The sequence below is a fragment of the Thunnus albacares genome, chromosome 24 (assembly GCF_914725855.1).
Source record: "Thunnus albacares chromosome 24, fThuAlb1.1, whole genome shotgun sequence".
NCBI lineage: Eukaryota > Metazoa > Chordata > Actinopteri > Scombriformes > Scombridae > Thunnus > Thunnus albacares.
The window spans coordinates 8,534,688-8,736,561 of record NC_058129.1 but is presented as its reverse complement, the minus strand read 5'-3'; the positions used below and the strand labels follow the sequence as shown (position 1 = coordinate 8,736,561).

Sequence of the window (201,874 nt, the reverse complement as noted above, 5' to 3'; positions counted from 1 at the left end):
GTGCACATGGCTGCAGAAATCAAAAATGCTACATGTCTTGTGCATCACTGTACACACATTTCCCTGTAATTCAGCATGACATGTTTGGTATCTTTGGAAACTTTGGGACCTTGACTAGAATTCAAAATGAAGTTCAGTGGGTTTGAACAAAGCTTGGCTGTGCACCCTGTGCTTGAACAACAGACCCACCGGTGGATCTGTGTGGGTTGAAGAGGTTAAACCGTAGCCAAGCTGGCAATACTTCTTTGCTGGAAACATAACGTTACAGTAATCACACAAGTGTTATTTTTGGGAAGGTTTAGGCGCATGAATAATGTGTAAGCCCTGGCTAAAGCTCCGGTTCATACTGGAGACAGGATCGTGATTGTATCTGTGATGAAGAATGGGCTTATGCTACAGCAGCTTAGGTATTGTATCAACCACAAAAGCATGTGCTATTATTTAAAGAAGCAGTTATTTTAGATAAAATAGGAATATATATACATAGAAGAAGAATCCTCCACGCTTGTCATTCATAAAATAAATAAATAAACAAAATGCATTTGCAGCCTTAGTAATAAAACGCTGATAAAGGGTCAGTTCATCCAAATTACTGACACAGTGCTCGTCGTCACCGCGATGTTGCCAGGCGACCAGGGAAGTGCAGAGAAGAGAAGTGTGTGTGCTGTTCGGTTTGTGGATGAAACAAACGAGATATAACATGTTAATTAGTGAGTTTTAGAGGTGCTGGTGAGCTGATTTTTTTTCAGAGCCAGAGTAGCTGTTTCTCCCTGGGTCCAGTCTTCATGCTAAGCTAAGCTAACTGGCAGCTGGCTCCAGCATCTGTATTATTCTGCAAAATGTTGAGCTATTCCTTTAATATAAATATGCTGTAACTGTCTGGATGGACAAGTGTTATTTTATGTTTGAGAATATGCAAGTTAGACCTTTGTGATTCAATACTATAAGATCTTTTGGGTCAAAATACTGATTTTTGGTAAAGTAACCTGCATCAATCTTTTAGCAGCTTATCAAAAACGTTCACCGTTCGTGTGAATGTAGCTGATTCCTAACACCGAGAGGGAAATGGTTAGAACTAGGAAGAAGTTGAGCCTTGAGGGAAGCAGAAGTGAGTGACATTAAGTTCCCGTTGCTGCGTCCACCGGCTGCACTGCTGTGGCCATCAAGTTGCAAATTCAAGTTGCCTTGAGCTAGCTTCTCTTTAAGCAAAAACCTGCTCCAGGTGAAGTCTGATCCCTGCGTTGCTCTGCTGGTTACCAGCACCACACACTGACCACTTGCACCAGTGGAGCTTGTTCTGTGCTTTTATGCATTTGATACAGCATACATTTCCTCCTCTGCACAGCCTCTCTGCGCTTCTCTTCACTGGCCTGTCAAATTGGCCGTTGGTGGAAAAGATGGTGGAGCCTGAGCTTTCCTTTTTTTAATATATTTTCCACCATGGACAAAAAAGAACCCACAGGTTGTCTGTCCGTGTCTAAGTGACAGGTGTGTGTGTGTATGTGTGTGTGTGTGTGTCTGGTCAGACGACAGATCCTGCTAATCCTGTCCGTCCCAAAGGACAGGCAGTGTGACTGGGTAATTGGCCACTGACTGAGCAAGACCACTCTAGAGGCACTGCTTATTGAACCACTGTCAGAGAGAGAGAGAGAGAGAGGGAGAGAGAGAGAGAGAGGAGGTGGAGGCGTAACGAGACTGGAGAGGGATGGAAGAGGGGACCAGACAGAAAGACAGAAAGTGAGGACAAAATCAAGAGAAAGGCGAGAAGAAACAGGAGCAAAGAGGAGTGAAACAGATCGAAATGAAGAAAGAAAGAAAGAACAGGGGCGAGTGAGGGGGAAGGGGATGAAGAGATGTAGGGAGAGCAGGTGGGTGGGTGGTTTGGGAGAGGTGGCGATAGAGAGAGGAAAAAAAAGAATAGTGAGAGCGAAGAGTGGAGAATTTTAGAGTGACCCTGAAGCCACGGTTTCCTCTTCTCTCAGCTGAAATGTGACACTTTCATGATTACACTGGACCCCCTTTTTTGGGGGGGGGGGGGGCTGGCTTAATCTTAAAAGGATGAGCGGGCGATGGGGATGGAGGGAGAGTAGGAGGAGAGGTGGAAGGCATGGTAATGGAAGTCTAGGTTAATACTTCCCTCCTCCAGCTGGCCACCTAACAAATTGCCTTGTAAAAGCAGAAGCGATGGATAAATAAAGAATGAAATAAAAAAAGTATATCCCTCCAGCAAATTGGCTGTCATTGGATTATCCCCTATAAAGCAGGATTTGTGGGTGCGTGTATCGGTAGACTTTAGGGTATATGTGTGACCACCTTCTTGCATCACATAGATGTCTTGTGTGTGTGTGTGTGTGTTAAGAGATGGCTGGTAGTATCAGGCCCAGGCAGAAAGGGTAGAAGGGGAGAAAGGATTGGATGAGCGATCATTGCTTCATCGGCTCCATTAAACACACCATTGGCCTGTAAATCAGGTTGTCACAGAAATACTCATCCAACACACACACACACTCTCACACACACACACACACACAAGGCCCAGTGACAGGCAATCAAGATATAGGCGAGTTTGCAAAGTTATATGCTAGCAACTTTGGTTTAAGTTTATTTACAATGTATTTATATTGAAAAAATAGTCAATATATAGGAAATTCCTGTCTCTATCTATTCTATTCAATTAAATTACACGTATAACATAAAAAATAAAACTAAAGTAAAAAATTAAGATATAAATTACAAGCAAAATGCCAAAAAAATAGATAAAATCTTAATTAAAAGCTGATCACCACGACTACATGCCTGCTCATTCTTCAGGTTCAGTTAAATTAAAGCTGCATTAATTGATTTTTTTTGGCCAACTGGGGCGGTGGAACAAGCTGAAATATTATATCTGTCACAACATATTATCACCGTACATACAATTGCCAACATTAGCATTCATTTGGAGTCATATTTTGAATGTAAACCCAATATTCACTCTCTTTTTAGCTCTGGTGTGGTCTCCACATAGTCCTGAGGGAAATATCTGGCTCTTTAGCTCCTAAACGCTCCACTATGTTCACCAGATATTCGATAATTTCGTCTGTCTGTTGTTTGGTGCTACAAAAGTAGCATACAGTGGGTCTATTAGAGCCTTTTTACTTAAAAAAAGCTGTAAAAACAATTAGGTAAAAGAAGGTAAAAGGCTCTGTAAATCTGTGAACAACTGCAGATTTCGTTGATGATTAATGGTGGATTTGTCACTATTAGCAACTCCCTTTTCATTAAACATAGTCATTTGACCTATCGTTAATATAGAAATGTTTATTGGTGCAGCTTTAAGTTAAGTTTTAGGCCCTTTAAAGTTTGGTTATAATTAGGAAAACCAAAGCCATTTGGTACATTTCTGAGAAAGGCTTTAGTCATAATTAGATAAACTTCAAAGTCATTGAACCCAGGTCATCACACTTGAAAATCTTTATATTCACCTGAGACACATGACTTTCATTTCTTACAGTCTCAAGAGACCGGGCTGTTGCAGTTTTACAACATAAACAGAAAAGTTAGCTTGCCCTTTCCAGTCGGATTGGTACTGGAAGTTCCACCCACTGGATGACACTAAAGGACACATAGTCCTTCTACAAATATGTATTTCATCAGAGGTCAGGGGTCAGAATGTCAGCGAGGCTGCGGTGGAACAGTCAGTGTCTTGCTTGATTACTTCAGCAATACTGAGGTAAGACCAGCTGCCCTCCAGGTGATCCCGGATTGAACACGCTGTTGGTGCCAAGGACTGAATCAGCAGCTTTTTTTGTTATCCGATATCCCTTCCAACTGCGGGCGGTCACGCCCTAAGAGAGAGCAGAACTCCAGAAATCAAAGACCCGTCATGTTTGAGAAAGTTTAGAGTTGAAACGGAGGAAGAAAAGGTCAGAGAAAACATTAAAAGATAAGAGAGGGATCAAGAAAAAGATGAGTATGGAAGGTCGTTGAGTGGGCAGAGGAGGAACAGCTTGTCCGAGCCAAAAAAAATCAATAAATGCTTGTGAGTCAACAGCACGTGGGTGGTCAATGGCATGATTCAAGCTCATTAGCACAGTGTTTGACTTGAGTGTTTGACCTTATACCCAACCATCCCACTCTCACAGTTTTTAGCCTATATGGTGCAACTCTTGACACTTAATGAGCTATGCAGAAATTCTTCAGTCGGACAGACCCATATGTTAATTGAGGCAGTTTTTTGGCATTCGACTGCAGCACAGCAAATCAAACTTGACGAGACTTCAAGGAAAACAGGAAAAACAAACACTGTTGTCATTACATTACAGTGAAAGGAGCAAAAATTGAAGCGCACTCATTACTCCGGTTTATTCAGTATTGCTTCAGGGAGGAAATTTACTTTGTTTTTCTGCAGCTCCTCTCCAATATCCCTCAGAAGAAAAGCAATATACTGTCAAACAAAGAAACATCCCAGTCAGTTTTCCATCCTCCCTTACAGTCATTTAAAATTAAATTAAAATGACTGATAGCAACCAATCAATGGTGGTAATTTCAGCAAATGATGCAACACTGTTTTAAACTGTAGTAAAATATTGATTCAGCTGAAGCCTGCAGTAAGCCATTTATCTTCCATTAAAAACAATCTCTCATAATTACTTTAAACTGCATTTTAGTATCATGGTAGGAGAAATCAGCCGGAGCTATTGTGTGCAACAAATTACATGTCATTAAAATAAAATATATTAATGTATGCACTCATCTCGCGGTCCTGGAGGTTTTGAATAAAATGCTATAATGTATGCGCTCATTTTGAATTCCCTGAGGTTCCTCTTGATCACAGCGACAATAAAGATCAGCTCTTACAGTCGGGCTGCAGAGTGTCTTAGTTCAAGTCCTGCACTTTGACTTGCATTTCAGCAGGAATCTACCCTGTTGAAGTGTCCTTGAGCAAGACTCCGATCCCTCCGAATGTGTTACATATGCAATAATAAATCATTCATAAGGGTGTGCTTGAAAATATAGTTGTTGTTTTTTTTATCCTAAGCTTGTATATTTAAGATTGTACCTGTTTTGAAAGTCTGTATATTCAGGTATGCGCATGCAGGCTTAAAACTATGAACATTTAGGTTTCTACTTGTAAACTCTTCGCAAGTTTGTGCAGCCATTTCTTTTGCCATCAAGCTCAATTCTGCAGTCTTCACGGAGCTAGGTAAAATGACCTGATCCTGAAAGGATGGGAGCAATTGCCAGCTTCATAATGTTAACATGATGTTACAGAGTTAGCATTAGCTTGCTATTGAGTTTATCTTTATCTACTTTCGTTCATACCAAAGATAAAAAGTTAAAAGTCAGATGTCCGTGAGTGCGCAGATACATATATACTTGCATGATTTTCTGCCTCACACATTGTAATATTAAGTTTAATGGAAGTGAAACTGGAAAATTTACAGACAGAAACCTTCATTTTCAGGCTTTCGAGTCTGCAAGCACAGACCTGACAAAACTTTCAGAACATAGTTCGCAGGTTCAAACTTAAATGTACAAGCTTACAAAACTAAAATGACAAGTATAAAACTCTATTTTCAAGTTATGACTGATTTAATACACCATATTTGTTCTAGGAGCAGGAGGTCACCATTTGAAATTCTTTAACCCTGACCTAGGTATAGAAACAAGAGTCTGCAGTTACTGAGTGGAAATACAATGTATGAGAACAGTGGTAAATAATCTCATAGTCAAACAAGGCTCTGCCAGTTCCTGGTTTGACCTCTCGATGCAGAGACTGCAGCCTGCTTCAGTGGCGTCTGGCTCTCAGATAAACTCAACCAATTCAATTTAGCTCAATTCAATTCAAACCGTTGTTCCATCAAAAGGCCATTTGGTTTGCTTTGAAGACAGATTGACAATAAAAACTTATGATCAAAGTGTATGTCAAATCGGTGCAACATAAAACAACTGCTGATAAGACCCCACATGGGAGATGATTGCATAACACAGTACAAACAAGTCTCATCATGTCAAAGTACTTATATAAGTAAGAAATCTCTTTAATAATAATAATACGTTTAATTTGTACTGCACTCGTCATTCATAGTGAAACTCAAAATGCTGCAGTATTAATAAGATAGAACACACAGCATAAAGAAAATAATAAGAATAGGAGAAAGATGAAAAATATGAAAATGTATTATATCCAATAGAAGTTGTTGTTGAAAGACCTGAGCACATTAGAAAGCTATTAGCCTTTTCTCAAAGATTTCAGTTTCCTGTCTCACAGCAATAACGTCACTGCTGCTGCTAGCTGCATCCAAATATTGATTCAAATGTCCAACATCATCCGGCTAACGTGTGAATTATGCTTTAGCCTGGATTTTTGCTTTGATGAGGAAATCACAGCCTCTTTGATGACCGCCGATGATGCCTCCGGCCAGTTCGAGGTAGCGGGCAGAGATCTTTTGACAAGGTTAACAGATGATCAGTAAAGAGTGGCTCCCTGTGGCCCTCCTGTGGCCCCTCCCCACTCCTTCCTTCTCCCCAACAGTATCAATCAATACCTGTTAACAAAAGCTCTGCGGGGGCTCCTCTCCACTCTCTGTACTCTTATTCATATTTCAGGATGTTATTAGAGCACGCCACGAAATGTCAAGATCTTTACAAGGTAAATATCTCTCTCGAATGTCACAGGGAGAGTCGAGAGGGGGTGAAACTACTTTTCCTCTCCGCTCTGTTTTTCACTGTCAGAACTGCGAGCTGCTGACATTAGGGTGAGAATGATTTCTCTGCCAGCGGCTATTTCACAAAGTCGTTTGTTTCTGCCATGTTTCCAATGATCATATTGGCGTGGGCGTTTGCATTTTAATGGATGGCTGCAGAGCCTGCTGCACAGGGGGAGCTGCTAGTTTTTTAATGTTAAAGGGACCTTTAAGATAAATACAAGGAATAACAGTGTAGAGCTGGTCAGACAGCAGGGAAGAGACGTGGAACTGTGCGAAATGTGTAATCTAAGTTGGTGCATGTGCACCAGGCCACTACAATTGCCTGAGGACAACTTCCTCCTTGCTGCGCCTTTGTTGAGCTCAGCTGCCACAGCAGCAGAAATGAAACAACAATGAGATGAGGCGATGAGGCCGCCTGTTTCCAGTCTACACACTGCCTCGCACAAGTCTTCCTCATCTCTGCGGCTGGTAAATCAAGTGGATGACAGTCGTGTCTGGAAAAATATAGATGTGATCAAAGGGCTGTGATTAACGTTGCCGGCCTGCAGGTAGGCAGCATTCATAGCAGGTTCAAAGCTCATTTCAAGTCGCGTGAGGTGGGCTCAGCTGCGAGAGGGGCCTGTTGATCAGAGGAGGATGAGAGGTGGACATGCCTCCATCTCTTCTCCTCCCTCTTTTCTCCTCTTGTCTTCTCTGTTTTACACATCAGCAGCGCCAACACCGACAGCATCACCCAGGACATGAAATGTGTATTTCTACCAGGGATCATGTCTATTTTTGAGTTGTTTGTTGTTGTTTTTTTTCCCCCTTACTGAATATCTGTGTGATGCTCCCGAGCGACAGCTTCGCCTGCCTGATCAGCGAAGCAGAAAGACAGAGAGGAGAAGGAGGGAGATGAAGAAAGAGAGAGAGAGAAAGAGAGAGAGAGAGAGAGAGAGAGAGAGAGAGAGAGAGAAATGGTGGTGTTTCAGGTGATGACAACATCGTCGTCAACCTCTGGGATTGTGGGTAATGAGGCTCTCATGGGAAAGCCAGGCACTGCTGCCAGCTCAGTGATGTCACAGAGCCGAGATGAACAAGCACTATCAAAGATTCATTTGACAGGAAGCAAGTTGCATTTTCTAAATATCTCTCCCTGCTCTGTTCTTGCTTCCCCTCTTCTTCGTGGGTGATGATGCGGGTGGCAACAGCTCCTGACTGACCCCATTCGTCGTCGCCTCGGTGAGGAAGACGTCTGTTTTCCCTGCGTCTGACAATCTCTCGTCTTCGCTTTACGTTTACCAGCTGCTTTTCCCGCCGCAGCTTTTCACTTTTTGCCACACACACACGAGCCATCTGGGTAATTACGAGGTACAGCTGACAAAGCCACCGCTCCTGTTCTATTTACTACTCGGCTTGTTGACAGCACAGACGAGTTCTGTCTGTTAATCTACTGTACACCCCCCCCCCCCCCCCCTTGCTTTTAGCACCTACGCTCTTGCAGATGAATGTTTTTCATGCATGAGCCTTATATATTGTAACCGCTCTCATTTCAATTAAAGCACCTGGCGAGTCAAAGGATGCAATTGTCCAGGATAATTGCAAGAACCTTGCGAGAAATTGCCAGGGCGAAATCTCCCCAATTATTCTGTCCATTTAACATCTTACCTCACATCCTAAATTGATCCTGTTGGCATCTTCAAGGCCTCAATTTGCAAGGCTGCTGTGGTTGGAATAAACCGTGTCATTCTGTCTCTTCTGCCTCTGTGTGTGAAGAGCACTAAGCAGGGATAAGGGAGAGTCGAGCTTCAAGAACCAGAGCAACACACCTTATTTTACCTACCACCCTGTACTTACCCAGTTGTACTTGTGGTTTGTTCCTCTCTAAACTGCAAGCGTGTGCTTATAGTGAACTTTTGGTCCCACAGTGCCACCTATTGATGAAAACAAATTCAAGAATTCACAGTAGAATATATGCAATGGGTCATTTTATCCCAGCATTGCCTTTTTCTAGTTTTTGGTAGCCAAAGTAGCCCGCTAAATATTTTAATAGTTTGCATTATTCTTGCACAGTTTCCTTTTTAGAGGCAAGAAACAGAATTAAATCACAAAACAGTGAAAACAAGACATTCAGTTGTCCTTCTGTATCTGTCTGGATTTGCTATAAAATGGCAGACTTAAGTTTTTCAGACCATTCTACCCAGAAAACTAGCCAATTCGTTTGTGGTCAAAATGTTCAAATATTGGTGAGGTCACCACAGGGGGACTTCAAAGGAGAAAAAGGGAGTTGGATCGGAGGGCAGCAGAACAAAACTATTAAATCTTTCATCCTTTCCCACTCTCCTATAACCTTGTTGCGCTGGTGGAGCTGAGGTCTAGACATTGTGGAAAGGCAATAGCCATCCATCATGTCCGATTATGCCGTTTAGATGTAATTGCAAACCCGTAAGGATTGCTGCTCCATCCTCATCCCTGCACACATAGACACACACGCTTAGATGCACATGACAGCGAGCACAAACACACACATACACACACACACACACACACACACCTGCAGGGGAAAGAAAGGGTAGAATATCAGTGTTGGCTGTGCAAACAGAGAGAGACACACACACACACACACAGAGAGAGAGAGCAGGCAGCCACCTCCATACACATTTCACAGACAATCAAATTAGAGCTGGAGTTCGATACATCACTGACAAATTGTTTATTAAACAAAAGGCTTGAATTGCAGCATAACTGAGAGAGATTCAAGAGACAGACAAGTAGGGACTTTTATGTGACTGTGTGCGTGTGTGTACTTCACGTAGATATTATATGCCCATGTAAGGAAGGCTCTTTTCACTGTCTTTTGCGCAAACAGACCATTTATGTCCTTTTCTACAATAGTCCTAGCTTTTATTTATAATGCACTGCAAAGATATAAACACACGAAATAAAACAATGTCAATGAGGTCATGAGCGGAGCATGACACCAACATTGTTAACACTGTTAGTGTTTGATTCCCAATGGGGCCCACCCACGTTCAGATGGTACTGTAAAGCACTTTGGTTAAAAGCGTCCGCCATATGTTATGTTAATGTTCATTTGTTTCCTGTCAACCCCAGGGTTTCACAGTGAGGAACCTACAGGCCATATAGAAGTATAATTCATATATCTCATTCTATAGCAGCACAGTTTTAAGAGGGAAACTCCACCCAGAGGAGTGGAATGTGCACTAAGATGCACAGTACGCAGACATTTATCATTTCCTACTGTATGTTCTCCTCTGGAAAGGCATTGGAATAGATTTGGAGCTAGATATCAAGAAATACTCTGGCCAGGCTCGAAAATAGCTCTGAAAAGAAGTATCTGCTCCGCAAATGAAGGATAATCAGTTTCACAGAGGTTACATTGGATTCCAAACAAGCAAAAACCTTTTCAGTCCAGCTACAAAACAACACAGCTACTTATGGCGGAGTTTAGGAAATGGATTATGCTGCGTGGTGACCTAGTCATGATAAATGTGTCTTAAGTCATGAAAACATGATCCCAATTTCTCTACAAAATAGCTAAATAACTACTTCTGTGTTGTGCAATCCCCTCCTCATAGCTCTGGAGGACAAGCAAGTATTCAGGGTTTCTTGGTTTTTTTTTTTTTTGTTGGCAAAACTGTGTTTGTTTTGCACCAGGAGAGGTTTGAGAAGTTCCAGGGGAAGTTTTGAGATGTTTTGACACATTTTTTCCCCATGACTCCGGATCTCCATTGAAATCCGTTGTAAGATTTGCGGATTTGAGGTGCTACACCTGCCATACGTGAAAGAGCAAACTACAAAGTACAACCACATTATCCTCAGTGGAAGGAGTTGTCACGGAGATGGTTTTAGTTGTTATCACATGACAATATGGTTACATGATAAAAGGTCGTAGTTATGGATTATATTAGATAAATATTAGAGTTTTTTGTAATTTTATGTAGGAGTCATAGCACAATAGAGCTTTGAAGTGGAGCTTCCCGCCAAAAAGTAAAAGTTTAACATGCCTATTGCTGCTGAAGCTCTTTATTATTATGACACATGACATCTGAGGGTTGGAAGATTAATAAAACACAGCTAAATATCATCAGATTAGCTCTTCCCTAGTGCACAAATCAGATTAGATGACAGGGAAAATGTTGTTCCCTTGAGAGAAAGTTTGGCGCCCATGATGTAGGGCGGAGCAGGAGGCTAAAGGTTAGCTCCCTGCTCTCCCGCCTCCGCATTGTTCCTCTGCGCAGGGCGATGACACCTGTCAATCAAGCGGCGCTGAAGACCTTTATACCTTGACAAAGGCCATTGAGCAAGACAACGATCCCTTCATGAGAAATGTCATGGATGTTGTGATAAAAAATGAAGTCGGGCTGTGTGTGGAGTAGGAACAACCTGAAAGAGGTGGTTTTTTGGGCTTGTGTCAAGAGTGTGTTTGTGTCACTGTCGCCTCGCTGTGTCACTGTGGCTTTGTGCTAAATGATACAGCTGTTATTGCAGTGTGGGGAGATCATTATCCCACTAGTGTGTGTGTGTATGTGTAAGCAACGTGCAGATGTGTATGTGTGTGGCTTTGTGTGTGGTCGGTAGGTGACGTGGTGTGATGCATGTCTTTAATAACAGTCCATTAGCTCTCTGCATGTGTGTTTGTGTGTGCGTCTCTTTTGTATATGGGCTGCTGCTTGTATGTAGGCGTACTTTTGTGTGTGTGTGTGTGTGTGTGTGTTGTGTCCCGGTGAGTGTGTGGCAACAGAATGTGCGTCCTTGTGTGGCAACGTGTTGGAAATGGCCGCTGATGGGCCGTGAATCAGAGCCCAGCATGCTGTTATTTCATGTTGCTCCCACTGGGACGGGCCGAGCACCAGCCGGGCTGCTGTCTGTTATCCCTCACCCCGAGGTTCACTGACCCCAGCCATATTTTTCTTCTTTCCCTCCTTTGTTTTCACTTTCTCTTCCCTCCCCCCCCCCACATACTGTGAATTCTTCCTTCTCGTCAGGCCTTCTCACTTTCTCTTCTCACTCTCACACTTCTCTCTTTTTGCTCTCCATCCATCAAACACATATTTCATCTTCACCCTGTTAAAAAAGATGCACATATTAGCTCCCTTTTAAAGATTGCCAAAATACCAAGATAGTTTTTAAGCAGTGGCACCAGCGTCCAAAAACACATGCCAGTAGGCTACATGTTGGAAGGCAATATTTCTCTCAGAAATATCTCCCTGTCCCACGCAAATCTATTCACCGTCGTGTGAGCGCTGACAAAACGCATAGAAATCCGCTGATCTTGAACGCTGTTCGCCCACCACAACAGCAGGCCATAACTAATCCATCTCCCACTACATGTTTTTAATGAGCCTCCATAACTGTAATCCGTATGGCGCAGTGCGACATAGGCCAAATTGCCCTGTTTCCATGACTTTGTGCTGTCAGCAAAATGTGATGAGGGACGTTTGTGTGTGTTTGTGTGTGTGTGTGTGTGTGTGTGTGTGTGTGTGTGTGTGTGTGTGTGTGTGTGTGTGTGTGTGTGAATACTGTCACCGAGCATCTGTGTTGTCGATGTGCCATCCTAGTTGACGACTTCCCATCTGGTAGAGTGTGTGTGAGGATGTTAGTATGTGTGTTTATTGTCCAAACAGAAGATTTTTCTTATTTACCTGCATCATCCTGTCCTTGTCTACAAATGCAGCAGGATTATTGGGAGGAAAAGCTGATGGGAGTAGCAGCAGTGTGTGTGTCTGTGTGTGTGTGAGTGAGTGTGGAGGTAGAAGCTGCCAGGCCCTTTCAGAGACCCCAGTGGGGGCCACATTAGGGCCCCCCGGGGGCCAAATTAGAGGCCGCTAACCAAGTTAGAGATCGGCAGCAGAGGGGGCCTGACTGGCAGGGATGGACTGATCTCACTCCAGCAACCCTGAACCAACACACACATTACACACACACACACGTCCTGTCTTTGTTTTGCCACTGATCAGCAGAAGATAAAAGCCAGTTCCTGACAATAGCAGCCTCTCTGTTGGGGAGTCTGCAGGGAGATCCTGACAGAGAGGTAGAGCTATAATGTATTCCTGTAGGTCAGCCTAGATTAGTGTGTCTGTATCAAGGGGAAGTGATTTAAACTCATTTAGCCTTTAGGACAGGAGTTTCTTTCAATGAAATCTCATTATATCCATATATGTTCTTACCAGAAAAAGTACATCCATAAATGATGAGAAAATATATATTTTTGGATGATAATGGTAATAACATTGACAGGAAAATATACCCAAAAGGTTCTACCAGGAAACACTGACATGTATATACCAGATGCTTCCTGAAATGCAAAAAATTTGCTTGCTATATTTAAACTAAATGATCCTTATTTGGATTTGATATAAAGTTATATAGAGTTTCCAAAAATGCAATTATATGAGACTAAATTTTACATTTCTAAAAGTGTATGAAATGAGGCACATGTCTATATGGAATACGTCACCCAATACATTATACTATAAATATCACATATTGTAGGTGCAGTGGAGTGATAGAGCAAGCACATTCAGAATATATACCTTATTAGTGTCATAAAAAATGATTTTAAAGAAACTCGAGTGCAGTTGAAGAGTTTAAGAGGTTATTCTGTCATTACTGGATGTCTCACCAGTGCACGATTGATAACAGGTGGAATAAAAAAAAAAAGTGTGATTGACATGCCTTTTGGCCTTAAGCCACGCCCTCCCCCTGTTTCCTGTCACATGTCACACACACACACACACACCAGTAACCAACACACATACACACATACATTTGATGGCGGTGACATTTGTGAAGTCCTTGCAGAGGATGATTATAAATCCCAGTTTTATGAGCGACTCTGCTGAACTCTGCAGACTGTTGACCCCATCGCCTTGACATTTAAGACCACGCAGCACCAAAAAACCCTGGGTTCCAACTCCCCGAGAGTGTTGATTGATTTGCCTCATGAGGGCAGTGAAAGCCACTCACTGTTAGGGTCGGGCTTGTTTCTGTTTATAAAAGTCGCTGTTCATTATCGTCATGACAAGTGGAGATTTGGCAGGCCTACAGCCTCAAACATTCAAGGAATCCAGTTTGATTTTTTCTTTTTGTTTTCACCACAGAACAGTATTTTCTTTATGAATAGTTCTGAACCTTTGAAATGAAGATGGAAGCAGCTTTGGAGAAGCTGCCATACAGTATATAAGATTAAAATCCCATGTTATCTGGGGTTGAAGCTGACTAGACAGGCTATAAATGTGACCTTTGGAGTGCACAGCCAAGCAGCCACCATCTCATTTGCAATTCTATTTAGTAAAAAGGAAGACAAGAAAGGAAAGCTTCAAAGATTGAGACCTCCAGGCTGGAATCCAATCAAGTCATTAGTAGTAGGTGGAGCCTGAGCCAACTTCCCATATCTTAGTTTTGGTCAACAGACAAAAGCAGTAGTGCTCCCTTAAACACCAAAAACCCTGGTTTTTGTGTGATAAGTTGTAATGGGGTTCAGAGAAGCGGTGTTGTTAGGGTTTGTGCTTCTCTTCTCAGGTGGAAATCTTTGTGCTGCTTCACAAAACTTTAGCATCAATGAAACTCTGAACCAAACCCTACAAGAAGAAGTGACACAGCTGCCAAGATCCCCACAGATAAGAGACCATCAGTCAAACCGGGCGGAGCACGGTGATCCCGTCCGTTCTCCTGTCACCTACCGGCTCAAAACCTACCAGCTCAGGAAGCCAGCTGTTAGCGCTGACAAACAGAAACCTCTCCGGCCTCTTTCAGAGCAAACTTTTCAAAACCAGCAGAGATCGGAGGCAAGAGAGCTGACCCCAGAGCTGCTGGAGCTGAGGGGAACAGACCAAGTTCAAAAGTTGATTCAAGGCCCAAATCTGAACCCAACAGTCAAGCAGAAATCAAAGGTACTTAAAAAAACTTTTCATCTTAATGATTTACATGCAGCCTTTTTGATCTATGAGCCCTATAAGTTCAGTGTGAATCAATTTAAATTGTATTTTAGGTGCTGGTGAAGTTTGAGCAGAGGGTGCCTGTATCAGCTGACAGCGTGGCAGTGCGCTGTGGTGAAGGAGAGGTCACCATAGAGGTCAAACAGAACTTCTTAGGTAATGGCTGCCGGAATTGATCAGTTGTGAGGTTTTCTTTGCTGGGAGAAGGGCGGAGGAGGCTGCTGTGGCCATTTCACATGCCTTTTCCTCTGTTCCCTTGATGTCTGAAAAACAAAGGGTCAGGCCCGAATTGGAAAATTGAATGGAACGGTGAAGATGGGACACTCAGTGCTGATTACTGCAAATGGCACAGACTATGGACTCGGCGATCAATATTATGTTTCCTCTTATTTCTTCACTCCGAGAAGGGGGGCATTCTGCTTGCTCAAATGTTGTCTTCACAGCGACGCATTAAGAAACCTTTTTATTTGTCCTGTGGCTGAACCTGCACTTGCTGTGAGTGTTATTGACTGGACCAGGAAAAGAAATGGCCTCAGGTAATGGTCTTGATTTAAGCTGCGCCTTTTCCCTCTTTGTTCTTAGGAAACGGTCAGTTGATCCATCCAAGAGATCTGACCTTAGGAGGCTGCGCCGCACTAGACACCGCTGACCACATCCTGCAGTTCCAGACGGTGCTACAGGGCTGTGGCAGCACAATGAGGGTGTGTGGCTTTCTGTTTCTTTTACTGCCCATCTTTTTCTTGTGTATTTGAAGTCGCTGTAACGTTTTTGTGCTCTCTTTTTTAGATGACAGAGCAGGCCCTCATCTACAGCTTCTCTCTGATGTACTCTCCAACACCCATCGGCAACACCTTCATTTTTAAGACCAACCCTGCTGAGGTGGTAATTCAATGCCACTATCAAAGGTAAAGCCTCATTATTTGGCATTATCCCCCCTCTTTTCCTGCCAAGTCCAAATCTAGCCCTGCTATTAGTGCAGATTATTGTCATGTTTACCTCCTGTCTACCTGTTTTATGTTATCCTCTCTCTACTCATGTCTTTCCATGTGAGTGAGTTAATATGCCTGGATTTAAAAACCACCTCCATGAAACCACTCTCTAGTGAAATGCCCGTCCGTCCTGTAATTGTCCTCACAGGAGGCATTATGTGAGCAGCACCGCCGTGAAGCCTAACTGGAAGCCATTCGAAGCCACAGTCTTAGCAGAGCGGCAGCTGCACTTCTCCCTGCGTCTCATGACAGGTGGGGACACGTCAAAAAACAACAAACTTTGAGCTGATGTGGAGGAAAAAAAAAAACGCAAAGAAAAACCCTTTGATTTGCAGCAGGCAGTTTGGATAATTTCTCCGGCGACGGGTGTAATTGCAATCACTCAAGGCCTTGCAGACTTTGCTGTGACTGTTTAAAGATGCTGAGCGGTGACTTGATAAACAGGAGTGAAACTTTTGATGCATGGTGATGAGCTGAAATTACATGCCTTGTAGGCTACGGCTGACCCGACAGGGTCACTTCTACATGAAGTGATCAATAAACAGCTGATTATGCTTTCTGGTTCATTCCAAACTATACGCTGTGGATAGCAACTATGCCAAATTGCTGTTCATCTTTAAAGGTTACAGAACTTCACCCCACTCTTGTGATTGACTTATTGCAAGATTTGCATGGACTGTATGAAGTTAGGAAGGAAATCAGAGAAGTTGTAAACTAGTTTTAGCAGCCACAGACCCTCATCTGTGTTTCTTATCCAGGTTAATGACGATGCTACATCTGTAATTCATTTATTGACTTCTTTAAAGTACGTTTGCCTCATTGTTACAGTACCTATATCCTATTCTCTGCTGCTGCACAGACCAAATCTTCCCCATGGGCATCATTTAAGTTTCATCTAATCAGACTGATGGCCCCAGCATTACTTTTCCATTTTATATTTTTTTTTCTCCTCTATTTAATTAGAGGACTGGCAGTCACAGCGGCCCTCCAGTGTTTACTTCCTGAGTGACGTGATGCACATCGAGGCGTCGGTCCTTCAGGGTCACCATGTTCCAATGAGGGTCTATGTGGACAGCTGCGTGGCCACCGCAAGCCCCAACCCCAATTCTCAACCCAGATACCCCTTCATCAAAAATTATGGGCGAGTATATTTGAATGGGCCACAAACAGCCACTAAATGTAAACAGTCAGTTGGTCATGATAATTAAGATTTATGTTGTCTGCTGTATATACACTTGCATATCATACACTGTACCTATTAAGAGCATTTATTGTCCTGTGAACAGTTGGACTGAGTTTCTGTATTTATGAATATGAATCATGTGCCTGCATTTTGCCATATAAGGTGTTTAACTGATGCTAAGCTGATGGGAGCCAAGTCTTACTTCATGCAGAGAAGCCAGGAGGATAAACTTCATTTCCAGCTGAAAGCCTTCAGGTTCCACCAAGATCACAGGAATTCAGTAAGTACAGCTAGTGCGAGATGTGTTTAGACAGATTAAAACTACAGATCATGTATCACGACTATCATGTAGTCAGACATTTGACTTTTCTACATTTTGTTCTATTTTCTATTAATGTAGTCTGGTCACTGCAGGGAGGTGTGTTTTGATGGGACAAACTTGTGGTAGCTGAGGTGTTAGTTTAACCTTTTTCTTTCTGGACTTGTGTTTGTCTCTCGAGTGTTATATTGGCACCTACTATATACATTGGTAAGTGTTGTTTGAAGCCCCTAATGTTCTCGGAGGCACCGCTGTGTTTAGGGCAGTTTCTGAGATGCTTAGCTCAAATACTTTCCAGCTGAGGACATGACTGCGCTCTTAGGTAATATTAAACTGAGTAATCTACAATATAGGTTGAAGACGCCAGAATGGATCTGGGCCATGTACAGTATATGAGCCACTCAGAATAAATTTGATGCATCAGTACAATCAGGTCATAGGAGGAATTTCTGCACTGAATCAATCTAAAGTTTGAAAAACTGGATCATTGGGCCAAAATAGGAATTCTTCCAAAAGCAACAAACCACTGTCAAATCCATCAGGGCCTTTTAAAAACTGTTTGAGAATTTGGTCCGAGATCAAGATATTGTCATATGGAGAAACTATATATGTGTATATATAGATGGTAACATCAGACCCAAAAATAAGGGGGAAAACATATATATCATGCACTGTTACTGTATATTTTGCAGCAGATCATGGATACTGAACTATGTTGACATTAAATAAGACTTTCTTACATTCCCTCTAATTTTGATACACAATTTTCATTTAACTGGGCGTGTTCTAAAAGACACCAATGTTAAAACTACTTAACATCTCTAGATTTGGCGCTTTAACACCAAAAACAGTCAGGATTGGATCTGGTGTACGTGGTTTCACCAAGATTTCAGATAGATTAAAAGATTTTAAAGTAGTAATTTCCGATGTTTGGGTAATTCCAACAAAAAAAAAGAGAAAACAAAGCCAATGTCTACTGATGAGAACATCTTGGAAAGTTTTAAGTTATGGAGATGCAGTCTGTGTAATATTTCTGATACATCAATGTCTTTTCATGTCTTTTTAACTCCCTCACAGCTCTACATCACATGTCACCTGAAAGCAACAACCGTCTCTGTTCCCATCGACTCGCAACACAAAGTGTGTTCATTCTTGACTGAAGCCAACAGGTTAGTTCTCACGAAGATAATCTATGAAATGTAACTAATGCAGCCGAATGTTTGCTCAATTACTTTAATTTGGCAGGTTTTCTGTCATGTTTAAATGCAGGCGTTCACCCGTAATGCTGTAACAATCGCATTGCTGTGACTCTGATGCGTTGAAAAGCTTTACTCAGTCTCTAACAGAAGACATTTTTGGCTCTGGACAGATGGGTGGCATCAGGTGGAGACAATGAAGTGTGTAGCTGCTGTGAGACCAGCTGCAGCAAGCAGAGACAGAAAAGAAGCCTTGCAGCAGATACTGGTACATTTTACAGAAGCTAACCCCAGTGGGGGAAATTTTGACACCATCTCCAGTGCAATCATGAACAAAGCACTTAGATATACAGTATTTTCTTTCTTTTTTTGGGTGCAAAGACATATGTTTATGCTCATTTTTTTTTGATGTTCAGAAGGCCATGACACTGGCGGGATGCTGTCTGAATGGTCCTGAGGTAGCAAACCTAACACTTGATGTTTCTAGTAACAAAGTGTAAAATCGGCTACTGACTAACAGACAAGCAGAAATTCCACCCATGTTTAGATGAGCTCACTTGCTTTAATTTAGCATACATGCTGTTTATGCGTCTTTGGAGGATTGATTTTGAGCTAATCCCTTTTAATTGTCTGACCAACCAATCAGTCGTGTTGTGAATAGTTGAATCAGCGCACTAAATGCACTAAGTAGTTTTTTTTTTTTTTTTTTTTTTTTTTTTTTTTTTTTTCTCCCCCCCCCCCTCTCATGCTCCCTATATTGGAGTGGAAGGTCTTTCTCCAGGTCTGCAGTGGGAGGGAACAGCTGCTCTGGGGCCCATCCTCCTGGAGGAGAACATTGTGCGAAATGAGCTGACGGAGCTGTCCGAGTTTCCTCCAGAGTCATCCTCTCTGCTCCACACACTTGAAGTGATTCAAGGAGGTATGAAGCCACTAAACATATATATAACATAACTGCAAAATGCATACATATTCACTTTTTCCAGTGATTTCTATGCTGTGCTTACCTTTCTGCTCTCTAATGCTAAAAGCTGCAAGTAATGGATAAGATGATGTTTATTTTCTGCTCTTTTAATCCTCTTTCCTCAGCCTCCTGTCCGTCGATAGCCCTGCTGTGTGGAGTGGGAGCAGCGCTGGCTGTGGTGTTGCTTTTTTTCATGGGTACGGCCATTTGCAGCAGACTACGCAAACCAGCTGGATACTCTGTTTGCACCTGATTTAGGACAATAAAACATTTATAACCAAGCCCTATTTTTCCTTTTTTCATTTTCTTTTGAGCAGAACTAGAGCACCTTAGGTTTATTTTTTACTTTTAGCTAAGAACATAAGAGTGAAAGAAGCAAGCAGGGGAGAACTGTGACCATAGGGCCCTTTTCACACCTGAAAGTCTGAACCAAGATCCATGTTTCTGTTACATTGTATACATTTGATCTAGTTAGTTTTGGTTTCACATTGCAATTATGCAAGTGCACTAAAGAACCTTACATGACATACCTGAGTCCTGTTGCCATCACCTACGTGGGCTGCATCCCCCTATACTTGACATTGATTGGTTTGTAGACGGGCGTGCGTCTGATGTAGGCATGTTGTCAGTTTGGCGGGTAACCTTCTATCGCTGTTTGAATTAATGGAGAAAAATGAATGAGCAGATTAATTTCATTGCCACTATATTATACTATACTGTGTATATACTACATTTTCTTTATCTTCAGGTGGCATTGCTCTTCCGCCCTCTCATATCCTCTCTCTCTCTCATCTGAAAATACTTGACTTTCTATAATGTCGTTGGACCATATTTCAATTAAAGACTTGGTCTTCTCTTCTCCCTACGTGCTACTGTGGCTCTTTTTTTTTCTTTTTTCTTTTTCCATGACGATAGCCTGCTGGAACTTCCTGTAATTGGTCCGATTACAGGAAGTTCCAAACCATTCTGAACCATCCAAAAAATGTTATCACACTAGAAACAAATCCAACTGTGGTTCAAATAATCTGTCAAATGATCATGATTATGACACATGAAACAACAAACACAACTTGTGATTCAAAAAAATGTACTGCTTGAATGAATTTACTTACCATGATCGAAAACAGCTTTTCAAGTAAAACTCAGCGAAAGTATGATGTATCCTCATAATTTTTCGTGGTTCTGGTAAGTGTTGCATGCTGTATGTACTGACACAGTTATCAGACTCAAACACTGTGGCCTTCAAGAAAATCGCTGTGTTACTTTCGTCCTGTGTTACTTTCAACCCGGTTCTCCCCCACAAATTCTGCGGACACTGGCTTTGCTCATCAAGATGTAGCTCAACTAATGACAGTATTTCTGCCTCCGAAAAACATATTTCACTGCAGAAGATACCTGCTCAGTATCTTTACAGTTTGATTCTCAGGTACCTGCACTGTATACAACATTTAGTGGCTCGCCGTGGTTAAAAGGGGTTAAGCTGTGGTGTCCAGCCTTGCAGAAAATGACCTGGCCATAAAATATATGCTGTGTACACAATGAGCTAATCTATATTGCTCTATCAATCAGAATGTTTTGGCGGTGGACAGGGATTTATGTTGTTGTTGAGGCATGAAGAGATAAATATACAATATATAAAAGTATATATATGCAAGTACTATACAGGCAAATGTAGAGGGAATAAAATGACCCAAAGTGCTGGCCTCTACGCTGAATTCATGCATGGATGATTTGTATGGTTAATTCTTAGAGAGCTTGCAGCTCGTCCAGCCATTGTCCTGATTTCAGGGAGATAATTCAATACACACCATTACTGTAGAGTTGTAATTCACTTGAGCTGCATGAGATTTTTCCATCTTTATACTAATCCACATCTAAAACAAAGAAAAACCCTCAAAAGAATGAAATGGAAAAGCAGTGCAGATGGCTCCATACTGTGAGGTAAAACATAAAATACCATCCCAGTAACAATAGTCATATTTTAGCTTCGGGCCATTTTCGGCTTTTCCCTTTAATTCACCCCCTCCAGCTTTCTGCCAGTGGTGGAGTGGGCCTATTCGTGAAATGGGGCTCATCATGAACTGTTGCTCACAAGCCCAGGAAGACGAATAGACATAATTAAAAAGCCCATAAAGGCGAGAGCAGGGGCTTTTATTACAGTAATATGTGAAGGCCTTGGTTTAATGGGGTGTTTGTTCCTGTGTGCAGGGCTGACGGCTGTGCTAGTTTACTGCCACAGCAATGCTGACCCCCCTCCCATCTCCCAACACACCAGAGGCTAATAAAAAGCCATACCTTATGATGCACCAGCAGGACGCATGACAGCAACAAGCGTGCACACTCAGAGGCGCGGTGATAGACACAAGCATCTCCCTAAAAACGATTATTGAGGATGTTGGGGAAATGTCTTATTGAGATTTTCAGATAAAGGAGAAAAAATAGAGGAAATCAAAGAGATAAGAACAAGAAATTTTCGGCCACTAGGTGCAGTCCAAATGGTTTTGCTGCCGTCCTCTTTCTGCCACACTCACAGAAAAACACATTTGACAGTTTAAAGCAGCTACATTTCTGACCACTTTGGGGCAAAATGGGGAACAAGCAATTTATTGCAACATTGACATTTTGTCACCTTATAAAGTTGACATGGCAACTGTGTTAAGAAAAAGTTGTGTATTTACACATCCAGCAGACACAGAGCAATATTAGCACTCATTTTAGTCATTTTAGTTCATTTGTCTGACCACCTGATGAATGCAAGTCCAATATTCACTCTACTTTTGGCTCTGTTTATTGTAGCCACCATCTCCTGAGAAAAATATGTCTCTTTAGCAACTAAATGCTCTACTAAGTCCACTAGCTAGTTGCTAACTTTGTCTGTCTGTTGTTTGATGCTGGACAGGTTGTATACTGTGGCTCTGTGTGTTGTGAGTCCATGAGAGCCAAAACATTAAAGTTGCAGGCCATAAAACCAAAACACAGAGCTGAAAGACTCCTAAGGGGAGCTGTAGAGCTGGTGATAAACCTCTGTTTTTACAGTATACACAGAGATTTGATTCATTGTCATCCATATAGACATTTGACCCATTGTTAATATAAAAATATTGATTAGTGCAACTTTAAAGCTACATCAGGCAACGTCACATATTGGAAGTCCCAATTTGAAGTCAAATATTTGAAAAGAAGGCACCAAAAAACACAGAAACACACATCACGAAAGATAATGTCTGTAAATCCCACAACTAGACTGATGTGTGATTTCTTCACACTAAAGGATGCCAAGGGGTCACAGGAAGATCATCTCACCAGAGGCCCAGACATCCTATATGTTCTTGCTTAATGTGCACCCAATACGTTCCCTTCAAAATTTCATTGTGGCAAATGGAGCATATCTGTAATGTTTCATTTAGGAGGGGTGAGATGCTTTTCTGGCTGCTGAGACAAGTGTGTGTGTGTGTGTGTGTGTGTGTGTGTGTGTGTGTGTGTGTGTGTGTGTGTTTTTACATGCAAAACTCGCCTGCAGCTTTAAGAGGAGTCAACGGAGTGTAAAAGGTGTTAATGTCTTGTTATGGCTGCAGAGGATCATCATCATCATCATCAGACTGGAGACAGTTGCCCGCCTACAGATGCGGTTATGGCGACATGGACCCAAGTTGACAAGCAAAGTGGCAGAGAGTCCTGAATCAGCCATTTTCACGGACAGGATGTGTGACCCTGAGGGCGCAAGCACACGCGTACACACACAGAGCACACATGCATTTTTACTCTCACACACACACACACACACACACACACACACACACACACACACACACACAGACACCATCAAAAGTAATGGTGTGTGTCCAGTGGCAGGCAGGGAGAGTCCTCTCATGTCTGGCAGCCATAACGATATTATTGCTGTAGACGAAGCATGCTGGGGAATATTGTTCCACACCATTGGTATGCTGCAGATGTCCACTTGTACCACACACCACTGGTAATGACAGAAGTTGGTATTAACACCAGACCTGTTGGTTGATGCTTTTGAAAAGAAACCACAACATGTGGAATCCTCCTTGAGACAAGAAAACTGCAGTTATTTTCAAGTAGAGAGTGGACTTTTTTTTCTTTTTTTGGTCAAAAACAGACATGGGCGACCATTATCAAAGACGTAATACTGTGTTATTACTCTGAGCCTTTAATATTCAAGGCAGACAACTCTATCATTTACCAGATGCTATCTTACTTCAAATATTCAACTACTTGATTTAAATAAATATCAAAGCCTGTTTAATTTAAGCCATGAATGCTCATTGTGTTATTATACGCCTCTCATACAGATTGCAATATTACATCTGGGTCTGGCGTGGAGAATGCATGTGCACACAAACATGCATGCGACCTCTGTCCGGGCCCATAATTAACCCTCTTAATTAAGAGAGAAAAAAGTTGCTAACGAAGGAAATGGATTTAATTAGCCTGGTCTTAGCCCAGGCAGATGTGCACACTACAAAACACACACAAGTGCACCCACACACGCACACACAAAACAATTAAGCCTCTTTTATCCTGGCTAATGGCTTCAGTGACTCAGAGCCTTTCTCATTAAGACTATCAATAATATGCTGATTACATGCATCCACCGGTCTCCTTTATCAGGGCACAAAGGGACGAGTGTGTGTCTCTGAGGTTTCAGGGGTGGGGCGGTCTGTCTGCACGACCTTATCAGTTAAAATAGACGTTTGAATTGTTTGGCTGGAGAAGCTAGAAGAGGCTTCGCTTCGCCCTGTCTTTATTTCTGCAGTTTATCTTATCAAGGAGGCCACGTGTGTCTTTCACAAGGAGGAAATGCCTATGAAGTTGTACTGCTGAGGGCTTTATAGGGACGAGATAATAGACTGAGGAGTGACGGTGACTGTAGGGTTGTAGATCTCTCTGCTGTACTATCAACTCCTGCTGGCTTTAAGTTAGACATTTTCCTGCCTGCCCTTCCTTCCCAACTCTTTGTCTGTTTTGGTTATATGTTAACATATATTATTATTACTTATATTTAACATTTAGCATATCTAAATTAACAAGCAGCTAAAAAAAATAGCACTGCATCAAAACAAAATGCACAAGGGACAGTTTGAGTAATATATCTGTTATCTTGAAAGCTTATCAGACTTATGATTGCAGCTGAATCATACCTTTCGTGTTCAACAGAAATCTGAGAAAGTTGAGTAAGGTTCAACGTTTGTACCAGATGACCGCATGTTGTTTGTTGGCCCTCTGTCGGCCAATGTCACTCAGTTGGTTGTCCACCACTTTCTATAGTCCAGACTAAAATCAATCAAATCACTGAAATACAACCAGCTGAAATAACATCTTTCCAAACAGCACTAAGTGTTTGCCAAACAGTATCAATGATGGGTGAACTTCTTCAACAAATCTACTATCACCATGGAAAGAACATTAGGCCTGAGGACTGTGCCATTTACTGATGTAATGCTGTATGATTCCTGGGAAATGTCTTTCGGAGCTCAAGTTTGAAGACTTTAACAGATATAGCTTGCAGCCACTTGGGACCATTAAAGTGCAAAGTCGCTCTGTTCATTTTTCATTTTATCATCCTTATATTGAATTATTTTTTACTTTTGCTGCTGCAATGACAGAATTTCTTTCACAAGAGTAAATAAAGTTTTTGTTAATCTATCACTGTCTGCTTGCATTTCTTTCTCTTTCTCACTCAGTGTGTTCAGGTGTGTGTATAAGTGCATGTTTCAGACAGAGATAGGAAAGTGAGATAGACAGGCGTCTGTCACACACGCAGGAAGACAATAGGTCTGTGCTTTGACCTTCAGTCTCTTCCTGTTGTAACAGACACTCGGGGTCCCTCCCAGAGGAGGAGAGAGGAAAGCGGTGGCTTGACCTGCAGAGCCACACCTTCACCAACCCCCCCCCCCTTCACCGCATCCCCAAACATCCCTGATGTGGGCTGCCATGCTCCCTCTGATCTTTACTGCTTTTCAGTTGATGCTATTGTGAGATTTGTTTTTCATCCAAGTTCTAAGGGTCTCATGTGGCCACCTATGGAGCTGACAGACAGACTTTTGTTTGGTTCTCAGGCTCCATTCAGCCATTAAATCTTTTTTGAGTACAAGATAGCTGACTTTTATTGGATCGGAGCAGAGTCAGTCAGATAACTTTATTAACTTGACATTGAAATGCTTTCTGAGAATCTTTGTATTGCTGTATTTGGAAAAACTCAGTAAGCTCTTATGTAGGCAGGACTGAGCAATAATTCAATATTATTTATCAACTCTCAGTAGAATCATCATGATAAAATGATTATTTTAAGATAAGTGTCTGTTGTACCAATTGACAATTCAAAGCAAATAGTCATAAAAACAATGAAATGATTCATTCAAGTTTAGTCTGATGTACTGCATTACAGTGGAACACAGTTAAATGCATTAAACATTCATTTCGATTATTTTATATATGATTCTTGCCTACATTTGTCATATTATGCTCATTAAAGAGACACTCCGGTGATTTAATATGTCACATAAAGATCCTAAAATCTCATAAATTCATAAACAATGCAGCAGAGACTGAGATATCCTGAATTTTAGACGCTAGTTTAGGTCAAGCTCCAAAAACACTGTGTCCTACATTTCCCATAATGCAACCAATAGCATGAGCAAGTTCTTTTTTTTTTAAAATAGTAGTCTGACTACAATTTACACTTTCAATTTACAGATATTCTGATCAATGTCCTTGTAAATAAATGAAATGAAATTACTTAAAATTCTTAACTCAAGGTCCACTTTCTAGCTTTCTCCAGAACTTTTAAAGGCATCTCACTGTCTTAATCAGCAGATTGATTTTGAAGAACATGCCATGTAGTTGAAAGCCCAGCTAAGTGAGTAAGGGGAACTTAAGGCAAGATTTTAAACTACAGATAGCATCTTTTCGTTCAACCCTGACATCATCACGATAACATCATCAGGGTTATTTTCTCAGACTTGTCAAAGCTCCACCAGAGCCACAGAAGAGTTTTCACAGGCTCAGTTAAGTCTAGATGTAAAAGTTCCAATTTAATATTGTGATACTGCTTTCAACCATATTATCCAGCCCTTCATGTAGGTATGCTAAAATAAACCATGTGAAGTAATAAAAAGGAAAAAGCTTAGTTAATGCCTTAGAAAAGTGATGAAATCTGAGCCATTTCTGCATACAAAAATCTAAAAAGAAAAGTCTGTAATCCATTGATTTGTTATAATAACCAGGCTTATAAACTTTGGCATTAGTGCACAGAATATGGATCTTAACAACACTGCAGACTGCTAGCAGATCTTGGGACGTCAGTGTTCAGTCAAAGTCTACCTCTGGACGACCTTTCAGACCGCAAGATTGCAAAATAGAGGAGCTCAGGATGGATTAATTCACTGAAACCTTGCCTAAAACTAGCGGTTCCCATTCTCACAAGTTATGTTGTTCCAAAACAGCATTCTTTTCAACTGCATGTAGATGTGCCACATGAGCCAAATGCAACAGCTCCCAAATGAAAATAAAGTGTTTCTTGGAGGCCAGAGTTCCCAAGGCTCCTCATCAGCTGTGCCAACAGCACCGCACAGAACCTCTGCGGCCCAAACACCAAACATACGAGAAAAATAAATCACCATGCTGGGAAGCATCTGCACCAGGGAAGTTAACACGGATGTGACTTACTGCGGAACAGATGTCTTTTCGGACCGAAATAACATCGGATCCATCTCATAGTGAACCCAACACCTTCCTTTTAACCACCAGGAGGATAACCACAACAAAAGGCCCCCCTTCCGTTTATTCCCGCTTTAGATGTGAGGTTTTTCGGTAGACAATGGATGAAAATATACTGGCCTTTGTGTTTGATGTGGACGTGTTTTTCATGTGCTTTAATGGGAATGTGTTGAACACAGCTCTCAGGTGCATGAGTCTGCACATAGGAGGAACAAGGCCACTGACAAAGAGATAAGAAAACTCACATCTTTCTCGTTTATGGATTCTAATATACACATTTTTGTTCTATAGACCACGACCTTTAATCCTGATTGGCATGTTGAAAGTGGATGGAACACACGGCACACAAACACACTCCTTTATCATTCAAAGAGTGCCAGAGCTATCAACCTGAATAAATAAATCCCCCTCTTATCTCACAACACAAAACTGGATAAGCGCTCCCACCAGGTCTGGATGGAGGAAGCTGTCAGCACCTCTATTTTGGTTTTCCTTTGCCTCATACAGAGAGAGAATCCTGTTTTTCTCTCCAATTCCATCCTCCTGGTTTTCAATCCCCGGAGAGTCGTTTCCCTTCCATGTGCGTGAGACGTATGTGTCCCGCCACACCATCCATACATGATCCCCCCTTTCCTGCTTATCTTCTGAGCTGGGCCTATATCTTTCAACGGTTGATAAATCCGCAACACTGCAGAAATTTCCAGGTTAGGGAGAAAGAAAACAGGATTTTCCACATTGTCAGCCTTTAAACCTGTTTGTGAGATTTATTTGCCATTACGCGTCTCCACGCCATTACCTTCCCGTATCACACCCATCCCATGTGCCTTTTTTGTCACCTTTTTGTTTTGACACCTGTAGCTGCTGCGGACAGCGTATTATCTGACACTCAGCTTCAAGAACTCATATTTTCCTATTTTTTCTGGGCCTTGAGCTTAGCTTATTTTAGTGATTAATACTATAACAAGAATCTGGACTTAGAAACATACAAAATAAGAATTCCATACATCCTAAAGTCATACATCTTTGTTGGATAATGATATAGTTTCCCACTGAAATGATTTCTAGTCGACACACGGCAAGACCACTTTGTCAGGAATAATCACTCTCAGTCTTTGATGATGTGTGCCTCCATAAAGTCTCTGTTCTGCAGGTTTTTCCATTCATCTGAAGAACAAAAGAAACCAAAAAAGCTCACAAAAGAGAAGCTATACAGTAGGTTGTGCAGCTGTCTTGCAGAGCAACATTGCCACCTGCAGCCAACAGAAGTCGCTAAATTAGCTAAAGGGATACTCACATGGCACAACATCAGGTCTGCTCGATCAGATAAAGTCTTATGAAGAATATGAGATTTTTTTTTTTACAGGCTCATGACCCTGCACATTCACGCCTGGGTGCTAAAGTGGAGATTCAGATCTTTATTTGTTATTTTTGGTTAGTTAATCTACATCTGTAACAAAATATGCATTTTTCCAGCATTGTGTGATCACCAAGGATGATACAGTGTAGATAGGAGAAGCAAACCGAAAAAAAACCCAACATTTTTTCCTATAACTGTCCCTTTCATTGTCTCTGTTAACTTTATAAAGTTTAATTTAAAGGCAGAAATATAGAAATATTATGTGCATTATTGTATTACTAGTCTTGAATGTGTCATGAGTCATCCTCCTATAGCATCCAGTCTAACTGAATGCTTTGATATTATAGCTTTTTGCAGTGTGGCCATGTGAGATGAGCACCGTTCTCGTGGCTATGCTGCTCTCCTGTGGTGGTCTGTGGTAGGACACATGATGAAATGGGTGTGTATCAGTTTAGGATGGCTCATGTTACTGATGTTTTTCTGTCCTCATTTGCTCTTACACTCATCTTATTCTGTGTAAAGTCAAGTAAAGTCAATTATGTTTTATGTACCCCAAAATCATAATTACCATCTACAACACATACGTCTTCTATCCTTACACCAGAGTGTGTGTCTGCTCATATGGAAACTATGTACATTTTTCACAGAATTTGGTGAATGTTGAACTGTTGAATGTTGATACAGTATTATGATACAAGTATTTATCAAGGACAGGAGTCTGTAAACGTAGGTGCAGTGATTTGTTGGAGAGTAAAATATGTGTTTTCTGAAATAAAACTGCTTGATGGGTCCAATAGAGTTTTTGATAATTGCTTTTGAAGATAGTGAAACGTTTATTTGTCAGGTATGTTTTATTGCTCCTGAAATTGGTTGTAAAGGTGATGAAGCAGTTTTTTTTAATGATATTCTCTGCTGCAGGTTTCCAGGCTGCGGGTAAAAGTAAGTTTCATTATGTGGACAATCAGCAGAAGATGATTTGGGACTGGATTTCATCATCTTAGCTTCTCTCTGGTTGACTTCAGTATGGGGTTTGTATCTAGTATTTGCACCTTTCATTAAAACAAACAAAATACTGTATGTGTGCTTACTTATCATTCTAAAAAAGCATATCTATCTACTATAATGTGACAGCAGTTTGGCTCTTTAGTTCTTGCAAATGTGCTGATTTGCATTTATATGTATTCTCAAAACTTCAACTACAAAACTGTTTTCTTTTCATGTGTGTGCTTTGGTTGGAAATGAGACTTACAAATGCATATTTCTGTACCATCCATATCCACTAGATGGAGCAATCAACCCATTATTGGAGTTCAAGAACTTCAGTGGATGACAGCTTTTGTACATCTGGTATGGAAATAATATAATTTAGAAGAATAATGAAGCCAGTGAATTTTAATATATTTCTGTTTATCTACATCTGAATCTTTGCAATTTATTTAAGTAAACACAGATGCTTTTATTGGAAGAAAGAATCAACTTAACCTTTACTTCTCAATCGAACATGTACAAATAGCAATCATATAATTATCTTAGAGCATATTGTATATTCAGTGTAGGCAGGCCATATATGACTACTTCAGCTGTCTTATCTGGATTATGCTCAGATCTTTATCTATAGCTTAGAGGTCAAGGCGTTTGTGTGTGTGTGTGTACGTGTGTGCAAGGATGTGCTGGCAAGGTATTTAATTGATTTAGCCCCTGGCACACTTCTCGTGCACAAAAACACACTCACACAGACACACACACACACACTCGCTGATCCTCCACCCACTCTCATCCATAAATACATTTCCACTGCAAATCACACAGCAAATAAATCACCATGGTTACTGTAATATAATAATTGCCGTACTTGAAGGAGGCTCTGACTGATGATGCTTGGAAGGCCACTTAGAAATCGATAATTACAGAGAAAATATGGCGTGCACCATTCATTTAGCAGCAGAATGAATGTTTAAATGCCTGTTTGATCCACAGAGCAGGATGGAGTGCAGAAAACAAAGCGAGAAGATGCGAGTGTCAGTAAATATGAGTGGAGTGTGTGTGTGTGTGTGTGTGTGTGTGTGTGAGCTTCCTTTTCTCAGCTCACATAATCACTGGATTGTTTTTGATATGTTATCATAGGATGTCTTCAGTAAGCTGCTTTCCAGGCCAGACATCACTGAAAAAGAGGCAAAATTTAAGCTCACTGATCATTTTCAAAATCCTTACTTCATTATCTTGCTTTAAAATGTAGTAAAGCACAGGATAAAACCATTTGTGGTTCCTTCGATGTGCCTTTTGCCAGTAATAAACCAGTTATGTGTTTAAATGTAGTGAATTAGGAATAGAGACGTTCCAGTCGGCCTTTCAATTCATTACAATACTGAAAATCAGGATCTGGTGCAGTTGTGCTGTGTTGACTTCAGTTAGAATATACTTTTTCACATCACATATCTGGATATAAGTTAAGTGTGCAAGATGTAACTTAAATGCTGTTGTGTGTCTGTAGGTTTTTATTTCTGTTTGACCTTTTTTTTAAAAATCAATTTATTTTAATACTGTCCTTTGCTTTGTTTTGGAGACTTCCCATTAGAGGCCACACCCAAATCCATAGGACACACCACTAACCTGAAAATAAACAGATTGATATTTGAAAAAAAAAAAAAAAAGTCCATCTAAAACCTCAGATGTTTTTATGAAAATGGAAAAATCCCAGAACCAGACAGACAGATGGAACCAGGGTCAGGCCTAGACAGACGAGGGACATCTATGGTTTGTTACAGTCTAGGAGGTCAGCACCTCCTTGCTAATGTAGAGGGTTGCCTGCTCCTCTATGAGGCATTGGAAGTGTCCTTGTAACCTGCTGCGGCAGCCAGCAGCCTTGCAGCAGAAGCATCAATATTTCAAGCTGATGGGTGGCCTCCAGATGAGGTTATTATTGTCTCTTACAGCGAGGGAAACACATACACAGAAACATTTTTTTTTCTTACTGATGCATCCAGCAGCTCTGTTAAAGACAGACACTGGAATACAGAAACATACAAATAGCATGTCATCACTGGCATCCATTTTTCATTCACAAAAATCCCAACATCATTACAGCTTGTCAGAGTGCAAAATACTTAATTACTACCTCCATCTTCACTCTGTGTTTATGAGTGTTTGTGTGTGTAAGAGAGAAACAGAAATAGAGAGAGAGAGAGACTGTGTGTGTGAACATAATTAGCTGACTTCTCTCTGATCCTTAATGCATTATTGAATATTTCAAAGGAGTCTAAATCCTTTGGGCTAAGTGACTGCCAAGTCAGGATCACAGGGCGGGTTCGGCCGTGATGAAGGGCGGTTCAGCCATTAAGGAGTCTGGGCCGAGCCGCTGGCCTCGCGTGAACCTGCAGCTCATGAATAATAAAAATTCCTTTACTGTATTTGGAAGCACTTTGGACTGTAGTGGTAGCTGATGACGCCACATTGATTTTTTTTTGTGTGTCATGCAATTTCAGGGAACAAGTCAATTCGATATTAGTGGTGAATAATGGCTCGAAGAAAATAGAAGATTTATTGCAATTATTCCTGATGGAGAACAACAATCAGGGTCTCGATTGGTTGAACTCCACGCACCGCAACCTTGACAAGACAATAGCTGTGTTGTCATGGTAATATGCCATTTCTCCTGACATTTCTAAGATTTTCATCTCTCACAATTACTGCCAGTCTGCTTTCTTTTATGAAATGCCACAATTTAGTAATGGATTTACTCTGCTGTGGGATGAGATCTTACAATTAAGAAATACTTAAAACATAAAACAGTTGTAGTAAAAAGAAAATGATGTCGGGCTGAATAATGATGGAGTCATTTAAGAGGCTATTATCTTAAATTTCTCTCATTTGTCTATTGAGTTTAATGGAGAGATGCCTATTTGAAAAAGCAGTGAAAACAACTCCCGCTAAAGGATTAATAGCACAGTATTAAAAGTATATCATGACACACTAACACATTGGTTCTTGGTCAATAAAAGCCTGCTTTTACAGAGTGGAAGTCATATTTTTGAGACACTGAGTAATACATGTTTCTCTCAAAATCTACCCACTGCATTTTGGTAATAAGCTCACACTAATGGAGCATCTATCTTCAGTATATTTCATGGATCTAAATGTCAGGGTTGAAGTTTTTTATGAGCTGCTGTTTGTTCAGTTAATTCAGAAAATTATTCTTAAAGCGGAAAGAGCATTTTCTGTACTTAAAGCTGCATGAATCAAAATGTATATAACAGTGAATCAATTGAATATAATGTAAAAGGAGTCACTTATAGTGATGAACTCTATGGAGCCTTTTAGCATCTTTCAGCTCCTTGTTTTGGTTTTTGCAGCTTTGCTGTTTCGACCTGGTTTCCAGCAGCAGCCGTCAGCTGTTTTTGTGAAAATCTCTGATAAACCCCACATGCTGAGCACTAAACAACACACAGACAAAGTTAGTGACAAGCTGGTGAACACAGTACAGTACAAATCTCTCAGTTTTCATCAGAGGATGACGTTTACTCATTGTCATAGAGACGATTATATAATATTCATGTAGTTTTACTCTAGTACAATTTGGAATACAGGGCGTCAACTGGTTGCAGAGTATTTTTGCTACCTTTACAGCTCAGCTAAAAAAACAGATTGAATGTTTATTGGAAAAAAAAGAATTCTTATACAGTACTTAACAACAGACGAGTTATTAAAAAGAGCAGTGAGTCAAATGTTCCCGTTTTTTTTTTATTTGACTCTCATAGATGATTCAGTACAATATCTTCCTGTATGCTTAGATGGATCCAGGAGGAACGGATGGCACAACGTGAACAAATAGCTGCAGTAGATGATTTATGGTGATGCATAACTAGTCTTTTCTCGGTGGACAAATGAGTCTGCCTCAAAATGGATCCTCTCAGCGTTTTGAATAAGCTCGCTGCTGCAGTGAGCAACGCATGGGGATCAGTTTGTTTAATGACAGCGGGACCATCTTCAGTCCATCATTACTCAGGCCTTGTGATTAGTAAAATGTTCATCAAAGTCATAAGGGGAGTAAAATACCCAGGTGATCTCCCTACAATCAATCAAATTGACTATACTAACGTGAAAGTGCACACACACACACACACACGCATACACACACAATCTCTCCCTCTCTACTGAGCTTTGTGTTAGCTGTAAGCTCTTTCCATTAAACCTGCGCTGCATTAAGCATTTGGGTTAAAAGCTTTCATAATCAGGTGTGTTCTCATTTAGTGTACAGAGATTTCCAAGATCAATACTGTCCTTGACGTGAAAGCTTTGCCCACTGTGTGTAGTCATGTGTGGGTGTACATGTGTGTATGCGGAGGGACCTCAGAGTCAAAGTTATGGCCCTATTGTGTGTGTATGTGTGTGTGTGTGTTCATATATTTGCCTGTCTGAGTGTCTGTTTACTGTCTTCTGTCTGCGGGGGCAAACTGTTTCCTACTGTGATCTCTTCATTCTGTGTTTGAGAGAAAGTAACTGCGGTGGATACAGCGGTTGTTTTTCTGCCTGACGCCCCCACAGTTGATCCCGGGGTCCACTTTACAGACTGCTACTGCAACAAATGTAGAGTCAGAACCCATTAATGAGCGCAACACACACACACAGACATCTGCTTTAGTTCGTTTGTCTTTGCTCTCATGTGTGTATGTTTGAAATACATTTCTTGCTCGCCTGTGTATGTGTGTTTCTAGTATCTAGTACCAATCATAGGCCTTCTACATTTTCTAAACAAGTAATAACTCTTTGTTTCATATGCAAATCAGCTTGTTTTAAGACTTATAATGAATCTAGTGACTAGTCACTTAGTAATGTTGACTTTGCACAAGAAGAGGGATCTTTTTTTAAAAATTATACCCAAAATAACTATGTTGTTCATACTCAAAATCATAGTCATGACAGACTAAATGAAAAATGGCAAATGTTTCAACTCTACGCCTTAAATTTCATTTTAGTCAAGTCAAATAAAGAAAATTTCTTGTTAAAATTGCTATTGGACCTTGTCTTATTTTTTTTTTTTTTTTGAGTGTGAGTCCAGTGTTTGCTTGTGTGTTTGTGTGTAAGTGTGTGGGCGTTCAGGGACTTTTAGAGAAGTATGCCAGCAGCAGCGTTTTTACAAATGCCTCCTCTGCATTGAGATCAATACGTTAAGCCTTGGGGGATGAGCTTGACCTATGTGAGCAGTTTTTAATAATCACTTACGTCTTGAAAATACTGTTTTTTCGCCATAGTGGTGCTGCTTCGGATGAGTCGTGTTTTACCTTTCCACTTGCCAGATTCAGATCAAAAACGCACATGCCATATGGACAGATAAAAAAATGAGTAATTGCTCTGACTTTTTTAATTAAATGCTGAAAAGAACATGAGCAGGCTGAGATAACACCTGCATTTCAGGAGAAAAAAAAAAATCTGAGTTCTTTTCATATTCTCAAAGTTCGTTTACTGCTGGTCTGCCTGAGATCATGCTTAGTAATGAACTTTTACGTTGACACCAGTGTGATGGCTGCCAAATGTCACAGGGTGAATAATGCTATGACAAGTCTGACTGTCTATGTCAGCAGTTACCATCAGCAGCCTGACCACAGATTTATTCTCCATCTTTGAATTTCAGCATGATAAATTTTAAGTGGAGCCCATAAATTCCTGTGCGTCAAACAACTGTTGTGCTCGGTGAAATATTACAGTTAACATCTTGCCAACTAATAACGTCTTCATCCTTGACACTGCCAAAGGCCTGTGTCCTGACAAACTGTGATGAAGCAGGCCTTGGCCCTGACAGAGCCTGCAGAGTCTGTGATGGCTATGTTCATTGTTCATATGCTCAATAGGCAGCACATGGCGTGGGCAGCAGTCAGTAGGGCTAAATTTGTGCCTCTCTGCTCATTCCGGGGATATTTGTGACTTGCTTCTTGTTGACTCTTTGCGCTCCTTGCTGACAACGGGTCTCTGTGTGTCACAGACTGCTAAATCCAGCCAGCTGTATGCAATTAGGCTGCAAAATGCTGGGGATGTGCATGCTCCTCTGCAAAGCATCAAGAGGTGATGATATGTTGAGCAGGCAAACTAAATGTCTTTAGTTTGATTTTTTTGACAGGCTTGAAATAATAACATAATTATAACAAAGTCATCACACATATTTATATATATATATGTGTGTGTGTATATATTCAAGATTCAAGATTTCAAGATGTTTAGTGTCACTCCGGTTATAAAAGAACAATTGTGTGAAATACTTTGTTTTGGAGGCTCCGTTACAGTACAAACAGAAAATAAATATACACAAAAAGACATATAAAAGATAATAACAAAATATAAAAGCAATAGAAACATTAAAATATATATATTTAAAAAATATATAGCCTATATAAAAAGAGAGTCAGTGAATTTAAACCCTATAGAAAGTTATTGTACAGACAGCAGTTACAGTTCATCACACACATATATACAATATATATATATATATATATATATATATATATATATATATATATATATATATTTAAGCCAAATCAATTAAATCACTCTGGTATCAACACCATTACATTAATATAGCTATATATGAAAATTCAATATCTATCTTGTGGCTTACTGTATTGTAGCCCATTGAAAGTGCTATAACTTTAGGGGATTTATACAGTAGCTCACTGATAAATGGCAATAGTTTTTGTCAAATGGCTTTAATGTTTTCATCTTGTCTGTTGCTGGCTACTTTGACAGACAGACAGTCACTGATTCATAAATCAGTGACCACATCTTTTCCCTCTGGGAGATTCACTGTTGTTTCCTAGGTAACAAGCGCCCCCCCCCTCCCTTTACTCTTGGTTCCTCTGGACTGTACCAAATTTACTGTAGGGTGAGAATAGTGTTAGTTATAGAATAGAGGTGGATGTTCGTGTTTACACGGAACGACTTGTATCAACATAATATAATACAAAATTATTTAGCTTTAAATTGCATCTTATTATGGCTCGCATAGTTGATAATGAACGCGTTATTAATGTTTTGACCTTAATATGAACCCCCTGGCGAAGCTCATGAAACATTTCCTCGAACTGTCAAAATCGCTTGTTGCTTCCTACCCTAGCCTTAAAAGTAGTTAGCGAGCTAGCGTGTAGCGAGTGATAGCTTACTCCAGCCCTTCACTGAAATATATTTCGAAAGCGAGAAAAAGTTTGCTGCTGAAAAGAATTAGTGAGAAGTCTCAGTCGAAGACCATTTCTTGCCGTCCATTTCCGAGCTGTGGGTCCAACCGAAATAGCGCTCTGGAGAAGCGGCGGCGGCGGCTGAAGTGCAGCTGGATGTGACAGGTTCGTCATCAGGTAAGCTGCAGGTAGTTAGCTTAGCAGCTAGCACTCTTTGGCTTTGGCATATATTTAAACATGTGGCATTATGGGAGATATAGCGGCTCTTTGGACAGTAGATGTGGCTAAAAATATTCCTAATGATGCTACTCCAGTGTCATGAACATTATGAGCTCATGGCTGGATGGCTATGCTAGCCACTAATCACTGCCCAGTGAGCTAATGAAAACAAGTGAAAGCTGCTCCATAGAAACAAAGATGAAATCAGCATACATTATCTCTGTGTCTCTCCTGCACTGATCAGTGTAATTCTTCTTGGGACATACTGTTTGTTATTTGTGAAGCAGTTAAAGACTTGATGAAATCAGTCGGGGATAGGTTTGATAATAACTGATTTATTATTGACACCATAAGACAAATAGTGTCATCATGTAAGCAATGGCGTTGCATCATTGTCACAAGCTCCTGCATATATCCAGGTTACAGTGAACTATTGCATGTTATTACTTTCAAATGGAAATGTATATGCACAATGAATGCAGTGTCATCTTGACTAATGGATTGTTAGTTTTAATTGCTGTGTACAACGAAAAATAAACCAGCTCTAATGAGACGTAAGTGGAGGCACATTTTAATTTACTGCAGGTTGACTGAGCAAGATCTTTTTACACCTGGGTAAGGTTAATAAGTTTTGATCAGGCTAACTGCGAGGTCATATACAGTAATTGGTCTTCCTGAAAATGCAAATTGACATCTCAGAACAGGGCTGTAACAATGGAAGCGCAGTGAGACAAGGCAAGCTAATCAGTATAACAACACAAAGTGGACCTTGGCTTGCCATTTGTATGGAATATATTGTTTTCATTCATGCTATTAAAGTAACGGTACAAGTGAGTAAGAAACAGCAATCCACACTGCACAATGATTGTTAGGAAATTGGCTTTTTGTCATCAGAAGTATGAAAAATTATGTTATGTGGAGTCAAAGTGGCATTTGAATCCAGTATTTCCTGGTTGATTTTGATTCTTTTTGATCTCTGCTTTTGAACACAGTCTCAATGCACAGCCTTGAACTTGCTCCAAAACACCCTGGTTGACCAGTTGCCTGTGCATCTATTAGGCATTTGTTTCTCAATCATCATGTGGACTAAGTGTGTGACATATTTACCAGAATGGCTTTCAAGCGGAAGGAAGCACAACTCTCTGCCGCTTGATATTTGATTACGGCTAATAATAGAAAAAGACAGCTGCCTTTTCATTGATCTGTCTTTGGTGCCCTATTTCTAAGCCCTGTTTTTTTCTCCCTGTCATGTTCAGCTATCCAGTAGTGATAACACAGAATACATAGTGCTCTGTGCTTGGGGAGTATTTTCAAACTCATCAATCTTCATTTGCTGTAATTAGCTATTGTTTCAAAATACTTCTTTTGTATTTGGAAATGAAGCCACTGTGGGCCACAGAAATCCTAAATCTGGTTGTGTGCGAGCCAAGCTGTTTGGGGTCAAACAGGACAGGGATAATAAGAGGGGAGGGGATACCATGTGGGAAGGAAGTGGCTCAGCTTGTTTGTCTGCCAGGCTTTTGTTTGTTTTCCTGTCGGACAAATCTATTTAGGAGGTAGGCTATCTGAGGTCTGCCGGTGGAAATTAGCTACAAGCAGGGCTTGTTATACAGTTATTGACAGTTATTCAATCCGTAATGTGGTTATTGAGAAGTTGGTTGCAGCCAAATGAGAGACTGATAAGCTTGAGCATCATCTATCACCAGCTATTGTTCTGTATGAACAATAACATATCAAGTTGTTTTTTTTTCTCATCATACCAGTCAAGTTTCAGTTGTTGCCATCTGCGAGCATTCCTTTCCCTTTAATCTGCCACTTCTGTGTACATGATATAGCGCCGCGAGGCTACATTCACTGAAGGTGTCAGGTGACACTTTTGCTTTTGACAGAGGCTGGTATACCCCTCCTCCCTGTTCAAGCTTCATATAATGGCAAAGCGCTAGTCTGTGTTATTTCCCTACAGGTGCCCCAGTGCCTAAGATGACATCAGTATACAGTGTCATTTGCTGAGGTAGACAAATTTTCATGCTAGAGGGATTAATCCACCCAACCCCCATCTCCCCCAAAACCCTTTGACAAATCTATTGCCTGTGGAACATCAGATTATATACAGTTATCAAAGCGTTGTCAGACAGTTAACAGGTTTGTTCATCACGGAACTGTAAAGCATGTTTAGCCTCATTGATATTAACGAAACACCCAGGCTGCCGCGTCATTCACAGCCTTTGTTTGTGACTTTGTATGAGACAGAGGCAGAGAGAGAGAGAGAGAGAGAGAGAGAGAGAGAGACAGACACAGGGAGAGCCAGAGAGACAGACGGTACAGCTGTTCTATTGAATCTGGATCGAAAAGTCATGAAGCTGGATCTCTGACTCATCAGTTCTGTGACGCTCCGGCTTCACGGCTCATATGATGCCAACCAGCATGTCATCAACTGGGTGGAGGGGAGCAGGATGGGGGGGGTGGGGGGGGCGGTGGTGGAGACAGACCGAGACTTTCCAACCCCAGCCAGCGCCAGTCATTTTTTTCCTAAGCACATTCTGATGCAATAACAATAACAGAAATGTTCACTACTGTGCAATTTTCCAGGCCAGTAAACTAAGGAATTAGACTGAAATAGAGCTTGAGAGATTAGAGGAATTGAGACAACATACAGGTGAGGGGAGGAGAAGAGATGTGTAAAAGAGGAGGAGGAGAGGGAGGAGAGGAGTTTAGAGGAGGGATGCTGAGGGTAGGTGGAGGAGAGTTGGGAGGGGGGAGGAGGGGCAGTGCTGTTGTTTCCTGGGGGGATGGTGTTAAATGTAATCATAGAACATAGACAAGGACAGAGCTGATCATCATTATGAGACTGCAGCAACGCTGTGATTATTACTTTCTTAGTGGTAATTTTGTACGAGAAATCTGGAGTTCATATTCTTGAGCTACTTTCTATTAGAGGGAAAACTGATTCAAATTTGAATATAATAAAGTTCCCCGGGAGAATAATGGACAAAAAATGAATAATGTGATAGCTAGTTTAGCAGGGCATGAAATTGGGGGAAATACCTTTAAAGATCAGCATTCATAGGTTGTTACTGTAAGCGCAGTTTTCACCCCATCACTTAGTGTACTCTGTTCCAATAGGGAGATACAGAAAGCTGTGATACGGAGTAGCTGTTCTTCTATTGGCTGGAGCTGTTAAGGGGCAGGGCCTTGCCACAGGCTAGTGGGCAGGAAGGGGCTGGCTTTAGGGGTGTGGGGGGTGGGGGGTGGTTGTGGTGGGGGGGGGGGGGTTGGCTGGAAGTGTTTCAGCCAGATAGTTGGAGTGGACACTCTTCTGCTTCCTGCTTGCCTGCCTGCCTGCCTCACTCGCTTGCTCCGTGGCTGAGAGAGAGAGAGAGAGAGAGAGAGAAAGAGAAAGAGAGAGAGAGAGAGAGAGAGAGACATCGAGAGAAAATCCCTGTCTAGGCATGGACCTCCGGCTGCAGCACTCGGCAGCTCGCGAGGAATGACAACAGTTCACATGGTCATTAACTCCAGTTGCTGAGGCTGAAGGGAGCTGTACTGTAGCTCAGTGTCACAGAAGCACCGGGTGCCTCCTATGTTCGGGACAGCAGACAGACAGAGGCACACAGCAGAGCTACGGGACCCAGTGAAACGAGGTGGGAAAGAACCGTCATATTGGCTGGCTCTTTTTTTTTAAAAATTTTTTTCAGGAGTTTTGCTGCAGTGTGCTGCATACCAGTCTGGGTGGGGAGGGAGGAGAGGGAATGTTTTATCTGTGCGAGAGCATGAGAATGAGACGAGGGAAGAACGGGGGGAAAAAATAGAAAGAGAGTGGGATAAATGCACAGGAGCAGTGCAGCCACGCAGTAACTACCCTTATTGCAGTTTCCAGCGCTGTAATGGACTTTCTGTTTCGACTCCTGAGAGAGAGGCATTATCACAGCAGTTGACTTGCCCCTTTCCTCAGTGCAAATGTCAGGAGCTCTTTTTTTTTTTGCCACACGGGCTCCATATTTTTCACTCTCTAGAGAAAAACTTGTCATGTTGTGCGGCATGTGCGCTGTCACTGCTCGCTTTGTGTAGTTTTCACAAAGTTTTTTTTCCTCATAACTGTTGCAAATTTGTTATCTACAGGCAAAGGTTGTTTGTACAGAAGAGGGTTTGATGTTTCAACACCCTATGTGTATGTCGATACAAATAGCTGATGGCCCGAATAAGCTGGGACTTCCCAGTTCTAATAAGGCCCACATCATAATTAACCTCCTGAGTTAGATGGGGCATGGTTGACGTGTCCCTAGCTTTCTGCTGTCTGTCTAGATTTAGCTTTTCGCTAGCCGCCGGGTCTGGTGCAGTCAAGCAGTGGACATTATCGCCTGCATGGAAAAGGCCAGGGTGGTGTCACACGTCTGGCCGTGGATCAAGGGGAAGTGGGTGTTTTCTAAAATGGAACATCAGTTCAGCCCTTCCTGTTGTGAAAAGAATGGGATAAGTCTCAGACAAGCACCAAGTCCTTACTGCAAGACCCTGTCAGCCAGAAGTCCCCTTTCACCGTATTGACTCCCATGGAAATTGTACCTTGCGATGGTATTAAAAGGATTTAGTGGTCAGTGGGGTTTTCAGACATCTTCTTCTGCATGAAAGAGGTACATAGTCTGATTGCATTGTGACACGAGGGTGAGTTTGCTGAATCATTCAGCACTCATGTTTTCAAGTGCTGAAGATTTCCATTAATTTGATGTGTTTCATTTTATATTGTAATGTACAAGAGCTTTAATCTAACACAGTGTTTGCTATCTTTGATTTTAGGATATATTCAGTGCCAGTGAAACTTACAAAACAGTTATAGTATGCCTGAGAGCAGTTGTAAGCATGCTTCTATAATTTTCATGCAGACTTTTACATCAAGTAAGCCTAAGTATTCTGTTAATCATCATGCTTATCTGAACAGCACTATTCACCTCTGGCTGCCAACTATACTGTAATTAGCTGATGACTTGCCTGAGTCCTGTGGCTAAGCAGGGAGCAGACAAGAACACTTGCACAGGAAAACAAGTCTATTTACTGAGTGCAGTGGTTGATATCAATCAAAGATGCTGAAACTCTCTCTTGCCTGTTTTCATGGAAGTGCTTGAAAAAAATTAGCAGATGATAGTGAAAAAAAAGAGTAGGTCATCTGTTCTAAGGAGAGGAAAGCCCAATCCTATATCATGAGCAGGGCCATTCGGGTCACTGTGGTTTAGCTAAGGCTATTATGATATGGGGCACACCTATCTGCTGACTGTGTGAAATGCTTCTTGTGTTACCTCCGAACAGTAGCTTAGTCCTGGTATAGCCTCTGCTGAGCTCACTCACTCGTCCTTATCGCTAATGGTATTTGATGATATTGAACTCAAGGAGCCGTAGCTTATGCCAAAGACAATTTCATAAGCATCATAGCGTCTATAGTATTAAATACGAATTAGGCTGCAGGGTATAGCCCTGCTCTGATCCGCTCTGGAAGAGGCAAAGGAACATTTTGCAAGCCAACAAGTTTGTGATGTCACCCTGAAAGCTAGGTTAGGTTTATTATAATCTCTATAAACAGATATCTGCATATGGATGCAGAATCTGTAGGCAGCGGGACAAGATTTTGGTACCGGAAGCGTTCTGGTTTCCTATTGTAGTAGTATTGACCAATCATGTTGGAGCGGGCTTTGGTTGGCATGCAGGTAAACAGTCCATGTGGAGAGCAAAGGAGGAAGAATGCATTGACTGAAATACAATGTCAGGACTATCATCTGATGACGACTTAACTTTTTACTAGCTTTTTTTTTAAAAATTATCTGCATTCACATGCATATATCTGTTTATAGAGATTAGCTGAAATGTTGTCTGGACTGTGTCAAGTTGCTAATCGGACTGTGAAACCACGACTGGCGCACGGAAGAGGAAGTCTTGGCCCGGATATCCGTTATCCGGATATCCACTGGCTACACCAGAACCCCGAAATATTGACCGTTACCCACGTAGGCTAAATCATCATCATCTTTTGAAATTGGGTTTGCTAGGGATAAAGGACATTTTGATAAAAACCTGTATTATAAGGCTCACTCATTTTCCATTACTCACTGGAAACTGAACATTTTCCTATTTCCCCTCTACAATGAGGTCCTCTCTCCACAGCCTTGAAAAACATTGACCACTTGTTCCTCTTGGTCATGCAAATGACCACACAGCTGTGGTTTGCCAGCATAAAGTGGTATAAAATGGAAATGCAGCCACTCAGGTACCCTGCTTATGAGCTTGTCTGTCACAGCCATTTGTAATGTCTACTTTATTTTGCTGGCAACACCTGGCTGGTGCCACAGTAAACGTTGTCACAAGGCTTACGACCAATGGAAACCAGGTAGCTTATCGTCTCTGCTGAACAAATACAAGCAGCTGAGATAAACCGCACCGCACAGCCAGAGTGCACAGATACCAGACTAATGGGTTACATACGTGGTATTCAGAGGTCAAGCCAATGACTTTCACTCGAGACGCCCCAGTCCCGCTGACTCTCATTCAATTAAGCAGACTGACCAAGATAATGCTCCTGCCAGCTGGCCTTAGTAAGCGTCAGTAATCCATAAAGTCTAGTACTGTGGTGCTTTTCTTCACATCTCTGCCCTGCTTTATCAGGTCACCCTGTCTGTCCACTGTTTGTACTGATGACACAGAGGGGACAAAGCCTTCTTGCAGGAACTCTAGAGCAAAACAGGATATACTTATACTGAACACAGGTTTTGTCCTTTTTGGGGTTTTTGGAAAATATGCTCCTGTATAGCTGAAAACAAGGATAACACTGTCATGATTAAATAATGATTTGGCAAAGTGAACAGCCTCATTAACATCTCCACATTCAGGATATTGTAATGCATCTGGTATAAACTCACTGATTTGGAATAACATAATGTTAAATCGCATGGCATACGTTTCATTAGAAAGCCTTGAATATATTTCTGCGTTGCCAAATCCAAATTATTAGACTAGTCCTTCACTCAGCCATGAGGGTACACAGGAGTGCTAATCTCTGAGGTCAAAACATAGGGTGCTGGATGGTCCCTTCCTACCTGCCCACCATCTGTCCCTCCCTCACTTCATATCAGTAGCATTGTGCTTGAAATGCGACTGCTAAGCTCAGCATAAACCGTACTGTATGTGTAATGCACTAGCAGAAGCTCAACGAGCCTAAACCAAGACAGAGGCACACTGTCCAAGGACACGTCAAACCAGACTAAACTCAAACTGCGTGTACTGCCTCTGACCTCAGCTAGAGTTTTCCAAAGCTATTTTTTTTCCACTATGTGCTTGAGTTTCTCATGCTCTACGGATAGGATGTTGTTATATGACAGAGGTAACAGTTTTCCCCCCGGGTTGGCAGTTTGCTTTTCCAGCAGGGGCTGTGGTTTATTTCGAGAGCGTAAGAAGTCTCAGCCATCTCTGCTAAAAAGAGGCTAGCATCAGCTTACATGCTAATACAACATTCTCACTATTACATTTCCATCTCTGTAAAGTTTGTTGATGCACATATAACTTACAACAAACAAGGTTTACATTCTCAACATACAGTATGTCTGTGGCTCATACTTGTTGAAACAACCAGCTGTCATGTGTGTGCTTAATATTACAGTTATTGCAGTTGACTGTGGTTACTGTTACTGTTTAGTAAATCTTGAGCTGCAGCTTGTGATAATTTTTGACTATTCTATTAATATTTTTTTGTTTGTATGTTAAACACTTGTCCTATAACATTTCAAAATGAATCATCATAAGCCCAAAGTTGTCTTTAAGAGATGATGTGTCATAAAAATAACTCATTATTTCTCTATCAGTTGATTATCCAGTCAGTTAAAGAATTGGTTTAAGCCTAGTTTCAATGCCCGTTTGTGTAACATTTGTTTGGACGGTAGTTAAATTACCGTGGGATACTACACAGTCATACAGTCAATACAGTATGGGAGCAGACATGCCGTCAGGTTCCTGCATGATTTTTATCGTACCGTCACCCACATGAGGGTACTTTTGATCTTCAGTTCTCATCATTTGTTTTGAATATCTTTCATGACAAACATTGTTTGCATTTTACCTGTCGAGTCCCTTGTGAGCTTTTCAGGTGACCCTAACCAACCCTTACCCACCCAGTCGGCCCACTCAATTTTATAAAAGACTGAGTGCTGTAAACTTCCACTGTTCAACTGAAAAAATAAAAATGACTGATGGCTGTGTTTACCAGCCATTTTAGCACAATTTGCTCCATCATTTGAGGCAAAGTAATTTTACAGAGAAATGGCATTAATGTCCCCTCACACCAGTGCTTGAAGTAGAAAAAAATAAGTGCCATTACTCCCCTTATTCACATGTTGGCATGTGTAGCGGCTGCTATCAGCAAATCATTAAGTATTACATTCTGAATTTCTACAGTGAATAAAAGATATTAGTAGATATTGTTGATGTTCACTACATGAATTTATTTAATCAAGGGGACAACCGTTATTAGAGTAAAAAATAATTGACTATGTACTCTAGCTTTCGTGTGTGCCAACAGAGAAAAGCAGGCAGGCGGGAACAGGTGAGCGTCATATATTGCCCCCCAGGTAATGCAGATTTTTTAGGGCCATTATGAATCGCCCACAGAACCTGATATGGAGAGGGCAGATAAGAGTACTGGCCAGTAGCATAGGCAGAAATCACAGCGTGGGCGAGCAAAGAGAAAATCAGGTGGGCCTAGCATGTCCAAGACCAATCATAGGCTACTAATAGGTTCTGAAACGCATACTGTATGTTAACCAAAATAGGCCATTACAACTATACTTGCCTGAATGCACCAGTTTCCCACAGTCTGAAATGGTAAATTAGCTTACTTTTGATGATTACAGCAGAGGACTACTGGTCTTGGTGTTGAACAATGAAATTACTTCATTATAGTCCAACACTTCAGTCAGTTCTCTTTCAAAGGAGAGCAGGGACAAAGAGTTCAGTCTGTATGTCATTACTGATGCCCTGATGCCAGTTTTTATCCGACTAACAGTTGAAAAGAGTCTTTCAACAGTTCAGCTTGTTGCTGCTGCTGACGGGGGAAAGGGGCAGCTCACGTACATGTTGTTACTTGGCACTTGTAAGAGGAGAAACCTGGCGCAGGAGCAGTCTCTTCCTCCCGCTCCACACGACATATTTTTGTGACAAACTTAAGCAAATGGCTTTGTTTCGCCATGGTTTTTATCTTAACTATATTAAAAGCAGGTAGCTAGCGGAAAGTAGGCTTCTGTTCCTCTGTGCAATGTGCAGGTTGTACACTGAGTGAAAGAGGAGGAGCCGCTCACAATCTGGCATTTGCGAAATGCACTGCCACTCAAAAAATCTGACCTATCAACATCGTCATATGGTAAACAAGAAAGAAGAATTGTTTTATTTTTATTGGTCGTGCAGTCACATTCGAAACAGTATTCATTGATTGCTATTCACTGGATGATCCAGCAAAAAAAGGAAAACCAAAGCTACATGCCAAGCAAGTGCCTATGTGCGAGAAAAAGTCACGGTTCACCAAATAGTAAAATGTAGACGTGCCAATACTGCGTAGCGGTGAGTACCGGCCCACTTCAAGCAGTGTCTCACACATTCTGACAAAGTAGGTTAGCTTTATCACAGACATCTTATGGCTTCTAAAAATAAGAAGGGATTAATTGTTAAAGGTCAGATCTGACATGATTCTTACCTGACTATCTCTTCTGCAGCGATTGGCTCTCTCCCTGGGGAGATGGTGTGAAATTAAATCCTGCCTTGGAGAGTGGAGCCTGGGCGTCAGTACGATTGGGCGAGGAAGCTTCTCATCTCATTTCACATGATCAGCACTAAAGTGGGACAATATGATTAGCTAGACAATGGTCCGGATTCATGGGCTTGGAACAGTGTAGGGTTGGTGGGCGATTTCAAGGGGAAGCATCTTTTTGCTGCTTGTTGTCTAAGGAAAGACTACTTGTCTCTGTGACCAGAAAACCAAGCCAAAAAAAAAAGACAGAGTCTGGAAGATTTTCTTTTTTATTGTAGGACACTTAACCATATGGATATATGATCTTATCCTAATGGTCTTTTAAAATGTCTCCCTTTGATATTCAACACTTTGCACAAAACTACAAACAGAATTCAGAAGTCTCCAATTAGAGAGACCAAGTTTAACTAACCTAACCAAGAATACTGGGCCTAATCCAGATCTGACAAGACCTGAAGAACTGTATGTCTGTATGACAACTGTCTAAAGGTTTCTGTCTATGAAGGGAATTTGTAAAGGGATTTCTTCTTCCTTTAACAGTAGCATAGATGGTTTGAGTACAAGTCTCAACTTGCCTTCATTAACACAAAGTAGAGCTTGTCATATGCCTTTAGAGGTTGTTTAAGATAATGTTCCCGTGGTATTAAACATTGTCTTTGTTGAAGTCTAATTGCAGTGGAGGTTAGGGTTAGGTGTGGTGTTTACTCTTGGTCTTGTCTTTTTTCCATAGATGAATTTATATGTTTTAAACTGTAGAGGGGAATCTTTTAACCAGAGCTGTAGGTTTTTACAACCTTTCTCTGTCTCCTCCCTCGGTCTGGTGTCCCCAGCCCCCTTTTCCCGCCCCTGGTTAGCAGAAAAACATTTCCAGATGTGCCAAGAAAAGAGCTCCCTGCGCAGTAGCTTAGTAATGGATTTCATACGCTTAAGCTAAAGGTCACTTCCTCAGATTGTTGCTCCACCAATTGTCCCCCCCCTCTCTCTCCCTAGACAACAGCCAGTCACAGGGACCAGTGTCTTTCCAGGATGAGGCAAGGTGCACATACACACATTTCCCCCATGAATGTAAATTGACAGGCTGCTGTCAATGAGCCGGTATCTAATTTGGACAGTGGGAGACCAGTGAATATTGCAGGACACAGGGCAGCGTCATAATCGTGTCTGGCACTGGCATATGCATCTGTCTCGGTCGCTCTCTGGCTGCTGGACGGCTGCCCGGAATAGTGCTGCGCTGCGCGGTTTTCTATTGGCTGCACCATCCCGCCGTGCATGGCTCTACAGGGCGGGTTGGACCCTAGGGCTTTTTTCTATCTCTGCTCTGACTCTATGCTCTTGTCCACTGTCTCATAGCACAGAGGCTTTTGCCATTCACCGCTTTGTATGCAATATGTTGGAGAGCCAGTGGGCTTGTAGTCACCCCGTACAATGGCACACACCAGTGATCGGGGGACTTAAACTCAAGTGGCTTCTGTATAACCTCACAACTGCCTTTTTTCTAGTTCATCAGCCATGTACCCTTTAGAGCTAGCACCCCTCAGGGCCAGTACGTACACAAATTCAGATTGACATGCATACACAAACACTGTTAACGCCTGTTGAAGCCTGTTAGATAAATCGTTGCCCACTGTATTTAGCAAGCCATTTTCTCACTCTGAAAATAACCTCATGCTGTTTGTTTCTTGTCTGTCTCTCTCTCCTTCTCCACTTCAGATCACTGACAGAAAGTGCCTTGTGAGACAACATCCCTACTTGAAGATTCCTGGGCGTTTTCGGACAGCTCCAGATTTCTCCTTCTGCAGTCGTGACAGGACATAGCTTAGCCCCTTGGTTCGTCTTTACCTGTGCTCAGTGTGAAGAACCCTCGAGTGAAGAGGTGGAGCTACTGCACTGCTGGCCAAGGTGCCAAATCTCAGAAAGAGTAGGTACTGAGGACGTTTAAACAATAGAAAGCCACTTGTGTCGTCCTAATCTGTGCCATAGCACCTCGAAATAGCACCGCTTTTGCTCCTCAACATCAGCCCTTGCACAGATATCATCACTCATACAAAGGACATTTTGGGGACATTGGTACAACCAGTAGAGCTTGTGTCCGAGCATGCCCCCTCTGCCTTGTCAGAGGTCTGCAACTGAGACTTACTGATTGATGAACAATTAGCTGTTCAACTGACAAACTCAATAACAGCAGTGCAGTCCCATGCTCCGGTCACAAAGACTTTGCCAGTCCATTACCTCCACTTTCCTTTCCGTGAGGATAAATCTCATCCACTGACCTGAAGCAGATCACTGTTAGCTACATGTTCCATCAGTTTTAGTTGTTGTTAGTTTCATTTTTTTTTTTTTTTACTGGAACACTCTGTAACACCTCCTCAGAGGATAGCCTCCTCCTTAAACCAAGTGGCTCAACTCCACCCAAGCTCCTCAGCCAGCGCTGCTGACATGGCTCTAAACATTGCCTCGATACGTGACACAAAATGGCTGACCCTGGAAGTGTGCCGGCAGTTTCAGAGAGGGACTTGTTCACGCAGTGATGAGGAATGCAAATTTGCCCACCCGCCCAAAAGCTGCCAGGTGGACAATGGGAGGGTTATCGCCTGTTTTGACTCGTTAAAGGTAAGGACTTTTTAATAAGGATGTTATGAATTTTATTCTATCCTCTTCCCTTATGCTGCTCTTTTTCTCCAGAGTATTGGATACAAATTGATTGTAAGATTCTCTCTCTTCTAGATCTTTTCATGAGGTTATTGTCATGAATACCTGGCACACATACCTGCAGAAATCATCATGTTTTATACTCGTTATTTTATTTCTCTTAACACAACCTCATGGACCTGTCAAATGATGTAAAGCAAATATGAATAATTGGATTACATCTCCGCAGTACCAATATAGCATCTGACATAAAATGTTACAGCTTTGTGGTTCCTAATGGTCGGTGGGTGTAGGTTGTCTGCTCAAATTAGCATATGTGTCAGGTCTCCATGCTGTGCTGCAGTTAGCAGACCAGCCTGACCTATGAAGCTAAAGGCCAGAGAGGTCTGTTGTCATGTTCACTGTCACCACAGGTGTGTGTATGTATGTGTGCGTGCCCATTAGGGTTTTTTTATACGGTAAGTTCTACTAATGTTACCATGCCTTGTCCATCATCTGCGTTTGTGGGCGAACATCTGATCGCCTGAAGTTGTTTCAGGGCTTCTATTCCTGGTTGCATGTCAGCTGTCACACACAACCAACGAACAACATAAACAGTCAGAGCTTGTTTGGTTTGGTTCCCACAGATCTAAGAAGAGGTTTAAGTATTGAATCTCTGAATGTGGGTGATCTGTTTTTTTGTCAACTGGTTATTATTGATAACATTTGGTTGGTATGAAATTCTAGAGGCTTTAAAGCCATGTTGAACTATTTATTCCTTTAATAAAGGCCTGTAGTTTATCTTTTCGCCCCTCATGTAAGATGTTATGTTGTTGTTACATTTGTTATGGTTGATACTCTTGTTGAACCTTTTTGCTTTTTCATAGTGGTAAAATATCTTAAATTAGTTTAACACCAGATACTTTGAAAGTCCCCCCAATTATAACAAGGTCGCTTCACACAAGCCCCCACATGCTGCAAATAAGATGACTGCATCCGAGAGCAACCCATTATTTTCAAGCTGTGTAGGAAAAAAAAAGCAGCTGTGACAATGATAAATAGCCAAAGAAACTAGAGCAGAACACTGGAACTGTGAGGAGTTTGTCTTTTTTTTTTTTTTTTTTTAAGTATGAACTGTAGCTGCATTCACATATACAGCAGTGCGGTATGAGGAGACTGTATTTCACATTTTTCAAGGTTGTGTAAGAGGCCTGAGACAAAAGACAGACTAGATTCACTAGAAGCGAAGAGCTTTTGTTAATAAAAAGTATGTGGTATGTTTCCCTATACCTGAAAATGTTATTAAATTGAAAAATAGTGGTTTGCAGGCGACATCGTTGGATTGTGGCCCTATATCTCCTGAAACAGGTTGCAAGCTTGCCACACTTTTTTGCACTCGAAAGCTATAAAGATCTTTGAAGTGTGTAAAAGCCCTTTTCATTACATGTTGCTTAAGGTCAGTTATTTATTTGACACGATGAAGACATTATGGGCTATCAGCTGTTTTCTTGGCTAAGACATAGCTCATGGTAAGGCTCGCGGAATTATTGCTTGCAGTTAGCCATTGAATGACACTCCTTCCCAGCTGCCAGATTTAGCAAGCTGTTATACTGTTATGGTTTAATGAGCAAACAGCTGACTCCAATTGGGATCGATTTGTTGTTGCACCATGCAAGGGAAGGCCTGAAATTCCCTCTTCACATCACATGATTTTGTTTTTCCTTAGCAGTCATCCCTGACTGAGGAAACAAAATGACCCAAGCATGCAAACTTGTAATAATAATAATAATACTGCATTGAATTTGTACCATACTTGTCATTCATACTGAAACTCAACGTGCTACAGTATTAATAACATAGAACACAAAGAATAATATAAGAGTTGTGCTGCCTTTCGTTTACACTACTATCAATGATGTTTCTTTGCTTTGTGGCAATCTACTGGCAATTACTGTTATGTATCATCTGTACCTTGAATATACAGAATGTCATAAAAGAATAGCATGCTGTGTGCACACAATATAAATCAAGTCCCATCTTCTAAACAGCTTTTGAGTGCAGTTTGTTTGAAGGAACAGTGTGTTTCCTCACTTACCGTCACTCAGAGGCAGCTGTACTACCCAGAAGAACTTGAGGTTACTTACCATGTAACCCCTGCTCTCTGATAACATGAATTAAGTGTCTCACTTTATAATGCTCTCTGAGGCAAAAGCCTCCATCCAATATTGGCTGGCAGTCTTGATGCTTGCGTCAAGGCAGCATATTTGCAGACTTCCATGCTGTGAGCTGTAGGCTCACTCCATTGTTTTCAGCCAACTCCATGCGTCTTGTCAAGTGATACTTGACAAGAGTGGACAAAAGGGTTGTCTTCCTCGTCTGACACAAAGTGTTCTGACACTCCTCTATCAGCTCCTTGTTGGAAAATCCACTGGACTAGTTTGCAACACAGACTCTTAAAGGTAAAGTGTGCACACGGCTCCTGGACATAACAGCACATAAAACATCAATCACAAGTGTCCATTTGTGAGATTGTGCAACCCAAGGGACATATTCTTTGGACAAGTGTACTGCCTGTATTATGACAGTTTGGCGTAGCTAGAATGTAAGAGAGGTTTTAGTTCGAATTTGTTAGATTTGTTTGGTTTTAGTTAACAATCCAAAATTTGAGATCTTGCAATAGCTGGTTAGCTTAATAGCAATCTGTCTCTCTTGAAGCCTAGAATGGTGACTAAGCGATATTTCCATTGGATTGTTAAGATATCCTCCCAACGACAAGAGTCTACCTTGATACAAGCATCATGACTTCCAACTGGTACTTGATAGGGAGAGGCTTTTGAAGATATCGTTGGTGCGTGGCTCCTTTTTTATTCTTCTCATTTTCTTGAAAAATATTTGTTACATCTACTATCTGGGCTTCATGGCTGTGGCCCTCCTATAGCTTACTATAGGTTGCTTATAATATTGTCAATCAAGGAATTTTTCAGCTGTCAGTGTAAGCTGCTGTCTGAAAGCCCATCAGCTAAAAGCGTAATGCAGCTAAAGTGTAAAATGTATGGACAGATCTCTCTCTAATTGCAGCCACTCTCTCTTTCTCTCCCCCTCTTTTCACCATACAACCCAGTGACAGAACGAGAATACAGGATTCTCTGTACTTTTAACTCCCAACTCGCCCCCTCTCTCACAAAGACTTTCCTCGTGACAGCTAAGAGAATGAATGCTTTATTATGCATTAGGAAATGTGTTTTCGCTCCATGGCAGGCTGATTTCCACCCCATTACGCCCGTATCGTCTTCCTGGGTCTTCTCATCTGATAGGGTTATCATGCCAGGGTTGTGTGCTGCCAGGCATGACTTGGCCAATGATCAGAAGGGTCCTTTTCATAAACACGTGAAAGGTAAGGCTCAGGAGAGGAGTGGAGTAGGAGGTGTAACTCTGTTGTTGCACTTGTCAGGCAGCGGTGGGCAAGCACGCCAACTCAGTGTAGAATTTGACTGTTCTGGTTGTTGTTTTCACACTGAGTTGGTAAAAAACACTCATGCGATGACAGTGGCTCCTTCCTGTACTCTCAAAATAATTGTTTGTCTAAAATGATTTTTAAGTATGCTGTGCCAGGGATGCCACATAATCACTCATGACTTCCTTTTTTGGCCTTTTGGTTCATCGAGTGTTTGGGCCACAAAACATTTAAAAGAAAATTCCTTTAGATGAGATTATATAAATCACAGATGTCTCTGACTGGCAAACTCTTAGCAATCATCTTCTGCTAAGTATCTTTTAAAAGGTGTTATTAATTTTAGCATGATTTCACACCTGCCTTGTTTAGTTCAGTTGAATTAAACCCTGGAGCGTTTTCCCCCTTTGTGCGGTACGTCTGGGCAGGTGTGAACACAGCAATCGTACTTGGGTACGGACCAAAACAACTGGATGTGTGTGCGTGTGTGTACGTGTGTGTCGGTGTTGCAAGTGTCGGTTATATGTAGGGGATTAAACTGTCACAGCCCGCCACGGTTTAATATATTAATGGAAAACCCAATACTTTGTTCTCTAGATGTTGCCTTGGAGTGCGTTCAAATGTGGCATTCTGCTTGCAGATTTTGGCTTGGTATATGGCCCAAACGATGACCGCAGTTAGGAAGAAATGCTGATTCTGCCAATGGTCCATTTTGGATAACTGTCCCTGAAGAAAAACAAACTCCTTTTACTTCCCCCACCAACCCCACAAGAGTTCTGACCAGTGAATGGAGTGACAGCTCCCACATGGCTATTGTTGACACATTTTGGTTCACATGAAATTTTATAGTGTGAAACCAAACCAAAGGGAAAATGCAACAAAGTAGCAACTCATCCACTGATTTGCATGAAAGCAAACAAACTATAGGTGTGAAAACTGAGCCGAGGCTCATGGTGAAGGGTCTAGTGGGAGCAGCGTTTGGGAGCAGCCAAACAGTGCTCCCTTGCACCATTTGCACCAGTTCCATTCATCTGGAGCAGAGGAATGACCTGCCAAGGCAACGGCAACCGAAATACCCGGTTTTGCATTTTCTGTTAGTGTGCTTTGCATGGGACAAATGACGATGAGGAATCACTCCTGCTTGGTTTGCTCCTGCTATCTCGATCGTAAACCTTGCAGCGCCCTGACTCCACCGCGCTGCTCTCAGCATTTCTATAGTGTAATGTCTAGGGGATTATTTTTTGTCCCCCCTGCTCTACAATGTGGGCTTTAGAAATACAGTCTCTCAATGCTGCATTTGTCATCTCTCAAAATAGGACAAGGTGCTTCATCTCTGTCCAACTAAAGCTGCATTCACATTTGGTTGGTAGACATGAGATAGCTTACCAAGTATTATTTATTTCCATTGAGACATGACTTGAACATTTAACAGTGGTGACCTCAACAACAAGAGTAGCAAAACATTCAGATATGCCAACTTTTTTTTTAAAGTCATGGCCACGGCGCCCATCCAGACCAACCCAAATAATTTCTGCTGGTATTTTGTATCTTTCCCCATACATTTGAGGTTTGTTTCTGCTTTATCTTTTGAATTAGGAAAATTGCATGCAAACTAAAACTGTGCAGACAGGTTTGGTGGGTGCCAGGCACAACATGACATTTAACTGTCTAGTAAGAATCAAGATAGTAGTTGTTAAAACAGCATGAGAACATTAGATAACCTCCGTACAGGTAGATGATTTAAATATGTGGGGAGACATTACGATTAGTTAATCAAACAAAGGACATGATAAAGCCATATGGTTACACTTGCAGAGCAAAATGGCTCAACACAGTTCCAGGTCTGTAGGGGCACATGTGTAATAACTGATATCTCACCATTAAAACACTTTTTTTCCTGTAGCAGCTGCACATAATTTTGAACCAAAAGTAAAACGTTTGGGCCAAACTCTCCTTCCTTGAGCATTACTTCTTCTCCACTAACGTCTTTCACTGTGATAGATAATCAATACAGGCAGCGCTGCGTTTCCAGCGGCGTCACAAATGATGTGTCGTGGTTGAAGCTGTTTCTTATAAGCTCTTTGACTTGTTGCACAGTGACCATGGAAACCATGACTCAATGGTAGTGGGAATGAGGGGAGGAAGGGGCTGTAGGAAAGAATACCTACGTTAATGGAGTAAATGCAATCACACCAGTCATGTGATGATGTCACATTGGCCGTGCCTCTGACAGTAACCTTTTGTTGGTGCTTATTTCTCCGATTTTCCATCTTTTTTTTCTCTTTAGTGCTGTCTCTACAAGTTTATATTTCCACTGGAAATGAGCAGCTCATCGAGAGATTATCATCTAAATAGCTCTTTTTAAATAGTGCAGAAAACTGACTTCATATATACAGTCCATACTGGAGAGAGTGTTTAGATATTTGTGTCAATGCGTCATCTGTGCAAAACATGAGGCCTCCAAGCCTTTACACAGAAGATCAGATGTGTGATAACGTGAGCTGTTTAGAGTTTCTTACCCCCATGTTTTACTAGTCAGATTTTACCAGGTGAACTCTACGCATGACTGAGCTTCAATAGTCTGAGAGGTGGCGATGGTCTGGTGCATCCTGGCACTATCATGTTTCGTCAAGTTAAGGATGTCAGAAAGAAAGTGTTGAAGCAAGAGAAACAATAGAAGCTACTTCCAGGTGTGTGGATGTGTTTTCTCATTTGGATCACAGACCTCGGCACAGTCCCCCCTGGGGATGAGGTGCCCTGGTTTCTCTCGCTTTGTAAGAACATCTTAATCCGGACTCCGCTCCTAAAAAGAGCGTAAGTGTTTTCTGGGGTCGTGGGACAGCTGAAATCTGTAAATGAAGAAGCGAGGGAACCTGTAAAGAGGGAAAGGTGTTAATATTTGAATGGCTAAGAGAATAATGGAGGAGAAGAGAACAAGCGATTCAACCTCAGGTGTTAAGAAATGAAGGCGGGAGTAAGAGGGCTTTCCTGTCTGCAAGTGACATGTTTAGCCAGGCAGGGAACCAGGGCAACATTTTTAAACCAATTATCAGAGATTGTTATTAAGATTCAGTGGGAAAGTGCCTGCGACCTTGAGTTAATCTGTTACCCCATAGCTACCAGAACAGACAGAAACCAGACAATGACACCTAAATGCTAATGGATACCAAAGGCAGCATTTTTTTTAAGTTTAGAGATTTCTCTGACTTAACTGTAACTTCCCCCCTCTGGGCTTATTGCATTTGCATGTTTTTGGATCTTTAGGAAGCTTCAGTGAACATGAACTTTATGCTCATGGCCTCATCTCCCCCCCCCCCCCCTACTCCTCTCTTGTTTAAAAAGATGGGCTCGGCTGCATTCCTCGGCGTAATCCTCTCGAACTGGGCCACACCCTGGGCAGAGCAAACATGTGGAGGGGAATGTATGCAGCGCAGCGGGAGCTGGTGTTCCCCCAGGGTCATTCACATAGACACAATGAGGCACTGACTTGAGCTTAACGTGAAGCTGCAGTTGACGCGGCACGCTTTGATGCGCCCCTAGGAGACCCCCACCTCTACCGTCCTTTTAAACAGGCCTCCTCGTACGCAGACACATGCCTGCACACTCTCTGTCTTCCCAGTGCAAACCATGCCAAACTTCATTTGATCCATGTGATTTCACCCCATACACCCCACAGCCTACGTCTAGCTGATCTGAGAAAAAAAAAGTTCTAAAGATAGGAAGAGAGAGAGAGGAGGAGGAAGTCACATCAGATCACTGTTAAGGTCTCATGACTAGACCTAGTTGATCATTCAGTCCTATCTCATGGAGGGCTTACTGGAAAATTCGGATGAAAAACCACAAAAACATTTGGTTTGTGTACTAAATGAAAGCATTTTAACCACCATTAAACCTCAGTTATTTGCCTCTACAATATACAAATCAAATATTCCTCTTCTTATTTGTACTACTTCTACATTCATGTCCTTGTAATTCAGTCAAGAATTAGTCGCACAAACATCAACTAAAGTGTAATTTACCAGCATTTACCAGCATTGCCCGGTCATGGTTTTGTTTATATACAGCAGTTTGTGATTGATGCATTTCAGCCATGTAGAAAGTTGTATTTCACAGCTAAATTACCTGCAGTGCTTCTCATTTTTTTCTCTCCTCTTATCAATCTTGTCACATTGACTGACTCTTGTGCTATCAAGATAGTGTGAACGGTAATTGATCCTGTTGAAACCAGTGAGTCTAAATCCCCCTTTGTCTTCCGTGAAATTACTGTTTTACTATTTCTTTTCATTTTCTGTCTCCCTGTGATGTAACGTTTTCATGTTAACGTTGTCAATTTCAATATTTGCAAAGGTTATGGAGAGGAACTGATACAGGATACAGTAGGGTACAAGTTGGCATTTTAATTGGGCCAATGCTCTGACCCACATCTGTGTGTCAGTGTCAATGTGCGTGTGTGTGTTTGAGAGAGACAGAGAGAGAGAGAGAGTCTTCTGTGATCCCCACATCTGACTGTCTCCCTCTGGGTCTAGCTGCAGAACTAGAGGTTGCCAGCTGTAGACACTTATTTTTTGGTCCCTCCAGGAAATTGTGATTTGCAAGATTCCCACGATTTCTCTGCATTATCATCATAAATTTCATGTCCACACCTTGTGATGAGAATAAAAGACAATTGCGACGACAACAACAAAAACAACTCCTCATTTACAGTTAGAAAGACTCTTCAACCTTTTCTCTCATCATCAAAACAAACCCCATGTCGGTTGATCGGCAAAAAAAAAAGAAAAAGAGATTGCACTTTGTTTTTGTGCAAAACTAAAAATAAAACGGAGCCCACTGAGAACAGTTGGGTAGCGGTACATGTGAAGGCAGTTTTGTGTCTAATATTAAGCGAGAATATTCCAGGCATCAGAAAGCATCATTAAACCAAGTGTCAAAGTATCAGGCATGAGCTTGCATGTTAAACAGCAGTTAGAAATAATCATTTTTTAGTATTAAAAAATACACAAAATCTGTGTTAAGCTTTTCCATACTAATAGTAATATCAAAGTGACTCATTAAATCAAGTGGAATCAGCTTTTTTGTATTCAGGACACTAGAGAAGTCCTATAGTGGGGCTTAAACTTAGGCGGCCCTTACAGATGTAGGGCGATGTGCCTACTCTCTACACCACTCTGCTGATACACAGCCTTTGTTATATCATAAAATGGAGTACCAGTTTTGAACTTGAACTCCATTATATCTTCTCTATTGAACAGAAAATGTATGGCACTACTGTTTCTCATGTCAGATTGAATAGTAGGTGTTCGTCACCCAGTGAGCCGCCTGCAACATGATGGAGAGACCAAACACTGAAAATCTGCCCATCTGCTGTACCAGTGTCTCACCTGGTCTCAATCCACCCACTACCTCTGAGTCATCCTCTTTTTTTTCTCCCATCTCTCTCTGCTGCCCACAGTGCTGATAAAGTACTAGATTCTCCGCTATTTTTTTTTTTTATCCTCCCTGTAAAAAAAAAAAAAATGGCGACTTAAATCATTGCTGCAGAATCAATGCCGTCCTCACATTTGGTGATTTCAAAGCCAGCTGGACTCAAACCCCCTTACCGCTGCAGTAGTCGTTGCCGTCGTGAGCACCTCTGCAGTAAAGCTGAGGGCAGATCTATGGCGAGTCAGGCAGGAAGCTCGCTGTGCGCTTGACCTTTCGGTATTGGTCTCATTAATTATTGATGCGTACTTTCATCACCGCTCATCAGAGGCAGACTCAGGTTGTCCTAATCTAATTTCTACTGAGAATAGCATTTATTTGTCAGTCCTCTCTAAAAAATATATATATCACTTGGAAAATCAACAGCTTCAGCCTTGTGTTTTTTTTAGCTTGGAAAGGCTAGAGACACCTACCGCTAACCACAGTATGTTCATTGTATCGCCAGTATACTGTAGCATATGGCGTTAGCTGTGGCCCATATTAAACATTGAAATTAATCGTTGCTCAGGAAATGTGTTGACTGCTCCCCCTCGGGCTCCTTTTAATTCTCCTCTGATTATAAAATGGACAAACTTACAAAGACACAGAGCTCAAGATGCTTCACAATTCCCACCCAGCCACCCCCAGTTTGTACGCACACACACACACACACACACACCTAGGGAGCTACAAACTGTTCAACAGACAGGCCCAGCTGTCTCCCAGGGGCAAGGCACTTATAATGAGACAGAGATCTTCTTAATTGGCTCCATCTAATGAGGCAACAGAAATGCAATCTTTGGGGGCCCTACACCAAAATGGGCTCCCTTTACTTTTTTTTTTGTCTAAATAACTATTGGTCTGTGTCAGACGGGCTGTTATGAACCAGGCCTAGCATGACATCCCAATCCCATGTGAAGATGTATCAGTGTTAAGAAGCCTATACGTCGGTATGTCACTATCACCATTATTCTGTGCTAATAAAGTAAAGAGTATAAGCCACACTGACAGTGATTGACATATAGTGACAATAGAGTGTGCTCAATGCGAAGTCTTCTCCTATAAGTCCTCTGACTCATATCCTATTCAGGCTTGACGAGTGGCAGTGATGGACTCCGCAGTAAAAGTGGGACCTGCCATAATTTCCTCTGGAGCACTCCCTATGCCGTTTGCTGTGCCGCCAATACCGATGAGCTAAATGGAGACCACCGTCTCAAAAATAGCACTTAAAAAGCCGGTGTTTTCTTCCTGCACTCTAATTTTAAATTCTAATCTACAGACTCACAGTACACACAAGAAGAGGCAATCACTTACCTCATTAGACTGAGGTTAAGGATGGGATGAGAGTGATAAGATAACGTACTGTAGGTGTGCGTCTCTGTCTGATTACCCTAACTAATACTGTTCCAGTCAGTGCCGTGGAGATACAGTCAACAAGTTATTCAAGGCCAATCTAACTTTCCTCAGAAACATCAGGCTTAATAGGCTGAAGTGTTGCAGCTACAAATTGGTGTAATTTGATAGAGCTTGTCTGGATGAAAGTCTTGGAGTCAGTGTAAATGACTCTCGTGTTAGTGTATGAAAGGCTTACAGCTGTCTAGTTAGAAGGGAGAGCCGGGTATTGTTATAAATGTTTTCATACCAATACAAGCCCTGCAAATTCAGTATTGAAACAGGTTCTTAAATTATGCTTTATAGATGTTTCCTTTGTTCAGCTGAGCTCTTGTATGAAGCTTGATGACTGTTGTTAAAAGATAATGCTGGTGTATTACAACATGGTTCTTGTTTTCATAGTTTTAGCTATTGCTCCCGTCTGGAACAATAACAATGTAGTCATCAGTTTATTTCTCAGATCTGGGAATGAGGTGACATCACTAAAAAGAAATCGACAAAACAGGTTATAACAAACCTCGAGGTTAGTCAGACTGGAAGAGAAAATGATTACCCAAACTGTCTTTTGTGAACATTCAGCACAGTTTAAAGACAGACTTCTTGGTTTAGCTGTGACACACTGTATGTACTGTAGCTGTGCAATGAAGGATTATTATTATATTTCAGGTGTGCTCACTCAGTTTTACCTCTAAATGAAGTGGTTTAAATGATATGGCTAAAGTGTTGACTTGTTAACAGCCTGTCACGATCATCTGATTGTTCATTTCTTGTTCTGTCTGACTTTGTTGTAACAAGATCTCAGAAATCACTTGAGTGAGTACAGTCCTATCGTATCAGAAATGATAGCTGAAACAATGACACTCAAGTTGTGATAAGCCCGAATGATCCATTGAGAATACAAGCTGTCAAAGCTTTTGAATATCTTTTGATACCCCAAAACATACACTGTAATGTATACCATTCTAGTAGGGATTGTTTTTTGATTCAAGCCAGAAGTATTATTTGTATCACACCCTTCCCCCTTTCCCCCTACCACGCAGGGTGGCCATACCATAAAGGTCAACGTCAGGTCATAGCAGCATATCTGTGCCTCTGGGTTTGTGTGTGTGTGTGTGTGTGTGTTTGGGCCGACAGGGGGGCCATGCAAAGTTCATGGACGAAAGTGAGATGGCCAATTTCACACCCAGCAGATGTCTGCACCAGTGACCCGCAGCGACAGGTGGGGGACACTAATTGGCAGCGCCCACCGTCACAGAGTAGGGTGGAACCCATGGTGGGTGAGGGAATGAAGGAGGGAGAGGAGGATGAGAGGAGAAAAAGAAGTGGGTACCAGCGGGGGGTATAAATTGGCACCACATTTACTGTTGCAAACCATCAAAACAGTCCATGGTAGGAGGAGCGTCAGGTTTAATAGTTGCATGACTCAGACGCACACATCAGCGGTGGGCAATTTATTTTTGCTCTCTTTTTTACCAGAAACAGGCATTTCATGGTTGATAAACAAACAGATGTTGCCTCTGAAAACTGCTCTCTAATCCTGCTCTGTTTGCATTTCCATAGCAATGACTCGGATTCAGTCAGCCACTCGCTCTCTTTTTTGACTCATTTTCTCCGCAGGCCACAGCTCACTTTACAGAAAACAGGGGAAAAAGAGCAGGGCGATGACATGGCTGAACAGTGAGATCAATATGTTTACCTACATCCGATGATTTTAAGATAAAACACACCCCGCAGCTCAAAGGCTGTTTGAGTCACTGTACCCTGGTTTATTGATCTCATCTCTTCGACCAAAGGGCGCTCGCTACTTTAACCGAGTGTAAGCCCTATCTACCTCAGCGTTCTCAACCTTATCAGGACTGTTTTCTTCATCTCTATACTCCTTAGAGGTCTCTTCAGCCCAGGGGAGAGGGCGTCCTCAGAGGCCTCATCATCACAACCAACAAACAACATGTCGATCCAGGCGAGGCTGCAACTTATTCCCCTTTGGTTGCTTATATCAAAATGAAATTGCACAAGCTCGTTTGAAAAGGAGACATGGGTTTATTTGTAGTTTCCCAGTTATCAAAAAGGTTTTTGAGGTATTAATTGAGTGCTGTATTAGTTAGTGAAGAGAAACAGCTAGTAACATGTTCTCTTATCATTTATAGAGGGATACGAGTAACTGTGAGGCATTATATTCTGAATATGATCAAAGACAAGATAAGACCCATGACTGGGATACTAGTGCGCTTGTAAATTCTTACTTGAGGAACTGGGCTCTCCAGTTTCTCTGTAGTTTGAATTCATACCTCTCAACCTTTTTTTTTTTTTTTTTTTTTGTCAGCAACCGAAGCTTTAATCTCCAAACTGGAGAGTAAGCAGCCATACAACGTTTCTGCCCCTATCTGCTGAGTGTGTTAGAAAGAGGCTTTGATGAATAGATCTGCTCTCTCCCTTCCATCTCATTATCCTCCTTTATCTGTTTTATGGATTTACACAACTCCTCAACACGCTCTGACATGCGGTCGATTGTGTCAGCGGGGAAAGAAGATGTAGGCTAGCCTTTAAAAAAAAAAAAAAACAACCAAATGTCTTGCATTGTTTGTATAATTCCTCTCATTAGCATCTGTAGTGGATTTGTGTTATTTTTAGCGTAGTCGCGGCTTTGATCGCTGGAGAGTGATTGATATTGGGGTATCTGTTAACAAATGATAAAATGAGGAAATTAAAAGAAGGCCTACTAGCTTTCTGCTGTTTTCTCTTGGGTCTGTGGCACAGTTCTTTTTAAACTAGGGCATCAACATCATGTAACCTATTTCTATGAAATCTTTCACTAGCATGTCCAGTTGAAGCCCCAGTTGCCTGTAGGACTGTTGTCGTATCAGTGTAAAGCTGACAACATCTATCTTCTCAGCATAGGGAAATGACAGCTTGTCGAAAGCAGACTAATTCCTCAGTCTTTTAGCTGTGACTCAACTATCAACAGACTAAGAGGTGGCATTGTCATAGCTGAGCCTTTCTTCAGGGTGTGAATTCATAGAGGTGTGTGTACGTGCGGGAGAGTGAGACAGTTTCTTCGCTTCAGATGTGCCGTATGAATGCGAGCGAGTGTTTATGTACCTGTCAGCTACATCTCCCCCTGTATGTGTGTTAGCGTGCACATGTGATTTGTCTGTGTGCAGATTAGAGGAGCTCGGGAGGGTGGGTTTCATGTCTCAGCAGGTCACAGATGATCAGATTAACTGAAGCAGGGCTCCAGCTGGATTAGCTACAGGGACCAGGACTCTGCAGGTGCCTCTGAACGGTGCCACTGCAGCCGCACTTTGACCATCACCTCAAAAAAAAAAAAAAAAAAAAAAAAAAAACCCTCACCAAAACAGGGATAACAGTGACACATGCAGCGTGGGTAGTTACCACAGCCATCATCTGAATGCTGATTTCCATTAATTTGGGGCTGGTACTTTTAAATTGCTTTTGCCTTTTTTTTTTTTTTCTTCGCCACGACTACATGAAAGCTCCTTTGTTGAAATCCTTCAACTGCCGTGACAGATGAACAAAAAGTTGTTTCATAACCTGCAGTGGATCTCACAGCTCTTAAAGTAATACTGTCTATAGCCTACAGACAATTTAGTGGCACTAGCACAGAAATACCCTCAACACTTAATGAAGACTACCTTTTTACAGCATGACCCCGCAGTGGCTTATTTTTGACTGAGGCTATTGTAAAGAAGAATAAATCTGCTCTTAGCATCATGTTCTTGCACTCTTCTAGTCTTTCACAAGCAATCACCCATGTATTCAATACCGATGCTAACATCACGACCTATGTGTAACATTGACAAATAGAGCAGTTTAAAAAAAAAAAAAATCTTTTTTTTTTTTTTCTGAGACAAACAGTTTTCACATGTCCTTGAGCTGCCTGAGCTGCAGAGCTAACTGATCAGCAGCTGCAGTGCCAGCGCTGCACAGTGACAACACTAGCATGTGATTTTCAGCTGATGCACAACATTCTGCAACTGTCCCGAAACATCCCCGCACCGACTTAACAAGGAAACAAATGTGAGCCAATGGAGAGACTTGACTAATAAAATGTTTAAAACGTCGCCAGTTTAAAAAAAGATATATGTACACAATCAGTTGCTTAAGATCCTTAGGGTGTGGACACATGATCTGCACAGACAGCCTTTATTACACATCGCAGATAGAAGTGGGAGTGTTTACTCTCAGGGGGCCTGTGAGAGAAGGATTCCTGCAATCCAAGCATCCCAGGACAAACAAGCAAGAAAAAAAAAACACACACTTTTTTATCTCACCTTTATCCCACTCTCTCCCTGCCTGTGTGTCTCTCCTCCTCTCCCTCTCCTAATCTCAGGCGTGTCAGCAGCAGTACTACTCCTCCATCTGTGGGATTACAGCTGGTGAAACAAAGGCACTTAATTACTGCTGAGGCAACACAGTCTTACGTGTGTCTTTGTATGTGTGTGTGTGTGTGTGTGTGGGTTAGATGTGGGAGAAGAAAGCAGACTATTGTTTCTAAATTACCTGGTCTCTGTCCTTTGCACTGTTTGTATGCACTCACATTATCACTAATTGTGCTGTACTCTAATAGCCAGTGTTTGTACAATATCCTAGAAGTGTAGCAGAGAAGGCAAGATCACAATATAAGAGTTGAAAAGGTGGATACAGTTGGGGGAGCTGGGGTACATTTATATGACTTGTTCTTGCCCACTGTTTTATCATTGATTCCTGTTCTCCATTACCAGCCCAAATGTTAGCAAAAAACCCTTCGGCTATCATTTCATAATGGATTTTCAGTGTTTCCTGGTGTCCTGGAGCCTCGCCGCTTCAAACAGATCCATTAGTCCAAACTGATCCATTAGTGCCCAAAAAACAAAACAGGATCCTTAAAGAGGGAGCATTCTCCTTGTCTGAGGATGAAGGGAAGCCCTGTCCATGTGCATCCAGCGGCTCGCTACTCTACCGGGTACTGGGATCATTGGGTCTGCTTTTTTTTTTTTTTGCGGCCTTCTGAGCGCTGGAGTGTCCGTCCCGTTGGTGTCTCATAGCTGGGGGCTTTCACCAAAGTGGTGACCTCTTATAGCCTGACCCATAACCAACTGTTAGTTTCTCTTTCGGAGAAAACTGAGAAAGGAGACATCCTAGAAAAAGGGAATCTGGGGTTAAAACTAAAATGTCAAGATTGATTGAAGGCTGAGTGAGAAAGCAAAGAGGGGAGGACAAGGTTGAAAAAAAAAAAAAGGAAAAGCCAATTTTTATGTTCTGTCTCTTCAAAATGTGGAGGTGAGGCATAAGTTTCTGGAACCGATCATTCCAGGATCAGTTCCAGTAGGCGTTGAAGCCAAGAAATGCTCTTATTTGGATATTTATAACTGCACATGGGAATATCTGTAAACAAAACACCCAGCCAGAGGATGAGCTGTGAATATTTCTCAACAATGCAAATGACATAGCAATAATGGCAGGATGTACAGTAAATGGCACAAAGCGTGGACCAGGCAGTGAGGGAGAAAGAAAAGAGACATGCGGGAATGAGAAAGAGTGAGCGCCTGTCCACCCCCCCCCCCCCGCCTTCGCTGGTCAGCGGGGATACAACAGGTTCTTCAGCTATGCTCTAAGGGGATTACACATATCACAGGCTTCATGTCAGAAAAATTAGTGTCAGTTTCTCACTGTGGCTCTCCTCCTCTCGCGCTGAGAAGGACAATCGGATAAACGGGGGGGGGGGGAGGACTTTGTTACAGTTTCTCTTTAGGGTACCGCTATCCAAAAATCATTGGGATATACTACTGTACCATCCAAATTTAAGCATTAGAAACGAGATAGTTGCTACAATAGCAGCTTATGTGGGTAGTTTACTGATAGTCTTCTAGGAATACACAGTTTTTCAGTTAATTTCTCTGACCTATAGGGTGACACTGCCTCCACAGCCTTGATGGTGCACTTAGCTGTCGCAAGTAGCCGATGCCTATTTTGTTTTTTTTGTGCTGAGCCATCGTCTTTTTAAGCAGTTTTTTTCTGTTTTCCTTCCTCCTTGATTGTTTTTTTTCCTATTTTTTTTTTTATTTGGATTGCAGTCTGCCAATACTGCCAGTCACACAGCCATTGATCAGGTCACTGAGTGCTGTGTTAGCATCAGAAAGACATCAGGAGGGCTCAGATATGTAGAGCCTACACAGCTTCTCGTTGCTGGGAGAAAAGGGGGCTTAATGGAGAAACGCATGCACACACACACATCCCAGATTCCCCAGATTCTCCACTATGTAATCCATCAATATTGTTTCTGGGTTTGAAGTGTTGATGTGGGAAAGAAGCAATGGCTCATTTCGAGTGTATCCATCTTAGATAAGCACCAGGCCACAGGCTTGCCTATTAAGGGCGATTGGAACCACGGGGGTGTAATATAAAGGCGTATTTCCAGTCGCCTTTACGAGGACATTTACAGCTCCTCTGTCGGCTGCAGCCTATAGGCAGCCGCTCTCTGTCTCCAGCAGGACCCGAGGATAGAGCGCCCATTGAGGGCAAAATGCAAATGTTACAGTGGTGAACAGAGGGGCCCACAACTGAAGCGCTATTCTGCCGAAGGGGTGGAAGACTGGCCCTCTGTGTCTGTGCCACCCACAGACACACAACAGTCATCACTCTGACCATTCAGCCAGGCTGATGAAGGAGGTGGGGGGTCGGGGGGGGGGGGGGAAGGATTTCTGCCACTGATGAAGATGGCAGGGTAAAGCCCAGGCAGGGGATGCTAATGCCAGTTATACATGGACCATTTGGGCCAGTGCTCCCTGTGAATGTGTCATATTCTGGGGGAGTAATTACATTTCTCAGACTCCAGGCAGGGTAGTAGTTTCATAATGACTCTTGAATGTATTGAATGTAATTGCGGTAGTGATTATCATAGGAATCGCATGAAAAATGCTCTTGATTTTACCTTCTGTCCGATTTTTCTGGCTTTAAGGGAAACAACAGTTGTGGAAGAGCAACTGTAGTGAATTAGTTCACATCAGACACTCACAGGGTACAGCTGACTCATGGGAGATATTCCTTGCCCATCTGTATCTGGTTAATATTATGAACATATTAATTCTTAAAATGTCGTCTGCTGACAGTGGAAAGACATCCAGACATCCAAAGCTGACATCGGAAACATCATTAAGGGTAAACAGAACAACAACAAGGAAGTGAGTCATTGGCAGTTTAACGTGTAGCCTTTCTTCTGTGTGTCTGTGGGCCATAGTTGGGAGTGTTGCAATGCGATAGTTATGTTGTACCCTCCTCAGCACCCTCACGCTGTGTTTGGGTGAATTGGGGTTTTTGTGTTCTCATGCCAGTGTGTCGACTGTGGTAAATGTTTACTTTGTTTTTCGTTTTTTTTTTTTTTCCCCCTCCCTCTCCCTCTCTCCCCTTCACTAAAGGTTTGTCGACTGAACATAGTGTGCCCGTGTCTGATTTGGAGCGTGATCAGTGGAATGCTGAGAAAAATGAACTTTCCCTCTTTTCTGTGTCGCACATACAAATAAGGATAATCAGTTTAGGATTGCAGCCAATCAATATTTTTATTCAAGATGAATCTGTGGGTCTTTTTTTTTTCAATTCATGTATTCATTGTTTTGGGATAAAACAAACTAATACCCATCACTATTGCTCTGTGCCCAAGGTGATGTCTTTAAATTGTTTTTTTCAAGATATCAAAATCAGATCAGAAACCAGCACATTTTCACATTTGGGAAGCTTCAACTTGCAAATGTTTGGCATTTTTACTTGATAAATGACAAGAATCATTAATCCATTATGAAAATAACAACAAAGATAAACTATTTAAAGCATGAGGCTGCAAAAATTTGGTGCATGTAAACTCCTCATTGCCTGACACTTTTTTTTCCCCCAGAATGGATTTCCAGAAGTAATTAATGGACCCTAATTACAAGAATTAAAACTATTGAAGGAGCCTCAATGGGAGAAATGAGTGTAATACTAATCTGTTTATGAAATTAGCTGCCTTCATCCCCATCCCCCCTGGATCAACCCTAATGTGGAGCACATTTTTATTGACATTACTAAAGCATGGAAACTTGGCAAACAATAAGCAGTGTCTTGTTGGCGATGGCCGTAGGGATTTGAAGAACCTGCCAGCATTAAAGTCTGATTTTATAATCTCTTGGACAGAGGATCTATTTCACGTGAAAACAACTGATAAATTATCTTTGATCTCTCCTCCATTGTCATTTGTTTTTCACTGCGGTGCAAGGACATAATTATCCAATCTGAATCAAAGCAGTGATTAGTGTATCCCAAAAGCATGGATCATAGCATTTCATACACACAAGGGCAACGGTGCAGCCTACAATGAGAGGTTGCCATGTGAGCGACCCTGCTGAAAGGTATAATTTCACCGTGTAGCTATGGCTACACACCGGCGGCTGGCGCGTGAATCACAGAGGTGCCTTGGTGCTTTCAAAGATCCTTTTCATAGACGGCTGCTCGGAGGCAATGCCCGCGATGAATGGATTTCTGCTCTGCTCTGTGTGGGTGGCTTAGACAGAAGGCACAGTGCACTCACTCTGTGCGTGTGCGTGTGTGTGTCTTTCTGTGTGGGTGTATGTGTGTGTCTGCCACCCCCTCGAAAAAGATAAGGGTCTGAAACCAGAGTATTGTGATCAGCCGCGCATGCTGATTTTGAGCACTGTCATCGTCGCGTCGGTGGACCACCTCACTGTTTGATCTATAACTATGAGCCATAAGCACTCCCCTTTTTATATGTGATGCAGTCCTGCCTTCCGACAAGGCTTACCTCATCTTATGTGCTTTGAATCACTAAGTGTGGCATGGAAGTAGTTTCTCAAACTGCAGCCCCCTGCTGATGATCATTAGTATTAATCACACTCTCCAAGTGTACTGTAATTGCTATGTATAGCCATCACTATTACCTACGTGGTTCTTCCAGTTGGCCTTACCATATTTATTAAAGCAAGAATTACTTCTGCCATAAAGCAGATGTTAGATTTTCACCCTAATCAGACAGACGTGATGTGGGTGAAAGCTTTTTAACTGCTGTGCACAGTACCAATAAATTAACACCTCCCTGAGTTTAATGATTGCATCATTATACAGTATGTGCATGCATGGGTTTACGTTCTTATCAAAATTGTTATTTGATGGAAGCTGTGGATGCCTGGATGTCTTTTCCAGGATGAGATTAGCCCAGAATTTAGACTTGGACTACCTGACCTCATATCTGCAGTCTGAACGCAGCTGAAAAGCTTTTAAAGGAGCTGATCTCCTCCTCTCCTTTTGTGTTCAACATAGTGTTTTAACACCCCCAAAAGGATATCAGCCTTCTTGATATCATTTAATCATATTTATAGAAAATCCATGTCCTCTTCACTGTTAGGCACTGAGACTCCTGGGAGTCTGAGATAGTAAAAGACACCGTAAGTAACACTGAATGTGCAAAATGTGTATTTTTTTTAAATGTCACAGAGACATTAGCACTACCCCCTTATTCATTTCAATGAGACCACTGCGTTGGCCAATCACAGAGACCACTGTGTAACGAAGAGACGAAAATTCAGACTTTAATATCAATTCTAAGTTAACTTCAGAAAATTAAATGTAGCACTGCAACAAACAAGACAAACCATAGTATAGTTCTGTCCTTCACACGTCCACACATACTGCGTATGACCTTTGGGGGTAATTCAATTTGCTGCAAATAATGAATGTTTATATAATTGAATGCTGCATTGAATTATTTCATGCATTTAAGTCGTGTTGGAATTTCCATTGCTATGGCAGCTTTAGCGAAGGTGCTTCATTTTCATCTGCTTCTTTCACCTCCAAGATAGACAAAAAGGAAGAGCGAAGACAAATCAGACTTAATTTATGCAAAGACCAGGCACAATGTTGTGATAATTCATGAGTACATCAGTGAGAAAAGGCTCTCAAACAAAGTTTGACAAGATGAAAGGAGAAGGTTTTACGAGTCCAAGGCCTGCACTTAGTGCGACAGCATTTGTGCGTTATAAAACTCTCTCCCAAGTAGTTTCACTGCCATTTACCTCATCACTTTAAAAAGGCAGTAATAATGAGCAATTGCAAAAAAGCATGTGTCACTAACAGGGTATAGATTAACTGAATTTGGTGGAAAAAAGGGATGTAATGGCTTCACTTTAAGTTCACATAATGGACAAAGTGAGTTGTGAGGGTTCACGGTGTGAGTTTGCGCGTGTCGTAGTGTGCATGCGTCTTTATTTGTGTCCGTCTGTGATCTCTGCGGGGTTGCGATCGTGATGCTGTGCTTCCCTGCAGACTCAGAATTGGGATGCCGTCCAGAGCTCAGCTTCAGCACCAGCTCTCTCTCTCTCTCTCTCTCACACACATACACACACACACACACACACACACACAGAGTCACACCCGCCCACGCAGTTTCTCCTGCACACACACATGCACTGTTACACCTGCCTACACATTCTCTCTCTCTCTCTCTCTCTCTCTCTCTCGAGGAACGCAGATACACAGGACACACATATACACACGAACCTTTGCATGTGTCTGCGGCGGTGCATAAGGCTCCAATTAGTTTTGACACCTCTGAGGTTTTTTGGTTATGGGGTTCAGCTCTCAAACATTATTCCTCTGGTCTGGACAGAGCTTAACAAAGCGGTGTGCTTGCGTGTGCAACAGCGTGTGTATCTATGTGCATGCATGATTGTGCCGGTGTGCGTGGGCGATGCTTGTTGTTGTTGAGCGTTGTGATTTAATATGCATATGTGTGGGCAGGTGCGATTTTGTGCATGTGAACCATAAAGGAGGGGAGGTATCAGTGGCTCGCTGCGGCTTTAACACCAGGGTTTGGAGGTCAATCCTGTCTGACTCGTGACTCTCATCATTACAGAGCTGCCTCAGGGTCTCTGTGAATGTCAAACCTGCTATCTGACACCTGTGCTGCGAGCATATGTATTTCACAAGGATACACAAAGAAAAAAAAACACCCTAATTCATATTCTTGTCTGTTTATTAATATGAAAACAAAAATTACAAAGAAGCCCACAATGTCTACAGACTTCATTTCCTTCGTGTCAGCGTCAAATCATTTGCAATAAAAGTAATTGTGACAATACCAGTGGAGTGTTTGATGCTCTGTGGGGTGTCTTTAATATCTGTCAGGAAGAAAAAGACAGCCAGGTTTTTATTAGTTTTTCCTTTGATGAGACTTGAAGATTATTGGTTATTTACACTGGGAGCCAGGCTTATACCTTGAGCCGTGCTTGATTAAAAGTTCTTCTCTGTTTGCCTGCCCACCTAACGCAGTTAAAAACAAAGCTCTCAATGTAGCTAGATAGAATTGAACAGGTTGAGTAGTGAATTCAGCTCCCTGTAGTGTGGTGAATGACACTCTGGGCTTTTAAGCCTTTGTGTTAACAGAAATAATCCATATCATGCTTTTATTCATTTGCATCATTACCCTTGGGATGTGTTCCAGTTATGTGCTTTACTAAGAATAGTAAGATAAGAATAATGTAATATTTCATTGATTTTTTTTCACTTCAGCCGGCTGTACTGACAAAACCAAATATCACAAAATAACCCTTAATAGCATATTGTGATGATATCTTGAGGATGACTTTTTAGTGCCAAAACATATTTATGCACAATAAAAACAAATTTGAGAAACAAATAACATTGAGATGATGACTAAGGGCCAGGCGGAGGTGTTCATAGTTTTGGCTCTTTCACTTTTTTATAGCATAACAAGGCAGGGAAAAGATTATTTGTATGCTTGTATGAAAAAGGAAAATGAAATAGAATAAAATAAAATACAAAAAGACAAGGGATATAGTTACAGTGCTGTGATAAGTTGCTCTAAATTTAAGGAAACAGATCTCTTTCACAGCAGACACAGTGTATTGATTTGTCACAGAAGAAAAAAAAAGCACAGGTGTAATTAATACCATTAACAACGGCTCTGTCCCTGTTAACCATGCCAGTCAGGCAGCACACACAGCACCAGCACCCTGCAAGTGACACGATCGTTATTAATGTCATTAATTACACTGTGCTTTTCCCTGCTATGATAAGAGAAAACATCAGGACACATTTAAGATCATCAGGAGGCTCAGTAGCATAGATGCAGCGTGCCAGCTACAAATGCAGCTGCACTATAAAAAAAAAAAATTGCGATCATATCAGAACGTCGATATATTATCAATATGTCCTCCGGCCTCGCTCTTCTGTTTCACGGCCTGTTTCTCAAATCACATCACCACTCAGCTTGAGTCTCATGTCCTGTCAAATACGCTACAGGTCATTGCACCCAACAGACTGCTACACAAGACATATACACAGCTCCGTCTGGTGACTTGTTGTCATTCGGTTTGTTTGACTCAGGATGTGAAACGGCGTTTGAGTGCAGCGCTTGAGTGATTAAACTCAGTAGTAGCCCATCACTGGGTGGACACTAGGCAGAGCTGTCATATTTCCTGAGGAGAGGAAATGAGTGAAATCATTGCATAGAAATGCTAATCAGGCCACTGAGTTGCGGCTCTTCTGTGTCATAGAGTGAAGACGTGTTTGTACAAGGCAGCAGACCTTCTCATACTAGACTGATTCTTATTCTGCTTCAATTTTCTCTGCCCTCCAAGTCGTATCATGTCACGCCGGCCATGTCTTGCCCTCTCCTCTTTTGTCTTCTTGGCCTTTCCCTGTTATCTCCCCTTTGCCTTCTGTACAAATTCATATCCCTCCGCACGCTCCTCTCCTTTTCCATCTTCCCCACAGCTCCAGTCTCTTTTCCCACTGCTGTATTTCACCCTTCACTTTGTCACTCCCTCCTGACCTCTCTCCTGTCTTCCACCCACTCTCCTCGCAATAAGTGCCGCGATGAGGATCCATATTGGATTATTGTGTTTGCCATTAGCCTCCAGGTTGACAGTGTAATTGCCTTTATCCACCAAGGTCTCTGTAAGCCTGACCCTGCCAACCCTGCATTTGCATGTCCACTGAGAATTCTAGATGACCTGTACGTCAGAAAGCTACGGAGATTTAGTGGTGATGGCGAGATGGCAAACTGCTGCTAGAATCGGAAGAGATCTAGCTTTTGTTTACCATTGCCTCCCCCATTTCCTCTGAATACTGGCTAGTCAGTGTGTCCAGGGTGCAAGCAGGACCAGAGTTAGCAAGCTTGCAAGTCAGAAACTAGTAATCATCTTTCATAACAATGTTTCTACTCAGCCGAAGGCTACCTGCTACACCCACTGCACAAATGGTCACCAGTGTGTAGCTCTCATAATTTTATGTTTCTCACCCTCTAAGTATGAATATGTATGCTGCCTTTAAGCACTTGATACTGAGTCTGTGTCAAAATCAATGCCCACATATCTGTCACGTCCTCAGGCAGACATTCAACCTGTTAACAGTCGGTTTGATTTTCAAAAGATAGCCGCTTTTGAGTTCATTCTGTTGATCACAGACATCCAGTTCTCAGAGAAGACTGTTAATGACCTTGTTTGTCTCTCTCTCCCTCTCCCACTTCTCTCTCCCATCGACTTTGTTTCACTCCTCAGGGCCGTTGCACGCGAGAGAACTGCAAATACCTCCACCCGCCCGCTCACCTGAAGACCCAGCTGGAGATCAACGGCAGAAATAACCTGATCCAGCAGAAGACAGCAGCCGCCATGTTGGCCCAACAGATGCAGTTCATGATCCCCGGCACCACCATGCAACCTGTGGTTAGTGCTGGCCTCGCCACTGTGGGAATTGACTGGCTGTGCATCATGACTCACTATGAAAATACCAGTGAATTCTATTGTTGTGCTACACCGTGAAATGTTTTTTGTCCCTGTTAAAACACTGTTATATATTAAGTTACTTCAGCCATTCAAGTGTCACGTTTACATATGAATTTACTTGGAAAGTTGACTGGAAGTTATCCTTGTCGTTAAGATTATTTTTCTTAGTGTCATGGTCTTGGCAATAGCTTTGACTGACAAGCAGGGCATGACTCACTGAGAAAATATCAGTTCCAGTACATTGATACAGTCTTCTCTGGGATACTTTTCTCTTATCTATCCTGTTCTCAAATTCCAGGATATCTCAGGGTAGAAATATTCTAAATTTGTTCTCACAATTGTTGTCGAGATGCCCTTGAGCAATGCCCATATCTCCCTAACTCTTTTCTTGAAGTTGCTCAGTAGTTAGCGGTAGAGTATGGTCGCACTGGGCAGCTGCCAGGTGTGAACGTGTTTAACTGTATCAATGTAAGGCTGGGCGTAGCTGAAAAAGAACACGCAAGCTCAGCAAATCTTGCTGGTATATTTAGAGGTTAAAAAAAAAAACTCTTCTCTTGTTTCTACCCTCACTTTCCCCTCTCTCTCCCCTTTTTCTCTCAAACCTAGTCCTCTCTGTTCCCTCTACCTGTCACATCCTCTCCCCCTTCTTTCTCACCCACCTCTCTGCACAGCTGTGCCCTTCTTTCATTTGTCTCTTCTGTCTTTTTCCTCTAACTTCTCTCCCTATTTTCTGTCTCTATACCCTCTTTCTGCCTTTCACCCTCCATTTCCTTACATCCATCATTTCTTTCATCTTTGTCTCACAGATTTTTATTAAGAAAGTGAGCTAAAACAAGCAAAGAAAAGCAGACAGAGCATTTTAAAGAGCAGCCATGACAACATTAGAGGAGCGGTTTGAATAAATGTAGGTAAAGTGCCTTTTTTCTTCCATCTACAGCAGACGTTTCCAGTCAGCCAGGGCCTGGGTTCCAGTGCAGGTTTGAGTTACACACCCTACCTGACACCGATGTCCCACAGCATGGGCCTGGTACCCACAGACATCCTGCCCAGCACCCCGGTTATCGTCCCCGGCAGCCCGCCCGTCTCCGTGACCGCCGGCTCTTCCTCCAACCAGAAACTACTGCGTACCGACAAGCTGGAGGTGACCCAACCAATCACAGTTCTCTCTATCTCTCTCTCAGACAAGACAAGCATGACAGCTAATCATAGCTAATGTTCTCTTTTGGGTCGTGGAGTATAATTATGGCACCATCTTACTGTGATTATGGATGTGAAAGAGATGCAATAGATACGTAGTGCTAATGAGTATCATTTATAGCTCCAGAGCATTTACAGGACGACCCCATAGTTATTATTTTTTGATACAATACAAATACATGTGTGCTGTCTGTTTTCTACTGTAGAGTAAGGAAAAAACTAAATATAATACTACTAGCTCCTTGGTTACCACAGGAGTTGGCATAGCAACCAATAAGACACAGCTATATTGGAATTCTTAGCACAGTTAAAACACATCTTTAACCTCTGAATTTACTTTTTGAATGCAGCTAATTGTTGTATAAATTGCCTTAGACAAACACTTGAACTGATAAGCAAGTCTAAGCATTGTTTCATGAGTTAATGACTTGAATAAATACATTTTGAAGTAGCCTTCCAGTGAGCCCAAATAAGCAAATCAGGCTTTTTTTACAGTAGTAGTAGTAGTAGGTGTTAAGCCCTGTCCAGATACCCAAGTTCATTTTTAACAAGAGGCTGACTTTCTTTTCAGAAAAGAGGAATTAATTCATTTTTTTTCTCAGCAACTCTATTAGGCTCTTTACCTGACAGTTTCATACCTCTGCATTATCCTTGAACATATGTAAGGGAACATCTGTTACTGTTATCACTGACTGAATTAATTCAGGCTTGTATTAGAAACATGATATGAAAAAAAGAGATAGTGTGAGATTACAGTGATTTAAATTGGAACGTGCTCAACACAAACTGGTTTGCTAGACAGCCACAGTTAAACTGGGACAACAATAACAACTTCAACTATCTCCATCTGCCCCCTGGCAAACAACTCTGAATGAGAATAGCTTGGTAATTATGAAAGAGTACATAACAGGCTTTTTTTTTTTTCCCACTACATTTATAAAGATAAACAACAATCTCCCTAAGACCTGGAGGTGATGCGTAGGTGTGTGCCTGTATGTGTTTTTCTCTGGGAGTGCTATCACTTAGCAACTGAATGAAGTTAGCTCTAATGAAACAGTATCCCTCTGAGACACGTATGCACTCCCACACAAAGCTAGCATGTGTGTGCGCACGTGTGTATGTGTGTGTGCACCAACGCTTTTGCATATGTGTATGTGTGTGCTTGTATTACATATGAAGTGTGTGTGTGTGTGTACACTCATGTGTGTCTCAGTCCCAGAGTGCAAGTCAAAAGCTGATCCCCCCCCTGTGATTACGCCCAGGCCTCTTAACGGTTGAACACTGGCTGGTTCAGTGATTCCACAATCTTTTTGGTTTGCCACACATTGCAGTTTTTTTTACAAGGTGTCAAGGCCTTTTCACACTGAATCCAAAACTAATTTGTAGTCTGTCTTTTTTTTTTTTTTTTTTTTTTAAAGGTGGGTGCGAGTTTTATGCACAGGAACATTACACACATCTGGTGCTTTTTTTCCAGAAAAGATGTGCAGCAGAATAAAGTAAAAGCTTCAAACATACCTCCTCCTGTGCTATGGATTAAAATAAGAAAAGCAGCGCTTTCATATGTTTGTATTGGTTTTTCTCTTCCTCTGCCTGCTGCTGTTAATATTATATAGTTTGTTTTTCACCCGACATTCTGAAGGTTTCTTCACAATCCTTTAGTCTTCTATATTGTAAATAAAGATTGGGGCAGAGTTAAGTTACAGAGATAGATAACACACCAGACATCCATACAGTATTTTGCAGGTTGTTCCTAATTTCCTGCTGTATGTTATGTTTTAGTAATGAACCAGCTGTCAGCTCCTTGTGCTGAAACATTTACATTATCGACCGCTCAGTCACCATGTTTGTTTTGGACACATCACTTGAACAGCAGCTATGTAGATTAATCCAAAATGTATTTATTATAAATAAATGTAATTGCATTCTGCCAGTGCAATGATGAATATGCTGTTTCGGGTGATTACAGTGATTCTGACTAATATTGTATCCAGACATGTACTGTAAATTAAGTCAAGTACTCACAAATTATTTGTATGTCTGTGTGTGTATTTCTTTGTTTTCTCTTTTTACATCCACACTCACCTGTCATTATTTGTGTCTCTCAACATCTGTGTGTGTGTGTGTCTCGGGTGTGTGCGTTTGTTCGTCCACCTGACTGTCCCGCTCCCAGGTATGCCGCGAGTTCCAGCGAGGCAACTGCGCCCGCGGCGAGACCGACTGCCGCTTCGCCCACCCGAGCGACAGCCCCATGATCGACACCAGCGACAACACGGTCACCGTCTGCATGGACTACATCAAGAGCCGCTGCTCCCGCGAGAAGTGCAAGTACTTCCACCCACCGGCCCACCTGCAGGCCAAGATTAAGGCCGCCCAACACCAGGCCAACCAGACAGCTGTGGCTGCGCAAGCCGCTGCCACAGCTGCAGCCATGGTGAGAGCACAGCACTACAGCCTACCTACTGTGCCTCACGCCTATACAGTGGTAGAGCAGGAGACAAGCACATATTATGATACTTGTCCTTGTAGTAATCATACATATCTCACACAGTTTCCTCCTGTTTAGAGCACTTAAGGAAGCAAGAGCTTATAAGGTCTGGATGGGACAACAAGGCTATTTATTTTATAGTGCTTATATACAGTATACCTTCAACCTTCCAATAAGAGCTTAGCCTTTTATTATAACAGCCAGGGAGGCTTTTATAGAGCACAGGTGATGATTGGAGGTTTTGTGTTAGTGGGAGAGCAATATATACAGTATTATTCACATCCTTGATAACATTCATATTAGTACAGGGCTTCTGCCTAGATACTGCCACCTGATTTAAGCACAGATTCTTTATATTGCAGAGATTGTTGTTCATACTGTAGCTGATTGAACACAGTTTTAGACATGACGCACTGTTATAACAATTCCTGTAAGATCATGTTTGGAGATCACTTCTGTCTGTTAAAATTCCTCCATGTAGCACACGTAGGCTGACCGAACACACATGACATTGTTACAACACATCTTGGCTTACACAATAAGTAAACACATGCTGTTGACAATGACACCCACAGTAACATGAAATGTGGAGCGCTGCTTTATTACTGTATCAAACATACCCACCTCTGCTGGTTGATTCTAGTAGATTCCAGTATACAATTCACTAACAATAGTCATCCCAAAGTGAGGCTGTTGTATACAATAAACAGGGTTTAGTGAGAGCTAAATGCATCAGTATAATGCCGCAAGAACAATCTGTTATTATCTCACCGCAGTCTGCTTTTATTTTTCAATGCCCTTGGTTCATACAGAGACAATGTGCTGGCTCACCTCCCCCCCCCATCCCACTACACCCTGCTCTCAATGATAAGTGCGGCTCTCTGCAGATCAGTGCAAATTGAATCAAGGATGGATGAGAGTGTAGCATCACGGGTGGGGGGGGGGGTTTACCCTCCTCTGCCTTTAGTTGGAAAAATCCCCCAACAGGCTGAGGAAGAGACAGACAGACAGAAAAAGGTAGACAGACAGATGGAAATGCAGGCAGACAGACAGTGAGAAGGGTCTGGCAGTGTGTCTTGGCTACGCCCCGCCCTCCACCAGGCTCCGAGTGGCTTCTTTTTTTGTATGGTCCTCTTGGCTGCTGCACTCGCACACCTTGTACTGCGCCAGTGTGCTGACTGACTTTTTTTCCTCCATGGCATGGGCATGCTTTACGCGTTGCACATACCTCTCTCATTGGCTGGCTCCATTGCTGCTTGCTCTCCCTTGTCCTTCCTCCATAAATCCACGGTGTGGATGATAAGGCGACCGTGAGTGCAGGTTAGTTTTTTCGTCTGTGCACATGGTAGCAGTTGCATGAAAGCAGGAAAAAAACCACAAGGAATTGAAACATCCATAAATAAAAGAGAGCCTGAGACCCCCAAGGCGTTATAACCTGATGTTGACCCCTCAGTGCTATTTTCTTAAAGGGATACTGAGCACCTTAGCTCAACAGCTTCCCCATTAGGTACACGATGCATCATCAAACAGTAAGATTTACTTTTATCTTCCTAGTGCATTCTCCTCACAGTCCTATGTTTCATACTTGTCCTGTGTTCCTCATTAAGCCCCAGTTTATCAACTTTATGACCCACTTCCCAATTTACCATCCGCAGTTACAAGCTGCACTAGAGGTGAGGAGGGTTAACCTTAGGACAATGAGTTGTTTAGTCAGCACCTTTAATCCAATTTTCTTGTAGCCCATAGCCTGCTTTATTGAAGCAGAGACCCATAAAACCTGTATTGCTGCACTGCTGCAAATAGGTAATATCATTATCCATAATTCACTTTTTTTAATCTAAAGCAAATAGGCTAGAGTGTACAGTAGATTAGGTTACATGTTTAACAGATACAGTTGCAGTAAGACGATCCTATTATTGAGATTATGTTGTTTTACTGTGCCACATTATGTGTTGCTTGCCATGCTGTGATCTTCTTCCTCATTGCAAGTGGAATGCGGTCATCTTTGCTTTTCATGTTCACTTTAATAGACCATCTTCCATTTTAACTAACCACAATGTTTAAGTCTGTTAACACTGCGGTGCATCGGCAATGCATTGCTGCTCTTTAAAAAAGGACATACTCTTATATACTGATAGAAAACCCACATACATGAAGCAAGAGGCTTGTGCATGGACCACTTTAGCGCTGTTCTCATCACATTCGTGTCATTTTTTTTTTTTTGTCCTCTCAGCAGTGACATCAGATGTAAGGAAGTTTAATAAAAGTGATAACTTGAATTAAAACAATGTATTATTACTAATATTCGATTTGTGATTGAATTGCTCCTATAGTTTAAGATTCGTTTCTAGGAGGGATGTAAGAATAAACAGAGCTCCACATTCTGTGATTGAACTTCGCCTCACATTGTGTCACCTCCCTAAGCTCATTGATCACACTAACAAGTCACATGTCCTCATGATGCAAGATTAGTTTGAGGATTTTTCACTTATTTCAAGCACTAGATGTGAGTTGACACCACGTCAAAAAAAAAAAAAATCTTTTTGGATTGTTAGGTCTACTTATTGTAGCTGCCACAAGGGTGATAGTGTTTAAACAGCTTCTTGCAAGTATTAGTGATATCTGTAGTTAAAGTCTGCCCACACAAATGTGTCCAGTTCTTGCTGCCAGTTGTGAGGGCTCACATCCCAGTATGACGTGAATTTGAGACTTTTCTCAGGCTTTTTTTTTTTCTCCCCCCCCAAACAGGCCCAAAACCACCTCACACCATCTGATAGATTTTTTAAGAGGAGCACTGTAATTCTTGTGTGTGTAGGACTGTAGTATCCTACTTTCTGTAGAAAACATCTGTTCAGATCACATTTATAGTCCGAATCAGTTGTGTTTACTCTACTGCATTTTGTTCTTGCGTAGATGTTAAAAGATTTACTTGTTCAGAAATAGTTGACGTTACTACTAAATGCTTTTCCTAGTAGTTTTGAAGTACATCATAGAATCTTGCTTTTTTTTAACCAAAGTTTAATGTAGATGCTTTTTTTGCTTTTGTACTAATTCAAAAAGTAGCAATGTTTCTTTAAAGTAAACAAAACAATTTTTTGTTTATGTGCATGCCTATTGTTTTGTATGTGGTATACTTGCATTCAGATTATTTTTGTTTTTGTTTTTTTCCTTCTCACCTATCCACAATGCAATGCTGTCCCCCATGACGCACCTCTGCTTGCTGTTACCTGTATGTTAATACGCTTGAATCCCATTGGCCCACTGCCATCATGTGCTCGCTGCCTGCTAATTAAAGACTCAGTCGACTGCCAAAGCAATGAAGCGACCCCTCGAGGCAACTGTAGACCTGGTACTTTGACCTTTCACCTTTTGCTTTGCATGTAGCTTCTTTAATTGTACTGTAGCCACTCACAAAATTTAAGTTGGCTCTTTTGTTTTTGTGAAACCCTGTAAGACACTTTTTAAAGTATAAATATTTCATTTATGATCACCAGTGGCAATTCTAGTTTGTACTGTACATTTATTAAATGATCAACTTCAGCGTAATGTTAAAATAATTCCAGTTATCACACTGTTTTCTTAATGTTTTGTTGATGATTGCCTTGCTATGGTGTAGTTTCTCATTGTCCTTGTGATAGTTACAGCAAGTTTCCATTTTTGCCTTGTTGTGCTGTGCATAGCCAAATAACAGATTTACAAATATCAGTATTGACTTGTGCAAGTATACAGTTCAAATCTGCTGTGTTTCTGTTGTGTGTGTTTTTTTTGTGTGTGTGTGTGAACGTGCGTTTTCGGTGGCCAGGCGTTCCCCCACGGTGTCCTCCAGCCCCTACCAAAGAGACCAGCACTTGAGAAGAGCAACGGAGCGAGCTCCCTGTTCAACCCCAGTGTTTTGAACTACCAGCAGGCGCTGGCCAACGCACAGCTCCAGCAGCCCGCTTTCTTTCCTGCAGGTAAGAGCTCCCAATCAATACACGAGGCACACAGATGCAGATAGAAACACTTATAGGTATGCGGAGCATGCAAGCACACACAGAAACACTCTCTCTGAATGTACTCAGCTAACCTACGATCCATCACAAATGTATCTTTTGGAGTTTCTCATGCTAAAGGGAGAGATCTTCTTATAATCAGTTACAGTTATCTGCTTTGCCCTATGCTTCCCTTTGAAAGGGATTAATTTGAGAGACGCACATAAGGAGCTCCACTGTGATGGTGCGTGCTAACGTTTCAAATATTCCCTGTGCCGTCCCTTAACTTTGATCTAGTGCCTGCCAATATAAACACGTAATTGCTGGCAGGTGGAAGGGCAGTGCAGGCTTTGATCAGAGCAGTAAAAGATATGAAATATTACCACCTGAATATGATACACCTGTCACTCTGTTACGCCCAAGCATACAAAAGAGCAAAACAAGCCTGGTTTATTCCACCACAGAGGCTCTGTAAATATGTTTAGGCTCCTAATGAAGGTAAAAATAACATAAAGAAAAACTATAAGCCTTTAAAAGAAATTCAGGCTTATTCAGTTTTCAGTGTTTATTTAATCTGTCCTGACAGACATCAATATTGGGGGAGGGGGGGAAATTCCATTTTAAAAAAGCAATTTTGTCCCAATTTACCCAAATTAATTCAGGTCTGCTCCCTCATTCCTCTTCAGTTCCCTCCCCCAAAACAAAATGCTCTCTGTCTACTCCCTCACATAGAAACTAACAGTAGCTTAAGCCCCCTCGGGTCCCCCGCTAAATGAGTTAACTGCAGCTAACACGTTAGCCTGTAGCCACACTGAGTCATGAGGATGAGACTCCTATCCCTCGCTCTTCTTTCTACCTGCTCTTATTGTTTCCCTGTGGTGTGAGATGCCTGAAAGCCCCTCATCCCTCCCTCCTCCTGTGTCTGCGTGTGTGGGAAGTAGCCTTGGGTCAAAGTCGTGTTTGCAAATTTTTTTTCCCCCCTATCTGCTAAATTCCAGATGGGTGGGGTTTCTCTACAATGAAGATCAAAACAGTGGGTGCCAAAAAAAAGTTGCACAGTTGCTGGAGACTATTTGAAGTTTCGTGTAATATTTCATGTCTCCATTTTTTATTTGCAAGTACAACTTGATCCAGTTTTGGATGAAAGCCTGTGCACATCATTGTACTGACACTGCATGATGCTGCTGTTTGACTCACCTGTTCAGTTTCCTTCTCTCTCTATTATTTAGTCTTCTCTCTATTTCTCTATAGAAATTACTTATTTGAGAACTTTTAAAGCATATATATATACATTTACCAGTTGCAGCTATTGAATTGCAGGGTTCTAGTGGCCACAGAAGACCCTGATTGGACCAAAATTATAATTGAGATGAGGAAAAAATCCACAAAAAGAAAAAAAGATACAATAGAGTGATTTATTATTAATTATTTCCTTACAAAATAGGAAATCGTAACTAATACAACATGCTGGACCTGGCCACAGTTTCATATCCTACAATATACATTGCTTAAGTTTGGTTTAGCAGCAGTTGTATATAAACAGTATTTTCTCACTAATATCATAACTGATTAAGGGAATTCCTCTGCTTGCTACTGTATACTGCATTCATAACTGGCAACGCTTTAACAGTAGCATCTGAGCTAAGTGGAGCTTTTTTGTCTAACCTTGTTGTTCTCCTCCCTCTCGATTAACCCATTTATTTCCTCCTCTCTCTCCCTCTCTGTCTCCCTCCCTCCCTCTCTATCTCTCTCTCTGTCTTTCTCTGCATGAACACAACAGGGTCAGTCTTGTGCATGACTCCTGCTAGCAGTCTTGGTAGGTCCTGACCCTCCCTTTGCTCTCTCACATACACTTTTTTTTTTTATATATATATATATATATAACAAAGTGTGGGGGGCTGGTTGGAGTGGGATGAGTGGGCAATATCTGCAGCCCTTGCAGGTGAGACAAAAGGTCATTGCTTCACATCATCACCTGTGTCTGTGATGAAACTTTTTAAAAAAATGTGTTCTAGGATTTTCCAGCTTATCAAAATGTGCGTTTCTTTAGTACCAGTGAGGCTGATATATGATGTTCATGATGTTAAACACACTTTTCATGTCCATTTTGTATCACCTGAAAGAGTTGTGTTCTTGTTTCCTTACTGACTCTCTTGCTAATGACTGTTTGTTTATGATTAAAATGTTAGTTTGGATAAAATACTGCAGATCTGATCTGTTCTGAAGCTGTAGGATAGCTACTGTCTGTTTGCTGTGCTGTGTTGATCAGGAAATTTAAATCAGTTTCCCAGAGAAATTATTTTAACCACATAGTTGGATATATTTGTCTCAGCTAAAAGTGGATGGGAATTACAAAATACCAGTCGGCTAATCGGCGGCTCCTACATTAGTAAATGGTAAAATAATGATTGAAATTATTTTTTAACTACACAATTACAACAATCCATCAGAGCTGCATGTTTTTGGCATGTGCAATGAGGAGCCGCCTGGAAAGTTTTTGGCATATTACTACTGTTCAACTTGTCAACCCACATAGATTAAAAACTGAAATTCCCATCCCTGCTGCCAAAAAAATGTCATTGATTCATTGTAATTGGTGTCTTGCGCCACCCAACTTCTCTGGGAAAAACAGCAAACTGATTTTCCGTATAAATTTCCTTACTTGTGATTGTAATCAGCTTCTCTCCTCTTGTTTTTTTTTGTTATTTTTTCTCCCACGCTCTCTTTTTCTTTCTTTCTTTCTGTCCTCCTTGCTTTGCATTGTGAATGGTTGCATGCCATCTGCCGGTGTAACCCTAACGATGGCTTGCTGGCTCTCTGTAACATCCGCCACCACCACCATCAACAACAACAACAACAACAACAACAACAACAACAACATCAACAACAACAACAACAACAACAACAAACGATACCGTCGACACGCACACACCACAACTGTTGCCATGGTTATCATAATGCTCCACCTACCTGTCCATTGCTACCACCTACCTTCCCTCTCCCTCCCATTCCTCCTCCTCCCTCTCCCCTTCCTCTACCTCCCCTTTCCCACCCTCAAAACAAAGTCCCAATGATGTACAGTGCTACGCCTGCTACTGTCTCTGCAGCAACAACTCCTGCCACAAGTGTCCCCTACGCAGCAACAGCACCAGCCAATCAGGTTTGCTCCTTTTAAAGCTTTCTTTCATCAGTCCCCGGAGCTCTGAATAAGTACTGCTTTCTAATAGTGAGCTGCAATAACCTGCAGCTGAGCCCACGCCCAGCCCCTCCCCATCCATCCAACCGTACGCCTGCACTGGGCGAGCTCACGCTGGCATAAAAGCCTGTGAGTGGGTGTTTTCAAGAGAATTCAAAGCAGAGGGGCTACCTGAGCAAGCCGGTGCCAGTGCAGTGTATCGTATTTCTTTGAAAAACATTGCGCACAGCCCCTTAAGGCGCAACTAGAAGCACTTCTTCAGAGCTCCCACATTTGCAAAGTAGTAGTTGTGTTGTGTTGCACTACTTCCTGGTTTTGTTTTGCATGTTCTGTTTTAAGTTTTATTTTCCACTTTTCTTGTTGTTGTCGAATAAGCCTCTCCATCTGCAGTAGGGGCATCATCTGTACTGCTTGTGTGCTACATGTATGCAAACACACACACACATACATCCAAGCATATATACGCAGGCAATTCCTGGAGCAAACCTCACAACTGGTTCATAACAATCTCACAGATGCCATGTTGGATCTTTTCCTGTTTTCCACTCCTCCCAGTTTCACCTTTTTACCTCTTTCTGGCTGCAGGATAAAAGAGCGAATAAATCATGTGAGGAAACAGTTACGGGGCCGTGCTTGTCAGGGTGAGACAGACACAGGAAAAATGATCACAGAAGGTGTCTAAAAATGGCCTCTGATCGCAAGCTCTCCTGTTGCCGTGTGTCAGCAGGAGCCAGGGAAGCAGGGCCAGGTTTGAATGCCAGAGTGACGCATGTGTGCCCCATTTTAAACCTGGAAATTTCAGCACAATGCTGGCACTCTGGCCACGCGCAGCTGGCAATCATTTACTGGTAGTTCTATATAGAGGTGCCACGAGGATGAACAGACGAGAAGTGTTCCACAGGTAGAAATGTAACTGGCAAACAATCATGTAATCTTTAACCGGTGTGAAATTGCCCACAACAGCCAGAATTTAAATTAGTGCATTTAGACGTTGACTGGATATGGGAGTCTCTCTCTACTCTTTCTTTTTTTCTTTGTTCTAATGGCCTCTGTGTGCAATGAAAATACATTAACATCAACTTTTGTAAGAGATCTTTCTTCCTCTATTATGAAAGTATATCAGTTTCTTTTAAATGGAACAATTTTAGATAATTGACGTCTTTAAAAATATCTTTTAAAACAACTCCTATATCCTACCTGGAATTTAAAAAAAATATGAGAATGGAATCTCCCAGTGTGACAAATATAAATCATAGGTTAATCGTTAAATGAAAAGAATTAATAATTTCTCCAAGATTCCCCCTTCCATCATTAACCAAGGATCCGGTCCGGTACCTTGCACTTTATTACCCCTCATAGGCCAGCAATGTGTGCACTTCCTGTGAGTCACCGTCTCTTCCTGTAATTGGCATGCAGCAGCAGTAGCAGCAGGAAGCAGAGCTGCTCTTTAAAGATGCATGTGGGACAAGGAGCCGGAGAAACACTGACGTCAGCCCCTCGCTGTCTGTCTCCGTCTGCCCCTCTCTTTCTCTCTCCCCTCCCCGCCCTGCATAAAGATCCTTCCAGCTAGGACACAGTTAACACTTAAAAATCACCAGCTGTGCTGCATACAGTGGAAGCTTCGTAGACTACAGTCAACCCCATCGTACGGTTATTCACACCGTCATTTCATTTTTTTAATTTAAAGGCACTGTTTGAAAAGCCTCTCACACCCAAACTGTTTGTACAGTTTGTAGTTAATACGAATGCTAGCTGGTTAGAATCAGCCATTAGCATCTCCTTAATTATTATGTGGCTTCTCAAACCCAAATCCTGGACCAAAACACTTTGGGGATGAATAGAGAAGAGAATAAAATGATCATAAATCATGTAGCCAGAAGAAGTAAACATTTCAGTGAAAGGCAGTGTTGTTTACCTCAGAAGTAAATAACATAAGTAGTTAGTAATACCTATATATAGAGGGACAGGATGTTGCAGACATGTTGAGAGGTTCAGAGTCTGGTCAACTCGTGACCCTCTGAACTGTCATTGTGACATGACAAGCAGTAACCAATCACATCATTCCATGTCCCAGCTCATATTAACCATGTGCTCACAGTGCTGGGGTCTCTGGTAACGTCACTGCTGTTGATGGAGATTGTAAAGTTGCAGCTCCCTCTACTGTCGGAATATGAGATTACATTACACACTTCACAGGCCAATCACTGTGACCACTGAACTGATGGGGAGATAAATTGTTAGAGTTAAATACAATAAGCAGGAATATAGCTCTTCAGCTAGAGGACAAGGGTTCAATCTGTCATCTCCCTGTGTCATTATACTTATCACTTATTAGAAATTACAGACTAGGTCACATGCAATAAGAATTATAATCTGATATGAATCTGTAAAGCATTCACACCTCCACTACTGATTCTGTAACACATACACTTAATTATCCAACTAGTCACATCATCATCTGCCATTTAAATCTTCCTAACTTGTTCTGGGCAGAAATTTGTTGCATGTACGTGTCAGTGAAACATGCTGCTGGTATTACCGCACCAAATCTGAGACAAATAGGACCTGCAAACAATTCCTTGGCATTTGTTTTTACCCACCTGTGCTACCAGATGGGTGGAATGTACTGTCCTATCTTAGCATATCCCATCCATCTGGCACCCGCAACCAAACTGTTCTCTTTCCATACTGCACTGTGGAGCAGGGCTTTCCTCTCAGCCCGTGCACATCACACGCTCTCCGACTGTGGCGACCTTCTGTGATGTGTGATGTGACCAGTGGCTTCTGTCCTTTGCTGGCTGTCTATTGTCTATTAACAAGCACCATGCGGCTTTGTTCTGCGTTGGCTTGCTGCCAGGGGCAACCACATGATGGCAGCCAGCAGCTCTTCTATCTGTCTTCCCCCCTCTATCGACACTCCCTCTCTTTCTGTCTTTTCTTTTCTCTCTCTCTCTTTGTCGTGTGGTGGATTAATCTTTATCTCCTAAAGGGAGAATACACACAGAGTGGTGACCAGACCTGGGTCAAATGCTATTTGCAAATAATTAGAAGCTGTTGCTCTTGTCTGCATGAAACACCAGGCAGGTGGTGTCACAACAGTGCGACAGCTAACACAGAAAAGTACTATTCATTGATAAATATGCATCTATGATTTTTTCAATATTGTGTGACACTGTTGTCATGGTAAACATGATCCAACTTAGGCTTTCTTGGTATGCTTGAAACGAACTAGGTCATTTGACATGTCATCTGTTCTGAGGGCAGGGTGAAAACATGATCCCACAAGCGCTTCGTTTGAGGCATACTGAAGCCTTCAGAAGGCAAAAAAATATTATTTGACCCAGATTTTAAGGAGACACCAAACAGCAAAAACATCAGTTATATGTATTTATGTTAAAGGGGACATACTATGCACATTTAAAGGTCTATATTTATTTAACTCATACTGACCCTTTATGCAGCCCCTCAGTTCAGCCTCTGTCTGAAACAGGCCATTTTAGTCTCTTTAAGGCGCCCCTCCCAATGAGCCCCTCTATCCTGATTGGTTAGCTACAAGTTACTACAACAAATGATGAAAAAAACTATGATAGTAGGATTTCACTTCTTTTATTTGTTCTTTACTTGAAATGTCAATTTCTCAAATACATCTGTACATATTCAAGCTGATATCCGTTCATCAGCAAGGTAAAAAAAAAATTGTTGCAAACAAAGCATTCAGAGCAGGCTGAAGCCCTGACTTTTGACTTGCAGCGAGCATTTCTACATATGTTCACCTCAAGTTTTTGAACTTTGACCATGTTTAACACAGACATCCAACTGTATATAAACGGAAAATCACAAAAAGCATAATATGTCCCCTTTAAGTATATTCTTTACGTCTTAAATAATAAAAATCAATTGAAATTTTAATGTCACACGATTATGTACTGAACCATGGAAATGCAGATTTTTTTTTTTGACAATTGTTGTAAATGACATTATGTAGCATACACTTGTGACCACTATCTTGTGAGTAAATAAAGCTTCTCTTTCACAGGTAAACTAAAAATTTTCTCTCCTTGTCTCCTCTCTGTCTTCTCCTGCCCCCCCCCCACCTTCTCTGTCTCTCTCTTCTAGATCATCCTGAAGTAAGTGTCAGGAAGGGAATGGAGTGTCACGAAGCTGCACTAGGAAACCCAAAACAGCCCCTCTGTAAATACTACCTTACCTCTCCAATAGAGGTCCAGCAACCTGCATGCTAAGAGTGTAACACTTCAATTTAACCGTAAGAACTGCAGTGCCGGTGTAACACACACAGAAAAAAAGATATATACTGTATGTATTGCTAGAAAAAAAACTATTAACATGAAAAATTCAAAAATACTCTTATGTATAGTACTACATACATAGCAGACACACTATAGAGGTCATTTTAACAATTGTTCTCCCAAAGTACCGTGGATCCCCTTTCTTTCATATTTATTCTAAGAACCTCTGCACAATGTTCATCCCTTGGTTAGTGAAAAAGAAGCTTGATTTGCACTATATGAGAAATATAGTGCTTTCTGTTGAAGCGGAAAACAGGAAGAGTCACAGAAAACCCGTGCACAACCACACCGACGCACTTGGCGCTTTCAAGGGGCGGCGAGCTCGAGGGTTTTTGTCTCGCGGTCTTTTGCTTTTGTCTCTTCAAAGTTGAATGTCCTTGAGGCAGACAGGCTCATGTTTTCTTAATGTGACTGTCCCTGCGAGGGTTCCTCTGCGACCCTCATCTGCCCATTAAGATGCCATGATGAAGCTTATCCTCCAAACCTCCCCCTCCTCACCCCTCCCCCCTCCGCCAACTTTTCATCTCCGGAAAACATCTTGCCAAAGTTGCAGCCTGGAAGAGATCGGTGGAAATCAACCTGCCAGAAAGCAGAGCCACGTTTTGACATCCTGCTCAAAAAAAAAAAAAGTTTTTCTTTCTTTTGCCATTTCCCAAGCTGCTCAGAACGCAACCCAGTCTCCCTTTATTTGTTTTGGTGCTGGGTTGAATTCTTTGTTTAGGAGGAGTGGTGGGATAGTTTGTGCACGGATTTTTGCATGTGGTTTGGGACAGATAGGGGAAGACAGTGCCCAGTGTTGACAGAAGATAGTCGTGGCCATTACCGAAAAGCCTAAAGGCTCGGGTCTGTGCCAAGGGCTTAACAAAGCTTGAGGGTTAGTTCCAGACATACCAAGCCTTGTGTGTGTGTGTGCATGTGTGTTCGTATCTGGAGACTGATGGTCTGCCGGCAGACTGGGACTTGAAGCGAGGTCTAGCAGGTGATGACAACACCAGGCCTGGTAGGACAGTTTTTTTGGGGGGCGGGGGATTTAAGTGCTAAGACTAAACAAAAAAAAAAACAAAAAAAACGGTGCATTTGACGTTGCTCGTCAAGCAAAAGATGACTTGAACTTCGACTGGAGGGCTATCTGTGACCGTCGGTTGTCCTGTCCAACCCTACTATCACCGATAATCCTGTTCCATTTTAGAAAACTGTAGAAGTGCCTAAAAAATGCTCATCAACAACATGCATCCAGAGTGTATCACTAAAAGTCACAGACACAACACACTGGCTGTCAGAAGCAACATGGACTTTCGGGAAAGACATCACATTTTTGCGAATCGTTACTGGAATCAGTTTTCTAGTAACCGTTCATTAACATCACAAGTGACTTTATCGATACAAAAAGAATTTAAAGAAACGACAAATCAAAAATAGCTTTGTAGAATGTTTGGTGACTTTCATGGTGTACCATCGTTTCTTACCATGGTTTGAGTAGTTTACATGAGGAACGTGGGTGAGAAAAAAAAATGTATTGTAAACTGTGTAATGTATGTAAAGTGTCTCTTATTTTGAGAGTTTATATTCATGGTTCTAGAAATGTATTCAAAGTTATTTAAAATTTGTGTTGTGTCTACTATCAAGGTATGTTTGAACCTCCCCTCCCCCAACCCTCCACCACCTCCATCGCCACCTCTCAGAACAATCATTTCTTTCTTTTTTTTTTTTTTTTTAGCCAAGATCATAAAATGTTGTTTCATTATTTTAGACCAACCCTCTTTAATTTTTGCATTTTACGATTAGCGTGTTTTAACTCATGATACTAAATCTCTATTTTCCATTTTTCAAAAATTCAGATGTAATTTCATGGTGCTTGATTAATATTTGACAATCCACAATCATACTTTTGGAACAAGAGTGAAGCTCTGGTTTCACATTTTGGTTTCATTCTCTTTGATTGTCTTCTCATGCATTATGATTTGTATGTAATATTTGTGGAAGGTGGTAAAAGTTATATTTTGTTGTAATTTATCTTATGTTACTCTTGGTCAAATTTTAGTCAAAAACAATGTTGTAAACTATTCTATTTTGAAATGAATGTAATTTATTGAGCTGTGCTACATTCTGCACGGTTGGTCATTTCAAGGTCTAACCTGTCAGGTCAGCGAATGAGAAGTCGCACACAGGAACAAGGGGCGGGGTTTAAAAGTCAGCCCGCCAATGGAAAGCTACTGGATCTTTCTTGCCTTCTCATCGAAAAAAAAGATCACGGTGTTGCAGTAATGAGCATAGTAATAGAGTTGCTTGTGTTGTTGGAAAAAAAATGTTTATTGTATAGATGACATTTTACCAAAAAAAGAGAAGAAAATTTCAAAAAAGATGTACTTTTCACTCTAGTATGATAGTATTTCATAACAATATTAAGTTGTTGCTGTGGCAACCAAATGTTGCAATTACTAAAGTTCGGTATTTTTGTAAATGACATTGTTAAGTTGATTTTTGTTTCTTTTTGCTAGAACACTGTACACAAGGTAGATTGTAAAGAAGATATGAACATTTCTTATTCTTCACTGAGATTATGACAATGACCTAATATTTTCATTAGCAAATAACAGCCTCTATAGTGCTGTGACTGTAACACTTAAATAGATTTAAAGTCATCAATGTTACATAGATTATATATATATATATAAATATATATAAATATATAAGAATGAGATCATCTATAAATTAATAAGTTCAGATGTACAACTCTTCCCCTGAGAAAGGACCTTTAGGTTCCACACTGAGACATTTTATTCGATGTATCACTAGAGTTAAGGATTGCACTTTTCATATTGTTTAAAGATGTGATCTGTTTTCATTTCCTTTAAGGGTTTAGAGGTTACTGCACCCTGTTAGTACAGTAAATCTGTTTATCAATCAAAAGCAGATGCTATCGGTAAATAACTTTAATTAAACATGTTGCATGGGAAAACAATATTTTCTTTTCTTACTAAATGATAACTGAATGTTTCTAGTGAAAAAAAAAATGTCTGTACACAAAATGTCATTTGGTGACCCACAATGCCCTTGTGTATGGGATCCTCTTGAGATGTAATGTTTTTGAAATGTGTTGGCAATGATTGACTGATGGTAAAAAGAAAAATGTAAGCACTTTCTGAGCAGTTGGTCAACTGAGCAGACTCAGCTTATCCAAACACTTTGCCTTATCTTGAGTCCATCGTGCTTAAGGTTTTATGTTTTTAAGAGCTCTTATGAAATTTATTAAGGAGGCTGAACGGGTCTCTCTTCTCAAACCCCTTCTCAGTTTTATTTCAAATATATATCTTTATATCTAAAGTCATTTTTTAAGGTGTTAATGTGCGCATCACAAGGCCAAAAGGGGTGACTGCAACAGAGTGAACAGTCATGGATCTTTACTTGTAGTCTCCCACATCTGTAGTGAAATCTTTTTGTCCCATTGCCTTACAATGGAACAGTTTGGAGCTTGTAATTCACAGCTTTAGCCAGCAGAGGGCACTACACTGGAGACTGCAGGTTAATGATTGTGACTGCCTGTGCCATCGTTGTTGCAGGGTACCCTACCAACAAAGTAAAGACATAAACATAATTCGACAAGAAAACCCTCATCGGATTTATAGGTTCAATGTAATCATTTTTCAATGTATTCTTTTTTTTTTGCATATATTTTGTGCTATTTTATGTTTCTATAGTCAAATGTTTCTTTGGTTCCAGCAAGATAGTGTAAAATCTATTGAAAGAAAGAAATAAAGAAAATCAAAGGAATTTGTTTGTCTCGGCCATTTATTTGTGACATGTTTGTGTATTATTTGACACGGTTTATACTTAAACATGCATTAAGTGTCCCAGACTTATTATTAGTGACACATACAGAGATTATGTTTTGTTTAATTTGTTACAGGATAACTGTTTATATGAGACCAGTAAGGCTAAAATACGGTCAAGTCAACCAATTCATCTGTGTTCTCTCATTGTGCAAACTTCCTCTGACTTAAATGTCGGTGGTTTTTCTTCAGGGCTCTCTCAAAGACCCCTGGTGGTCCCTGAAGACCACTTTGGGAACCACTGCCATAAAAGTAAATAAACAGCAGATCACAGTGTAATTAGAGCAAAATTTGCACCAGATAATAGGCTCTGAAAATACACTAAGAAGACTAATGACATGATTTTAATGCTGCTTGCAATAAAGTATGTCTGAGCTTTCCAGAATTCTTTTTCCACAGATGATAAACATGACGATAAGACAAAGTACTGGGGACAAGCAATTTATGTCTATGTCATTTCCTGTTTCTGCAGTGGAGCATTTTCTGAATTTGAGTAAAATATATATATAAATACCGGGTATATGAGAGGTCAATAATACCACTGCTTTCATGGCTACATGTGAAAACAGGCCTGTGTCTGATGTTGGCAGCAGTGGATGGAAAAGGTGTTCAGTATTACCAGAAATGCTATGACCTGAATAGAGTATAACACAAGCTAACAAATTAGAAACAGGTCATTGTAGAAATGCGAAGGCAAAGTTGGAAGATCACCCTTTTAGTTGTTATACCACCCAGTTGGCCAGCTAAGAGTAAAATATTGTAGCTTAGACTCGCTGTTGGCTGCTCTTTGCTAATTGTACTAATATCAGTGTTGCCATCAGAACTGTGTTATCACATATGATACCAATCAGCATATCCCAGATGTGTCCCAGACAAGGTCAGGAGCACAGGATGCAAATTCAAGGGGAGACGAGACGTAACAAGACTCTTACTGATACTGCTGGTGTGCAAGGTCAGAAAATTGAGCTGAGCCTCGTCTGGAACAACTCCCATCATCTAATGGGTAGCAAATGCCCCAAATTCAAATGATAAAGCCCTATAGTGGCCATAGGAAATATGAAGCTTGTCTGTTGAACAATGAGCAAAGAAGAAAACTGAATGACACAGACCCACATAGTTCACAAAGGGAGGAGGTCAGGTGTTTGAATGGGTCAACAAAACATCAGACTTTAACATGCAACAGTTAATGTTGGTTACTTTTAACCATGATTCTACAATGATCTAACCCTAACTAAGTTGTTATTTTAACTCAAACCATGATCTTTCCCTAAACTGTGCCTAACCCAGAGCATAACCGTAAGTGGTGTCAAATAAAAAGGTGATTTGTAACCGTTTGGAAGGTACTGACAAATGATCTCATTATGTTAACAGGAGTATTAGATCAGAAAACACTTATTGCTGTTGTAACTGTGCTTTGTCCAGTTTCCCATACTGGTATAGTTCTTCATGAGCCATTTTCTCATATGAGCCCCAGAAAGTGTCCAGAGAATCATGTCCAGACATTGTCCAGAGTTGCCCTTTCACACAAGTAGCCCAGCACACATCAGGTTGTCCGTGTTAGGGGTGAGTGATACTGCAAAATTTCGATCCAATACCAAGTAATACAGGGCCAGAATCACCAATATTGATACTGACACCCATACTTTTGATTATTAAAAGCTGCTTTTATACTTTCATGTTGGGGAGAGCAGTGTGTCATGATCTATGGGGTGAATGCATCATCAATAGGCTAAATTTGAATACATTTTCATGACCACTGAATGATTTGCCAAATGTTAGCAATCATTGCCACCTGTGAGACCAGGGTTTGATTCCCAACTGAAGCATGTGGTATAGTTTTTTCAATTCAATTAAAATAATTAATTTAGATAACAAGTTTCAATGGGCTGAATATATTATTTGAATGTCTAAATATAGTCTATATGGCACCAGGGTGGTGCCTGGGTAGAGTGAGCAGGAGGCAAGACATGACGCAAAAAGTATAAATAAATTACCCTTATTCTTCACCCTTGGATGGTTGTATTCTTCCAGTTTCGCGCCAGTCACATGATATAAACGTCATCAACACACCCATGCGCTTGCTGTAAATTCTCTGGAAAACAACCTGCTGTATTCACACATAGGCTCAGTCAAACATTACATGGACTTTGTACTAGGGAGTTAGCAGGTTAAAGTCTGTTTAATGTCTGGTCCACTTGATTTGGACATTTACGTTTCCACATACAGCTCCTCCGGGTAATATCCGGTAACTTCAGGGTTGCAGTGCATGTGTGAAAGGGGCTCTAGCCTACATTACTTTGTTTCTATGAACAGTGTAATGTCTTGTGTAAATCCTTACAAATGATATATCATTAAAAAAAGAAGATGCTTTAATGTTTAATCCCACATTTCTATTTTCGTTATATTTAAGAATGCCTCTCTTCACATTCCTCTCATCTTTGTCACAAACATCCTGGTCTTATCCTCCCTCTTTTTGTTAGTGGCACTAATCACCTCCCATATCATCCAGGAAATAGTAACATCCAGTGGATGCAGCGACTCCAGAGGCGTGGATTCCCAGCACTGTTGTCTTCTTCAGGATAAATAGCCTCTTTGCCTTTAACTCTACTGTACCCCAGTGTGCAGAGAAATGTAGTGTTAGCCTTCTGAAAAAGATGTGCAGTCTAGTTGCTTCTAATAATCTTATTTTTGCCACACCGACGCCTTATTGCATTATGGATGCCTCGGGAATGGTGTCCCTTCAAGATAGCGTGGGAATATTTCAGTAGAGGCTGTGCATCTCCGGGCTAAATGCTCCAGCATCATCCTAATTTAACCGCTTGTACCTACATCTCATTTACCGTAAGCTGTCACCGTGTCATGCCTGTTGTCTGAGTCCAGGCTGTGTGCATGGGGATGCGTTTCTTTTATCCGCAGCTGAAGACTTTATTCTCTGCATGCCGGATTTAAGAAGACAGGAGCGCTATGCGGGAGTATAAGGTGGTGGTGCTCGGCAGCGGCGGGGTGGGGAAGTCGGCGCTCACGGTCCAGTTTGTCACCGGGACATTTATAGAGAAGTACGACCCGACTATTGAAGATTTCTACAGAAAGGAGATCGAGGTGGACTCCTCTCCGTCGGTGCTTGAGATCCTCGACACCGCCGGCACCGAGCAGTTCGCCTCCATGAGGGACCTTTACATCAGGAACGGCCAAGGCTTCATCCTGGTCTACAGTCTGGTCAACCAGCAAAGTTTTCAGGACATCAAGCCCATGAGAGATCAGATCATCAGGGTCAAAAGGTGAGACATTGTCCACTTGATTGTGTAAACCACCTTTGAATTATTAATATAGTCTGATGCAACAGACAGCTTATTAAATATGTTTTGGCCCTTTAAATAGTCACATGTTAAAGGGGCTACACCCTTGTCAGTCCAAGAGGATTCCCCAAATTGGTATTGAGTTGAATAGTGGTTCATAATTATTGCTGAATTCTCTAATTAATTAACCACAGTGAAATTAAACTACATTTTGCTGGAGTACCACCTGGTACCTCCCAAGAGCCCCTGGAATTCCTTGAATTTAACTCGGAGAGCCTCCCAAAAAATGCAAAATTTTTTACACTCATCATCTCTAACTTTCATCCTCTCAGCTCCCTCCTCTCCCTCCTCCATCTCTGTGAGAAGCCGCAACTACCAGCTCATGTTCCTCATAAGAGGCCAGCTGCGGCTCACCTGTCATATATCAACCCGCTGAACTCTCCCTTGGTTTGATATTCTCTGTCTCACACACATGACTAACTCTGGATGGTTTCGATCAGTGCATTACTCAACGAATCCACTGAGCTCATCTCATGGCTGAATGAGAAGGAGAGTGGAAGAAAAGCTCTGATCTTTCCTTTTGGTTGTGACATAATGGTGGTTTTGGCTCAGGGCCTCCCTTTATTTTGGATATTTAATGACACTGACCGAGTTAGGAATCTTTTGGGTTTTAGCAGAAGGTGTCTGAAAAAGCCATCTTCTTCTACTGGGAAGCTCTGATACCACATCAACACACTAGCAGGGAAAATATAATGAAGTGACATAACTGACAAAGGTAGCTAATAGCTATCTGGTTTAGAAATCACTTTGTCAGACCTTATGTTGAGACAGGAATGTATGCTGCAGTTATAATCCTAGATTACAGTTTCCCTTAATGATGTTAAAGATTAAAAAATAGTTAGATTGTGATGTTCTACTCTTGGCTGTTAAAATCAAGGCAATAATTATGACATTGTTATTAATGAGCCCATTATGTTGAGATATAAGGTTAGTTTTTGTATAAGGTTATACAGTATATGGCTACATTTACGGGTTTTGTATGAGAACATGAAGGACACTCATGTAGACATTTCATTGGTCAACATAATTTGTCCCAGATTATCATTGGCCCTTCAATTTGTCACATTTTAGAGGGTATATGGACCCCTGTCAGACCAAGAGCCTTCTACAACTTTAGTGTTAGGTGGCAGTGAAAGTTATTTTTGCCATAATCAATCACTGCTGCATTCTCTAATTAATTTATAGTGAAATAAAACACCATGAAATTAAACTACATTTTGCTGGAGTACCACCTGATACCCCTTAAGAGCCCCTGGAAGTTCATGAATCCCACGTGGAGAACCTCTCAAAAAATGCATGATTTTTAACACTCCAGCCCAGGATCATCTCACACGTAAATCATCTCAGCTACCTTTTCTTTCCTACTGTCTTGCTCTATAGGGGAATAGAGGTACTTATTACGTAGGGCCCCAAACTCACAGGGCCTCAAGGTGTCAGTCACCCCACATTTGGGAAAAATATAAAGGATAATTCCAGTTCATTACAACTTGGGTCTTATTCATATAGTTTTGGACTTTGTTTCTATTGGGTATGGCATTATACTCACTAAGTAGCTGCTGTGATCTGAGAGTGTGGCGACATCACTACAATGAAGTCCAACAAGGCAAGAAACAAGCAGTAATATGTTCAGAGGTTGTAAGCTTGCCATGCTTACAACCTCTCAGTTTATCCAGATTATATAAAACACTTTATTTGGTGGTAAAACTGGAAGTGAGTGCGCTTGAAATGTGGGTAATTATACTTAATTGCACAGGAAAACTGTGCGCCCAGATCAGATCAGATCAGCAATTAATTACCTGTAGGAATGAGGGCCAAAACTATGAAGATAAGATTGTTTTGATAAACTGGAATGATCCTTTAATCACGTGCAGGTTGTCAGGGTTGCCCCTTGTTAAGATCAGGATGCACGTGTATAACAGCATCAAAAAAGTTCATTCATTCAAAAGAATTATTTATTAACCTACAGTCATATATTTAGAGTTGAACCTGTATTGTTCAGTGCAGTGCTTTTTGTCATAGACTCCTCCCCATCCCTGAAGTGAACTGAGTGCTCCCGTGGCACCTACGTCACAGGCCGAGTGGAAGCAGGACAGCGTCACAGCTGACGAGGCACAGCAGGGAAGAGTGCACGAGGGAACTCCTTTGAAATGAATAATATAATGAGGGATAAAACTGAGCTCTGTCGCCTCTAGCCAGCCGCCACCCAAAGCAGCAGCCCACACTGCACCAGCAGCCACTGTCCTCAAGTGTACATCTATAAATATTTCATACTTTTATTTCACACTGCTCTGGGTTTGAAGTAGGTTTTGTTACTGTATGTGCGAAACTGTGAATAAATAGTGTCCTTAAATGCGTACAGTAACCCACATTATCATTTTAATTTGTTAATAATTTGTCTATTAATCAGTAAACATCAAGTGTTTTGTGTATAGATATAGATGTTTGTCAGAGATGTTAATTGACTACAATTTTGATAAATGATTAATTATTAATATATAATTATTATTAGGTACAAGCAAAAAACTGGTTCCAGCTACTCAAATGTGAGGTTATGTAATCATAAATTGAATATCTTTTTGAAGGTTGGACTAAACAAACTATTTGAAGACATCACCCTTTGGCTCTGGGAAATCGGGAAGGGCATCAGTACGTACATCAGCGTGCAACTGGACTGTTCTTTTAGGATAGGAAAATATTTTTTGTATGCACATAGATTATATTTTGTAGAGAAATTACAATCATGCAAAGACTAATTGAATTTGAGCAAACAATAATCTATTCTGTTATTGAAAAATTCCACCACTGTCACTCAGTTTTACTCGGTTGCCTTTTTTAAAATTCACAGCTTTGTGCTCTCTCAAAGAGAAAGATGAGCGATTCTCATCACACAACAGGCGTCAATCAGAAAAAATTGAGAAATAATTGAAACAACGCAACAGACATACAGTAGAAAATAGTCCTTCCTGTAATACAGCACAAAAAATGACAAACATATTCAATGAAAATGTGTTTAAATCCACTTTTTGTCTGACTTTAAAGAGTAACTTAACACTGAATCCACTTATTTAGCTGGTAAATTATATATACAAGCACTTTATTACACTGTCAACAGGAATTCTGGGTCACCCATACATTCAAAGCTCTTCTCTACACCCCTGATGTAGCTTTTACTGTATATTATGACATTATTATTAAATTTAACCAACATGAGAACCAGATCAGTGCACATTGCCGACACATGCATGCAACATCAACGTTGGTTTATTTAAGGATAGTAAGAACAGGCTCAGTTGGTCGTTTAAACACATGCAGACTATCCACTGGGTGTCCATCCTTAATGAAACAACCAACAAATTCAGCTCCTGGTCTCCATTAGCTGTCTCCAGGAGATCAGCCACCCTCCTCCCAAACTTCTTGCTGAGCCAGCAGCAGCAATGAGCACCACACCGAGATATAGTATGTGCCCACTCACCAGATCTTAATGGGATTGTGTTGGGTTGGAAGCCAAGAAGACATCAGGCCTCCATTAAGGAGACATATAAACCAGAATGCTTATGCAGGGCTCCTGGTGGGGGAAGCATGAGAAAGAAGCAAGAATACTATAGGTTACTGTTCTGCGCCTCTGCAGGTGGCTTGAAGCCATGAGATACTGTCTCCTGCAGTGCACGAATCCACATATCACCTTCGCCGTGCTGACTTGCATGCATGAGGAGGGGCAGTGAGAAGCAGTAAACACACTTTCCCCCACTTGTCTCCCATCCAAACTGTGTGTTTTTCACAGAAATCAGCATTTTTGTCTCAACCATATCAGATTATTTGTTTGATAAGACACCCTGCCATGCTCAAATCTTATTTGTATAATTGGTGTATATCTGTGCTAGAACACAATACTCTCTGTAGACTCCAGCACCTCACAGGCTAACCAAATAAACCCCATGTCAGTCGCTATCAGTGAAAACAACATCTGGGTGTAGCCCTCCTCACAATCTAATAATCTCATTGCCTGCATGTAAAGGTTTATAGTTCTGTCGGCGCAGGAGGAAACACGTTCAAAGCACTCGAGCTGCGATTCCATGCTGCACTGATGCTGTGTCTAATAGCAGGAGGTTAGTGTCACGCACCGCTGAGTGGGAATAGGGTGGAGAGACCAAAACTACGTATCCCAGGGGGCACTTTGGTGTAGGTACAAAGCAGCTTCCTGGCCTCAGGCTTTTAGTGTTTGCCATCAGGAAAGAGGGAGTTGTTCAAGCAGCTGAGGAGAGCCACCAGTAAAGTGCTCATTGTTGAGGTGTTAGTCGGTGTTAAGTGCTGGGTCTTCACAAGTGTTTTCACCATTCTCAGAAGCTTTGTCCCTTTCTCACATTCAGACCAGACTTGTAGCATTCTGGCAGCTCTCAAACATCCAAAAACACATCTGTGCATCATTCAAATACAATCTAATAAACACTGGGACAGTCATTCCTAATGTTTTTCGGTATTAACTCTTTAAAGTGAAGCCACCACTTAAGAAAAAAAAGATTTAGCTTTGATCTGGGATTTCCCATATGTAGATGATTATCATTTTTTTTTAACTATCAAACTGAAAACAAACTTGCACACTCATATTACTCATTGCAGCCTTTTTCCAGACCTCTGAATCACTGCCCACATCTCAACCGATTCAAGTAAGTCTGGTGTTGTAAAAACATTGGCTCGAGCCAGTCGGAGCTTTGAAGGTGGAAAATAACGATTCCTAAATTGATATTTTTCTTCAATGAACATGACAAAATCGCTAACCGATCCACGCAACTGCTACCGCAGCTTCCATATCAACTGGAAATGACGTCGGCTAGATGGACACATCAATTGCTGCTGATTGGCTAGGGCAATATTTTGAATGTGAACAGCAGTAGTTGGCATCCACTCATCATTCACTCATGAAAACACAAAACTGGGACTGAGTCCGGATTCATCATTTTTGCCCACATGAAATTCTGATACTTTCTGAAAATCTTTTTCACATGCAAGTCAAACTGAGTGTATTGTGTCCTCCATCCAGGAAAAGCTGGAACCCCCATTAATGGTTGAATCTCCGCTTCCAGCCTCAACACACACTAAAGAAGGGAATTTGGACCATTTGGGACTTATTAGTTGTCCTCACATTACAATTTGGGTTTTTGAAATCAGCACAAAAATGCTCACTTTGGATTGTTTTTATTAAACTGTGCAGAACAGCGGGAATAATACAATTAATGAGGACTTGTCCATTAACTCCTGTACTGCTCATACTGTGTTTGCATCCGAAGTAAAGAAAACGAGATTATCTGGAGGAGCTGGGCTGCACCATTAAAGATGGAAATGAAGCTTGGGGATTCATCGTAAAAAAAAAAAAAAAAAAAAGACTCTAAAGACCTTCTCCATCTGTTGTGCAGGCCCTCTCTTTGTCTGTTTATCACAGGAATGTTTGCGGTTTGTTGTTTTGTTGCCTTGCTTTCTTCTTCATGTAGGCACTTCTTCTTCTATGGCACTACAGAAACATTAGCTGCAGATGCTTTGTTCTCTAGTAGTAACACCCCTTTGGGAATTAACACAGTGTAGGCGCTATAGGTTATGTGATTTTTCTGTCCTGTCCTACAAGCAGATACATGGCTGGCTGTCACACAATGTAGCTGCTCCAACTGCTAATTAACAGCAGATGCAGAGCAAAGAGGCGGCTGCAGGGTTGGAGGGCTTCATGTTGGAGATGCCTGACTGTTCTTTTGTAATTTCAGTGTGTGTTTGCCTGTGCTGTGGGGCTTGTGAAACGGGTAAGTGAAGTCACTGTAGCTATTTAGCACAGCAGGTAGCCTTAATAAGGCTGTTGTACCCCGAGGCTAAGTGGAAAATGTAGAGTCTGTCTTTTTTTGTGAGTTATAAACACTGCTTCTTTGTGCGTGGGAGGGTTTGTGTGTTTGCCTTTTTCTCAACAGTTGGAACAACAATGGCAGTGACTTGTTTTTGTGTGTTTTAAAGGTCAAATGTATATCAGCACAAGTTATACAAGATACCACATCCGTTAATGAGGATGCAGCAGTCAGACCTGTGGCTTTTAACAAACGGAGGTACAGAGGATGGCTTTAAAAAAAAAAAAAAAACTGGAGCTCAGCAGTTTGCAGTGTGAAAGCCCTGCAGCTGAGCACCTGAGCTCCCTCTGAGTATCATCCTCAAAGAGTTTTACAGCGACATTTTAGAAATAAATAAACATTTTTTAGCATCACCATCTCTGTATAATTTGCAGTTGGCCACCTGCTGTTGTCTGTCCCATAAATCCAGTGTGACTTATCTCTCATGAATTTTCTGCAAAACAAAAAGCTGCATATTCATACAGCTGGTAGTTTCAAGCAACACATTCCAACTGGGCTGATAATTCCCATAATGCACGGCTGCCAACCCTTGTGCCGGACCAAGAGCAAGTTAGCAATGTTTGTTATTTTCTCCTGTTTTATATTCATATGCATGCAGAGTAAAAACACTTTGAGCAGAATATAAACACTGTAACCACACCTCATAAGCCAGAAAATCCATGAGGATGAGTATGGATATAATGGTCATATAGCAGTTACAAAAAAAAGTGCAAAAAAGTGATGTTTTGAGGATTTAGTAATGTGTGGTTATGTGGAAGAGGTATTCAGTAGTACTAAAAGTACTGCAGCTTAAACATATTCCATTACAAGAAAGCTCCTGTGTTAAAATATTATCATAAAATATTACTTATATTATCAGAATAATGTACTTTAAGCTGCATCAAATTTTTGTTGATATACTTTTTGGATTTTTGGCCACAAGCTGAAAACACAGCAATGGCTCTATTATGTTATTATCATTATATAAAGTTGAATGTGTTGAATAAACAGTGGCTTATTTACATATCCAGCAAACACAGTGAAACATTAGCATTCATTTGGACCTGTGTTTTTGTCCACCTGACAACTTTAAATGCAATTTTTATTTTGGGCTGCTCCAACTCCTGACAGAAATATCTGGCTAGTTAGTTGCCAGCTTTGTCTACTGTTTGGTGCCGGGGCAGTTAGCACACAGCTGGTTTATCTGAGCTTTTTTGTTGAAAATAGCTGCCTGCTGCTATTTGGAACAAGGTTCATGAAAAAAACAGTCAGATTCAACCAAAGCTGTAAAACCAAGACAATGAGCCGAGAAAGGCTAAAAGGCTCATTGGAGCTACATAGATTCATGGATTTACCATTAGAAGTAACTCCTCTCATATTACACATAGTCATTTTGATCGATTGTTAAAGGTGCAGTGTGTAGAATGTAGTGGCATCTAGCAGAACGGACTTGGCAGAAATGGAATATAATATTCATAAGTATGTTTTAATTTGTGTATAATCACCTGAAAATAAGAATCATTGTGTTTCATTAGCTTAAAATGAGCCCTTTTTATCTACAGAGGGAGCAGGTCCTCTTCCATGAAGGCCACCGTGTTGCACCACCATGTTTCTACAGAGAGAAATCCGTCTCTTCTGGGTCATTGTGCTGTTAAAGATTTTGGAGTGACAAGATGTCTAAGTTCCTTTTGCTCTCTAATGCTGCGCCATCATGTATCAGGATCTTTGCAGACAGGAAATGAGGCACAGATAGATAGTTGTGTGTCCCGTGAGTATTACCAAAATGTTTCAGTGATATCTCATTTATCACTAAAAGTCATTGATCAATAATGAGAAATACCTCTTCTTTTTATCGTAGTGCAAATAATAATTACATTTACGGTATTTTATTTGTTATTTTAAAGGGCATATTATGTGTTGGTGTATTTTTGATTTAGAGACATATTAGGTCTATGTATCTGTTCAGCAATTTTATGCAACTTCTTTTAATCTGTGGAACATGTTAGTAATTTTTTTTTGCAATGAAATAAGTTTGAATTTTAATTTTCCAAGTCAAGAATTTGCCAGCACCATTCTTCCATTGTAATGAACACACCATTTTTGGTGGGTGTAGCAACCACCACATTTAAAATTAATTATTTCCGTCCCTGCCTGGCTACCCCACACCCAAGAGTAAAAAAAAAAAAAAGAAAACCAAACTGGGCTGTAGGCTACAGTACATTAGGTAAGCAGTGTTCCTGGCTCCAGAAAGCACAGCTATTTTATACACCAATTTTTCACTGTCATACCATGTGTAACTTTTAGATTGTGGTTTAATGTTTGGATGAACTTGAGTAATGAGTTGTTAGAACACTTGTCATGTAATTTGTGCTCCTCTGCCCAATTTGTTTGACAGTGAAAGTGACTTAAATGCATCGAGAAACTGAACTGAAGAAGAGTTATATTTGTGACTTATTTTGTGTTGGATTCTAGTCCAATTTCATCATCTACATGTTGGCGCTGATATTATTTCCTGAGTGATTATTGTTACTCTCAAAATGCATAAATTTATACTGTAGTATTCAAATTTTTCTTGGCATTCCCCCTACGGCCCTGCTTGCATACTGACAAACCCCAGAAAGCCTCTTCATGTGCAAAAATATCAATTTATTTTTTATACAAGAGGTGACAAAGTGTGAATAATGTGGGATAAAAGGTGAGCATTTTAGTTTAAAACACAAGCATGTAGAGGTTGTTAGAGTTAAAATAGTTCTGAGACACTGAGCGCAAAACTCTTTTTAAGTCTAATATTTAACCCCAAACACTGACTGACATATTCTTCAATAATACATGATATCAGCCTATAAATCCCTGTGGGGCGGGTTTTGTTCCTGCTGTGTTGAGCAGTTTCAGCATCTCCTCATCTGGCGAGGAGGGAGCGGTAGTTTGATGCTGCAAAAAAAACACATTTTATACAAACTCCCCACCCAACCCACCCCAGAGAAGCTGGCTCTCCCTGTGTCTTTGTAGTTATATATAGAGTTTCTCCTGCAACGCTGTCAGATTGCATTTGTCTGCATGGTGCTCTCCTTGTTCACACTTTACACCCTCTAGACTCCAGCTTTCCAAACACACACACACACACTCACACACTCACAGGGGCCGTGCAAGATGCTTGTCCTGCTGAGGTCAGCTGCTGTTTGTACGTGTGTGTGTTGTGCAGTGCAGCGGCTGTTGGGGAGGAAATGTCAAGCTGCAGGGAAGTCTTTGGCATTTGAGCCTTAAAGAGTGAATTTTCTCCGCTTGGCAGTCTTGTTTGTAGACCAATCAGGGCAGAAATTGCTGAAATTATTTATAATCGCGCTTTTTTGGAAGCTTTTTCTGTCTGGCGAATTCCTCCGGGAGGTCAGAGTTTGAGCTCCGCCACAGAACAGCAGCCTCGAAGCTGCCTAACTGTCTTGCTGAAGAATGCTTAAGCAGGTTCAGCAGGTGCTAAAGTGTCCTTCACACTGGGTCTTCCCCGCTAAAGGACGCTCCCTGCACTGGTTCCTCCCTCCGCCCTGCTGCCTGCACTCATTTCCTCCAGCTCTCTGGCCCGCTTTAGCTCAGTGAGACTTTGTCAGCTCTTTTCCACGCCTCGGCTCTTCTCCCAGCTGAGCAGCGTGGCAGCAGGCCACCAATTTGTAGATAAGAGCCCATTTCTCAATAGCACCAGCAGATCAATAATCCAGGCTCGGGATGCACTTAGGAATGAGTGATGGTTCAGGCTATTAGGGGGTCTGTGCCATTACCTGTTGTGAGAATATACAGTATACCCTCTGTAATTGACATTCTGTAGTTTAATCAGAGAAAACATGAAGGGCGTCTTACTGAGATGTCTGGTATCTGAATAAAGTGGGATCAGGCTTTACTATAGAATAATAAGTAACTGTCTTTGTACTGTAACAACCGTAGTGTACTAAGACATTTGGGAAACAGCTTTTAAAAGGTCAGTTCACCCAAATTACAGAACAAAACCATAGCTGGCCAAAAGTATGTGGTGTAATCAATTGATTAATTGTCTGTAAAATGTCAGCAAATTGTGAAAAATGCCCATCACAAGTTCATGAAGCCATAGTTTTCATATGTTTTGTTGTCTGACCAAACAAAAAGATATTCAGTTTACTATCATAGAAGAGTAAGAGAAACAGAAAATATTCACATTTAAGGAGCTGGGAATTTTTACCGTCTTTTTTTTTGATCAACTAATCTATTGACTAATCATTGCAGCTCTAATGTGGACACCCAAACACTACACTCATGCGGACAGGGATGTCCACATACATTGGGCCATATAGAGTATTTTCTTGTTATGTTGTAGCAGTATCTATCCATGCAGAAAGTTGTGTTTTGTTTTGTTTTCTTTGTCCAGGTTTTCTCTGAATAATCCAAACACCTCACTTTGAATGGTTTACATTGGAGCTACTACTTTCTACTGAAGAAATAGTCCCTGTTTTCCATTTCCCAGTGCTTTGAGCTGCCACATTATCTGCAGATGTTACTTAAATCCAGTTCCTGGCACCACAGAACCTAAAGGAACAAGTACCCATGTTGGTAGATGTTTGGGAATGAGTGCCATCACTATAATCAAAACCCCAAAAGAGAAAATATGTTTTGGAGGAATGTTGGAGTGTCATTGAAGCTGTTGTGGTGGCTCATGGTGAAATAACTCCTTACTAAGACACTTTATGTTGTTTTTTTCCTTTAATTTGTCACTCATCTGTGACCCTTTAAGGATCTACATATGGAACTACAGGTGTCTGCTCCCCTCTTCTTCTGTACATGATATTTTGGGATGAAACTCTCAATGCCAGCTGATACACTGCAGAGTTTCAAATGTGGGAACACACAAGAGTCACAGCTAAATATGAAGTAGAAGGTACGAGGCCGATGTTCATGTCCAATCATGTGAGAGCACCACATTAGCTTTATTCAATTATTCAATAACCTATTCCATTACTCTCCCCAGCCTGGTTTCCTTGTATTGATGGCTCAGTGGGAAGAGGACTGGGATCGTCAGCCACACACTGGGGAAAAAAGCTTTTGATCCGTTAAGACATGCTTAGTGCATGATGGAAATGATGCAAAGTGGAGAGCTAACGATTTTAAACAAGAATTGGAAGCCATTAAGCGTACAGCTTGCATGCCATGCACAGGCACGTATAATGCATCCAGGAATAAACAGAGCGTCACAGCGTTCGAAAGAGGCAGTTATTGTTTGTGATGACAGTTTTCTAATGGGACCACCTACTGATATTAGACACCCAGGGAGTGATGGAGGCCTCCTGGGAAGCTGCAACTGAATGTAACTGTGTTTATTCCTCTCCTCTCACTCCATTGTGCACTGTTCAAACCCCTTATTGTTTCAGCATCTAACAAATACAGTATGTAGGCCAGCAATGCACAAACACACACATGCTGTCAGCGAGTTTAGTCTCTCTTTTCCTCCTTCTTTCTCCCCTACGTATCAGGAAGTTCCTGTCTGTAACAAAACACACCCAGCGGGAGGAGAAGGCAGTAAAATTTCAGACGTGCGCTCCTCTGATGTTACTTTCTCTCCTGTTTCCAGGTACCAGCAGGTGCCGGTGGTGCTGGTGGGTAACAAGGTGGACCTGGAGGAGGAGAGGGAGGTGTCCCCCAGCGAGGGCCAGGCGCTGGCCGAGGACTGGGGCTGCCCTTTCATGGAGACATCGGCCAAAAGCAAGACCATGGTGGACGAGCTTTTCGCCGAGATCGTCAGGCAGATGGACTTCTGCCCTCTGCCAGACCGGAGAGAGGCCTGCTGCCCCGCCTGCAGTGTACAGTAGCAGCCTGATATGCCTGCTGGAGGGGTGATGGATGAGAGGATGTTAGAAATTAGAATGCAAATGAATTCCTATGAGATGGATTGAAGGATGGAGGGGGTCAAGAGGAAAAAAAATCCACTCTTGCTATCACTATTTCTACCTGCTTTTCTGTATCTAGCAGTTGAGGCATGTGCTCTGGTTAAGAGGCATTCTGTGGAATGTAGGAAAGCGCTAAGTAAAGCAGAAGTAGACAAAGCAGGTTAAGGGAAATTTTAATTTCATCACTTCTGAGACACAGGCTGGGTTTTCCCTTGAAAGGAAAAACACTTGACCTCCCACATCCATCACCGTCCTCCTGGTTAACAGAGGCAAATTTACGGGGGTTTCCCAAAGGCAGCACGGTGCCAAAACCATCTTAAAAGCCATCTACAAAGTGGATCATAGTGCTAAATGCTTTTGGGAAACCAGCCATAGGTCCAAGCAGGGATGGCAATGTGCTCAGCAGTTTTATTGGTCCTGTTTTCTTCTGCTTGTGTTTTTCTTTTTTGCACTTTTGAGACTTTTTGAGCTTGTACCAGGAAAGACCGATCACCAAGTATCTGAACGCGGATGTCAAGTAACACCACTGTGAAGGAGTCGTACTGGAAGTCAGTTTTACAGCAGGCCCGCCTAACTACGAATGAATGAATGAACAGATGAACGAATGTCTTACAAGGAAATCGCACCTTTGGGGAAATTCATTCGGAAGATCCCAAATGTTGTCATACTGTGGATGATGTGTGCATGAAGTCGTGCCGTCACACTGACACTGAGTACAATCAATCTCACCCAAAGAGACAGTATCAATCAATCAACCAGTCAATCAATCAGTCATTAAAATGTACGAACACTCGTCTTTACACCTTACAGATGATACAAATGCCTTGTTACATTGTATGAAGTGAACATCAGTGTCAGTGTATAGTTCATTTATCTTAAGTCACATGAGATATGTTAGTGGTTTAATGTCAGAAACACTTATTTTCAACAAAAAAAATAAATCTTTATGCACAAATGTGTCTTGCTTATTTATTGTTGAGTGATCATTTGGTGTAAATCATATGAGGAATAATCTGCATCTTTGAACATCTTACCTCTGTCCTTTTACTCCAAACCTCCAGAGGTCATAAGATTTGCCCTCATTGTGAAAATAGCCTCACAGCTGCGCTATTTAGCAGTAATCTGGCTCCATCTTGGCTTGCGTCGAGATGATTTATGATGTTTTGGTCTTGCGGCTGCATTCCCCGATCCGGCGTCCTGCTGCTGCCATTAGTGCCAACACTTACTGCTGATTCTGGTCCTGTAAAATCCAACAAGCATTTGTCAAATTCTGAGTGCCATTAGAGTCCATTAGAGGATGAAATTGAGGACTTTTAGAGCCAAGATCATAACTTTGGATTTACTCCAATCAGCATAAGAGTCTTTCAACACTTCTGAAAGAGAGACTAAGGTAATTCAGAAATAATTTCTTGAAGGATGTCATAAATAAGACTTTAGTACAAATATAAATGTAGGAATAAAGAGAAAAAATATTATACAAGTATAATTATATCAGGAAATGTATCATATACATGTCATGATTACTGTAGGGTTTCTTTAACTGTTATTAATTAAGCTTTTGCATAGGCATAATTGAAATGACTGCAAACAGCGACACCTGCTGTCACAAACTGGAACAGCAGCTCCTTTTATACATCACACGGAACTTTGCAGCGAGTGATGTCAGTTCCTACCCGGACCTAAATAGATGTTGCACACGACACAGGCATGGCGTCCCTTACTGACATTTAGCCGTTTGCCCTTCTACAGCTGTTTTAGTTTTTTATATGTAATGTCGATGAAATTGTAATAAAATATTCTTCATAATGGCGACCAGGACTGTGTGTCAAGTTCTCCACCGCCGTAAGTAGCGAGCTAACCGGGAGGCTAACCGAGTTTGTGTCAGGTCGTAGCTACATAATGCACCAGTTTGGATAAAATATACTGCTTTTAAACAACAAAATGCTCTCAAAGTTTGTTTAAAGTCTTGAGTTGATATATTTTATATGCACTCAGGGTTTCTCGTCTCAAACGTCGCAATGCGGCATGTTTTATTGTATACGTTATTTGCTAATGCAGCTATCGTCAGGTTCACATCACGTTACTGTTAATAAACGACGTTTATTGTTGTTTAACTGTGCATAAAGATGATTACAAAGCTTTAATTTCTGCTTCACTGCTTTTATAATCACGAGCATGACCTTAAATAGTTCAAACTTGATTAAGTGTGAAGATACACTGACTTGTACACATTATATCCATGAATTAGATATTATAGACGTAGCCGAAATTCTTGGTACCCTTACATTTTATTAAAATAATGCACCATTCACCCTGAACAGTGTTGAAATTAAACGATATTTTATCATTAATGCATGTCTATGTTTGGTTTGCAGTAGAACAAAGCAGTTGTGAAAATAACTGAATTAATGCGTATTCTTCAAAGACACTAAACAATTATTGGTACCCTTTAGAAGTTGTAAGAAATAATTGATTTGTAGTGATACTTTTAGCAGACTATCGTGTTTTAATTAGTATCACAGGTGTTTCCAATCACATGATCAGTCATGCAGCCATTTTAAAAGGAGAAAAATACTCCCTCTGCTGTTTTGTGCCGCTGTGTGCATCAAACAGAAGGGAAACTAGAGAGTGGTCTGAAGACATTAGAAGAAAGGTAATAGCCAAGCATGGTCACCGTAAAGGTTACAAGACCATCTCCAAAGAGCTCGATGTTCCTGTGACCACTGTTGACAAGCCACAGTCCTTCTGGGAGAATGTGCTTTGGACAGATGAAACAAAATTAGAGCTCTTTGTTAAATCACACCAACTCTATATTTACAGAAGGAAAAGTGAAGCTTTATATTTACAGAAGAAAAAGTGAAGCCTTCAAAGAAAAGAATACCGTATCTATCATGAAACCTGGAGGAGGCTCAGTGATGTCTTGGGGTTGCTTTGCTGCCACAGGCACTGGGCACCTTGAATCTGTGCAGGGAACAATGACATCTGAATCGATCAATCTATCTATATATCTATCTTGTCCTCTACCAAAAAGGCCTACAAACACTTGAGCCTACAATTCCCAGAATACAACTCGATAGCTTGCTTGATAAGTGCAGGAGGGCCCTTTCATGTAATGGTAACATCAGTAAAAAAAACTTCTCCCCTCCCCAGGTTTTGCATCTACTGTAGCAGCTGTTCGTCCATCAGCCGCCGAGATCCACAGCCAGCGCAATGCCGTCTTCTCCAGAGAGCAGGCCAGGCAGAGAGCTCTGTACCCCCGCATCGAGAAGATAGAGGTGTCCATGCAGGGCCCGGGACTGGACGGCACGCTGCTCATCATGAACAGAGGGATGTCCACTCCACTGAGCTGCGCCAGGCGTGAGTAAAAGGGAGTGTGGGGGGGGGGGGGGGTCAGTTAACCATTCTGGGGTTGAGTCTGTACACTTTGCAGCCTTGTATCTGTATGTAGATGCAAAATCAACCTCTGTAGAGATGTAGGGACTCCTCTATCTTGTAAAGAAAACATTTTCCCCAACCTCAATCCTCAGGTGACAACATACAACCCACAAGCTGTGAGAAATAATGTATCGCATTCCTTTGTGTTTCCTGCAGACCTGACAGAGCATCATGTGACCAGCTCAGCTCTGGCCCTGGTAGACGGTGAACTGTGGCCTCTCCACCAGCCCCTCACCCAGTCCTGCTCACTCACTCTGCTCACGTTTAAAGACAGCGACCCAACACTGGTCAACCAGGTACTTCTACAAATATAGATAAAGTTCTTTATATGGATTTTCAGATTGTTTTGGACATGTACTTCATGTTCATCTGATTGATGTTTAGCATTTTTTTTCTATTTCTTCCTGATTTAGTGAGGAAACAAGGAGAGTCAGAGAATTCTCTACTCCAAAAAACATCAACTAATTTGGAAGCACCTGCATTTTTATGTAATAAAGTGCTCTGACTTGGATATAGTTTATAGTTTGGATGTTCAGTGTGTCCTCTTGTCCTCTACTTAGGCTTATTGGCGTTCCTGTGCAGCCCTGCTGGGTCAGGTGCTGGAGACGGCATTCAAGGACGATTTTACGGTGGAGCTGCTCAGTACACCAGAGGTTCCAGGTACTGGAGCTCCTCTTCATGTCTCCAAATTTAGCCTGAAAGTGGAATTTGTATTGGATCGATAAATCTCTGCCAGGAACATTTTAGACACGATTGAAAGTATTTCTGTGACATCAGTTATTCAGGTTGATTTAACACAGTTCTTGGTAGGTCATTTTTTTTTAGTTTATATTGTTGAAAAGTATGTTTTTTGACTCTGTTTCTGCTTCATCTATTTCCCTGCAGTCATTTCAGGGGCCTTCTGCTGTGATGTGGTGCTCGACCCTCAGCTGGACTCGTGGACTCCCTCCGAGGTGTGTGTGTGTGTGTGTGTGTGGGGTCAGAAGCTCAGTTAAGCCTCTGCAATCATGTCCATTTTCGTTAGCAAGAAAGTAAATAAGAGTTTCCTAAATGTCTCCTGTAACACTTCAACAATCCATTCCTTGTAGCCTTTAAACATGGTTAAAGTTTGTAGCTCTGTCCTTCACAAATAACAGACTTTATGGTCTCCAAAGATATCAGAACATCTAAAGAAACTTCTCAGACCACTCATTATTTCGCAAAATTACAGTGATATCGAGTGTGAAAGTGAATTCTTGACAAAAAATTCTTATTTCAACATTTATTCAGCTACTTTTTCTGGAGCTTTCAATCACCTTCTGTGGTCTTCTCAGTGTTCAGTCTCTATATGATAAAGGAGGACAGTGAGAGTAAAAACCTTTCAAGCAGTGATATTGGTTAAAGCTCCAGGGCAGCTAGTAAATGGACCTAGAGAATTTATTTGTTAACAGCCTCATTTAAACTCTGTCTAATGCTGCTGTTTAGCTATATTTCTGTTTTGTGGGGTGTTGAAAGTGTCTCCAATTTAGAACTCTAGTCCAGTTTGGTAAAATAAAAATAAAGTATTTAAAAATGAGAGACAGCTGGTGCATCCAATCTAAGGTTTATGGGCTGGAGTGACTCCATCCGCCAGCAGTAGTTTGAGAGGAGGAATGAATCAGAGGTTTTATTTGTAATTGCTTTGGATTTCAGGGCTCAAGTAGGTGTGAATGATCTTTGAGTGTAAAATAGAGGCGTTTGTATAATGACATGGCTGTTTTTCTCTCCAGGAGTCGTTGCGATCTCTGACCCGAGGAGCCCAGCAGCTGATCCACCAGGACCTGGCCTGGGAGCCTCTGGAGGTGGCGCCCTCTGTGGCGCTGGAGGTCTTCTCACACAGCAGGTAGACTGACTCCTGCTCAGCTCTATATATCACTGATACTCCCTCATAGCTCTTTTCTTTTGCTCACTTTATACTTCTGTCAGTCTGTCTTTTCTCTGCCTCCTCAGTATTCTAATAAACAGATGAAGACTATTGTCGTCGACCACAGCATTAAGCTTTCTCTCTGTCTCTCTCAGGTGTAAACAGGAAGAGGTGGAGCAGAAGGCAGCACAGAGTCCCAAAGGCACAGTGATGCTCTACAGGTGACATTATACACACTACACACAAGTACATTTACTCAAATACTGACTTTAGGTACAATTCTGAGGTGCCTGTACTTGATTTTAGAAGAATATCTTATACTTTTATCAGGGGTTAAAGTTCTCAGGCACCACGCCTGATTTCAAGCATAGAGCAGTTTAAATTCATATAATACTGAATTCAATACATTACACACTTTTCCTCCTGGACAACTTTTCAGGCTCACAAATCTTTTCTTGCTTTAATCCCTGTTTTACTCAACTACATTTTTTGTTATAGTTATGGGTTAATTTTCAGATTAAGATTTTATATAAAAAAAAGTATAAGATCAAAAAATAAAATTGTTAAATATTAAGATTGGCTTTCAACATTTTTAGCTTGTGAACATTTACAAACTTAGTTTCTCGTTTGGTCACTTGTCATATTTCAGACATCTGAGTTGTTAGCAGTTGAGCCAAACGATGATTTCCTCTCTAAACATCTCAGATGGGTTCATTTAAATAGCTGTTTAAGGCCCAAAGTGATCAAATAATCCAGTATTTCACTAAAAAGCAAAGATTAAAGAAAAGACTATAAAGAATACAATTTTGCGCAGCAGAAATGTTTTTTTGTTTTTTTTTTTCTTCTTCCCTTCCCCATTAATCATCTCATGACCCTCCAGATGTATCTTGTAATCTGGTATCGGGGTTAGCCCCTAGATTGGGAAGCCAAACCACCACCTTCATGTAAACTAGTTAAAACTAGTTCCACTTTGAACAGCTACAACAGTAAAATGCTGTTTAAGTATTGATTGATTAGTATTGACAACATAATAATGTCATATATAATGATATATCCGTCATAGGAGCTATTTTCCTGCAGAACTTTGATAGTTTAAGTACATTTTGCTTTAACTTTGACTTTAACTTGTAATGGAGTGTTTTTACATCACTGTATTGATACTCTTCTACCACTGATGCACACAGTTTGGTTCAAACGCTCACTACTGTTACCAGTATCTGTTTCATGTCTCTTTACTTATATCTAAAGTAGTACATATTCTAACCTCTCTCAACCATTCATCTTGCTCTGTAGATGTGGTGATCATGTGCTGTTGAGTGGGGGCCCTCTGGTGGCCAGAACAGGCCTGTGCTCGCAGTACGAGGTGACAGCCCTCCACAGCTTGGAGCAGGGACCCTGGGGCCTCCATCGCCGAGCGCAGGGCCTCTCCCTGCCTCTGCAGCTGCAGGTACAGACATTTGTGGGGAATACAGCACCTAAGAAAGTCAAGCTTAGGACGTTTTCAGTTTGTGTGTACATATGATTGCACAGGGATGAAAACATACATGCTGCTAGTTTATATTTTAAAATCATTAGTTTCCCAATTACCAATGAAATGAAACTACATTCCTTCTAACCCACTTAAAAATGCTTTAATATGGATTTCAGTGGTGAAAAAGTGATTCTCTTTGTAGCAGTCTGCAAAGGCGGAGAGTTTTCCCTCGAGATTGTGAATAAAATCGATGTTGGCATGGATCAAAAAACACACAATATGACTCTTTTATTGTCCCTATAATATCAAGCTGTCATGTATAATAGCACAGTAGTGTATGGCGCAGTAAAGGTGCTTTATTAGTGTCTACATGTGCCTGCTGGTCACGTTCTTTTCCTCCCCGCAGGCTCACCACACAGTCTGGAGGAAACTGAGGCAGCGGGCAGAGAAACTGGTAAGAACAAACATCTCCGTTTTCTACCTCACTCACTCCAACAGCAGCGACATCAAAGCTGCAGCGCCGAGGCCAGCTCAGAGAGGGCTGTTAGTGTTTTGGGACATCGGTCCGGTCTAGATGCTGGATACTCGTCCAAATCGCTGCCTGTTCCACATTCAGCCAGCTCTCTCTCTCTCTTCCTGGCTGCAGATTTTCACAAAGTAGCCAGAGGTTCGGATTTAACACTGCTATTTTTATTTCTTTGCATTTATATTTTGTGCAAAAAAAAAAACAGAGAGATGCAGCAGGAAAAAAAGCAGGACTCATCCTCTTCATGAAGGACAAACTGCTTTTTTTTTTCCTGACATCAAAGACACAAACACTAACTCAAGATCCAAGGAAGAAGAAGTATTTTTAAATCGCTCTCGGTTCAAGGCTCTTTTCTAGATGTTGTACTTTGTGACACTCGGATCGAAACAAAGTTGAATCATCTCAGCATAAGCAAGTTTGACTGAAGGAGAAGCATAAATTCCTTCAATTCAAACTAGGCTAAGAGTTAATTTTGGATGGAGCCATCTAGGTGAAATATATTTTGCCGCAGCCTTTCTGGCATCCTCTGTGCATCGCTGATTGCGTAATGTTAAAAAAAAAAAAAAAAAGATGTACTCATTAAGACACCCTTGATTTGGCAACTGATGACATACTGTGCTCTGTGGCCTACATTTTATTTTCACACAGATTGTGTTATTCAGGGAATTGAAATAGCACTTTATTAAAGACAAAGTATGGACGTGAGAGTTGGACCGGTATTAGAAGCGGAGAATATTTGGATCACGTCTTTCTGGAGTTTTTACAAGAACAGGATTAGCATGCAGAGCTGCTGCAGGAGCGGCCGGACGTCCCTTTTTTTATAGCCGTAGAGGACATATTATCACCTGACACACTAATGTTTGCTGTGGCGAGTGTGCATATGATGTGTGTAGAAGGCAGTCGTCCCGTCCTTTTTGTCCCATGTGTTAACAGAGCATCACGGCCAATCAGCGGAGGAGCTATAAACTGAAACAGGCTAAGAACCTCCCTGAAGGACGTTTAGACTGCAGTATTTTCAGTATATGTTGGCAAACCAAGCCTGATGCACATGCCCACACCGGCAGGAAGTGATTATTTAATAGTTTCTATAAAAACACAACAGCCAGGCTCGGCTTGTCATCGTCAGTGTTGGCAGATAAAACGTTTGTCGCTCCTTCATGTAGGGAAAAAACGTCCAAAAATGTGAGAGATGTCGAACTACATTAAGAATCAGCTTTGAGAGCCGGACTTAAAACATGCTTGGAAACATGAGCCGCATGTATTTCACTGCTGAAAGTTTACACATGACAGTGTTATTCTGTCCCCAGTAAGATTCATATGTGTCTTTTCATCTGTTATTCAGTCATTCTTGGTAAACATCTCTGGTTTCTGACTGGAACTTGACGGAACTACATTTTTGAACTCCTCATACTGGAGCTTGAGATAATTTACCAGATAAACCTCATTTGGAAACGCTGAGAAAATACAAAACAAAGTGTAAATTGAAACAAAAACTCAAAAATGACATTTTATGAAAACAGAAATATGACTTTAAAGAAAAACAAGAGGCAAGACAAAACATAAAAAGAGGAACACAACAACCTAAAAAAGTATAATAATTCTTCTTCTGTTAAGTAAATCCAGGCACATCATTTGTTTTTCATAATGAAACAAGCTCCATCTTGTGTCATGTTATTACTCGCTCCAACGTTTGAATTTTTCCTCTTATTTCTTTCCAGTCATGGATGCATTGGCATTGATTTCTCTAACCACAATTAAGTTATAAGTTTCCAGCTGAGAGCAGATGTCCTTGAAGTTTGAAGTAAATATTTATCATTCTGACACTCCCTAATAAGTTATACGTGTTCTACATGGAAAACAAGGGAGGTTCTAATAACAAGTTTCATTTCAATGTCTTCAACATGGATCAAACCAGAACATAAGACTAAACGCTCCTCACTCGATCCTCTCCAACATATTGATGTCACTGATTAAATTTAGCTTGTTTCTATGTTTTCTCTCCAGAAACTGAATGCAGTCATAGTTCCTCCCATTTTCTGTTGGCTTCATCTTTTTCCTGCCCAAAGATTTTTTTTTAATTTCTGCTCTTGATTTCATTTCATAAAGAATGCAACTGTTGTGCAAACTTCTGTGTTTAATGCTTTAGGTATCATATTATTATGCAAGATGAGATAATGTATCATGAGATTTCCTTATTAAATAATCATAAATTTAAAAAAAAAACGTCATTTAAATTTCTGTTAGTTACAACAACATTGCATTTAGCAGAGTAACTGCTGAGATCTGGGAACACGGCCATGTCTCTTCACAGAGTCCAACAGTGCAAGAAAAACAATCAGACAGGTTGTAAACAAGCCAAACAGTTTAACCAGATTATCTCTCACTTTACTTGGAGGTAAAACGGAAAGTGAACGCTTCCTAAAACGTCTGAAATAAGCTGTGTGCTTACGTACGGCAGGTACAGTAGGTCAAAGGTGAACCATACAGTCTGCTGGTAAACTGTTTTTCTCTTCCAAATCCGTTTTTTTAAGAAAGAAATCTCAAAAAAAATGTTGCTGGTTTGTATGAATGAAGCAGCAAAATGTAAAAACGCTGTTACTTTTTATTTAACAAAGAATCTTTGTGCTTGGGTCGGATTATATTATGTGTTTCAAAGCTGATACATTTCATGTTGCGTCTGCAGTCTTCGGATTACTTGTGAAAGGTGGACAAAATAACAGGAACGCCTTGCAATCTACTGCAGATCTGCACAGTAGCTCTGCAGTACATCAGCTCTTTATGACTGTATTAAACAGATATTGAATCAGCTTTATGTTTTTAAAGCTATAATACATTATGTTGTTAAAGTGAAAGCTTTGTGTTATTCAGTCCACCTCCTGTATGTGCCACCGCGCAGAACTCACCAAAAACAGGTTCATAAAAGCAGCGAGGCGTGGGCGAGTGCACTTTTGTGAGCCGGCTGCAGGCGGTAGGGAAGCATGTCCCCTGTCTGCCTCCAGCTGGCGCTCAAAAACATGGCCGCCCACGCTACAGACAGATTCTCCCAAATTTTCCCTGTGGGGAGCGTCATGCCCCCACACCCTTCTAACATCTCTGTGAAATGTCCTTTTTTAAAGAAGATTTTCAGGCCATTTCTGTTCTGCTTTATGGAACCAGAGGAGGCTAAAGAGAGAGGATGTAACAACTAACAGTGTTTGATTTTTAATGTGTAAATAAATATCTTGTAGTTTCTTCTGTTTACATTTGTGGCTTTTTCTTTTTTTTTTTTTTTTGCTCAGGTGGAGGTGCAGAGACCCGAAGAAGTGACTCCACCCCCTCCTCTCGACTCAACTCCGCCTCCAACCAGCCAGTAACGACCCCCGCGTAACCTTCCACACACACATACACACTTTGACATGTATCTGATTGTATTATTTGCTCAATAAATGTATAAAAATATGTGACAAATTACTTCCACTCATCTCTTTCTTACAAATAATCGCCGCAAATTGAAGAGAATTGTTTTTCCCGTGATGCAGTCGCCGTATGAACCATAAGCATCTTTCTTGCGTTGTGTGTGTGTGTGTGTGTGTGTGTGTGTGTGTTCAGCTGATTGCGGGTGCGTAGGGCAAAAAATGGAAACTCGTGGATGTGCGCTTGTGTGTGTGTGTGTGTGTGTGTGTGTGCGTGTCAGCAGTTTGCTTAACAACAAAAGCGGAGTGTGTGTGTTAGCTGAAGGTCAGGCTCCAGCGCAGCTGTCGTGTCTATCACTCGTCAGACAGGTGGTTCTCAATCCTCAGAGTGTGTGCGGAGGCAAGTGTGAGAAAGTGCGAGCAGGCCTGAGGATTTAAACCATGAGGCCGTATTCCCCTCCACCCCTTCCCCAAGAATTCCAAGTGTATTGACACATTAGACACAACACTCCTGGTTTCTGCCAGAGATCACACTTTTCTCATCCAACCACTACAGCAACTGTACCGCACATCCTCAGTGTGTAGAGATGCTGTAGCTTTGTTTGGTACCACTTTATAAGGTATTGATTGATAAATAGTTTCTGATGCTTTAACAATTAGTCATAAGCCATTAATAAGAACAGCTGTTGCCTGGTTGCCTTTCAAATAAGCCATCAAGTCTTCACTTATTATTTATTATCAGTAATAAACAAATTACTTTCTAATAAACCAGCAATTCTGTGGTAGCAAATGTAAATAAAGAGATGTTATTAAATGCTAATAAAGGGTCTTTGTGTAAAACAACAATGCAAGTGTAAGTGAAGAAGGATGTGAAGGACGTTTACCGTGACGTTGCTCACAGTTTCTACTTGGTCTCCTTATCTGTGAGGAAAGTCTTCTGTAGAGCTGAATTGACAAAAATTTAATCTGCAACTATTTTTTTTTTCTAGCAACAAATACAAAACATTCTTTGGTTCCAGCTTCCCAAATGTGAGTATTAGTTGCTTTTCCTTGTCGTATGTGAAAGCAAACAGTATCTCTTGAGTTTGGGAATTTTAGTCAAACAAAAACCAGCAATATGAAGATTTCACCTTGGACTTTAGAAAATTATAACAAGCAATGTTATCTGTTATGTGACATTTTACAGAGCAAGCGATTCATCTTTTAACCATCTTAGTTTGCCTGTTTCTCAGTTAATTGCAGCCCTTGAGACAAACGCCTGCTCTGCAAACATGACACATTTAAATGTTCGTATCAAAATCCTCACTGTTGATCATGCAAGACTTGATAGACTGTGGTAATATCAAAACTGCTTGTGTACAAGTACGAGGAGTCAGCAGGGATCTTCAGAAGATGCATGTAAAACTTTGCATTGTGTCGTCTAACTGTAGTTATTCACCAAACGAAGATATCTGCAAAACATTGTTCTTATCAATGGCTTATAGCTCATCTATAAAGCAGTGTCACTAGTTTGTGTTGTGATGGTGCTGTATGTCCACCATTTGTGTAACAGTACAGGTGGTTACAGACAGCTGGGGATGTTTAATGGCTTTGAGTGACATAAAGAAAGTTGAGGAGTTCCTTGTCGTATCCCCCAGACTTTCCACCCCTCTCCCCTCCCCCGTTTGTGTGTCACAAATCCCCCCTCTTGACATTCGAGCCCCTTCCCCTGTCTGTCTATGGACATACATACAAAGTAAACAAAAAGGCAGGTAACATATAACGGCAGGAAAATGCTTTAGTTATTCAGATCATCCAAGTATTGTTCTTATGTTCTGCTTCTTAACGGCAAGAACATTCATCCCCTAATATTTAAATCACGACTGTATCAAAGACTGAGCAAAGCCTCGGGCCTGAAAAGTTGGCCGCTGTGCAGCTGTTGCTCCCACTCACTACTACCACCCCCCCACAACAACACACATACACACATGACAATGTGCGAGACACACCCAGGGACATATGCCTCGGACTCACAGCCAGTCACACCACCAGCACCGATTGAGATGTTTGAATCAGTGCCCTGAATTCCTCCTCGCTGCTTGAGCTGGAGAAATGTTTAGGAATGACTTTCTGCTGCTCCAACATGATTAAAATTGAATAGCTACTAAAACACTCTGGAATAATGCATTCCTAGAAATTAATTTATAATGTGCTCCTGTTCTCCATTTTATGCTGAAGAGCTTGCGTAATGTGAGGTTAACAGTGAACTCACCTTCAGCGGTTCCCTCATTATGTTTCACCAGTGGAAAGACGGACTGGATGCTGTTTGTCAGGTGTTAAATCTTGATGTTGGTCGGATCATTGAACCAATCCAGCGTTCAGTCGATAGTAATCCACTGGGGACTCATTGATCTGCAGGACTGAGGTTAATGAAACAGTTGTGGTGTGTTATCTCTGTGCTGGACAGTTAGATTCACATACTGGCACTAATCAGCACCAAGCTTCCTGTTAAGAAAACTAACTTATCATTATGCACTTAATTTAATTTATCTCTCGCCTTTTTTATATTTATAGGTAAGTTCATCCTCCATATGATAGAAAACCAAAAGAGATTGCAGCACCCACACACAAATCAGAATGTCAATTCCAACCCAAATAAACGCAAAACCCCCAGAAAACATGGAGAAATAGCAAAAAAAAAGGCAGTGTTAGAAACAAATAGGACTACATACAACTGAATCCAGCAAAATTTTGTTGCAAAAAAGGAAAAACATCCAACAAAACTCAAATAATGAAAGAACTTAAATAATAGTCACCTGAGGAGCAGAAACCATTACAATAAATGTAACTCATGTACCCAATAACAAAATCATCATCTCCCCCAAGTCCCCACTACTGAAAAGTTTCCAAATATGAAAGTTAAGAGCCCCAAAAATCATAGAAAACATACCTTTGGTTTAGCTTCTCTATAAACAAGTGATAAATGATGGATGAATAACTTACACTAGAAGAGTTTCCTCCTACCTGAGATAACAAAATTTCTTTGCAAAGTAAGTATAATTCGTTTTTTTTTTTTTACATTTTCTATTATCCAGAGATGGATCAGGTGTGACATTTAAGAGACTGAAGACTAATAACTGATCTGTTCTTTAACCAAAAGCCCTTTTATAATGGAGCCTTATTAGAAAGTGGTGCCATAATAACTTTGATTTGGTTTCACATCCCTAGAAGACTTCAAGAATGATAAACTGTATTTAATATTGCAGTTAGGTTTAAAACTAGCTGTTAAATTATCAGGAGCAGGTCACCAGATGTGCTCCAGATGTGGCTTTCAGATTAATCTTTTAGTTAAATCTTTGCTCTCCAGGAGTATTTTTTAAAAACTTTGAGGTGAAACGGGGTCCCACTCGTGTTAAGGTATGATGGGTGCCACACCTTGTTGCCATACCCAGTTGAGTCCAGTGTTATGTGGCCATTTGGCAGTGCAGTGCGCGTCTTGGACACGGCGCTGCGCTCTCGGCGCTCCGCCGCTCTACTCGTCTGAAAGCACACCCCGCCCTCCCTCCACCTCCATCTCCACCTCAACCAGCGCCGAAACCGCACAACCACAGAGGAGAGCGGACATCCATCCGGCTCTGTGATAGTAACCGAGGCACACCGTTCCCAGCTCAGACCCCTCTCAGTCAGGACACCAGGTTCTCGGGCGCTATCAGTCTCCGGAGGTGCGTCCCGCTCACCCGCTCGCCTGCCGCGCCGTGACGCTCCGCTCCACTCCGCGACGCGCCGGGTCGGTCCGGTCGCTTCCCCCCGTGGAGAACAGCATTCCCTGGAAGCTGGATGAATTATTGGAGAGTTGTGAACAAGTGCGAGAAGAAAGCTGAGGCTCAGGATCTGCCTCCTCGCTCCGTCCAGGAAAGACTAGACTCAGCCAGAGTTGTGGACGATAATGGAGGGGACGTCCCTGTATCTTCCTATTGTTATTTTACTCATGCAATGTAAGTGGGGAACGGAAACTATTTATTCAGAAGAATTAACTCTCTGTTAGTATTTGTGTCTCTCTGTCTCTCCAAGGGATGAAGCTTAGGGTGGACATGATTAAAGTGCCGGGTAGCTTTAGTGTATTTTAGCTGATCCTGCATGTTACTTTTTATTTATCATCATGTCTTTTTTTTTTAACAGCTTACACAGAAACATTGATGTCCAGGGATCAATACTCTGCAGAAAAGTCTTTTAATGTAGCACTCTAGGCTTAGGTGTATACTTTTTAAACAAATGCTGATATATATTTTTTTAAAACCAAAGCTCAGATTAAGTAAATATGTCTTTAATGTGTAGTTTTATTTTGCCTTCCAGTTGTTTCTAACAAAGATAAATTCATCTGAAAACATGAATTTACATTGAAAACAAAGTTTAAACCCAGTGGCAGAATTTAACAATTTGAAGTTTAATATAAAAACTGATGAAATCATTTATTGCAGTTTTGTTTTTTCAGTCAGTTCCTCTGTTAGTGGTTCACTTTTTCAAGGACCCCTGACACAAATTAGACCACGGACGCCCATCTGATAAGATTTGTGCTTTTAGATATTTTATTACAGCAAGTCTACGAAACCCATGACCAAAATAGTCATACATCCTGTCATTGTGTTACTTATGGATGAAATTATAGTGAAAATACATGATTTCCCTTTTTGCTGGAAGCCCCTCAAGGACCCCTGCTCTACCACTGCTCTATGTAGTTAAAGCCCCGCTGTGAGAGTGGGTTGTGTGATGATGCAGCCAGGCTGGGTTCCTTCAAGTTGGCTCTAAAGTTGTACTTGGCGGCGTGCCACCCAAGGGTGTGGGCAGTACGGCGGTAGCGGGTGGGCACCCATTTTGGCTGAAGAGGTGGCGGATCTGTGTGTGTGTGTGTGTGTGAGGTCAGTGGTTGGAGTACCACCAGAAACTTCAAACAGTTCTCGGTCGTGACAACGTGTTTTCATAGCATGTCTGTAACCAGGAGACTGATGGGGGTTGGGAACAAAACAGGAAAATGTGAATGTTCCGGTGGAAATGAGTTGAAAAAATTGAGAAAATCCGGTGTCTTAGAATAACCAAAAAAAAAAAAAAAAAAAAAAAAAAGCATCTAACTTTCCTTGATTGCCTTGCGTGGAAAGCTGTGTGACATGCAGGAAAATAGAAAACAGTGGAAGTGCTGTTAGCACTACGGGGGAGCAGTAGCAGTGTCAGATGGATGTGATGAGACAGTGTGAGTGAGTGACGCACATTTTTACTCTGTGTTGTCCACATTTTGCCACCTGTCAGGCCACCGGGTCACGAGTTCAGAGGTGCGTGTGTGTGTGTGTGTGTGTATCCGGGCCTGCTGTGGACAACCTGACAGAAATCACTCATCTGGCTCGCTGATAGAGGTCAACAGTTTAACAGAGCAGCAATGAATCTACTTCAGCTCCAATGAACGCCTGATGGTTGTATTGTTTAAAAAAGTCTAGGAGGAAGTGTTTTGGGTGGGTCCCTGTGGCAAGAAACCCATCATCCCCCATCTCAACCTCCCTCTCTCTCTCTCTCTCTCTCTCACATACACACACTGCGTCTGACTGAGACAGCTGTTGCTCACGGGGTTACAGTCATACAGAGGGGCTTTGTTCGAATAGAGAGCACATACACACACACACACACACACACAGTCCTCACCCTGTTTTTCTCTGTGCCCCCACAGCCTTGAAACGTGTGTGTTGCCCACACTCATGTTATCTGTATCACACAGCCAGACAGGATATTTCCTATGGGTCCATCTCCCTCCCTTTTTCATTTGTTCCCTGTTAATTTGAATAAGTGCCTTAATTATTACTGCACCATGCTTTTGACCTCAGCTCAGCTCTGGCAACACCCAGCCCCGGTAACACTCTGTACGGACCACGTAATGAGAGCAAAGCTGCGTGCCAAGGAGCGATCGTGCCATCTTTCTATTTTTGCTCAGGCAAGAGGGTGGGTGTCCCTCTGTGAGTTTAAGCTGTCGCAGTGTTTGGTTGATGTTAATGCCACGCACAAGATGTGTTTGTGTGTGTGTGTGTGTAAGCTTGCTTCTTTGTTGTTGCCTTTGTCTAGATGTTTCTGTGCTTCAGAGGCACAACAGGCCCTCAGCAGAAAGCGTTTTAAATCCTGTAGATGCCATACCTGGTGCCATACTGGAGGACCACCAGAGACATGCTGCTGCGAAGCAAATATAAACTTTATTGAAAAAGTCCAGATAAGCTTTTTTTTTGACACCCATTTCAGTGTATGATTCATACTGTGTAAGAAAATGATCTCTTTGATGTTGCATTCATATTAAAACTTTCATTATATGAGCAATTTTGCTGGCCTAGAGTCTTGGACTAATTTAGCGTGCCAATGCCTGTCCAAATCTGGCTTGGGTGCGGCTAACTTGAGCTGATTCTCAGCCCAAATCAGTCCACACGACTGACATCTTATCAAATCTGGCAGACATACATGAACCAGATCCAGCTAATAACTGGTCCTCACAACCAAGTGTTCTGACAAACAGCCTGACTCAGCTGGCTACCGTGTAACGTTGGGTAAAACGACTCAATGTGAGCTAATCTAGAATACTTGTTTTTTTTGCTGTGAACTACTGAACCATTTTACGTTGGTTCAAAAACATCCACTTTTGGTGGACATCAGGGCTAAAATGAAACTCCTTTCTTTAAATTCCTGGGCGTCCACATCAGTGATGACCTCAACTGGACTTTTAACATCACCCAGCTGCTCAAGAAAGCACAACAGCAGCTGTACTTTCTAAGACTAAGGAAATTCGGCATATCACCAAGCTTCTACAGTTGCATCATAGAGGTCATCTTGACCAGCTGCATCACTGTGTGGTATGAGAACAGCACCGCCATGGACCGTTAACGCCCGCAGAGAGTGGTAAACACTGCGGAGAAGGTCGTCAGGGTGCCCCTACCATCTCTGCAGGACACCTAGCACCGTAGAGTCCATAGAAGAGCCTGCAGCATCAGACTCTGCAGGTTTTTCACACTTATGCCCTCTGGCAGGAGGTACAGAAGTGTGAAATGCAAGACCTCCAGGCTGAGGGACAGCTTTTATCCTCAGGCCATCAGACTGATCAACAGATCCAATCCACTGCCCCCAATCTAACCCACCTCACTATACGGGAAGCTTCAGAATTTCATTGTACAGGGAAACTTGTTTTAACTGTGCATATGACAAACGCTTTGACTTTGACTAAAATGAGGCTTGAAATGAGCGAAATGTTAGCTTACGTCTACATGTTAAGGCTGAAACATGCCTCTCTGGGCTGCTCAGGGTCATTGTTAGATATTTAGGCAACTGTTTCTTTTATACTTCGGATTTCGAGTTTTTGCATGTTTTTTCTTGCCCGTCACAAACTCATCTCCCAATGGGAGCTGGATTAACCAATCGGCTTGTTGGACACTCCGCTCCACATGATGCACTGCTGAGATCCTGGGAGGTGTGTGAGCTCCTACATATACCCATAATGCCCTTCTCTGTGTAGACCCGGAGAGACATTTACGTGTATCTTCTGAGAACCATAATTCCAACCTCAGGCTATATGTCTTGTAGGATTATATCTTACATTTGGATGCCTCATGCGTATTTAATTAGATGTTTGTGCTTTGCCTGAATTCATATGTTTACTGCTTGGTCTAAAACTGAGCAGTAAAGCCAAAAAAAACCTACAACAGAGGCAACACTGAAATGACATCCAGTGCAGGCATTTGTCTCTGAACGCTGACTTCTTGGACAGCAGGCCTTTTATTTAGAAAGCCACACCATATGAACATTACCCACCATGCAGTTGTGAAATGAACCGAACAGGCCATGTGTTTGTCGTCTGCCTCGACGCCTTTTTGTAGCTAATTGAGGCCATTGAAGCTGACAGTGCTCGTACTAGTGGAGCACAAAGCGAAGTGCGACACAGGGGCAGCAGGACCTCACATACAGAACCTTTTTGCTCATTTTTTTTTATGTCAGTGTGTGTGTGTGTCAGTCAGTGTGACAGTCAGCCATGCAGAGATAAATTGTAGGCATGTTGTCAGCACTGCTATATTTCCTTTTTCTCAAAGAGACACCCTTCAAGGTGGCGGCGGGCCTGGTCTCACACTATGTGACAAGAGCTTCTCCCATTCACAGCCCTACTGTCTGAGAGGATCTCCTTCGCCTTCAATCCCACTCTCTCTTTTATTCATGCCTCTCCGGGTCTCTGGTCCCCTCTCCACCGCCGCCTCCGCCTCACTCTCCTCCTCTCCTTTTCATTTGTATTCTATTCTTAGGGCCGCTCATCTCTCCTTTGTCGTTCATTCTCGTCCCCCCTTTTTAATCTCATTGTATCTCCCTCCCTCCTCGTGTTCATCCTTTAGCGAGACAATGCTCCTCAGAGGGTGTCGAGGTACACGAGCCAAGGCTACGATGATAATCCTGTTACACTGCCGCAAGTCAACACATGGCAAAGTGAAGGGAAGAGAAGAGCGTCTGGTGGGAGAGCGTGCAGTTTTAATTCACTTAGCAGGAAGTTTGACCAAGTGAGGCTGGTGAAAATTGAGCCAACTTTAGGAAAAGCTTTTAAAAAGTGCATAGTGCTGCATTTTGTAGATGACATTACTATTGTATAGGCTGTTGTTTATTTAACAGCGAAATTAAAAATAGCAGTTGTGGATATAAGAGCAAGAGAGACTTTTATAGCTCTGCTTATAGCTCCATGCTCAGTTTGTATGGCCATCCGACATGTCCACCTTCCTGTTCTCTTACATCCACGCTTCCTGCTCTTTGTCTCAGTTCGCCTTCCATTCTTCCGTGGTCACCCCTCCCTTCGAACCTCTGTAGTTAAGTAACAATGGGCTTCACACAGGAAGTAACTGACAAACAGGACACTGGAGGACTGACTAAGTAATCCCAGTGTAAATGTTGAGGATTTTGAGATGTTAATCTGTACGCGTCATGCTATTTGCTGAAACAATGGCAGGAAAAGTAAATGTGTGTGTGTCTCCTACGGGCGAGTTAAGTTATTGAGTGTGTGAAGGCTCCTCTCCTGTGACCTCTTCATTCCGCCAAATTAGTTAGAAGTTTTCACATCTTGAACTAAAAATGAGTTTTGCGAAGGCCTTAATGTTCCGCTAAGTACCCTTGAGGCCCATTCAACATTTATTATGTAATTTCATGGCCTTCAGTCTAAAAATCTTTTTTTTTTTTTATTTTTTTTTTTTTAAAAACTTTTCTTAATTTGCTAGACTTCTGGGAGCTGTGAGGCTTTTAGAGATTAGCTGTTCCTACCATGATGTGCATGTTTCTAACCTGTTTCTCACTCAGGTGACCTTCCCCACCCCATTTAACCTGTAATCAACAGCACAATCAGACAATAATCCGTCTCCCTAAACCAATCAGCACACAGGAAAGGCAGCTCCCGCTTCCTCTTCCTGTTTGGATGTTGTGGGGGTATCTGTGACACGCAGGCGGCAAAGAGGCAAACACCGACAGTGTGCAATCTGCCTCTTTAGCTAATGTCCCCCATTCATCAGGTTAATCTGGACAAGCCTCTGCGGTGAGCTTTGGAGGTTTGGCGACCTTGTCCTAACCTGTGCTTAAATTAACATACGGCGGGCTGCTCCTTAACCCCCCCCCCCTCACCCCCATCCCCCCCCAGGATTAAAGCAGAAGAGGGAGTAATCCTGCCGTCACCTCACATCTCCAGGAGAAACTCAGACTGCTGCGTCCTCCTCGGTCGAGCAAGAGAGTCCAAAGACAGCCATTAAGCATTCTCCTCTTGCATTTGGCGGGCAATGTGGAGCACTTTACCCAATTCACCTTGCCCCCCTAATGGATGACAAGCGATATTGTGTTCTGAACTGCTCTCCTCTGTTTTTTTTTTTTTTTTAATCTCCCACTCTCCTTCTCCACCACCACCAGGTTCCCCCTCCGTTCCTGTTACCGTGTCGACCAACAGACACAAGGTGGAGGTGCGGGAGTTCTCAGGTGAGGCAAAAAAAAAAAAAGAGAAAAAAAGCAGCTCACATCCAGGCCGCCTCGTCTCACTTTTTGAGCCATTTTTATCCTCAAGAGCTTCTATCAGATTCTCTCTGACAGAATAAACTATGAGGCTATAAATAGAGCAAGCAGTTAAAAATGCCAGTGATCGAAGGCTTCGCTGCTCTGCCATAAATATCTCATTGGTCTTGTTCCTTTCTTTCAGATGCAGTGCTGTCCTGCATGTTCCGCACAGAGAAGGACCAGAGTCCGCGCATCGAGTGGAAGAGGAAGGGGAAAGATGTCTCCTTTGTGTACTTTGATGGACAATTCAAAGGTGAGAAAGCGGCCTGTCGCTCTTTATCCCTTGGGTGACAAACAGGGCATTTGTTTTAATCAGCTTGCAGTACCAGCTGGAGGGGGTTTGCCACAAAGGATGAGAGAAAACACCCAAGTACAGCGAGACAGGAATGATGTATAAAGTGTAAGAGATATTTTAGCATGTGTCAATGAGGTCAAAGCATAAAATCATAGCGTGTCTCTTATCCTTGATCACTCTCTCTCTCTCTCTCTCTCTCTCACCGTTAAGGTTTAGTGATGTGAATTTAATGGGTGAAATAAATAATGAATCATAGCTTTCACCTGGTCACAGTCTTAAAAGGACAACGCAGTTAGCCTGAGAGTTTTACTCAAATATATCAAGGCTTCAAAATACCTCTCTGACGCAACTCCACCCCACAGCTGAAGTTAGCATAAAAGGTGACGTGAATAAAGAGTTACTTCTTTGGAAGAGCTGCTGCCAACGAGCAGCTTTTAAATTCACCTGAGTGATGAAAAACATTTTGATGTCAGTGTAAGAAATGCAGAAATGCATTATGGTCTATCTGGAGACATCTTTCTTTTTTATGTTGCTGAAAAGTTGACTTGTTAGAGGCTCATAAACCATCTCAACTAACTTCTTACCTTGGTTAAAACCTAATTCAGTAGAAAGTAAAATAAATGTAAATTATGGAAGCAAAACAAGCAAAGAGGACTGCACCAGTTTTCACTGGGATCGTCTCATTTTTCTACAAACAAAAACGTACCTGAATCATTTTAACGATGCTATAAACATGATGTCTGCTTATAGTAGCCTTAGCCCTCAGCCAGGGAAGACATGTCCTCTGATCTTCATGTCCTCTCTCTCTCAGGTTCCTTTGAAGGGCGGGCGACCATGGAAGGTGCGACAGTGACGCTGAAAAGGGTGACCCAGGAGGATGCTGGGGAGTACCGCTGTGAGATCAGCGCTCCTCTTGACTCTGTAAATCTGGGCGAGACTAATGTCACCCTCAAAGTCTTGGGTAAGACTGCCTGAGAATCAACAAAGAAAAAAAAGGCTAAAATTAGGTTTTGCTTATGCTTTTGTAATATTTACTCTGTAATGTCCTCCAGTACCCCCACACACCCCGTCCTGTGAAATCCCCAGTTCGGCAGTGACGGGCTCAGTAGTGCAGCTGCGCTGTAGGGACCAGCAGAGCATCCCGCCTGCTAAGTACGTCTGGTTCAAGGACAACCAGCCAATCAGCACGCCACGGCACGCCAACGCCACCTATCTAATCAACTCACACACAGGAGTACTGGTGAGAGAAGGAACACTGGTGTGTGTGTAGATAAAGAAAATGTGAAAGGGTTGAGTGTGTATTGGGAAATATTTTACAGTGTCTCCTTACAGTAACATGTCTTATTGAAAGGAGGATAGAGATGCTTCTATTTAGTTTAGTTTGATTGCTCTTCAGCAGTAAAAATGTTCTCATGTTCTCTATTTTCTAACAACTGTTAAAACCATCCTCATGAAAGTTTTCTTCTTCTCTCCTTGTGTCTGCTGCAGGAGTTTAAAACTGTGGCCAAAGAAGACACCGGCCGGTACAGCTGCGAGGCTTCGAACGGGGTGGGACAGCCCAAGAAGTGTGAGGGCAAGCACATGACGATAGGTGTGTGTGTTTTTTTTGTGTGTGTCAGCACTTTATCCTGCCTCTTCCCCCCAAACCTTTCAGTAATGGAGAAAGTCAGGGATGCAGTGGAGAGGAAAAGCCTGCTAAACTCACTTCTCCCTGCTTCTAAAACAGAGTACGAGAGCGTACTCACCTTTATAAACTAACTCAAAGCTTGAAGGGCTACTGTATCTATTGGGACAAGTTATATTGTCTAAAATTATGCTGTTTTGTATGGAAAGGTCATCAACTTGCTAATAAATCCTACAACGTGCTCTAGGTTAATGCACACAAGCATGTCACGCAATTAATAAATTATTGAGAGTATTATAGGAGTACAGGAAGAGACCGAGTTGCATTTAAAATATAGCCTTCCTGTTGAGGTTGATGTTTGAGGTCCATATATTTCCCCCCATTTTTTTTTTTTTTGGTGACTTACTGCTTCAACGTAATGAAATAGGAAAGGGAGAGTTTTTCTCCATCCGTTTCTCACCTCACGTGACAAACAGATCATAACTCAAGTGTTTATTCCCATCTCCTTCCTGCTTCCAGAGGACGTCAACGTCACAGCCGTGGTGGCGGCGGTGGTGGTGGTCTGCCTGGTCATCGTGGTCTGCGGATGCGGGGGATTCGTCTTGCATCGCAACGGCTTCTTCAGCAGTGAGTTTGTCCCTTTAGTTCAGTTGTTTTCAGTAATTTGTTTTTTTCATCTAATAGACACTTGATCTGCTTGTATGAGCTGTACATCAATTATTAGAAATATTGTTTGTACTTTCTCCATAAAATGTGACACACGCTCTTTTCTTTTTTTTTTTTTTTTTTGTCTTGCATGATCCTCCCGACTCATCCATCAACAGGACACAGAGGAAGGTAAGAGCTCTGTGATTGCATTAACATTGATGTGAACAAACACAGGCTAATATCCTAAAGACTGAGGGAGGAGGAGGAGGAGGAGGAGGAGGAGGAGGAGGAGGAAGAGGGGGGGTGGGAGGGGGGTGGTCTGTTGTTGTTGCACTTAGACTGTGTGTCTGCGTGCTGAGTCAGGATTGTGTAGAGTGACAGCTGTGGCTGTGTGCGTCTATACGTGTGTGTGTTTTTGAGCTACAGCAGCGCCTGTTCTTCTACTCATCTGGTGATTGGCGCCAACAGATGTAAGAGCCATGGGAAAAGTTTTTTTTTTTTTTATATACATCGATTGCCTCTTGCAGGCAGATGTACATCTGTTGAAATTGTGTCAAGTTTGTCCGACCGATGATCTAACAATGCAGAGGAAGAGAAATAATCAGTGCAACATAATTACGGAATAATTACTGGCCGTTAATCAGCAAGGAGGAAAATATTGTCACTTGAAAGAATTGCAGGCAATTAAACTGATTGGAGGGGTAATTTGAAATGGATTATTTAGATATTGAAGGGATTGGAGGATGAGAAAGTGGCATAACAGAGGGCTGGTAGTGCAGTGCAGTGCATTTACACACAATAACAGGCCTTGTCCTGCAAATACACCAGGGTGGGTGTAAGGATGTTTTGATGCCCGACTGGTTGTTAAGCCAGAAACCGCGGACATAAATGCATGTCCTCATGTGACTGGTCTAACTTGCTTGACTTTGTTATTTGATTACTTGCTTGTTACTGCGCAGCATTTGATGGAGAGTCAGCGTGGAGCTCTCCTTGAAGCTGATGCGAAAGCTCTTTGTCTAGGTTAAAGTCTGATGCTTATCCCACTGAGCTAACTGGAGCTGTCAGTGTCAACTTCTATTTATAGAACAGGCTTCTTCACAAAGACTCAAAGACAATGTGACATGATTTCTGATGCACCAATAGTAGGCACAAGTTAACAGAGTAGGAATGCAGATCTAGGGTGTAACTGTGCCTTTCAGAGAAAAGGACATGGCCAGGACCTGGTGAGAAGGATGGCTGTTATACCTTGTTAAACACTGACCAGACTCCAGTTTTACATCATCCTTAGAGATGACAGTTGTAAAAAAGAAGTGAAGAATTTGGGCTGTTTGTCAGGGAGGTTTAATATCATAAAAAATAATACAAGTTAGAGTTAAGTCAAAGTGTCCTTGAACAATACACCTCACTGTCTATGTATTCTGATGGTTACATTACATACAGTATATATTTAAAGAAACATTGTTTACAGTTTTATATTTAATTTCTAGCAATTTATAACCTCAAACACTTTTTAGGAGGACAAGGCTATCAATTGCGTCACAAAACATAAGACAAAAATAAATGATTAACACATTACTGTGTAGCAGGTTCAAAGAAGCTAGAGTGAAGATACTGGTATCATATGAAAGTAGACGATTTAAGGCATCCATTTGTACCAATCATGTCATTAGGTTAAATTTTGGCGAGGGAAAAGGGGTCCCTTTGATCTGTCTCTCTCTTTGTGTCTTCCATGTGTGAATCCAAATCTTTCCTTGTTCATATTTGCAAGGACTATTGTGGACCTTGTTAAAATTCAACTGGCACTTGAACATGGAACACATTTATTGTTGCTAATCATCATTTATATTAGTACATATAAGAAATTATTGCCCTCTAAGCTGATTTTAATGGTCTTGATGGTTTTGAAATTCAACTGGCACTTTAACATATAGGCCTATATTAGGCATATAAGATGCTATTAAACAACAGTATTTTACATTAATTCCGTGATTTTACATTTTAATATCCATTATTACAAGCTAAAATATTAAGAAGAAAAAAGCATTTAATCGCAATTGATCACAGCAAATTGTGTGATGAGGTTTTCTTTAATCAATTGACAGCCCTATAAAAAGCTTATTATCAAGAGTTATTTCAAAGCTACTTTTGAAACTGATTTCTGTAGTTTTTCCTTTAATTAACTATAGAAATGTATAAGGGGCCTAAACTGGAGCCCTGGGGAACATCAATTATTAAATAGCCACTTAAGAACAGATATCCAGTCACAGTAAGTAGACGTCTTGCTCAAGGACACTTCCACAGCTGCAGCACAAACCTTAAAGAAAAGGCAGTAGCAAAAAGTTGCATAGGGTGTGGATTTTGTATATCATGGGTGTTGGATTGCTGCATGTGATTGGCTCACCACTTGGCTGGCTCACCCCCATCATTTCAATTTGGCTCTGCTGCATCATGATCGGCTGCATGTCTGTACAGCATTGCCGCTAATAACCCCCCACCCCACCCCCCAACCCCCTCCGTAAAAGCATGGTGTGCAGTGTGAGTCTGAAATGACCACCCCTCTCGTTAAACCTTTTTAAAGCCAACAAACTGACCCCAACAGGTCATTTTGGATCTCCCAGTGTCATGGGGCAGCCCACATCAGCAGCCAAACCCTGCACAGAACTGAGGACACGTGAGTGCTTAGACAGACTGACAGACAGATATGGAAGCAAATAACCGCTGTAATAATCATTTGAATCTTATATGTAGCTGAATACTTAGTTGTGAAATTATTCAGGCTTGATCGTTTATCCTTGGTAGCTGGGATTTTGACGTTTTTGGTGATACATATTGAGGCGACCTGTTAAACCTCTGTTCTGGCCCCTTCTGCTCTCTGTGATCACCTATGCTGTTTTAATGCAGCATAATTCACAATATAGTTCTCATTTACATATTTTCCTGTGTCAAGTATGAAAGTATCTATCACCACATTCATATAAATGAGCTGCAAATGTATTTATGCTGCGTCGTGATGCTATGTGGCTGTGCTTGAATTGTAACATTCATTTCAAATTTCATACTTGTTCCGTTATCTGACAAGAGACACAGAAAAATATGTAAATGAGAACAACTATATTGTATATTTGGCTGCAGTAAAACACAGTATAGTTGATCACAAAGAGCAAGAAGGGTTAGAACAGAGGTTTAATGGACCGTCAAATGTTCATGGTTTATTAATCTGCTTTATTCTTATCAGACGGCGCTCTCAAATGTTTGTGTGTATATATCAGAGACAGCTTATTCTTTGATGTGTTATATATTTGTATTAGTTTTCTTGAGTTGCCGTTATGATGCTTTTCAAATTTTTGTGTGTTTCATGTATACTCTCACCTCTAAGGTGTACCCATGTCAGGTTTTGCCCCTCATAGTGAATTTGGTAGTTGTGTGGGTTCCTCTGTGGGAAGTCTACCCTTGATTGTTATTCACCATAGATGTAGGGTTGAAGGATATAGGAGCTGTGCTTGTTACATAGTTTGTATACAATTGAACATTTGTAGTCATTGAAATGAGACACAAACTGCCTTCCACACTCGAGTGCACTGGAAGCTTTATGTATATACGATGTGATTTTGTTTAGTCATTAAGCTCTCATGATGACACGCTTGTGCCGAGCTCATGGAATAGTCTATCTTGTATAACCATCAAGCGCTCCTGGCTTGTTTGAAGTTTGTATACTTGTTCATTTCCTATTCCTTTCAGTTTTCTGTAGTGGTTACATTTTTCAAACAGGTTTTCAGTTGTGTAGAAGATTCAAATCATTATGCTTGCTTTTTGCTTCCATAGACAAACCAGCCAACTGTATATACCAACTCATTTTGTGTATATTTGTATTTATTAAGAACAGACATCCAGACTTACAGGTTCCTTACAGTCCTCTCTCCAGCTAAATACAGTGCTCCAGTTCAGAGGCAGCACTTCCTTTTTACCCAATGGGAGGTTTGCCATGTATGATGTGCATTATTTATGCAGGGCAAGATATGACTCAGGATATAGCTGTCCGCCTCGAGTTTCTTCTTCTCTTTGTGACTGTGTCAAACTGTCCGATATGCTTACCATGTCTTTGTCTTTCAGGTCCAATGTCAACTACATCCCTCCGCCCCAAGAAGTAAGTCTGATTTTTTTTCTTCTTCCCCTCCGTCTCTGCACCTCCCACTTCCCCTTTCATTTTAGGCACCGAGTAGTGTCGCTGAAGTTAAGGATAAGGCTAGCACATTTTCTGTTTTTCTTATAGTCAACAAATCATGTGTAGTCAAACCAATAATAGACTCATCCTACTAAGTATTGTGTGTATAGCCAAAGCGTGATATATCTTATTCTTCTGTGCTGTAGACTTCTGTTGTCCAAAAACTATTAACACGTAAGTGAGTCACACCACTTTAGTGACATGTTCCTTCACCCCGCAGGCTACCATAGTTTGTTTAGAAACTACAGTGGCCATCAATGGCAGACACGGTGCAACTTAAGCAAACACATCCCAATAGACAAGACATAGGCAAATTAAGAAAACATTATCATCAATTTGACAACACGCACGCAACATTTAGAAAACACACTGCGAATATCACAACACATTACAGTAACGACAACTGAAGTGTTTCCAGAGGACATTAAAGAGTGATGAACATATCAATAACTCATAAGCGAAACATTAAAACACAAATGATGCCTCTTTCCTACTGTAGTAAGGTAGACAACGAGCTACAACCTTATTTTCACGAAAACGAGCCGCCCTTGCTAAATAACGTTGTTTTCTAGGTACAGCTGACTGTGAGACCTTCTAAGAAGTGCAACACCAAAAGGGATACCTCAAACAATTATTCTTATACAGTGTAGTGTCTTCAAAATGATTTCACACATCAGTGGTCCGCTGTTGGTTATACTCCAACAAATAGTTTTGGAAAAAAAAAAGAATATTGTTTGAAGTATCTCTATTTGGTGTTGCACTTTTTAGATGGTCCCTGTGCACTGGTCTCACAGTTGGCTGTACCTAGAGAACAATGTTATTTGGACAGCTCGTTTTGGTGAAAATAAGGTTGTAGCTCATTGTCTACCTTACTACAGTAGGAAAGAGGCCTCATTTGTGTTTTAATGTTTCGCTTATGAGTTATTGATATGTTCATCACTCTTTAATGTCCTCTGGAAACACTTCAGTTGTCGTTACTGTAATGTGTTGTGGTATTCGCAGTGTGTTTTCTAAATGTTGCGTGCGTGTTGTCAAATTGATGAAAATGTTTTAATTTGCCTGTGTCTTGTCTATTGGGATGTGTTTGCTTAAGATGCAGCGCGTTTGCCCTTGATGGCCACTGTAGGAAACGGCTCCAAAGAGTAATAGCAGTGGTAAGATAGTCACTTTCAGGAGAGTGGTTCCTTGTACGACAGATGCCACTGCACATGTGTGGGAATGCAGTTCCATTTACAGAGCTTTGCTAGCTTGTTGTGCTACATATCACAACCTCTTGACTTTGTGCTGCATTGTACAAAGTCTAGATGTTGTGTTATGTAGCACAATAAGCTAGTGAAGCTCTGTAAATAAAACTGTGTTCCCGCACATGCGCAGTGGCGTCTGCTGTACAAGGAACTTCTTTCATGCGTGTGACTATCTTTTCACTGTTGTTAGTCTTTGGAGCTGTTTCTAAACAAACTGTGGTAGCCATTGACTGCAGGGTGAAGGAACATGTCACCCAGTGTGGCTCATTGATGTGTTTAATAGTTTTTAGGTGACAGAGGTCTACAACACCGAGGAATATGACATATCAGGCTTTGCATACACACACAATACATGTAAGTAGGATGGGTTTATTGTTGGTTTGGATGGACATGAGATTTGTTGACAATAAGAAAAACACAGAAAATTGCCAGCTGATGTTATCTGGGCTTGTTTTTAGGTTCTTGAAGATGTTTCACCTCTGACTGGTGGGTAGGCCCCTGTATCTCACCTCTGTAGGGAGGTTTACACCTTCAGGGTCATTGACGTCACATGTGGGTCTTTAGTTCACCAGGTTGTCATGTGAGAGTTGCAGACATTAATCGAGGTGTAAATAGTGTTAAACTGCCTGGGAGGAAAGGACAGTATTGTAAGAGGCTTATAAATTGTGTGGTGGACCACCTCCTCTGTTGAGTGATGTTTTTTCCAGTTTGACATAAATGGCTTCCTCTTCCCACCACCTTTAATCTCTATCCAGTATGTGTACATTGCTGTGTTCAAAGGACTGTCTCTTATCCTTCAGATATAGGTAGACAGCTGAGTCTTGACCTGAGGAGATGGCTCATGTGCTTAAATGCTTGTTTTGTCTCCCCGATGTATAGAGCTGTGCATTCTTTGTTGCATTAAACTGCATGTACTATATTGCTCTGCTTAAATGTTTGGATGTGTAGTCTTTAGGATGGGCAGGTTTCTGTCTTAGTGTGTTGCGAGGCTTGAAAAACACTAGGAAGCAGTGCTTGTTGAAGATCCTCTTGAGTTTCTCAGATCCTCCATCCACTTTCGGAATGACAGTGTTGTAGTGCTTTTTCTTCTCATCTTCACCTGTAATCATGGTGTTCTTACTGGATCCTTGTGGCTGTTTTGACAAAGGCACAGTTTAAGTAGCCACAAGCTTTTAGAGCTTCCTTCAGGTGTTTGTGCTCCTCTTTCGCTCAGTACTTGTAGGCATATAGTCAGCCGTATTGTGCAGGGTTCTGTTAATCTCCAGCTTGTTCCATAGTGAGTGATGAGTCAGTAAATAGTGACTGATGTTTCCTGTATATTTCAATGTTAAGGCTTATTTCCCCTTCAATGTGTACTGCATAGCCCAAGAAAGCCTAACTATATTCCGGTATGTCCTCATGTGAACTGGATGTTGCTGTCCACTGAGTTTATATGTTCTGTGACACTTTCACTTCCTGGATTTTATTTTGATCTAAGTGCTGTCCACATATCTGAGTAAGTGGCTAGGTGATGTTCCCTTGAAGGAGCTCAGGGGTCTCTATTTCCTCCATGTAGAGGTTAGCCCCAATGGGAGACGCTGGTTGAAACCATGCTTCTGTGAGTAAAGACCTTCATTGTATTTGAAAAGGTGGTGTTCAGACAGGCCCCACATCTGGTCTGAGGTTAGTTCCGTTTTTGCCTATGGTTTTGTCTAGTAGCAGATGTTTCCTTAGTGACTCCACTGCCATCAATAATTGGAATACATGCGAAGAATGAAGCAATGTTGTATGACACCATGGTTTCATCAGAGTGCAGTTTCAGGTCCTGAACTTGATTGGCAAAGTTCTTGGAGCTTTGGGTGTGGTTTGCAGTGTTAAGAGGCTTTGGTTGATAACACTGCAAACCACATCCAAAGCTCCAAGGACTTTGCCAATCAAGTTCAGGACCTGAAACTGGACTCTGATGAAACCATGGTGTCATACAACATTGCTTCATTCTTCGCATGTATTCCAATTATTGATGGCAGTGGAGTCACTAAGGAAACATCTGCTACAAGGCAATAACGGAACCAACCTCAGACCAGATGTGGGACCTGTCTGAACACCACCTTTTCAAATACAATAAGGGTTTTTACTCACAGAAGCATGGGTTCAACCAGCGTCTCCTGTTGGGGCTAACCTCTACATGGAGGAAGTAGAGACCTCTGAGTTCCTTCAAGGGAACATCACCTAGCCACTTACTCAGATATGTGGATGACACTTAGATCAAAATAAATCCCAGGAAGTAAAAGTGTCACAGAACATATAAACTCAGTGGACAGCAACATCCAGTTCACATGGGAGGACATACCGGAATATAGTTAGGCTTTCTTGGGCTATGCAGTACACATTGAAGGGGAAATAAGCCTTAACATTGAAATATACAGGAAACATCAATCACTATGGAACAAGCTGGAGATTAACAGAACCCTGCACAATACGGCTGACTATATGCCCACACGTACTGAGCGAAAGAGGAGCACAAACACCTGAAGGAAGCTCTAAAAGCTTGTGGCTACTTAAACTGTGCCTTTGTCAAAACAGCCACAAGGATCCAGTAAGAACACCATGATTGTAGGTGAAGATGAGAAGAAAAAGCACTACAACACTGTCATTCCTAAAGTGGATGGAGGATCTGAGAAACTCAAGAGGATCTTCAACAAGCACTGCTTCCTAGTGTTTTTCAAGCCTCGCAACACACTAAGACAGAAACCTGTCCATCCTAAAGACTACACATCCAAACATTTAAGCAGAGCAATGTAGTACATAGTCTACAGTCTAATGCAACAAAGAATGCACAGCTCTATACATCAGGGATACAAAACAAGCACTTAAGCACATGAACCATCTCCTCAGGTCAAGACTCAGCTGTCTACCTACATCTAAAAGGATATGGGACACTCCTTTGAAGACAGCAATTTACACATACTGGATAGAGATTAAAGGTGGTTTAAAAGAAGAGTGAAGGAGGCCATCTATGTCAAACTGGAATAACATCACTCAACAACTGAGTTAGTCTACAACACAATTAATCAGCCACTTACAATACTGTCCTGACATCCCTATCCAGACAGTTTAACACCAAATTACACCTTGATTACATGACTACAACTATTCTCACTTGGCAACCAGATGGACTAATGAGCCACACTTGACTTCAATGACTCTAGGTGTAAACAACTCTACAAGAGGTTAAATGCATGGGACTCACCACCAGTCAGTCCGAGGAAGTCTTCGGGATGAGCGGTGAAACATCTTCAAGAAGTCCAGTCGCTGTTTTTGATTGATGCATCACAGAGAACCGTAATTCTGAAATAAATGCAAGAAAACAATACTTAAGTACTTCTTTTCTGTGTCCCAGGATTTCAAACACACTCAGTCATTCATGCTCTGAGAAGCTGGCCTTCCTTGAAGAATAACATCACCCTCGTGATATGGTGCCAACACTGGATTCAGATTTTTTTTCCCCCCTCCTTCTCTGGACTCAGAATGAGCTCTTTGATCTTCCAATAAAATGCTAATTTCAATCTTCTTCCTCTACCGCTCCTTTTGGATGGGTAATGACAAGCAGATTTGCAAGGCTTCTTACTCTCTCGCTTTGCTGTGTGGGTCGCCTCTGTCATAAATGTTTTCTGCTCATATGGGATTCAGTACAGTTTCATGGCACTCTGCTCCCCCCTGGTGGTCAGATGTTGAAATTCCAATTGATCTTTTTTGAATGATCCAGGGACAGAGCTTTCTACACATTTGGTTGTTTTCTTCCCTCTGCAGGCCAATCGTTTTAACTACCTATGTTTTCTTTTACCAAAGACGATCATTTAAGGAAATTTTGTTGCTTTAAAAATTTTAATCTTCAAAAGGAGAATTATCCTTAAAGCCATAGTGAAAGCTGTTCAGTTGCATAGTGGTTTTCAATCTACTCAAACATAAATGCAGTTTACCTCAGCATCTGCCACATGCCAATTTTCTGTAATACTGGGGCCCCAGTCAGGGAAAACGCTCCAGCCAATTATCGAGACCAACCCCATTCCATCCTAATGTGCCTGCATGGTCTTTTTATATTATATATATATATTCCTTGTGCCTTTTTAATTTGTCTGTCGTATTTATCTATGGATCACAGTTTTTTGTAAAGAACTTGCCTTACTTTTTCTGTCTTTATATTTTTGTGCCACTGTTTATCAATGTTTATCAAATGGAGTGTCTGTTTTTAGACAGTGTGTGAATGGTTGTTCAGAGTTTTATTTGAATGGTGTATCAGTAATAAAAAGGTTTTCTATTAAAAGCCATATTTGCCATTATTCCTGTAATCACAATTATCAGAAACTGACAAGTAATCATTACTCGTGTGACATTAACGCAAAATCTGGTTGTCTTTCATGATCTACTGCACTAATTAGTCTGCAAATATTTTCATAATCGAATAATTTAAAAAATGTATTTTGTTACGCAAAAATGTTAAACATTTGCTAGTTGCATATTCTTAAGTGAGGATTTCCAGCTTATTTGTGTCATAATAGTAAACTGAATTTCTCTGGATTTTTGACTATTGATAGGACAAAACATGACATTTGAAGACATCACTAATGGATCTTAGAAATTAGAAATTTTCTCTATTATCTGACATTTTATAGACAAAGCAATTAATTGAGAAAATTGGCTGATAAATCTTTATGAAAATAATTGTTAGTTGCATCCCAATTGTCACTGCCTTATTCCAGAAACTTAACTGCATCTTTTTCATCTGCACATCACATACATGCTCACAAGCTCTTCTGTATTCCCAAACAGGGAAATACTCGCGCGGCGAAAGCAAGACTATCTTTCAAGTGCATTTCTTTCTGACAGGCATGTAGCATCAGAGACTGGTTGACAGGCAGCCTGATACACAAGAGCGAGAGTTCAAACCCCAAATCCAGTTTAATATTTGATAGAGACTCTATAAATGAGATTAAAGCTATGTTTTCATGGGCCTTTCATGGGACACGTTTTTTAAAAATCCTATGAATAGGGAATGAGAGATAAGATTTAGTTATAACCGAGGCATTCATGCACAGTTCACACAGTGTTCACATATTCTATTTATGTGTATCTAGCAACTCTGGCATTGCAAATCCCAGTGAGCTACTGCTTGGTACATTTCCTGAGTTTAACATTAAAGTTGGGCTGCACAAAAGCAACAGGTCAGATGGAAACTTACCCCTTCTGACACTATGTTGGGTTTCAAATATTCATCCTAGAAAAGCTTAAATTCATCTCTGACCTTGTCGTGATACAGTACTCGCAAGACCAAATCAGAGCGACAGCAAATCATCTAGGTCAGCCAACATTTGGCTCACTCCAATTTATCAGTGAATTTCACATAACTCCATATATATTACTACCAGCTGAAGAGCTATTCACAACAGTTGACATAATGCTGTAAGAATGCCATGATTAAAACAAAAATATCTAATTACAGAGATTATATACATTATGTTTTAATACTGGTCAAAAGGCCTTTTTAGACATTTACATAGATGTATATATGGGTATATTTATAAGAAGTTGGAGCAAGCTATGGTTCACCCTGATTAACACTTTCAAATCTATTGCAATTACTATTTTTGGCAGGCAATCAAGTATCTCCCAAAATTATTGTCTTTTTATATTACTGTTCCTCCACCGCTGCTTATTTAAACACTGGACATGCAAAGAGTGAATTTTGTACTAAAAATGGCCTAACTTTGAAAGATTCTCACATGATTGTCAAAGTGAGACTGCACAAGTCTCATATTACTTTTAATTTTAGAAAACATTTTTACAACTGGATTTTGTCCCCCAGTTTTTGGGAGATGATTAGAAGAAGCTCAATAATTCATTTGGGCAGCTGATTAATATTTGAAGACTGAAAAAGTGTGAAACTATCCTTTAACTTCTTGGATTAGTTATGTCACAACAGATAATATATTTTAATAAAAATATTTTCAGATACGAGACTAGTTAAATGACTATATGCAACATTTTTCCAGAATGATCACTTAATATATTTGGAGATATCTAATCAGTTATAAATTCAATTTATACTTTTTTTATCATTAAAGAATTCAGTATAGGCAGGTTCTGAATAATTGATTTTGTATAGTAAATCAATAACCACTGTTCTGTGCAGTGACTGTAGCCTACAACAGCAGCTTAATTGACAACCATTTCAGCCGTCATTCAATCCACTACCTTTTTATTAAATACAAGAGATTGGTGACATGTAGGAGATTTACAACATGGACAGCATTTACTTGGGCACTTCATCCAGCTTGGGATCTGAAAAAAATACAATAAAGAGAGAAACATTAGTGACAGTTGTTGGCAAGTGTAATTTCCTGTGAGATAAGATCTGATATCTAGACAAAGACTACAGCAATATATAGAGAGTAGCTAGTTGTCGCTTCATCAAAAATACTGTCAAGCTCACAAATAAAGAGTTCTCAAACCAATTTCAAACAGAATAAGAAAGTCATCTTGCTTTGATGGTGTCACCATTTACACACTATATATAGACTGACAAATCACAGCACATCTCTCCAGTGGAAAAAACAAATAATTATGATGGGAGAACTGTTAAATCATATGAGAGCTAAGACTCTTGTCTTTTAAAAAAAGATAAAACAGTCTACATAAATATGCCATTATGAGCACTGCAACTAATAAGAGTTCAAGACTTTTCTGTGACATGAACAGTTTTTAATTTCATTATCAGCTTGGACTAAAACAATGAAGAAATACACTGTCTGGCTCACTTTGTCCTTCAGAAGCTCCTCTGTGTATCAGTACACCAAGGTCAATGTTAAAACCATGGCTCAAAAATGACATTAACAATTTGTGATGTTGCCAAATGTTTTAATGTTGCAATAACTGACTAGAATATTAATTTAAAATATTCCTTTACCACTTACGTTGTCTAAGCAATAATTTAGAAAATAAATGTCACTATATAAAACTGCAATTTTAATCTCTTGTGAACATAGAAGCACATAACTTTTTATATATATATAAAATTGAACATACTAGGTTAAGATTTGGACAGGAGAGAAAAAAAACTGCAATGTCATACACTTCTACCAACATAAGTCCAAACTGACCTGTGAATTTGAAGTCAGGGAACTTGGCGAGGTCTCCTCCTCCGTATAGCCTCTCTAGTTTGGAGACCTCTTCAGACAGGTTCTTCTGGTAAGCAGGTCCTGCATCCACAATACCGCCAGATGCCCTGGGAGAGCCAAGGCATCAAATAAATGTTCAAGGGAAGAGGGTGGCGGTGATGAGTGGAGTGGAAAGGGGTCTGGGGTTAAATAGGGCTGTTCGATATGACGATATATATTGTGTGATAGAAAAATGCTCTATCATTTATTTTGGTGTCACAAATCACACTCTTTAGGCAATATTTTTCATCATTTGGAGTCTGTCCATCTTTAGCAAAGATTACATTAATTACTCTTCTTGGCTTTTTACTCGCAAAGCTCTTATTGCCCTTACAGTAATGTAACATGTACTTGTCGTCAACTCGAGTACTTCACCTGGTTCACACAACAGAAACTATTAGTTGAATTTAAAGAAAATGTCCTACATAGTGATAAACAATGATCTATATTGGGATATGATATAATTGGTCATATTGCACAGCCCTATTAAATAGCATGCCAAAGGCTAAGTGACGTTTTTTGTAATATTTAAAAGAAATTTTGAGTTAATATTTCACTAGGGAGCTGGTGGTCTACTTGGTGAACCTTGTCTATCTGAACTCTAATCAACCGAAATTAAACATGTCTGGTCAATGGTTTTATGACACGCGGTGTGTTTTATCAACTGACTTGCTCTTGGTTTTGTAGTCACGGATCTTGTCCAGGAACAGTTTCTGGACGGGGTCGAGCTCCTTGGCCCGGTTGAAGACGACAGCGGAGATGCCGATGTTCCTGCGCAGGGTCAGGCTCACGGCGGAGCGCAGCAGGGAGGACAGGTGGAACAACCGGTGAAGTGCCATCTGAAGGAGAAATAAAGCCTCTGCGTTAGGTTGTTACAAATAAATAAAAAAATTAAACTCCAATTGAAGCCAATCCTGGTCCCGTATTCAATTTACACAAGGTGTAAATTGAGTTGTCATTAAGAGGAAATGTGTCTCTTTAAATTGCATACAGAGGAAATGTTTGCTAATAAAGATGTACGCTGGAACTTCATTTTGTTATAAAATGTTACAATGTTACAGTGCTTTAAAGTTGTATATGTTCTACCTTGAAGGACTCAGTCACCTACATTAACTACCATCTCACATATATGGACGCTGGAGCAGATTAACTTAGCTGCACTCAAAGTTAGCATGTCTAACTTAGCTACCGTCGACCACGCTACACACATAAAGTCACTTCGCGTTGAATTAATGCTAAACAGGTGCTACATTTTAGTGGCTTTTGAATGGTTAACTAAGACTGAATTAAGACTCGCATTAATAATGTCACAACGACGTTGCACAAAGGTCAGTTCATTACGGCTAGCTGCTAATGCTAACAAGCTACGCTAGCGTTAGCAGACGCGACAGACAAACATTTTCCTCCGTCGCTTGTTGCGCTTCACACGCTAAAGTTACACACACTAAACACACAAACACGCATTTATCGTTATATAACCTGTCATGACAAACAGGGTAGAGTTAAATGTTTGCTGGCATTGCCTTAAAATTAAAAACTCAGAGCTCACCTTGGGTTTGACACTTTGAGCACACAAGCCAAGTGAGGACGACCGCGGTGGATTCTGGGGAATGTGGTAGTAAGAGAAAGGCGGCGTTGAATCACGTCATATTTATACTCCTCCCATAATTTATTTTTTTAAAATTTATTTTATTTTTTTGTTTGTTTGTTTTGCTTTGTTTTGCGTTTTTACATAAGTAGCCAAATGAATGAAGGATTCTGAACTGAAAAAAATGTTTTATTTTATCCATTTATATAATTATATGGCTGTTTGACGTGTGAAAATAAGAGATTGTTGTCCATCCCCGTTATCATCCCCATTAAACTGTTCTAAACTGGCTTTACTGGCCAGATCCCACGAGTGCGTTTCTGCACATGAAACCGTTCCTCACCCTTAATATAGATTTTTGCATGAAACCACCTGTCTGGCACCAACAATAAAAACAATCACACTTCACCTCTCGATAAATATGTTATTTACAGATAGTGAAGAAATAATAGTAATTAAGAATACACATATTTGTTACTTTCTTTAGTTTTGTCTGTAGAATACACCGTGTCTGGCATGTAGTGGTATAAAAATGGCATTATTTTTCTGATACAACTGATACTGAAAAACATGCCTAAGCTGCTTTTACTGTGCACAGAAAACACATCTCCTCACGCTATGTATAGATTTAAGCCACGATAAAGCCTGGGCCACTTGCACACTTTGTGTAATACACAGTCAGTCACGATCCAGAACAAGCTGATGGACTTTAGATGTTCAACACCATGATAGATAACACACAGTACTGTCATGCACTGTATTACTGTTACTGGGATGGTGTATACCACAAAGAGGGCAGCTAAAGGAAGAGAGTGAATTTGAAGTTTGAATCTGAATCTTTCCATTTTCAGGCACAATAACTGTCTCAGTTACCAATAATTTGACTGAGATCCATTTCATTTTGTACTGTGTCTGTGGTGTGTTGTTCAAATATGTTTGAGCTTAAAGATAGAAATATGATAACCAGTTTAATGGTGGAACAGTGTCAGCAGCAGCATGTTTGTCCTGAGGTTAAGTGTTTCAAATGGGGTTTGTCAAAGCCACAGCTAAATAACTGCAATTAAACTATAATTTTGGCAATTTGAGACTTATTTAGCTGCTAGGGGAAGGAAAAAGGGAAAGAATTTGTGATTTCATAAATGTAGGGTCTTCTGAGGGACAATGTCTGGATTTGCATGTCCTTGAGATCCTGTTTCCAAGTCTTCTTGCCTTGTCAAGATACATTAAAACAAGGCAAAAATATCATAAATCATAAACATTACAGATGTTCAACATAAGGTCCAGCTTTTAATATCTCGACTATTTAGACACATGATACATACTGTAAATAAACAAAACTGACCCTTATTATAAAGGCATATAAGCTTTTCATTTCAGGCATAATCAGACTGAAATGTTATATTTCAATACCAGTATGTAAACATGGTGGATATTATATATATATATATATAGTAACATTTAACTCACCTTCTAACAGACTAACAGAAAAATGATCAGACACAGCTTCACATGTCACAGGAACTTTATTCAGCTTTTTATTCAGGAGACTGGTATTTTAATACAACATTTCCATTGACTGAAATCAATTGATTTCCGTTTACGCAGTACCCTCACATGCAGCATATCTGACAAAACATATGGATTTAATAACATTTTCATGGACAAAACACAGATCAACTTCTGCTGTGAGAACATTTCTATTAACTGAGTCAACTACAAACCCAGTAAAATAAACAGATTTCTGTTCAGGCAGTGCTGTTATTCATCTTAAAACTCTTCACCCTCCTCCTCTCCCTCACCCCCAACAGACTCCATTCCAACTTCCTCATAATCTTTCTCCAGAGCTGCCATGTCTTCTCTGGCCTCAGAGAACTCTCCTTCCTCCATACCTTCACCCACATACCAGTGAACGAAGGCACGCTTGGCGTACATCAGATCAAACTTGTGGTCAAGTCGAGCCCAGGCCTCTGCAATAGCGGTGGTGTTGCTCAGCATGCACACAGCTCTCTGGACTTTGGCCAGGTCTCCACCAGGAACTACAGTGGGCGGCTGGTAGTTGATACCGACCTTGAAACCAGTAGGGCACCAGTCCACAAACTGGATGGTGCGCTTGGTCTTTATGGTGGCAATGGCAGCATTGACATCTTTGGGCACCACATCACCACGGTATAAAAGGCAGCAGGCCATGTATTTGCCGTGGCGAGGATCACATTTTACCATCTGATTAGATGGCTCAAAGCAGGCGTTGGTTATTTCTGCCACTGTTAACTGCTCATGATAAGCCTTCTCAGCAGAGATGACGGGAGCGTAGGTGGCCAGAGGGAAGTGGATACGGGGATATGGCACCAGGTTGGTCTGGAACTCCGTGAGATCAACGTTAAGAGCACCATCGAAACGAAGGGAAGCAGTGATGGAGGACACAATCTGACTCATCAGCCTGTTCAGGTTGGTGTAGGTCGGACGCTCGATATCCAGGTTCCTACGACAGATATCGTAGATGGCCTCGTTATCCACCATGAAGGAACAGTCAGAGTGCTCCAGGGTGGTGTGGGTAGTCAGGATGGAGTTGTAGGGCTCCACCACAGCAGTGGACACCTGGGGAGCTGGATAGATGGAGAACTCCAGCTTGGACTTCTTGCCGTAGTCTACAGACAGACGCTCCAGCAACAGGGAGGTAAAACCAGAGCCGGTTCCACCTCCAAAGCTGTGGAAGACCAGGAAGCCCTGAAGGCCAGTGCACTGGTCAGCCTGAGGACAGAGGAACAGACATTGATCAAATATAAGAAACAAAGTAATGTGATTTGGATAATTGGAACCTATAGTGGGAATTAGAGCAGGGACCAACTGATTTATCAGTAATTAGAACATAGAAATACAATCTTACTCAATCTGACACATGCCACAATCAAATGAAAATTTGACAATAAGCTTAGATCTATAAATGTCATGATTACTTGAGTGATAATGTGAATTTAAACATGGTGCTTGTTGTGGTCAGATCTTATTATGACTGAGGATAACATTACTAGACTTTTCTTCCATGGCTGAAATGGCAAATGTTGCTAACTGATTTTAGCAGCTATATCAAATAGGTACTTATTCTGTGAGCTGGCCAAAATACAAAATAAAGCTTTGATGTTTGGTGACATTAAACGTCCTGCTAGTTGGTGTCTATAACATTATGCTCTGTCAAAGACAATATCTTCATGTAAAGAACACCACTCTGCTAGCTTGATAGTTCTGCTTGGCGGCCCCAGGGCTACAAGTTAGTTAGCCAATACAATGGAGAAGAATGGGATTTATGGTTCATGCTCACATCATCTGAAAAATATCTTTAAAAAGTTCATTTAGTATTTATAGAGAGTGATTTTGTGCCCTCTGGTGGCACAAAGGTAAACAACATAATGTGAGTCTGAATTGATAGCATAATGTATATGTACTGTTGTCACTTTCTTGATACAACAGTTATTTGGAATTAATTGTCTTTCAGTGTTATTAGGAAGAATCTCCCTCTGCTCTGAATTTACCCACCAGTTTGCGGATCCTGTCCAGCACCAGGTCAATGATCTCTTTGCCAATGGTGTAGTGTCCACGGGCGTAGTTGTTAGCAGCATCCTCCTTGCCAGTAATCAACTGCTCAGGGTGAAAGAGCTGGCGGTAGGTCCCTGTTCGCACCTCATCTGAAGAGACATGTTCAATCAGAAATGATTCAAGGGTTTGACTAACCAAAATCAAGCAGTAACTATGGTATTTAATCAAGAGTTTACCAATGACAGTGGGCTCCAGATCCACAAAAACAGCTCTGGGGACATGTTTTCCAGCTCCAGTCTCACTGAAGAAGGTGTTAAAGGAGTCATCACCTCCTCCGATGGTTTTGTCACTGGGCATCTGCCCATCAGGCTGGATCCCATGTTCCAAGCAGTAAAGCTCCCAGCAGGCGTTGCCAATTTGGACACCAGCCTGACCCACGTGTACTGAGATACACTCACGCTGGAGGAAAACAGGCCATTTATAACTTTTGGCAAGTTCATACTAATCAGAAGCATCAGATTACTGATCACATATTGAAAAACAGTGAAAGAGCTACTGTATGATGAGATCCAATGGTGGGGAAACAGACTTTTATAAAGAACATTATGATCAAATAACCTGATAAATACTGCACATTTATTCATTTACACTCCAAATAAACAGAGGGGGACTTTAGACAATATGACGAACCACAATTAAGGACCTCAAGGGGACACCGTAAATCATTTGACATTAACAGTCACATGTAGTTCTTTGTCTTCCCTACGTTAGGAGAAAAAATAAACACATGCACTGCCTCACAAAAACCCACATACAGTCAAGTCAATTTGACCAGTATCACAAATCATAAATTTGCCTCAGGGGGCTTTACAATCCACTAGGCTAAACTTAATTTACCATACATGAAACTTGATTTTCGGCTCTATGCCCTGATGCTTGACTTTTCTTTCAGATAACAGTTAAACTCCTGCCAATTCAGTAAATTGACAGCTAGGTTAACGTTCATTAAGTAGTCATTAATGAAGGGCATATATTGCTGTTCGTTAGACCTGGTTCAATCAATACGACCTCAAGACAACCTCAAATTCATACTTAGCTACCATGTTTCTTTAAGCTATGAGGTATGAAGATAATGAAGATGTTGGCTTGACAACCACAGAACTGGTTCTAACAAACCGGCTCCAACGTTACTCCCGCCGTTGAGGATCCAACCGTTATTTGAGTTCCGCCATGTTGTCTGACTCTACATTCAGTATCACTGGCAGCCACTATTAAAACTGAAATACCAATACGATAAAGCTACGCTTCATTTATAAATTTACCAAAAAAAGGAACTGCTTAATGCCTTAACGTTTTGACTTTCAGCTAACATAGCATTAACGTCATGTTAACCTGACGTTAGCTTTTACCTTGAAGCCACATATTCGTCAAATAAAATCGTGCCAATTCAGTAAATTGATGGCCAGGTTCAAATTAATGCGGGCTGTCGTTAAACCCAGGTAAATCAATAATTACATAAGACAACTTCACATTTATACTCACCATGTTTCTCAACGCTTTTTGAAGATAATAAAGACGTTGTTTGTTGGCGAATCAATCTAGACGGCAGTTTCTGCTAGCTCCCGTTAGCTTCAATAACGGTTACCAGGCGGTGGTTTTTATATTCGGCCCCTCTGGAAAGGCGCTGATGAATCTGATTGGTTGTCGTTACCCAGCTGATAGCGTCGATTAGACAGAAATTCAATCGCCTCTCTTAAATCACAAGTAAGAAGAAACTTTGAAAATAAGAGAAGATCTAAGGCGGGGGAAATTAGCATTATTAATATTAATGTGTGCCCTCCAGTCTGTTGGTCAGTTATACATCATGTATGGAGAGCCCTTATAAAATTTAAGTAGTCTCTTTGTCAAGAATATCCCAAATATCAAAACATAAATCTTATATATAAACATTACATCAGATTCATCATCACATATATCAGAATCAACAACACCTCTGTTCAAAAATATATTGTCATAAGCTAGAAAACAGAAGAAGAAACCTTAAATTCTTGTATCGAAATTGGCATCTTAAAACTCCTTTATAAGTTAACTAGATCAAATAACATTAAGAAAAAAAGACAAACCTGTGAAATTTACAAATTCTACCTTTTTCAAATGTGTGTGTCAGGATCTAGCAATATGAAAAATAAAGGTTATAAAACCATCATGAAGCTACCAACATTTTTTACTTAAGAGAAAGTGTTTAATATATTCTTGATTCAGAGAGGCCAGATTATGCTGTGTGTCTGTTTATTCATCTCATAAGTTTATAAGATGTTGAAAGTTCATAATCAATGGAGTTTATGAGCCTTATGTGTACATTGTTATGAAGAAGAAGAAGAGGACATTGGTATCCAGATAAGAATTGGTGCTGTTTACAGTTTGGTGGTACTTGTACTTTACTTGAGTATTTTCATTTTATGCTACTTGATACTTCTACTTGTATTATAAGAGCCACTACAATTCACAGTTAAATATTGCATTCCACTACATTTATCTAACAATTCTAGTTTATTTTCAGTTTAAGATTTTACATGAAAAGCTTATCAATTACACTGTATTATTAATGATTAAACCAGTGGTTCCCAAACTTTTTGGCTTGTGGGCTCTTACAAAAAACCTGTGTGTATTTGTGTCTCTTTGTCATGTTTCATATGTCTATGAGTTCTTTTCAGTTCCATCAAAGAGACATTTCCTCTCACATGGTTTTGAATAAATAACTGTTTGAGGCCCAATGAGGTAAAACTCTTCAATATTTCACAAAAATGCAATTATTAAAGAAAAGTTCTGAAAAATTAATTCAAATTTATGTAGTTCAACTATGCCCTCAGATTTATTTTATATCCTTACAAAGCAGTTCAAACAAGCTCCACCTCGAGCAGCTACAATAAAATGCTGTTCATGCACAGACTGTTAAATTTATTTAATAAGTCAGTCACAGCCCTATTTTCGGCAAAACCAATACTCTGACTTTAGTACTTTCAGTAAATTAAGCTGGTAATACCTCTATAATTATACTTAAATAGGATTTTTAAATGCAAGACTTTTACTTGTAATGAAGTATTTTACATTGTCGTATTGATTTTGCTTAAGGATCAGAGCACTTCTTCCACCACTGGGATGTGATTTGATTCCATTTTAACACAAAATAATTTAACCTTCAGCAAGATGACCTGGGTTCATCTGTCTCAGGAAGCATCTGCCCTCTGATGTGTCCTAGAGCGATAGACTGAATCCCTGTCAGCTCCCAGTCTGCTGTTTGTGACTTCTGACCTCCTTATATGACAGGAAGAAAAAAAGAAAACATCCCTTCAGGGTATCAATGCTCACATTATGATTCCCACACTTATTAGAATAAAACTGTATACATTTCTACCATGTTATATCCAAATGATTACTGCACAAGAAACAAGGGGGCTTTGTCATGTTTAATTCAGTAATCTGGCAAAAACAAACACATGAAGACATAGAATTTGTATGTACATTCAAAACTTTATTATGGAATACAGTGTAGAAAGCGTTTTCCCAGTCAATGCAAATGGCCTGCACAATATTACACAGTGGAAAACAAAACCAATATATAACCCACAGAAAAAAGATAGAAAGAAAATCCTGCTTCCTCCTCTACTCTACTGCCCTCTGTTGGGCTTCTAGTGAGCACCCTCTGAAAATAATGGACCCACCCCACTGCAGCCTCCAAATGTACATTTCACCCACCGCTTCCTCATAGGTCTTACTTCACATGTATTAACCGAGTGAGAGGTCACACTGTATTTCTTTTTGATGTAATGTTGAGATGGTGGACTGTATGAAGATAAAGGTTGAATGGGGAACTCTTGCCTACGATGCTGTTAACTTGAATTTACCTCAGAATAATATATGAGCCCTGCTTTCACATCCCCGCCGCCGACTCGCTCTCGGCTCTCTAGATGGTGAACGCCTATCGTCTATATACAGACTACAGCGCTCTGCCTCTGAGGAGTCAAGTGTGCATTGATGGCAGGGAGGTGAGCAGCATGCCTGAAGGGAAAGGAAGGCGAAAGGAGGGAGGTGAGGGGAGGTGCTGGGGGGGGAAGTGAAAATCCATTATATATACAGACTGCCTGCCTGGCTATTCATCCAGAACTGCAAGTCACTTCCTCTCTACCTTGCCCTCCTTCCTCCTCCTCCTCCTCCTCCTCCTCCTCCTCTCAGAACTCCACCTGTTCTATCAGCAGAAAGCAAAATAATTTTTACCCAAAAAAAAAAAAAAAAAAAAAAAAAAGAGACGGCGTCGGCTTACAACTGGACGAAACACCAGACTGAAAATGACGAAACACATACACGCAGAGATAATTCTAACCCATCCCCCATGCCTCCTTTTTTCCCCCTTCCCGCTCCCTGTCACCTTCACCCTCACAACATGCCCTTATGAAAAAAAAAACAAAACACGGTAACATGAGTTGAACAGAAAAGCAAAAATCAAATGGGGTGATGTCTGAGAGCCCCTACGCATAAGGATTTTCAACACAATATATTTCAGTGAATGATAATATACAAACAGAGATGAAGCCAGCCCCCCTCCTGTAGCTTCAGGAACGTAGCATGGTTAAAAAAAAATAATAATAAAAGAAATGAAGAACACACTTAAAGTCCAAAATCACAGATCTCTTTTAAATGTGTATTTTACATGATATCAAAGCAGAGCCCGTTCATCTAGATTTATATATATTTTTCATCATTGTTTGATGTCACGTGATCACGAGAAGATACTAAATGTACAATCTTGCTAGAATGACAATCTATATGTGAGAAAGGATCTCGAGGGAGAGAGCAGCGTTAAAGATCTTGTTTTTTTTGTTATTTTTTTTTTTCCAAATCCTGTTGTCATTGTTGTCATGCACTACATAGGAACAGCTAAGACTTCAGCATTACTTCAGTACATTACACGTAATTTAAAAAAAGGACTTTACATCGGTTGACTTTTTTTTTTTTTTTTTTCTCTGTTTTCATTCTTTTTTGAAAAACAAAACTGGAAACGATAGAGAAAAACTCGAAAATAAAAACAGCTCATTCGGAATACATAATTACTACTGTTGTCATCAACATATTCATTATCATCATCGTCTTTAAAGAGCCTTGTGTGACTTAACACAGCCCAGCTGTCGTAAGAATGCGCAAAGAAAAGAGGATGGAGGGAGGGATGAAGGAGGAGGGGGAGGGAGAGGAGGCTCACTTATACTCCAGTGTAGACTGTAGAGTGAGTGCAGTAGTGGTGCAGTAGGTGGGGAAACGCTGGGCCTCATTTCTAAAAATCATGTTGCTTGATTTAAGCCTGTATTTAATTATTATGATCGTTACAAACAATATAATCAAAACAAATGAGCGTGTGATGAAAAATGTGCTTTCAAATGATTGATTTTGACAAATAAAGATCTCATCTGCGTGCAACCGGTTTTTGTAAATGAGGCTCAGGCAGCCGAGCGCCTAAAATCCTACTGATCAGTGGTCAGATTTGCCTACACAAGTCCACACCTAAAATCGTCCCAAGCCAAAAAAACCCCAACTATACACTGGCCCTGAATCAGTGTGGAGAGAACGCGCTTCTTTCCCCTTTGGGTTTGTTTCCATGCACTGGGCGGGGCTTTTTTTCCCATACATCAGCAGGCCCAGACGGAGCAACATATAAAAACCCCCTTTCTTTAATTAAAAAAAAAGGTGTCTTGCTCCAATAAAGTGAACAAACTTGGTGCAAACTGGCTTGGCCACGGTGTCCGCCCAGGCACAAAATGAAAGAAACCCTGGCTACAGTCTGTTACAGTATGCTCATAACTGACTATTTCAGTCACGCAATGATCTATGCCACACTGCCTTTTTGGAGACGTGGGACTACTCGGAGGGGGAGGAGGAGGGGAGAGGGGAGGGGAGGTGCTTGATGTGTGGGAGGAGATGTTTCTGTGTGATTATGTGTGTATGTGTCTGTTGTGTGTGTGTGTGTGCGTGTGTGTTTGTGTGTAGATATGACATTCTCCCTCAGTTCTGCATCTGCTCAAAGAACTTGTAGGTTGGGTTCTCGTAACCGTTCTGCTGCATCTTGGACAGGTGGCGCTCCTCGGGGGTGACGGCAGCGTCCACCTGGAGGAGAGCCAGAGGGGCAGAGGGGGGTTAGACACACACACACACACACTCACATGGTGCGATCAAGTATAAAAATAAAAATAATTTAAATATTCTACAAATTGAAGACTTTTTAAGACCTTTTTAATGTTCCTGGAAGTGAAATTAAGAGTAATTGACAAAAATAAAGAAACAAAGCTGCCACAACCGCTGCTTTTTTAATTAAACTGCTAATGGAAGTTCTGAAATGATAAATGAGGATAATTAGAAAAGGGAAAGCAGGAAATTAATTGGTAACGGGCATTAATCCCATCATATTTAGTGAGCAGATAGAATGAAAAACAACTAATTTTTTGCCGTGTACCAGCCCTGTTCTGTATATTAATGACTTTTTATGATCTAAAAGAACTCATATATTCTCTGCAACATACACATATACTGTGCTATACTGAAAAACAGCTTGCACTTACACGTGAATGCATGTGCACAGCGTCGCGCCCCACACGCCAGATTGACTGCCGTTACAGAACAGCTTGTACACAGCACACGCTCACAAACACACACACACACACACATGCGCGCAGGTCAGCTGTTTCTCACCTCGATGACTCCGTGGTGGATGGAGGTGTACTGCTTCTTCCTCAGCATCACCAGGGTGATGACGATCACGGTTGCTATGACGACGCCTCCAACCATCAGGCCAATGATGGCGCCCTTGTTGGAGCCGACATCCTCGGCGAAGAAGACCTGGGGGAGTTGAAGGACGGACATTTGTCATGTGACCAGTCATGTGACCATGTTGTAAACCTGACGATTTACAACATTCTTTAGTGAAGCTTAGAAATACTTTTCTTGTAACTTTTTCCAGGAAACCAATGATGGAACAAAGATGCACCACAGACCACATGGACATAATGTCTGAAAGGCAACTTATTTCTGAAGGATAATATTCTGACTAAAATTCCTTCGTGCCGGTGTCAGGTGATTTACAGAAAGAGCACAACATAAAGCGACACTGATAAAGTATGACTCAGCTCCGATGTGACGCAATCCTAATACGCATGATTAAATTTTTTTTTTTTCTCCCTTCCCCACAAAACCAAATGAAGGCTCCGGGTTCTGTGAAGGATTACGCTGCTTTGTGGAACTCATTTTTCACACAGCACAGGAATAAATAGGAGCAAATGGCGTCTTCTGCAGGGATACAAATCCTGATATCTGCACCTGCGTTGACTGTGTGCACATACCAGCAGGGATAATAGGGAAGGAAATCTACTCAACTGGCACAAACTTCAAAACACCAGTGTGATCTTTTTAACTACAGATAATTTCACAAAAATGCATCTTGACATCTCAGCACTCCTATCCCGCCTTGTGTCTTAGACTGCAGTGAGTGGAGACTTCATTTCAGGCTGGTGAGTCTCCTCCCTGAATAAATCTGCAGAACGCTGATTGGGGTGACTGTGAATACCACATTAAGTAGTTGGGCTAAGGAGACGGCCTAACAAACTGACTGCTCATTGTGAATGTGAGAAATGTGATATGTAATAAAATGTAGGGATTAAGGGATTAAAGCCTTAAGGTGAGAGGAATAAAGTGCGCGGATTTGGATTTGACTGAGTATGGATTGAGGTTTTTGTGCTAGTATTACAATATCGAAAGAGATTATTGAATGAGTGCAAAACTGGGTTGGAGCCTTATAATGGTTAGTACAATAACCTGCGGCTGACCAGAAAAATATTTACAGATGTATAAAAAAAAAAAAAAAAACTCCACTAAACTTAACTCTGATCTAAGGGCAGAGGATTTTAAACGAGCAGACAAGCATGACGCACGCATTATTGCGGTTGTCTCCATGGACACCTGTCTCCATGGCGACAACCTTGAGAGTTTACCATGAGGACAAAGTGGAGCCACGGACTTGAGTGTTGATTGTGTGTGTGTGTGTGTGTGTGTGTGTGTGTGTGTGTGTGTGTGTGTGTGTGTACTTAAGAGCGGTGCAGAGGGTGAGCCTGCATGTCAGTAAATGCATCTTTTATGTGTTTGTGCTCTATGTCCATTAACATATATGTATAATTGAATCACTTAATTTCAAATGAGCCTGCATCTGTCAGAGTGAGTTTCTTTCCATTTGTGTGTGTGTGTGTGTTTGTGTGTGTGTGTGTGTGTTTGTGTGTGTGTGTGTGTGTGTATTTGTTTACCAGTTTCTGGTGGTGAACTTCATATTCAGTGCTCTGTCTGTCCTCCGTCTCCATCCGGAGTTCAGGAATAGCTTCCATCTTCATTCCTGTCACTGGCAAAGGAAGGAAAAGTGCCATCTATTATGGATGGTGACACTTACTTGCATTCTCCTTCTCTTTCTCTCTCACACACACACTTGCTGAAATCAAACTCACAGGACCAACAGCAGAGTGTTGGATATAATGGCAGTATGAGTATAGCACATATAGCACAGGATAAACAATATGCATAGACCCTGCAGCTGCATCACAAATCTAACAACCAGCTGGCGCCCTACTGGAGGTCAAGTGGAGCTGGCTGTGTGCAAATAATAGCTGAGAGAAGAGAGAGAGATTGTGGAAAAATACTGTCCCGACTTTACTTTTAGTCTCTACTTCAATATTGTCTTGTGATGTATTTTAAGAACAGACCGTAGAAACATCTTTTGTTATCCTGTAAGATACTTTAACAAAGCAACCATTGTTAAGGAACTACATATATTAGGACCATAGAGCTACATTATACTGTACTTTTATCAACAATTATTGCTCATATATTGCCAACAAGCCAAAGCACCAGAGCGTCTAATATTGCCACCAGAGGGTGCATTACTTCTTCAACTGCATGATATCTGCAAGCTTTATCCCAGATCCATCTGATTTTCCAAAAACATGTACATACTCCAAATCACAATAATGGGACTACTTTTTGAATAAGTTCACCAACCTGGCCTTGTGGGGATGCCTCTGTCAAGATTGGGGCGAGAGTCAACTGGTTCAACTAGAGGGAGAAAGAGAGCAAATTTACTTTCAAATAATTTTGTAGCACAAAAAATGTGCAAAAACTCAAAAAAGGCGAGCAATGTTTTTTCTTGCTACACAAATTTGAGACAACCCAAATATGCTGCTGCTCTCTGCTGTTATTGCTTGTGTTATCAATAACCGAGTGCTTGGTAAGTACCCTGGTTCTCAGTGTTGGGCTGGTTGAAGCTCTCAGGGTGGATGAAGCCGACTCCCCCCAGGCCCAGTGTGTCCTCCTGAGGCAACAAGTCGGTCTGGCCGTCTCCAAGCTCCTGATCGGGCATCAGGGCGTCGTTGCCGTAGCTCACTCTCACGTCCGTCTGCAGGTTGGCCAGCTGCTGGGCCATCTCCGCCTGCTCCCTCTGCAGGAGCTCTGATTGGACACAGCAAGGAGGCAGAAAGGAGAGAGGTCAGAGGAGACAAATGAAAGGATGACAGAAGAGAGAAAAAAGTGGAAGAGGGGTTATCAAACTTTTTTTTAAAATTAATTAATAATTAGAATTAGAATCACTGGACATAGAAGGTGCAAGAAAGTGATGCATATTTCTGCTTAAAGAAAAATATCCTACGCAATGAACTTCACTAATCAGAAGGGATAAACAGCCTCCAAGAAATGCTGTTCAGCTCAGTTTTTTTTAAATAGATATAGTACCTAGTAATAACTGCATGGTGCTTTTTCTTCTGTGTATGTTTGTTCTTGTGTGTGTGTTTTGCTGGTCAGTACAGACTGTGACAGTCTCAGAGACAGAGACACAGATGGCTGCGTGACGCATGCAACTCCAATAAACCCAAAAACCCGCAGAAACCTAGCAAATGCAGGGGAGGGAGGGAGGGAAGGGGATTTATCTTCTCAGCAAACAGTTTCATTTGACTCTGAACAGAAGAATTAGGCCAAATGGCTCCAATGGCCTTATCAACAAAAAATTTTCTGGGGGCTAGAATTTAGAGCACTCAATCCCTCTGTTACATGTAACACAATCAGGACAATGTGTCTTCCCCCATATCTCTCTCATTACAGGGTCAGCAGGCGGCACACAGTGAGCAGGAAAGACATTTAAAAACTCATATTTACAATATTCTATTCACTTTAGTGCTTTTTGGATTCACTTTTCTGGTTATTTTATAGTTGCAATGATATTGTGAAGGCTCTGATCTTTTAACTTTTAGTTTCTGCTATAAATTGGATTTTATTTTTACACTCATTTCAAGTCACCAAGCGTACCAGATAAATGTAATGCTTCAATTTGAGTGAAGTCAAGAGGAAAATGTGATTTCTTGAAGGGGCGAATGACAAAACTCACCAACTTGGTCCTGGATGTCATCAGCCACACCAGGCACCTTGTAGAGAAGTCCCAGAGACTGGTTCATACGCTCCTCAATGACACGCAGGTGGGTGAGCACCTGTCACAGACACACAAGTACATAAAAATCAATAACACAATATTGCAATAAGATTGCAAAAAATATATATATTTTTTTCTTTTTATGTAGTTCTTAAATGTGCTGAATTAATGAATACGTAATGTATGAAACTGTCCATCATAGTGGTGTGTGTGTGTGTGTGGTGGTACCTGAGGTCTGATCTGCGCAGCTTTCTTGGGATCCACCATGCGGACATGTTCGAAGTGTTTGAGGGTGTGCTGCCTGTCCTTCTGCTCAGCACGCACGTACTTCTTCAGCAAGCTGAAGACATGACGGGGCTGCAAAAGACAAAGAGAGAACAAGACAGATCGTTAAGAGCAGAGGAAGGACGGTATGATGTATTTATATACAGTCTGGACCAGAAAATATAATTCTTTACTTCTATTTTTTAGCTATAATTTATTATCATCTTAATCCAAATCAGTCAGCTACACTGACTTTTTTCCAATTCTCTGTGCTGTAAACCAGAAAATGGGGTTAATTTGTAGTCATTCCATCTTTCTAACCACAGGCACTAATCAAATGTCTCAAATGCTTTAGTTTGAGTTGTGTGTGTGTCTATTAAATGTTAATATGCAAGTTTAGTCAGGATATAAGAAATTATCTCGGACATTGTACTGTAACACTTTTGTGTGATTTTACAAGGAGTATACTGTATAAAGGGCTCCATTTATTATGTGTATTTACACAGTGACAAAGCATAAAGGTAAAGGACTTACAAAAAAGAAAGCAAACAGGAATGATTCATGTTTTGCAACAGGTCAGATGAAGGGACTCATAAAAATATCTCACTTAAAAATAAACAAAAGAGAAAACGGAACAAGATGAATACCTGAGAATCTTAAAAGTAACAATAACAAGGTGGGAAATGTCAGGAGAACAAGCTCGGCAGGAAAATAAAAATTTTAAAAGTGACTTTAATGGTTGTTCCTGTGATCATTAAACATTGTCAATCATCTGGATCTGTTACAGGGAAAGAAAACAGTGTTGAACTGTGTGTGTACTGTAACGTACCCTGGGTGGGTCTTGCTGCAGGGCGGTCAGGTAGCTCTCCAGAGCCAGGCGGCGGCGGTCGTTGAGCAGAGCTTCCACTCGGGCCATGTGGGTCTCCACCAGCTGCTGTCGCTCGCTGGCTGCCTCCTGCTCCAGCGCCTCCACCTTCTCCTGGAAACGCTGCACGCGCACACACACACACACACAAAACGCAACATATGGGGCGATCAAAGGACAACGAAAATCTTGCGTGGCTTGTTATATGTCCAAAATATGCATGTCTTACCTGGATGACAGCTTTCTTGTCGGCGCGTGGAAGATTCTTGGCCTCCCTCTCAGCTTCCTCCCATTCTCTCATCACCTGAGTACAAGATGAGGAAGGAAAAACATTAATTAGACTTGCCAATCTACTTTATCTTTTTGCATGTTCTATCACAAGTTGATTTGACACTTGAGTGAAACGTCTTATTTCTCTTTGTGGCAAGGATTTCATCTTTGCATGGCTGTCTAAATGGAGGGAAATCTGACAGTTTACATGGCTATATAAAGATAACATCTGGGCTGCAGTGGGTAAATATCAGATTCTTCTAGTCTGGGTAAATAATCCTTTCAGACTCAGAATGTTGATATAAGGGAGTTTCTGCTTTTTAAATCAGGGAGGTTTATGTGCTATGTCAAAGTGCAGCAGGATAAAGATAGTAAAAGTCAAAAATCAGCGCTTTTGGTTAACTTTTTCAGTTTCATCTTCTTTAGAAAAATGACTGCACATACTCTAAGTTCCATCCTCTCTGACTCACTGGGTAAATTCTTTAATTCACCTCAGGCCTTTACCAAAACCATGACCTAACAGTGTCTGTAAGGGTGAAGTCAACTGTGTGAAATCCGGAGATGCCGCGCCTGTAGCTACCCACGCAAAACAAACAGACCTATCCAGAGGAGTGCACAAACTCTGGTAAAAGAAAACGTCGCTCTTAGCGGTGTACAAGGTTGTTAGTGTCCTTGTCTCGAGCTTAGAAAACTGTTGCTGTGGACCATCTGGCTCTCCACTGGAGAGTGAACCGGGTGATTAAAGAATACAATTAACATAGAAGTGGCTCCATCAGCTCACCCGGGAGGGATTAACAAACGCACCTATTCTTTCTGCTTTGCACACCTCTTCTCCCTCCATTTTCTATTCATAGAAAAATCTGTTCTCCCCCTACTACAAAGAAAATCTTCCTCCCTGCTCCCTGCATAGCCATTATTACTAAATCACGTGTATGTAGTGACTGTTAAATTAGCAAAACATTAACAGTTCCTCATACATTCCCTTTTCTTTCTTTCCCTTTCACTCTCAGTCCGTACCTGGGACATCCTTTCACGGTGCTTGGCCTCCAAGCTCTCTTTGGCCTTCTGGAAGTGGGCGTGTTCGTTTTCATCGGCAGGTGTCTCCAGGTAGTGGTCCACGGCGTCAGGGGAGCTGGGTGTGGCTGTGGGTACTACATGAAAGGGAGAGAGGGAGAGAGAGAAAGAGGAGGCAGGGAGGTGAAAAGACTTCCAGTGAAACATCTTTTTATTGCACACTTTTATTGAAGACTGGCTGTATTGCCTCGGCACACACAAACACAAAACACAGACCCCGAAATGGGTTAATTGGGTTAGTGTGAGATCTAGAGAGAAAGAAAACAAGATAGTAGCTGTAGCTGGAAGCCAGCACCCTCCAAAAGCAAACAAGTGAGTGCCTCAGGTGACCCGTAGTCCTTTGTAGAAGAGAGACAAAACCCCTCTCTCATTTATATAACTTCATTCAGAGCGTGATACGGCTCTCATGCCAAAACACTGACGCTGGAATTCATCCTGTGGGCTCAAGAGCACACAATGAATTGTGGTTGCCTTAGCAGTCACACCAAATCCGGCAATGCGGCACCTTAACGCAGGGTTGTGCGGAATGGTGGGCGTGTTTATTTGTGCTTTAGAATATAACTGCCATGAAACTATCAGAAAATAACGTTTTATTTTTCTGAGTCACTGCTTTGTTCTCGCTACCGCCGCTCCCTCTCTTCATTCACTCCAGCTCAGTTGACCACTGCTGCTCTCTCTCTCTCTCGCTGGTGCTGTCAGCTCACTCGCGCGCTCTCTCGCGCCGCCAGAAAAGCCTACTTTTACTTGCAACTTTATCAAACAAAGAGAAATGTCCTCCCCTTGTCCTAGCAACATCTTTGTATTCTCTCATGGCAAGGTTGTACAGCTCTGCTACATGGTAAACAAGGTTCTACTTCCCGTTGCTGTCTTCGGTCTGATTGCTGGCTTACATGATTGGCCACCGCAGCGTGATGTTGGGTGGCGTTTCAGCAAAAGCTGATTCAGATTCAACTTCTCCCCGCACAGCCACTGTGGTTTTTTGCTGCACTCGATGCGGTACCCACTCCCGCAGCCGAAACACGCTACCCCCATTCAAATGAATGGGAGGACTGGCGTTTTTCCTGCATTGCCGCATTTGGTGTGAATGCAGCCTTACCAGTCAGAAATATAAATGGATCACGTATCGCATGTAACCTTGATTTAATAAGCGGAAAGTTGATTATCTTTTAGAAGTGTGCTATCAAAAACGGTTGGTGGTGTGTGTGTGTGTGTGTGCATGTGTGAAGGTCGCACATCATGTGAAATTGATTATGTCTGATAAGAGCGCATGACTGCACAAGACACAAAAACAACGATGAGATGTTCTTCGCTTTGACCTAAACCCAGTGTTTTGTTATTGTCTGTTCCTCAATATAATTTAAAGGATCAGTTCACTCAAATTACTAAACAGAATATTTTCTCACTTACCTCCAGTGACATGTAGATAGTTTTGGTTTTATTTACCCAGGTTTTCTGTCTTTGAGATTTCTACTTCCACCCCATTACAATGCAGGTGAACATAATTTTGCAGCAATCCGGCAGTAACATTTCTTTTCAGAATGTATCCTTGTTGCTCAAGACAATCCACGAAACACAGTTATCTATTTCTTTGGTAGAATATGTTTCCACTGAAAATTGACTGGGTCTGTTGATTATCAAAAATAACAGAAATTGTTTGTGTGAAGGTTACTGTTGATTTTTCAAATTCCATTCACTCCCACTGTATTTAGGTGGAGACAGAAATGTCAGAGAAAGACATCTCAAACCTGCTAGATGCCTAAAATATGTTCCTTTTGTGCAATTTGGGTGAACCGACCATTAAACTCCTGTTTAGATTCTCATATTCCAAATTCCTTTATAAGTGCTATTAAACATTCACTGCTGTGGTGTTTCTGTACTGAACATTTTTAAGAAATCACAGCCACAAGCACAGCAGTGTCATTTCAATGCACCATATACTGTAGTGTTCTCAAAAAGCCCCACAATGGAACAAAAATACAGTACCCGTAGCATGTACACTACTTTCAGCTACAAATCCCACAATGCAATGCTTTTGATAGATATGTAAATGACAGTTTTATGACACTACATCCGTGAGATGGTGCAAAATAGTAGTAATTCACCATCATAAATGTCCGAAATGTTAATTTACTATTACTGCATAGCTACCCAGTTCCTCTGTTTATTCCAGGCAAACCGCTAAAGCTGCTGACTTAAAAATAAAGTGCATCACTTGCTAAGTGCTGGAGGACTTTCCCAAGAACGCCTTTTAGAATAGCAAAAGCTTTTTATTAAGTGGGAAAACACTTAATCAATATTATGTTAAACCGAACAGCGATAGAGAACAAAGACAGAAAAGTGACATTTGCTTAACTTGGATTATTACTGTAATTATCATATGCTTTATATTTAGAAAAAAATGCCACTTGAGCAAATGGCAGCCGCGCCGGGACCTACTGTGACTGACTGTTAATTGACCACACACACGAGTATAGTGTCTGTGTGTGTCATGGGTGTGTATTGCCGTAAAAAAAGACACTGCAGCACTTTCTCACCTCCACTATACTCAATGGAGCAGAAATCCCCAACTAAAACACACATGCTCATACTCTCGCACACATCTAAAACACACACACACTGTGGATAAAATTAGATCAAAATATAGGGAGATGCAGATGGCATGGCTCCATTTTGCCGCGGGGCAGATCATGCACATCGTGACTAAGACGCACACATACACACGCGCACATATCGAGCAAGGTCACTGAACCTTACACAACACTGAAATCAGCATTAGAGCCAAACACTTAAACCGCCTTCCGCTTCCCATCTATAGCACACAGCCCCCTTCTGCACACACACACACACACACACACACAGTCTCCTGGCGATGAAAAACACGCTGGAGGAAAAATAGGATGGCTATTCAAGAGTGAAATATTATTTGAAATCCAATCAGTTCACTTTGTGATCACGTCTGGCTTAACAGCGAGAGGGCGAGAAATTCTCTTTCTTTTAAACTCTTCATTATTAAGAAATTATAATGGCCACACATGTGAACAAAATGGAAAAATCATAAAGCAACCATCCTCATTATTAGCGTTGCAAGTGATAATCAATCATCACAATGTGATGAAGGAGGCAGGTATGCTCTGAGAGTGCGGAATGATGTATTGATGAGTTTTTCTTTCCTACCATATAGGGAACATTTTTCACATTTTCCAAAATAGCTGCCGGGTAATTTGACATCAGATTTAAGTGAAATGAATTAACTGAATATGCTCAGTGACAAGGAGAGAATAATGTAAGCAAGCCTGCAAAACGTCAGGGATGTAAGGGATAATGTGCAGCGAGGTGAGGATTACAGCTAAATCATTTTATACCTCATCTTCATACTAAAATAACATACAAGCTTATGCCCATGAAGCTGTAATTGTAGAAATTACAGTAGTTATACATGCTCTCAAGGGCAGCATGTAAAGTAAAATCTGTTATGAATGTCAATCAACCTTTAAACAAGATTTCAAAATGTCCACTTAAATGAATCCTTTGTATCCAACCATGGATATTAAGGCATGCACAGCTCCTTAATTTACAACAACTTTAAATCTTTTATGATTGAATGATCTTGACCCGAGAGAACCTTGTCACTGAGGATTCAGAAAAGCCACGTATGCTTTTGTAGCTATGGCGTGAACATAGCAACTGCTAAAACACAACGACGGCGCCTGGCAGCCAAAAAAAAAAAAAAAAAATAGATTCTGTGTGGCTAAAAGAAGAATGTATTCTGAGATGTAAATGCCACACAAAATATGCCTGACACACCAGAAGGGTTGGCTAGAAGGACTGACCTGATTGTGAGAGTAAAAGGGACCAGCCGGTTGGTTGGTGGCTTCAAGAATCCACAAAGGATTATGGGAAAGGTAAAAGTCTGTTTTTAGTATAAACACATTTATTTGCTTGACAGACGCACACACAGACTGTGAGGAAAAAGTAAAGGTTAGCCAGAAATGGAGCTGACATGTAGGGAACGTTTAGAAGAAAAGCACACCAAGCAGGAAACTTTTGAGCAGCTGTTAATATCTGGCAGCTATTAGACAGCGAGGATAAGTGAGAGTTAACAGACAAAATCGGAGATGGAAACGACATCTCAGACCAGTGAGCTGCTGGTTGAGGTTAGCTGCTGTCGGCAGGACTTACAGACGCTGCTGCAGACAGACAGGCAGTACTCCTCTGACTCAAAGTTATTCCTGTTGCCTCCGCAGCCGCCGTAGATAAACTGAGCACAGCGGCCCTCCTGTCGGTCAAAGTACCAGCGGGGCAGCAAGGCCCGGCATGGACCAGTCTCGGCATTGGCCCAGCACACCTCTTCAAGGACACACACACACACACACACACACACACAGGTCGTCATTCATAAAGCAGTACCTCGCTGCATCAAAAGTCTCGTTCTTTTGCATAGATGTCAAGTGTTTTCACCTGTAAAATAAGCCACTTAAATTTAAGGACATGTAAAAAATAAAATACTTCATGTTACATAACAGGGTATCTCAAGAAAGCCAGGTTTACTCATTATTATTAATCCTACAATTAATGCCGAAAGACCAATTGAGCATGAACATGAAGAAAAGAAAACTGGCACGACCCATTCAGATTCTAATGGAATGTAGCTAATGAAAACTCTGCAAGTTATCAATACACAGTGAAATGTGCCAAAAGTCTGAAATAATGAATGAGCACAATAAGAAAAATGAGGAAGCAGGAAATTAGAAGCATACAAAATGGGGAGAAAAACATGTTTTGCATGTACTAAGCTTGTTCCCCATTAATCTAAAAAGCAAAACAACTTGTGACTGCACTACAAAATAGGTTTCCGATCATTTAAGATTGAATTTCATGTTTTTCAAGGACCTCCAGATACCCTGATAATGAAAAAAAGGGACAAAAATATATATATCTACAAAAAACTACACACACACACACACACACACACACGCCCACGTCAGAAATGATCCTCACCCCTGACAACCTCTTCCACAGACTCAGTGGTGGTGGTGGTGGTGGTCGTCATGGCAACGTTGGTGGTGGGCTCGTCGGCGTCATCATTGTCGTCGAGCGTTTCAACGATGTCGTCTTCTCCCAACTCCTCCTCCTCTTCCTCCATCACCTCTTCGTCCTCCTCTCCGTCTCCGTCCTGGTCGTTATCTAGCAAGTCCTCCTCCTCCTCCTCCTCCTCTTCCTCCTCGTCCTCCTCAGCCACCTCCTCCTCCTCCTCGTCCTCCTCTACCACAGATGGCCTGGTTTCCTCTTGCTGCTCCGCTGGCTCTGGCTCCCGCACCATACTGAGAGAGACGGGGGGATGGATAGAAAAAGCAGGAGAGGGAGGGAAAGAAAGGAGTGATGTGGGGCGGGGGGAAAGATGAAGGCCAGAGAGGGACAGAGTATAGAGACATATGGAGGGAACAAGGGCAAAAGGTGACAGAGAAAGAGGGATGATGAAACGAGGAAGACAGGGGGGATGAATGAGAAGGAGGAAAGGACAGAAACTCTATTACAACTAGCCAGCGGTTTGCTTTCAAGGAGAGAAATTCTACCCTTATGGCAATGTTCAAAATGTGGCAGTATCTATGATCATCTGAGAGTTGATGTATTACACTGCTGCGGCCTTGCCCTCATTTATCTGTGTGTGTGTGTGTGTGTGTGTGTGTATACCTGTTATCAGAGTAGTCGGTCTCCGCTCCACCCCACCAGACATCAGAATCGTCAGCGTCCTGCTCGGTGCTGTCGGCGTCACGCTCCGCCTCCGCGGGACAGCACACAAACTCCACCCCTCGGAAACGGTCGATGCCGCACGGCAACAGCATCCCGTAGTCGTGGAGATTCATGGTGCGGTCTCCACAAGACTAAAGAATTAAAAAGACAGATGAGAAAAATAGATCAGTACCTATTCCTGGTGGTCATTAAAGTAGTGTGAGTGTGTGTTTGAGTGTACTCACCTCCTTGGCAACAGTGTGCCAGTGCAGGTGGCTCTCACACTGGTCCATGCGCTCCTGATGCAGGAACTTGCATTTGTCAGGAACGAGCAGGGCGTCACTCACAAACTCTCCCACTGCAACGCAGACAATATCCATATTTATATATAATTCATACACAACGGGCAGCTTCAGCTCAGCCTTTTGACTAACTAAAGACACATTTCAAACAGCACTGATAACTCCCATATAGCACTGGTTGCTATGGTAACACTTGTAGTAACTGGAGCAAGACAGCCAATATCTCTTCAGTTGTGGATGTAGGCATCTCTGATCATTTCTGTGTCTTTTTTTTTTTACTGTCAGTGGATTTATACAACAGGATATTCCAGAACGAACTGTCAGGAAACGCTATCTTACTACTGAAGTGGCTGCAAATTTTATTGATCTCTTACACAACAATCCTGCAGACATTTTACCCTCCTCTTGTGATTTTATTGTAGATAGTTTTAACAGTAAACTAAGGTCAATCCTTGACACAGTGGCCCCCACTAAAACTGAAAAAGATCTGAACAGCAGAAAGAAAATGGATAAAGAATAAATTAATGGTCAATGATTTACAATAAGGCAATTACAAGTGCAAGACAAGCACACTTCTCAAAATTGATAACCAACAACCTGAATAACCGGTTTCATTAACCCTGTTTTTATGAAGTCTAGCAGTATGTCTTCCAACTCTAAATGTGAAGAATTTGCAGTCCACTTCAAAGATAAAATAGACACTATTAGATGAAATTTATGTCAGTGTCAGCCTATGAATCTTAATACCCAGGAACCTTTGTTTTTATGCGAGGAAACACTGGAGAAATTTGTCCTAGTTGATGCAGAGATGCTTGGCAAAGTTATTTCTCAATTAAAACCTGCAACCTGCTTTTTAGATTCCATTACCACATCCTTTTTAAAACCGTTTATAGCTTTTTTGATGAAGATTTACTCAACATTGTTAACTATTCTCTTCAGATGGGTTTTGTCCCTACTGCTCTTAAGACCGCCATCATTAACCTCTTCTGAAGCAAAACAATTTAGATCCCTCACTTCTTATTAACTACAGACCAGTATCCAATTTGCCATTTTTAAGTAAAATTTTAGAGAAGCTTGTTTTTAATCAGTTAAATGAAGGTTTTCAGGCCAATCATAGCACTGACACAGCACTTATCAAGTTTGTAAATGACCTCAGGTCCAATATGGATATGAAAATACTTTCTGTATTAGTTATTAACTTAATTACTTGGCTTAAGCGCAGCCTTTGATATAGTAGATCACTTGATTCTTTTAGGTAGACTTCACAGTCTGACTGGCCTTTCTGGTACTGTTTTTAAATTGGTTCAAATCTTTTCTTACCGATAGAGAATTGTTTTAAGCATGGATGAATGTTAACCTCAAAGCTATAAAATGAATTGTGGTGTTCCCCAAGGTTCAATTTTAGGTCCTACACTTTTTAACCTTTACATGCAGCCACTTGGAAACATCATCAGGAGGCACAGCATCCATTTTCATAGCTATGCTGAACACAAACAGCTTTACACCACGTCTCCTGATGACTCCAACAGATGCCCTTCTGAACTGTTTTTTAGATATCAAGTCATTGATGGCAGAGAATTTTCTACAGCTCAACCAGGACGAAACTGAAGTCTTAGTTACTGGTACTGAAGCTCTGAGAGACAAACTCTGCAAAACTGCAAGCACTGGCATTAAACTCCTGTCCAAGTAAAAAACCAAGGAGCTATCATTTATTAGGATCTTAGTTTTGAACCTCACATTAGAAACATAACTACAAATGCATTTTATCATCAGAAGAACATCACCAGAGTGTGTCCATTTTTCTCTCAAGCTGATACAGAGACACTAATGCACGCTTTTATTACCTGCAGAATAGACTATTATAATGCTCCACTTTCTTGTCTCCCTAAAAAGAATATAGCACAATTACTTCAAAACTCAGATGCATGTGTATTGACTAGGACCAGATAGAGAGCACATATTACACCAATTTCTACCTGTTTGCTTCAGAATTGATTTTAGGATCCTTTTATTTTTTTTATAGAGCTCTTAATGGTCTTGGTCCTACCTATTTGTCAGATCTGCTTTTAGCCTATGAACCCTCTAAAACCCTCAGGTCTTCTGGTAGTGGCCTTGTAATGATCCCTGATCAGAACAAAACCCAGGCATCCTTTTATTATTATGGTACATGTCTATGGAACAGCCTGAAGACCTGAGGGCCACGGAGAATGTTGATATTTTTAAAAGTAAACTCAAGACCTACCCTTTTAGTCTGGGTTTTAATTGAAATGTATATATTTGTCTATTTATTAATTATTATATTAAGTATTTTAGTCTGTTTTACTTATTGGTATATCCTTTTATTTTTTTATTTTCAGGATTGTTTTCCTTTTAATATCCTACCTTTTATTTCTGGTTTTATTCACTTCAATACTTCTCATCTCTTAGTATTTTATTATTTTATCTTGTGCTCTTGACTTTTCATTTACTTTTTATCTACTTTTTGGAGTTTTTATTTTTTTTTATTTTAATTTTTTTCATACCTCGCTTTTCTATCATTACCTTTTTTGCTACTTCGAGTTTTTATCTATATTCCATTCAATTCAGTTTTTTTTATATATATATATATTTTTTTTATATAGCACCAAATCACAACAAAAGTCATCTCAGGGCACTTTTCACATAGAGCAGGTCTAGACTGTACTCTTTAGTATCTAATCCTGTACCTTCCTCAATGCATATTGATGAGATGTATGATAGCGTTTCCTCCGTTCCTGTTTTTATTGAGTGCTGTTATTATTGAGTGCTTTATTAATTACAGTCATTTATTGTTTTGTGTGTGGATGGGGGGTGGGGGGTTATTGTTTTATTGTGTGAAGCACTTTCTGTTACATTTTGTCTGTATGAAAAGTGCTATAAAAATAAAATCTGACTGATTGAAGACAGTGACCTTTTCTTTGTTTCTCCTGCTTTAAATGAACACTTCTTTCTTTCTAATAATATATTCTCACAAGCACTGAAAACTGTGAGTCAGTCAGTCAAACACTCCTTTTAAACATATACTGGACTCACCCAGGCAGCGGTACGGCACCACAATGTGCATGTGACTGCGACAATGCTTGCGCCCCTTCTTGCACCAGTTCTGGATGCTGACTGGCTGGTTGGCCTCCACCACATTGGTTATCTGGAGCTCTGGGTACACCTACACACACAGGATTATATATTATAATGGCGTAATTGCTGCACAAAGCTGAAAGTAGAATGGGTGCTCCTCTTCTCATGAACGCTGATGATTCAAACCAAAATTATCTGGTTTATGTACTGATTTTGAGCACATATTCAACAATAGAAACTACAAAAGCACAACTCATGCACTTCCAATTTCTACTCCTACAATGTCCAGTTTATGATCACTCTCTTCCTCTTGTTGTACACTCTTACAGTTGCTTCATACAGTATTTTTTGTAATGTAGTGTTTGTTGACTTTGTTGGGCAGTCAGTCAGTCATTCAACATAAAGGGACATGGGACATAAAAGAGAAACTCAACAGAGTTTCAACAGAGAAACTAAAAAGTGTATTGGTCATTGCTTAGTAGGATGTATACAATATCTTCTGAACAGCTGATGATGTTTCATCTAGACTTCTGCTAGCATATAGCAAAGCTTTACTTCAGGGGCAGTTAATCAGCAGTTTCTCAGACTGGAATGAACTCTGACCACTGACTCTGACGTCACCCTTAGTCTTCCTGATCTTGTTTAGCCCTAATGGGAGTCAGAGATGATCAATCTCTGAGTCTTTAGCAACATATTCTACTCCCTTGCTTCTGGAAATTTAGAACAAGCATCCTTGTTTTCCTCTGTATTTTGATCTTAACGTTGTTGCAGTGCTCCTTGATGTGATTTCTGCTTGGCAGACTCAGCTATGTTTACCTCTATGTTCCCCTCAGCCATGCATGACATCTGCTTCTGCACAATATTCTGAGCTGACTTGTCATCCCTCTCTGAATACCTCTCCCCTCATTCTTTTTCATGACACCTCCTCCTCCATTCCTTTCCTCTCCCTAGGCAGAGGAAATTATATACTTCCACAACCTTCTTGGTTCCGTGTTGCACTCGCCTTTGCCAAGTCAGCTCTCCCGTTCAGCTTTGAGTAGGACATTTCTCAGTCTCTTCAGTTTTCCTTTTGATATTTGAAGTTAGTTTAAAATGCTGTATTTAAAGCTGGAGCCTAAAACTGATTTGGTAAGCATTTGTTTGTTATCACTGGATGTTATCAGTGATAACAATCGAAAGATGAACTCATATATTTGAGCCTGTAGTACATGCTTTTCAGAGAAATCTAATTATGCATCACCTCCTCTTATCAGACAACTTCCTTTTATCATTTCTTTCTTACATAGTGCATTTACACAGTGATAACCTACACTGTTGGAAAATTCCTCGATGAAATATGGTTTTGTGGTTGGGGAAGACTGCAGTTGCTGAAAAACCACATTTTCAATCAATTTATGGCAATCAACAGCCATGTGTCTTGTAGAAACGTTTGCTCAAAAATTTGTTTGAGCTAAACAAGAACAAAAATGTTGTCACAGTGTTGCATGTACGCATTTGGCTTGGCTAGGTTCACATTGCCTAATTATAAGCCAACTAGAGCTCATGAAGAAAAGTCACATGGACTTAAGCAGCTTGTTTACTGTACAGAGTTTTGGCACTCTGTCATCTGGCCAAACTGGGGATTTTGGTGAAGAAAAACAAATCTGCTTGCAGATTCTGTAACCTGATGGACCTTTTCTGTGCTTTTATATTCTCACATAACAGCAAAAACAAATACTTCTGCCTCCTAGAACACATAGTGATTTGTGTTTGGGCTAGTTCACTGTAATTGGCTCAGAATGTAAAAGAAGCCACATTTTTTCTTGGACTCAACTCAAATCTTCAGACATTTTTTGGTACCACCTAAATTTGAAGACTGTTCTCACTTGCTCTAACATACCAATATAAAATTGCAAATCCTCTAGAAAATGCAGAAACCAATCCAACATTGCTTGGTAAAGTTACTGCACTGCTACCTGCTCAATTGCTGTAATTTGCGCTGAGACTGTCAATTTAATAGCTAAAATGGAAATTATTCGACCCAAAAATCCAACTAAAATGTCACAAGTATAAAAAATTTATCATCCAGGCTTACTGCTCACTCAGAACAAAATAAACACTGGGTAATTGCAGTTGAAGTATTCAATATATCACAGCAAACACAGCAAATGAGAGCTATTTTCAAGCCATGACTGGTACTGAAAATGATGATGAAACTGGGTCAACTCCCTCTGCTACTAAAACACAAGAAACTGAATTTTGCACTATTATTAATTCTCCCAAACTGTCCTGACATTCAATATCTATATTCCCCACCTTCTCTACAGCCCTTCAGGCTGAAATTATTTACTATAATACATACAATAAAGATTCATATCAGCTTTAAGGGGTTGATTATATAATCATGTAATATCAGACTTAGTTCAACAGTTTATTTCCGCAGGGGAAATAAACTGTTGAACATATAGAACAGAAGGTGAACACTTTCTTCTCTCTCTATCACACAAACACACACACACACAGCACCCTTTACCTCCTGGCAGTACTGCAGGATGCCCTCCTTGGTGCCGATGCAGCTCTTGGTGCCCGAGGGGTCCGGCTCCCACTTGCCGCTCTGCACGTTGATGTGCATGTTGAGTTTACCGCAAAACATGGCCACCTGGGGTTCTGCCAACAGACCCATCGAAACATCTGTAGGCACCTAGAGGTGTTGAGAGACAAGACGAGAGATTTAATGAGATATACCACTCATGTTAAACTCCTTGAGCACTTGAGCGCTGAAAAATGCAAGACGGATGCAATTAAATTTTATTACTCAGATAGAGGGGGGGCCAGGAGAGGAGAGGTGATTAGTGTTAGATGAAAAGTAAGAGGAGGTGAGCTGGTTTAAGATGACAGGAGTGGCGAGAGATGAGGGTGAAAAGAGGTGGGAGAAGTATCTAACGGAAGATGGAAATAAGAAGAGGAAAACCAAAACATGCCTCTGTTCATATTTGCTATGAGGTGTTTTCAAATGTGCAAAACATCTTGCTGAAAAATGTTAAAAAACAAAGTGAAATGAGTGCAAAAAACCAAGTTATGGACATTGAAAATCATTAGCTTTAGAGGAATAAATTGCCTCAGACATCAGGCCTGGAGCAAACCAATACACCCTCTACTGTCTATGATGTTCGTCCACAAGCACATACACCCACTCAACTGCCCTGTGTTATACCATTTATGGGAATAGTATAGATCTCTGGGCCCATGCAGACTTTTTTCATACTTTTCCAGGACGCTATGGTGTTTATATAACCCTATGTTGATTCGTTTTCGGCTCATTTCTCTCTGTTAGTGCAGCACATAGTGAGTACAACAGCAGGTTGGTTGCAGGCAAGGGGAGTGTGTGTGAACAAATGTGTGTGTGTGTGTGTGTGTGAAAGTGAAATTCTGCCTTTGGCATGAATGTATTAATTTTTGTGTTAATTTATGCTCCTGTGTGTTGATTTGTGCCTTTGCGTGTGTGTTTTTGTGCGTATGCCATTGCTGTCTGCCTGCATAAGGAGGTTTTGTGTTGACGTTCCCTTAGGAGAGGAGGTGCAGACAAACCACTGAATGTCTGCATTGTACTGGCAAATGAGCTAGAACAAAATGGGGGGGAATACTGGGGAAAAAAGAGAAGGAGACAGAGGGAGGGAGGAGAGGGACTGTTGCCATTGTGCGCTCCCTAATCTTGTTAATGGTTTTGAAGGCCCTGGCAGGCAAACAAATGTTGTTTTGTGAGATGGATAGCATATTTCTTTCCTCCAGACTTGATTCTCTCCAAGCAGCCAGAGGCAAAAAGTCCTCTTCCAATATGAGCTGTCGGGGGCCATCAGTTTGAATTAAATTTGAAGCTGAAAACTGAAATCTTTGGATCAATTTAGTGGCCATGTATCTGGTTGAGATGAACTCAATCTGCTTTCATTATATCCATTTACACACATTGACTGTATTTACACACTTGGCAGAGGAAGAAGATGGCGCTCTGTAGAACTGTTAGTACCTTGTCTGTTTTCACCTGATTCTGTCCTGAGAGGTCTGTCTAAGCCAAACAGAAAGCTTTCCAACTACACGTACACACGAGGTGAATGCAAAAATGTCAACACCTGTACAATTCATCACAATCCATTGCTATTGCACAGCGAAAGCTGAAGCTCATAATGTTCCGTTATGAGGCTGTGGCATATGAAATCACATCAGGCATTTTTTTTGACAGGGTGTTTTGGATTATATTTTCCAGGTGCACCTAATATGAAACGGTGGGGGTTGTTCTAGGGTGTGAGGGGAGCAAAATATTAATAAGATTCACAAACACAGAATTATTACAGGACTGTTGTGTTGGATTGCATTATTATACTCTGCAGGTACTTCTGACACTATCCTTAACTTCTAGATTTACACCTAAGCTATTAAACCTGGCAAGTAGACGTCATGCTGCATTTTGGGTAATAACTGACCTACCTAATACTTATCTACTATCTATCTTTAAACGGTGTGTACGAGTTTGTATGCAAGCTTTAATTACTCATTAAATTATACTTTAAAAGACATTGCGGATTGAACCCTACTATGAGTATAATTTGATTTATGCTACAATCATTAGGTACTGGTCATGGAGCACTGGAGCAAATTATCTACTGGGGATACCTGTATCACATTAACTCTGAACTAAATCATTATCACTCACTTTAACATTTGACTGTCGTTTGTGGCGATTAACCTCCATAAAGGATAATTCTAAGAGTCACATGATTTCTGCTTCTTTATGAATAAAGGAGGCGGTAAGGAGGAGGAGGAGGAGTAATGAGTTCTTGGAGGTTCAACCATTTTTACTGCAGTCAAATGGGGGTAAAAACAGCACACGCTTACACACACACACACAGATCAGGTTACTCTTCCACGGGTCAAATATGCGCCTACAAAGTTCACAGCCTTCACAGGCCGACACAACAGGCTGCGAGCTGTAGTATCACGGAAATCAGTAAATCCCACACACACACACACACAGACACACAGATTTGTGTAAAATCCTTTCCTGCCCCCAGCCATCCTCAGCTCCAACACATGGCAACTTAACACTGTTGACCATCAGTCTTGACACCGAACCATCTGCACCACACAGGGTTATTTAGGGGACTGTTGCTCGATTCCCACACTACCATCTGTGAGTGAGCAGCGCTAACGGGGGATAGATCAAATCCCATCTTGCTCATTAATAGTAAAACTCAGGGCAAAACTGAGAGCTGAAAAGTTTTCAAATAATCTTTAAAAAGTAGTTTGCATGTGCTATCTTTTAATTAGCTCACTTTCTCAGTGTCTGGTTTTCATTTTGACCTTATCTGTCCACCCTCTGGCCCCTCCCTGTCCCTTAATCGAAGAGATAAACCAACTTCCCCTTTGCTTGAGGCACAGGTAGGCAAATCTGTGCCAACTGCTCGCTGACATTCAAATTCTTTGTCATCCTCTTTTGGCTGGCAAATCACAACCCTGCCAATCGCTCCCTCTTTACTTTTCTGCCTCTCAACCGATCTACTGCTATCACTTCACCGCTCTGTCTTCTGCTGAAGGAGGAGGAGGACGAGTGGGGGTAGGCCAAGCCTTCGTTGGAAGCTTATAAATCAGAGTCCCAGGATGATGGCGAAGGCAGGAGCGGGAGGAGAAAGTAAGAGAAAGGACAATAACCACAATGGCGAGAGACGGGGAGAGATTGGAGGACAGATGAATTGGACAATAAGCCTTCGGGCTCGAGCAGAAGGTCAAGCACTCTGTAAAACAGAAAGCATGTGGGCATGGAGGGCCATAGACGGAGAGGGAGGCTGGACAAAATCAGGGTTTAACAGAGAAAAGATGAGAAATCCCAGCGTCAGAAAGAGGTAGTTTAGAGAGAAAGGCTGTCTGTGTCTTCTGTCAGTGTAGTTCAATGTCAGTTACGTCACAATTTTGAAAGATCCTGACCATACCTGACAAATTCACAGAACCTATTGTTGGCCTGCGTACAGAAATAATCACTACACTTCTCTACATCACATCTTCCAATGAGTAGAGAAATAAGGCACTTTACACAATCTGCATTTTGCAGACTTCTCTCTGACAACGCCGCAAAGCTAGAATCTACACTGAGCGGGCAACAGATAGAATGAAAGAAAGCCAGACTGACACATCAGCAGCATAGTGTTAGACAAATGTTATAGAAGAGACACCAGACTACTCTCCTTCGCTGTTATTTTCTGTCTTTATCCTATCTTAGTTCTGATTCACAGTCCAGCCAGTCTGCCAGCCGGTCATCCTGCAGGGAAGGGAGGGGAGGGAGCATTAATCTGGGTACTGAGGATTAGGACAGCAGCCTGGTCAGGAGAAATATCCCCCTTTGGTCTCAATCTGGCATGATAGCCATCACCGTAACAACAGGGAATAAGCCAGGGGAAAGGAGGCTGATGTGATATGAGATTGACCCCAAGAAGATAGATCAATTAAAGTCAGCAGAAAACACCGGTCACATATTGCTAGGCATGCTACTTCTAACAGAAATTACAAGAGATGCAATTAAAGCAATGATCCATCAAAATGTTTGTGAATGATTGGCAGAAATCAGGCAGTGTTGTGTGCAAAGTCAAGTCAGTCATGGAAAGAAAATATAGACTAAGCTTACTGGGCCTGCTGACCCACATGGAACCACAAAATTAAGTTGCACATAGTCCAATGTCCAAGTTGTTGAAGCCTAGCATGCGATGTTGGGTTTATGATCTATAAAAATGGTCCAACATCACCGTAATAATTTGAGGATGAAATGGAATTCATTTTACAGCACAGGAGTTAGATGAAAGAAATAAAAACACTAAAAAACAAACAACAATTTAATAATGTAATGCAATAACATACAAGTTTGTAGTAGTAAAGCGATTAAAGTGAGATTATTTGCTGCTCCAATTTGATAAAGTGGTTTTGCTAACCCAAGGAGGTTTATGATGAGGATGACAATCTCACTGCGGCAGCTCACATGGACCATCCGCACACACGTGTGTAAATGTGTGTGTGTGTGAGATTTTTGTTACACCGTAATTCAAATCACAGTTCCCATCTCAGACAGGTGACCTGTTTCCACAGCTGGAAACCATGACCCAAATCACATCCAGGCAAACCTTAGACACATGCAACGTGATCTTTGCTTCATCATCGTGTTTCTGATATTTATAGCTTCTGCCTTAAAGGATAATTTCAAACAAACAAACAAAGCCAGAAAAAAAACTCTTATAGTCTGATATTTGGCTTTATGCCCCTCCTCAATTGATGAGCTCTCCTGTGACTCCTTTTTGTGTGGGATTTTTTCCGAAATCATAACTCTTCATCCCCTTTATGTAAATTGCCTAACCATTCCCATCTGAATATCATTGTGTAAAAAGGGACTTTCATAAAACGTGCTGATATGCATGAGCGAACCCACTTATGGCTGGTGCATTCACAGATGTGATCAGCAACACTAAAAAACAGAAGAAAAAAAAAGAAGGAGACGGTTTATTATCCATTACATGTAGATGAGGGTTGTCAGAAAAAGAAATATTGCATCACATGCACACGAACTGCACATAAATCCATTCTTACTCACATACGCCGTGTATATTCTCACTCAGACAGAGGCTGAGGAGCATTTTAATGTATTCCAGTGCACGCTAAGCATACACACCCACACACATATGCAATCTTTGAAGTGTCCCCGTGGGTGCTGGTCCTGCGGTGCTATTAATTGTACAGTCTTATCTGAGTGGCCCAGGCCTGCCAGGGGGAGATGGGTGAAGGTGGTGGGGGGGGGGATGGAAGGGAGGGTGTTTTAGATCAGCTCTCATCCCAGGGGGGAGACTCCCTGGAGAGTAAGATGTGTCGCAGGAGCTTTACACACACACACACACATACACACACACACACTCTGACACACATGTAGGCATTTTTTTTCTACGTCCAAACAAGCTATTACCAGACAAGACATGGCTTTCTTGTCCAGGCTGGGACATACTGTACCACACACACACACACATACACACACACAAGATAATGTCAACTGGTGAGTGTTAGACATGGTTTACAATGGCTCAGATACACAATCACTGCGTAGAAAATAAAGAAAAGGAATCTCTTGCATGTGGCCGTCTAACACATTGCAAATAAGGACTTAATTGTGTTATCCTTGGTAGGCTTTAAACATTTATGAGTGAGATAATGTGTTATGAGATACAATAAACTTATATTGCTTTTCTTATGGTCATTAATCAATCAATTGCGGCGGAATCGAGCAGAAGCTCGGCTGTCTGTGGGGTTGTTTAAAAGATGCATCACTGTGGGAATTTGTTTTTCTTAGCTTGGGAGGATATGTGACGGCTGAATTAGATAAGACTGGCGAGGTGACAGAGATACTCAATGCTCTCGCGCACAGCACGAGGAACGTGCACCCAGTACACACACACACTCTATAATCACCTTGGTAAGCGACAGGCCTTGCTGTTACTTAAACCCATCAGATCATCTTTGACCGGGCTTTAAGTGTGTGTGCAAGGCTATCCCACTCTGGTGTGTGTGTGTGTGTAATTCTATCTGCGCCTGATGTGTTTCACTGATTACAGGGAAGCCAGACCCTCTTCCCTTCCCTTCACACTCCCTGCCAGCCCTAAGTTCAATTACAGAGCAGACGTAAAACCAGGCAGAAGGCCTTTATCCAAAAAAAAAAAAAAAAAGAAAAAACCTGGGGGCAAAACAGGGATGTGACAGAGAAAAAAAACTGGGTGTGAGGTGGGATTGATTGCCTGGCTCATCCTCTAAGCAGTGCTGCCAACGTTTTAGAGAAGGGTAAAGTGAGGTGAATCAGGTTATGATGAAACCCCAGCACCTGGAGAAACGCAGACTGAATCGCATTATTTTCATTCAGGCATTGTTTAAAAAATCAATCGAAGTCAGTCTGGGTTAAATATTGATCTCCTGACTTATTTGCTTCTAATGTCAAGCTGACACAATGAAATGTTTCCTCCAATCAAGACCCAGCTCGAGCACTTTTCAAATATGCTTATGTTGAAGATTTTTTCTCACATCTGGGATCAACCACATGCACATCTGCAATTCCTGATATGTTCTCTTCATGTGGATATCATGTCTTTTTTTTCCAGAGCTCTCTCCAGCAGTCTGCATCTTCAAAAGTTTTCATTGAGTCTGTGAGGAGAATTTAAGTTTGTTTGAAGAATTATCTTCATTCATATTCAATGCGATTAAGCTTTGTCTCGGGGGGTTGCACGGGAATTAGCATCTCAGACAAATCTGTTTAAAATCTGATTAGAAGTGTGTAAGAAAAATAGTTCTGACTTCTGCCCACTTAATTTGTCTAGACGTGATGGAGGGACTCTTGGTTGCCTTAGTTATAATCACCATGGATACAGAGCCTGAACTCAACGCTGGGGAACGGCCTGTTATAACCTCCCTCTGTCATCGCTGTGGCAACCTGAAGGCAACACCATTATCCAAGTCACCGGGGAGAAGGAATTTCATCATCAGGTCAGTTTGCTTTTGTAAGGAAGCAGTGTGTGTGTGTGTGTGTGTGTGCCTGCATCAGGCTTGGCGTGCATGCAGGTGTTTCCGTGTGCATAAAATGAACAGTGTAATAGTCGGTTCATTTGGACTGTTAAACTGGCTCTGACCTCACTGGTATCCACCTGGGAGTCACCCGGCAGTGGGCCGCCAGCATACACAGATGGAGCTCGATACACACACACACACAAACTGAGGATACACTCCTGAACTGTGGCTACTCAGATCAGAAATTATGCAAATCTGTTTGCAATCTCGCCCATAAATATTTTAATAGGGGCTGTTTTTGCCTACAGCTCAACGATACATCTATATTTTAGGTCATTAAATAACTGCGTTTATGAAAAAGGTGTCCGCATGGTGCTGATGTAAAATTCCACAGCTGTCCATGATTCAGTCACAGCCTTTACATGATATATGTGGAGAAAAGTATCAATAATGAAGTAATTAATGTGTGAAAGAAAACATAATTTCCAATGACCATTTCTAAATCTTTCCCTACCTTGAACACATAAATACCTCATTAAAATCCTACTGTTTGACTGCATCCTTTTAGCATCACGTAATGTTAGTTTTTCCTCAATGCACCATGTCACAAACCCCCCTAAAAAAACCCTACAGTACTCATCATGTTGGCCTCTTGGTATATCAACCCTACACTCACTCTTCCCTCTCCAATTATAACCCTGATGACTTGTTGGCCATCAAGAATCCACCAAAACATGTTTTTCACAACTCCTCTGAGTCAGAAACACATGCTGGAAAAACATAAAATGCATAACCGTCTTTTACATATTTTTTTCTAACGTGCTTATTAGTTTCAATTTCACATATCACAAACTGTGAAGCTCTGAAGCTAAGTGCAACACTTTTCTGTCCTTAGAAAACCAGACAGGATTTCATTTAAAAAATATTGAAAACAAAATCAAAACAACCAAAAGCCTCACAACTATATTTATAACTATAAAAAAATATTTCACAGCTGATTGTGAGTTGAAGTAATCCTCCATCAGTGTTGTTACTGGGTGTTGTCTGTGAATCAGGGCCCTGGGGTGCAGGTGGGTGTGTACATCCTGGAATCATCAACAGTGGTTAAGAGCACCGGGGACGACAGGTAAACCGGGAACACAGTCAGTATTTCCAAAAGGAAAACAATCACCAGTGCAAAAATATAACTAATTTATACTTTACTTTTCCACTTTGTCCTTTTTTAAATCATAAATTCTAAAATTAATACATTGAAATTATAATAAAATACATATAATACAATATTATTATAATATCTGTTTAACAAGATGAGAAAACTCTATTTCTCAAATCCCAAATGGAAATTTAATTGACTTGGGGGTTTTCCTACAGAGCATACTGTCACTTCAAACATGAGGGATTTTCAACACAATAGCTTCCTATCGCACACGCACACACACTTGCCCAGCTTTGCATCACTCTTGCTGGCTGAACAAACACAGGAAGTCCGCCCCTATCATGGAGACCAAACAGGAAGCAGAATCCAGAAATAGAAGGACACCGTCAAGAATATCCATCCACTTTCTGACGCACATCTACATCTCACCCCTCTCTCATTTGCACCCACGCACACACACACACACACACAAAGAACTTGGCATTTCAAACAAGTGTTCCAATTTCACACTTGGCCTCCAGAGTGGACTTGTCATCTACAATTGATGGACGACTAGAAGAGGTAACTGGTTTAATAAGCCCTCTGAACTGTGAATCTCAAGCTGAAATTCAGTAACATACCGTCTGTATGACACAGCCTTTCAGAAAAATATGCACGGGTGAGAAACTGCTCTAGAGAAAAACGCTAAAAAGCAGCGAGAAAGGGAGGAATGGGTGAGAAGAAGGAATAACACACAAGCAGCCTAATTATAGTCCAAGTACCAGGCACCTGGGGAAGACTCCAGCGCTATGGCAACCCTGAACACCCAAGACTGTGAGTGGAGACATGGGAAGAGCGAAATGAGAGGAAGAGAGGATGAGATCATTTCTGTAAGTGGAGGAATATAACCTTCAAAAACAAGGACCCTCATGGGTATTTTCATGTGTTAGTCCGAGTGTGCGGATTTAGAGAGGCAGGCGAACGACACAACTTCATCATTAACAAGAAACTTTCTCAAAAGATTTCCCATCTTTAAAATAATGAGTCAGCAACCTCTGCAGCAATCAAAGATGTACTGGGGCAAAGCGGTTTCTTAATGCCCATCCATTTAATGAAAAAAAGACATGTTGAAAAGTGTCTGGGGCTCTGCTGGAAATAAAAATATGAGAATGAAGAGGACTGGTAGAGGAGGGGAAAAAAAAAAGAGGGCACAGACACTCCATCTCCATTCCAGGAAATACTTTTATGGTTCATTTGGAAGAAGTGGTTCGTAGTGGTTATGATGAAAAGATTGCATTTGGGAACATCTTATGTTCTCGTGTTTGTCATATTAAACTGCTGACATGAAATAAAGAATTTTACATTGGATAAAAGTTGAATCTTCTTCTAACTTTAAATTCAGCTCATAGAGTAAAAACGGAGCAAATATTTAATCTACTAACATTTCAATACATACTTCTCTTACTAACTGTTGTGTTTGCTGGCTAGTTTAAGTTTTTATTTTACTTTCTAAAGCTTTTTCAACCTTTTGGCCAGGAACATCAAAAGCATCTGGTACATGTCTAGACTGAGCAAACATTTAGTATTAGAACGACTTCAGCCTTTTTTATTGAAAGCTGATACACGGAGAGAAAGGTGGGATGATAAACATCTCCCGGCTGGAATTGAAACTGGGATGGTTGAGATTATATGATATGCAACTAGCTACCAGGATGCATTTTAACCCATTTTACTGCATGCTTCTTTAGGACTGACGTGCCAAATGGGCTGTTTGCAGTATCGCTACTCTGACTGAATTTGTGGAGCTATTTCGTATTACACCATAAATTGCACTCAGCCCAAAATGAATGTCAAAACGCTGCCAGGCAAAAAGGTGTGGGCAGGACCTCTCTCTCTCTTATAACTGAGAGCTCTGAGGTGAGGTGATGTTTCTTTGGTTCGTTACACAACTCCAGTCTCAGATCTGACAGGCCAACCAGCTGGATTGGCTGCATCTAGTCAACTACCTCCAAGTGCCAGGCGGGTCTGAGTCATGAGGTGTGACGACGAACACATACATGATATACTGCATTATCAAGTACTGATCGCAGCGCCGTTAGTCACATGGGTGTGAGCATACACAGATCCATGATTAAAACTTGATTGTATTAGCCTCTGTGTTATTGTCACGAGTCAGTCACACACACACACTATTGGGCATATACAACACACCGCAGCCTTGACTGTGACACATGGCACTTGTGTTGGAGATATGTGACCATAAAAGCGGTGCAACATCGATGCCTTGACACGAGATTGCAGGAACATGCTTCAGATGGAGCTTTAGTGTGTGTGCAGCTTCCTCGCCAACGTGCTCTTCGCTGTTGCTGAGTAATTGCGCAGGTCGGACTCGGGGCGACTTGTTTCTCGCCTCATTATTCAGATTCTGTACCAACAGCTGCTTACTCAGCAGCAGCGAAATGAAGAGTGTGTCTTCATGGCGCACTGCTGATATTTACAGATGGAAATAACGGTCCGCTGGTGATGAATGGCGCTGCCTAGTGCGAGATTCGCTCTCGTATAAAGAAGTTGGAGGGAGAATGCCATGTGCCTTGAAGACAATAAAGCAAGGGTAGTTTACATGTTTGACCTATCACAGCTAATTATGAGCAACAAATAAAGAAGTGGTGGTGAGCCAGAGGGAAAGGAGCCCTAATATTCTTTACACAAGATGTATTATTCACATTTTGTCTTAGTTTTATTACTGTGACCAGACCAGCTCAACTCAACAGAAACCCATGTAAAAGCCATCATTTACAACTAGGTGACACTGGATCTGTCTGGCATTGGTTTGCTCTTCATGACAGCCTGAGAACTGGGCTCTTGATCTGATCCTCACACTGGCAAAACGCACTTCTCAAAACAGCTGCTGATGCACCTGCGAGCCCTGCTCAGTGGCCAGCATTTCCAGGTACACAAACTAAGAAACGTCCCCATCCAGACCTTCACCGTAGATCTGGATGTTCTCTTCAGTCAACAGGTTGAGGTTCTCAAAGTTATTCTGATCCTATTAGATGCTTGTTGGATCTAATCAAACCTTCTGGCATTTATCTACAGTGTCTCATTCAGAGGTCAGGTTGCATTGCACAAAGCAGGCCTTTGAGATTAGCGCTGGCCTATTACCACTGAAATTAGCAGTGCTAAGATTCCTACCATGCTTTTGCAGGGGGAGGATGCTACCTTTAAACAGGAAAAATAGTGTTATGAACACACAAAGAAGGCTCAGGGCTGTCAAAAAGAGACAAAAAAGACAGGTGAGACTCAGAAGGGGCAAAAAACAAGGTGCAGGTAAAACCTCAATATCAGTGTTTGACATGAACAGCTAATTTACATGACTACCAGGGAAACCTGGTTGTCTGATGTCTCATTAGGTGGACAGAAGAGATGTGTTGGACTGGCAGCTCCAAAAGACAGCGAGCACATCCCCGTTTCCAGGAACCATGACAACAGAAACAACAGTATCAAAAGGTCAGGAATTCTTTTCTCCAGGACAGAGAGAGGGGGATGCAGGGGGAACATTAATTGGGAGCGCTGCAGTGTCATTGTTGTTGTTGACACAACCAAGATGGAGAATGTGCACTGTTTGAAGGAATTTTTATGGTCGACTCTTTGCACCGCTGGTTGGGCGTGAGGGATTAAAAAAAAAAAAAAAAAAGAAAATGAGAGAGAGGGGGGAGAAAGAAAAGACGAAAACCAGGAAGTGCAGGAGACAAACTCCTCTTATGTCTCATTATGAAGAGGACATCCAGCGCTACTATATCATAACACAATATCCACTGTTAACTGAGATGAGGAAAGACAGGCACAGAGAGAGTATTTCAAACTTAATATTCAAGATGACTGGGAAGAACAAACCCGAAAACACTTTCTCACAACGTACTTTACATGTCTGTTGCATATTTTTCTTAATTCTTGGGCTGCATGAATTGTTTGGTGAATAAAGTTGCAAAAAAAAATGTTCTGACTTCTTCAAATTGCTTGTTTTATCCAACAAACAATCCAAAGCCCAACGATATTCAATTTAAAATAAAGAAATTAAACAAATTCTAAATTCTCAGTATCAAAATTGTTTTTTTTTTTGTCAAACCACTTATCAATCAGTCAACCTATCATTTCAGCACTACAGTACTTGCACAGATAAATGGCCAAACGTCGATAATGTGACAATGGGTGCATCTAACTATTATTTTCATAATCGACATCAATAAGCGACATCTTGTTTTGTCTGACCAACACTCCAAAACCCAAAGATATTCAATTCCCTATCATAGAACACAATGAAAACCAGAAAGTATTCATATTTAAGAAGCTGGAGCCGCAGTATTTTGGCCTAAAAAAATATTTTAATGATCTAGACAGGCTTTGGTGTCTCAGATTTAGAGCATAAGCTTCTCTGTTAACTATTCAGTTCAACAACCAGAAAAAAACATCCTGAGATTGTGAAACATATTTATCCACTGGCATTAGCCTCAGCTGACCTTAATTAAGTGCAGCCATAAAACATGCTGAGTTTTGATGACGAGGTTTATTACTGTAAAAACTCTCACTCCACTTTTGCTTTTCTATCTACACTCATACTGAAAGCTCCGGGGTTAAACACAAAGTTCACACCCTCTCTATGGGAGTTGTCAAAAGGCATTCTGGAAAATGTAAATTACTCACTAAAAGTGGGAGCATAAAGGCGAAGGAGTCAAAAATGGGTACAATAAAAAAAGTAAAATAAGAAAATAGAAAGCAAGAGGAGACATATTAGTGTTGGGTGCATTTCTCCTTCAAAGGATTGAAACTGCAGCGTGAGCAGCCGAGAAGGTGCCAGAAAGAAACCCTGGCAGTGCCAACAGGCATAATGGCATTAAGGCTCACTAATAAGGGGAGAAGGCTGGTCCGCCCCGGGCTGAAAGACTGCAGTATGCACACAAACAGACTGCCTGCACCCATCCAACAGCCATTTCCCAAGGATTTTCAGATACACAAAGGCTGGCATCCAACTCCCACGCTCCACACCGCGGCCTCCGTGTACAGGGCGGGCCCGTCAGGAAAAGCAGCTTCCTTGAGCTGTGTGTTTAGAGGTGTGTGTGTGTATGTATGTGTGTGTTTGTGTGGGGTTATTAACAAGCCCTAACAAGATCAAAAACTTGCTATATCTCATTTTTGAGTGAGGTTTAATCTTGCTAAGATTACTCCTGAAATCTTAAACAACTTCTTCCAACTGCATTTTATCGCTTCTGCCTTTGATGTTTATAATGTAAATACAGGACTCAAAGGGTAAAGATTGTCTTAAGTAACATTTAAGCAAAGGATTATGAACAAAGCAACTGCTTTGCTTGATGAGCAGGCCAAACTATTCATTCCAAGCACACTGATTATAGGCTATGTGCAGGAAAAAGAAAAAAGAAAAAGCTGACCAGAAATGGCGAGCAAGAGAGTTTAACAGCCATTGTTGGGCACAATCAGTCCATTACAGGTAATATATTTATCACCAATATAGGCTTTCATTGCTAGTACCAAAGATCCCACAGAAAACATTCAACTGCAGCTGCTCCTTAAACACTATTGCAGGTCTTATCTGAAACAATGAGGCTACTGGTGGTTACATGAATGTGTAATTTCCCTCACAACAAGGCCACACTGCAAATAATGTCCGACTTCACTCGATTCACATCTTGATTTCAGATCACTCATTACAAAACGGTGGAAATTTACCAGTTGGGGAAACCCAAGTGTTAGTTAATAATGTGCTTAAAAAGGGGGAAGTAAAGCATTTGTGAGAGTATGAGGAAAATTCTATTATTGACCAACATTTTAACATGTTTGCACGTTTCATTTTAACATTTGAGTGAGTCACTAGTACAAGATCAAGTAAATGATATTAAAAATACACTCAGTGGCCACGTTATTAGATACACCTGCACAATCTGTTGCAATTCTATACAACAGTCCTGCCATAAATTCAACCTTCACAGGGTGTTCAGTTTTTACTGACATTGTTGGAAACGTGTAAATTCAATAATGCTCATTAATGATGTAACAGTTCAAGGTGGTGTTGTACTCGACTACATTTACATACATGAGGGGGTTTGAATATAACAACCATCTCAATACAATGCAGTCCATTACAGCTCCATCACCAGCTATGACCTCAGTGCTAAAAGCATAACTGAGTTAGCACATATGTGTCAACAAAAACAGAACAGTACAGGCATCATAAAAGTAGACTTTATGGCACAACAGTTGTATTAGATTGCATTAAATCAGTTCTCACAGTGGGGTCTGGGAACCCCCAGGGGTCCTTGAGGGAGTTCCAGGGGGGTCCCCAGCAAAAAGGGAATAATTTATTTTCACTATAACTCCATCCATAAGTAACACAATGACAGAATGTGTGACTGTGTTGGTCATGGGTTTCATACAATTTCTACAATAAAACATCTAAAATCTTATCAGATGGGGGACCCTGGGAGAAATTCTTATCAAATGGGGCACACGTGGTCTAATTTGTGTCAGTTTAGGGATCCTTGACGCGAAAAAGTTTGAAAACCACTGCATTAGATTGTACAGGTGTACCTTATAAAGTGGTCACTGACTGTAGATATTTTTTGCAGTGTATTTTCCACAAAGCGACATTCTTGGCGAAGACGCTTGAAAAATGGACGGGTAGTGATTTATGTGTCCATCACAGACATACATAAGGAATAACACATATGTAGAAAGTAACTATTATCAAACAAAACTCAACTGTGGACTAGAGAAAAAAGGACCTGAAAGGCAACAATGATAGCCAAAGCTCCTGTTGGCTTCCCAGTTTCCCGACCCTCGATAAATGCTGCAGTGCACCGCCGCCATCTTACTTCTCTATTCTCTCCCATCTGACTGAAATATGTGGCAGTGTTGCTGCTGCTGCTTTTTCCGATACTGTTATTTTCACGGGTTAATTTGGTTTGTATAAATAGAAATCTGGCATCGAGTCTTCATCGTTGACAGAACAAAAAAAAAACCTTGTTGAGCTTATTTTCATCCCCAAACACGCCCACTCCCATAAAATTAGCCCTCGGGATATGAAAACTGAGACTTTTCATTTATTCACTGTAATGAATTTAACAAGATTCAATTAGTCCTAATGTGGTTTTATAGCAGCAGCGTTCACAACCAACCACGCAGTATTGTAAAGGGTAAATAATGTGTTATGCAAGTTGTATAACATTTTGAATTAGAGGGAAAAAGGCAAGTTACTCCTCTGTTTTACACAAAGAAAAGGGAAATATTATGGGTGCAGCTTTACATCTTGGGTGTCGGATATTCTCTCTATTGTCACATAGTCTCAATAAATCAGTTACCACAGGCTGAGAGGGAGACTTTGCCTGAGAGAATACATCAATTAAATACGTCTTTTTGTCTATATCCCTTGCTTTTCGGGGAGGTAAGATACAAAGGAAGTCTTAAATGCGAATACAATTTACCCCTGCTTGTTACATTATGTTATATTACACCGTTAGTCGTCTCTGGTTTAGAAAAATCGAGTTTTCCCAATCACTGTCAAGCTAGCCAGACTTTAAAGAGACATTTCCTGTTACAACCTGCAATGTAGAAGCACAAGCAAACTAGCTGCTATGTACTGTTTCATTAGCGACAGTTTGTAAAGATAAGACGTGATAGTTAAAACGAGAGGAAATATTTAATCAATATAACACTTCTGGTATTCCGTTTATGGGCCAACAAGACGTTTCCCAAATACAATTTAAGTCTCAACTCTGAAGACGCAACGGCTCAGCTTCCGGTCTTGTTGTAGCTAACTCGAGCTAGCTTGACGCAGATGACAGCAACAATATGGTGGAAAATACTACAAATTCTCGCTCAAAAAAACGGATTTTCCTTACCTCGGCAGCCAGAGCCGACGCCGCTACAGCTAGCAGCAGTAAAGCTACTCGGTCCCCCATGTCGCTGCGCTGACACAACGCTCCTAAAGGCAGCGTTTCACCGGGCGGTTCAACGTTTGTGTCGGGTGAGAAACTGAGTGCGTTCAGCGCCGGTGACTCCCGTTGTCTGATGGTGAGCGAAACCGAGGCTGCACAGCTGCTCAGCGCCGGATCACCTGACCACAGCGGAGTGGGATTAACACACACACACACACACACACACACACACACACACACACACACACACACACACACACACACACACACACACACACAGTCATGTTTCCATCACTTCAGAGGACATTACATTGACTTCATTTCCATGAAGACTTATCCTAACATTAACTATTACCACATGCCTAACCTTAACATAATCTTAAACTAACGTTAATTTTAAACCAAGTCTTGACTCTAAAATTAATGATTTACATTAAGGTGACTTGCTTTTTGTCCCCATAAGGTAGGCGAGTTCCCACAACATGACTGTGTAAATAAATGTACATCCTCACAACATGAGGAATATCTGGACCACACACACACACACACACAGACACACACATCAGGTCATGGTCACTTTTGGGGACACTACATAGACTTACATTCATTTCTTGGAGACTTACCCTAACCCTAACCTTAACCACTGAACCAAAAATCAGCTTTTTCCCAATTAGGGACACGACTTTTGTCCCCAATTGGGCAAGCCATCCCCAATTAACTTATCTTAAATTTGAAATTTGCCCCCAAAAGTAGCCTATGACAGACATGCACACAAACACTCACTATCTCTCTGCCACACATGCATTCCTGTTATTATGCACAAAACACATTCGCGCACATTGTTGACAATTCATATAAATAAAATAGACTTTAAACATTTATGTTCATACTTTTAAAAAAAGTCACTTTTTAATCACATCTTTAATTTACAACACAGCCACTGAAACAGCAAGGAAAAAGCACTTAAAATCATTTACCTGACACATTAATGGTTATATCCCTTCCATCATTCACAGGTCATCCATCGCATGAATCAGTTACAGCACAGTGAGGTCATTTCACTTTTGCTTAAAAAACGTATAGCCTGCTGCTTGCAATTCACACAATGAATGCTTCACAATTATGATTCAAGATTAACATTTTTCAGTTTCAAAGAGAATCCACTCATCTGAACGTAATGTGACCCAAGTTCAGTTTTCACCCTCACATTGTTTCAAGTAAGGCAATAAAAGCCAGCTCATTACCAACAACCCAGTCCTTTCAAGTTTCCCGTGCCGTTCAGGTCAGCATTATTATGCATTATGTTCAAGTCTTTGTGTCTACACATGACAGGTCCAGACCTGACTTGTTTAAAACAGCTTTCATCCTCAACTCCAACCTCAGTCATATCAAATAAATCAAGTTATAAAAAAAAAAAAATGGGGTGAAAAAAGGCAACTTTCCATAAAAGCAGAGTCTTCATTGTATCCTGGAAAGACTTCCCTCCTCCAGTGATGTGAGCCTTCCCCTCCGTGCTGACAAAAGTGGTCTTCACCTTTATCAAAGCGGCACGGTGCCTTTGATGTGCACAGCCGGGGACGGATAAAGATATTGGTTATTAGCAGGAAAAAAAAAGTACCAGCCGCAGGCAAGTTAAGTCTATCCAAACGTGGACATATTAGGGAGTTCTTCAGCGTCCTGACCCACATCTTATTATTTATTTCCTCACCACTTGGTCCAGACTTGGCTTCTGAGCAGCATAAATGCAGTTACATTTACATCTTGCAAGAGCATAGCTAGGAATTCTGGCCTGCTTAACAATATTGCACCGGGCCACTTTTTTTTTTTTTTTTTTTTTGTTAAATATGAACATTTTTGTGGGCCCCTGAAAGCCTCAGTCTTTAACCCCAACAGCTGCAGTGCTGCTCTAGAGGCCTGAGGTGTCCAGCCACCAGGTCTGGAAAATCAGGCCATGAGACCGTCCTTTAAGCTGGCCAGCGGATGATCCGTGCAACACAGATTCATTTGCGTGTGTAGCCAGGGTAAGGAGGAGGGGGGGAGTAGTTGGCCGGCCGAGGCTGAGTCGGAGTGTAAGGCGGGGGGTGCAGGGAAGGAGGGTACATCTCGTAGTCGTAGGTGTATGGAGGTGGAGGACCTGGAGTACAAATGAGAAATAAAGCAACATAAATTCACCAGATTGGTCAAACACATGTATTTATAACATAATAATGACAAACTTGACATGTTTTTTGCATGTTTAAAAGGTAAATGATGCCCTCTTAAACTCAGGATACCTGCCCCCATTTTAACAATGAGTTTGATGGGACAGTTCCGTCCTCTAGTGGCTGAACCGAGAGCTGCACTCTCTAGAGAAAGGGACTTGGACTAACAACTGAAGAAGGTCAAAAAAGTAGCTCTGTTGACCACAATACATGGGCCTCACCAGGGGGGACTTACATTATTCACTGAAACATCAAAGCAGCAGAGATGAAAGAAAAGATGAATGGAGTTAGTCAAGCCTCGCTCCAAACCGAAGGGTTACATCAGCACAACCTCACATTTATTACACCATTATTTTATAGCACACAGTGTAATAAGAGTGTTCTAGTAGGAGATTTAATTTTAAATAGGCCAAGTGCTGATCTGAAACTGCTGTGAATGCTCAGACAAGAGGTTTTGCAAGATGAGAAAAATGTGACTTAATCAATAATTTATACCTCTAAGGCACTGTTAATTAAATAAAACTAGTGAATAATATAAGCACCGATCACCAAGTAAATTATAAATCACACATATATGTCGAGTAAGTCTTCTTTGTGGCAGTGGAAAAAAAAATAGGACAACAGAATCTCATACCCAAGAGTGTCAGGATAGAGAAAATAATTCATATCACTGCAGCTACATACATATCCACTCATATTGCACCGCTTTGTGTGTTTGAGCGTCATGTTTATGAAATATGATCATGAGCTGCAGGGCAGAGCGAAGAGTCCAGTGTAGCATGAAGGCGATACACTGAGGAGAATGAGACGTGATAAATAAATGATGAGCCCCAGAAAAAGAAACAGTATTCCAGTAGGGTTGGAGAGTGTCACAGTGTACATTTCTCTCTCATCTCTGATGTGCAGACAATGTACCTGCAAGTACAATGTAGAAACGTTGTCGTTGTTTGAGCGGGAACAGAGTGTAACAGGAAAAAAAAATTGCTAAAGTAGGAGGTAAAAAGCAGGGAAATGAGGCATATTTATGAGCTTTTCAAAGGGTAGTTATGTATCAAAAGTGTCTGAACAGAGCTCAGGGTTAACCGGAGATGGTGGGAATCCTTTATATTCTGAAAGGAAACAGCTCTCTCTTTGTGCTACTAGTCAGAAATGGTGCTCAAGGCCAAGGTGGACCCCTTAACATACTGTATTACGCCAATTCATTTTTTTTTTACATCTGCGTTTTCTTTTCATTTCTTGTTGCCTGAGGAGAGGAGATGAGGTTTCACTTAATACATCAATAAGGGAGGGTTTCTTTTGGCTGGAGTGTATCCTTTAAAGTGTGTGTGTGTGTAAATACGTTGCTACCAATTTCTAATGAGAAATACTTAATGAAAAAAGGTTTAAAAGTTATAACTTGAGCTTAAGTAATATTGATAAATGATAACGTAATGCTCAATAAATCTGTAATATGCAATTGTTTTGTTCCTTTGTGTGTATGTGTGTGTGTGTGTGTGTGTAGACCCACCTGGGTAGCCCTGGGTCACAGTGTTGATGTATGAGGTGCTGAACACGCCGACCCGGGCACCCCGACCATTCTTCATGCACATACACACGCACAGGAACAAGGCTGCCACCGCCCCCATGAGAAACACCACGCCGAAAACGATACCGGAGATGGCAGTGCCCCTGGAACACACACACACATACACACACACAGATACTATGAGCCATCCAGTTAAGTGTGAGAGGGGGCAGCTGGTAGTGACTAATACTTCTAAATTGCTGCCATGGAGATGGACTGCAGCATCTGATGTAGATCAGCTGTGCGATGTGTGCGTGACTGTGTGAAGGAGTGCGTGTGCATTGGTGTGTGTGGTGTGTTCACTGCAGAGGAGTCTGTGAATTGGCAATATAAAAACAGAAAAATCACTCTAACAGGTTTGTTACGTCTTCATAGTCAGCATTAGTCAGCATGTCACATTTAGCCCTGTTTGTGTTCAAGAGCAGCAAATTCTGACTGTCATTCAAGGTTTTGTATTGAGAATAAAAATGCAAATATACAATTTCGCGACAAGAGACCCTACAAATACACAAATGAAAACACAAAATCTTCTTAAAAAGGAAACAGGAGTCTGAGAACTAGGTGAAAGTGTTAAAGCAGTTGTGCTGAATAAATCAGGCAGAGGTCAAAGGTCAGATCCTCTGAAGAGTCTTCTGGCATGTTAAAAGACAGCTGGCGTCTGCATTAGCTGTTTTCGTTCATTTGAATCTCAGGGCTGGGTTATGCTAGAAAAGAATCGGTTTGTACGAAGTGCAAAAAAAAAAAAAAGTGCTTATAGACATTCTGATTGGCCACACTCAAGTTTGGAGTGAAAAGCCAACAGTCATACAGAGATATTGTTTAACTATGGGGGATAACAGCGCATATTTTCAGAAAGTCTGTCCTGGAAAACAAAAATAGTTGTGCAATGAATTTAAAAAAAAGCGCTTGAGAGAGAAGTTCAAATCCTGTTTACTTTCACTCCTCCGCAGCCTGGCCATTCACAACGCCAAGTTGGTGTGAACGTTGGATTATTGGTTGTGTAAAGTAACAAAAATTGTCGGATTCAGCCTCCCTTTACTGCCAGTACCAGAACTGCACCCAAACCCATAGCTGTCAAGATGGATCTAAAAATGCTGTTTCCATGTCTACAATTTCTCTGAACTATTTGGTCATTTCCCTAAAAATTTAAAACATTCACAAGCAGAACTACAATCAGAGCTCTTCTTTCTCAGTTCAATGGCGGTGGACAAAAACAAAACTATTTGGTAAGAAGTGTGGCTGAATAGATTTTTACAAACAACTTAATTCCTGGGCAGCTGCATCAAAACTTCACAAAAAGCGTCCAACAGCAGAAAGTTGGCGATAACAACACCTGTTTTTATGTGATCGGCTATATTTAGACTCAAAAAAGTTGGACATTAAACCCAAATATAGGTGTATTTGGTTCTGCCATATTTATATAAGTTTTACTCTGTGATAATCATGTGCCAAGCATTTTCAAAAACACTACAGGACCAGTTTTCTCCAACAAAAAAGTTTCAAGTGTATCTATGTGGTCTCAAGTTTCTTGTTGTGTCTGTGTGTTAACTTACGAGAGGACGTCTCCCACGTAAGCGTAGTAGGAGCAGCAGAAAGGTGGTGATCCATCGCAGCAATACTCTATACAGCCTTCACACTGGGCCTCACTGCCTCCTGCAACACACATGCACACACTATTAAGAGGGATGTCACATTGTGAGGAGCCAAAAGTTTATAGCAATTCTTTAAGTGCTGGTAGGTAATTTTATACTTTAAGATAAAGGATTTCAAGAGTCTTTTAAAAAGGTTATAACGAAGCAAATTATGAGAAAGAAAAATCTATGACACTGTCGTAAGTGACCACTTAAAGTAAAAGACGCACTTCAAAGAAACTATTAAGTCAGGTCTTGTTATCTTGGAAACTTTTTAAACTTTTCCCTCAATTAAAAATTACTTGAACGCTATAAGGAAACCTTTTCATGAGCTAACCTCAAAGCACACAACCTCAACCAGCAGCCTCTATTTATACCTTCAAAGACATTTAAAAGCACCAAGACAGTCGATTTATTATGAGTTCAGAGGACTGAAGGAGCACTTATCTGTTTTAGAAAGCAATCAATACCTGTGGAGCTTCTGGGGAAAAGAAAATTTAAAAGGATCTCTGTAGTGAACTCAAACAGAGACCTTGGGTTTTGTTCCAATAAACCCAGCCACCTCTACTACTCTGTATTGCCACATGTAAGATTTTTAATATCAGTTAAATCAGGAGCCAAAATGCAACCGCAGTCACAGGAAGCTTTCTGAATCCTCCCAACTCTTTCCAGCAGGGCTAGCAACAGGCCTGAAGTGATCTCGTCATAGTTTTTCTAAAACAACGAATACGAATGAGTTCAAATGGGTGCTCTCCGATTACATATAATATATAATACAGACACAACATGGCAACAGGCAGCCGTTGCCATGCAATTGCTATGCAGCATTTAACCGAGTTAATAGGAGACATGCTTAATTTATTTTTCCATGGCAGGGGTGGCTGAAGAAGCAAATCAGCCCACCTCACCGACTAACTGAATCAAACACTGTAGGCTGCAAGCTGGCTGGATCTGACAAGACAAATCTAGGAAAAAGCCTAAAAAGCAACATTTCCATAAGTTTGGACTGTGTTTAGTTGCCAGATTGTGTTGCTTTTACAAGCTTAATGGTATAATAGCTTTTTTTTTAGTTAGTTAGTCTTTCAGGAGGATGCATCAAATATCCAAAGGGATTTGGGTGAAACTTGGTCACCTTGAGTCAGGAAAATAGTGATTTCATTTGGGTAGTGATTGATTTGCGCATTCACATCATTTGACAATTGTCTTAAATATAAAGACTGATTCCAAATCAAAGAGCTTTACAGGGTCAACAAATCAGTTTTGTTAATTATTCATTGGAAGTACAAAGCAAGTGAAAACAGCTGTATAATGTCTTCTGTTGCTCTGGAGGAGTTTTGTCAAGTCTGAGAAAATAATGCTGATGTTGTCAGATTATCAGATTTATGGGCAGTGTAGGAGTTTGACCCATACTAGAGACTAAAAGTCAGGATATCTCAGCCTATGCTGCTGACATTTTGCCCACTCTTTTTAAAAATCAATTCCCTATGAGTTCCTCTACCTTAAGAAAGTGTATTACCAAATTTGCTGGATTGCCCCTTTAATACCAATATGGAGAGCTGGTCAGGAGTTGGAGGTTTTTTGAGGTTACTTTGAAAACTGTCCCCAGACACAGAAAGTGTGAAAACTGAAGTAGTCACAGTGATCCAACAACTGAATTAATTACATCTTGAGTGGGAGGTCTTTAGAGTGGGATACAGCGTGACTGCCGTGTGTTTGCGTGGGGGTCAAATTAATCTGATTTAATAGCTAACATCTACCACTTGTGCAACTCATGACGCATGATCCAGCGTGATCGTTTTGCATCTAACATGCTTATTCCTGCTACAAGCAGACACGGCATTTGCAGAATCTATTACTTTTGTGTTTGTGATTAATGTGGCTCATTACCCCCACCCTCTCTGCTCAGCCAAAGCCTCCATATTCAAAAGCATTGTACACACAGCTGTGCCTCTGTGTACTCGTCTCAACCTGCTGCCACGACACGACCCCTTTTTTTTCCCTCCATCTGAAGGCTTTTCCCCTTCATGAGCTGCAATATTTGTGTTTTTCGCCGCCGCGCCGAAGGTTGGAGTCTTTCACAATCTGGAGCCCAAATGAAGGACGCTGTAAAGAAAACAAGCTCTGTGCATATGTGTGTGCTGAGGATCTGCTTTCTCTCAGCAATCACTCACACTCAAATGATGTGTGCCTGAAGGCATATGCACATTTCCAGGCATAGGTTCACATACAGGTAGGAAAAAAAAAAAAAGAGCAGAGCGCTGCCTTTTTATTACTGCAGGAAGGGACTTTTCACAAAGAACTTGCAGAATATTAAACAACATATGGACACGTTTTTTCCTGCAGAAACCTAAATTCACAGTGCCAGGACCTTTTAGAGAGAGATAACATGCTTTTCTTTTCATACAAAACTTTTAATGGGTGTTTCCTTTAAGAAACACCCATTAAAACTTAAAAATGTATGTTTTAATATAAATGCTGTGATATTTCCATGTAAAAGCCTCCAGGAGGTCCCATCAGCAGACTTCTGGCGTGCTCTTTCTGGGTGGTCCTTTGAGGTCCTGGCTCCTGTCTCTCCACACGCTGGGAGACAATGGCACCATGTCCTTCACCCCCACCCCACCCCACCCCTTTTCACACACACCACCACCACCACCACCACCTAGTCCTCTCCCCTGCCCCCCCTTCACAGCACTGTTGCCAACTGCAGACTTGACACAGATGAAAAGTTTTCCAGCAGCTTTCATGTTTGGTCTGTGCTTTATTTGGAGTGTAACGCATCCAGACTAGTGGTTCCCAAATTGAGGTCTGAATAAATTTATGCATATCACTGACTTTCTATAGATTATCAACACTTTTTTCAGCAGTTTTCTGAGCTTGATGGAGTCACATTAGTAATAAAACAGAGAGAAATGCCATTAAAGAGAACGTACAGGTAAATTATGTGCATGGAGCTGCTGAGAGAAGCGAAAAAAGTCCATGCAAAATAATTAAAACAAAAACTCACCAGTGAATAAACAAAGCAGCAGCGAGTTCCTCAACAATTTCCATCTCACCGCCTGCGTCCTCCTCCTCCTCCTCCAGGGGTTTTCCATGACCCTTCTTTCTCTCCCTCTGCGCCCACTTTCCGGACTGCTCCTATGTTCTTAATCAGTGACAGAAAATAACAAAAAAAAAAAAAAAGCCTGGGCTTGCAGCAGCAGTCACCTATTTGGCTCCTCCAGGATCATTGTTGTATCCCTCCCTCCTCCTTTCCCTCAAAGAGAGCAGCGAACCGCTCGTTGTGACTTCGGCTTGTTTCAATGTTTCTTCCTCAAAAGTGAAGCTCGGTTTGTTCCTCCACGTGTGCGCGTCTTTTCAGTCGCCGCTCCGTCCTGTTCCCACACCTCCGACTGACTGCTGAGGTTTTTATTCCCCTCCCATCCCCCGTCTGCTCAAATTACCCTGCTGGGTTTACACTGAGGAGAGAGAGAGAGAGAGAGAGAGAGAGAGAGAGAGAGAGAGAGAGAGAGAGAGAGAGAGAGAGAGAGAGAGAGAGAGAGAGAGGTATGAAGTCAGCAACAATATGAAAACACTTCTGGTCGACGTTTTCAAAATAGCACTTTAATTGACAGAATGTATGGTTTTGGAATAACGCAGAGGCCCCCAAAGTAAAAAATCTGTTTAAGAGTTCATTTTTGATCATTGCTTATTTGTAACATGTGTTCTCTTTGTATAATAACAAGAATAAAAATAAGAATAAATACCAGAAGGTCGTTTAACAACAACCCCAGAATCCTCAAAGCCTCTTCTAACCAGCTGGATGAAAAATATTCCATCCTTTGCAGAATAAAATTGTTTCCATTGTTTCCTAATCCAAACAAAGATGGGAACTGGACATGCTCAATTCATGCAACGTCTGTTTTTCAGTAATATTTGTCTTTATTGATGCTAAATTGTATTATTTCATATTTTCCAAATGTAGCAAATAATTCAGGCAACGACTCACAGTAGGTCCCCAGTTACAGATGTGTGGCAAATTCAAGTAAAAAGCACTCAATTGTCAGGCATTGCCCCCAGATGCTCCCTTTTCCTTGCTTTGGTCCCATGGGTGTTAATTTCGAGATCTGGTGACTGTGAAGGCCATAAAGCAAGTGATTCACATAATTTTTCATACTCATTATGTCACGCCCTTGAAGCATCTGCATTCACCATGTTTCTCCAATCATTTATTCAGGATTTTTTTTCAAGTTGTCACCAGTTTGTCAACAGTTTTCCCTAAATTACAGAATAAGCGCCACAGTTAAATGAATCCCTCTCTTTGGGGAATATATTTCAAATATTCATTTATGTAAAATCATTAAATAATATTTCACATTATCCATTTGATTGCGCACACAGACTCTGTTTTTGTTTTCCAAAACATTTGCAAATGTTTACTGCATTCCTTACCCTATTTATCATGGCTTGACGGTGAATTATACAAAAATAATTCTTGGTTGACATAGTAACAATAGTTGTATGTACAGGTGGTCACAGCGCCCCTAATACTTCTGATAATATGTGAAGTAGTATTAGTCATAGTTATATTTAATGATTTTGAAGGCAGAAGCGCATGTTTTACGCACTCATCCTCCTTATGTCTAACTTGACACAGAAAGAAAAACGCGTGTGCATGTGTTTGCGTGCACGCTCACACTCGTGCGCGGGCTGGCCGCCCCGCGTGCCCGTCAACCTGCCGCTTTCCTCCGCTGCTTCACATGCCGCCGTCAACATCACGACCTCTAAAGAGGAAGCAGACTGTAATGACCCAAGGCGACCCCTCTTCCACACGACTCACGATTTTCAGACACCGAACAACACGAACCGTCCTACTTTCTTTTTGGGTTTAAATCTGTCCTGGAGCCATTATGTCAGAGTTGGAATAATTTGAAAACTTCATCCCATTAATATTTCTGCAACACACGGTTATCATGTCAAAACCCCTCACACATAAGAGCAAAGAAACACACTTGATATGATTAAGAGAGTTCATTTTCATATAGCATAGAGGATTCTTCCTGTCTCTTCCGGCTGGGGGGCACCATGAGAAGAAAAAGTTAGAGAAGGATCACTCAAGGCTGGATTAGCAACTGGGAAAAGAGGGCTGCTGCCCCAGGGTTGGTTCTAATTTAATTGAAAATATGTGTAGGAATAGGCAGCACCCTGATTTACCACATAATTTATAGGTCCTGTAATGTCAAACTGTAGCTTTAAGACCTTAACTGTTTCAGTTTTCTGCTTGTATGCTGCATATTCCTTAATTAATGTGTTCAGTGTGGCTCATAAAAAATATGGAGCCAGGTATTACAGACAATTGTACAGGGAAGGGGAGGAACATTACCCCACACTAACAGAAAATGACATGATAGGGCACCATAGTGGAAGGGAGGAGTGCATGGTGTTTTTGGCTAAACTAGTGTCATTTAAGGCATATTATTGTTGTCCAGCAACATTTAAGGACCACCATCTCCACACACACTCCCCTCTGTGCTGGGAATACTTTTGAAAAAGCTGCTTGTGCCGACCTGCATTGACTTAACCACAGTCATGAAACTGATAATTATAGGGCTAGATTATACTTCTGGAAAGGCCCCCGGTGTAGCCCACGAACATCAGCAACCATAAATGTTCACCATCCAACAATTGAATTTGGCTCTAACTTTGGAGAAATTATGACTACATATCCGTTTAATGTAAAATTAATAGCCCTCAGACAACAATATGTTCTAAATACTCAGTAAAGAAGTTGTCCTAACTGGAGAAATAATGTAGAAATGACCATTGAAGTGGATTTTCCTAATATGATTTCATTTGATCATAAATTATACATACTATATGTGTGTAAGGATAATTGATATTTTCCTGGAACCATCTACAGCATCTATTGCACAGACTGAATGAAGTATGCTTTTGGCTGTAATAGATTCCAAGGTCTTTTAAATATGAATGTTCTTTTGAAGTTTGAAAATTGGATCAAATATGCCATAATTTAAACAAACTTTTATGTGCAACCTAGGGTGGCAAAAGGATGAAGATAATTTAGTTCTCAGAAATGCCACCCACATTGAGCAGCGATGATTCATAATGCCTTCCAGATGTTTCTTTTAAACTGTAATGATGTGACGCTGAGACATGAAAAAACAAGCAGGTAAAAAAGTATGTTAAATTTCAGGCGTACATATTAGTGGTGACATTTTCCTCCCCGATTTTGTGTTTTTCTTTGTCAATCTTAAAGTCATGAAATTACACAGAGTATACATCCTCGCCTACATCAGTAGTTTAGGCTTACAGAGTCCAATGACACATTATGCTATTATGCAGATTAGAGAGATGGCCAATCTTCTTCTTAACCATCCATAATTACAGGATAATGATTTCCTTTGTGCTGCAGTGGGAGTCGACAAGGCGGGAGGCGATCTTCCTCAGGGCCCAACAGGAAGTGCCACACGGGCTCCAGCTTTTAGTGACAAGGCTGGGGGTAATTGTCTGGTCCCAGCTGGGGTCCAGAAAGTTCAGGGGAAATGCCTGAGTCCAGAGCATTAAAAAAAAATCCACAAAAGTATCAAAGAGAAGAAAGCTCAGCAGGGATGCAATCAAAATTTGTATAATCTGAGGAAAATTACTTGCTTTCTAAAGGTTATTTCTGCTTCATCAGTCTGTAGGGGAAGACAGTGAATTCAACACTGATTCATCACTGAATATAAGTTATATAGCCTACTGTCTTTTCCATGTAATGCAACTTTATTTTCCAACCAACAACCCCAAATCCACATGTGCTTTAGACAAACATATAACTGCAAAACTACTTAAAAAAGACTCAAAGAGTTAGCTTAATGATGATAAAAGGTGATGATAATAAATTAGGCCTCATTGATTTGCAGAGAGGTTAATGAGGAATCAAAATTTTTATGTTATGTTAGCTTTAATCTCAAAGTACATATGTGGCTAACAAATAGATCATTAGAGGACATATACGCCTGCAAAAGGCCACCATGTAGCTTTAAAAGGTCAAGGCTAGATTACAGACCCAGGGGCCCCCAAAAGCTCCAGGTTCACTGTATGACAATTGGTCTGTGACTATAGGATCAAATGTAACTTTTCTTGGGAATATGCACTGCTAAAATATCAACTGACATGATAAGGGCATTAAAATGGATGGGTCCTACTTTATTATCTGCTCTTAGGGCCAAGTCTTGGAGGGGTCTTGTGTCAAAATGGCTTTGGGATCGTCATTATTTCAGCTGATATTTTGTTTAGGTTG

The 201,874-nt window shown here is 41.2% G+C and overlaps 9 protein-coding genes across 25 annotated transcripts; 5 read left to right on the top strand and 4 right to left on the bottom strand.

Moving 5' to 3' along the window:
• Positions 1 to 14,072: 14,072 nt before the first annotated feature.
• Positions 14,073 to 19,561, top strand: LOC122976796 (zona pellucida sperm-binding protein 3-like). 4 transcript variants are annotated; one of them, XM_044345485.1, is made up of 11 exons: positions 14,073 to 14,587; positions 14,686 to 14,788; positions 15,215 to 15,333; positions 15,419 to 15,537; positions 15,770 to 15,873; positions 16,585 to 16,762; positions 16,967 to 17,084; positions 18,201 to 18,292; positions 18,493 to 18,584; positions 19,083 to 19,238; positions 19,406 to 19,561. In XM_044345485.1, exons 1-11 carry the CDS (start codon positions 14,168 to 14,170, stop codon positions 19,531 to 19,533), a joined length of 1,629 nt encoding a protein of 542 aa, XP_044201420.1. In that variant the 5' UTR covers positions 14,073 to 14,167; the 3' UTR covers positions 19,534 to 19,561. The 4 variants fall into 4 exon arrangements, with proteins under 4 accessions (XP_044201420.1, XP_044201421.1, XP_044201419.1 ...); XM_044345486.1 differs by having other exon boundaries at positions 18,493 to 18,587; positions 19,089 to 19,238; XM_044345484.1 differs by having other exon boundaries at positions 18,493 to 18,587; positions 19,086 to 19,238.
• A 16,619-nt stretch (positions 19,562 to 36,180) lies between these two features.
• mbnl2 (muscleblind-like splicing regulator 2) lies at positions 36,181 to 92,181 on the top strand. Of its 13 annotated transcripts, none has more exons than XM_044344595.1 (10): positions 36,181 to 36,719; positions 48,244 to 49,143; positions 73,030 to 73,194; positions 74,192 to 74,395; positions 76,622 to 76,882; positions 80,232 to 80,285; positions 80,739 to 80,889; positions 82,688 to 82,723; positions 84,015 to 84,067; positions 88,220 to 88,333. In XM_044344595.1, exons 2-10 carry the CDS (start codon positions 48,970 to 48,972, stop codon positions 88,232 to 88,234), a joined length of 1,113 nt encoding a protein of 370 aa, XP_044200530.1. In that variant the 5' UTR covers positions 36,181 to 36,719; positions 48,244 to 48,969; the 3' UTR covers positions 88,235 to 88,333. The 13 variants fall into 13 exon arrangements, with proteins under 13 accessions (XP_044200530.1, XP_044200527.1, XP_044200523.1 ...); XM_044344592.1 differs by having other exon boundaries at positions 36,182 to 36,707; positions 83,973 to 84,067; XM_044344588.1 differs by having other exon boundaries at positions 36,182 to 36,719; positions 83,973 to 84,067.
• Positions 92,182 to 94,709: 2,528 nt separating this feature from the next.
• On the top strand, positions 94,710 to 108,332 carry LOC122976502 (ras-related protein Rap-2a-like). Its single transcript, XM_044345013.1, has 2 exons — positions 94,710 to 95,518; positions 107,045 to 108,332. Exons 1-2 carry the CDS (start codon positions 95,205 to 95,207, stop codon positions 107,280 to 107,282), a joined length of 552 nt encoding a protein of 183 aa, XP_044200948.1. The 5' UTR covers positions 94,710 to 95,204; the 3' UTR covers positions 107,283 to 108,332.
• Positions 108,333 to 109,026: 694 nt separating this feature from the next.
• On the top strand, positions 109,027 to 118,112 carry mrpl39 (mitochondrial ribosomal protein L39). Its single transcript, XM_044345012.1, has 10 exons — positions 109,027 to 109,202; positions 110,511 to 110,717; positions 110,952 to 111,091; positions 111,356 to 111,455; positions 111,681 to 111,748; positions 112,544 to 112,656; positions 112,833 to 112,898; positions 113,971 to 114,124; positions 114,555 to 114,602; positions 117,953 to 118,112. The coding sequence occupies exons 1-10, from the start codon at positions 109,166 to 109,168 to the stop codon at positions 118,025 to 118,027; spliced, it is 1,008 nt and encodes a 335-aa protein (XP_044200947.1). The 5' UTR covers positions 109,027 to 109,165; the 3' UTR covers positions 118,028 to 118,112.
• Positions 118,113 to 121,528: 3,416 nt separating this feature from the next.
• On the top strand, positions 121,529 to 142,074 carry jam2a (junctional adhesion molecule 2a). Its single transcript, XM_044344855.1, has 11 exons — positions 121,529 to 122,040; positions 127,985 to 128,050; positions 128,268 to 128,378; positions 129,232 to 129,381; positions 129,473 to 129,660; positions 129,909 to 130,011; positions 130,564 to 130,671; positions 130,869 to 130,881; positions 133,292 to 133,363; positions 134,803 to 134,836; positions 139,538 to 142,074. Exons 1-11 carry the CDS (start codon positions 121,992 to 121,994, stop codon positions 139,568 to 139,570), a joined length of 927 nt encoding a protein of 308 aa, XP_044200790.1. The 5' UTR covers positions 121,529 to 121,991; the 3' UTR covers positions 139,571 to 142,074.
• Positions 142,075 to 142,376: 302 nt separating this feature from the next.
• Positions 142,377 to 145,007, bottom strand: atp5pf (ATP synthase peripheral stalk subunit F6). Its single transcript, XM_044344856.1, has 4 exons — positions 144,901 to 145,007; positions 144,021 to 144,190; positions 143,295 to 143,419; positions 142,377 to 142,476 (listed from the first exon to the last, which is right to left on the bottom strand). Exons 2-4 carry the CDS (start codon positions 144,188 to 144,190, stop codon positions 142,448 to 142,450), a joined length of 324 nt encoding a protein of 107 aa, XP_044200791.1. The 5' UTR covers positions 144,901 to 145,007; the 3' UTR covers positions 142,377 to 142,447.
• Positions 145,008 to 146,443: 1,436 nt separating this feature from the next.
• Positions 146,444 to 150,156, bottom strand: LOC122976406 (tubulin alpha-1B chain-like). Its single transcript, XM_044344854.1, has 4 exons — positions 150,013 to 150,156; positions 148,707 to 148,929; positions 148,471 to 148,619; positions 146,444 to 147,687 (listed from the first exon to the last, which is right to left on the bottom strand). The coding sequence occupies exons 1-4, from the start codon at positions 150,013 to 150,015 to the stop codon at positions 146,707 to 146,709; spliced, it is 1,356 nt and encodes a 451-aa protein (XP_044200789.1). The 5' UTR covers positions 150,016 to 150,156; the 3' UTR covers positions 146,444 to 146,706.
• Positions 150,157 to 151,981: 1,825 nt separating this feature from the next.
• On the bottom strand, positions 151,982 to 189,388 carry appa (amyloid beta (A4) precursor protein a). 2 transcript variants are annotated; one of them, XM_044344852.1, is made up of 17 exons: positions 189,164 to 189,384; positions 173,079 to 173,246; positions 170,525 to 170,654; positions 167,417 to 167,529; positions 167,133 to 167,323; positions 166,440 to 166,762; positions 165,621 to 165,788; positions 161,385 to 161,518; positions 160,327 to 160,401; positions 160,062 to 160,220; positions 159,197 to 159,325; positions 158,927 to 159,026; positions 157,786 to 157,998; positions 157,552 to 157,605; positions 156,807 to 156,898; positions 155,206 to 155,352; positions 151,982 to 154,623 (listed from the first exon to the last, which is right to left on the bottom strand). In XM_044344852.1, exons 1-17 carry the CDS (start codon positions 189,221 to 189,223, stop codon positions 154,522 to 154,524), a joined length of 2,358 nt encoding a protein of 785 aa, XP_044200787.1. In that variant the 5' UTR covers positions 189,224 to 189,384; the 3' UTR covers positions 151,982 to 154,521. The 2 variants fall into 2 exon arrangements, with proteins under 2 accessions (XP_044200787.1, XP_044200788.1); XM_044344853.1 differs by lacking the exon at positions 165,621 to 165,788 and having other exon boundaries at positions 189,164 to 189,388.
• Positions 189,389 to 190,076: 688 nt separating this feature from the next.
• cyyr1 (cysteine/tyrosine-rich 1) lies at positions 190,077 to 198,036 on the bottom strand. Its single transcript, XM_044345416.1, has 4 exons — positions 197,600 to 198,036; positions 194,518 to 194,617; positions 192,908 to 193,068; positions 190,077 to 191,333 (listed from the first exon to the last, which is right to left on the bottom strand). Exons 1-4 carry the CDS (start codon positions 197,685 to 197,687, stop codon positions 191,200 to 191,202), a joined length of 483 nt encoding a protein of 160 aa, XP_044201351.1. The 5' UTR covers positions 197,688 to 198,036; the 3' UTR covers positions 190,077 to 191,199.
• Positions 198,037 to 201,874: the final 3,838 nt, after the last annotated feature.

Bases quoted from the DNA above. Each gene is read 5' to 3' on its own strand.
- LOC122976796 (XM_044345485.1), top strand. From the start codon at position 14,168: ATGGGGTTCAGAGAAGCGGTGTTGTTAGGGTTTGTGCTTCTCTTCTCA. The intron at 15,538-15,769 runs GTAAAGCCTCAT...TTGTCCTCACAG, and splicing joins ATTCAATGCCACTATCAAAG to GAGGCATTATGTGAGCAGCA. The intron at 19,239-19,405 runs GTATGAAGCCAC...CTCTTTCCTCAG, and splicing joins ACTTGAAGTGATTCAAGGAG to CCTCCTGTCCGTCGATAGCC.
- mbnl2 (XM_044344592.1), top strand. From the start codon at position 48,970: ATGGCTCTAAACATTGCCTCGATACGTGACACAAAATGGCTGACCCTG. The intron at 49,144-73,029 runs GTAAGGACTTTT...TTCACTCCTCAG, and splicing joins CCTGTTTTGACTCGTTAAAG to GGCCGTTGCACGCGAGAGAA. The intron at 82,724-83,972 runs GTAGGTCCTGAC...CTCAAAACAAAG, and splicing joins GACTCCTGCTAGCAGTCTTG to TCCCAATGATGTACAGTGCT.
- LOC122976502 (XM_044345013.1), top strand. From the start codon at position 95,205: ATGCGGGAGTATAAGGTGGTGGTGCTCGGCAGCGGCGGGGTGGGGAAG. The intron at 95,519-107,044 runs GTGAGACATTGT...TCCTGTTTCCAG, and splicing joins CAGATCATCAGGGTCAAAAG to GTACCAGCAGGTGCCGGTGG.
- mrpl39 (XM_044345012.1), top strand. From the start codon at position 109,166: ATGGCGACCAGGACTGTGTGTCAAGTTCTCCACCGCC. The intron at 111,092-111,355 runs GTACTTCTACAA...TCCTCTACTTAG, and splicing joins ACCCAACACTGGTCAACCAG to GCTTATTGGCGTTCCTGTGC. The intron at 112,899-113,970 runs GTGACATTATAC...CTTGCTCTGTAG, and splicing joins GGCACAGTGATGCTCTACAG to ATGTGGTGATCATGTGCTGT.
- jam2a (XM_044344855.1), top strand. From the start codon at position 121,992: ATGGAGGGGACGTCCCTGTATCTTCCTATTGTTATTTTACTCATGCAA. The intron at 122,041-127,984 runs GTAAGTGGGGAA...CACCACCACCAG, and splicing joins TGTTATTTTACTCATGCAAT to GTTCCCCCTCCGTTCCTGTT. The intron at 129,661-129,908 runs GTGAGAGAAGGA...TGTCTGCTGCAG, and splicing joins ACTCACACACAGGAGTACTG to GAGTTTAAAACTGTGGCCAA.
- atp5pf (XM_044344856.1), bottom strand. From the start codon at position 144,190: ATGGCACTTCACCGGTTGTTCCACCTGTCCTCCCTGCTGCGCTCCGCC. The intron at 143,420-144,020 runs GTCAGTTGATAA...TGGCTCTCCCAG, and splicing joins GACTACAAAACCAAGAGCAA to GGCATCTGGCGGTATTGTGG. The intron at 142,477-143,294 runs GTCAGTTTGGAC...TATTTTTTTCAG, and splicing joins CCCTGACTTCAAATTCACAG to ATCCCAAGCTGGATGAAGTG.
- LOC122976406 (XM_044344854.1), bottom strand. The intron at 148,620-148,706 runs GTAAACTCTTGA...ATGTCTCTTCAG, and splicing joins TCTGGAGCCCACTGTCATTG to ATGAGGTGCGAACAGGGACC. The intron at 147,688-148,470 runs GTGGGTAAATTC...CTCTGTCCTCAG, and splicing joins TGGACAGGATCCGCAAACTG to GCTGACCAGTGCACTGGCCT.
- appa (XM_044344852.1), bottom strand. From the start codon at position 189,223: ATGGGGGACCGAGTAGCTTTACTGCTGCTAGCTGTAGCGGCGTCGGCT. The intron at 170,655-173,078 runs GTAAAGGGTGCT...CTGTGTGTGTAG, and splicing joins TCCTGCAGTACTGCCAGGAG to GTGTACCCAGAGCTCCAGAT. The intron at 159,326-160,061 runs GTACGTTACAGT...TGTCTTTTGCAG, and splicing joins TGCAGCAAGACCCACCCAGG to CCCCGTCATGTCTTCAGCTT.
- cyyr1 (XM_044345416.1), bottom strand. From the start codon at position 197,687: ATGGAAAACCCCTGGAGGAGGAGGAGGAGGACGCAGGCGGTGAGATGG. The intron at 194,618-197,599 runs GTGAGTTTTTGT...TGTGTGTTGCAG, and splicing joins GCTGCTTTGTTTATTCACTG to GAGGCAGTGAGGCCCAGTGT. The intron at 193,069-194,517 runs GTAAGTTAACAC...TGTGTGTTCCAG, and splicing joins TACGTGGGAGACGTCCTCTC to GGGCACTGCCATCTCCGGTA.